This window comes from Podarcis filfolensis (genome assembly GCF_964270895.1).
Source record: "Podarcis filfolensis genome assembly, chromosome: 11".
Lineage (NCBI taxonomy): Eukaryota > Metazoa > Chordata > Lepidosauria > Squamata > Lacertidae > Podarcis > Podarcis filfolensis.
In genome coordinates, this window is record NC_139613.1 from 31,652,170 (window position 1) to 31,940,527 (window position 288,358).

A 288,358-nucleotide genomic window follows, 5' to 3' on the forward strand; every position below is an offset into this window, starting at 1 on the left:
GCAGTGTTGTCATAAAGCCAAATAAGAGGAAGGGGGGGGGAGGCCAGTATTAGGTGGCAAAGTTGCCCTGGGCAAAAGTATTGGGGAGGGGAGCTTTCTGAAACTTCTATTCTACCCAACCCTTCCTTCAAGCTATATTTGAGATTTTGGTAAAAATCTGCTTTACCATTTGGCAGGATGCTAAGAGTCAACCAAGCTACCCTGGGTGTAGTGTGGTTGCCTGTATGCTCTCATTTCCTAGATAATAATATCTGATTTTATTCCTGAAATCTCATGCAGCATGGTCACTTTGCTTTTACCTCATTGACATTCTTCAGGGAATCTGCAATTGTTCTTCATTTGTGTTGCTAACTGATAAACAATTTTATAGAGCTAAGGTCGCCTCACATATAAGCTGGTTGAACTGAAGTAGGCTATTAGCAGGATTCTAGAGTTGTGCCAGACTGCTTGAAGATTGCAGGAGGTTGTTTGAGCCAAAGGGCAATAGTGAAGTGTGTAGCAAGGAGACAAGGTTATAGTTTCAAGGGCACGGTGTCTAATTCATTGTGCATTGATTTGTAGTGATTCCCCCCACCCTTTCTGCTCTTGAGCAGAACACAATTGCCTGTACTTCTCTTCCCCTCTTGCGAGTTCAAGCATTGTCGAAAGCTATCCTTGGTGACTGCAGCCATGAAGGCTGTGGCCAAGCAGGTATTTCTATGCAAATCACTTGAGTTCATATTCAACAATCTGCTGGAGAAGTTTAACTGATGTTGCATTTAAAGGTGAATCTATGGAATTCACACTCTGGGAAACAATCTGAGAACTGAAACACAGCCATCCGTCTAATTTCACATTTGTCTGAATTGTGCAATGCCATTGTTTACAAAAATTCATAGATTGAGTAAAAGTGTGCATAAAATTAATATATTAGTGAAAATAGCATACAAAATACAAAAAATGCATTTTATTAGTAAAAATTGCTTGCAAAAATGTGTACATTAGTCGAAAACGCATATAGAAATGTGTTTATTAGGAAAAATTCACATTAAAATGCTGATGAATTTTCATGTAATTTAAAATTGTGAATTGCTGCAGAAATGTGGAGATGCGAATTTAAGATTGGACAAGAGAGAAACTGAGAGAACCAAAATAGGCATTCATCCCTATGCTTGACCCTATTGAGCCTTCCCTAGCATAGCAGGGGACGGCGACTCTTTGGTCGGGAGTGTTGATGATGGTTTCTGTCCCAACTCTTGGTGCTCAAGGTCTTGTTATTCACATGTAAAGCCCTGAACAACTCAGAACCAGGTTTCTTGAGTCCCTGTGTAGACCTGTAAGGTCACTTAGATCACCTGGCAAAATCCTATACATGGCACCAAACCCTACAGAATACCATAGGGCAGAAAACCTGTGTTATGGAATGCCCATCTATATGGAGAGCAGTAACTATCAGTTGCTTCATATATCTTGTGAAGATATCTCTTTTTGCCCAGGCTTCCCCGGTCCATAAAATTAGCCTCGGTTTTATTTGTCTCAATCCTTCAAATTCCTTTCTTATGTGTTTTTATATGATTTCATATGACAGTTTTATTGTTTTTAGTTTGTACTTTTGTTTCTAATGATATTGTTTGTTTTGCACACATTTAGAGATTTTTAAAATGTTTAGCAGTTTACAAGTGCTTTTTAAAATGAATATTCAGAGTTGCCACGGCACCACTGCATGGGTGACAATAACTGTAGGGAGTGAATTGAGGAACAGAAGGATCAGATCTCTCCTCCACATACAATAGAAATCAAGACAAGGATTCCAAAAAACTGTCCTGATGGGCCAGATTTGACATGGGATTTTTATACTGGGGCAGTACTTTGATGTGGGAAGGTCAAATGAATGTAAAACTGCAGTTTTATTACTTAAGTGCATTTCAGTATCCAGAGTTCCATTTGTGTAATGCCAGTATAATCCACCAGTGTAAATAAGAAGACCACAATATGGCTGCTAGATGGTAAGAAAGTAATAAAAGGAATAGGAGCTGCCTAATATGTCGATTTTACTAATGCACATTGTGTGGTATAAAAACTAGCTTCTTTAACTAATTCACGACAATCTTTCATTTGCAAATCCTAACATTACACATGGGAGCATGCTCCCAGGTGATGTTTTAGGAGTAAATTGGTCGTTTCTACTGTGAACACAAAAAGAAAGCAGAGAATGTTTTTCAGGAAGTAAAACAACATTCTTTCATAAGGTTTTCTGTCTAACTACAGCTAGATAAGGGACTAGTTCTGTAGGGCTTTACTGGTGAATTGACACATTGGTGGTGCTGCTGGCCTAAGGAGCATAGTGGTGCTGTAGGGAGACGACTTGCCCCCTTGTATTGACCCCTGAATCATGATCCAACACTAAGAGTTGGTACAACAACCTTCTCCTGACCATAACTCACTGTTTCCCTCTTCTATGCTATACAAGCTCGGTTGGTTAGAGTGTGGGGCTATTGATAATACCAAGGTGGTAGGTTCAATCCCCATATGGGACAGCATTTCAGGCCATTGGCCTAGATGACCCTCAGGGTCCCTTCCAACTCTACAATTCTATCATTCTATGATTCAAGGATCTAAGAAGTAATACAATAAAAAATGCAGAAGTTACAGGCTTTCCTTGTTTCACCATCTGAGGGCTGACAACAGTAGCAAAATCAGAGTTTCTATTCTTTTGTTGTAAAGGACAAGTGTTGCACATGGGAGAAGTGAAGCATACATTTTCTCCATTGACAGCATAAAATAGGGATTGGCTAAGGACATCACCTCTGCTTCTAGTTAGGGTGTGGGCAAGGCAGGAACCACAGCTAACACAATAGCCAATTGTACTCCATTGGATCCGGTTGCCCTGTTATTTGATTAACATCACTAAAGCACTATTCAATGGATTTTTATCATTCAATATGAGCAGTGTTTTTTAGATTGCAGTTTCAAGGTTTTATAGATTACCACGGAGTATATTAGTCTACTGTTGTTTTTGCCTGCAACAAAGAGGCTTGTAGCACCTGAGAGATTAATACATTGATTGTGGAATAAGATTTCATGGTCCAGAATCTACTTCATTAGACACAAAAATTGTATAGGTTATCAATTTTGAACAGCAAGGTCAGGAAACCGACCCACAGAATTCATCATATTGTTTTGAGTCATATACAATGCATTGCTTTGGGCTTGCCATAATTAAAATAACATTTTAGCATTAGGCTGTTTTCTGTGCAAAGTCATACTGAATCTCCCACCCACCTGCAGGGTAGGAAGAGACAAGCTGAGTGACTCCATTTTAGTGAAATCAGTGTGTGCCAGGAGAACTGGACATAAATCAGTAATTCTGGAGAAAGATGACTGAGAGACTACAAGAGAGACATAATCTGAGCATTGCAGGAACTGATTTGGCTGTGCTGCGAATTTGCTTCTTCGTTTTCATAACTCCTGCTCAACCAGTGCATTTATAAAGTGATTCTCCCTTAGACACCATAGACTTCCAGCATTCTATTTTCTGAAACAGAACTTGTCTGTAGTAGCTGCCCTGCATCAGCTTTCCAGGTCTCTATATATTGGGTGTGATCCAACAATTGCCTTACTCAAAGTTAGACCCACTAAAATCAATTGACTTAAGTAATTTGACTTCATAGGTTTCAATATGTCTGCTTTAAGAACAACTAATGTTGGCTCTCACCCAATAGTTTTTCAGTTTTTTTGCTACAGCTTTGAGTCTTCATCCAACAATTCTGTATTAAGCTTGCTGTATAAATAGGGAGATGTCTGCTAAATGTTTAAAAATACCTTAAAACAATTTTTGGTGATGTGAATCTTACAAGAATTTTGTCTTTCTCATGTTCCACATTGCTTGCCTTGTACTTGCAGGTGCAATCTATGCATGCCTGTTGATTAGTTCAGAGGCTGAAGCAATGCAGAACAAACTTCCAACAGTCCACATGAAATTTTTCTTTGGGTTGGGCTTTCAGTCTGGTTTTAGGCTCTCTAAACACATTGGAAAAATGTAATCATTATCCGTTAAGTGCCTTTCCCATGAAAAGCCATCTGTGAGACAATGGCATGTCTCCCACAGCAAAGCAGCACTTTTTGTAGTTGAACAGAAATGGAAAAGAAATGGGGAAGGAATTATGGATATCATTGAGGGAAAAGGGTGTGTAACATTTTGTATATGTGCATGCTGTGCTAATATCAAATTAGAGTTCTTTGAGAAAGTCAGGAATTTAAATATCACATTGGGTGCTACCTTCTGCAACTTATATCAATCTTCTAGAATTTTCTAGAAGCCTGCTGACGTATTGCTGATGTTAAAGCACAGCATGGAATCATACAAGGACATAGTATTTATTATTTTATTAAAAACCATTCACACACCACCTATCATATAGATTAAGACAGTTTGATAGAGAAAATATGGAATTCTCTCATTCTCTTTCCCTGTAGATTTTCTTAGGGAAATAATTTTCAGGTGTCCTGGTGCTAAACCAATACATTTTAGTACTTATTCAAGATCCACTGTACCCAAGGTCTCATCCACTGTACCCAAGGTCTCATCTGTGATATCACCCAAACTCATACACATCAATCAAAATGTCTGCTAGAGCCCCTTTCCAGCAGAGACTGTCCATGAAGTATTTCATACATTTAATAGAATTTTAAACATCCCTTTAGGGCATTGGTTAAAATGGGAAAGTGTAACAATGTGGTGTTTAGAAGTCATTTAAACAGATGAAATAATTTGTGGAGCATCTCTCGTGCAAAGGGGCTGCCCTTTATCAGCTATCCTGTTTCCTTGACCCCAACATATGGATGGTCCTGTAGAAGCCCCTGTGATTATATCCAAGTTGGTCCCTTCTCAGGGGGACTTTTAAGAGTTGTCTTCAATAATGTTGAAATGAAAAACCAAGGATGTGCCAATGTGCACACAGAAGGTGCTCACCGAATCTTAGCTACACTCTCCTGGTCCTAGTTGTGGCATTGTCTCTAGTGATCCCTGGTGACAAATACTAATGGAAATCACTGATTTGATACATAAATGAAGCACATATATAGAAGCATATATAGAAGTTACAGAGATAGCTAATTCTCTAAATTCCTCTCATTAATTAATGACCACTACAGGCAGCACCTTAATCTTACTTATTAGTATGGCACCGACATCTAGTTTTATTTTGTAACTTAACTGCCGTTCCAAATGATAATTCGTAATACAGAACCTTTGAAAGCAAGATGAGAGTAGCTGGAGGGTCTTTGAAATGTCAGCCATCAGATACCAAGTGAAGGAACAGATGCTGTTGTAAGGGATATGGAGAATGGAAAAGACGAAGGCTATATTAACCCTGCTCTGCTAGGGTACAATCAGAGCCTTTGTTCAACTGGAACTTGCAGAAATTCAGCTCTGCACCTCTCAGGTGGGCACCATTGCTATTATAAGAGATCAAGGGAGGCGTTCATGGTGAGTTCCGGCACCTCTTTTTCTAGAAAAATAGCACTGTGTACAATGGTGTTTTCCTACTGAGTCATATGCTCGCATTCCTTGTTTCCACGTGCAATTCAAATGAGCAAATGCCTCACATCTCATCAGCTTTCTTGTTTTTATTAGTCTATCAAATGCACAAATGGAATGCAATGTCTTAGCTTGCACAACAGCTCAGTAATTCCTGTGGTGTTCAGAGAATGTTTGGGCCTCTGTAGAGGCTTGAGGGAACAACCAATCAGCTTCTGAGAACATCAGAGCCCCAAACGTGCTGTGCACATATAACTTGTGCCTGAGTGACTTGTGTCATGAACTTCAGTAGAGATGATATGTTCAGTTCCACATGCCTTTGCTTACAGTAGGCAACTTATCAAGAAGTTCATATGGGAGCTATATGGAAAGGGAGCTCCATGGATCCATAGGAGGCTCTGCTTCTGCAAGTGCTTCTTAGCTAAGAGCACAAATATTCTTGCCTTGGTGTTTGGTGCAAGAAAACTTTAGTTTTTGTATTGGAGGATGGGATTCCCTTCCCTTTACAATCTCTTGGAAAGTGCTGAAATGCCATTGAGTACTGAATAATAGGATGACCTCCAGAGTGAATCCACATATCTGTTCACTGGCAGCTAGTTTTGCACATAAATAAAAAGCTAGCAGGTATTTATTGTACAGTACTGACAAAATGCATTCATGCCCAAAAATTCTTGTCTGAGCACTTAAGGTGGATTTGTCATTTCATGGTGGGATGTGTAAATGGTGAGGTCAGTTACCTTTCTATTGGTACAGGTCTACATAAATATTTTGAGCACAGCAGAACCTCCAGCAGAAGGAAAAGTCACTTGTAGCAGAAAAACAAAAGCTTTCGGTTTGAAGAACAAGGGCATACAGAGAATGGTATTGAACTGTGTACATAAGTCCTACTTCCACAATGGGATTTTTGTTGCCTCTTTTATTGAGATGTGTGATTCCATCTGTAATGGGAGCTACAGACAATTTTCTAGCATAGGAAGGGTTAGTGCTGCAAACTTCCTCTTCTTTCTGAATTTGAGTATTATCAATGGTTTAAACACCAGAATGGATAACTTTTCTAGAGGACTGCATGGAAATATGTGAGAAAATAGTGCAGCTAATTTGCATATCTTATTCACATGTTATTCATGAGTAAGACATGTCTCTCCTCCCATGCAGTTCACACAGTTCACAAAACATGTTCATGTATGATATGAACATTATATGTATCATATATAACTTGATACCCAACTGATATCCAACTTAAGAGGTCAGATCTCCTTAGCCTCACCAGTAGTTATGCATAACCCAACTTCAAAGCAATCCCAGGACCAGATGACATGTTAGGACTCCAATACCTTTCACACTTACTTGAAACAAGTTCTAATGAACTCAGTCGGACATTATTCAGTGAATCAGAGTAGACCTGCATAGGATTGCACTGTAAGGCACTTAACAAGCTCCGGCACAATTTACTCTTTTTTCTTTTAAGATGAGAATGGGAGATGAGCATAAGATGACAAAGAGGCCAAAAGTGACACTTGTATTCAACAAATAGCTCCCCCAAATATATTGAAACTAGCCACTGAAGTCCCATAGGAAATGATGGGCATAACTTTAAGTAGAAATGGAGGGAGCTGGTCCACATATAGTGTCATTTTCTTTTAGATTCAATACTCTGTTCTTAAGTTCCCAGATTCCAATTCTTAAGGACTTCAGGAAAAACTACTTAAGTAATGATACAGTATCATTAGGGATCGGTTTCTCTTTTTTCCCCCAATCTTCAATTCAGTTCTTCACATTTCCACATCTGGTTGTGATTTTTTTTTTAAGTTGTCATGAAAATTCATCAGCATTTTAATGGAATTTCTCCATACCCAGTTGTGTATGCAATTTCCCATAATACACATATAGTATTCTGGAAAGCTATTTAATACAACATTTTTTATGTTATTTTGCCTAATATATGCATTTATATGGACACTTTATGCATATTTTGTACATATCACTCAGCTAGAGAACTGCACTGCAAAGACAGGAGAAGTAGGGATATATGAAGATGGCTGTGTTTTGCTTCACATCTTATTTCAGAAAGTGTGAACTAGTTAGGTTTGCCTTTAAATGAAAACTGAATCAAATTTATCCCCCATCTCTATTTATCATATGTGATTTCTGCCATCTACAAAAATGATTTTCTACAAACAAGTTCAAATGGAACAGCAAGAATGCAAAACTTTTTCTGTGTGAATTAGATGCCACTTCATCAGAGACATTTCATGAAGTGGACTCCAGTCCACAAAAGCTTACACTAAAATAAATTTGTCAGTCTTTAAGACATTTTGCTGTTTATGGTAACATATATATTCCATATAACACTGACAGATACAAAACAGCAAATAGTGTGGGAGGTCTTCCACTAATTTGACTTCATCTGTTTTGAAGGCCATCTGCCATTATTACCTTTATTAAACCTTTATTACATGGTCTGAAACTGAATAACTGTGAATAGCTCATCAGGAAAGAAATAGTCCATCCACAATGCCTTTCCATGGGCCTGAAATCTTATGACTGAGAGAAGGTGGCTGTTTCTCAGCAGCACACAGTTCATTCAACAGAGCTCCCAATCCTCACTTGCTCCTATCTATATTGGAAAAAAATTGCTCTTCAGAAAAAGGAGAAGGTGGAACCGAGGTCCAAGAAAGCTATTATCACTTTCCTTCCAAGAAAAATGTGAGTTTCTCTGTACTGACCTACTATTTTCTTCCATTCTCTCTGTACGGTTCAAAGATCTTGTTATTTTATTCTCCCTCCCCTTGTTGCTGTAGAAAGGTTTGGTGATTTTTTCTTTTACACTTTCATATAGATGCTGATATTATTTATCCAGCCATGTAAAGATAAAGGACTGCAGCCACTGACCTGATGTACAACCTCTGATAGCCATGATGTATCAGCTTGCAGCAAAAGGACATGACTAGCCCCCTGGGTCATCTTATTCTCCCTCCCTCTCTCTGCAGCACTCTCTTTTTAACCGACTGGAGCTCTTTTTTGAGCATTTCGATACCTGTGTCACACCGTATATTTTATGTTAATTTTATTATTTTAAAGCTACAAAGCCAGGAAATTTATGAGGCCATGGGCATGCATTTGAATTAATTTGTGCACATAAAAATTTTCATGTATTCAACAGCTACTGGTACAGTACCTGTGCATCAACTCAGCTACAAAGGTCTAAGGAAACTAGTGTCGAGTGCGCTGCCCCATGTTCACTACAGATTAACTCTGAAGTATTCCACGTCTTAAAAAAAATTATATGGATCTTAGATCATTTCTTAGAGCGAACCCAAAGGCTTCGGAAAATCCCCCTGCCCATTCCCATCGGTTCTTGACATTTCAGAAGCCCTCCCATCCAGTCCAATGCCTTCAAAATACACTTCCCTTGTTCCTTTCTTACCTTTCATGCAGCTGGAGAAGACCAGGATATTTCCCCCTTCTCTTTCTCCTTCTTGGAGTCTTCGCTACGAGAGTCTTCGCTACGGGGTCTTCGCTACGAGATCACATTCATCCGGTGCTATATCAACTGCACTGGCTCCCGGTGGAGTACAGGATCAGGTTTAAGGTGCTGGTTTTAACCTTTAAAGCCCTATACGGCCTTGGACCCTCGTACCTACGGGACCGCCTCTCCTGGTATGCCCCACAGAGAAACTTACGGTCTTCAAATAAAAATATCTTGAAGGTCCCAGGCCACAGAGAAGTTAGGCTGGCCTCAACTAGAGCCAGGGCTTTTTCGGCTGTGGCTCCGACCTGGTGGAACACTCTGTCACAAGAGACTAGGGCCCTGCAGGACTTGACATCTTTCCGCAGGGCCTGCAAGACAGAGCTGTTCCGCCAGGCCTTTGGCCAGGGCACAGCCTGACTCCCTCCCTCGGCAATCTTCGCGGAGCTCTGGCCCAATAGTGGCCAGTGGCTTGAACTTAATTAATTTTATAATGAATGATTTTAGAGCGTTGTTTGTGTTGTACTTTTGTATTGTTTTATTGTTGTTAGCCGCCCTGAGCCCAGCTTCGGCTGGGGAGGGCGGGATATAAATAAAATTTATTATTATTATTATTGATGCTCTGGGTGACAGAACTTCAGGGCACAAACATACATGTGCGATACATTTTGTACAAGGTTTCTTGCAATTGCAGGGGATAGCTTTTGCAGAAATGAGGGGTGGTAAAAATAGGTGTGTATGAGTATGGGGCTGGGTGGGAGGCAGACAAGGCTTCTTCTCTGGCTCAGATTTTAGTTTGAGCCGGAGAATAATCTTAGGGCTTTGTTCAACTCCAGACTGGTGCTGCAATCCTGCTTCACGCCTTGTGCTGGGATTGGAAACAGCCAGTGGTGTTGCTGTGCTGCTGGAGCTCTAGGAAACTGTTGTGTTGCACAGTGTCCCATTCAAAAGGAAGAGACAAAAAGATTGATGTGCTTCATGCTGCATAAGGCTGAGGCCGAAGCATCCCTCCAGTTCCGTTGCAATGTTGTGCCAATGGTTTATCACAGCAAGGTAGTTTTAGCCCTGGTATGCAAGATGTTATGGAGGTCTGGAACTAGATTGGGATTTTGTCAGGAGGAGAGGAAGCACCAAAGACATTCTTATTTAGACAAGCCTACTCAGATGTTTAAAGGGACGCGGGTGCCGCTGTGGGTTAAACCACAGAGCCTAGGACATGCCGATCAGAAGGTTGGAGGTTCGAATCCCCGCAACGGGGTGAGCTCCCGTTGCTCAGTCCCGGCTCCTGCCCACATAGCAGTTCGAATGCGCATCAAAGTGCAAGTAGATAAATAGGTACTGCTCCGGCGGGAAGGTAAACGGCGTTTCTGTGCGCTGCTCTGGTTCACCAGAAGCGGTTTAGTCATGCTTAGTTTCATGACCTGGAAGCTGTACGCCTGCTCCCTTGGCCAATAAAGCGAGATGAGCGCCGCAACCCCAGAGTCAGCCACGACTGGACCTAATGGTCAGGGGTCCCTTTACCTTTACCTTTACCTTTACTCAGATGTTTAGAAAGCTTGTAGGGGTTTTAATTTGCTTTAGTCTGTTTTACTGCAGTTTTAACCCACTGTGTATTTTACATTATGGTTGCAAATGTTTTAGTGATAATTTTATATTTTTATCTTTTTTTTGTAAACTGCTTTGAGGGTTTTTTTTAAAAAAACAATCAAGCAATATGTAAATTTTATGAAATAGATAAACAAATAAACAATAAATAGCAAGCATGGGCAGTGATTCCAATCAGAGCCTCAGCACAGCAATGGGTGAAAGACTTCCTCTGACCTGTCTCTGGCTACGGTACTGATCTAGGTCCCAAGCCCTGAAAGAATCAGCTATTCACGGTTTGTTTTTGTTTTTTAAAAAAGTCTCATGCCAGGGCTATCCATGTGACAAATGTCACATCACATTCTCAAACGTGTCTTTTTCTTTTTCTTTCTATTTTTTTAAAATTTTGATTCCAACATACAAATCAGCCAACCAATAAAATACGAAAAAATAAAAATGAGTTACCTCATGTAATAACTAACAGAAGGTGATGTGTTTAACATACTTTCCTTCTGTTGTAAGATCTGGCAACTTGGAGATTTTCAGTATGCTTCATCATAATATTACAATTTGTTCTAAATCTCTGTTCTGTAATCTGGGGAAAGGCTTTGAAAAATGTTGCTGTATAGATCCCTGATTTATGTATGAAGTAAAACCATACTGCACTATATAAAAATCAAATATTTTAGCTTTATCTTCAGCTAGTTTAAGTTGGTAAGTCCATTTTTCCTGCCATGGCCACTTGCCACAGTTTGCTGTGCCAAGAATTCAATGTCAAACAGTCTGCAGTTTTCCACTTTTAAGTTATTACCCTGCCAGGAGCCATCAAATTAAATACTATTAGTTCCATAAATACCATTTCATCATGTTGTTCTTCCCAGATTGTTAAAATACCCAATGCTAGTGTGACATATATGTGTAATGTTTGCCATTTCCACCAATATCACATTCAAAAACTGTAGTACAACAGGATATGACCAACACAAATGTATATATGTATCTTGTTGGTTGAAATTTCTCAATTTTTTTTTATTTGTATGCCTGCCAGAGATGCCAGCATTTTGTACCATCAGTGTAACACTTTTAAGGAATTCTGCCTAAGGATCTTACATAGTTTTCTTTGATTCATCCATATTTTGTTCTATTGTTACCCTAATAGCAACCCGTATTTTTAATCCACTTGATAATCTTATATCTATTTCAATAAGATGTAAATAAATTTTGGGAATGATTTATTTTGTATTGGTGATTGGTTCCAAAAGCACCCATTCAAATTTTGTCATGTTTCTAAGTGTCTTATTCTGGTTAACTTTGTCAATATATTCTTGAGAAAACAAGGAAAACTGACTAATATTTTCTGACAGGAGAGAGAAGGGAACCTCCTATTCGTAATTCAAGGTCCATTGCACAAGGATAATTTTTATCTACATTTTTCTTCTCAGGAACTACCTCCAGTGTGATGAACTCTAGAGCTGATCCCAGGCTCTCAGCTTAGCCTCATAATAGCCATGGTATGCCTAGACATGCTAAATGAAGAAAAAGGTTCACGAGGATCTCCCATATACCCTTTAAGGTTTCAAGGTTAGAGGCTGTATTTCAGTTGCTTGGGGGAGCAGCTGCTAACACTGTCATATCTTCAGGCAGTTCCTAAGAGATGACTTGCACACTTTATAGCACAAAAAGCAAGCTTCTTCAAATATGAAAGGAGGTTGGAATGATGCATATCCCCAAAACCGTGAGACTGGAACCCAAGAACTAAGAAAATAGCTTCAGGATCTGAGAACAGGTGTGCGAGGGAGATCATGGGGATAGAAGGCTTCTAATGGTTGATATGGTAAGATGACCCATGCATTTGTATAAAATGTAAGGCAATGGAGTAAGAATAGCGTTACTTGCTTGTGGTTAAATAGGTCAAGGGAACAACTTCAGTTCTCCTACATGAAATACCTTGGGAAATAGGGAGCCCATCTCTTCTTGATGTTCTGGCTAATGAAAAAAGAAAGAGAGAGAGGTGGGGGAGCCATGCTTGGGGCAACATATTGAAGATGCAAAAATAAAATGGAAGGGTGATTCTTGAAGCACACAAGATGGCTAGACCTGCCCTGATGCCATACTTAGGCCACTTAGAGAAAATGTCTTGGTTTGTACACGTTTCTATTGGTTGTATGCAGTACTATTTTTCTAGAAAAAGAGGTGCTGGAACTCACCATGACTGCCTCTCTTGTTCTCTTATAATGGCAATGGCATCCGCCTGAGAGGTGTCAGAACTCAGTTCCAGTGAGTTTCAGCTGAAAAAAAATCCCTGGTTGTATAGGACCTTTTGCCTATAGGAACCAGCCTGGAATGAACCAGGTCAGAGAGCCAGAGAAGAAATCATTGTCCATGAAGCCGACGTATTTCCATGAGTACTTGGCTAGAGGCTCCTCATCAGAGAGTGCTGCAAAACCAAAAAGTGGACAAGCCCTTAGGTGTCTGAGGAGGCTTGACCCGTCTTTGTCCTCTGCTACTGGGGTAAAAGAACTGATCATCAACCTAACCCAGAGGAGTAACTCATAATCTACAAAGGAGAGATGCAATTTGCTTTATATATGCTTTTATTAGCCACTTGCTGCTAAATGTCTTGTCCTTCTGTGCTTACATAAACCAGTAAAATTTGTGAACTCTTCACCTGGTGTGGCCTGCTGTTCTCTCTGTTCAGCTGGAATCGGAATGGAGCAATGACCACTGTAATTTGCCTAAGGGTGGGAATACATTAGTGGGCAGACAAGTGCTCCTGCTTTTCAGAGAGCCAGCAGAAATGGCCGCCCTGCAGATAAGCAGGAACAGGATTCCATGATGGAACAGAAAGACAGAACTGGAGAAAATACGGCAGCAGAGAGAATGTAATACACAATATAGAGAACTGGACAGGAAGCGGAGCCTGAGCTCAAAGGGAGATTCACTGTTTATCACTACGAGGGGAGCTCTGAGCTTATATCTCCAGGTAGTCTCCAAAGATTTAACTAAGGACAGGGCCACATAAGGAGGTTAAGTTATATAGAGGCAGTGGAAGCGGAACAAGACAAGAGTAATGCAAGTCCTTGAGAAGGCATAGAAATGTGGCCTCCACAGAGTGTGTGCACGGTTGTTGATAAGAAGCCTGCAATTTCCCAGAAGGTCTCTTTTAGATTCCTAGTTATCAATCAAACTACACTATGGCTCGCTAGTCTGTGACAAGGTAGCAATTCTCTCAAGTATTGAAGCTCAGGACAGGAACCAAACCAAGAGGATAAGCACATCCATCCATTCAAAATGATTCAGGGCTATTCTATGCAAGAAACAAAGTGTGTGCCTGGATTCACTGCCAATGTGTGGAAATGAAAATTATATGAATTCTTATTTTCTCATGCTGATATGCACTTGCAGGCTGCATTGTGGAGTGATTTCCAAAGGACTATAATAGCAACAATGTAGATACCCCTTTTCACACTTATCTAGAGAACACCCCACTTTCTCCTCTCAGATGATGAAAGAAGGTACCATTCAAATCACTTCAAGGACTTTCCAATTTTTCAAGTTTTATTGTTAAGTTTGAAGACTAGACGAGGTCATACTGTTTTAACATCATTCTACATAATTTAAATATATACAAAAACATTGGAACTTTACACAGGTCGCCAAGGTTGCAAAAGTCATTGTGTCTGAGATACTTCTGTACTTACTGACACATCTGAAGCCAGCTTTGAATATTATATTTCATATGTTGTTGTATAGCACAGATACACTCATTAGTATCCTTAGTCTTCAAAACTCACACAAATTTGTATCTGTTCATTCTGAAAGAGAAAGTCAACCTAAAAATCAGAACCAGGGGTGGGTGGGTTTTTTGTTTTGTTTATGTGAGAAGCCCTTAATAGAACATAGATTATCCTAAGCCTTGTGCATTATGTTTTACTTTCCAGGCTATAAAAGTAGTAAATTAGGGAGCTATAGAAATGGGAAATCTGCCTAGAAATGACTAACAACTCTGGGGTAAACACAGATGATTTTTTTTCACTCCTTCAGTTTTGCTGTTAGAATTAATACAAAAGTTAAGGACTGTTTCGTAATGTTTTCTCAAGAAGTTTAAAGGCTACACATCTCAAACTATTTAATTCAATAGAGATCACTCAAGCTTGAGGGTTGCAGCTTTAAATAAACCAACATGCTGATCCTAAATACATTGTAGTAAATCTCAAAGCGCCTACTTCTGGAAATGTTCCATTAGTTTCAACATAACTATTTCAGACTAAGAAAACTGAAAATTTCTCCTTAACTGGATGTTCACTCAAACCTCATCATGTATGCATTGCAAGTAGTCTCAGGCTTGAACATACACATCCAACTCATAGAATGTTTTCTATAGCCCTTTTAGACATCCAGTGAACATACAGAGGGGGAGAATCACTATCACACAAGCTGTCCCAACTTCTACACATTTATCCAAAGGTCTGGGTACGTATACATATTTGATGAATGTGTGCTCCCTTCACATGACTGAGCTCTGCAAAAAGTCCCCTATTGCATGTATTGAGCCTGTGAATGTATCATTATATGCATTTGTGTTCAGACTTTGGGATGAACACCAAGACTCTAGGGCATAGAGATCAGGAGAAGACAGCAAGACAGCAAATGTGACCTTGTTCCCTTCCATGGATTACTGAATGTCTGAAAAGGCCTATGAGCCACATGCGTTCATATAAAATACTCATACAAAAGGGTGTACGGATCACATGAACAAAGCAAACTCAGGCTCATGTGCACATTCAAATGAGGGGAGAATGTGGGCCCATGACTTGCTTCTGAGTTCATGACTTGCGAAGAGCACACATGTTAGGGCAATTTGTGAACCTGCCCCATTTATTTTTCAATCAAAACATACAATTATGATCCACAAACCACTTGGCCTGGAGCACTTCCTCCTGAGCTTAAAACCTAGGCAATTTGTAGATCACAACGACATCCAACATATGTACAATTGTGTGGTGTTGTTCCATTTTTATTAATAAGATGTAATACCTAGACTCAGGGCAGACCAAAACGTGTATGTACACCACACTGTGCTTTAGTACACAATTAACCAACAGCTGGTGACTCACAGCCGAATGTGTGAACTCCCTGCATTGAAAAGTGTTGTGGTCGAGGTGCGCAGGTAATCTGAAAATGCTGTCTGAGGTGCTTGATCAGTGATGGCTTTCACACATGCCAGTCACTGAGTGACCATGAATATGTACGTGTGAGCTCATTCTTACTACAGAACACACTATACACATTGTGCACAATGACAAACAGAACAAAAAGTGTTCTATATGGGACACATTTAGAGGTCAACTGTTACCTTTAATCCAAAAGACACAATCCACTGGGAAGTTCTTCCTTTGCAAGAGGGCAAAACTAGACCTGCATATATTTTTTGTTATGTAAACAGGAGCTGTGGGGAAGCCAGAGCAGCTTTAGGGCAATGAGGTGCATGTGAAGAGGGGAGTTTAACTCTTTTTCTCCTGCCATGGTTTAGAAAAAAACCATTGGAGCTGCCATTTGCATTCCAAGGAAAGGTCCTATTGCATTCCAAAGGAAGGTCCTATTGATTTCCCTTGAAATACAAATAGCAGCTTTTGAGAGGTGATTCTCATTCAGGACTGTGGAAAAGAGAGGAAGATTTCAACATAGGCTTCAATCAAGCTTCCAGAAAAATGCAACCATTGTATCCACTTGGTTAATGTGATGTCCAGCAGTGGCGGCTGGTGGGGTAAAGGGCAGGCCAACAGTAGGTGGACCAGGTGGTGCTACAGCCAATGACAAGCAGAGTCAACTAATTCTAGTTTTGTCCCCATCCTCTTCCCTGTTGAGTTATATGAAGACATACACAAATTGAAAAAAACAGGAGTTCATGCCAGCATACAAAGACACAATATATGGAAAATGCTCTGCCACTCTCAAGAATACCCTTGCATCGGAGACAATGAAAATATATTATTAATTCTAATGTTGTACTTATTTTGATGGTTCTGCAGTACCGCTTGCATGTACTGTGTACCCTGTAATAGTGGGTACATTGTGACAAATGCATTCATTGTACTTTGCTTGCCATATATTTTGTCTTTGTATGCTGGCCTGAACCCCTGTTTTTTCAATTTGTGTATGCTCCTCTACAGCGGGTTCCTTTTGTGCAAGTTATATGAAGGCAACACTGAGAGCAGGAGGAGGAATCTGACAGGCAATGGTACCCTCTGGGCTGGTAATAGGAAGGCAGGCAGGTGGGGGCTGGCTGAAGGCAAAGAGAGGCTGGTGGGGGAGTGTGCCATTTGCCCAAATGGAATAGCTTCTGTTATTTTGGCCATGGCATGAAATACAGGGTCAGATTGTTATGCAGGCCCCATTCATTCCAGTGAGAAGAATTTCTCAGTAAATTGTGTCCATAGTTACTGAATAGATGTCAAAGGCATTTTTTTTTAGTTTAATAATGTTGTGACAGGTGCAAAATGTGGCAAAAAGCCTCAAGGTGTATCTTGAAAAAGAAAGGAAGGAAAGCTTTCAGGCTCCTCTGAATAACATTGTAAAGGCTGACAGAACCGAGCAGCAGAAGGAAAAAATGCAACCCTTTCAAATAGAAGACTGAGTGACCACATTTTCAATAGGATGCTCTTTTTCGAACTATAAACTATATTACATATAAGTTAATTGCAAACCCAAGAAATATTCATTTAAATGCATTTTCTTTTTTTAAAAAGGAAAAAAATACTAATAAACACAGAAACATTTTATCAGAACATTCTGACTAGCAGCTCAAAGTGCTCCATTGGTGACAGCTATAGTCACTGACATGGTGTTAGCAGTAGCTGGAGTTCAAGATGGAGCCCAAACGTTACAGACCTGATGTGTCTTATTTGCAGGAACCACCTCTTATTCAGGGAAGCTGCATCCCCAAAGCATTTCTTTCAGTAAGATCTTCTGCAGAGGACCAATTGCTGACCATTACCCCAAGCCATCAAAGGTGGCCTGCATTCTTTGGGGCTTTCATGTGCAAAAGGGCACTGTGTATGCAGTTTCCCTTGCTTGACAGTCATTCCGTAAGAAGTGCCATATAGATGCAGCACCAATCACCTGTTTAATCCCCCATCTTTCACACACACCCAATATGACACTGCCACTACTCTTTCTGGGTGGACCACAGGTAGACCTTGGGATTGGTACCAGTGTTTACTGTGGTGGTGCCAGGCCTCATATGATTAGGCATGCTATTCATTGAACCAGCTAAGGACTGCAAGTGCAAAATTTGGCCCCATCAAATAGGCGTATAAAAATGAGGCTCCATTGAAGTCTCGACCCACTAAAATGTCAAACAATCCACAGTTCTTTTCTCCAGCATAGGCCAATACAATTAAGAAAAACTACTCTGGAGTAAGTAGGCTGTGAATCACAGGATCTTCATAAGAGCTTAAAAGTGCAGGATTTGGGCCATATGTAGTTAAATGCCATTTCAGTTACCATCCTTATTCTTTTAGCCATTTGCACCTTAAAGCACAGTTATGATTGACTTTCTCTTTAAAATTATTCACTACAATTGAAGACCACTCCATAGATAACATTGTTAAGAAATGTTAACACAGTTACAGACAAGACAGTAACAGTCTAGTGGCTTTTGTAATGCAGCACAAATCCAACTAAAAAACAAAGAAACCCCATAAACTTAACAGTGTTGCACAGGACCTTAACATTTCTTACACATAACTTGCTTTACCTTGATCAGATTCTCAAACTAAGGATCTCAGAATATCCATGTCTAAGCCTTACAAAAAAAAAAAGTGTGAACAAATACACCTTAAGAATTAGGTGCTCTTTATCGACAGATCTCATTATTCTACTGGTTCGATTTTGTGAGGCGCTTTCAAGATAGCATCCTCTGATCATTAAAGGTTTTTGTTTTTAAGCAAAGCAGATGTAATGACCATGTCCAAATGTCATGCTAAATCATTGTTTAGTGTGATGTGCACAAACAGGAATAAGCTGCAGTGAGCTTTGGGTTTTCACCCTCTCCCCTATCCTATCCTCTTTCCATGTGGTCAGAAGGAGGAATTTTGAAGCTTTCACTTCTACTTGTGATTAACCACAGCTTGCTGTAACATCTAGACCTGAGGGTATGTCTTAAAATTAGCCATAGTTAATGTTAAAACAGGTTTGTTGCTCTAGATGACATGGCAAACCATGATTACGCAAAAGTGGATGTGAGAACTTCTAAACTCTTCCCCTCGGGATGAAGAGAGGAGAGAAGAGGGGAGAAACATGTGAGTTCACGTTGCACAGTATTATGTGATGTGTCAACGTGGCCATTATCTCCTGTTGCAGAGTAGGAGTTTATGTGAAGGTTGTGATGACCCTTAAAAAATATATCAGACTTTTAAATCTTTTTCTTTTCTTTTTAAACAAGCGTATCGATTCCTTACTGTAAAATTATAGGATGACTAAGTATTTATAAAGGTCATAGAGCCCATCTTTAGATCTCCATTTTTTTCCTTTTAATGATAATGGAATTTCATAAAAAAATACTTAGCATGCTGTGTTAATGAGACACAACCAAGAAAAAAAATCTACCACAGTATGTTATGAAATTAAAAATGAAAATGAGCACAACTTGAAGGTTTTAAGTAATAAGAAGACACTCAAGAATTATAAAAGAAATGGACAGAATACTAATACCTTATTAAAATAAAAGTGCTTTGCAATATTTGTTAGGACTACCATTTACCAGGAACTCCTTCTGCACAACGAAGGAGTTTTACACAAGATAAATTCCATCTATTAAATCCTGGCTGTGTTTTCATACACATTTGTCACAGCTTGGGTTGCATTGACCCAGATGGTGGTTGGGCAGAGTCAGAAATGGAGAGCCATTTACACAGTGCTCTGCCAGCACCTTTGTGTACTAATTCCAATGGCAACAGCATCTCATATCTTGCTTGGCCAGGGATTGGCATGGGCTACTGTTTCTCTGGGAAAACTGCATACATGGCTTTCTAGCGTTGACTGATGTGCGGCTGCATCCTAGGTCCATTCAAATGAAGCTACAGCCATCTTGACAATTTCAAATGGAAAATCTTAGTCACAGAGGTCAATGCGCAAGAGAACTGGATTTATGACTAATTCAGGTTATCAACTGAAAAGGATGTTATTAGGTAATAGGCTAATCACTAACGATGAGTAATAAGGTCACCTCTTGAGATATTTGCTTCCTCTGAAGGGATCTGTTCTGATGTATAAGCAAGACCCATTAGTGATAGCTGACCTGTGATAAACAGTTCACACCACTGCTATGATGCAGCAGCTGCGGTTGCCACATGACCCCATGGAGTTACTTGGGAAAACACTTCAGAAACCTTTTTACCCCATTCAGTAATCCCAGCTCTTCCTTCAATAGTGATAGCAAGCTCTACCAGCACTGAGGCTGCAAATGATAAGAAAACTGAATGCCTGAAGTAGGAATACTGTGGTGTTTGACTGACTCCTGTATGTGGCTTATCTTTCTGAATGCATGCACACTGCTTGATCCATCAGGGCAGTATGTACTCCATTCTCTGTTATCAGGGCACTGCATGATCCACATTTTAAAAATAATTAAAATTCTACAATCCAACTTCTATACCCTTTCCAGTCACGGGGAGGCGATGGAACTATGGTGGGCACTGAAATCCCAACCTCTGGAGATTGCAGCAGCTGCTGGCAAGATACTTTTGATCATATTTTTTGCAGTCTTAAGAGCTATAAACTTTCTCATTTTGAAATGAAGGCTGCCATTCCCAGAAAGCTGAATTCATCACCCAATAATGAGTTCTTTGCTCTCCCTCCAATTTTTTTCCTGAAGGCTCATAGCATACACTCAGCCCTGCTTATTATCGCTGATGATTGGCACCTGCCCCGTATCTGAATCCAATTCCCCCACTTCCTTCCTCTCTCTGTTTTTGCAACACTGCCACTTGTGTATCCTACAAGGCTTGTCTTCTCCAGTCAGAGGGCCTGAAGAATCCTTGCAGAGCTGATGGTTAAAATAATGTTAAGATATAATATTATATGACCACTCAGCCTCAGGTTTCATCCTTCCACCCATATTTCTGAAGCTTGGGGACAGTGCTGTAGCTGAGTTGCTCCTCAGAATGAGGATACACAGTCCATATGTTTTGGCATGCACCTCTAGATCTCACAATGACCCTTGCCCATTGAGTCATAGGAAGCATCTCAGAGAAGCCATCTCCTAGGCAGCTCCATGAGGCAACTACCATGCATGAAAATGCAGGATCATATGAATGCCCGCTTTGTAGCATTCATGTGTGCCTCCCTCCCGGCTACAGTTACTTAAGCTTTGAATTTGGTCCATGATCTTTCATCTCAGCATCCCTTAGAAAGAAAATGCAAGCTGAATTCACTGACAAAATCATTAACTTCATAATATACTGATAGCAGATTTTGTTCCATAAAATTCAGGTTGGCTCATTGAAAAGAAACAGAAGCAGTTAATGTGATCAAACATAAAAGACAGTGACGATGCCCACAGTGTGCTAAATGGGAAGCAAAACATGTGGAAATGAAACCCTAGGGTGGGTGGACTCGGCTGTTTGTAAAGGAAATTACAAAAGGTAGTTTGTGACACCAGGAGGACTGCAGACCACAGAGATCACTTCCAAAAAAAGTGTCCTTAATCTTGACAATGCTTGATAGGCACAAGGGAAACAATCAAATGCAGTCATCCCCGAGAAAAACTTATTGCTAAAGCTGCAGTATCACTTTTTGCAAGTGAGATGACCATGTGGGTTTGGAAACAATGAATCAGCCTGTTCCTTCTCAAGTCACAAGTGAACTCGGTCACGCCACTTTCATCTTCCTTGTAAAAAGGATGCTGCTTCTTACTCCTAACGATATTTCAGCCAGCATGAAATAACTCAGAAAAAAAACCTTAAAAGGTAAATTCCACATCAAAACAGAGTAATAACTGGAACTAAGATTTAAAAGAACCCAAAGAAAACCCCCAACTCAGATTTGGACCATTTTAAGGGCAGGCTTAGACCTCCTTACAAAAGACAGTTAGCGGCCTACCAGAAAGTGAGCACTTGTTCATGAAAAACCCATTCAACTTCCTACAGGTTTTGCACAGTTTCTTCTATGGAGATATTTTTTTTAGGAATATCAAGAGTTGTGCAGAAAAGTGAAGATCCTCGTCAGTCCTCCTCTGTACAGCCCAAGAGCTCTGACCGTAAAGTGATCCTGCCGTACCATGACCAAGGGAGGATCCTTATGTGCCGTGCATAGATTGGGGGGTCAATGACGTTCTTTCTGTGGGTGTCGTTATCAAAGTTGCCCTGGAAAACCTGAAAAGTGACCAAGAAGAACCAGTGATAGCAAAATAGTACAAAAGAAACCAGGCAGAGTGGGGAGATGGAGGTAAGAGAGCACCGTGAAAAACAGCAAAGATAGACAGATATGTGCTGCCATCAGAAAGTCAGGTTGCCTGACTCAGGAAAGAATTATGTTTTATATATGGATATTACTAGGAATGCTTGGTGTTCCAGAAAAAAACTCAGCAATGGCTACAATTCCTAAATCCAGTTCCTGGCAAATAAGCTCTTTTGAACTTAGGACTCAGCTACATTCATAAAGATAAAGCGCTTTATATGTGTTATAACTGTGGCACCAGATGTTGCTATGGAGTCCCGTCTTTTGCCAATGGGATTTCCCTGTAAGAAGTTTACAATGCATTTAACTGAATTGTTGGTTGTTGTTTTATTGATGTATCTAAATTCAGCCTTAGGGTGGCTTCCTTCTCTGTAAACAGGCTTTAGGATCAAACAACAATATGATCCATCATTACCCAATACAGGGTTTCCCAAATGTCAGAGCTCATAAACCCCTTGATGAGTTTATAAAGGTACTGACCCAAACCCAAATTATTAGGAATGTAAATGAAATAAAGTCAAGAATATCGACCTATAATCAGGATTTATTAATCATCAATCACTATTACTAAGAATCATAAAATGTAAAAAAACAGTAAAACCAAAGGAAAATAACACCATATCACTCTTCACATGCCCATGCCCTTTATTTCTGAAGCTCATAGCTCCCAATTAAATTTTCTTCCATGATACCCTATTAACTTCTTTTTCCACTCTAAGACCTTTCTGACCTCTTTCAACCCCTAGGACTTTATTCATCCCCTGCACAATCCTATCAACCCGGGGGATCAATACTGACCACTCTGGGAGACCATGACCTAAAAATGATGCCATTAATTTCATTGATAGCAGTGGCTTTCCAACCATATTGGTCAAAACATTCACTAACAAGGTACAGGCTGTTTAAAGAAGTGCACCATTGTGTTTTGCTCTTATGAGCTATCAAGCACTGCTCCTGCTAAGAGTATTATTGACACTAACATCATCATTTAGTCTAGTAATACCAGGGTCGGGGAGGATGAGAAAAAGTGAGAGGTGAGAGGGAAAGCAAGACACACACCTAGAAAATACTTCAGTTGTACAATGTGCACCTCCCTGCTGCAAAAAGCATTACTATTGATGACATTGAAATATCTGCTATTGATATGTTTGTGTACCATTTGGCAGACCAGAAAATAAGGAGAAAATTCATTAAAGCACTTTTAAAATGCCAAGATTATTTGGAATGCAGGATTTTAAAACAAAATCTCACACATGCAGCTTGGAGATACATCATTTTTCTTTAAAAAGTCATTAATGACTAAAATGCCACCTGTACCAAGCAAACTGTCAGCTACCAAGGTAACAGTTCCGAGTAAGCCTGCCTAAATGCAGAAGTTAAAATGATGTGCAAGGCATATTTGTTTGAGGATTCATTTCCTTGGGGTAAGTGTTTGTTTGGTGCTTACCAGATGCATGTTTATTTTATAGTGCATGTAGAGCAGTGCTGTGGCACCATAAGGCCATTTTGGCCAAGCCACACCCAGCCTGCCCTACACTTGATGTCATATATGATGTCAGGTGTGGGGAAGATCAAGGCAAGGCTTGGACAAAAGAAGCTTTGCAGGCATTACTGGCCACCTGATTGGTGGTGCCCACAAAGCCACTTTCCAGCATTTTCCAAGAGCCAACCAACAGGTGATTGTTGGCACTTGGGAAGCAACTGGGCTCAGGGATTCCCCAGTGTCAACAACGCCTTCCCCCCAGTTTGTGTCACCTACTGCTGGCAAGCAGTATTCTCTTAAGACTGAAATTGCAATGTGTTTGTCATCAGGAGAATGAAAGTGACTGTTGTAACACATCTATAGCAGGCTACAGCCCTGTGCTCCAGGCTGCCATGCCCTTGCCTTGCAAAGCAGCACATTATAAGCTTTTACATAGCACCTTATTACTCAGTTGCTTGATCTGGAAACAGCATGTAACAGCAGTGATTTTTTATTTTACAGGGAAACAAATTAAGAGAACAAGGAGAGCTGGCTGCAAATCACCCCATAGGGCAACCATACCATCAGCCTGTTCAAAGTGGCAGGTACAAAGGCTGCTTCTCATTGGACTTGAGTAAGAAAAAATAATAGGAATAGGGAATCTAAAGTATTGCATTTAATATAACAAAACACAGCTCTAAAAGTATGGGGCACAAGAATGTAGGAAGAGCTCAGCTGGATCAAGCCAAAGGCTTATTCAGTCCAATATCCTGTTCTCACAGCAACCAACCAGATGGACCTGAGGAAAGCAGTGCTTGTCCCACTTTTGGGATCTCTACCATGTTGAGCTGTACAATTGGTGTTGCACCTCAGTGGTTCTAGTGTGTACATTTATGTTTTAATTCTATTTTTGTCTCTGTCATTTAAAGCTAAGGAGTATGCAGCAGCTAGGAAGAAGTGGGAGGGAGGGAAACAAAAAACTGTTTTGTTTTTTTAAAAAACAACATTTTCTTTATAGATAGATTCTCCTCAATTGACAAGGAAATCCTGGGGAACTCAGTCTTTTTAATCCTCTTGCCATAAGATTTTTTTTTTTTGAAATGTTTTTGAACAATAGCTGTGGGATGCAATTAAGCTGTCTTCTTTGCAGTATTTACCAGGAATTCCAACAGAGCAAAGACCATTTTTTTCCTAGACAACATATGTGAAAAATCCTGCAAACACAACATTATTAATATCCTCAAGGTAAATAACTTCTCCTTAGCAACTGGCTAGTGCAAGCCTGAGCCATTGTTTTCCCCATCTTCAAGGTTGCATGGTAGACTAGAGAAAAAACAGTTTTTTCATCAGCCTACTTTGATGTAAAGCAATATTTGTAATTATTCTTTATATAGTAGTAAGGAATGGATTGATCAATCTATTTTTGGTCTGTGTCAGTTTCACATGTGTTCATCCAGCCCATCATGTTTCCACATTAAAGTACGATTTCACCCTGAAAAAATATCTATATGAATTAATATTTAAATATGCATACTTTTATACCAATGCACACATTTCTAAATTGTTCTTATCCCCAAATATGGATTCTGGTACATTTCTTGAACTGAGAACTGTTATCACAAAATTCAGGAAAGTATCTGAAGCATTATTCCATTCCAATATTGTCTTATTAGTCCAGGAAGTGCAAATTAGGTTGCTTCACTTAAAAGAGTAGCAACACACTCGGTGAGGCAGATTTGCAGAACTGCTCTCCTGACCTGGTATTTCTACTGCTTATGGATATACAGGTATTGTTATGCATGCTTTCTCCTAATGTGTACATTTGTTGGTTGAAAAGCTACTCTGCTAAATTCAGAGAAGTGTTTATTTCGAAAGATAGCTATGCTTCTGTTTGCATAATGTTTTGGGAAGGGAGAATTAGGTGGGTTCCCACTGGATTGCAAACCAAACCAAATTTCTCATCCATTCCCTTCTTTCTACATGCAAAGAATGCAGAAAAGTGGAGCTACTCTTGTTTCCTGCACTTTGCAGGATACTGTAGAACAGGGTATTCTCACAAAGCACATCTGTTCCATGCATGCAACATCCCAAGTGCATGTGGGAAAGGATTTTGCAGATCATGGCATGCATTTCTAATTTTACATGGCAATTCCTTTCATATGACCCACAGTTATTCCTTTCCCCATAACAGACTCCACCAAGTATGGTATTCATTACTATGGCACTGAAAGTACAGTGATCTACTGACCTCTAGTTGAGGAAAACATGATTACCATTTAGTCCAGAGAGATTCCCCCCCCCCAAATGTATTTTTCTCAACATGCTCCAATTTCAGTGATTTCCAGCTCAGTCCAAACACAGAGATGGTGTTCGTGCATATCTTTCAAACCATTTAAAATGAACCCAAAGAGAGAGAGAAAGAAAGAGAATGTAGGGTATAGTTTTGCAGCTCTCCTGGGTTTTGCAGCTCTCCTGGCAGTTAAAGTGGCAAGCGCCAGAAAGAAACAGCAGGAGCAACTGTTCTTTTTCATATCCTCTCCATTTGAAAGTGCTATGAGACCTGAGCCGAAACAGTCTTTTTACTTCTGTTGCTGCTTTCATTAATGTTAAAAAGAAAACTCTGATAAGAGAGAGAGAGAGAGAGAGAGAGAGAGAGAGTGTGTGTGTGTGTGTGTGAGCGCGCGCCTGCCCTTCCAGCTGCCCTGATTGGCCTTGGATGAAAAGCAAAGAAATACATTTGATTTTCATGCCATTTGCTTAGTGCCTAATCAAACATGCAAATTTTGTCATGAATATCAAAAATATTGGTTCAACTACATAAGTGGCAGACATACACACACTGCTAGAAAGCTGCTTTTTCACACTTCAAAGCAATCCCAAAAACCTTTAACTACATACTAAGCATACAGTGGCTGTGTGTCCTATTGTCCAGAGGGCAGTCCTCTATTTGGAGAGGCCAACATCTGCAAGGGCTATCCAAACCTGGTTTAAAGATGAAGTACTATCAAGAGAGAAAGAAGCAAAAGTGGCCCCACCTTTAGGTAGAGTGAGGTGGAATGAAAAATACATTAAAAGGTCTTAGAGAACAAAAGGGGTCATAGCCTGGTGCTGAAAGGACAACAACATGGGCACCAGGTGAGCTTACATAGGAAGAGCATTCCAGAGCCACTACCAAAAAGGTAGTGTCATAGCCAACCTCCAAGTTTCAGATTAAGAAAGCACTTGGAAAAGGGTCTCTGTAGATGGCCTTGCTGTGCACAGGTGGATAAATACAAGAGGAGGGGCTCCATCAAGTACAGAGGACCCACACTGTGTAGGGCTTTATAAGTCTGAACCAGCATTTTGAATTGGACAGCGAAGGCAAAAAAGAACTGATGTAATCTGTTCATAATGCCTACTCTTACTTAAAATGCTTTATTTATTGAATTTGTTTCTCATCATTTTCTCCAAGGAGCTCGTGGTTTGCATGGTTCACTCCTCATTATTTCATCCCCACAACAACCCTGTGAGGTAGGTTAGGATGAGAGGCAGCGACTGGCCCAAGGTCACCTAACGAGATTCATCACCAAGTGGGGATATTTTCCACCAGCTGAAGTTTCTGGATAGTATTTGAAAGCAGCACCATGTGCAATGCATCACCAGCCATCCTGTAGAGGCCTGCATTTAGGAAACTGGCAATGTCCCCTCTTCTTCACAATGAAGCCTGCAAGGGGAAAGATGGCTGGGGAAAAGGAAGAGGCAGCTCTCTGCCAGTGGCGTAGCGTGGGTTGTCAGCACCCGGGGCAAGGCAAGTAATTTGCGCCCCCTAACCCGTGGATTTGCGCCCCCTAACCCGTGGATTTGCGCCCCCTAGCCCATGGATTTGCCCTAACCCCCGATGTTGCGCCCGGTGCGGCCGGCCCCCCCTGCACCCCCCACGCTACGCCACTGCTCTCTGCAGCTTCTTTCTGTGAGGTTTTGGACCTAAACCACTTGAGTTGGGTCTTGGGATTTTGGTCCCCACCTCTTGCAAGAGAGGAGAGGCTATGAAAGGCAGAAATACCAGTGTATGTTGCAAATGTGGTGAGAATGGAGAGATGCCCAAGAGAACCATGTGGCTAAGATGTAGGAAAGCTGTACACTCCCAGGGCTGGAGCTTGCTCTAAAGTGAGCTTGCTATGTAGGGCTGTGAAGTTATGGTAGAACTTGTGGGCAAATTACTTGATACATGCCCTCTCTGTCCACAAAGCGGTTTACACAACATCAGGTGGGGCTGAACCTTGAAACTAGTTTGATGCCAGTTCTTGAACCTTGTGATACTAGAGTATTGGGGTGGAGTATTGTTTTTGTTTGTTACTGTAAGTCACCCTGTGATCCTCAGACGAAAAGCAGTATAGAAATTTAATAAATAACAGAGTGGTAGCAAACAAGAGAGTAGGAAGAAGGTTAGTTGTGGATTCATGGATGAAGGGAAGGGAGGTGCTCTTCCTCAGGACAGATTAAAATCCAAACCAGAAAAAAGGGGGTCGCAATGCTTGCTTTGTTTCTAAGATGCGCATTACACATCGCTGATGTGTGTATTCCAAGTCAAAGAATTAACTATGGATCAGGAAGAACCTAAAGATGTGCTCAAAGCTGTAAGAAGGATATATATTTTTGGATTCTAGAGTTTCTTATAAAGTTGCCTCCCAGCTGTTGGGCATCAGATTCCCTCTTCAAATGAATGTTTGTGCTTAGAATAACAATGAAGATGTATCTATCGAACTGTGAATGCAGAATGTTTTAAAGTAGACGTTTTCATTGTTCCCCAAGGTCTACCAATACTGCAATCAGCCATTCAGTTGAGGAAGAGGGGAAAATGAGCAGCAGTCCCTAGGAAAACCCTGTAAACTACAATTAATGATACAGCTGAGTGAGATTAACAGTGGAAATAAGTCAATTTATTTTCTGAGTCAACTTGGCATTTGGAAAATAAGCCCTTGCCTCCCTCCCAGACTCCCTGATCCCACAAAGCACCATCTTTACCAGACACACCATCGCCATACTCCAAATATCTTATCTCTTGTGTTGGGAGCAGTGGTGGTGCACAGGGAGAGTGATGAAATCTGACTCTGCCCTCCTTATCTGGTGTCCCAGCACACTTTGCAACGTGCGAAACATGCATTTCAGCCCTTGAGATATGTAGTTCTGCTAAGGTCTGTTCCAGGGATGGAGTTCCCATGGCCCTTCAGATGTTGCTGGTCTACAATTCCCATCATTCCCATGCCAGCTTGTGCTGATGGGAGCTGGATTTTAATGGAATCTGGAGGGCCACAAGTTGTCCATCCCTAGGTTCTACTCCCGTTATCAGACACTGGAGATGGCAGGGAGGGGCTGACTTCTCTCTTTCCATGTGACAGGAAAGGTGGTTCAGGGACTGGGAATCTGGAAGGCAGGGAGGGAAACTGGGAATTTTCATTTGGCTTAGGCTTTAATTCAAACTAGATAACTCAGGGGCATGTAAAGCCACTATTATAAGCCTTCAAATCTTGTATCCATATATAGAAAGGTTATCTGCCACCTCTAACAACATGTTGTTGTTGTTGTTGTTGTTGTTGTTGTTGTTGTTGTTGTTGTTGTTGTTGTATTTATATGCCAACCATCTGACTGGGTTGCCCCGGCCACTCTGGGCGGCTACCAACAAAACATTAATCTTAATGATACCCCCACTACTTACATTACAATGTTAACCTTTCTTCTAGCCCATGGCTAGAATGCTAAGTCTGAATCCATGCTCAAATGCCTGCTCAGGGGTGGTGCTCAGCTGGCCACCTTGGACTAGCCTAACGTAGTTCACAGGATGCTAAGTAAAGAAAAAATTGTGAGGAGCATCTTGGAGAAAAGATGGGACACACATGAAATTAATTCATGGTAGGGAGTCATACTATGGTCAATAGTAGACTTGTGTTTGTATAGCTGGCCAGACTGTCTGAAATCCTGTAGGAATTCTCAGAAGATAATGGTAGATGAAAACTGTATTTGATTGCTGCTCACCATCATTGCAGAGGGTAGACTATTTGAAGGTCAACTCTACTACACAGCTTGCTCCAGCTGAGTGCTATCTGGGAAGAATGGCTAACTGGCAGTGCTGCTATAATACAAGACAGCGTCCATCGCTCGAGAAGGAAGAGAACTGCTTCCTCTTTAGAAAAACAGTTGCACACCAGGCTAGTTTGAATAGAATTCAAAAGTCTTCAGAGATGTTCATGAATACCAGTTTTCCGCCTATGAATTTTCATTGCTTATAACATATAAAAATAATATGGATTATAACAGAACTATTTTGTGATTGACTCATTTTGATATAGTTAAAAAGTTAACCTAATTACTCATACCCAACTTTGAGAAAAAATGTGTCTTTATTGAGACAGATGCATGCTGTCAGTTTCTACATCCACATTTTGCCCTAGATTTTACAGATCCACTCTGAAATTTTGGGTAGGACCAATTTTTTCTGTGCTCCAGTGACTGTTATTTTAGATTAAGTATTTTTGTGCTTTTATATCGTAAACTGCCCTGTGATCTTCACATGAAGGGTGGTATGGAAATTTAATATAAATAAATAAATAGATTCTGGGAAAAGCTTTTTCCAGAAAGTTATTGCTTTCTGCTTGGTAGTGTCACTTAAATATCCTAGCATGATTCCAGTGGAATTGCGGGTCATGACATTTCTTATTAGATCTCAACCACATGTGCAAACAGACGGCATTTTTATGATGGCATTTGCACTAGTAATTCCCCTCTGACTGATAAACTTCCTTCAATCTACTCAGTACTGAACACCAATGAAGCAATATAGTGGTTATCAAGCTTATGTGACTTAGAAATGTGTACTCTCATCAGGCGATATATTTCTAACCCTGTGTTGGGATTTCTATTATATGTTTAGCTCAGATCTCCCACAGTTTTGAGAGCTAAGTGCATTTCCTTGCTGTTTGAAGTATAAACAGGCTAGGCAGGAACTATACAGTATGTCCTGAAGGCAGAGTATTGTATTGATTATTTTGCATATAATAAAAATGTAAGTGTGCCTTCACACAATAGTTCATGTGGCTACCAACAGAGGCTGCTGCAAACTACAGTATGATGACACAATCCTTTTCACTTGCTGCTGGGCCATCACAGCTGTGTTGGGAGGGTGATGAAGAGACAGAGACAGGCAGGGGGCTGGCCCAGGTGAATGAGTGTGTGGGCAGCAGCCCAGGGAAGTTGTGTAGGTGGGCAGGTGGCCCAAGTGTGGTGTGTGTGTGGTACCCACAACAGTTTCTCAAGTTTGCAAATGTGCCAAGGGGGCCCAGGAAGCCAGGTGACTCCTGCATATTTTATGAACCATTTAACCATGGATAAAAGTGAATTTTAAAATCAGAAAATGAAACGTTTTCCATTAAGTGCATTTGATGCTATACATATAAAAATATATTCTCCATTTAACAGCTTTAAATTTGACACATTTCTGCAACTAAAACTGAAGTATCTATAAATGTTGGTGCATAACGACATCGATTCTTTCTGTTCACCTTGACTTTGAGCCATAGACCCTTTGGCATGAACATCCTATAAAGCAGACAGCAGACATTAACCTGCCGGCTACTAGCTCTGTGATTACCAGGGATGTAGCAGCTTTCTATAAAAAAATGCTTTCCAAATATCAATTGCCTCATTACCTCACCTTATCCTTTTTTTGCTTTTCATCCTGATATATGGTCCAGTGCTCTCCATTGTTGCTGTAGGCAAGTTTATAGGAGCCCACAAATTGTACATGACCAAAATCTTTGGCTCCTTGAGTAATTATGCCCGTCACCTTTGTAGGAACAAGAAGATCAATCTAAAAAACAAAAAAACAAAAAAGTAAATACAAAATGGTAACGTTACAATGTTTTGCGTTCTCAAATTCATTTTCAAAAGAGGTTTAGAGTTTCTTTCTTGGCCAGGTCACAGAAGATCTAATACAAATGGGCAAAATAATACTGAAAGTAATGTGTGAAATTCATTGGCACATTTGATATAGTAAATGAATGCAGTTTTTATTAGAATTATTATCAATCACATTGGTTTGCACAAAACTTCCAACATTTAGTCACAGAATAAGGCACACTGAAATAAATAGCTTGGAATGAATTTGCCACCCCACCCCATGCTAAATCATTTTCCTAATCCTGGATGAGAACTTCCATGAACTTCAGATTGCTTTTCTGACTTATTTCTGAAGCAAATGTTCCTTGTGTGCACGTAGCTGGCAAGACACACACTGGCAGTCTTGTGAACAGCTAGCAGGGACTAAAGGCGCATTCCTATCAACAATATTCTCATGTAACTGCAATTATCTCAATGATACTTGCATGGCCATAGTGACTGCTGAATTCATTGACCCCTGGCTAGTCAGCTAGTCAGAAGGAGGCTTCCCTGCAGTACAGTCACCTTGACCATGCAGAGGAGGATGGAGATGGAAGGGAAGGACTACCACGTGCATGCATGCGTTCTCCTCCTTGTTTTTTAAATTTAACCTGCATATATATATTTGCAGGAAAGGGAATCTATTTGAAGAATGGCTGAAGCTTTAAAAGCTCCCCTTACAGTACATTTATATAGTGCACATCCATGCCCAAATACTACAGGACATTTCCATATATTTTCTCCACTACACTAAGGATGAGGTACGCTCACTATCCTGAAATTTTGCAGGGAACCTACCTACCTACCTACCTACCTACCTACCTAGGGGCACCTCTACAATCTTTGTAATGCTCATAAAATTGGGCTACAAAACAATGGGAGGAGAGAAACAAGTCCTTAAAAAACAACAACCCAGCTCCATAAATATTAAGGGATCCACTTACACAAAAATATCTTCCCCTACATTTGGCACTCTTCATTTGCTCAGGGGGGAAAGTTGTACTTATGTATTTCATCCAATTCTGCCAAGTAATAAAAAGTTGTCACCTGTATTTTTTTAAACTTTGAAATTTAAAGCTGCCCAGTACAGGCCCCACCACACCTATTTGTCTACAATCTGGCAGGCCTCATCCTCTGGCAAAGCATAAAGAAATTATAGCCATTTCTTGATTTCCCTATTGCAGTTAATGGGGAGAAAAGTGTTGCCTCAGACTTCCTGAAGCTGAGTATCTGAACTAAGGTGAGCAGAAGTGATGCACCTGGTGGGCATAGCTGCAATGCTAGCTTCCCAAAAGTGGTGCCACTGACATGGCGCAGGTGCCTTTGCAGGAGCAACTGACTGGTTCTGCTGGTGTGCCTGCAGAGCTCCATCCTCTTCCCTGCCTCCGTCCGGGCAAGTGGTAGTAGCACTGCTGTCAGAAAGCTAGAATTGCAGGTGAGCCACTTCTGAAAGTGGGAAAGGAAGCCCCAAACTAAAGTGACTCACTAATCCAAGTGCTAAAGCAGAGCTCGGAAGCAGTTTTATTTTGGTATTGCCAGTCTTATCAAGGAACTGGGGGTGGGTGGGGGGAGAGAGATGATTTCCTTCTTAGCATTCACTATGGCTTTAATGGGTTGCAGTTGACTTTCCTTTATCCATATGTCTCTCATCAGCAAATTAGCATTTTTATTAGCTGCTAAAATAATGATAAAATAATCATGGTGTTATTTCTGGGTGCTTGATTCCTTGGTAAATAATGCTAATAAAAATGGATTCTATGTTTAAGCTACTTTGCAATTATTTTAAGGTTTATAATTTATTTTGCTTAGTTTGTTTTAGAGTTGCATCTGGAACATGCACTGAAATTTTTTGGAAATGGGTGGTTGTTGTTGCTGCTGTAGATGGACTGATATGACAACTATACCTAGACTTTTTTCCCCATCAGTAGCAATATGAAAATAATGATGTTAGCTTAGGATGAACTTGGAGAATGAGGCTACAATCCTAACCATGTCAACCCAGATAAAGTGTTGCTAAGTTCAACAGGGATCATTAGGAAAGGAACTAAAAATAAAAACTGCTATCATAACACTGTTAACACAAATCTATGGTGCAACCACATTTGGAATATTGTATGCTGTGTACAGTATTGTGGAGTTTGCAAAGAGTCAGAAAAGTTGCTGGAAATTGCAGGTGGGCAGAGTGATGATGCACATATGTCTAGCTTGCAGGCTTCATACAGGGATCTGGCTGGCTGCTGTGAGAACAGGATGCTGAACTAGATGGGCTATTGGCCTGATTCACAGGCTCTTCATACATTCTTATAGATATTAAGCAGAGCTTCCTCTTAGGTAACTATGCCTAAGATTGCAGTTGTCAGGAACATGATGCAATCGAGTGCAGGGGGAGAGTCAGACTCGGAAATTGAGCTAAGTGAGAGAGAGGCTGGCTCTGCAGAAGAAAGCGAGCTAGCAGAGACAAGAAAGGGTAGCTGGATGCCCCTTCACAAAGAGTACACAAATAGCCCTCAAGAAGCAGGAGAGTTAGGAGGCAGTCAGAGAGTTGCTAGGCAACCAGTAGAGGAGCAGAGGACAGACAGTGTATCTAGTGGAAGTGGAGAGGGGGCAGGCCAGCCTCTCAGTCCCTGTGCTCGCAGACTAGACAAGGTCAGAGTGCAACGGAAGGGCAAGAGGGGAAGGGTGGGAATCTGGCATCCTCCCTGTTGTGAGCGGGGTGGAGTTTCAGACTGACCAACTCCCTTCAATGCAAACAGGTGAGAAGCCGGGCTCTGGATGTGTTTTTGTAAATAAACATAACATGAAACTGCCAGAGAGTCATTAATTCTTATCGGGGCTTGCTTGCCTGCCTGAGATCATTACAGCAGTCATGCCATAGGACTGATAAGGGATATGAACCCAGGTCTCCCTAATCAAAATCCAGTATGCAAGCTGCTGTACCACACTTTACCAGCTCACTATCCTATGATTGTCAGTTGATCCTCATAAATTGGGTATTATCCTATGTACTGCTGTTCAATGTTTATTATTTTTACTATATAGATAAACATTAGACACTCCTTGAGGGTGTGGCTATGGGGCTCATAATGCCTTGCCTCTGCACTTCGAAATATACACCACTGAGCACTTGCACAAACATTGCCCAAAGCACACAGGAAAAGGCATCTGCATTTTATAACAACAAGGAGATGAAAGCCACATAGGAAGGTGAACAGATAACACAGTTCCTGAACTGCTAAAGTGCTCACAAATAACTGTTCAGGTGCTCACAAGGTTAAATCTGCCCTTTGAGATATTTATACTAGGGTTAGGCTGGGAAGAGCCTGTTATATACAGAGGTGTTAGACACGCACACCCTTCACGCATGCACACAACAATAGCTTGTACAGAGGCAGCTTCATTCAGCCAGTCTTATGCAGAATGACTTCTACCGTCTGTCAGCTAAGATTATTATGCACTGCTTAACCTACTTCCATAGCTATGTTTCTGTTGCTCTAAAGCAAGAGTGACAAAATCACATTAGAACCACAAACAAGCTTACAAGAAGCACTTGCCGAAATGGAAGAATTAGTTTGTTTCCCTTAAGAAACATAATGGCCAACTGAGTTACGGAAAGTAGGCTGGCTGGGAAAAGGCAATTAAAGGTGGGTTGTTCATTTGCTGTGCCCACTGGCCTGTGCATGCTGTTGTTTAACACCTGATCAGTACATAATGATACCATGCCCATCCATTATTTGATTTGATTTGATCGTGGATGAGGGTGCCAGTCTGGGGTGTATTATTGAGATCTGGGTGGGTGAGTTGGGAGGAGTTCATCTGACACAGTTATGTCAACCTGGATTATCAGCACTGCATCAGCACAGGCTGCATGGATCAGAGAAATGAGAGAGTTGCTGTGGTCCATAGAGCTTTCATCTCCATCACCAGGCTGGAATACACCAATGCACTCTATGTGGAGTTGTCTTAGGCAATCTTGGCCTCTACAGGCCTCCCATCCTTGGGCAGGTGGATCTGAAGTCCTCCAGATATTGCTGGAGCACAACTCCGATCATCCCTGCCCATTTGCCATGACAATGGTTTTGTGAGCCAAGGACCCGCAACCCGCTTAGAGATAAATAAGACACAAGGAGGACCCGCCACCCACTTAGAGATAAATAAGACACAAGGACACATGTATTTTAGGTTAATGGGCTAAATAAGGCCACAACTTTATTGGTTACAGCATGTGAGTGGTATTGGCTTAGGCATTGGATCAAATATCTACATGACTCCACCCCGCTCAGTGGGGAGTGATTTGAGGGTTAACAACCAGTGGGAGGAGATTGATGTAAATACAACTGGAAACTTCCCCTGACGTGACTGGGGGTTGTGCCATGGCCCTAGCCACCAGCAGGGCATCGGACAGGATCCACGACCGCCGGATCCCTTTAACAGAATACCCAACAAGGAGAGGGGTAGGTGATGGCCACCACCTGCCCTCCGACACACAACACATATTCCAATGCCTAACTGCCAATATCCGATTTGCTACGAGGCAGGCGAAAAACCAAGAGGCTGGTGCCAATTTGCCAAATGGATAAAAATTCCTACCAGGCCCCCTGGGCAAGCAAGGCAACTGACCAAAGTCCATAGCAAGGTCAAAAGCATAGATATGACCTAAAGGGACGGTGGGCGGGTGATCCATCGAATTCAGGAAGCAGAATGGGGCACGGCACTGCTGTGGCCGCTTAACTGCAGCTAAACCCCACCCCCAATCCAGCCCTATTGGCTGGCTAAAGGGCGCAGCACGGCAGTTGGGATAACTGATGCAGGGGGCCGAATATGCCTCCCTGCTGAAGCGGGAACTGGCTCCCGCTCACAACCCCTCCCCTCTGGTAGGAGGAGAGGTCTTGCCATCAACCATTGGCTCATGGGAACACAGAGATTCTCCATCAATATGATTTTGCTGTACCCTCTAGAAGAAGTTTTACAGGAATGTTTGGTGTATAATCAACTGCCACTAACCCATGGGTAAAATAAATGGGAAGGAAAAGAAATCAAAATCAAAGCAAGTTTAAAACAACTCCAACTGCTTCTATCACAATTCACTTCAGGGAAAGTGGATTAAAACAACAACAACATAAAGTCCCCCAGGGACAAAATTATATATATCACGGCTATAAAATTATAGGGAGTGTGGGAATGGAAACAACTAAGCCAGAGCACTCATATAATTTAATTTCGCTCTACTGTAAACAACCACATAGACTATGATTCATCTTGGTACTCACTGCTGCTTACCTGGTCTACATCCAGCATTTAACAAAGTGTCTGCCCTAAACTATTAGTACTTTTCTGATACTCTTTTTGATCTCTTGGGCTACAGGGAAATATAAATCAAAGCCTTGCAATACTGCTTAAGGATTAAAATATCAGCCTGCCTTTGTATTAGAGATGTACACTCCTCTAATACATCGCTACACAAAGTTGAATCAAATCTAAAATACAACAACGAAAGAACGAATGAGGACTATATAGGCATTTCCCACAGCTACATGTTGTCTCGAGGCCACAGAGAAAATAGTGGGGTTAAGCTCTTCATTGTGCAGGCTGCCTGCAAGCTGAGTTTTCTTCTCTCCAGACTAAGCTTCCTCATTGGGGTCCTCAGAAGTAACAGACTGTATAGCTCCCACTTTCCTGTGCTTTCCAAGGCCTTAAAATCTACTTGAAGGTGACTCATTGCTGCTTGGTATAGGGGCATATATTCTGCCCCAGATATTCCTTTCTTCCTAATTTTTGGTAAATGTCCTCTTCATAATAATAATAAATAATTAAAAATTGTCCAGTAGCACCTTAGAGACCAACTAAGTTTGTTCTGGGTATAAGCTTTTGTGTGCAGGCACACTTCTTCAGATACACTGAAACAGAAGTCACCAGACCCTTATATATAGTGGGGGGGGGGGGGTAGGTGGGTTTTTTCTCAGAAGGGTAGTAGGAGATGGGTGATTGACTTAATGGGTATGGTAAACTCATACCCTTCTGTCCAAAGCCATAGCAATGGCCAAATCATCCTGGGCATCAACAGAACTGGGCTGAACTTAGGCAGGGGCTAAGGCAGGCTATTTTTGACATGGCAGATCCATAATTATGTTTCCTAGTGCTGGAGTACAGAGCTGCATTGTGCCACATTGCCTACCCTATGCTCACCTGCTGGTCTCAGGTGTGGTGGAGGATGCCATCCTATTGTCAGTGTTGATGTAATAATCAACATCCAAAAAAACTAAAGTGCTGCACCAGCAAGCAAAAAACAACCCCTCTGCAGCTCCACAAATCCTACTTAACAGTGTAACATTGGAAAATGTTGATCACTTTTCATACCAGGGCAGTTATCTTTCCACGACACTGATGCCGAAATACAGCATCACTTGAGTGTAGCTTTCTTTTGATTGAAGTGCAGAGTGTTTGAGGACTGGGAAATTCACAGGGAAATAAAAATGCTTGTTTACAAAGTTATTGTACTACCAACCTTCTTGTATGCTTGCGAAACATGTACCACTTATAAACACCACCTCTAACTCCTTGAAAGATTCCAGCAATGGTGTCTCCAAAAATTTTTACATATCACTTGGGAAGACAGGCAAACTAATGTCACTGTACTGGAAGAAGCAAAGATCACCAGTGTTGAAGCAATGGTTCTTCAACATCAACTTTGTTGGACTGGTCATGTTGTTTGGATGCCTGATTATAGTTTTCCAAAGCAACTACACTATTTCGAACTTAAAAATGAAAAGCATAATGCTGGTGGTCAACAAAAGAGGTTTAAACACTCTCTCAAGGCAAATCTAAAAAAATGTAGTATAAACACCAACAATTGGGAATCGTTGGTCTGCGAATGCTCCAATTAGAGAACAACCTTTACCAAAGGTGTCATGAACTTCGAAGACACTCGATTTCAGGACGCAAGGGAGAATCGAGCTAAAAGGAAGGCACATTTGGCAAACTCCTGCCTGGAAACCTATGTCCCCACTGTGGAAGGACGTATGGATCCAGAATTGGCCTCCACAGTCACCTACGGACAGACCATTAAGACCGTATTCATGGAAGACAATCTTACTCAGCTACGAGTGATTGCCAAACAACAAGAAGAAGACCCTATGCTCACCTGCTGGTCTCGGGTGTGGTGGAGAATGTTATCCCATTGCCAGTGTTGGTGTAATAATCAACTGCCAATCAAGTTGGGTTCCTTACATGGAGCTGGCAGTGGGAAGGTGCCATCTTGTCCTTCAGTTCAGGCAGAATAATGCATTGGGATGCCCCTGCCGGCATATCAAGGAACTCTCATACTTGCTATTAGTGACTCAGTCCTGTCACCATACGTTATGCATTGAGCACCAGCTTTCAAAACTAAATTGCTCTAGAAATAGCTCATTATAGCAATCAAACAACTGAGGTTGCTTTGAAAATGAATATAAGCATGAATGCAACATAGCAACCTTATTGAAATGACAATATAAACCCATGCTCAGGGACTGAAAATACATTTCTGTTGATGACTTGTGCAGTATTATTCTTAATATAACTTACACCACCTTCACTTACACCACCCAGAAAGTTAGAACCCCACTTTACAAATTATTTATTGAACAAAGGCCTAAACCTCTAAAAAGTTAAGCTTATTTAAATACTGTGGTTGATGTACAGGGATCCTTGAGGACTAAAGCAAAAGACTCTTGACATTTTGGAAAGAAAACTTAGCGAGTTTCGTTATGTTTCTTCCTTAATATAACACTATGCAGTCTATTTCATGAGTTGCAGACACATCAGTAAGTGCTATCAAAGGAAAATTAAAGCAAGGAATGCAAAGTAAAATGTTGTCTCTCTTGAAAGTTGACACTTACACTCCTACTAACATCATCAACTCAGGCAATATTTCCATAAATTATGTTCATTTTATGCACTTTAAATGTATTTACAGAAGCAGATGCCCCAGTTACATATTATGAATTCATTGCTGTGCCATTGGATCAAAATAAAAACATCTCCCACACACCTTTCCTAAGAAAGGTGTGTCGAATCATATCACATCAGCCCAAGGGGAAGCTGACACACTTTTACCCCACAACCTGTCTGCCTAACAGTTTTTTATTTCTTTCTGAGGGTCTGTAATACAGTTCACCCATTTGCTAGCCCTCTTCATGAACCCCTTTTGGAACCTCCACCCCCAGCTTTACCTTGATCTCTTTGAAAAGATTGCAGCTGACATAATATAAAAAAACAGGCAGATTTATGTTCTTACTTGGTGAAAAAGAATGCACTAGGATTTTGTGAAGAATTCATCATCATGCTACAACAAAAGTTCTATCAGCACAAGCTTTTCTGCTTGCCTGAAGAAACGACCTTCCTTCCCCTCCTCTTTTATGCTGTTCTGGAGTTCTCCAGACTCCCCCAGAGCAAATTTGGGGAAAGCATAGGAGGCATGAAGGGAGGGTAAGTACCATCGCACAACAAGAGCCCATGCTCTCACTAATGGAATTGCTTACTTGAATTCAGCCAAGAAACTTGTATACTGTCCTTGAGATATGTCACTTTAAAAGAAAATCTTTTAAATCTCCCATCTCTTAATAATAGCGGTTTGTAGCACTTGTCTAGTTATTCACAGTGTTCAAAGCAAAGGTTAACAATAATCCCTTTGATTGCCCCTGTGAAGTAGATCAGTATTATTGTACATGTGACAAATCATAGTGCACATGGGCGACTGATCATAAGAGAGAGTGCTATGCTTAAGATGACACTTGAACTGGAGACCTCTTGATTCATAGTGCTATTTCTAAGCCACTACTCTAAGATGAGATCTTAAATGTTGCCTTGTCTCAAATTGTTTGAATTTAGTCCCCAAGAAAAGCGCACATTTTAAATGCCTGCAATGTATATTTGTCATATAGGTAAAAGTAAGGGACCCCTGACCGTTATGTCCAGTCGTGGACGACTCTGGGGTTGCGGCACTCATCTCGCTTTATTGGCCGAGGGAGCCGGCATACAGCTTCCGGGTCATGTGGCCAGCATGACTAAGCCGCTTCTGGCGAACCAGAGCAGCGCATGGAAACGCCATTTACCTTCCCCGCTGGAGCGGCACCTATTTATCTATTTGCACTTTGACGTGCTTTCGAACTGCTAGGTTGGCAGGAGCAGGAACCGAGCAATGGGAGCTCACCCCGTCCTGGGGGTTCAAACCACCGACCTTCTGATTGGCAAGTCCTAGGCTCTGTGGTTTAACCCACAGCGCCACCCACGTCCCCTAGAGCACATATACCAGCAGGTAAATCCCTGCTTCCTCTGCTCATCAACCCCCCATCTCCCAGTGTTTCCTTCTCCAGGTCCATATCTCCCCTCTGCCTGCCTCATTTTCCTCTCAGAAACAAAATATCCCCTCTCCCTGTGCTCCATTCACATAGAAAGAAAGGGTGGGTCCAGTTTTAAAATAAAAAGGGCATATGGCTAAGGAGCGAAGAACATCTGTCAGAGGCAGATTTCGGGGAGCACTATGGGTTGGCTGCATGCGCATGGGGCTTCAGGGGTGCTACCAGGCATGGCACAACTTAATAAAAATGGAGTGAGAGAGCTCCCCCCCCCCCCATTTTGGCATCACACAGGACACCACTGAAATTTGAGACCCTGAGATCTGCCACTGCACCTGTCACATTAAACCTATCTCCCTAAAGCTCCTCCTTTCAGGCATCTGCCTTTCAGCTGGGCTCCAGAATCAGATGTCTTCTTGGCTATTGGACATTGATTGGTTTGGGGTGAGTGACTGTAGGAAGGCAAGCCATAGACCAGAGGTGGGGAAGTCCATTTGCCTTCACCCGTGTAGCCTCATTTAGCCTTTAAGATAATATCTATTGTGTCCTCTTCTACATTACCAGGGAAGTTCCATGTTCAAATAAATGGAAGAGGAGCCAGAACCAGCAACAGTAGCTATAGCTAGTGATAGGTTTCCACCTCTCTAAGGCTACTGCCTTAAATACAGCTTTCCATAATCATTTTAGCAACACTGCGGAATGGTTTTCCTATGCATTTTCCTATAAAAATGGTCACCTGCAACTATCTGCATGCTGTGGAACTTTAAGTTACCAAGGACAAAGGGGGAGGGGGGAACTAGAAGGTTGCCTTGTGAATTGGCTCTTACTTTGAAATATGTTGCATTGAACTCAGAGGCTCTTATTTTCAGCCAAATGTGTTTAGGATTGGGATGCCAGACTTCTGGCTGATCTGTACTCTATAAATTCTGAATGAACCTTATGTTGCTGGCACATTGAAGATTGCTTTGCTAATTGCAGTGATAAATAGTGATTAGCAAGGAATGATTCATAGTCATGGCACACTGTTTCTAGGCAAATATGGCCCATGTATTGTAGATAGGCAGCGTCAGTAGCCTTTAACATGGAAATACGATTCCAATAATGGAGAAGAGGCAATAACTTTCCTTTTTTCTATGGCCATAGTTAAATCTTTGACTGTGCTATTATGTTGCTACAATATCTTTATATGGTTATAGCGGTTAAGTTCAATTGGAAGGCATTTCTATCAGCGACATAAAACCATTAGCAGACTAGAAAGAGAGAGACGGAGCTGGAGGAAGACAATGAATGTGGTCACTGCAGACCAACATCATCTCAAAAAACATGACTAGTTTATTCTGCATGCAACATTAACGCCTCACTTCAAATGTAAAAAGAAAGAAAGAAAAGATTCTACAACCTGAAAAAAGGAGACAAGGCATGTACTTTTGTAAACCAAGAAAATCTTTAATAAAATTTATATATATATATATATATATATATATATATATATATATATATATATATGACTAGTGATAGCCAATGTGGTGCCTTCCAGACATTGTGGGCTACAGCTCCAATCAACCTCAGCCACTCAGGCCATTGGTCAGAGGGGAAGGGAGTTGTCTAAAACATCTGGAGAGAACAACACTGACCACTCCTGCCCTAGAATACTCTGGTCCAGAGATATCCCAATCAACATTTTGAATTGCCAACAAGCACAGGAAGACGGACACCACCCACTCACTACAACTGTGGTGCAGATATGCTTTGGCAATGCCCAAGTTCTGGAACATGAATTAATTTATTTTTCTACATTAGCTGATAGTAAGACATGAAATGGATCATGGTTACTTGGCAAGGCTAGACCATCGACACAAGACTACGCTCATCCTAGAAATGAACTTAGAAAAAAATAGCTACTAGGCACACAAATACATGATATCCTTGTAAATATCATGCATATGGCATTATTTCTATGTTTATGCTCACAATCGCTATCCAACTCTACACTCTCAGTTTCATGTTTCCTGCCACCGAAATAGATACTCTGTTTCAGTTATTTTGTTCAGGCACTTAACTGAATCAATCACTCTTCTCAAAAACGGCGTCTGCTAGTTGATGTATCTTCATGACTAATTTATCAAATGCTTTCCTGCCTCATCGCTTTCATCTTTTAGACTGCAGTGGGTAGATTGGGATCTCCTGGTAGATTTGTGGATCACTTACAGTAGATCAGCAAGAGTTTCTGGCTCTAATGGTTTAACAATAGCAACATCAATGTTATCTCCCTAAATTAGGCTGCTAAAATGACGAAAGTCTGTGAGCTCTCTTCTGGCAATGAAAACAAATCCCTAGACTTGGAATGTTTTCAGAGGCACCTTATTGTTTAACACTATGTCTTTCCCATCTTGGTCTAAGACTATTTGTCTAGGAACAAGACTTTTGTTTTGGAAGAGAAGAAGCCAGGACAATCATGCAAAAGCATGAAGATGAAAGCATCTTTGCAGGGAATACTGCCATAGCTCAGCAGTAGAGTGCATGCTTAGTTTGCAAAAGGTTCCAAGTTCAATGCCTGCCATCTCCAGTAAAAAAAGATCAGGCAGTAGGGAAAGATTTCTGCATGTGACCTTGGAGCATTGCTGTAGGTGGGCAAACAGTCTGGCCTCATGTAAGATAACTTCCTCAACATTAGCAAAAGCAGATGGATATACTACCATGCTTGCTTGGAAACGTACGTAGGTACCTGGCATTCTGAACTTGATTCTATGTTCTGTGAGTTGTTCCTTGATTAGGGACTATAGGGAAGCTATGGGTGGTAATAGGAGAACCATTTCCTGACTCTGTTCCTGCCAAAGGACAGACTAGTATTCATTTGGCAGAGCTAGCTTAGCAAACTAACATGTTGGTGAAATTAATATCAGCTACCGTGAGTTACTTAGGATTTTCGTTCCAGATAATGGAATATCACAGCAAGGTTTTCTGAAAGGGGCTGCACAGTTAAGGCTTTAGGACTTCACCAAGAAAAGAGAGTGTTTTAAGAGTGAAGCAAAGCATCAACCTAACCTCACTTCATTGCAAGGCACATGTACAAAAGCTATTCCAGAAGTGGAAGGGGTGGAGAGAATGATGAGGGGGAGATGATGAGCCAAAGAGGAAGAAGAGAGGAAAAGGGAACTGAAGACCTTTCTTTAACATGATCTGATCAATAAACAAGGGAAACCCTTGGCAGTTAACTAAAAAGGAAGAAATATGCATTTTCATGCTGTGGTAGAGCTCCACTAGGCAGATGGTGAAGGGGCTGGGGTTGTTACAGGCACTGCATTTGGGGATGTTGCTATGAGAACTCAACAGAACAAGCTGCGTTCTCATTAAAAAGCTCTGACACCATCACCCAGGTGAATGATTGGCAGCTGTTGCAAAAAGCAGCAACAGTGCCATGCCATGGGTGGCAGGGGCAACTGGCCCCAGTGATTCTGATGGGTTGGCAGGATCAGTGGTGGGCCTTCTGAGTTTTCAGGTTCTCTGAAGGTACCTGACTATGCTGAGCCCTGCAGTGGGCCTGATCTGGTAGGCAAGGAAGCTGAAAGGGATGCAAAGAGGTGGGGAAAGCATCTAGAGAAAAAGACTCAGATCCATGCGGTCTAGTCCAAAATCTTGGTTGTTGCTCAATACCTGGAAATATTCAGGAGGAATCAATGGACTACTTAGCTTAGTGGTGTCATGCTGGGATCTGAGAGGACAGTTCTGCCCTTGTCTTCTCCACTCTGTATGTTTTAGTGGCACCCTACAAAGGGCAGTGCTTCAAGTTCCACCTGATTCTGACAACAGCAAGAAATAGTCTAGTTTGTCGCTGGATCTCACTACTATTTTTTTTGCCAATATGCTTCAGTTTACCACCTTACTACAAAGCTGTCATGGAATTGCTATTATGTGGAATTCTATTGATCATATCTAGTCAACAGAACCCACATGCCAACTCCTGCTATATTCAGAATAATTTAGGTTATTTTGCTTGATTCCAAACATGCCAACAATTACCTTTTATTCCTTAAAGCAGATACATACAGCACTAGGTTTCCCTAGGACCCAGTTCATGTTAATTACATAATATGAAAGTCTTCAAGTACTTATTGTTTATCTTGGATACTAAGCATCCTGTTAAAAACATTTAAATGAGTTTAATGGGGATAGTTAATGGCAGTTTGTGAGCTGTAAAATCCCAGCAGACAGCTACAACCAAGTTTGTCAGGCTATGTGACACTAAGTTTTAAGCTATAAAGTAATTAATATTCAAATAACAGGAATGCAAGGCAGCCATTTATACCCGTTCCACATTCTGATTAATTTAATACACTGCTGTGCTCAAAACAACAAATTTTACAAGCAGTGTTTGGGCAATGCTTTTATTGGCCTGTCTTATGATGTTTTCTTTCTTGAGTCTGTTGCACAATATGGAGCCAGTCACGTAAAAATACATAACACCAAATTACCCAACAAATACTCACCTCAAGGCTGAGTTTCTTTTTTTCTCTTTTTTAAAGAAATCAAATTGCTTTGATGGTGAAAATGCTATGCTGGGACTCTTTCTGTAAAATTGGATTACAGATTGAATTTGAATAATTAATTTTAATGTTTTGGGTAGTGTTCTGCTGTATTAAAATTTAATTTGCTTATATACTTTAATGCAGGGCAAAGAATATAGTTTGCAGAATAAAGAGTTTAAAGGAAAATTGTAGAGAAAGGTTCTTAATTTGTAGAAACCACCTCTATTTCCTGCCCCCCACCTTCTCAATAAGTCTAGCTCATTCACACTATGGCCCATTTGGCATATCTTTATTATTTATTTCATTAACTACATGTGTATACCAGGCAATAACTAATGTCATCAGGGTGGTGAACACAAAATTGTAACAATCACAATGAAAAGAAGAGGAAGAAGATATAAAACCACCAGAAGCAAGCCATATAAAACAGCATTTGAAAAAGCGCTGAAATTTCTTCAGAGTTTAAAACACCTGAGAAAATAAAAAGGCATTTCACCTGGTGGTCTACAGGATCATCATGTGGGTATGAAGCAAGCCTCTCTGGAGAGGGCATCCCATAGCAACACAGAAAATTATATCAATTAACCACATGCCACAGCTCATTTGGCAGGGGCACCCAGAGATGAACTTAAGTTCCTCTGAAATCAATAGGGTCCAGAATATTGTTTGAGACTCACAGTGTAAGGCCTACTCAGAATTAAACCTTGCTGAGCTCAGTAGGACTTACTCCCAGGTAACTGTGTGCAGGATTTCAGTGGGGAGGATTGGAAGACACCCTTGTCACAATATGGGAAAGTGGGGTGCAGTATTAGGACTGTTATAGCCTTGTTGTCAACTTCAAGAAATGCCATTACCAAAAGCCCTGTAACTATCAGCACACCTTCAGCCTAAAGAATTGTAAATTTTTGATCTTGCCTAGAGAGCTATAAGAGCTAGTGTGCTCTGATGATGATCATGGGTGAAGAATCTCAAGCCTGGGGACCAAACGTGACTCTCTACGTCCTACTAGAAATTTCTCAGAGTATACTGATAGGAAATTGCCCACTTTCCCTTAGCATTTCAGGGTGTACATCCATGTGACACTGTTCAGAAAAAAACAATTGATTCATGCAAGTTGTGGGCAGAGTCAGAAAGCAAGGTTTAAATTTCTTCCTCTATGTATTGATTTCTTTACACTTTCCCCAATAGGGCCTGGAATAATAACATAATTATTTGCATGTTGTAGAGGCTGGTGGTGGTGTGAGAGGTTATCTCTGATGAAGTTATCTTCTGTGATCACTCAGGTTCACAACCTGAGATTAGATCCTTAATTTATCACTATGCCTGGAATTTCAGGTTGCTATAGTGGACAGGATGGCTACCTGGTGAGATTGCCCATACAAGGACTGTTTGACTGCCGGTCACAGACTGGGTGACTGTCCCGTTGAGACTAGATTACTATTACCTAGTAGTAGAAACTTCAGATGGTGTGAATTAAAGCAGCCTGTTTTCTAACGAATTATCAGACTAGTGCTCCAGCATCTTTACTGCCAGCAGAGAACACAATGTTAGCTTCAACCTAAAGAGTCCTAAAGAGATTGTATACAACATACTCCATGCCTAAGGTTGCTGAGGCTAGATGCTGCAGAACACACATAGCTTGGGTAGCCTCTTACTCTTTTCCCTGGTAATGTCTAGTATAATCATCACATTGCAATTGACAGGCTACAAATAGCAGCCAGAGTAGAAAACTCACACTATAATGGCAGTATGCCTTCTGGTTTGTATTACTAGGCATTACAGGGAAGATCATAAGAGGAAGCGCAGGGCGACTACTTTTGGTGGCAGCCTTATGTATGCTTAGTGGCCTGTGGACTCTTCCTTAATACTACCATCTATGCAGCATGTTCAGACAGCAAAAGCACACATGGATTGTATTTCCAGCAGAAACTTGCCAATATCAGCATGAACATCTGAACCATGGAACCATTGTAAAGCCTTTATTTGAGTCCTGTTTTTTTTCTTTGGGTGGGACAGGGTTGAGTTAGCCTGGCAGAAAGCGAAATGATTTAATGTCTTTTGTCTGATTTTATTCTATTCTATTTCATTCTGATCTAATGGAGATGAGTTTTCATTTTTTTAAAAAGAAAATAAATCCTCTTATTTCTGCTCCTTCAAAGTGGATCGAGCTGAACATTTAAAGCAATCAATCAGTTTTCTGTGCTGAGTTTGCAAAAATGATGACACTCCATGTTATCCTGGAGAAATAATTGGATAACTGCTGGATTTCGTATTTTCAAAAATGAGGAATAGGTCATTGTGTGCTTCTTCAGCCACCATCTCTCGGTTTAACCTCAAACTTGCGAAGGACCTAGGAGGGCGTAATCCAGTTAGGCTTTCTACTTTTTCCTACACCAATGTATTATTTATGGCAGGATGGGGAATATATGGCCCTTCAGATGCTGTTGGACTCCAATTCCTATCAGTCACAGACAGCTTGGCCAATGATCAGGGATAATGGGAGTTGAAGTTCAACAACAGCTGGAGCCCTAGAAGTTTCCCATCCCTGGTTTAAATGATGGCCTGTTAGTTCACAAAAAAAATACCCTCTGATCTCCCCCCACTCCCACATTTTAATATACAGCCTGATGAATAGTTTTGGGAAACTCCAAAGTTTATTCACTATTCCACAACACTATTCCAAGAATCTTCACCTCCTCACAGAGAACATTCTGTGTACAGTAAGTAACCAGATAGCCTTATGCTGGGTCTCAATTTCACTATTTTACTACAGGTTCTACACAACACAACACCAATATTGAGCTGAATCTGATAACTCAGTCATTCACATTGCAAACTGTGGGCATCTGGGGTCTGTATGAGGAACAAACTTAAAGAAATAAATATATGGGATGTACTCAACTACTTTTTACTCTTATCTTATTCATATGAAATACATCAAAAGAATAGTCCTAAAGGTTCTGGCCTGTTTTTAAATCCTATACATGTAGTTGTTGGGAAAGATAATTAAAAAGGGGGATATTCTTTGTTTTCATTGTTTTGTGACAGATGCCTTTGGAAAACAACATGCCAACAGTAAAAACGACAAGCAGCTGTTTTAAAACTGCTCAGGGATTTCAAAAGAGGGGACCATCAGGAAGAGTCAGAATATAAGCAGAAAGCAGGCTTGGTTGTCTTAAACAAAAATGATTTAGGTGCCCCCTGCTTCATTCTATCAGTGCACAAACAAAGGCACACAATATGTGCTTCTTTACAAGGCAATCTGCTTTTTTAAACTGCACATAACATATTGCGTACATGTAAACAAATGAAGCTATTTTGATATATGAAAAATGAAAAGGGGGAATGATAATCCATTGGGAAGAGGAAAGGACGATACAGGGTCTAGTGGCTGCATTACATTTGAACTCTCAAAGTAATGTGGATGGAGTGCATTTTTATTTTCTGCCAAAACTCCCTCTCTGTCTTGCTTCAGTTTTGGCTATTACCATCTACCAGAATCTCTGTTCTACCTTGAAGAGTCATGCAATGTACCGCAGGGTAGCCACAGTAGTAAAGACTATAATGGTGGCCTAAGTACCGGTAGTCTCATATATTTTCATGAAGGTGGGGTACATATGTAATTGGTGTGGAAAATGAATGGTAACAGACAGGTGTCTGTCTAATGAAGGTTAGTGTATCGGAGATAGTCTTTTGATATCTATCTATGGCACAGGAGCCAAAGAAATTACCATATATGGGCCCAAGTACTGAACAACAGATTCTCATGCCAAAACAACGTGCAGACCCTCCAAGTGTCCCTATTTTCCAGGGACAGTCCCAGATTTACAGAAGCTGTCTGGGCTTCTGATTTGATCCTGGAATGTCCTGCTTTTCCTTAGTACGTTCCTATTTTCATTGGAAAAGTATTGGAGGATATGGAATTATCTGACCCCCACAAGCCATCTGAAGGAAACCCTGTTATATTATGTTTTTATATATGTTGGAAGTCACCCAGAGTGGCTGGGACAACCTAGTCAGATTGGCTGGGGATTATTATTATTATTATTATTATTATTATTATTATTGAATAGGATGTCCCTATTTTCATCAGAGAAAAGTTGGAGGGTATGAAAGTGTGCCTCTCAATATGCTCCTTACCTTTAAAAACAGTTTACCACAATGACATGTGGAATCTGGATCCCTAACTAAGGACAATGTACAGTACAATCCTCTATATGTCTACTCATAAATTAGTACTATTGAATTAATTAGGGCTTTCTCATCTCAGATAAGCTGGTATAGGATTGCAAGCTGAATGACTTAATTTTACTGAATAGAAGAAGCTACCAAAACCAAATACAAGAAATGATCAGTCTATAATAAATGATGGCCGAGGTTTAGAGGGGAAAACAATGTTTATTTATTATGCCCATATCCTGCAGACTATATGGAAATAACAATACAGTAAAGTACCATATTGACTTTTGTACTTTAATATGCAAATATGTGGCCCTCTTGTCCCCATCCCCAGCCCACCACTGTATCAGATTATAGCATCAACATAATTTATGTTATTTCCCCTATTGGCTTCTGGGGAAGGCTCTGATGCAGTAGTCCTATAATTAAGATTAATTGGACGGGGATTTGTCACCACTAACCTCTTCCCAATAAGTGTCCACCTTGATTTTATTGGTAATGCAAGAAGAAAAAGACAAATGTATTCTATTTATAATTTGCCAGCTTGGAACAGAATTAGTCTATGTGTACTTTATCTAATCCATGCCTAGGAACCATACTAGAAAAAAGTAAGATGAAATCTAGAGGTTTAGGCAGAGTTCTTAAATGAGCCAGAGTCTCATAATACAGCTTTGTTGTGCTGGTTAAAGATTTATAGTAGAATGGTGATATGAATAAATGCATGAGCCCTTGCACATACGTTCAGAACTCATTCCCAATAAATGAAACTCGTGCTTCTTTTGCACTTCTTTATGCTTAGTTGTATAGTGGAACTGCAAAGCTGACTTGCCCTGACAATGAGGTAACTTGAGTTGCCATATTACATTTTAAAAATAAATCCTGGATTTGTCAAATACTGTATTACATTAAATTCCAGTAGCCTTACGTGAGTCAGTTTTGTTCAGAGACCAATATGTCATTACTGATTTGGGCTTATTTGCTTGACCTTACCTAAACCTGTTGATGCAATTTCCATTTCATATATGTAGCTTCTAATGCAATTCCATCAAACCATCTGATTTCCACCCCGCAAGCCTCATGATCTTATATTAAAGAACCTTGCTCTTTTCTTGTAATGTATGGATACTTTGTTCATACAACAGGCTTTTCAGGAGGGTCAGATGGCCCTTCTGAACAATGGGTGGGCTGCTGGGGAAAATGTTGTTCAAAACTGGCCTTGGACCTTAAGGTCAGCTAACTTACAGAAGTCAGCAGGAGGAAAGTTTCTCATCTACAGCCTTTAGTGCCAAGGATCAGACAAAGGCTGTCCACCCCTCAGCAGTCTTTGATTGTTCAAGGATTTGGTTGGAAGACAGCAACGCTAAAAGTGCCAAGCATACCATGTCCAGGGCTTTCAGCATAACTGAACACTATAAAACTATATATTTTATTTTATTTTTGGTTGGTAATCTACAAAATGTAGTCGTTTATGCTCAGAAGGATTTGTGGATGACTGCTGGAAACCTGAAACTGGCATTCTTCTTTTTCCTAAAATTTGCAGTTATGCAAGTCAAAGTTTATGCTGAATACAGCCGTACTGTGAAACATTAAAATAACACAGTACAATTGCCTGCTTTTTAAAAAAGGAGGTTGTTTTAGATGAGGGGGTAGTGCCTAAGGAATACCTTTTATAGCTTTTATATCAACTTAATGGAATGCAGAAATGTGTGCAATAAAAATTTATAGTAGATCAAACATTTACAGTGAGCACAAACTATATACACATGAAATTGAGTACTAGTGAAATTGAACAGCAAAGCAGTTTACTATTCTAGGTTGCAAGTCTGCTCATTCTCCTCCCAGAAACCTCTCCTCCTCTAAACCAGACAATTCAGATGGACACTGGGACACACAGGAGCAAAGAAGAGGAATGTCTTCAAGAGTCTCCAGTGCATGTTTTGACATGTTCTGGAAGTGTGTGATGCAATCTGTTTTGGGTTACTTGGGAGTATCTATAGATATTGTTTCAGGTGTGCGTGTTTGTCTGAGTGAGAACCTGTTCTGAGTAACTACGAACTGTCCACATCTCATGTTTGTGTTTTCCTCCAGGACATCAAAATATGTACATGAACATGGTTTGGGATAGCTGAGATCAACATTAGTATACACTTGCACATCTAGAGTAACACTAAAATCAAGACCATGTAGAATTATGTGATATATTAAGAATACTTGCATATCATAAGACATGGGTTCAAGGGCACAGGTGGCACTGCCAAGCAGCCTCAAGTGATAATTCTTCTCTTTCCAGAAGTAAACTAACAAATACTGCAGATTCTGAAATACTGTGGTGCTGGTCCAGTTCTCTGCCTTTACTTCATACCCTCCATGCGTCCTGATTTTCCAGAAACTGTCCCAGAATTTTGAAAGCCATCCTGGGTTCTGATGTAGGGTTACCAGATGTCCCCGGTTCCTGGGGACAGTCCCCAGATTTATGAATCTGTCCCTGGACAAATTCTGTCCCCGGGATGTCCCCAGATTTGCAAATCTGTCACTGGGAAACATGGCAGCGGCAGCCTCAGCAGCCCGGAGCCAGCCTGGTAGCACAGTTGGCTCTGGCTGGCTTCAGGAGCTGCTTGCTGCCATTTGATGCCCACCATTTTTCCTCGCTGGAAGTCCCCATATGATGTGTCTTGTGCGCAACACAAAATGGAGGAAAAATGGTGGGCGCCACGGCAGCGGACAGCAAGCAGCTCCTGAAGCCAGCCAGAGCCAACTGCGCTACTAGGCTGGCTCCAGGCTGCTGACTGCCGCTGCTGCCACCACTGCTGAAGGGGAACCAGGGATGTCCAGCGGTACAGATCTCCCACCCCCTTCTCCCTGAGGGGAGGCTCAGGAGTCATGGGAAGGCGGCCGTTGTCCAGTTTTTTAAAAACTCTGCACATTTATGTTTCACAGGGTGCGAAAGAAGGGCTTTGCACCTTTATACAACATGTGGGTGGTGCTGTGGTCTAAACCACAGAGCCTAGGGCTTGCTGATCAGAAGGTTGGCGATTCGAATCCCCGTGACGGGGTGAGCTCCTGTTGCTCGGTCCCAGCTCCTGCCAACCTAGCAGTTCGAAAGCACGCCAAAGCGCAAGTAGATAAATAGGTTCCACTCCGGCAGGAAGGTAAACGGCATTTCTGTGCACTGCTCTGGTTTGTCAGAAGTGGCTTAGTCATGCTGGCCACATAACTCGGAAGCTGTATGCCGGCTCCCTCGGCCAATAAAGCAAGATGAGCACTGCAACCCCAGAGTCGTCCACGACTGGACCTAATGGTCAGGGGTCCCTTTAGCCTTTACCTTTACAACATGCATGTGTGCTTGGGCCCAGGGTCTTTTGCCTCACCATCCCCACTACTGACTCCCTGTTGCTACTCAGCTTCAAAAAAAAAAAAAAAAAGTGTCCTCGGATTCATTGAAATAAATCTGGTAATCATATTCTGATGTCATCACAGAATCCCCCTATTTCCTCTGCCAGTGCTGTCACAAGACCACCCTGGGCAGGAAGAAAGGTGGAGCAGAGCACAAGAAGTCTTGATTATTATTTTTTAATGCTATGTGTGTCTGTATATAATCTTGCCCCTTTATAAAAATTATTTATTGTTGTATGTTTGTAAATCTACCAGAGAATAAGATAAAATAAAACTAGGATAAAGGGGTTTTCTCAGAATGGTGGAGGGCCTATGCACTGTGTCCCACTGGTGTAGCGGTGGTGGCGGCACTCACCCTTCTTCTGAAAGAAAATGCTCTGCAACGAGGGCAGGGGGACAAAAATGGGGAGTCGGGGTGGGTCAGTTGTGGGGAGGGGAGTAAGAAATGAACCCATTTTCATCTGAGGTATGTTGGAGGCTATGCTACCCTCAATGTTTGGAAAAGGAAAGAGAAAGTTCAAATGTTGAAGATTATGGATAGATCAAATATGCCAAGTGATATCCAGGTTTAAGAATCTCAGGAAACAAAACAGTTTCATTCCAGACTGAGGAAAGGAAAGTGCTGTGAAGTCCTACTTCCTACTTCCTTTGCTTCAATCAAAGCAAATGTACACCTTATTCCTTCATTAGGACAAAGAGTTGTGTGGTCTAGAAGCAAATTCTTTGCTGCCCTTTTTTGTGGGATCATAGTGTCAATGCAAGCCTATAGGACAAGGTGATTAACCTTTCCCATGTTACTATCATGTTTTCTTGATGAGATTCGAAGCAACCTCTCTCTGGAGCCAATCCACCCACCCCCTCTCCCACATATTTTTCCTTCAGTGGCCATAATGACCAAGACTAGTGGTGCACAGGTCATTTGGTCAGACAAAGCAATATTTCAGCTCTTCTCTTTGCTATTTCCAGTGATAACATCTGTGATCAGTTTAAAAGACTGGAATGAAAACCAGTGGCTGCCATCATTTTCTTTGTCTATGTAAATTCGTTTTTTATTATATTCCACACCACTCAGAACCCGTCCCCTAGCTATTCATAATGTAACATAGCTGATATTCTGGCTATAAACTATAAACTAATATCTGAAGTCTGTCTATAAGATAAAGTACACACTTCAATGATTACTTGGCAAAAGAGAAGCAGAATCCATTGACATTCAAAGATATATTTAAATACTGTCAAATGGGACTGACATGTACCTGTACTGCAGAAGCAGAGAGGTTTGACAAGTAGGACAATTTATAATTTATATCTTGTGCTAAGCATTCTGGGAGGATAGTGAACTTTAAGTGGGGAACTAATAATGTTTGCTGCTTAAATATAATGCCTTCTCTACCCTTTTTGGTCAGACCTATAAGGTATCAAAATTTTGTAAAGGATCACCTTTAAAGAAAACATGCACATATCCAAATTAATATGCCTTGAGGTTCTCAACTTTCTATTCTTATTTCTTCCTAAATATAATCAATTATAGTTAATTATAAATAATGCTGCTGGCCAATTTCATTTCATGTCTCTAAGGCTTGCATGTGAATTTTGTGACACCCCATTAAAATAAATGGCACTTTGCAATGCCTTTCCTTCAGCCGTAGGTGAAACATCTTCAATGATTTGCTTCAGGCATCTTGGAAAGATTTATCTTCTGGAGGAGACTTTTGCTGATCTGTAAGTGTCTTAACTGATTTGGGGTGGGGGGCAGGAATTGCCCACAAATTATTATGATTGTGAATATGTTATTTTAAAAAACAACACAATATTGATAATAATAAACTGCACTCATATGGGGGGGGTTAAGCCCTGCCCCACATAATCGATCACAAGACACGGCGCATGGACACCATTTGAATGGCAATTGAATGGGGGGTGGGTTGGCCCTCTCAAATATTTTATGGGGGGGGGCTGAAGGGACCTTGGCCCCTAGGAGTTGTCTCCTATGTGACTCACTATTGTCTGGATTAATTGACAGTGGCTTTCTAAGGTTTTAGACAGGAGTCTCTCCCAATCTAACCTAGAGGTTCCTGGGACCTTCTACATGTAAAGTGTAGGCTCTCCAATATGAATACCTGTCAGGAGTCCATGTTCCTGTCTTCCTACAGAAGATACTGAACCTTCGCCCCTTACATCTCTTGTTTTGCTTCCTGTCCAGCAGCCCTCCCTTTCGCCAACTCTACGGACTTATTGGATCAGCTCCAACCTCTTCCTGCTCTGAAAGCCTGTCTCTGTGTCTGTTTGCACCTGTTTGAGCGTCCTGAGAGCTTTGGCTTTGTTCCAGCCCATTTTCCGTTGTTCCCTTGACAACCAGCCGTTGAAGGTCAGAGGGAGTTGGCATAGGCAGCTGTAGCCCCTGCCCAGCCTGCATCAAATCTAAACCTTTCTGTTTCTGCCCATATTCTGCAACTGGCTGTAAAGTTCCACTTGGAACTGGCTCATTCCTGACAATACCATAAAAAGGACTTCAGCACCTGAAACTTATATAAGCCTCCTTGAGAAGAATTTTATAGCAACATAGGGATAATCCAGCAACCGGCTGGCATGACCAAAATGACATTTCCGCTTAAGCAGCATTGCCCCTCTGCTACAGCAAAGCAACAGTGAAGCTATGAGTAGAGTCCTTGACTACTTCAATTTTGGGACCTGGTGGGAAAGTCTCAATAAAGACTGGAGAAATTCTAACGTCTGCATAAGCAGGACAAATGCTCAATTAACAGGCAATCTGGAGGAGCCCCTAAAGTTTAAGCTTTTTTTCAGGTTTAGCTAAGAATGGAAACACAAATTAATACGCCAGATTATTGTTTATCAGTTCCCTATCACAAAAACTAGGCACCTTAATTATTTCTGAATGTCATACATTTTGCAGTGGAGATTTATTATTATTATTAATAGCAACATACCATCTTTTTATAGCTACTTATCATGCCATTAAATGAAAATGGAACCTAAGGAGGCAAAACCAAACAAACATACACACCCTCAAATGTCCCTACCACTCACCCCTGTTTATTTCATGGACTCGTGATTGTAAAATAAACTTCTGGAAAACTTTTTCTGCCCTGCCTTGTTAATAATGTCCTTATAGGTGGCTGGCCAGAATAAATTCAATTACTTTCCAGAGGTTTATAGCCTAAATGCTGCATTTTAAAAAAGTTTCTAAAAATTGAAATAAAATAAACTGAAATGGAATGCCTAAATTCTATTGTAGCCATAAACATTTTCATAAAATGAATGGTGAATGGAAGCTTTGCAAAGTTAAAAGCAATTTTCAAAAGGGTAATGCCACAGTGTACACTTTAACAACACTATTAATATGAATAATGGATTCAGCCTGAAATCATATGCAGGGCAAAGTGGGTGAGGCGATGACCTCCAGAAACTGTGTCAAGTGCATTGCTCAGGTAATGCCCTTGGATGCTGTGGAGTCCATTGTATCACTAATCAGCATAATTAATGGGAATTAATACCACGTAAAGAAGGCAAAGTTTAATGTTTTTTTCCAGCATGACAAGTAGAGACAAAGACAAAGTCAGAGAGTAGGCTGTATGCCAGGGGACAAAATGACTATTTCAATTGGTACTTTATGTTTTCAATTTTTAAAAAGCTTTTACAGATTGAATCATCTGCTTTGGTCATGTGAGTTTCTCCATTACCCTTCTGAAATTTGCAAGGCAAGTTACTGCAATCAGGAAATAAAAGCACATTTTTTACCAATGTTTGAGAGGAAGAGATATATCAAATTGAGTCACAAGTACTTTCAAGAAGTGATGTATAGCATGTCTGGATTGGACTCTCAAGTATATCTTTGTATTTTTAAGCACTCACTAAGATTGTGAAGCCTATGGTTGGTTGATGAGGTACTTTTGGGAAATCAATAAATTAGGAATTCATGTGAGGCCTTTATGTATTTTCCTCACCCCACCCCACTTATGTTTAGGCAGTCAGCAATGACAGTGAGTGTCTTTACAGCTGTGGCACCCTGCCTTTGGAATGCTCCTATGTATCTATGAATACTTTCCTGAGGCAGCACACTTGGTGCCTTATTTTTAACAAATGTGTGGAAATATTTGTACTTGTCCACCTTCTTTTTAGACAATGCTAGTCTGATGCTGCCTTTGGTTGAGCTCAAAAAGTTTACCTGCAATTTTATTCGCCAATATACTGTCTTTTAAATTTATATTATGGAGATTATTTTAATGTTATTTTCATTTCAAATTGCCTTGAAAACTTGTTCAGTTATAACCTGGGATTCTGAGGGGACATACAGACATGAAAAGGATTATGCTATCAATCCGCTTCTTTATCTTTATCTTTATCCCATATTGATGGCCTTTCAGCTGATTCCCTGGTGGCCCGCTAGACCGTGGAGTTAACCAGGGCTATTGACCATTTGGCTACGAAGCACCCTCTCCGATTGCATGGAGCCCGGACAGCCCCGTGGTTTTCCGTGGATCTGAGGTAGATGAAACAATTGCTGAGATGGCTAGAGCGCTGGTGGCGGATAACTCATTCTGAAGCTGACCAGATACAGGTTAGAGCTCAATGTCGAGCCTACCAAGTGGTGACAGCGACGGCGAAGAAGACTTTCTTCACTGCCTCTATTACATCTGCAGAAAACAGCAGCAGGAGACTCTTTCAGGTGGTTTGCAATTCAGCAGAACCACCTGCTCCACCGGGGCCCAGTATGGGCCACATGATCTCCTGCAATGATTTTGAAAAGGTTTTTTTGCAGATAACGTCACTCAGATTTGGGAAGAGGTAGACTCCACCATGGGAACAGGGCCAGGGCGGGAGAGTGCTAGTCCTGTCTAGCCAAGTTGCGTGGGATCAATTCCAATCTGTTACCTCTGCGGATGTGGACAGGCTGCTTGGACGAGTGAAACCAACCACCTGTCTCCTTGATCCTTGCCCATCCTGGCTTATAAATCTAGCCGGGAAGGGCTGGGCAATGGGCTTCGTGGGGTGGTGAATGCTTCTCTCTGTGAGGGAGCCTTCCCAGACCCACTGAAAGAGGTGGTTATCAAATTGCTTCTTAAAAAACCATCTTTAGATGCGGCCAATATGGCCAACTATTGCCCAGTCTCAAATATTCCATTCCTGGGCAAGGTGATTGAGTGAGTGGTTGCTGAACAACTCCAGGCACGCCTGGAAGAAGCAGACCATTTGGATCCCTTTCAGTTGGGATTCAGGTCTCATCATAGGACTGAAACTGCCTTGGTTGCAGTGATCAATGATCTCCGGCGGGCTAGGGACAAAGGTGAGAGCTGTTTCCTAGTTCTGCTGGATCTCTCAGCGGCTTTTGACACCATTGACCATAACATCCTTCTGGACCATCTAGAGGGGCTGGGAGCTGGGGCACTGTTATACAGTGGTTCCGCTCCTTCCTCCTGGGCCATGTTCAGAAAGCGGTGGTGGGCGATGAGTGTTCAGACCCCTGGGCTCTCACTTGTGGGGTACTTCAGGGTTCTGTCCTCTCCCCCATGCTTTAATTTTATAATGAATGATTTTAGAGTGTTGTTTGTGCTGTACTTTTGTACTGTTTTATTGTTGTTAGCCGCCCTGAGCCCGGCTTCGGCTGGGGAGGGCGGGATATAAATAAATTATTATTATTATTATTATTATTATTATTATTATTATTATTTCAACATCTACATGCAGCCGCTGGGAGAGATCATCAGGGGGTTTGGGCTGGGTGTTCATCAGTGTATGGATGATACCCCAGCTCTACCTCTCATTCAAATCAGAACCAGTGAAGGCAGTGAAGGTCCTGTGTGAGTGTTTAGAGGTGGTTGGAGGATGGATGGCAGCTAACAGATTGAGGTTGAATCCTGACAAGACAGAAGTACTGTTTTTGGGGGACAGGAGGCGGGCAGGTGTGGAGGATTCCCTGGTCCTGAATGGGGTAACTGTGCCCCTGAAGGACCAGGTGCGCAGCCTGGGAGTCATTTTGGACTCACAGCTGTCTATGGAGACACAGGTCAATTCTGTGCCCAGGGCAGCTGTTTACCAGCTCCATCTGATATGCAGGCTGAGACCCTATGTGCCCGTGAACTGTCTCACCAGAGTGGTGCATGCTCTAGTTATCTCTCGCTTGGATTATTGCAAAGTGCTCTATGTGGGGCTACCTTTGAAGGTGACCCGGAAACTACAACTATTCCAGAATGTGGCAGCTAGAATGGTGACTGGGAGTGGCTGCCGAGACCACATAACACCGGTGTTGAAAGACCTACATTGGCTCCCAGTACGTTTCTGAGCACAATTCAAAGTGTTGGTGCTGACCTTTAAAGCCCTAGACGGCCTTGGCCCAGTATACCTGAAGGTGCATCTCCACCCCCATCATTCTGCCCAGACACTGAGGTCCAGCGCTGAGGACCTTCTGGTGGTTCCCTCACCGCGAGAAGCCATGTTACATGGACCCAGGGAGAGCGCCTTCTTGATAGTGGCACCCACCCTGTGGAACGCTCTCCGACCAGATGTCGAAGAGAAAAACAACTAGCAGACTTTTAGAAGACACCTGAACGCAACCCTGTTTAGCGAAGTTTTTAATGTTTAACAGACTATTGTCTTTTAATATTTTGTTGGAAGCTGCCCAGAGTGGCTGGGGAAACCCAGCCAGATGGGCAGGGTATTATTATTATTATTATTATTATTATTATTATTATTATTATTATCCCATAAAATTGAGATGTCTGGGAATAATCTTGGATGCATATTTCCAGCATATGCACAAAGGGGGCTGCAGAGGGCAGAGGAAGAAACTGGAAGTACAGTTGTGCAAGTAGCTTTTTGTTACAGAAGTGCACAGGCATCAGTGGGTGTCATCCATAAATGCTGAGATGGAATGTATTCAGAAATGCAAAGCACAGGTACAATGCAACTAGTATCATATTAATGGCAAAAGTATAATTCCTTCAGTCCTTTCATATGGTCCATTTCACACTTCCTTGTGACAGACGTATTTGCCTTCTGTAGTGTTTGTCATAGGCACACATTTGCTGTAGCTGTTACCTCCACCTTCTGACATTAAAATTACATTGCCAAATAATTTTTTGCCCTCATTATCTTTGGCGCTCTCTCTCTCTCTCTGTGTGTGCGTGTCAAATGGGAATAATTTCTCTTCAGAAACCATAACTTGCCTTACAGGGTTTTTGTATAGTTTGAAGAGGGGGTGGGGGGAAAACAGGCATTACTCTTCTCAGACTGACAAAAAATCTGCCAGCAGCCACCTGGATGCAGAATGAATCAATTTGTATACTCAATCAGGTACAACAGGAGAAAGCGTTTGGAACATAACATAAATTGTTAGAGAAAATAATAAGGGCTGTCATTGCCTCGCCTCCTCACTTCCCTAATTCCCTGCCCATCTGCATACAACCACAGATTCACTGTCGCCAGCAGTAGAATAATGTACCTCAAAGTAATACCACATTGTCCCCGAATGAATTTGGTTTTTTGAGATCAGCAGGAGACAGAAAAGCGGCCTGTCTGCATGCATTTCCTACTTTCTCATTTGCCATCCAATTTCTCTCTCTCTCTCTCTCTCTCTCTCTCTCTCTCTCTCTCTCTCTCGTGTGTGTGTGTGTGTGTGTGTGAGAGAGAGAGAGAGAGAGAGAGAGAGAGTCTGTGTCAGGCAAAGGGAGGAGCTGTATCCCTTGGCTCCTACCTTAGTCTGGAAATAGATGCTGCTCTTCCTCCCTCCCCCCCAAGAAAGGATTTTGGATTGGCACGAATCCTTCCCCCAGACTCTGAAGAGGTTTACAAGGGTTCTTTATAGAATACAATAAAAACAAACAGATCCTTAAATTTTAACAAGAGATCCTAGGGGCAAGGAACTTTTTTTTAAGTCCTCTTGAAAATTCACCAGCATTTTTGTATGAATTTCTCTTCATATATACATATTTGCATGCAGTTTTGCCTAACATACACATTTCTGCAAAGCACTTTCCCTTTAAAGAATCCATCTATAATGATGATGATGATAATTTATTTCTACCCTGCCCATCCGGGCAGCTTTCAACAGAACATTAAAAACAGAATAAAACTTCAAACATTAAAAAGTTCCCTAAACAGGGCTGCCTTCAGATGTCTTCTAAAAGTCAGGTAGTTGTTTATTTCCTTGATATCTGATGGGAGGGCATTCCACAGGGTGGGTGCCACTACCGAGAAGGCCCTCTGCCTGGTTCCCTGTAGCCTCACTTGTCGCAGGGAGGGAACTGCCGGAAGGCCCTTGGTGCTGGACCTCAGTGTCCGGGCAGAACAATGCGGGTGGAGACGCTCCTTCAGGTATACAGGACCGAGGCTGTTTAGGGCTTTAAAGGTCAGCACCAACACTTTGAAATGTGGTTGGAAAATCAGTGGGAGAAATAACATCTCTTTATGTTATTTCACTAAGATATGAAACTATACACACCATACACTAACGTATGCATTTTTGTGCACGTTACTTGCTTGTAGAACTGCAAGTACAGAATTTCGTATGATGGTTGTGTTTTGGTTCACAAATTAGGTAATTAAAAGTGAACTGAATCAAATTTCCTTCCCATCTCTACCTCTAAAAAGCTTTTCTGGTGTGTGTGCTGGGGGGGCACCTTCTTATGTTAGCCTAGATCAGGGGCCGGCAACATTTTTTGAGGCTGGTCCGGTCCACTTCCTGAGAGACCTCTCGGTGGGCTGGAGCATGCGCACCCGTGTCTGAATTCAAGCTATTTCCTGTGCTCTTCCGGGTCGGAAGCACGGAATCTCCACACCGATCCTCTCCTGTCTCTGGACCACAAGTGGAAAGGCTCAGTTCTGGGAACATAATGCAGCCCACCAGACCTCTATCTGGCTACCTCTCCCCAGGCCACACCTCTCACTGCCTGCTTTACACCCTGAGTGTTATTACCCAGCTGAAATATATACTGGAACTCTGATAAGGCACCCTGCTTGTCTAGAGAGCAGTATGCAAGTGTGTGTAGAAACTAGCCTACAGTAAAAAGATAAACTTTACATCCCTTGTTTCACATACTTTTGCTTCTGGCTTTACTCACCACTGCAATGTGGCCCTCTGAAGCTTTCTTGGAAAGGAATGTGCCCCTCAGCTGAAAAAGGATCCTTGACCTGCTCTATCAAGTGCCTTCCCAAATAGCAGAAGTTTTATAAAGCAGAGTGAGATGTCCGCAATGTGGGCAAATCCTGGTGATTTGAGGGGTGGCTTGGTGACCCTGACTTCTTCCCAGTCATAGTGCCTTATTGCTTTCCTCACTGGCTTGCTTATACAGTGGTACCTCCGGTTAAGTACTTAATTCGTTCCGGAGGTCCGTTCTTAACCTGAAACTGTTCTTAACCTGAAGCACCACTTTAGCTAATGGGGCCTCCTGCTGCCGCCGTGCCACTGGAGCACGATTTCTGTTCTCATCCTGAAGCAAAGTTCTTAACCTGAGTTAAATATTTTTGGGTTAGCGGAGTCTGTATCCTGAAGCGTATGTAACCCAAGGTACCACTGTATAGTTGAGCTAGCAGCATGTTCCATGTAGCAAATCCATATTCATCTTTGCTATGGCTTGGGATATCACAGTGCATTAATGACTTGACTAAATATATCCATCTTAAATTACCGAGATAATAAATAGAAATGGAAGTTCTACAAGTTCTGTTTGTCCCCTTCCCCCTCCATGTGTGAGTTCAGAGCAAAGATGTTTATCGCTCTGTTGAATTGCTTAGCAACAGCAGGTAAAGAAATTGAAGAAGGAAAAGCTAATAAGTTATAATTTATATGTGATAAGATTGCAGGAGGCTAGTAGCACACTTCTGGCGCAGTTAAGGGTTCATGCTGAGAATTCCATTCTCCCCTGGCAGCGGTTTCAAAACAATGCAATCTACAATGTTTCTAATATGTAAATTGAGCAGTGACTGGTCAAATAGTCTTCTGCTTGGTGATTTGTTGCTCTTTTGCATATTAGCCTTCCGAGGAACTTTTGTAAATCACCCCAACGCTGAAAACAAGCAATGTGTACAGCTTCTTAATGAATTTATAGTGCAGAATCAATCTTACTAGAGCCAAATACATTAAAAGGAAGGCAAATTTTGGAGTAGTAGCCTAATGCATTTTTTGCAGCCACCCGTCCCCCTCAAAACCCCCCCAAAAAACCCCACCTCCTCCACCAAAACCCGAAACACCAGGAGATGGGAGAAATGATGCTTTTTTCAGAAGTCATTAATCAAATTCAAACGTTCATTTGCTTTGACAAATAATCAATTGCAATTCTATGGCTCTGGAGAATTTCCAACTGAATGATTTAATATGGTTCAGTGAATCTGATTTTGTAAATTTGATAAAAAAATATTCAATTAAAATCAGCCACTTTTCTTCCATTGCTGTAGCACAGACATGACACAGCCAACCAATCACATATAAAACCTTTCCAGCTGGGATTTAAGATTGTCTGTTCAAAGATTCAGTTCACTTGAAAGATTCTTCTAACAGCATGAACTATAATGAAGTTAGGCATAAGTACCCGGATTTAAAAAGATTTGTTCCCACTAGTACCTCAGCTTGGGTTGCGTATATGTGGATGTTCAAAGAATTATTGTGTAGAATCCGTATCAGCAATTTATGTCATTTAAACCCTCTGAGACAAATTTGAAACTTGGAGTTTAATGTTCAAATGCGTAAAAGCACTGGTCATGTCTTTATGACAGAAGTTCACATGGTCTTGTATCTAAAGGGATTCTGTGATTTTGATAAAAGGAATTCAATTATTCCCTATAGATTTTTGGGCTCATGCTTCTTTATATTCCATCCAATAAACTGTATTTCAGCAATTTCTGGATTGATCTTATCACTCTGTGGGGAGAGTCAACAGACACATCATAACATGGTTTTCTAGGTGTCCCGTCTGTTATATTTCCACTTGCCTATTTGCATCTATTGAACCACAATCAATCAAATAAAAAATATGATGAGTTAAAGGACCACACACTCAGATATGCCTTTGCAGTCTTATTCACTCAATACAGCCAACTCATTCAAACATGATAGCATATGTCCTTCTATAAAAATATTATTTAGAATAATGGATCCCAATAATTACTACAAATTATTTACCTGCAGCCACTGCGACTGGTCACTATGCCCCGATGTCCAGGCATTCACTTTGCCTTGTTTGTCCAGACGAGCTTTTCTAGGTTCCCATGTAAACATATCCATATTGAGTGTTCTGAAGATACTGGAAGCAGTAATCTGATAATCCTGTATATGTCCCGATTTCATCCCCAGAGGTTCAGAGCAACCTACAGAATTTAAATAAGTTATTTGAGGATATCTATTTAGGCAGTCTATAAATCCAGATGTTGCTTCTCTTATACATATTTATTCAAAGTGTACAAATCTTACTGTCAGCAATTTGGAAACCTTAACAATCATTTAAAACTGTAGTTCAACAATGCATGGGTAAATACTACTTAAGAGCATTTGAAAGAACATTTAAAAACTTTTTATTTTTTTTACATACACCTTATAAAATGGTAAAGTGGTTGTATGTTTAGCTTTCTGCTTTAGGCAGAATTTGGTGGCATTCCAAGGCATCCCTGGAAATGACTGGATATGAAGAATTAATTTCAGATTGTATAAATAGCAAACAGCTTGTCTAAACCACTTAGCCAAGGCAATTCTGTATTGTCAGCCAGTAGTCATAGTTCATACTGCAGTGCTATATTAAATTTTCCATTAATTTGTTAGTTGATGAACAGTATTAGTATCCATCAGCAAATGATTTAACTGATTTACAGCATCCCCATTCTAATGTCAAAATCTGGAAAATAAGGCAAGTTATATTTATCTACTATGGGTATTCATTTGTCACCATGATACTCTTTTGCCATGCTACCTACCCATTAAGGAAAAGTTGTTTTCCAGTGTACTATATTTATACCACTCTGCATTCTTTCATAAATCCCATGTCTCTATTTTCCTCAAAGCATCTAAACTTTTGTTCAGGTATATTTAGTTAGAAATGGTATTTTTCAGCAAGATTGTGCAGATTATAGATATTATACCAAAGAAAGAAAGTCACAGGGAGTCATCTGTTAAAGCAGTCTTGCCAACTCACTATCATGTCTTCCTCTGCAAGCAGATGTTCTTTGAAGGTTTTTGCATCTTGATCTGACCTTGACCTGACCACTAGTTGGAGACCTCTAGCGGAATGATAGCATAGTGTGATCATCACTATAGAATTGACTTCTTTTGATGCCTTTATGAAACACTCTAACTGAACCCAATGATTTGTTGCTCCAGTTTTTATCTCTTGATGCCTTTTTTAAAAAATGTGAAATTCAGAGTCTTGCATTATGCATCAGCCAAACATGGTTGTGCGCACTGTCCTGGTTCTTACTGCACAGCCGTAATTAGTTGGGGCCAGAAGTGGTGGGATTTTATGGTGAAGTTATTTTCATTCTTGTATGCTCTGTTTTATAGGTGTTTTATGTAACCTAAGTAACTTGTGATATCTGACAACTGACAAATGCAAATGATAAAATATGAACAAACAACTATACGTATGCAATTCTAAACAGGAAGCTGTTTTAATACATACTAGATTATGTCTCAGCATCTTAAAAAGCAGAGACATCACCTTGCCAACAAAGGTCTGTATAATTAAAGCTATGGTTTTCCCAGTAGTGATGTATGGAAGTGAGAGCTGGACCATAAAGAAGTCTGATTGCCGAAGAATTGATGCATTTGAATTATGGTGCTGGAGGAGAATCTTGAGAGTCCCATGGACTGCAAGAAGATCAAACCTATCCGTTCTTAAGGAAATCAGCCCTGAGTGCTCACTGGAAGGACAGATCCTGAAGCTGAGGCTCCAATACTTTGGCCACCTCATGAGAAGAGAAGACTCCCTGGAAAAGACCCTGGTGTTGGGAAATATGGAGGGCACAAGGAGAAGGGGACGACAGAGGACGAGATGGTTGGACAGTGTTCTCGAAGCTACCAGCATGAGTTTGACCAAACTGTGGGAGGCAGTGGAAGACAGGAGTGCCTGGCGTGCTCTGGTCCATGGGGTCACGAAGAGTCGGACACGACTAAACGACTAAACAGCAACAACAACAACAGATTATGTGTTTATGTATTGTTTTATAGTTTTTGCTATGGTGATAATAAAATTAACTGCAACTGTTACGTATTTCAAATATTTATATTCTGCCCATCCCCTGAAGATCCAAGAGCTGAAACACATTCTGATTAACAGGACTAACTATAAACATTACACTGTTGTAGTTTATGCTCTGGAGATTTGGAGCAAGCAGAACTGAATCAAAATTCTTTTCATGCATCAGATTAGTTGATAGAACCTTGCATGGGGAAATGGGCATACCAGTCAAGGAAGCTGGCAGCAGTCAGTAATAGGTCAGAATGGTTAAGCTGATACTTTCCAATCACTATCTGTCCTATTTAATTTATTGGTTAACTGAAAGATTTTTAAACTGGCTAGAAATCTTTGATAAGCCAGGGATGGAAAATCTGCAGTCCTACAGAGTTGGACTCTAGCTGGTCTCAGTTACAGCCAGCATGGGAAATCGTCAAGGATTATGGGAGTTGTACTTCAGCATCATCTGAAGGTTGACAGGTAGACCATCGATTATTTGTTGATCTAAGCAAGTACTGTATAAGGCCTGTTCCTGTAGATTATCAGCCACCATTTCTTGCAATCCCTGTTTGAATGCTAAGCAACACTCAGTTCTTTGGTTCCTTATCAATGACCCTTGGGCTTGTCAAAACTCTGACTGAGTTGTCAAAATTCTGATTTGATCTATTGCTGGGAAATTGGGTCCTCCCTTAAAGAGGGCATGTATTGTGGTGAGACCTGGACAACCGACACCCTGTGCTGTGGGTGGGTACAACTGGTAAGCCACAACACCCGATTGGTATATCCCTTGAAGCTGGGTACAATCTGGCCAATGGGACACCGTTCAAACAGTTTGAGGGACCTATTTATGCCCATGGACGTGACCCAGAGCTTCCTCTTTCAGCGTGTGCATTCAGAACACCCGCCCACCTCTCCCTACTTTTAGTGCTTGTTGCGCTTGACCTTGCTATGCCGTCATGTGTCGTCTGTTGTTGGGAAAGGGGCACGGCAGGAATTTTCCCCACTTGGTTGATTGTCTGTTGCCATTTGGGTTTCGCCTGCCGTGTAGCAAATCATCACAACTTGTAAGGTTGCGGTTAGGCTCTGGTTCAGGTGATAGGGATGGGAGAACGCTCTCACCATCCCTATGTGTAGGGTATTCCGTTAAAGGAATCCAGGGACTCGTTGGTTTGGTCAACCCCTGTGAGGGTGTTATGCCCATGCCTGAGTCCAGGGGGACATATGGGTGGCGGAGTTGGCCCATTCCTGGCTTTCTGCTTATCCAGGTGTTCACCCTTGGCTGACCTGTGCTGGAACCCTGGGTCAGCGCTACCTGCATGGTAGGGAGCTAGTCGAACCAGAGCTTATGCAACCAGTCACTTTCTGTAATCATTAAAGTTGTGGCTAAATTCTGCCAAAAATCAAACCCAAAATTTGAGTCAAGTGTGAATTTATTTAGGGGGGGAGGTTTCTGGGTCTGAACATGCAAATGAGTCACTGGCTGTGTACACATCACCACTTACTCTGGCTCCAGTGCCCTCCCACCTCTGGCCTTTGAAACTGTGTGCACACGATGTTACCCACAATGCAGAGCTATCTTGTAGTTTATTAAGACATACTGGTCTCCCCTCAAACTAGCTTCAATCTTCAAAGCCACATTCACTTTGGAGTTGAGCTGAGGTGTATACATTTGAGACAGCCATTGGTGACGCTTCATGAATGTGTGGTGCTGGGACGTGGAAACAAAGCAGGTAATGTGCATCAGATGAAGACACCCCTGCCCCCTCTGTGGTGTGTATAACAGCATGCAAACACAACCTGCAACACAGCAGGGGGAAATGGCCTACCTGCGTTTTAAGCCACTAATGTGTCTATAGCCTAATATGCCCCCGTTTTATGGCATCTCTCTTCCCCCACCCTATACTTGCTTTCCCCACAGGATGTGAGTGGTGAAGCAACATCTTTTTGTATTTCTGAAGTCTGTTATTTGTAGGTTTTCTAAGGACTGCTATTGATTTTCAAGGGCATTTCTCCTTGGGAACTGCATTTCATTTTTAGCATTTCTCCAGATTAAAAAAAAAAAAAGCTGAGGCATACTGAGACAGACTGAGACTAAAATGGTAGCAGTGATATACACAGACAGTAATATGTGAATTTAAAATGCTGAAACTCCTACTAATTGACTATGAAGCCAAGCTGAAATGGTAAAGGAAACTTAATTAAACTTTCTTTTTTTAAAACCCTCCCTTGGCTAAGTCCAGGTAAACCACTGTAAAGATTCCCCAGTCAGCAATTTATCGTCGCTTTATACAATCAATTCAAGAACCCAACAATAAATAACTTTAAACATAAAGGTTTATGCTATTTTTAAAAAGATGGTAGCCCATTAATGACAAGAAGTGCTTGAAGCCAGCTATCCTACTTCTGAAATCAAAGTGTGTGGATATTTATTCATTCAAGGATGTACAAAGTGTAAGGACTATATTTTGACTGCAGCTCCATACTTGGGGGTTTATATTACAGTGGCATGGGATATAAGGAAATATCATTTAATTGCTTCAACTGTCCCACACCAGTAAATGGTATCTTATTCTGACATACAAATGGCATTTTACTGAACCTGATGCCAGCTATGATGTTGCTGGCCTCCAGCTTCAATGAGTTCCAAACTGCATGGCCAACGGACAGGGATGAGGGGACTGCAATAGTCCGAAAGAAGCCTTGATTTAAGTGCTAGCCTGGTTCTTCTCAGTAATTCTGCTCTCTGGTGGTTGTTTTTTGTATGTCTCTTCATTTAATGTTACATTTATATCCCATCTTCCTTCTAGTGAGCTCAAGGTGGCTACACCCCCCAACTCTTTCAATGTTATATTGTCACGGTCCGGTTCACAGGGGATCGAAGTCCCAGCAGGGGACGTCAGGACTGGGGGCAAGATGGCGGAGTGGGAGCAGGAACGGAAGTCCAGAAGCCAGGAGTCAGGAAGCCAAGAGTCCGAAGGTCAGAGAGCCAGGAGTCAAGAAGCCAAGGGTCTGAGGGTCAGGAAGCAAGGAGGCACGAAGTCAGGGGTCCGAGGATCAAGAAGCAAGGAGTCAAGGGTCCGAGGATCAAGAAGCGGGGAGTCAAGAAGCCGAGGTTCAAGGATCAGGAAGCAAGAAGCCAAACGCAGCAAGGCAGGGAGCGTGTTCCTGTGGCAAAGAGCCGAGGGGAAGTGCTGACCTTATATCCCTTCCCAGCTCTTGCCACCAGGTGCTGTGAATTACCAATCGGCCTCACCTGTGAGGCCACGCCTTGTCTCTTCAGAACAAACTTAGGAAGGCCCCAGTCCTGCAAAGTCCTATTGGTCACAGGGCCTGGCTCCTGCATGCACACCTGACATATATTCACAACAACCAGTGCTTTTTTCTGGGGGGACACAGGGGTATGCATACCCCTGAACATTTTGTGAATCTAAGTTTGGCCTCATTGAGGGGCAGTATTTCAGTACGAGTAGGAAATTGAGAGTACCCCTAAACATTTTTTTAAAAGAAAAAAATCACTGACAACAACCATGTGAAATAGTTTAGACCAGGTGTTGTTAACCTGGTCCATACTGCCCACTAGTGGGCATTTCAGGATTCTAGGTGGGGGGGGGTAGGGGGTTCTACGGCACAAGCTGAATCCTCCTTCCATTGAGCACTGGTGGGCGGTAAGGAAATTTTACCATTAAGAAAGATGCATTAGTGGGCGGTAGGTATAAAAAAGTTGACTACCCCTGGTTTAGACCCAAGGTCACTCAGGAAGCTTCATAATCTGCATGGCCAATGTGAATCCTGTAATATGGTTTTTGGTGTAACTGATGTTTAGCTTTGTTGTTATTGTTGTTAATAGTGTTACATAGATGGTAATTGTTTTATTTGGGATTATTTTACTGATGATTTGTTAAGTACTCTATACAATTTATGCTGTATTTGTGATGTTCCATTCTGTTATTTTTAACTTTTGTTTGTAAGCAGCTTTGGGATTTATTTGAATAAAAAGCAGCATAGAAATAGAATCAATCAATAAATCAATCATAATAATCATAATAATAATAATAACCAAGAGGGAATTTGATTCCTGGTCTCCCAGGTCCATTACTCTAACCCCTACAGCACATTGGTGAGTCCACATTTCAAGACGTTCGCTCCAAGGGGAAGATATGACACACTGAATGTTGACTGTGTCATTGCCCCCACAACCCACCTTAGCTTGAGCTATTTAGTCTGACTCAAGCATTGTGGGTTAAACCACAGAGCCTAGGACTTGCCAATCAGAAGGTCAGCGGTTTGAATCCCCACGACGGGGTGAGCTCCTGTTGCTCGGTCCATCTCCTGCCAACCTAGCAGTTCGAAAGCACGTCAAAGTGCAAGTAGATAAATAGGTACCGCTCCGGCGGGAAGGTAAATGGCGTTTCCATGCACTGCTCTGGTTCGCCAGAAGCGGCTTAGTCATGCTGGCCACATGACCCGGAAGTTGTATGCCGGCTCCGTCGGCCAATAAAGCAAGATGAGTGCCGCAACCCCAGAGTCAGTCACGACTGGACCTAATGGTTAAGGGTCCCTTTACCTTTACCAAGCAGCCTTCAGATGTACCACTCACAGATTATACTGTCACATTCGTGGGGCCACACCAACTATCCCTCTGGCTTGCCTGACCCTTGGCGACTGCACATACAGCTTGAATGCCTGCAATAGGGAAGCCTTTGTGATGGCAAGGGCAGAACTACTGGGCTTGGCCCTACTTCTAGCTGACAAATTATTACAATTTTTTGAGAAGTGCTTCTGAAAACGGCTTCAGCATGGAAACTTATTGTGTTTCTATTCAAATAAGCTTCCAGATGGTTTCCAGACTGATTTTTAATTTTCCTGTACATTCAGATGGGTTTGAGGCAAGTCCTTTACTAGAAATATTTACAGCATTTTTATGATACCAAGTCTGCTGTGGTATTCCTTCCAAGAAGGGTCCACTAGACCTGTTCCCCTGAAATGGATCAGACAGCTTGTTCATATTTGTTTTGCAAGGCCTCGCCAATTCTTTGAGTAGCTTATCTTGGTAGTTGATTTGGAAATGTCAGTGCTGAACTGCTATAGTTTTCAGAATATTATTTTTCTTAAATATTTATGAAGTTTCATGATTTAACTTATTTTTTACGGTAAATTGTTTGAGGACCATGTAGTAGAAAACAGCCCATGAATTTAAAATATAATTAAAGAAGTAAATCGAATATAGTTAACCAAATGAATTTAAATGTAAGCTAATTGCATGAAGCAGGTTCCTGTCAAAGTAAAGAACTCTCGAGGAATACTTGATATATTATGCTTGTGGGTTTACACCTTAAACCTCTTATATGCATGTCTGTAAATGTCTTAAATTGTGCTTTCAAAGATTTATATAGTGATAAGGGGAAGTGTATATACTAGGAAGCCAGAAATGGCCATAGCTCCTTGCTATATATATTTACAATCGAAACTACAAGTTAACTGCCATGTAGTATTTGTTCCATGGAAATCAATAGGATGTAAAAGTTTTTAAAATTCCCATTGATCTTATTTTCCCTAGCTGTGTTGAGCACCTTTGCAGGATATAAATTTAGACAGGAAATAACTTTAGTAAGTAAATAAAGAGGCCCTATTATGAACTGAGACACTCTATTGCCTTTCATCCCAAACAAAGTTAGATCACCAGAAGCTAAAGAACATTCATTTATCCTTAAGCATAATTGTACTTATGTTCCAGCAATTGTTCTAGAGAGCCTGAGCACCATGACAGTTCAGAGGTATAATGACCTTGAAACAAGATGAGGCTCCTGAAATGGATTCACTTAGAAGCTTTCACAGTTCTTTGAGCAAAGCAATTCCTAGTCATTCTGGCAAGGACTTATTCTAAATTGTGCTCCTATGGATGGGAGATGCCACAAGAAGAAAATCTAATACACCAAAGCACCTGGACACAATTTTCTATTTACTTTCGAATCTATCTGTATTGGAAGAGGGCCACAGTGAGATTAATGCATTAACTTTTCATTTTGGAACTTGGTTTTGTTGTCACTCAAGGACCAGGAATTATGTAACACGGGCTGCTTTGATATATTACTAGTGCCCTGGCTGGCTGTTTGTGCAGTAAGAAGGCAGTCATATAAAAATAATCTCCAAACAAATTTACTGTAGCAGTTGCCATATGAAAATAATGCTGGTGCTTTGACAAAAAAGGAGAATTTTATGTGTTTCATTGAATCTGCAAGGGAATGAAGCTTTTGTGCAAAAAGGAGCTGGGTCAGGCTTTACATTTTTGTGCTGTGACCCTTTCACACAAAAAACTTTGAAAGGGTTGATATTGGCTCCACTAGTTCATTTACTTCTGCTACAAGGCACAATGAAGGATTCTGTTCGAAAGCAACAAAACAAAATCAAATCAAATCTCATCAAATGCAACCAGGCTCAGCAGCAGACCTAATTTCACCTGGAAAGTTCTGGAAATGCAGTTAGAAAACTCTTACAAGCCTCAAGTTTCTTATAGCCTACAGTCTCAATAAGCTGCATAAAGTAGAAGTTACTGACTCGTGACCCAACAGAATTCTGTGCCGACATGGCAGGTATGGTTTTCAAAGTGCTGCAGTATCAGAAGATGCACCTGATAAACCTCTCTATGCTACCCAGTTATTAAAAGTAGCAAAACACAAACAATTCAAAACCAGGTGTGTGTCTTTCAAAATGGCAATCAAATATAAATTTATGGGGTTTGGGAAGAGAAAGAAGAGGGGAGGGGATGTAGATAAGGGGAGGCTACCATTTCAGGTGTATGCAAACATCTCAAACACCAGCTAATTCTAGTAAATAAACAAACATATTTGCCATTTGAAGTATGTACATAGTTGTAGATAAATTCATAATGTTTTTAGGTATTGCTTAAAGTGACCTTTGTTATTATTATAAGTATTGCAGGAACATACCTGATAATTCACAGCCAAGAAGTTCCATTCGCAAAGTGCAATGCCTTCTACAAACCTGAGGATATAATCGTATGTACTGAGATTTTATTGGTGGGGTGAAAGAATTTGCGTAAGGCGTATTATTATCCACGTTCCCACGGAACACCTATGACAAAACACAACAGATTGTAAAAGGCATTTGAATGGCCAATAAGGTTCATGATTACATACAATTATTTAGTGTCAGCAGAAGGTCTGCTGTCCTCATTTGATGGATGTAGCAGGAGTACAACAAAATGCAACTGAAGATGGGTGAATACAGGCAACCTACCATTAAGGAAGCGGGGAATATCCTGCCAAGTAGTGGTGAGAATTGTACCATTCCCTTGTTTCCCTGGATTTCTAATTGGTGGGACATTATGGATGAAGTTTCATGCATATTTAGATACAGTAGTACCTCAGGTTAAGAACTAAATTCATTCTAGAGGTCCGTTCTTAACCTGAAACTGTTCTAAACCTGAAGTACCACTTTAGCAAATGGTGCCTCCCGCTGCTGCCGCACCGCCGGAGCACAATTTCTGTTCTCATCCTGAAGCAAAGTTGTTAATCCGAAGTACTATTTCTGGGTTAGCGGAGTCTGTAACCTGAAGCATCTGTAACCCGAGGTACCACTGTATCCACCTTGGTAAGTTCCACTCAGTAAATAGTTGTGTGCACACATCCATTGGTAAATAGTGGAACTGGAGTAGGGATAATGTGTGGCAGGGAAATAATAGCTCTTTGAGCAGTAGTAGTTTAGTTTGGATAAGGTCCTTAAGCAGGGCTGGGAATCATTTTAGTATATTAAGGATCTGAAACCTTTACAGGCACGGAAGTTAACATACCTCTGTGGTTCAATCTATACATGACATGAGACATTTGAGAATGGATATCCCAATAAACTTTAAAAAAAAATGGGGGAGAAATTTGGATGTGGGCCATGGTGCAAGGGGAGTACAACCCCTTCTTCCTGCACTATGGCCCTGATCCAAATTGCTCCTCCATCCCCACAACTGCTATTAAAATATAGAGGGGAAAACATATCAGCAATATTTGGAGCGCTAATAGTGCTCTGGGGGACTGGAGCAGTGGAATCTGGATTAGGTATCCTTGCTGCAGGGATGAAGGACTTGCTCCCTCTCCTCTCCTGCCTTGCGATAGCCCCAATCCAAATCACTCCCCCAAAAGTTTTTACGAGAAGAGAAATTGTGTTGAGACATAATTTGTGTGTCTGCCCTTCTATACATCTCTTCTTAAGAGTTACGTGGAATGGGCTACTTTGCATTTAGGGTTTTTAATTTTTTTAAATAGTGTCTGCAATAGTTTTTGTAGTATGGTATGCCATGCTGCTGAAAGAATATTGTCCTTTCGAGGGTTAACCAATTGCCACGTAACAATGGAGAGCAGACAAGTAATTACTGGTCGGCTAATAAAAATGAAAACCATTTAAATATAAGAAACATAATTATTATAGGCTTGTAATGCTATATTTATAAAACAATCAAAGTAGAGGAAAGTCTTACTCAATGCAAAATGTCGATTTATTCCAGTATTTCCCAGAATAAAATCTATCAAGGAAAAAAAGTCTCAATAAACCCACTTTCTGCTATAAGGCAGTAAAATCCCTTCACTAAATTGCTATTTAAAATGCTTTTATACTGATGACAATGACTTACCATATCTTCAGTTGTGCCTTTCACTTTGTATGTTGCCCATAATTTCCCATCATTACTATATGCAATTTTGTATGATTTTATATATTCTGGGCTTCCGATTCTCTTGGCACCTTGAGTTATAACACCAGTGATTCTCATCTTCCTCTGCAGGTTTATCTGAAATTATAATAATGTGTTATCAGTGACCACCAATGGTGGGATGATTGGTATTATGATGCTTCATTTAGATTTTGGTAAAATGTCTGCTTTGGCTGCATTTCTCTAATATACTGAATTTCCATCTGTCTGAGGCTTCATTTGGGCTAGAGATTAGCCCTAAAAGATAGAACACTGTATTCATTTCAGAGGAGATTAGATACTAAAGCAGGGATAGGGAAACTGTGGCACTGCAGATGTTGCTGGAATTCAACTCCCATCAGCCCTAGCCAGCATGGCCAAGGTCCAGAGATGACGGAAAGACTAGTTCAGCAACATCTGCAGGGCCACCTGTACTAAAAAATAACAATCTTTCTTACAATGTTTTTCAGTTGCAAGTAAATAAATGCAGGTATAGGAAATAATATAGAATAAAATCTCTTTTACAAGTTGATTTCCAGTCTGGCAATCAGGTTCATGTTGTGCTCACTGGTATTACTCCTGGAATTTGCCATTTAATCTCATTTCAAGAAAAAAACTCAAAACAAACAAACATAGCATGCACAAATGCATTATGTCCCCTACGAGATGCAGGACGGCTAAAGAAACACAGCTCTCTGTGCAAATTATCAACGCCAAGGATCCCCCAAGTGGTCAGCACTGACTCCCTGGGTTCGAAACAGTGCGGGGGGGGGGGGGCGGGCGGAATAAAGACCTAAGGGTTGAAAAGGGCCTGAGGTGGAAAAGAAGTTTATGATGTACAGTATAGTGCAAAAAATAATCAGGAACTATGAGCCTCAGAAATGTAGCTCCAGCATGTATTCTTATTTATTATTTATTAAACTTCTGTACCGCCCTTGACCCAAGGATCACATGATGGTTTACAATATAAAAACACAAAAATACACAGCATGATAGGAAGCAAAACAATACTTCCCACAATACTTGCCAATGAGGAATTTCTGTATTCAAGAGATAGTTAACTTTTTACTAATGTATTAACTGAGGTTATAGAGAGATATTCCTTGACTACGAGCCTAAGGATTTGGATTGGTGTCAATTACAACTTCATAAGCTCATCAAGCAGCCACTGAAGTGCTTAGGAAACCCTGCTTTGGTGCCGCATTGTGTAGTTCTCCCATTCAGTGTTCTCCTTAGTCAGCCATGTCTTCCTCCCTGATCACTGCCAAGCTTCAGGGGCCCTGAACAAGATGCCTTCTGGCAAAGCATAATTATTCCTAAATCATGACACCCTGACTGCTCTCCCCTCTTTGCTGGCAGTTTCTCCTTTCCCATCCCCATGATGTTGCCCTGGACACTCTGCTTCCTCCATTAGAGGAAAGGAACATTAGAAATGGGCCCTTTGTCTCCCCCCACATTTAAATATTTACAGTTCAGGTCAGGCAGTCTGATGAATTGTTCAGAGAAGTGCCAGCCAAAGCTACAATCTGTGTTGCCCGAGAGTGCCTATGAACTGCCCATCAAGGCCTTCATCAACTATCACTGTCTTTGGCAGTTTTGGGGGCTCATTGTTTGGGGCCATGAATTTATATCCCAGCCCTAATGGCACCAAATCGGATACATCATCATCATTATCACCATCAGAATACATTCCATTGGGAGGACAACTGTGCCCTTCAAAGGTGGCATATCCCTCACTTAATAAATAAAACAAATATTCCATTTTATGACCTGTGAGCATGCTCAATACTCATTGGGCCATCCTGCCAAAAAATAAATTTGTTTGCAAATCTTTGGGTTTCTCCAACCCTGTTGATATCTCCCTTTTGGGTGTGGATGTTGCCACTTTAACTGCAAAATGATCTACAGTAAGATATGAACTTTGGAAATATAGTTCTTTTCATGTTATTCACTCAGGAAAATACACTATCTATTAGTAATCCAGTTTCTGCTGATGTGTATAAGGTTCCATGTTACTCACAGACAGCGCTTTTTTTCTGGGGATACGCATACCCCTAGACATTTTATGAATCTAAGTTTGGCCTCATTGAGGGGCAGTATTTCAATATGAGTAGGAAAATGAGAGTACCACTAAACATTTTTTTTGAAAGAAAAAAAAGCACTGGTCACAAAAGAAACATAGCCATGTTTTCTAGCTATGTGGAGAGCACAATTGGTTACTTGTCTACTTAAATATACATTTTTCTCTATGTAAATATGCTTGGGTCTCACTGCCTCACTGGCTGGGTGATGCATGACAAAATAATAATGGTTCTTCATAAGTTCTATGCAATAAAAATTGGAAATTTCTTCTAGGTTTTTTTTATAATTCTGCAAAACAAAGTTGGTTAGGAATCAGGACTCCCTCTTATTTCCCTCCGATAATTAAATCTGTTCTGCACTACATTTTGGAGCAACCAAACAAGTAAAAATGTAAATAGTCTCACAGGGTAAAAAAATAACATACGGTTAAAAGTTTGTGTTTAGCTATTTCAATGAAATGCCTTCTTTTTCTCTGCAAGTGAAAAGAATGCAAACAGTGTATGTTTCATATTCACCAATACACAAAGGTTGTTTGATTTATGGCCCATAAGAAATAGTACGTAAGATGATTGGTTATCCAAACAAAGCATAATTATTCCTAAATTCCCTGCCAGCTCCTTTGACTTCTGGGAATAAATTAACCTAAATTTACAACTTTATGAAGGAATGGAAAGGCAAAATTCTGGTCATGCCTTTTTCTAAATTGATTTTTAAAGAAGTAATACATTTTCAACTTTGCTTACTGTTTGCTCTTATTGTTTATATAGCTTATTTTTATCCTTGTAGTGTAATTGTTTTTAACATCCCTACCACAAATAATTTGCATGGTAACAGTTAACAGAACCATGCAACTGTTTCAGAAACCCTGTTGTAGCAATGGGTTTTGAACAACACTCCTAGCAAAGTATTGTTGTATTAGAGCTCCTCTTCTTTATTTATTGCCAAAAGCAATGAAAGACAAGTGCCTGAACTGGAGGAGTTAGGAGGCATTTAATTTAATCCTCACATCTCCTGATTTCTCTCAATTTTAGCCAAAGCAAACACCCACCCTTAAACAAGTAAATGTGTAATTCTATACATGTCTACTCAGAAGCAAGCTCTGATGAGTTCAAATGGACTTACTTCCAGGTAAGTGTATGGGATGGGCTGGGGGATACCTCAAACTCACCTAGAACAGTCCAATCCTGTTGAAATGAATATGGCTTACACTAGGGAACAATTTGTCCTTCCCTATTACCTTTGAACTTACAGTGGTACCTCGAGTTAAGTACTTAATTCATTCTGGAGGTCTCTTCTTAACCTGAAACTGTTCTTAACCTGAAGCACCACTTTAGCTAATGGGGCCTCCCGCCGCCGCCCCGCCGCCGGAGCACGATTTCTGTTCTCATCCTGAAGCAAAGTTCTTAACCTGAAGCACTATTTCTGGGTTAGCGGAGTCTGTAACCTGAAGCGTATGTAACCTGAAGCGTATGTAACCTGAAGCGTATGTAACCTGAGGTACCACTGTATTTCTGTAAAATCTTCTGTACAATTATCTATAGCTACACTTGTTGTTTCTCTCCCTTCCCCACCACTGCCCAGCCAATTGAAGACATGAAGTCCCAAGGAAAGCAAGCTTACAATGCAACTTTAGACAGATCTGCTCAGAGGTTAAATGCCACTTATTCCAATGAATCTTTCTCCCTGGGCAAGTGTGTATAGGATTTATGCAGTAATGGAGCTTGATTTTAAGTATTTCAGGGATTACAAAATCCATCACTTCAATAGGTGACTTGGGGGAGGGGGGAAAACAAGCTTGATTAAGTTTGCCATCCTATATCTACCTGTCTAGGAGTATGCCTCTTTGCAATCAGTGGGATTTACTTCTGACGACTGCACTGTAAGATAGTATATGAAGTGCATTTAAGAAATTCTTGTGACTAATGTGAGCCTGGGAAAGTACTTGGGATATGCACATAGAGTTTGAAAGAGGGGGGAAACAGGGTGATGAAATATGAATATAGCAATCCAACAACTGAGAATCCCAGTGGCTGCATATAGCACTGTTGTGTACCCAACCAAGTCTTCTGAGGCCCTTCTTCAAACTACATCTCTAAACCCTACTAGAAGTCTGTACATCAAAGTGAGTGAACCTCTGGAGCAAGCAAGCAAGCATTGGTGTGGCGTAAGAAGCTTGTAGTCATAACAGCAAATCTGGACAACACACGCAGAAGTACTTATAGGAACACATACAGAGTCAGACCTTTGTTCCATCTAGCTCAGTATTATCTGCACTGACAGACAGTGGCTTCTAGGGTTTTTGTCTAGGGCTTTCCCCAGCCCTAACTGGAGATGTTAGGGATTAAATCTGGACCTTCTACAAGCAAAGCAGAGTCTCTACAAGAGAGATACAGGTCTTTCCCTTTATATTTGCTTTGGGTGGGGGCTGTTATTTTTGTGAATCACATTGAAATCTGAATGACTCGCAGTGAGACAGTATAGCATTGCTATTGCAAAAATCTATTAGGCACGGTAGTAGGACAATAATTCCCTGAAGATTAGAACAACAGATTTGAACAAAAAAACCCCAAGAATTAATATTATGCTGGTGAAATTTTGGTCTTTGGCACATGCACACAGAGGCAAAGTGTTTATAAGGAAGGTGGATATTCTGCAATCTTCATTATTTGGACGAAGAAGCCGTGCCACTTCAACAGCACTATGGGATGAGACTTAGTGCCACATGTGAAAACAATGCTATTACTTAATAGATCCCAGGTAAGATCCTCCCTCTATTGTGTGGGCAGGTAATCCCTCCCCTACCTGGCCTGGTCTCCTTGGCAACGCTTCCCCCAGGTGGGATTGGACAACTGACTGAGGTAGGCGGAGACCTCCAGGTATCCCACCTGAGGGAAGGCAAAGCCAAGCCTATGCTTATGGGGCCGCTCCAGATCTAGGGCTGCGCGTGTCCACGCAAAGGGCGCCCCCCGTTTTAAGCGGGGAGCAGTCATTACTTAATAGATTGTGTTCTACCACCCTTTATCTGTCGCTTTCTAGGGTTTAACAGCACTATCTGAGGAGTCAAATAGATTAAGCAGAAGGTCCCTGACCTCTGCAAAAGCAACATTAAATCCTTACTTTCTCATATACCTTCACAAATGTAAAGATTAACATACTAGGGCTGAAACAAATATTTGCAAATATTTGAAATGTGGTAAATCTTCCAATTTAACCTGGTTATTTCAAGCACGGGAATACTGTAACAGTACTATTTAAACTTTTTTCAAAAAAATAATAAAAAAGAGTGGTTATCTTCTTATACACAGATGCCGAGTTTAGCCTGTAAGGTAGAGCTGGCTGCCAGTCAGACTACTAAGATCTGACTTGTAATTTTGGCCCTGGGATTTGGGAATCACAGGAGACTTGTTAGCTTGCTGAATAATTTATTCCAACAACCAGCAAATATGTAAAATATAGAAGTTAAACATTCACATGGAATCCTAAACATGGAATTCATTCTCTCCAGGTATTATTCACAGTCTGATTTATTACCTGTTATGGACAGTGCAAATGGAGAAAAGTGTATATCACCTTTTCTTCCATTTTAGGAATGAAATTCTCTCTGGGCTCTTTGCCCATTATATTTTTGTTTCACTTATCGTGGTCATATATATATATATTCTTTTTACTAATGCTCCCCACAAATGTATAAACACAGGAACTGCAGACTTTAGGCATTTGTCTTCTGTGTTCTATGAACATGCAAGTGGGGAGAGTGAGAGCACTAGCTTAACTTCTCCATCACCCTCCATGAGTTGGTTGGCGGATATGCTGAAGACAGACAACAGAGTAAATGAATACATCATACAGATGTCAGAGAAGAATCTTCACCAATATTGAAGAAAGACTAGTTGAGCGTCTTTTGAAGATGGCATTAGACAGAGCAGGCACACATACACAGGTCCATATGGTCTTTCCCACTATGGTTAGAGGTATTATATTCCTGTCTAAATTATACTAATTTTACTGTGCCAACTTGATGTTGGCAAGGTAAGGGGAGGAAGCCACAATGCTGTGAAAGCATCAAACATGCCAACTAGACCCAAGCGCAGCAGCAGATAGATTAGCACCAAACAATTTGGAGACTCCATTTAAATTTCCCATGATGCTCTGAAATGATTCTACATTGGAGCATTGTAAGAAATTAACATGGAGATACAGGCTTCCTGGCATGGGAGCTTCAGGTCAGGCCCCAGCCCTGTTGGGGCCCCAAGCAGCTGCCTGAGGATGCTACATTCTGACGCGAGGGCTGATGCTCTACTGCAGGCATAGGCAACCTTGGCCCTCCAGAAGTTTTGGGACTACAACTCCCATGATCCCTAGCTAACAGGACCAGTGGTCAGGGATGATGGGAATTGTAGTCCCAAAACATCTGGAGGGCCGAGGTTGCCTATGCCTGCTCTACTGCTTCTGTTGGTACTAGGCAAAGCAGTGTTATCCTTTGCTGAATCTCAAAAATGCTGCTCTTTTCAATCATAGGCTGCTGTGTACACAGTAAATGTGGAGATATGCATATGTACTGTTGTGGGCATGTTTGCCAGCTTTGATGAGACAGCTACAGAAATTCGTGAATTGGGATAATTTGATCACAGTTGTCTATCCTCAAGGTTGGATTACTGCAATGTGCTCTATGTAGGCCTACCCTTGGAGTTGATCCAGAGGCTACAACTGGTGCAGAACACAGAAGCTAGGTTGCTTGTAGGGTCACATGACCACCAGCATATAAACACCCTGCTCGTGGGATTTGCACTGACTGCCAGATTGCTATTGGGCCAAGTTCAAGGTCAACATAAAAGGCCCTCTGCAGTTCAGGAACAGGGTATTACCCCTGATATACCCAGTAGATCCCTGTGGTTTGAGTTTGTTGCAAAGATCTCAAAAGCTCAGTCTGCAGTATCTTGGAGCAGGGCTGCCATATTCTGTGGAATAGCACTACGCTCAAGATAAAACAGGCACCTACTATCTACAATTTTCAGAAATAATTGAATACATTTTTATTCTGTCTGGCTTTCCCAGCTGGATGAACTGATCAGTGTCATGAGTGCCTATTTTGTATGGCTTTAGTTTTCTTCATCCAGTGTGTTTGTGTGTGTGTTTTCAACTGTTTTTTTTGCTATGTTTATTGTACATCACATTGAGATGCCTGTTAGCAGTAATAATAAACTAGTGGCTAGAAGTGGATCTGTGCCTATATGTTTTATTCTGCTTCAGAATGAAAATATCATAAAATTCTGCCTTTTCTTTTTCTTCCCTTTTTTCTAAGGGCTCAACTCATTTGGTTTTTGCTGGGAAACATCACTTTATGCCTCCGAGAGTTTACAGAATTAGACAGACTGAAAACTTGCTTGGTTTGTTTCTTCTTCTTATTAAGTTATTATTTTAGTCCCAAAGGTAGTTGCTGTGAATGCTATTAATGGAAAGATATGAATTATTCAGCTACTGGCATGTTTAAACGTCAGCTTCCATACAAAACCCACAATCAGCCTCCTGTTTTACAGAATTCTGCAGTCACTTAAATTGCATTTAATTTACAAAGTATTGATTATAAGCTTAACTATGTTTAGCAAAAGGATAATATTAATTACTTTATTCCTTGGCATATATTTTACATGATTAAGTTCCTCTATGCCATTTCCCAGCATTTGCAGGCTAAAAACGTAGGGTAGGGCAGAGAGATATACACAACCGGGGGGAAAAAATGTGAGCAGTACAAATATTTCAGATTAAGCTATTAAAAAGGGTTGCTTTGTTCCAGTGAGGAGACAGGCTCAGAGAAGTAATACACAGGAACATTTGGTTCTTTCCAATTTCTTTTTGCTTTTTACTTGTCTTTAACCTTTTTTGATTTTCTTATTTGGTTTTGTGTTTATAAATTCAGGGTAGGGGGGTATATTTCAGGGTTGTGGGATAACTATACATCAACTTTTTATATACAAGCCACCAAATATATATTGTCTTGAGCATTTCTGGACAGACTAGGACAGTCTGCATTAGTTTCTGATACAGGATCTCTTAAGGACCTTCTAATAGCGGACCCTGGTGTAGGTCAGGGGTGAGGAACTGCATTTGGCTGGTGGACCATATGCTTAATTTCTCCACCCGGAAGGGCCAACTTGGGCAGGACCACCCACCAATCAAAGTTCAAAGGAGGTTGCTGTCATAGTAACTTCATTTGAAGACATACTTTCAGGGCCAATCAGCTTCAAAGTGCCTCCTGTTAGTCCATGGTTCCAGAAAGCAACTTTGAAGTCATCCCTTCCTCAAGTTCCAGCTGCCCTCAGAACCTCAGTGGGAGCTGCTTCTGCCCAGTAAGTGAGGTGCAAAGGGCAACACCAAGGAAGGCTAAGGATGAGGGAGGAACTGCTGCCTGTAAAATCCTGGCATCATATGAACAGCATCATATTTTCATTCTTTAAATGAGATTTTATGGCTATAATTTTTTGCAAGTTGCTTTGAGAGCTTCTTGGAGCATTCACAGCAAAACTATAAAGATAGTAAACATGCTTTCAATCCTTAACAAATAATAAGACACAAAATAGAGCTGTGGGAGCAACTGGTAGACTGCAACTATTTCTCTACCCTCGAGCGACGACTGAATATTTGTTATCATCTCAGCCACCTCAAAAATAGATGGCTCTATTTTTCATCACATTTCTTAGTTTTGTATTCTTGTAGCTTTTAACTCAGTGCTGGCGAGACAAGTGCGACAGGAAGAACCCTTCAGTTTTATTTCTATGTTGGTTCAAGATTAATGAGAAAACTTGAACACCAAAGAAGCTGAAGAGCATGCTCTCCACTCACCCATGCTACCACAAAAAATTTGTCAAAGGAAAAGTTAAGAATTTTCAGATTTCAGCTGCAAAACAACAAGAATCCTATAAGAAGAAGAACAAAATAAGACGTACTTTTGACAATTTATGGGCCTTATCCAAAGTGAATTAAAGGCATTTTTAAAAGTCTGCATTATTCCTTTGCTCAGTAAAGAACGTAAGACAATACATCTCATTAAAAATTGAAAGCACTTTGTTTGGGAACATGCTATGTGGAGTACAGCAGAGGGAAAAAGAAAACTTGATGAGTCTCAAGAGGAAGTCTGGCATTGTAATTAGGCTGGTTTTTTTTTTTTTCTTCTGTCTTCCAACACCTACTGAGTAAAAATATCACAGCACAGATGCCCTGATCAACATTATTCAACATTCTGGCTCAAAGAACACATGAAGTTAATTATGTATAGTTTTCCTCCCTGATATTTTTTGCTGTGTATTTTTTTAAAAAAATAATCTAAAGCAACTGCCCAGGCTTCAATCTCCAATTAAAAATCAGTAAGTAGAGGAAGATTTCTTACCCTTCCTTCTCTATCATTTTCCCACCTCCTGATTTCTCGATTCACCTTATTTTTGGCTTCCAAAGTCTCCTTAGAAGCAGGCTACAATTGTACACTTTCCCTATCCTCAATATCCCCCTCAATATATGAGAGAGAGACACACTCAGCCTGATCAGTGGTAAAAGTACGTTATTTATGGTCCATCCAACTTTTCAACCAATCAGATTTGTTTCTGCCCTACCCCAGATCAGATCACAAAGAATTTCCATCCGGCAAGCCAATCAAAAGTGAAAAACCCCCACCTTTCCTCAGATCAGTCTGATGCAACTTACTACTTAACTCATCACACACACTGGCAGAGGAAGAGGCGTGCGGGGGGAGCGCACTGCCCCTGGCAGCGCGATCCTGGCGGGGTGCCATCGTGGCTGCCCCCCCTGCCCGCCCTGGGCGCCACGCCCCTACGGGTGGTGCGCCACGCCCCCAGGATGCTCACCAGCCCTGCCCCCGCCTGCTCTCCGCCCACCCAGTGCTGAAGCATGAAGCTCCGCCACTGATCACACACAGAGTAAACTTTTCTAGTTCAATATAAAACAAACCCTGTCAATATAAATATAGTTCAATATAAAACAAAGTAAACACGTTTTAAAATGTGATTTATTCACACCTATATAGCTAAGGAGTCACACGTAGACTTACTTCCGCTTCTTCTGGGGCAAAAGAGCTTCTTACAGAGTAATCCACCCCCAACTCCACCCTGCTTGATGGTGTGTGTGTTTGGAGGGGGAGGGGGGAAATGATATGCAGATATTACTCTACTTCATACATTTATTTGCAATAGGAAGAAGTGTGTTTACTTGAATCAGAGACTGTATTTAATTTTCTTTAACACAACTACTTACAGCTGCTTGCATAATATGTAGGATCTATCTTTTACAATTAATAAGGAAGCAAATATACTCAAGCTTTGTTGTAATTAGGATGAACTACCAAATAAGTATAGATCAAGCAAGCTACAGTATGTTACTGAAACAGAGAGGCACCGTAACAGTGTTTTGGCTTTCCAGGACCTATATTTATAGCTATGTGTAAGATTACTTTTAAAATCTCTTTCTAAATGAAATTTGTAATTTTCCATCAGGGATAACTTAAATGGGATCATTAGGGCTAAGCGGTAAATTAATGTACTTGGTATAATATGTCCTTAGGGATGCAAGCTTTAATCAGAACTGGGTAAGTGTTGAGAGTTGGATATTCTCTTTAGCTAAGACCAATGCAAAATAGCTTCTCCCCAAAGAGCTGATAATATATGCCACCGTTCTGCTTTGATTCCCTGCCATCAGGATATTGAAATGCTTGCACTCATGAAACAACAACGAGCAATAGATAAATTAATAGCCTAGATGGAGAAAAAGGAAGGACATTATGGGATCAATTTGTGCTTTCTCACATGGGAAGATCAAGGATCAATTGATTTCCACACCTAGCCTACAGATCAATGTCTGTGGGTGGGTTTAGCAAGGAAGCTTATTTTGCATTCTGACACTTGAGAGGAAGTTCAGCTCTGTTTTTCTCTAACAGCCAGTGGAGGTCTCCCTACTCCTGTAGGGTGAAAAGGATTCAGTAAGTGACAAAATCCCTGCAGCACACAGTATAAATGGACTAAATTCATGATAAGTGTTGACAAACTCCAAGAGATACTTAGAGATGAACTCATGTGCTTCTAAAAGCCCACATTAAATGGGAGGAGTGGTTTCAAAGCCTGCAAATTATTCTATGTCCCTGATCAAGGTAAAACCCAGAGAAACCCCTTTCCACATGTATCTCCCAACTCTTGCCATCTCTGAAAACCTTTTCACCAGCCTCCCAAACAAATTTCCACTAGTCCCTGGCAAGAGTAGCAGTGGAGGCTCTTTCCTTTCCTTATTCCTTTTCTGTCACTCTGATATGCTGAACAGGTGTTTGACTAAATGCAAAGCCTGAAGAATCTTGAAAGTTAGAACAAAATAAAAAAATTCCTTCCAGTAGCACCTTAGAGACCAGCTAAGTTTGTGATTGGTATGAGCTTTCGTGTGCATGCACACTTCTTCAGATACACTGAAACAGAATTCACCAGACCCTTATATATAGTGGGAGGGTGGGTGGGTTTTTTCTCAGAAGGGTAGTAGAAGATGGGTGATTGACTCATACCAATCACAAACTTAGTTGGTCTCTAAGGTGCTACTGGAAGGAATTTTTTTATTTTGTTTCGACTTGAAAGTTAGGTCGTTCAGTTGGTAAGGTAGGTCTACTGCAACTCAGGAACTATATCTCCCATGCTCTCTGGACTTTGTGCACCAGTATATGGTTATATGGTACAGTGTCTATTAACCACAAACAAAACATGCTCATAGTTTGTTGGAGGTAATAGTTTATTGCTGGTTTATTGTTGTTGTTGTTTAGTCGTTTAGTTGTGTCCAACTCTTCGTGACCCCATGGACCAGAGCACGCCAGGCACTTCTGTCTTGCACTGCCTCCCACAGTTTAGTCAAACTCATGCTGGTAGCTTCGAGAACACTATCCAACCATCTCGTCCTCTGTCGTCCCCTTCTCCTTGTGCCCTCCATCTTTCCCAACATCAGGGTCTTTTCCAGGGAGTCTTCTCTTCTCACGAGGTGGCCAAAGTATTGGAGTCTCAGCTTCAGGATCTGTCCTTCCAGTGAGCACTCAGGGCTGATTTCCTTAAGAATGGATACGTTTGATCTTCTTGCAGTCCATGGGACTCTCAAGAGTCTCCTCCAGCACCATAGTTCAAAAGCATCAATTCTTCGGCGATCAGCCTTCTTTATGGTCCAGCTCTCTATTCCATACATCACTACTGGGAAAACCATAGCTTTAACTATACGGACCTTTGTTGGCAAGGTGATGTCTCTTGCTGGTTTATTAACCGTGGTTTAGATCAACCATGGCTTAGCATAATGGGTAGACTGGCCAGGCATTATTTCCAAACACTCCCTTTGTTGTATCCTTCCTGCCTTTCCGGACATATTTGTTCTAAAAGCTAAAAGTTACACTAGCCGAGGCAGAGACAACAAACTTATTCATTGCTTGGAGTTAAAAAGAAAAGGCTGAGTTTACTACAATAGGTTAAGAGATGAATTTGATCATATCTAAGTGATGGTTATTAAAATCAAAGATATAAGATGCTATATCTTCCAACAAAGTTAAATCAGCATTTTTTGGTCTTAATGAAGCAGTAAGCATTTAACATGGATGTTCTTTTATTAATTCTGTAAATCTACAAGGAGTGCTTTAAAGTTAGATATGAGTGTGTCTCCCTTAATTTGCTTTCAATGCCATAGCCACTGACCCTCTAAATTGCAAGCCAATTATAAACATTGTAGTTCTAGTAGTAGTTGCATGCTGGGAGCATAAATTTAGAATGGTAATTTTAATATTCAGTTCATTAGGATGATGCTCGAAAAAATAAATTACATATTTATTGGTTAGTGTTTGTCATGCACCTGGAAAAGGGAGGAGGTGGCGCATTTACAACAAAATAAAAGTACACAACACACCTGACAATGCAGTCCTGTACATGTTTACTCAGAAGTAAGTCCCACTTAATTGAAATATTTCATGTGATATGTAACATGAAAAAACTCCTGAATTTCTCAGACTGGGAGAGTACAATATTGTTAACAGAAGGCAAAGACTTCTATTAGTAGCATGAGGCTACTTCCTCATGCTGCTGTTTTTAAGTTAAATATTTTAAAGCTATTGAGTGGTTTCCAACATTAGTCATACTCAGAGTAGACCGACTGAAATCAATGGACTTTAGTCCAATAAGTGACATGCAGTGCAGTATGAGCAGTCTTCCTTTCTTCTTTCCTGCTTACCCTGTTTGTTGTTGTTGTTGTTGTTGCATATGCAGGATGCAACAACTAGCTCTCACCCACTGATTTAAATGAGTCTACTCTGAGTATGACTTACGGTAGTTGGATATCATCCATTTATTCAATTTCTCTTCCTCCCTTCATCACCAAATGACAAACATTCTTGAGTTGAACCAAAGGAAGCTCTGTAAATGCCATCTTGGTAGTCAATATAACCTCACAATTAATTGGTAGTTCTAACAACGAATTCACACATATGTTTACATTCACTTGAAGTGCTGGGCTCTGACTCCAGAAAGGTAAACTATCTGTAAGACTTGGGTATTTGCCACCTATGCCCTCATCCAGTCAGGTGAAGTGATGGGAAGACCTGGCCAAAGTGACATAAGCCGCTTTGTGTATAAAGAATGTATGGACACTTGCTTTGGGTACAGACAAACTATCTTCTTACTGCGGTGTCCGCCCCATGTCTCTAAAGGCTGGGAGACCTGGCAGGCAGATTTGCTGTAAGCGTATGCCTTCCTATAATAAAGGACTAGAACTGATCACTGACATTTTGGGCATACTTCTTTGGTATCCCTGTACCCAACCTCTCCTACGAGCCCTCCTTTGGGCCAGTGGATCAGGACATTTCTCATTATATTAATCGTAAGCCACAATTAGAGGACTCTGAAATGGCAGCATATGCATTGTTAAATAACCAAAAATAACAAGCAAATGTCCAGATTATATATACCCCTCTGGCAACGGTTCATTAAGGTGAGAAGCCTCAAAGGCAATCTTTCACTTATGTTACTCTCTGTGGTGGCTGGAGCTCTTATAAATACCATCCGTTTATACTCCCATTGAGTTAGGTAGTGACCTATTGCGTTTTATGAAGCGGAGGGGGTGGTAATGTGTAACAATATGCCTTTCAGCAGATGGTGCCACTACAGCAATAATGAACAAATACATTTCTGCAAACTGGAATGTATGCTCAACAGATTTTTGTGGCGGCAGGTTCCTGCTTTCTGATAAGGCCTGGAGCACTTAAAAGGTCTACAGCCATCACAATAAAAATGCCTCCTCATAAGTCTAGGCCTCAATTAAAGGTTGTAAATAAGAATCCTGATAATAGTTTGCCATTTGTGTTCATCAGTTACTTAAGTGATGTTGGCAACAGAGGCTAGGAGACTTCCTGCCACCCACCCACCCTCTCACAGCTCCATCTGTTACCTGAATCCATGGCCATCTGTCGTTTTCTGCTGCAGTCCAAGCATTTACAAGACCTTTCTTGTTAAGTCGTGCATAGTAAGGATACCATTTCTGGAGCCCAAAAAGTGCCCGATGGGTAGATGATGCAGTAATTTGCTGGTTTGAAATTATTCCGCCTTCGATTCCCAATGGCCCAGAGCATTCTGTAGGAAAAGAAGGGATGAAAAGAAGAAAAGATACAGAACATTTGAAACACAAGAGTATGGATAATAGATTCCTGACTAGGGACAGGTGAATCTGTCAATTTCTGTTCCCCCATAATTTCTCATTTCTCCCATCATAAATTTAGTTCTTTACATTTTCACATCAGTTTGTTCACGTTCTTTTTGGAGTATACAGTATCTATTTGATTAATAGATTAATTAATAGTCTATATCTTCAATTCTTTGCTTTAAATAGTCTATATCTTTGATTCTTTGCTTTTTTATTTTTTAAAAATCATATTTCTCTGTAAGCTTATTTCACTGTATTTTGATCTATCATTAAAGGTGAAAATAAAACCTGTGATTTCAAAGCCTGTCAATAGTGTTGGAGGAAAATTTATTTCATTGGGGGGGGGGGGAAGCATTTCATATATAATCAGGATCATACATTTCACCTATGAACAGATTTGTTAGCTGCTGCTAAACCTAGCAGAAGCCCAGTTACAACAAGAGTTTTAGCCAATATACTTCCTTGATGAGAAAAATTGGTATAAGTTCAGACAGTTCTGAACAAACAAAATGTTTTGGCAAGGAGGAGAAAGTAGAATCCCATATTAGTACTAAACAATATATTTGTTTTATTCTATTTATATAATAAAAAGACAACATCAAGATGTTAAATGGGTTGGTTAAGACATACCACATCATGATTCATGTATTCCCTTTTGCCACCCTATTTCCCTGAGGTGCTCAGATTTCCTTCTGACCAAGAAACAAAACATTGTTTCCTGGATTATCTGAACTGAATAAACTATGGTTTGCAAACCAGGAGACCAACAACTTCTCAGTGTAGAAAATCCACAGCTAGAGATTTCAAATATAGTTTAAACTATTGTATACATTCATGGTTTATCCTGTTCAGATATAACAATGAGCGCTGGTGTGCCATTAAAAACAAGGGAGGGAATAAGAGCACATGGAGGAAAGAGGGAGGATGCTAATATAGGCCATATTCATGTACAGGAGGCTGATGTCAACTCCTGACATCCTTAAGCAGCTGCCAAGACTGCCAGGCCCACAACTGATACCTGTCTTTGACTCTACACATTGAGCTTCACGAGGTGAGTGGATCTAGCCACCCTCTTATTTTCCCACAATGCTCCTGACACAGAGTCATTCTAGGTGCACTGTGGAAATTAAAAAGGTAGCTACACACAGCTCTCCACCACTGTTTAAAGCATTGCCACTGAAGTCAAATAGGTTCACTGAGATCCACTGGCAATGGAGGGAGGGGGAGCACAAAAGCACACTTTGCCCTGATTCCCCTCTAGGAAGCAGTCCTGTTAGTATCATGGTTTGGGTGTTATGTGTGAATTTACCCAGTGGATATTGAACCAGAGTTCTACAAATGCAGGGAGCTTCCATTGCCAGGTTCAACAAAGGTTTGTGTGCAAAGGCAGCACAGTTCCCATCAACAATTGGTAATGTGTTTTCCACTGTCAGAAAGTGGGAGGCATCACTGGTGTGCTTAGAGTAGCAGTAGGGGCAGGAATAATTTGTATCAGGAATAATTTACATCACAATCTGTTGATGGCTTAAACGGATCTCTAATAGGTGCACAACAAAATGTAGTATCTTTAAAATAATGGTTGCCGCCGGAAGACATTGCTTTATTGTTATTCAAGGTGATGCTGCAGTCTTGGATGCATTCTTTTAACTTATCCAGCTAGCAGAGCTCCACAAGAAGCCATCAGCAGCTCAACACAAACAGATTTCAAATGGGAGACATGTGAAAAGCAAATATGCTTTAGACATCTGTGGTCCGCTTCTCCTTCCAGTGCCTAATTTTGTGGAATGAGATAACTCTGGCTGTGCTTAGTATGGCATGATAATAGTACTGAACACAAACCCTGACAGTGGGATTATAGATGACCTCTAATACTATGGTAGTTAATACTGATTCATGCATAAACTTCTCAACGTGCAATTTAGCTCACAGCTATTCCTGTTCTCTCACTGCTGTTTTGTGAGAGTACTATGCTTTGGGAGGAGTGAAAAATAAAGGAAAATAAACTTTATGGAGGATCTTTATAGATAGGTTGGAATGAATATTGTGGTAGTTTGTTTATTTCGTATTATTTCCATAACCAATAGAAACTATATGGGCCATTATTGGTCCTTTTTCATCCATAGCACAAAGCCTATTTTCTGCAAAGGACCAGAATGTACTGCACAAAAGCACTTGAAGACACAGAATCTTCTTTCCTTCCAGCAGACGCAGAACACTTTTCAAGCTGCTTCATTACTGTGGTACTATAAAATTATATGATTATGACTACAGGAACAATTTTAGGGGGCTATCCATTTTACTGACAGCTATTTAAAACAGTTGGCAGCCACAGATTACTGGTCCAATTTTAATTCTGCACATATTCAGTGATAATTGAACATGACTCCCCTCCTACCCTGCTCAACTTTATGAACAGAAGCCAAGTTTCTTTCTCAAGGTGGTATTTACTAAATCTTTGGAGAGCCCTTGATCTATATAGCAAGTGCATACTTGTGTTCCCTAGAAGATGCGAATCCTCATTTGAACTTTGCCACAATATATTTAAAGGAAAAAATTGTCCTTCATCTTTTTCTTTTGAGAAAGGAAAAAGTGGGGATGGGATTAAGGCTTCGCCTTCATAGCAGTGAAGATATTTGTCTACTACAAATATTGTTGAAAGGGTAGGAGGCTGAAGAAGGTGAGATTTGCAGCCTATTTACTCCTTGCCACAATCCCCCCCCCCCCCGATCAGGTAGGAGCAATTAAGGGCTGGCTTTTGAGGCACATTCAAAATAAATATGGAGGTCATTTGATATCTGCTGACATGTCTTCAAGGGCAAGGACAGCTCCAGGTTTGAAAGCCACATGCAACCACCAAAGTCTTAGTTAAAGACAGCCGTGGTGCAGGCCAAGAATGCAGGAATTATGTGTTGCAGTAGCACTACACTAAAGTAGCAATCCTATAGCAAGAATCAGCGGGATGAGGGGCTAGGATCCAGTGGATCTTTGGCTGAGCCAAGAAGTACCCAGGACAGCCAGGCTGCCCCAGCCTAACTCCCTCATCCTTGACTCAGTAGAACATATGCTGCAGGTAGAAGAGAATGACATAGGAGATCTTCTTTCCACTCACAGATTCCTATGCTGGATGTCAAGGCATAGTATGAATGGCTGGATAACCAATGCCTCTGAAAAGTTAGAGTTTCAAATGTCAATGGTTACAAGACAAAGAGAAACTTGTTCTTGTTATCATATTATTTATTGTTCAGAAAATGGTTCTAATTTTGTCCTGTCAATATAATTTTGCTCCCTGTCAAAGTAGATATACAACATATTGTTCCCTGTTTTTTTCTCTCTAACATGGGTAAGCCCGCAAGTATGCTAGTGTTTCTGTATGTATCATTGGTGTACATCAATCAATAAGGATAATAAAACCTTCACCTATTTCATAAAATGCATTTTGGTCCATTAATGCTGAGTTGTATTGCTTTGTCTTGTCACATCTTTCCAGTTAAATTATCAACTGAGAGGTCATCTGCTTTACTGTGGCCAACCCACACAAAAGCACCATCAAATATAATGCACTTAACATTGCTGGAAGGTACTCCCTTCAGATAATAGCTTGCTTTAGCTATGCTGCTAAAAGGGATTATCCTTTTCTTCCAAGTGTGAAATTCTGGCCTTCCACATGTATTTTAAATTGTATTCTTTCTTTTCTAAAATTTAAATGCAACAAAAGGCTTCTCCTAAAAGATGACAACAGCATTACAAGACACATTTACCAAGATAGTTTAAAACATACCAGCTGGCCTAATTCTTCAGTAAAGGCTGAGAATGTATCATATGTCCTTTGTAAACCATCAAGAATGCAATGCTAATGCAAAATGTTAAAAATGAGCTATTGCTACCATACAAAGCACAACTGCATGCAAATTGCTCTAATTTAAATACGTTTCAGAAGCCGCAAGGCCTGTTATTTTATTTTATTTAAATATCTATATTAGCTTTTGAAACTTCTAATAATTGTGCCAGATGTCAGTCACATAATGTACCCCATGAACGTGGGCTACAGGAGCCTGCATAAATTTATTTGTAGAATCAGAGCCACATCTTAAATTGAAATGCAAATATGATTGACACAGATACAAAGAGAGGTTTCAGGTATGTGAGAGGAGATCCAGAATTAATGTTTGCAATAAATGATGCTCAACTAAATTGCCCTCCCTAATAGAGGGAAAATATCCAAGTTGCAAATTGCCAAACATTATGTGCTAAAACTAGTCAAGAGGAGTTCTGTTGGGCCCAATTGTGCCCTGTTTTCCCATCTTAAACTAATGTGATGCAAATCTTATTGTATTTTGTACAATTTATATATTGCTTGATTGCAAAAAACCAACAACACCCAAACACCTCAAAGTGGTTTATAAAAAGAAAAAAAACAGCAAAATCATCACCAAAACAGCTAATCAAATAATAATAATTAAAATCAGCAATAAACTAAAAACACATCTACACATTCTCCAAATCTGGGTAGGCTTGCCCATGCAAAAATGTTTTTGGCAGGTGCCGAAAAGAGTACAGTGAACAGATTTATTTATTTCATACACACACACACACACACACGGAGTTGCAGGGAATGGGAGATCACCACATGCCTCCCAAATGCTCCATGGAACTTCTTCATGAATGGATGGGTGCTGTTTCCCATAGCACTAGACAGATACTTCTGGGAACCTGCTGCTAAGAATTCAATAGTTCTTGCTCTACTGATAGGCTTTGTGGGGGCATCAGGTTCAAAACTCAACCCCTATTCTGATTATTTCTTCTAGAAGTGCTCTTATATGTAAGTGTTTCTGAGAGGTCAGGAATGAGTATGCAAAACAAAAAAAGTGAAGTGAAGCGAGACCATGGCAACCATTTCTAAACAATAATGATTACGATGCAAGGCTGGCCAAAGGCATTTTGCTGCCTGGGGTGGAGATGACACCCCCTCATTCTATGCACCAAATCTGACTGGACTAGCAGCTGAATCTCTTTCAACACTGGTGCTAGGCCAGCACCTTCCACCACACATGCTAGTTTAGGGGATGCAGAGAAGGCCAAACAAGGCACACAACCCTAAGTTTAGATGACACACAAGCCAAACCTTGGTTTAGTGTGACATGACAGCAAAAAGGACCAGGGAGAAGCAAAGCTGCTATCAGCTCCATTCTAGGAACTCACATGAATACATGTTTTGCCAAGCCAAGGTTTGGCTTAGCGTAACATGTAAACTAAGCTAAAGTAATGAATTTATCCGAACTGAAGAGTGTCTATGTTTTGTTGACTAAATAGATGCTTGCAGATTTTCTTTCTGCTAACCTGGAACCTGATAACTAAATAATAACAGCAAACAGTTTCGATATTCTCATACCTGAATGATGCCCAATTCTCTGCCTATAGGCTATATGGGTAAGGTAATTTCTTGTTAAAGATGCACAAATTTATGAAATTCTTAGGCTGTATTGGGGACCAAATAAGGGAAAAAACACTGCAGGCAGGCAATAAAACAAAATAGTAATAATAAGGAAGACTGATAATTAATGTTTCCACATATGATTTAGTAAAATAAAAGGCTTGATCTTCGAATGGAGCACACAATGAAATTGGCACAACTTGAGGAATTTCTGATGAGATATTTCTAATATTCAGTCTGACTAAAGACAGCAGAAGGTAATATCATCTGGGTTGGTACAGTGAATAACTTCACTGTAGTCAGGCTTGTGCTGGCAGACTGCTTTGGGAATTGCATCATTAATTTAAATCCTGCCTAACAAGATCTGCTAAATATCCCTAAATAAGTTTATCACTCATAGAACAATATAAAAGCCTCCTAATCCAAAGTTGCTATTCTTATTGAAATATTAAAATCAATAGACTGACTTAGGCAGGCTTTATCTTACGGTCCTATTATCTACATGTACAACAGAATAAGGTGGTAGAATGAATGGGCTGTCCAATTTCAGCCTGCAGGCATGTGGTCACAGTTCTGAACACCCTGTTACATACACTCCAACATTTCTCCAGTGAAAATAGGGTCATCCCATAATGATAATTTTATTATTTATACCCCACACACCTTACTAGCTTGCCCTACCATACCCTCCAAAATTTCTCCAATGAAAGTAGGGACATCCTAAGGAAAAGTGGGACATTCTGGGATCAAACCAGAAGCCCACACACCACAGACCCTCCAAGTGTCCCTATTTTCCAGAGATGTCCCTGATTTAGAGAAGCCATCCCAGTTTTTGATTTGAACCTGGAATATTCCGCTTTTCCTCAGGATATTTCTGTTTTCATTGGAGAAATGTTGGAGGGTTTGGAGTTATTCGACTCCTGAGCTGTCTGAAGGAAATCCTGTATAGGGAAGGTTTTTTAAAAAAATGTTTAATGTTTTATTATGTTGGAAGCTGCCCAGAGTGGCTGGGGCAACCCAGTAAGATATGCAGGGTATAAATAGGAAAATTATCATTATGCAATGGGACGTCCCTATTTTCATCAGAGGAATGTTGGAGAGTATGACACTTTCGCTTCAGGGTAATAGCTGGATGCCATGATTTGGGACCCAGCTGGATGTCATGACCTAGGGCCAGATGTCAAGACTCATAGTGTCAATACAGCACAGCACACAACTTGGCTCACATTCTCTGTCATATTTCTGAGACCTGGGTGCCATAACTCAGAGGTATCATAACTCAGAGCCGTACCTCAGAGCTGTAACTCAGAGGTGACATAACACTGAAGTTTGCACATCATGTACACAGCTGACCTCAGCCTGCTGGGTCTGCATAAACACGTTCCCACAGTCACAACCACAACTGCAAGGCCAGTTATGCCTAGCCTGGCCTGGCCTAAGCTTGAGATAAGGGAGCGTCAGGAAGTAAAGGTAAAGGACCCCTGGAAAGTAATGTCCAGTCAAAGGCGACTATGGGGTGTGGTGCTCATCTTGCTTTCAGGCCAAGGGAGTCAGCATTCATCCACAGACAGCTTCCCGGGTCATGTGGCCAGCATGACTTAACCACTCCTGGTGCAACAGAACACCATGACAGAAACCAGAGTGCATGGAAATGCTGTTTACCTTCCTGTCACAGCAGTACTTATTTATCTACTTGCACTGGTATGGTTTTGAACACCTAGGTTGGCAGAAGCTGGGACAGAGTAACAGAAGCTCACCCCATCATGTGGATTTGAACCACCGACCTTCCGATCAGCAACCCCAAGAGGCTCAGTGGTTTAGACCACAGCACCATCCACATCCCTCTTCAGGAAGTAACTGTCCTGTAGCCAAGTAGAAGACTACCTGACTTAAGCATGCTTTGTCCACATGCGTTCCTAGCCAATAGTGACACAGGAAATCATGCGTCTGTGTTTGCTACAATTGTATAAATGCTTTGCGCATTCTTTGTTCTAGACTTAGTCTTTTGGGAAGTATCCAACTGAGACTCTGTTCTGTGGCTTAGAATAAAATATTTTTACCTTTCAACCCACTGTCTCTTTATTGGCTTGGGAGAGACAACATTTTCAATTTGGTATCAGGGGGCACCCCAGTAAAAGGTTCCAGAGGGAGGTGCTTCTGTGCAGATGCTCAGTTGGGGGCCAATGGGCCACAGCACTCCCCAAAATGGCATTCCTGAAGGGGTCGCCTCTATTTGATGTACGACATAGAGTACATCAGAATCAACACAGAATCAACCCTGCAAAATAATTAAGCAGCCATTGGATTGGTTGATTCAGGATACATACCCAGTGCCAATGCCAAAATCTACTTACATCTGTAATCCATAAGGTTGTGGCCTATTTGAACCCAAGATGTTTGTCCTGTGTGTTTATTGTATTTTCCCATGGTACGGGCCCTGCCAGCCCTGGGTCTCCTGCTCCCGGGGCCACAATAAAGCTTGCTCACTTAAATAGTTGTGTTGCAGTACTTAGTTGGACTTCATGCAACACTTATACTCTATTCAAGTGATTCCCCATTAACCCCCTGCACCCACCTAAACATCCTCCAGAGGCTCCCCAACCTTGCAGAAAAGATTTAGGGAGCAAAGCTGCAGAGGGCCATAGCTCAGTGGTAGATCATCTACCTTGCATGCCAAAGGTCCCAGGTTCAATCCCTGACTTCTCCAGGTAGGGCTGAGAAAGACCCATGCCTGAAAGCCTGGAAAGCTGATGCCGGCTAGTGTGGACAATACTGAGCTAGAAGGACCAGTGATCTGACTTAGGGCCCATTCTGTTGACAGGCACCTTCTCAGCAAATGGACAACATTAGATACCATTGTTGGTATAGCTGCTTACGCACACACACACACACACACACACACACACACAGGTTTCAGTGAAGTTTTAATATGAATGCCAGCCATAAAAAACAAAAAAGTAACAAATAAATAAATCAATAAAAATAGGCCAAACTCTAGAGAGGTAACGTAGCTGACAGTTATCAGTTGGAATTAATGAACAGTAGGAAGTGAGCTACAATCAAGCTGTGAAAAGTCTCTCCAGGGAAGTTCAAAAATATCCTGGATTGAAGATGTTCAAACTTAACTTCAAAGCAAAATAAAGAAAAACAAAGAAAAACAAACAAACAAAAATCCATCATGACCAAAACCTAAATTGAATGTTTGTATTTTATATATATATCTTTTACAATTCTCAGTGGCAGTATTTTAAGGATTCTAAGACTATAGTCAGAAAATCATGGTTTAACTGAGGTAGATGTAATCAGTACTCATCGATTTGCATAATTGGCATGACAGATTTCAATTATATAATTATTGTAAATATATGCAATGATACAATTAGGAGTTGTAATTACAATGCATAATTAGGTGTTATGACATGGTAAACCCTTGTGAAGAAAGTGGGAGACCTCACTATATTTTGTAGGAAGAATGTTGTGCTATGATTAGGACATCACATTTTAATAGGAACTCTGCAACACCAATTTATGTTTATAGCTCACAAATGAATGTTAAAAATTAGGGAAATGGTGCCAAAGTGCTTGGGAGATATGTGGTTGGCTCCCTAAACGGGGGTCTTTCAGTATTCTACAGTTTATTAAACAACCTGTCCAGCATAGAATTTGCACACCATAACATATCTTAAGAGTGAAGGGTAGTTAAATGTAGCCTGAAAATGGAAGTGATTCCCATGAAAGATTTTGCACTGCATTATAAAGCTTGGCTTGAATCCAGAACTTTGCTCCTGCCAACAGAAACAAAGGAGGCAAATCTGCCAACTCCCCTCCCCCTCTGGAGGGGGCTCCAGAGGAGTTTCCCAATTTTGGAAGGGTTAAGAGACCCCCAAGAACTGTGGGGCAACTGCAAAGGAAAGGTTGAATTGCTTGAAATCATCTCCTCCTTTCCACAACTGGTTCAAAAGTCTTTCATGGATAGAAGAAGCCCTTCCATTTGGAAAAGTAAATGGGTAAATAGGTAAAATCTATCTTTACTATACAGGGTATCGAGTTAAGTATTAGCAATAAAGAAGAATAGTAACAATGCACAAACACCTTCCCTGCTGTTTAGAAATGGGGAGGAACTTTCCCATATGACCTTTGGGCATTAAATTGAGATCTCATTGAATTGAGATCATGACTAAGGCTGTGTACCCATTACCAGTTTAAAATAGCTAGGTTGTTCTTTAACTCAATAGAAGGAAAATGCATCAAAACACAGTATTTCAGAAGAAATGACAGAATAGGTATTGATTGTGTACAGTGCTTCCCCAACCAGGTGTTGGAGTTTGCTGGATGAAGATTAAATGGCAGCGTATATGCAGCCTGCATTGTGATGCAAGCTATGGCTTCACAGTTGCCCATATAAGTGGTGGATAGAAGGTATCATGAATTAGACATGAATCCGAGACCAACAAAACTGAGCCAACCATTTGTGGAGTTGTCTCTTTCCAATTATACTGAATGAAGAGCAAAGCCTCAGCATTTTCTTTCACCTGTAATGCTTACACCTTCATTATGGGTCTCATTTAGAGATGCTTCTCAAATACTATATCTCCCCCTATGTATTTTGGAGTTCCAGTCTTCTTTCTGAAGTGAAACCAAGGGAAACTTGCAATTTAATTCTGCAGTTCCATTTTCAATTCCCAAATTTTCTGTGCTGCAAATGCAGGAACAGCCTTCTTCACCCTGGCAGCCCCTGCAGCTTCCCCCAAAGGCTCAGTGAGCTGGGTGGAGAGGGAAGGGCTAGTCCCTGAAAATTAGGTGGAGGCAACATGCATGAGTGGCATTCCCACAGGTGGAGCTTGTCTCTACCTGACTTCCTTCCTCAGTCCCACATGCCATAGCCACTTCATTCATCAGGGTCCCTGGAACCATAGAGGAACACCTTTCATCAGCCCTATTAAACATGTATATTTCTGAATCAAACCCATTGCAAATGAATGAATAAATAAATAAACCACCACCCAATACTGTTAAAACCACAAACAAACAAACCCATGCACCTTGATGTAATCGTACACATTTTATTCAAGGCTTTTCTGTTTTGTTTTGGTTTTTTTTGCTTTTGCATTCTATCAGAACACTCATTTATTATGTGATTTTTATCTTTTCATTGGTCACTCCACACCTATGGAATTTTGTCCCCCAGGAAAATGTATAGAAGAGGAATTTAAAGAACTTTAATTAACTGCTTGGTTTTAAGGAAGTGTAACATAGTTTTAATTGCATGCTTATATTACTGTGTTATTATTATCATTCATAATTATTCCATTGTACTCCACATTGAGAGATCTTATGTGCCCTGAAAGACATTTTGGGAATCATTTAATAAACCAATATTTTTGCCTTCTTTTCATCAGCAATGAACTCAAAACGGGATAATGCAACGAAGGGACAAATACACTGAAAGCAAATCTCACAGAAAGCTCTGTTTCTGGAATTGATTATAAAAAGTCTCTTCTTAAAATGGAACTCAGAAAGAGTGGAAATGGAAGACAGAGTAAACAGGAAGCAATAAAGAATGGCATGGAGAAAATCCCTTGATGCTAGCCTGGCTTAGTTGCATAATGGCAAGAGATTTGGGATGAGAGCAGCTTTGAACGAAGCATTACAGAAGATAGGCATCAAGCAAAGCTCTGACTGGAAGACACGCCACAGCCATTTTTAAACCATCTTCATTTAAATACTTTACAACAGAAAGACTGGAGTTTAAATTCATACATAGTAATTTGTACTTACTGTGTTGGCAGTTCCTTCCCATAAATTCGCCAGGACACTCACATGAATAGTTAGCTACCAGATCTGTACAAATGCCACCATTCTTGCAGGGTTCAGCTTCACATTCGTTCACATCTGTGGAGAATGCCCAGTGACAATATTAGACAGATATTCAATATAACATTTGCATTTTACACAATAAGAAAGTCAGACACTTTGTGAGATTGTGTATGGTAAGTATGGCTAGCAAACATATTTTCACTGAAGAATGCAATAAGGCATAAACTATTTTAACACTGTTGAAACTCTTATACCTTTCCCTCCCTTTCAAATACACAATTAAGGACCAACCAATAATATCTCTCCCTCCCTCCCTCCCTCCCTCCCTCCCTCCCTCTCTCTCTATATATGATGCAATGTATTCAAATTAAGACACTTTAACACCTCTCTTAGTTTCAGTGGAAGACAGCTATATGATCAACCCACTTTCATTGAAACTGATGTGACATAAAAGAGCATTATGAGATTTTGACATAAGACATAACTGAAACAGGAGAATGCATAATTGATGGCTGCAGAAACTTAGACACTATACTTTGTACCACAGTATCAAGATATGGCAATAGATGTAGCTGTTTCAACCTTGTTGAGTGTTTTGATCCATTAGCTGCATTTTTATTGTATTTCCAAAATGAAGACCATAATGTTTTAAATAAGAAATGCTCACTCACTTCCACTAAGGGAGCCAGTCCTTTACTATCTCCTGTCCTTCACTTAAAATTGATAGAAATTGATCCATTGGACTGCACACAGCTCTGAAAAGTTCTGTAAAGCTATTTCTTCAGTGTCTACTCTAGAAGAGTTGCAATTCAGTCAATATCACCTTCACAGTAGGCCCTTACTCTGTGGAAAATGATATCTACTTCAGGGCAGAATTTGGCAGCTATATGGAAAATCCTAAAAGGGGTCAACGTAGCTCTTCCTCCCTATAAAGGTCACATGGTATGAAGTCCTTCAAAGGTGACAGCTTTCAACATGGAATAACATGAGGACCCATTCCTATGAATGAAAAATTGTCTGAAGCAACCTCGCCCCTCGTCTACTTGAATTGGATCTTGCCTGAAGAGAGTGAATATTGGTTGAAAGTTAAAACTTTCTCAATGATATGGAGAGAGTTAATAATTGCCCCCCACCCCCATTTTAATTACCATTAATATATACTAGGATAGGCTTCTTAGTAATGCCATTAACTTATTTCCCATGTAATTTCACACTTTAAAAGTATGCTTCCAGGGAAAGAATTCCCATCATTTTTATTAAACCTGATTACCAAAGTGACTGTATATATAACCAGTACTTTGACAGATTGTATTATTACTACTACTACTACTTGTGTTGTTGAAAAAAGAATTTAAAAGGTCATATGAAATAAAGTTAAAAGTCATTAGAGGAATAGTTTAAAATTACAAGAACATTTCAGTCTACAGACAGAATAAGCACTTTTCCAAGAGAACATAGTTTTCTTGTGCAAGTAAAATTTGCAACCAGGTGCTGGTCACATTATTTAAAAAGTATTCTATGTTACAGGTAACAGGAAGGAACACAATGCAGGCAAATACTAACTGTCAAAGTTGTACAGTACAATCCAAATGATCTCTGCGCAAAAGTAAGTCCTGTTTGGCTCAATGGGGCTTGTCCCAGCTAAGTGGATATAGGATTTCAGCCTTAAGCTGTACCCTAAGGGCTTCTGCACACTTACCTTTCACCTGCTCTTTCCAGGCATGGTCTATAAGTTAAAGCTCCATTTTCCCTAAGAAAACCTGTACCTGGAAAGAGCAGGGCAAAAGTGTGGCTAAGCCCTTACCTGAGAGAGTCCCATTGCACATGGTGGGACTTGCTTCCCAGTATACATGCATAGGAATGTGCTGCAATTTTCTCTAATAGCATATACTAGTTGTTCTGCAGGAGCATATATTGGGTTAAAAAAACAAACAAAATTAAACTCTGAAAACTTCGTGAAAGTTGTTGGTTATATTTCTTGTGCACAAACTGGCCTGTCAGTACAAGAAAGGTTCACACAGAATACATTTGGAGATGCCTTAATGCCGAAGGTAAACTCAATTCCGGCAAGATTATAAAGCCATCATCCTTTAGCAAATATCATTTTAAATCCCCTTGTGTATAATAGATGCTTAGCTACATTTCAAACCAGCAAAATTCTCTGACAAACCTTTTATTAAAAGAAAGGAAAAAGCTTAAATTTGTCCCCCTCCCCAACCTTTTAATTCCAATAAAACCTTATTTCTGCACAAGGACAGACATAAGAATGTCTCATTGTGAAAGCCCTCATGTTTATAGGACTGCCCTCAGATGATAATGTGAATGGATTCAATAAGCCTGTTTCCTAAATGCTAAAGTCTTGTGGGAAATGAGATCACAACAGCAGTTAAGCTACCTTCAGAAGCAATATACTTATGAACACCAGATTCATCCAACTGACCCATTCCCACAGAAGTGCAGAGATAAACAGCAGGGGTGTTCAGTTGTTTTCATGTTCTGCTTGTAAGCTTCCCAGGAGCATCTGACTACCTTCTGTTAAAAATGGAATGTTGGACGAAGTGGACCTTTTATTCTGATTACTTCTGAAAATGGCAATTTATCATCATAAGGTAATCAAAAGGAAAGTGAAACAAGCTCAACACTGAGAAAGAAAGGTTGGGGATAGTGGGGTGCAACCAGCCAAACCATACAATCTAAGCCATCTGCTCAGTCCAAAGGGCTGCATTAAAAATACATCATGGGGTAATTTGCATATTTTTATTTAGCAGCAATGACGAGCATGACTGATTGGCATAATCTGATGGACATGCATTTCTTCTATCATGCTGTTTCTGGTTAGAAGTTTCAGTATCTTTTTAATTGCTTGATGATTAAGCCAAGAACTCAGAGCAACTATTCTTTATAATAGCTACATGGATAATGGTTAAAATCAATTCCACATGGTAACTTCTACGCATGGTAGGTGTAGCCTGGATTGTAACCACGATTGTTTGCATCACATGGGCAGTTTTATGTCATGGTGTGGTTGAAAATAACATGCATGTGTTTCAGCTGGCCTCCACAGGAACACAAGAAGCTGCCTTCTACCAGGACAATTTGCCCATTTAGTCCAGTTTTGTCTACCCTAACTGACAGCAGCTTTCCAGGATCTCAGCTCAAGCAAAGTGCTTTCACCCTGGTGGAGGTACCAGATATTGAGAATGTGAGCCCTTGCATGCAAAGCCTATGTTCTACCACTTAGCTATGATCAATCCCAACAGGACTTGTGCGATATGTACACTGGCGCCAAGCTTGCACTTCCCTTTCAACAATAACAGGGTGGCTCATATGCAAGAGTCCAGCTGAAATGCAAGATGGAGCAGCTTTTCAACTATCACTTGAATTTCAATAACAGAAATTGCAGAAAGTTGAAATACTTTCCCCATATTTAAATATAATAGCTTTGCCAAATTATGTGCAGCTGAATCAGATTTCTTTTTTCTTCAGATAAACTAGGCTCAGTCTCTCTTTTATTTTGTCTTAAATTAGTCTCTGTTTTCCTCTACTGATACAGTGTTGCATACTGTGTCATGACACAGACATTAAGGTTACCAGCAACCTCCAAATTTAGAAGTCAAGACATTTCATGAGAATCAAATGGCCAATAGGTCATTTTCAAAAAGCTGTTTGAACCTGAAGGGTCTCCTGGAGAGACAAAAAAGAGCAATAAACATTTCCTTCTCTCTGAAGTTCTGGGGAGGAAAGGGAGAGATTGTGCTGATTCAATATAAAATGACTTTTTCACTCTTTATTTCAAAGGAAGAAAACAAGCCACTTTTTGAAAGAGAACTGGAGAAAAACTTATACTTTCTAAGAAATTGAGGGAAACGGATAATGGAGAAAAATAAAATACGCTCAGGGCTCAGATAATAGCTTTTGCTTGTTTGAATAAATAATCTGGAGAAAAACTGAAAATATTTACATAAGTTACACACTTTATGATAAGTGTGCTGTACTGAGTGATAAAAATGAGAATTAGCATATAAACCAGCATTTGGTCTATTGTGTGAGTCTTTCTCCAAGCAAACCCCTATTGGTGGAAATAACAATTTCTTCCTTTAACTGAGGATTGCTATATAATGCTGATTTTGGAGAATTATTTACTTAAGCTTGAAGCGTTTAAAGGCGCTACCTTCAGAATGTGAAGTATACAAAACCCAGAAGTTCCTGAATTCATGTAGTGCTACATTGTTAGAATTGCAACTGGACCTCATACAGCTGGATTCTAATTTCTGCACAGCCACTCTGGGTGGCCCTGGGCAAGCAAATTACTATTTCTCAGATTTGCTTTCCTTTTTACAATGGTATCATGACGAGTGAGGAGGGAAATAAATTAACTTTATGCACATTTCCCTGAGCGCCTTGGAAGATGATTGGGATACAAATGCAACAGTGAATTACCTCAGCAGATATATGGATGCTGCAAACAAAAAATAAATATACAATTCTTGTCAAAATTGTACGGCTGAGACTCTCCTCCCTGAAAGAGAGGGGAGTGGTTGTGGGCGGGAGCCCGAGCACCGCCCAGCAGGGGGCGTTGCCCCCTGCCTCCAGCTCACCTGGCTGGCACTCACGCCCCCCCGATGGCCACCCAACCAGGTGCCGTGGAGGGGGCGTGTTCAGCAGCCTTTTGCTGCAGTGCCAGCCTCTCCCTGGCCTCATTCCTCATCAGCGTCCCTTCGCAAGTCATCAGCTAGGAGAGTCATCACAGAGAAGAGCCATGAGGTTTGGAGTCGGGGGAGGGGTCTGGTTCCTTGCATGCCTTTTAACTTTAAGAGGCTTGCGTGCGCTCATTGCTTTACTGCTTTTAAAAACCCAGGCATCCAGGTTGGCCTTGCTGTGTCCTCTTTTCCGTGTAAAAACCTACATTTAACCTTCTATTTCCCCCCACTCCTGGTGCTTTTAATTTTTGGCCAGGATGCTTGTATGTTTTCCCCTCTATTGCCCTTGCCTGTCCACCTGCATGGCTGGTCTGGGTGACTGAGAGGGTTTGCCTTACATTTAATTTGTTGGCCAGGGTGCTTATGTGTTTTTCCCCCTCCATTGTCCTTGAGAGCCTGTATGGGACAGTTAAATATTTCTGCATTGCTGGGGTTGGACTAGATGATCCCCAGGGCTCCTCTCCAATTTTAAGTCGTGCGTGTGTGTGTGCTTGCAGCGTGTGTTTGTGCCTGCCGTTTATTGATTATTACTCTTCTAGTGTGGGTTTAATTTACCCTGCCACCCCTTCCATTGGTACCACTTAAATCGGGAGCCCACTGTAAAATTTAAAGGCTGCTGGGGCTTGGAATACATTGTGCACTTAAACCTCACCCCTCTTGGTTTCTCTAAGCCACCCCCCCCCCTTTGGCTCGGGTGGCGGTTAGGCATTGGAATAATGTGTTGTGTGTCGAAGTGCTAGGTGTGGCCATCGCCTATGCCTTCAATTTTTAGGGGTATTCCGTTAAAGGAATCTGGCGGTCGTGTATTCTGTCCGATGCCTGCTTGGCGGGAGGCCATGGCACGACCCTCGGTGACAGCAGGGGTGAGCCTATAGTTGGATTAGCATCAACAGGCTCCACCTACTGGTGAATATACCCACTTGTTTCGATCCAATGCCTAAGCCAATACCTCTTCATTGCTGTAATCAATAAAGTTGTGGCCTTTTCTAGCCCATCAACCTTATATCACTTGTCCTTGTGTCTTCATTTCACTTCGCGGGGGTCGGGTCCTCGAACCACAAAGACTCTCCTCCCTGAAAGAGAGGGGAGTGGTTGTGGGCGGGAGCCCGAGCACCGCCCAGCAGGGGGCGTTGCCCCCTGCCTCCAGCTCACCTGGCTGGCACTCACGCCCCCCCGATGGCCACCCAACCAGGTGCCGTGGAGGGGGCGTGTTCAGCAGCCTTTTGCTGCAGTGCCAGCCTCTCCCTGGCCTCATTCCTCATCAGCGTCCCTTCGCAAGTCACCCACCCTCCACTCCCTTTTAGTTAGGGCTTAGGTCATTGGCCTTGCTATGGACCTTAGGTTGGTCGCCCTGGTTGCCCGGGGGGCCTGGTAGGAGTTTTTCCATTTGGCATTAGGCTTTTTGGTTTTTTCGCCTACCTCGTAGCAATCGTCACAACTTTTGTGGTATTGGTGGGTAGGTTAGGCATTGGAATAATGTGTTGTGTGTCGAAGTGCTAGGTGTGGCCATCGCCTATGCCTTCAATTTTTAGGGGTATTCCGTTAAAGGAATCTGGCGGTCGTGTATTCTGTCCGATGCCTGCTTGGCGGGAGGCCATGGCACGACCCTCGGTGACAGCAGGGGTGAGCCTATAGTTGGATTAGCATCAACAGGCTCCACCTACTGGTGAATATACCCACTTGTTTCGATCCAATGCCTAAGCCAATACCTCTTCATTGCTGTAATCAATAAAGTTGTGGCCTTTTCTAGCCCATCAACCTTATATCACTTGTCCTTGTGTCTTCATTTCACTTCGCGGGGGTCGGGTCCTCGAACCACAAATATTCATTATCTAAAAAGATTTGTTGATGCTGTTATGTTTGATTTCATGAAAACATCCTAATTTTACTCCATATTTATTGGTTTTGTTCAGATGCGTGGTGATCCCCTCACCTGCTGATCATAGGGCCCAAGGTGGTTGATACTGGGAGAGTTATTCCTTTAGGTATTTGGATCCCTAGCCATTTAGGGCTTTGTATGCTGGTATTAACACCTTGAACTGGGTTTGACAGCTCACTGGCAGCCAGTGCAGAACTTTCAGTGACACATGGTCCTATCAGGCTGCCCCACTCAGCAACCTAGTAGTCACATTATGCTTTAGGTGTAGCCTTTAGACCAGGGGTCGGCAAAGTTTTTGTGGCTTGGGCCAGGTCATGGTCCCGCAGACACTGCGGTGGGCTGGAGTGCATGCGTACACACACAAACGCTATTTACAGTGGTCCTTCTGGCGTGGAGGAGGCGTGCACAGCTTCCCATTGGCTGCAGGATCTTCCTGCAGCCAATGGGAAGCCGGCCAGCATCATGGAAGGTGGTCCCCACTCTGCTCCACACTGGCTTAGTGTGGTGCACGGGAGCCGGCCTAGCAGGCGGCGGGGATCCATGGACCGGTTAAACTACCCCCATGGGCTGCTTGTGGCCCATGGGCCTTAGGATGCTGACCCCTGCTTTAGACCATCTTCAAGGGTAGCCCCATACAAAGCACAATACACTAGCCCAATGAATTATAAGAAAGTAGATGCCACCCAAACATTATAACTTTCTGGCAATAGGAGCTATTTGCCAGGGGAAAGGACTACCTTGGAAGGTGGTGAACTTTCCTTCAATGAAGGTTTTTCAACAGAGGTTGGATGCCATCTGTTAGGGATTATTTAGCTGTGATTCCTGCATTGCAGGAAGACTAGACAACCCTTGGAGTCCATTCTAATGCTAAACTTCTATGATCAATGAGAAACTTTTTTTTAAGAAACTGAACTAATTCTAAGTTGCCATTGCAACACAGTTTGGGGTTTCTTAAAGCATATAAAACTGCATTAAAATGTGCATATTAAATACATATTTAGATTTTCAAGCTGATTTTTACATATTTATAGACTAATGCAGAAAGAGACAATGGAAAGAGATCTGTTTGTCTACCTCTAAATGCATGTCATGTCTTGCTGAGTTGTTGTTTTGGGGCCAGATAATATTTTCAAAGACTTTGTTCTTTTAGAATGGTGAGGCAACAGTCTACAAGTTAACTACATCTTTTTTAAAAAATGGAACACTGAGATTATCCATTATATCACTTGTCATTTGCTTGAATCAATATGATGTATAATAAACTGTAATTGATCTAGTGACTGAAAAATGTCAATGAATATTTATAGGAAAACTGTGTGTATCCTGGGAATGTGGGCTTGGGAGAGCACATCTTTTTTTAAAAAAATTCTGTCCTGCCGTGTGATACACCGAATCTTTGTGACACAATGCATGTGGAAGGTGCTGAGAGGTTGCTCCAGATGGTTGTGAGTTGCCCACAACTCACTTCCATAAAGCAGTGTGCTAAACACATGCCTGGTAGACCTTTGCTTTGGTATTGGATGTTAGCATCACATTCTCCCATACCTACATTGCTGTAGCTGCCTTGCCAATAAGCTTATTCAGCTCAGCATCAATAGAGAGGTTGCTGTTCTGCTGAAACTGATGTAGGAAGCAGAGGGGCACTACCATATAGGAAATCACTTACAAACTTGGAAGATGGGCAGGTGAATGGTTGTGGCTGCTGTTAACAGGCCCTGTGACAGCATTGCCAGTGTGGATTTAGGTACAGAGTTGGCATTTGGACTTTTTGCAGGTCTGGCCCCTGTATTTGGGGTTCTGTTATGTGGCGTGTTGTTGCTGGTGAGTAGTTGTTTTAGGTTAGGAACTGTAGATAAGCAAGAGTAGGCCTACCATCCTGGACTGCCTATGTGAGAATAGTATCATTGTCCTAGATGGGGTATAGTTCACTGATGATTCATGAACCACTTGGAGGTTTTTTCTCCAATCAAGCACCCAAATATCTCTTCCTGAGATCCTTGGAGGAATGATGGGGTACAAAATATGAAAAATAAATTTCTGGGAAGCAGATAATTGTGCAGTTGCAAGATAGCCTTTAATGATGTGGTTAAGCAGTCTTGGTATGAAAGCCTAGGAATCCTTTAATACCTCAGGGTGCGTCAAGAACAATGCATCTGTTACACAAGGTCTGATAATGGTAGAAATCAGCATGGGTTCTCATCTGCACACTTTGTTTCACAGCTCAGTGCTAAATTATATCACATTATTAGCAACTGCATTCGAGGCATCTGGGATTTCTTTCCCACCCATACTAATTGCAGTTCAATTTATGACCCCTCACAGTGGCATAGAGAATATGTGCCTATTGGTATCACCAATGAAGCATCAGGAGCTTTTGAGGGATATTGAAACATTAATAATAAGCCACAGCTGTCAAGCTCAGCATATGAATTCAGTAAAAATTAATAGTGATATGCTCTGCAATTTACATATTAATTGTGTACATGATCCAGTACATGAACCAAATGTCAGGGAATCACAGAAATATTCATTTTGAGATTCGTTGGCATGATTTTGTCAGTGTTGTGTGATAGGTTTTCTAATTATCTAGTTTAATTGATTTGGTTGGATAATATTAGATATTACAATTTGAGATAAACTAAATTACAGGTCGACACTCAGCAATCTGAATTCCAGAAGAAGCCACTTGCTTTGGAATGAGGTCACTCAGCTTCTGCACACAGCATAAGTTTCAGCAGAGCACATACCTGAATTCCAATGAGTTCACAGACAAGGAAGCAAGGAGGAGATATTTTATAAGCCTATATAAATTTGTTAGCAAGGAATTGGACAAAAACATGCACCACCCTGGAGAATGTGTTTAATCAACTAGATTACTCTCTGTTGATGCATTTAGGAAAGGAGTTCAGCTTTCTAAAATGCTACAAATATAGCCTGAAGTTCATTTATTTACATTTTGGATACATTTATATTATATTATATTGTTAGTAGCTGACAGAGAGTTGTGGTATCCAGTCAAAGCATAATCACTCCATTAGTCAAGGTAATGTATGCTGGAATGTTTCAACTGAAAAAACAAAGGAACCCAAGAATGACTGGGGTGAGGTACTTCACAATATTGATTATAGCTTTAATTTTGCACCTACAGTGTCAATGTGTTATCATAGTTCCTCTTTAAGTACAGTATTGATTTTCTAAATACCAGTCTACAGTAAGAGATAGTGCAGATATTCTCCTAGTTGAAAAAAATGGTGTTGTGTGATATTTGCTTCTGAAAAAGGTATGCATATTCTTAAGAAATTGGGGGTGGGGGAGGCAAAAATAAAGAATCATTGGTAATAGAAATGGTACTGTACATGTTCACTTTGAAGTTACTACAGGAATGCCTAGCTTCCCTTTGCTCTGACAACTCTATTTCTATAAGATTCTTTTAAAATTAAGAATATAAAGTGGGCCGTTTTTGTTTTTGTTTTAAATACAATCCTGATAGTTGTGAGAAACTATGGTTGTGTGAAGTAAGCTACCTCAGCAATTCCCATAATTGACCAACACATTATATTTGTCCATTTGAACACATTGTGGTTTTCCAGTTTTCTGATAATTTGTTGGCAATGAAATGGGTAAGAGATAACTAGTTGCAAGAGAAGCAGACCCGTTATGAATCTGACTGAACACAGCTAGAGTCTATTCCGTGGCAAAGATGGCAGTGATAAAAGGCTAATTTATCTGCACATAATCGGCAAGTGGAGCTTTTTGGGTAGCTACTGGTCCTTTACATCAAGGTCCAGAGTAGTTGGGGAGCAACTGGGACAGGATCCTTGTACCAGGAAGCTTGTTCAAATATGTACTTGACCTTTGCCCATCCAGACTGGCAACCAGAGGAGGACTAGCTGATTGTGTGGTGAAAATCTTGAATTCTCCTTAAGGGTTCTATTCTGCCCTGTCTACAAATGGCAATAGTTTGTCTTTTAAAGCAGCAATCTTTGGATTCTGCTGTATTGAAGAATCATAAGTCAGTGCCCGACTTTTTTAATATGATGCTTAAGCATTTATTGGTGACCCAATTCAAAGAATCCCAAATGAAACTGATTAACTAGACAGATTTCAGCCTGGATTCAGGCCTGGTTTTGAAACAACTGAAGTGCAGTGTTGCTGCTAAAATCTTAACAAGGGCAAGAATCTGGGATCATGTGACCCCATAAACGTATCAGCAGCACTGGCTACCAATCCAAGGGCTATCACATATAGAGCCCTAAACAGCTTGTGACCAGACTACTTGAAGCCCCAACACCTTTTATGCTTACATGTTTGTCAGCTGTTTCGCCTCTCTTGCATGTCTTAGAAGAGACAGGTTGGTGGCAACATACAAGAAGACTTGCCCACCTCAGGAGGTAAGGTTCTCTTTTTCTTTTCCACTTCTAGCAACTGACAATTTCCCCGTTTAAATGTGTTTTTGAATCTTATTGCTTAATGCATTGATTGTTAGTGCTGTCCTGTGTGTTTTTTGTTTTTGGCTGCTTTTGGCTTTATTAACTTGGATTTTCATGATTGGGTTACTATTGCTTTTATATTTAGTTTTTAATTACAAGCTTCTTTGAAAGACTCATTTGTATAGGGATAGGCAGGTATAAAACTTTTCACATTTTAAAAAATGTGTGTTGATCATCTCAATATATGGTTTAGTCACCAGGTGTCACTGGACTTGTTTTATCCTGGTGGAGTCAGTGGTTTCCACATGTCTATGCCATTCTTGCTGAGAGACAAAACTGGGTTCATGTCTTGCTTCTTGCTGCTGTGTTGTCTAAGTCTGGAATGAGAAATCTGTAGTCCCCCAAATGTTGTTGGACTACAACCCCCATTGTCCCTGACCATTGGTCATGCTGTCTGAGGTTGGTAGGAGCTGTAGTATAATATCTGATGGGCCACATGTCCTCCATCCCTCCTCTAAGCCCTCCATGATGGAGAAGACCTAGCATTGCTCACATGGAGAAAACAAGCATTAAAAGTCCTTCATCTTTTTAATCCCAAAATCATGAGAAAATGTGGTGGTGGTAGAAGTCTAATTCATAATTTAATAGATATTTTCCCAAGTAGTTATAACAAATTGTAGGTAAAATGAATGCTGTGCCTTCAGCCTAAATGTTAGAAGCCCATTGCTTTTAAATCCAGTGTGTTCATTAATAAAGCCCTCAGGAAAGTCTTCCTATTGAATTAAATAACATGACTAAGAGCACCTGTCTCAGGCTGGTATTAAAATGGGTTGAAAGAGCGAATATAGGGGAAAACCTATTAGCATAAATATCTGCTTTTTACAACCCTTTTCATCTCCAGCTATCATTAACCAAATGAACTGCTGACAACATCAAGACGAAACCACGAGCCCTACGGCAAATCCGGCCACATTCCACTTTTCTGACACCCAATTCAACTCATCTTTATTTTATGACAAGGAATCAAGTTCTTCTAACTGTGTGTGTGCTTAAAAAACACATACTAAGGAAAAAGAAGAAGAAATCATTAGGTTTCTCCCCTCCTCCACCATCCTGCCTTCAGAATTGAGCCCTTCTGAACAACTAGGATACAAGTCTGAACGGCCACAAGGTGATGACCAGAATCAGCACTTGGCACCAGGTTCCAGTGAGTCTGACCAGAGCACTGCTGATGTGTGTTCTGTGTCACCCATTTAAAAATGGTTATAGCCTGGCTGTTTGAGCAGCACTAGGAGCTATGCTAATTCCCTAACTCCCCTGACTAAGCATCAGTCTGGGGCACTGTGAGACCTTAAAGTACTGGCTGCACTGAGCCGCATAGTGCTGTTTAGCTTGCCACCGCCCTGTAAGCCCACGAGGTCCATGGATAGAGGAATCCTACCAGTCACTTTTCTTAAAGCTCCTCAGACTGATAGCCAACCTTACAAAATATATGAAGAAGATCAATCAAAACAGTAATAGTTTTCCAAAGCTGTTGGCTGAAGTCCATAAAATTGTACCAGCACACCTCTTTGTAGGATAGGAGTTGTATCACCAATGTGTCATCACTTGGTGCACAGGATTCTCTCCAGTGCCCCTTTCCCACTGAAATTAGGCTTGAAAGAAGCATTAGGTTGCAGTGTGTCCTTGTTTAGAGTGTGTGTGGTGCCCACAGCATTTTCTCTGGTTTGCAAAGGTGCCCACAGGCCCCCAAAACTCAGTCACTTCTGAATTGCATTGTAGTTCTGAAGGGGCAGAAGAAGAAAGTATTATATTGAAACTTACTGTGCTGGCAGTGGATCCCATTAAACCCCACTGGGCATTTGCAGATATAGCCTATGAATGTGTCTCCTCTATAGGCTTCACTAATTTCACATATTCCACCATTATGGCAGGGATTAGGAATGCATGGCCCTGAAAGATAAAAAAGAATGAAAAGAAAATGACACATCAAATATGAATGCAGGAAAGACACTTTGCTACCCTTATTTCACTCAGTCATCAAGTGATAAAGGTAATGCGAAGACACATCTGCTCAGGAAGTATTAACCCACTAGCAGGCTAGGGAAATCAGTGCAGTTTTGAAAGGTTCAGTCCATACTGATTCAAAATACTGAACAATTGTATCCAAATATATATGAAAACCTGTTCATTGATCTCAAGTACCATCCTGCAAAATTTGATTACCATATCTTCAGAGGTATCCAATTGCACAGCAGATAAACAACTTTCCAAAATATATAATATATTAGTAATCATTAGGGCTTTGCATGGCTCTCCCAATCTGATTCAGAGCTTGATCTGGTGCTTTGGAGTGGCCCCAATTCAACCCAGGATGATGCAGACTGAATGCGGGGGAGGGGGGCACAATGCATGAAGCCTGCCTGTGTCTCATTCTTCCCCCTGTACCCACGGCTGCCTCAACGTGTTTTGTTGGCAACCATCTGTCTGGGGAGACAATGGAAGAATATGAACTTTCTGGGGTAAAGTCAAACCATTGGAGAGTCACAGTGCTGGCTGTGACCCTAGAGACTGATACAGGAAATACTTGACTTTTGCTAAATCCCAGATTGACTCAGTTTGGCTTGGGATCCAGCTCCACTAATCATTGTTGTTTACAAGAGAGTCAAATAGTGTAGTTTTCCTTAACACCCTTTCTGAATAACACATGAAAAGGTTGAAAAGAATGGATTTGATCACCACCACCATACAATTTTCATCATCAGACAAATGGGCATTGATACCACAGAGACCACTGAATTCCAAGTACCTCTTTAATTACGATACGATAATCTTTATTGTCATTGTCCCATACAGAACAACGAAATTGAAAAAAATCTACATAAGACATTCAAAAACCAGCAAGCCTGCTATCCCAGCTATCCCAACCTGGTTAGCCACCTAAAAACTCTGATACCCCATTTTTAAATACAATATACTCCCATAGAGACTCCTTGCACTGCATTTAAAACCAAAATTGTATTTGGATAGAAACTGTTTCTCAGACGACTATTTGTTAGTTTTGTTACCATCAAATCCCTCCTAAGGCTATCTTTTAAGGTGTACTGCTAGAAAGGCAAACTCACCCATAGAAGGAAGTAGTGCGTGTAAGGATGCGGGTGGGGGGGGGGCAGGGGCAAAGACAGGCTCTGTTAAGAATCATAGAACTGTAGAGTTGGAAGGGACCCTGAGGCTGATCTAGTCCAACCTGAACCTGCAACTTTGGTGTTATCAGCACTTTGCTCTAACCAACTGAGCCAAGGATTCACATACATTACTAATAAACTTTTTTTCTGGCAGAGATACTAGCACCTGTTTTCACTGTTGAATGCAAGAACATCACACTTTTGAATGTTACTTGCCATTGGAATGTAGACCGCATGCTATGAAACACAGAGGGCCCAACCATAAAGGGAAAAAATCTCCCCAGAATTGGTTAAACAAGAGGAGAACAGCAAAGTCCAAGGTCGGCCCACCTATGAGGCAAGGTGAGGCGACAGCCTCAGGTGGCAGGATCCACAGGGGCAGCAGATCCAAGCTCCAAGGAATGTACTGCTCCCTGCTGCTGCTGACAGTGACTGCAGTGTGCTCCTTGGATGCCAGATCTGCTGCCTCCTCAGCAATCCTCCCCTGTGTTGCCTCTATAGCAGCCGGTGGGCAAATAGGAAGCACTGCTGGTCTCTTCCCACTCCTAGGGAGAATATGATGGGGACTGCCATCTGGAGTCTCCTGGGAGGGGGAGGGGCAAGGCAGCAGGGAGGCTATCATGGTGCAAATGCACCAGCAGAACCAATTTGGTGCTCTTGCCAATGTATTTGCACCACAGCGAGGCCCCCACCATCTTGCCCATCCCCTATTCCTTCCCGGATAGCAGCAGCAACTCAGCTGTCAGGAGGTCTGGTGAGTGCCACTGCCCCACTACACTGTCTTCTACTTGCATTCTCCCACCTGCTCTAGAGGGCTAGGGGGCTATCCAGAATAGCATGGGGCTTGGTGCAGGGGGATGTAGTGTGGTTCAAGAATCGAGAAAAGTTGCCTCCATTCCTCAGGGGTCACCTCCAAGACCCATCCATTTATGGCATCCTTCTGTGAAAGAGGGAGCACCATGGATCCAATCCATAATCTTCATTATATTACAGCATTGACAGTATATGTTCCTGCATTCTGCATTATTCCAGTGCCAATAAGCTATGGAGGGAAACCAACTTTCCATCAACGTGTTTATGAATCCTTGCTTTGCCTATCCAGCATTGGATCATAGCCATTGGTTTGCATAAAAACCTGGCAAATGATGAAGACTCTTTACCTCAAATGTTCCTCCTACAAAGAACTGGCAGTCAATTCTGGTAGTATTTTAAAAAATGATTACATGGTTGGAAACATCTGAAGTGAGCTCTTCACAACCGCTTCTAAATTCTCCACCACAATAAAGAACTAATCTTCATTCCTACAATGGTGTGCTTAAAAAATATGAAAATAAATATATGTTTGCCTACTTAAAATCGTATTTTATTTCCTGCCATTTAATTTACATATAAATAAAGACTAGAGGTGGAATTAATTAACATTTACAAAATTGTACATTTCCATATGTGTCACACTCTATATAACAATTTCCAGTTTTCTCTTCCTTATAAAAGGATTGTTGACTCTTTACACAAAGTGGCACTTATTCAAAATTCAGCTTGGTTCAGAATGCATTTTCAGAGGAACAACGAAAAGCAAGAACAATAGAGCACAGGCAATAGTGTGAACCAGAAGCCACTGTAAATCCAGTTCTCTGTGAACATTTGTCAACCCCCAATAAGGAATTTGTCACATAACAAATGTTAATAGAGTTTATTATAGAAATGCTAATAGAGTTTAATAATAAAATGTTTATTTCAGAAAGAAGAAGACATATATGGCTTGCTTTCTATCTGTAATGCCCATAGCACTATGAGGTTTGCTTGTTTGCTTTGTTTGTTTTAAATTGCTCTGAATATTTAACTGAGAAATAAAAACTGAAATGGATTAAGGCTTCATTTGACTCTTCACATTAGGCCAGACCACAAAAAAAAACACCCACAAAAACAGATATTGGAGGAAGCTCAGCTAAAGCATTTATCTGATGAAAATAGGGATGTCCTATTAATTTCTTTATTTAACCATTTAACTGTTTATACCCCATCCATCTGAATGGGTTTCCCAAGCCACTCTGGGTTGCTTCCAACAGATATAAAAAACATAATAAAACATTAAACACTAAAAAACCTCCCTATACAGGCATGCCTTCAGATAGCTCAGGGGTCGGATAACTCCATACCCACCAACATTTCTCCAATGAAAATAGGGACATCCTAAGGAAAAGCAGGACATTCCAGGATTAAATTAAAAAGTGGGATGGCTTCTGTAAATCTGGTACTATCACTGGAAAATAGGGACACTTGAAGGTTCTGGGCTCAAGTAGTCTACTAGGGGGCTAGTTTATTTTCTTTTTTTATTGAGGATTAATAGTGCACCAAAGAGCCTAGTTGGGTTCTTATGTGTATAATCTCTCCTTCTGGTGCTGCTCCACTTTGGAGAAGCCAAGAGCAAACTTTATTAACATCTGTTTTCTGTTTTACTTTCTGCCCCAAAAACATGTTAGTTAGTTATTTAGTTAATTTGTATTCTGCTTCATTTTTCAACAGAAATCTCTCAATGGTTTACAAATCCCAACTAAAAGGAATCTGTATAAGAAATACAGTACAAATTCCACATTCAAATCCAAACTGTACTGCTGCTACTACTAACAGCAATAATTCACATTGTAAGTAACATAGTTAAATAAATACATACATGTAGACAATGTACTTGAACACACTGGGTGGGGTTCAGCTAATGAGTTCTACATGCAGAAACCCATGTGAAGACTTCCGCCAGTTTAATGGGGCTTTCTCCCCTCTCTTCCCCTGTGTACCCCCATGTCCCCATGAGGGTGAGGGGGCTGGGAGAGCCTCAAGCACAGCATGCAGGGGGAGGAGAAGAGGGATCATACTGTCTGGCAAGCTGATACGCTTGCAATGATGGAACAATTGCCAGTGTGCTGTGTTGAATTCTTCCCAGCAGCTGGAATCTGAAAATTATATAGCTGAATCAACATTAGTATCTGTCAAAAAAAAAAAAAAGTTACAGCTTAGACGTTGATCAGTGATTGGTGGCTGGCTCTGGGTGCCATTTTCATTTGCCAGAATGTCCCTCACCTAGCATCAGTCTAGGGCATTGTGGGAAATCAATATGATTGCTGGTCTTGGCCACCCTGCATTGCTGCTAAGACTATTACTACTGCCTCAGATCAGCTTGAGGGGTCCACCAATAGAGAAGGGAGTTCATTACAAGTCATTTCACACAGGGTCCCCTCAAACCTTGAGCCAGCCACAGTCTGTTATGGCTTAGATGCTTCAAAACAACAAACAAACTGAAAACTTTTGCCGTTCTTAACAGCAGACTTCAAGCAGTTTCAAAGTTATTTGTCACAAAGCCTGAGGATTTAGTTTAAGAGAAACACAAAAGTTCCTTAGGTTCAGTGAACTAGTTGCATTGTTCTTCAGATCCTGGACATAGTCAATACATAGTTTCACCTCCAACAGGCCGAAATAAATATAGGATGCTACCTTATTGATCCATTCTGCCCAGTATTTTCCACTCTGACTGGCAATGGGTTTCTAGGGATTGCATTAGATGACTTTAACATCTCCTGTTATCCATTCTGTTTCAGTAGGGGATGCCAAGGGCTGAACCTGAAACTTTCTTCATAAAAAACACTGATCTAACTGCCTTCCATTTGTTTAAAAAGCACATGCCAAAATACTAAGAAAGAGCTGTTTTGCCACATACTAAACATCTTCCAAAATCATTCTATGAGAAATATCTTACACACACGCATGCATGTGCATGCACACACCACTAGCTTTCTTGATTTTTCACTTTATTCTGTATAAAAGCATTCAAGGTGAGTTCCGGCACCTCCCCCCCCCCAGAAAAATAGCACTGCATAAAACTCAGGGTGGGTATAGACACAGGTTAAAACACTATAAATAAGTCAGGAATTAAATCATTACAACAAAAGGGGGGGGGAGCCTATGTAAAAATCCATATAAACTCCCTTGCTCTCTGACGCTATCTGGTGTTGGATGTTTATAACGCATTCAAAACATATTATTGTGATGAATGTAGCCGAGTCCTCAGTATCTCTTGTAATCTATGATTTGCATAATGCATAGTTATGGCTGTTCTATTTGAATTTGCAGCAGCATACTGCTTATCTTAAAGGTAATTTGTGTTTTGCATTATTATAGCAATAATTATTCAGTTTGTGTGCTTGAAGCAAATTATTATTTTAGAAAAATCTTTGTTAAATGTTTCACATCAATAATTTTGTAGGTAGGGGTGTAGTTATACACATCTGAATAATATCATAGTTGTTCCTGTAAGTAACATAACATATTGATTTCAAGATTTCAAAACAAAGGGCTCAATCCAGATGAAATTAGTAATGTTTACGTTTCATTGACCGCAAGTAATTTAAGTTTCAGTCCTTTTAGTTGGCTTTACGTATGTCACAAACTGGATCAGGGTCTTGGAGGCATCGGTGTAGCTCTCAAACATAATTTAATATGAAAATGTGTATTCAATTGGAAATTCTTCTTGGCATCCATACAATTATATCAACTGAAATAATTCTTAAAATCTGTCCTCAAAACACACAGTCCTACATACCAATTTACAAAATACTGGCTTATGGTTTCTTAGAGCTAGCACAACAACCTTTAAGGCTCTGCTCTTTCAACCACTTTTGGTGTGCTTAGCCAAACCCATATCAGTTTATAATTAGATGTATCTTCTGTAACTGGCATCAGATTGTGTGACTGAAAAGCCCTTTCCCCCTTGAAGTCCAGTGGCACCACTGGATTCAGAGTTCCACACTAGCAACTGCTCTGCCATTCAGCTCAATGCAAGAGAATGGTCCCTGCTTGTAATACTCATTTTAGGAGGCACACCATGAGTAGAAATGGGTATGAATTGATAGGTAAGGAGAGTAGCAGCCCATGAGCCACTTTACTAGGCAAGCAGCAGCAGCAGAATCTATGTGGCAGTCAAGCGGGCAGAGTAAGTCCCACCCATAGCTTTAAGGCTCAATAGACTTCTCTTTATAGAATCAAAGAGCTTCCATTCACATTAATGAGGCCTTTCCCTCATCTTTTTACTGGTTCCCAAATTAGGATTACCGTTCTTTTCTGGGCAGAAACTCTGAAGGAGACCAAGACATTTGGAGTCAACCACCCTCCCTGGCAAGAAGCCCTGTGTGCAATTTCTCCTGTATAATGCCAATGGCCAACTGCTCTTTTATAACAAGTTCTTCTATGATGTCCCTGAAGTTCAGTTTCCAGCAAAAGTCATTTTCGGTATGCAGTATAGTGCTGCTAATCTTATCATTGACTTTAGAGGATATGGTAGACCTCAACTTCCCTTTCGTCCTCTGTTTTGGCAACACACAAATAGGCAGCTTACATGATGCACAGAAATAAAGATAGCAAATCTTTGGCATACTATAGGGAACATGCCACCAAGTTTTGTATGTGATTGATATTATACATTAGATGCAGATGAAGTTTCAGAAGCATCCATCTATACAGCAAATTCTTGTAGTCTTGCTTGAAAGCATAATGGGCTTCGGGGATCTTTTAAAAAAATAAAAATAAATCAATAGTGCAGTAATACTTTTGTAAGTAATCTTTAAGTAGCTTCTAACACAAAGATAACAATGGCCTTTGATCAATATTAATGAGCAACAGGATTCAACACTATGCATTCCAGGCATTTTAATCCACATTCATATAAGTAATGTCAACAAGATTAATTGCACACTAAAAGTAATAGATCTCTACAGTTTGCAACTCTCAGTACGACCCCATAGCTAGGACTAGTATGTGCTAGGAGTTCTCAGACGTGTGTGATGTTAGTATTCAGTTAGAATCCCATTCTGCATTGGAAAGATACTAATAAGGTAATCATCAATAAAAAAGGGGGTGGGGAAGGATGGCAGTTTCTGGGTTTTTCAGATGCTGAAACATCTGAGGTTTTTACACAAAGGAATGAAATGACTGTTTTCTCTACAGGTTAGCAAAAAGGTCTTTAAGGCAGGAACCACGTTACTTCTTGGCCTTGGTGACAAATACAGTCAATTCAGTTCCATAATATGTGCACACCAGGGAGGACCCAACTCTGAACTGGAGATTAAATATTTCCAAATGTGACAGGTAGTTTGGATTTAAAATACAGAGGCTGTCAGATATAGTGCAGAACGCCATTCCCCCCCCCCCCAGGTAAAATGTAAATGCTGACAAAGGAAATAAATAATAGGAATAAATCAGAAACAGTGTCGAGAAGGATGCGTGGTGTAGCTTGGGATTTGAAAAATTGAATTTGCGCTAACGCAAAAACAAATGTGTCTGCACATATCTTCATGCTTCCGAGCCCGGTCATCTATTGGCAACTGCTTTCTCCACACACCTGCTCCTGCGTGGCATACTAAAAATAACTCCATGACCCAAATCACCATATGCACTACCTTCGTCACTTTTAAAATAAGGTTAGTGGGTGTTTTCTACTAGTAAGCATGCCTATGGATGAAATGTAATGAATATGAATTTAACTGAAGTGTGATGCTTACAGATGAAGTATGAATATTGTTTTAACAACTTACTCTAGCTTCATGGTTGCTACTTTGGGGTGAATAAATCACACACTGTGATTGCATAATCTTCTCCCCCTCCTCCAATAACATCTATATCCTAGCCTTGGTTCAAGAAACTTAGAATGCCATAAAAGGAGATAGGTGAGAATGGGTAAGGGCATCCGAGAGTCACTGAGTGAGCTTCATGGATGAATACAAAGCCCAGCACAAATCTTAACACTCTATCCTGAACTCCATATAGAAAACAATTCCAAGCAAAAGCAGAATCATAAAGATGAAACGAAACAGGTGGGTCTTACAAAACAAAATACCTTAACTGTTAAAGGGCAGGGTAAAGAGGCATGTCTCCAGCATATAATGAAAGCTTCACAACAAAGATGCTGGATGCACCTCTATGGGGAGAAAGTTCCACAATTTAGGGGGTGGTAACAGAGAAATCTCTCTTCCAGACTATTATCCACTACATTTTCAAGGGCTGTGGAACTACAAAAAGAGCCCCCTTTGCTGAACTTAACACCCAGAAGAGTCTGTAGGGATGGAGATGGTATTTTAAATATTTGGGACTTAGCCATTTAGGGTTTAAAACATCAGTGTTAGCACCTTGAATTGGGCCTGGAAACAACTTGGGAGTGGGGACATCTCTCAGGTGCATGGGCGCAGCCTCCAGCATAGTTCACAAGCTTTTGAAGGCTATGGCTTGGGAAAAGACGAAGGTGTTGCTCCAGTAACAATCTAATCAGCACCACTTGTAGCTGGGGGTGCATGGAGGCTTTCCAGCAAATGAAAAAGCAACTCAGCCCCTAAATGCCAGGAGCTAAGCACAGAATTGAGAGGTAATTACTCTCTGGAGACAAACCAAACAGTAATTTCCCCTTCTTATCTCTGGTCACACAGAAAGGACCTGGAAACAATCCAATGGCAACAGTCGCAACATTAAGAGATCTCTAAGTTCCTTGGAATGTTTGCTGTTGGCTTGACCAAGGTTATTAAAAATAAGCCAGTCTTGAGACCAGACCTATACATCATGGCAGCAAACATAGCCCACTTCCCTCCCCAAATCCTCTGTTCACTGCTGATGTGCAAAGCGGCAGAGAGAGGCAATTTGCAGGGGAGAAGTAGTGTGCGTATTTGTTTTGGGGTTATTTATAATTCCACTCATTGCTGCAACATTTTCTTTACAACCACTTCTGCTCCTCCTTGTCCAGCAAACCTAATTCAGAACCCTGACTGAGAGAAAGAACGGCAGAGAGGGATTGAAAATAGAAGTCAGTGGGCAGGAAAAGGGTAAGGACTGTTTGCCTGTCCACTTCAGCTGTCCGCTGGCAAGGCTTTGTACATCAGCTTAGAAAATGAGGATCAGGGAATGAAGAAGAAACCATTGGCAGAATAAAATGCATGTTAGCATGTACATACACACACTCCTAGCAGAAGATAGTTGTGGGAACTCTGCATATTGTCCTTGTTAGCCAATGGCACCAAAATTTGGTAGTTGTTCACGAAGTGCAAGTTCTCTGAAATTGATGTCTGAAACTCATGTCAGACAAGCTCCAGGTTGTATTCATCCCTAAGGCATTTAAAAGATCACACAGTTTATGTTTCCCCATTTTCTTCTTCAAAAGGTAATGTCACTTCCCAAAGTCAGATATGCATTCACAATACATAAATGACTTCCCATCAGCACACCACATTACTTGAAAAGGCACACAGTTGAAAGCATTCGCAACCAGCAGAAAGGTTTCTCTCTGTGTCCTCAGACGGTGTGATAGGTAGCTAGCTTTTGTGTGAAGGAACAGAGGCATAGTGAAAGCAGCCAGGGACTTCTGCATTTGCTTGTATTTCCCACTCGGCTTATTAATTTAATATGATCATCCAGGCTTTTCCAGACAGGAACAGAGCACGTGCAAAGGGTACGAAAGCTCTGAATGTTCACAATGGTACACTGGCAGCACAGGGGAAATGTTGAACTGAAATGATTTTCAAAAACTAGATTGAAAAGAAAAGTTGTGCCTCATTTAATCAAACTTCACCACTCCCTAACAATGCAATCCTGTCTTGTCTACCAAGAAGCAAGCCACATTTAGTTCAAATGTAATTGGGTATAGGGTTGCAGGCTGAATTTCACAGACCACAGTCACACTTCCTCATAACCAGATTTTGTGCTACAGTGATGAACATCTGAATATAGGAATCATTAGGGGGTGCAAACCGATTTGAGTCCCCCCCCCCACAATCAAGGGGTGTATAAATTTCAAGAAACAAATAAAATAAATAAATACAAGAACCCTGAAGCAGGCCCAGTAGCATATGGGCAGCCAGTACAAGCTTTTCAGCACCAGAGTTTATGTGCTGGAGATACACTGTTCACATCAACAGTGCCTGCACTGTTCCTTACAAGCTGAAGCCTTCAGACCAGGCCCAGGGGAAGACCCTACATAGAGTGCATTGAGGTTATTGTAAACCGCCCTGTATCATCAGATGAAGGGCGGTATACAAATTAAATAAATATTAACAGCAAATATGACTTTAAATTCCCCTGGTACGATGATATCCAAAGGTCTCCCCGCTTTCATTCAACACATGATCCCATGTCTAATAGCTGTTGTGGCTGCCCATCCTCTGCTATCAGCTCTCAATTAATCCTGGTTATCCAGGTTATCTGTTCGGTGACACAATAATGAGACTGAATTACAGTACTATGGCATAATTAATTTTCCTTAATGAACTTGTCTATGTAGTGCTGCAAATTGATGCTGTTTTCAGTAATGGGTAATAAATCTGTAGTCTTTCTTCCATTTATTTTAGGTCTTTAAAAAAAATGGTCCCCCTCCCACAAATATTTCCTAATTTCACAATAACTCCTTTTGGTATAGTTGTTTTTCTATGGATCTTCTAAGGTAAGGTAAAGGACCCATGGACGGTTAAGTCCAGTCAAAGGCGACTATGGGGTGCAGTGCTCATCTTGCTTTTCAGGCCAAGGGAGTCGGCGTTTATCCACATAGCTTTCCGGTGCCCGGAGGACCGTGACAAGTGCCAGAGTGCATGGAAACACCATTTACCTTCCTGCTGCAGCTGTACTTATTTATCTGCTTGCACTGGTATGCTTTCAAACTGCTAGGTTGCCAGAAGCTGGGACAGAGCAATGGGAGCTCACCCTGCTGCGCAGATTCGAACTGCCAACCTTCCGATCGGCAAGCCCAAGAGGCTGAGTGATTTAAACCACAGTGCCACCCATGTCTCTTATCTTCTAAGTAGGTACCTGTATAATTATAGATGATGTTGTTGTTTTGCATCCCCTTGGCTCAGTGCCCGCTACTTCAGTAAAACACCCCTAGGCAGATCTGGGCCCCCATAAAGCATCATATTGCACTGTCACTCTTTCCCCTGTCCAGTCTTGCAAGTCCTTCCTCACTGAGCCTTGATGAATTCATGTCTCTTCTGCAGCCCTGCTACTCTCCCACTCAGGGCACATATCTCATCACACACATGCATGCATACACCTATTCATGCCAAAGCTACATAATGACTACGGTCCCTTTTGCTACACTGTATTTGACCCAATGGTTTGAAGATCTCATTGCTCTTTCTACATTTGAACATGTAGCTTATCATAGTCAATTTTGTTTAGATACCTATTTGGACATTTGGAACTGCCTATATTAATGCATACGTTTAAATAAAGATTGATGGAATATTCGTATCATTAATGTCAATTTAACACCATTCCATATATGGTTGCACTGTGATGTTTTGTGCATCCAGTGAAGCAAGTTGATTACATGACTGACATGTTTGCGCCTGCTGATGCCGAAAGCAAAAGGCATCACCTTTCTAAAACACTATGGGTCATCTTTCCCTTCTAACTCTAGCTTGCTTTTTCTATGTGAGTGAGTTGTGAATACAGGGAAACTGAAAGCAGCAATGAAGAGTTCAGCTTCTCAGCCAAATAACTGGGGGAGTAATTACTGATGACAAGCTGTTTAAAGCTTGTGGTCATGTACTGTCACTCTGTAATTTTAAAAGTTGAGCTTGATAAAGGCTTTCTTGTTAGTCCCTACCCCCCTCCCCCTCTTTACTGAAAATGGCAGATTAAATTCACAGTTAAACCTGACCTTCTTTGGGACATTTTGTAACTGATATTCTGTACAATTCAGTTTCAACATGCTCCAGAAGGTGTTGTCTTCATTAGCGTCCAAAAAACTTGCAACAATAGATCTTATGTTTCTTACATCACTTTTTTTCTTTCTTCCCTCTGCTTTCAAATGTCCTGCTGATTCTCCCCCAAATAATCAAGTTTTAGCCACTCATTGCTATTTCAAGATGCCATTAACACCCACTTTGTGCTGTTCACTTTTAACCCTCTGCGGTGTTTCCATAGTGACTTCTGGAGCTAAATAGGTGTACTTTCTCTGTAATTTGGATAGAGGAAACAAGCATAGTCAGTATTTTCTTTACCCAATTTTTGTCTCATTTCCACTAAATTTTAAGCTGAAGTGCATAGGCCAGACACATTTCATTTTTGTGTCTATAAGAATCAAAATGTTCCAGTATAGTTTATTCCTGAAATTTTGCTAGCACTTGAGCTACTCACAAATTGTTTGTACCAGACTGAGTTTCACATAGCATTTATATGCATGAATTTAACTAATCCTGGCAAATCTCATGGATGAGAAGTTAACAACATGAAGAGCTTTGTCGACTGATAATAGATGTATGAGATCCTACAACGAGTCAATTTTTGCAAGCACCCAAGTAGAATTTGGCCCTGCAGTAGAATCTAATATGGATTGGAACTACAAGCCACTTTAATAAATATTCTTTTACAAGGATATTTGTACAAGAGAATTAAACAACAATTGACCTCTCCCCCAATATGCAGAAGAAAATAGCTGTTTGAAACCAGTCCAACTGGATAATACCTACCAATGAAGCACAATTTATTTGAAGACTTCCCCACTCACCCCAAATCTGTCCCTGGCTGTCTAGAGCTTTCCAGATTTCCCATATGAGGACTCATCAAGACTATGTACAGGTCCTTCACAAAGAAGCTTATTGACTTACACAAGCAGAAGCTGGGAAAGCCTTGAGCTCCTATGGTCAATGCATTTATTTTATTTTATCAACCCATTCATCCTTGTCTTCTCTTCTGTTGAATCTCTGGCATTTCTTTTTTCACTGTAAAAATGAAGTGCTATGAGTTTTTCAATTTCTTTTTCCAAACAGCAAGTAGTGACCTTCAGGCATGCAATTACCTTCCCCCACCAAATATTGAACAAATCCTCTTTCACCATCCTTGTTCCCATCTTATTTCCTAATACTGTCTCAGGGAATTTTAGTATGAAACACAACACAGGGATTCTCTAATGCAGGCTTCCTCAACCTTGGCCCTCCAGATGTTTTTGGCCTATGACTTCCATGATTCCCTAGCTAGCAGGACCAGTGGTCAGGGATGATGGAAATTTTGTCTCAAAACATCTGGAGGGCCGAGGTTGAGGAAGCCTGCTCTAATGCTAACTACTTCATTGGAACTCCAACTGTGAACTAATTTACTAGCTGCATGTCCTCTCTAAACCACTACTGATTTTACTCTCTTTTCCCAATCACATAATGATTTATGGAAGTGAGAGCTGGACCATAAAGAAGGCTGATATTGATGCTTTTGAATTATGGTGCTGGAGGAGACTCTTGAGAGTCCCATGGACTGCAAGAAGATCAAACCTCTCCATTCTGAAGGAAATCAGCCCTGAGTGCTCACTGGAAGGACAGATCGTGAAGCTGAGGCTCCAATACTTTGGCCACCTCATGAGAAGAGAAGACTCCCTGGAAAAGACCCTGATGTTGGGAAAGATGGAGGGCACAAGGAGAAGGGGACGACAGAGGACGAGATGGTTGGATAGTGTGTTCGAAGCTACAAACATGAGTCTGAACAAACTGCGGGAGGCAGTGGAAGACAGAAGTGCCTGGCGTGCTCTGGTCCATGGGGTCACGAAGAGTCGGACACGACTAAACGACTAAACAACAACCCAATCACATTTTGAATGGTTCATTTCCCAATTCAGATGTCAAGTGATTGAAAACTTCAAGCCAGGATGCAAGAGTCTTCTGCATCGAGCCCTGAAACCCACCCCATGGAAATAAGACACAGTGGAGACAAAATTTAGTTTAAAGGTTAATAGGCAAATTTAGGCCACAACTTTATTGATTACACAAGTGTGACTGGTATTGGCTTAGGCATTGGTATCTAATCTCTATAACTGGCTCCTGCCCACCCAGCAGGGAGCCTGCAAGGATAAACTACCAGCAGAGGGAGCTCCATCAATGAATATTGACTGGAGCTCACCCGTGGGGTTCCCGGGGTCCTGGCATGGCCCTGGCCTCTCCCTGGGCTTCGGACAAGATCCAGACCCCAGATTCCTTTAACAGAATACCCTATCAACATGGAGGGGCAGGTGGTGGTCACACCTCCCCTCCCCATATCCCCCTAAACCAATGCCTAACCACCAAACCTTACAAAGTTGTGACGATTGCTAAGAGGTAGGCAAAAATCAAGTGGCCACTGCCAATCTGCCACACTGGGAAAAAATTCTTACCCAGACCCCATTCCAAAACTGGCGACCAACCAAAGTCCAAAGCAAGGACAGACACAACCTAACTAAAGGTTGGGTGGGTGTTTGGCAGCATGAAGCAAGAGGAGGTCCCCACGTCACGCTGCCAATTAAATACCCCCAACCCCCAGCTCTTGCAATGTCGCCAATTGGCTAAAGGCCAGTGGCATGATGGTGGCACTATCTGCTGGAGCGGGGCAAAGCTCTGCCTCCAAGCTGGTTGAGGGGAGTCCCAGGGCCGCGTACAACATGGACCCTCTATTAGGAGGATCCAACTTCCTTTACAGCTCCAGCTCAAATTAAAACAGAATTCAAGTCACAGCTGTAAAGGTAGAATTGGGAGCACACTCTAAGCGAATTTGGTGTCTGTTCTGTCACCATGTAGGGAAAGGTAGCTATGCTTTGCCTGAAACAGCAAACTACTTTGAGGTTGTTGTTTTTTAAAATCAAGCTGTATATAAAGTTTATGAAATAAATAATCTATATATAGTGATAATGTAAAAGGATTAGAAGGGAGAACTTTAATTGGATAGGTAACATTATCTGCAATTATCTTGCAGGCTTTTGAACAAGCATCCTGAGGATATATGTTAGATAAAAGATTAGTGCATCTTTTTTTACAATGGCTTCTGGGTAGTTTTATTCTGTCAGTTTGCTTCATTATTTTAATAGCATCTTTAAAATAAAAAATGCTTGTATTGTATTATAGATTTTTAATGGACTATAAACCGAATCAAGTACAGGATTCAGTAGAATAAACAAACAAATATCTTTCACTACATAGAAATATGAGTTTTATTCCATTCCACATCACAGCCATATTTGAATAGCTACTATTGACTTCTAGAATATCTGGACTTGAGTTGCCTGTCTCTGTTGGTAATTTTGAGAGGCAGCCTGTTCAGTTTCCTAAATGTAAGTCCCAAATATGTCTTGAGGGAAACAATCTACACCTCAGTTACATGTGACATTGAGAAAAATGGGTAACTAACCTCTGCTATGCTTATGACTTCTCACCTAACACTCTCATTTACTGAACATTTATTTCATTTCTTTCTTTCTCCCTCAACTACATTTTGCAAAATAACACTTTTAGGATATGGACAGAAATCAGAGAATCAGCTACGCAGACAATCCAATTACCTGATCCCTTACAGGGACAGACAAATCCTTCTGGCTGAAGCCAGAGAGCAGATTGCTTCGGACATCAGAGAGTTTAACAGTCATTTCTCTCCCAAGATAGAGGATTAGTTGTAAGAAGGGAACACAGTGACCATAATGTAGGAGGAAACTCACTTGGATGGGAGTGGACATCCAATCAGTGACAGAAGAGACAGAGCTTAATAACTAGAAGCACAAGGGAAAGAAATCCATTTAGTTCTATTTTAACATTTCCCCTTGCACTTTGAGATACTTAATTCCATTTGCTTCCTATCTTTCCATTTCAGCACCTCATTTGTCACTGAAAACCTAGAGCAATGCCTAGTGGTTCATTGCAACTAAGCAGTGGTATACACACAAATAATCACAAAACTATACCACAGAAAACTTTAGGGAATGCTGGTGGGGCCTCCGGCACTGCATCTTATGTTGGACTCCAACTTCAGGCCCAACTATCTTAGCCAATGGTCGAGAGTGAGAAGGAACTTCTGGTGGACCTGAGGTCTCTCTCCCATCCCTGGTTTTGGGCTCTCTCTCAAGCTCCTACTAAAATTAATTGGAAACTTTTTAGAGCATTTGAGTTCTTTGTAATCTTACCGGAGTAAAATGCAACCCTGTAAAGTGTTCCTCATACACGAAGCTGTCTTATACAGAGTCAGATCATTGGTACCATTGTTCTAACTGGCAATGGCTCTCCGTGACCTCAGGGAGAAAACCTTCAGACAGCTCGATTTTAAATGCAAAGACAGAAAAACATACTTTAAGGAGAAAAGTTTTAAAACAGCAGTGCACGGGGCATCTTTTGTTTGACCCACTAGACAAAGACACTAACCAACTACCGGCATTCTCTCTATCAAGATATTCTGAGAGCTTTCTGGGTGTCTGTGTACAAAAGTCTCTTAACAATAACAGGGTGACCACCATAAACTGGGCTAGTCTTCAAATATCGAGGAAAGTAAGAGCAGCTAATTTCAGGTCACAAAGCTCAGCCACAATTTTTCTTCAATAAATACAGCTGGATCACAAATATGATTGTTTTAGGGAGAAGGGCTTTAGACGCTGTTAGCATATGTTTTTCATTCCTTGGAAAAATGCAGGCCTATTATTATTATTATTGTTATTGTTATTATTATTTTGTGGGGGTGATGAGAGAAATATCTCCCCTGCCCATAATGCATGTGTCTATAGAGAGAGAATGACACAGCTTGCTTCAAAGTGGGGAGAATGGGAAAGTGTCCCCTCCTCAAGACAAGTAGTATTCCCCCCTTCTTTTATCAGTAATTGCAGGGGGGGGGACAAAGCTTGCCTCCCAAGAAATACATTTTGCCCTTTTGTGCTACACCACACCTTTTCTTTCTAGTGCCACCATTTAGCATATCATCAAAGGTGCAACATCACAGTTAGAACAATTCTTAAAAATAAATTAAAATTATAAATTATATATTTATGTTTCTTCCATTTAAAGAAAGAAACAACAACAGAATTTTAAAAATACATGAAATTTTGTCTTAGCTAAATGCAAGGCAAAGGGAAAGGCAAAATCTAGAATGGGAGGAGAAACCAATTTAGACATATCTCCATTAATTGCGGGCTGAATGTATCGTTGCATCCATATGAACAGAAGTGACAAGAGGCACTTGTGAAACATTACTTGCATTTGGAAAGGAAAGATTAGTCACATTTTCTACACAATATTTATAGCGGTGTTTTGCAATCACCTCTGGATAGGTACTAGAGGGTTATGCTAATTGAAACTTTCTTATTCCTATGTTTTGCCTAATCCTGAAAACAAGTGATCAGGGCTGCAGGGTAATTGTAACAAAAAAACCCAAGCAAACAATACAAAAACAGACGAAACCGCAGAGCAACAATTGGTAGAGAAATAAGGCAGCAGAAAAACAAAACACTAATTAATTTGTCTTCTTGACCTAAGTGAGATTTGTAGCCTTTAGAGGTGAGAGGCTTATGCACTAACTCGCTCTGCCACCTGGTACCCAGTGTTATTTTTATTACACTAGCCCAATTTCCTCTAAGCACCAATGTTCATTAAAGCCCCAGATATAGAAGTGCACTCCAGTTCTGTTTTATTAAAATATACAGAGCAGAATTTAGTGAGACAGCTCCAGGCACAGAAGAATAGAATATGCCATTTTAGAAGAAAGGAAGAAAAAAGGAAATTGCAAATGTTAGGCAAGTTGATTTAGTGAAGCTTGTGGGAATAGGAAATCTGAATGTAAAAAATTGTGCTCTGTCTATTGGAAAGTAACACAGGGTAAAGTAACCTCTACCTTTTCAATATGCAGGGATTTTTATTGTTTATTTATTTATTTTTGCAAATTGCACAGTTGTTGTTTTGCCACTGCATTTGCCAGTGAGGAAAGATATCATCTGGCTCCAAAACACCTTGGCCGGTGGAAGAAATAATGAGGCATTACAGGGGAATAATGGGTGGTCACATAATCTCAGGATCATTCTTAAGTGCTTATAATGTGTTGCTTTAACATGGATAGTAGCACAACATCCTATCATTATTTCTTCTATGCTTAACTTCAAGAAATCTCTTGGTGCTGCTTCTTATAAACATTAACTGATAATGCCATACCAAAATCGGCTCCATAATGTTAGAGATTATAGGATTGCTAATAATGACAACAACAACATCCTGATATAGTTCATAAGGTAGTAAAGCTCAAACCAGAAATGACAGTTAACTGTTCCTCTTTTTCTCCCTCCCCCCTTTTATTACAAAAATTAAATTTATTTCACATGTGCTTGTGGTTTGTTTGTCAGGGACCCTGACTCTTCCCGATGTCTTCAAAATGTGCCATTGTTTATTTGTTTGTTTTGGCATTTCAGAGATGTTATTATCTTTTTCATTCTGTAGTTTTTAACATTCATAGTTTGTCATCTGTCTATTTTGTCTGATATGTTTATAAATTGCTTAGAGACTCTCTTGGCATTAAGCAGTATATAAATGTATGAAAAATAAATGTCTCCTTTTATTAGCCAATCTCGTTTGGTAATGCCTTCCCATTAAAATGTTTTAGTAAACGTAAAAAAGTTTTTTGTAAGAAAGGCAGAAGGCCAAGTTCTGTAAAAAGTTGGGAGCAGCCACCTTACTAAGGTTCTATAATAAATTGTCCCTCTGCTTGTTCAGATTATTTATTGATTTAGAGTATCTTAATCTTAAATTCGTCTGCTGACCTCAATGTTACGTATACACAGGTAAGCTTGCATGGGAATGCAGTGGTACTAGGCGATGATAAGGTATGGATGTGGGGTTGGTGGGCAGGAGATCCTATGATGAAGGAACTTCCACTTCCTAAGCCCCATGGATTGTTCCAGTCAAGGTGGAAAGCATTTGAGGGGTGGCCTTTTGGGGTTTTTGTTGTCTCTGCACCCCCATTTCCCTTAACACTGATGTCAATGGATGATGAAATCACTACTAAAAGTGGCTCCCTACGCTAGCTTCCCAGCAGAACAGTCACTGTTGCTTACCAGGAGTGGGAGGGGCAAGGCGGCAGGGAAGTTAGTGCAGTGCAAACGCACTGGCGGAGTCAATCCAGTGCTCCTGCCAGTGTGTTTGCACTGCATCAACCTCCTCACTGCCTTGTCCCTCTCCCTCTTGGTAAACAACAAACATCACAGGGAGCAAGCACAGCAGCTCTGCCCTACTCAGTGAGCCATTTCTGATTACTACACCAACTCCAGGGCTGGTATACTTTTCCATCTGTTGGTGGTGATGCTGGAGAAAATATATAGAGATATTCTATACTTAAAAGGTTGAAATGTGTGTGAGAAGGGCTGAGCAAGTGAAGGCTGGAACCATGAGAGAAGGAGGGCACATGTGTGCAGGAGCTATTGCTATAACTGCTAAGGACAAAGGAAGGAGGGAAAGATAAGAAAGTTGTGGTGCCTTGTGATTAAACCAATAGAAGCTAGTAAACAGAAGTGTGATATGTGGACATAATTGTCCCTTTGTTTCCCTTTGTTTGTAAGTGTATAAATGCTTGTGCTTTGGTCTTATTTGGTGTGCCACCTGTCCACTACGTAGTCGTTGAGGTTGTGCCACACTGACCTTGAAATGCCTAAATTAGCATCCTTTTTGACTGACAACTGGAGTCTAGATCTTATTGGCCAGCCAAGCTGAACCCACCAGGTATTCGGTATTGAATGCCAATATTTCCCCAACAGTGGAGAGGTGGTGGGGGAAGAAAGGACATCTATGACCTTCTGAAATCTGCCTTGGTATGCTCCCTTTCAAGCCCTACAGCTGGTGATACATCTGCACCTACAGAAGTTTCTGTAGGTGCACTGAGTTTTTTGCGGGGGTGTGCTAGTGGAGCTCCCCATTGCCAGTGGAGTGGCTTTTCCTAAATCCCCTTAGCTGGCTTTGGGCCAACTTTATGATTGTGGCCTTAATATTTAAACTGTTGTTTCAATTTTGTTCCTCAGTTTGAGAATTTTAAGGTGAGAAGTGAGTTGTAGATTTTATTTTTTTAAAATAAAGCATGGCCCGGAAAATAAAGTATACAAAAGTTGATCATCCCTGGCTTGTGGTATGCAAGTGGCTCTTATAAACCGATGGATGTTATACTAATTAAAATTTGCAAAGATGTTAGCTATCAATAAGCATTTAGTCTATGGCTCTGATTCACACACTTGAGGGAAGCAATCAAGAATTTTGGCGTTCACATCTCACTTTGGAGCAGCCTTTTACATCCATTACAAATTCTATTTTTCAAAATGCCATTTTCATTCAACAATTAAACTATTTCATTCTCCAAGCAATTATTATAGAAAGAGATTATCTGCTCTGTGGAAGCTGCAAAGGTTTTAAATGTCAATGCAATCTGGCAAATAAGTATCAAAACTACTATAGAAAAACATTTCAACCTCTAACTTTCAAAACAATAACATCTGGCCATATCTTAAAGCAAAAAAGAAATAGTAGTGATAAACATTTTCTAAAAATCCAAATATCTAAAATTATTCATGTCATTCTGCAGTATAAATTAACATTTTCCTAAAAATGGTCGCAATTTATGCAGAGCATTAGAAACCCTGCAGTAATTGCTTTGCAAAGAAAACATACAAATAGGATTTGATTACTAATTTAATGTTATCTTCATATAGTAACATTTCAACAAGACGTTTTAAAACATTGGTGCTAATGCCATGCCCAATGGATGCTTGCAAAGGATGCCTTTGAGAATCAACAGAAAAACATTTATGAATGCAATACAAAAACCACTGATTCTTTGCAACCTTCATTCATTTTGGTAAGCGGAACTTAGGGCTTGTTTATAGCTTACATTTCATGCTAATAATAAATGGAAACTCTTACTTGCGCTCCACCACCCAGCATCTCGACACTTAACAGCTATGTGTGTGGAGCCAATCACAAATCCATAAAGTTGTACTCAGAGCAATTGAGGATGAGTGCATGATGGATAGCATTATAACCTGACAAATTAATATAAATGAAATGAGCTTTTGGGAGATATTCTGAGAAGTATAGTGAGGAAATATTATTGTCATAACAGAAAATGTGATGTGCTGCAAATGCCTAGCTCAGTGTTGCTGAGTTAGTCCCCTTCCCTAGATGCAAATTGGGGGCTCTTCCAATTGACCAGGTGACATTCGTCCTGATTTGGTTTTGCAAATTTTGCATGGAGGTTCTATGATGTCTGCTGTTGACTGAACATTCATCCTGATTTCCCCCCACTGAGATTATGCATCATCATGTCAAGCAGTCCCACACTTCCCAGTGCATTTTCCTATCACTATCCTTACCGCAAAAACATTAACTTCTTAAGAAGTTAGTTTGTTGCACAAGAAAGCCAAATCCACCTTAATTATGCAATCTCCATTTGCTGGTATACGACTGAATCCCACCTGCAAAATAGTGACAGCCTGGAAGCAGCCAGGTCTTTACTTCTATGGTCACCAAATTGCTTCAGATACATATTGCCCTTGGTAGTGGTAGGCAGCTACAAGCTGTCACTTAATATTCCTTACGGAGCACAAGTACTCATCATGACATCACTCCAGGTCATTGTGGGAAAGTAGCCTCAACTCTTTAAATCTCCTGCAATGCCCCAGAGTAATGCTGCATTAGGTGCTCTGGATAATAGCGAAAAAATGGAAACAGTGTCATCTGACGCAATGGGTCCAGGGCAGATATTGGTGCCAGAGGTATTGGATGTTGATGCTGAGGCTGCCATTCCACAAACTGGAATGAACACCTGAACACACTAGTCACATGTAATGATAGGGCTATTACTGAGGTTGTTGTTGTTACTACTACTATTTCTGTTTCAGAAACCTTAAAGAAATGGAGGAAGGGGGAAGGGGGCAGAATTAGATCCCAAAGAAGGAGTGAATAACTTATTCTCATTACTAGTGCTGGATGAAGTGAGGCATCAGTGTTGTGATTGTGTTATTTCTTTCAGCTGATTGATGATTCATGACAAAAAAAGTCCAAAGTGACTTGCTGGGGGCGGGCGGGGGGGGGGAATCCAATGCTACTACTCATCACAACTACATATTTTAAAAGCAATGCAACAAATAAAAATATTCATCCACACTAATCTATTAAAGACTAGGGAGTGGAATTCAATGCAGTGCTAAGGCAGTCATTCCGTCAGTGCAAGCATTGCTGCTTGCTAGTTGGAAAGATCTCCCCTTTCCTGCTCACCACCCCCATGCAGTTTTTTGAAGTTTCTCCCAACTCTTCAGAGCAGACTGGGGGGTGGGGCACTGGGGAGGAGAGGGGGAAAGCTTCATTGCACTAGCAGGAGTCCTTGTGCCAGGTCAGTTGAATCCTGCCTAAAAATATGAAAACACCCTTTCCCTACTCTACACTTGGATGAACACAGAAATAGCCAAAAGCCACCCAAAGGCATAACACTATTAGTGCCCAAATGCCTGGGAGAATAAAAACGTTTTTGCCTGACACTGAAAAGGCGACAAAGTTGGTGCTTGGCAAACATCCCAGAGTTGAATTCTGCAGACAAGGGACAGAAATATCATAGCAGCATTTATTTCATTTTATTGTTTGGTAGTGCATTTTATTTATTTCATTTTATTGTTGGGTAGTGCATTTTATTGATGAACTCATATGGGATGTGGAGAAATTCCCATGTGTAATGTTTCACAAGATTACACTTACACTTGTATTACCAAAAGTAATCCAATGTTTCAGGTAGTGGTTCAGGCACTCAACAGGCACAATTCAAATAGATACATTCCTTTTTATTGATGTTTGAAAATGTAAATAGCTCCATTAAATCTTTTCCCTAGACCAGAGTACTAAGTTTTACAACATCCAAGGGTGGCACATAACAATTGTATGAAGTTTATTCTAAATGCACTGTGAATGGAATCTGCCTGGCCTTCTTATCAAGTTAAAAAACAACCATATTAAGAGAGTTCCCCTTCAAATCACATGCATGGTGTTTTCCGCAGCTGCAAAATAAATCTGCTAACACAAAAGCTGCTCCAATGTCACGCAGCTTACATGTCCTATAGAATAAACATTTCAGCACTTAAGTAATCAAATTGGTAACAAAGATGAAGCTTCTGGCAGATTTATCATCCTGCCATATTAGTTCTGTGGTAGTAAGAAATGCCCTTAAACTTTTGATGCCAGATGCTCTCATTGGGAGAGCAGCGGTTCATGGAAACAATCCCATTGTATATAATGGGATTACTCATGTGAGAAATTGCTTATGTAGCCTTATACTTATGAATGTGTTTACACATTCCAAAATAGGAGCACAGATGAAAGAAGCATATTTCAGTGTTTCATTGCAATTGATGATCTGACAATTTGTATTCATTTCTTTTTAATATGATGGAATGAGCACCTGTGTTTGTTTTTCGGCTGATGCCGATGGCCTATTAAGAAATTGGTGATTAATATTAACATTCTGAAAGAGTATTTTGAAAATTAGTTGGATCCAGAGAAAAGCTTCTGGAAGCAGGTTTGCAGAAATTGGCTTCCCCTCCCTGGGAAGTCAACATGATTCATACCCAATGGCATCTAGGTTTTTCTCTCTCTGACCAGCATATGAAAGGGTATGCATCCAGCTACAATTTTTTCTTCCAACCAACTTGTAAATAGTTTATGTATCCAGCCTTGTTCTCACCAGTGAAACCACAATAACAGTGTCAGAGATCAAACCTATTGCATTCTTTGGATGCCTGGTGCTATAAACTTATAGTAGGAAAAACCTATGGTAGAGGTCTACTGTACGGATGCATCATGTGGTCAGATAAAATGAGTCTGGTCCCTTCATATTGTAAGATTCTATTCAGTGCTCATATAAACACTATAGACTCCAAGTCACAAACACATTCATATTCCATTATGGTGGGTTTTCTTTCCAATGCACAGCCAGCATCAAGGCACCTGCATCCTACTGATGGATTTCAGACACTATTACAACCCCCCCCCCCCAGTCTTTAGCAGTGGTGAGAAGTTACTATACCAAACAATCATGTACAAATTGTTATTTGTCTCCTTTTTGTCCAAGTTTGGAACTACTATTCCTCCTCCTGGATTGTGATTTTCTCAGCACCCTCCATAATGACATGCAATCAGGAAAATAACTCTTCCATATCTACAAACATCACAATAAGACAACACCCCATGATGACAAGTAATTATTGCACAGAGAGGCAACCTTCCACATATATAAAAAGGCAAGATCCTTAGTGAATCTGAGCTGGGATAAAATCCCTTCCTGACCATTGAGGTGTGGCAATCAGGGTTAAAGTTTGCATTAGAACTCATCCAGTTTCAGCCCAATCTTATGTATGATTGCTTGGATATAAATTCAAGTGCATTCCATGAGACTGACTGGCAAGCAGGGAATATACTAGGATTGCAGCCTGAATTTCCTTATGAATAAAGCAGGTTTATGACTGAAGCAAATAACTTATTCCAGAATGGGTAAAATTGATTAAAATGTATGTTTCTCACCTGCTGATGTTGGTTCTTCTTCATCTAGCACTGTGAATAGAAGAAAGAAAAGAGATTAAAATTATAAATACACTGAAGAAACTCAAAGAATCTGAATGCACAGGACCCTATTTAAAAATATATTCTAACCTTTTAAATTTGTAATTAAAACAAAGGCGCAATGTGTAAGTTTTATATAAATGCATGCATTCACTGAAAAACCATTTTCAATGCTATTTTAAGTATATTTTGAAGTACAGGCAGTAGCAGTTGGTGGGGTGGGGTGCCAGAGCTCAGCAGACATGCTGGTTATTGGGTTACATCTGTCCAGGCTACACACCTCTCTTCTCAGTCCACATGCCTCACCCTTCCTTCAAAATTTGCACTCCTCTGAATTTTGAAATGTAGTTCTGCAGCCAAGTAATGTGTGCAAAAATGAATCTACCTGAGCAAAGTGTGCAGAAATATACCATATTTTTTGCACCATAACACTCACTTTCCCCCCCCCCCCTAGAAAGTAAGGGGAAATGTCTGTGCGTGTTATGGAGGAAATACCTACGGGTAGCATGCCTACGGATTTTCCTCCTTTAAAAACTACGTGAGTGTTATGGTCGGGTGCGTGTTATAGAGCGAAAAATACGGTATATTTATCTGTGACAATAACATACAAATTTTCTAGATTCAGGTAGGTAGCCGTGTTGGTTTGATGTAGTCGAAATATATATAAAAATAAAAATAAATTGTCCAGTAGCACCTTAAAGGTAAAGGTAAAGGTACCCCTGCCCGTACGGGCCAGTCTTGACAGACTCTAGGGTTGCGCGCCCATCTCACTTAAGAGGCCGGGGGCCAGCGCTGTCCGCAGACACTTCCGGGTCACGTGGCCAGCGTGACAAGCTGCATCTGGCGAGCCAGCACAGCACACGGAACGCCGTTTACCTTCCCGCTAGTAAGCGGTCCCTATTTATCTACTTGCACCCAAGGGTGCTTTCGAACTGCTAGGTTGGCAGGCGCTGGGACCGAAAGACGGGAGCTCACCCCACCGCGGGGGGTTCGAACCGCCGACCATGCAAGCCCTAGGCGCTGAGGCTTTTACCCACAGCGCCACCCGTGTCCCCCCAGTAGCACCTTAGAGACCAACTAAGTTTGTTCTTGGTATTTCATTGTATTAGGGGAAATTAGAGACCTCTGAATTCTGTGTGTCTGGAATGTACCTTAGTGTACAAGGGTAAGAGTCCTATTCCCATTTTTCCTTTGGCCCTTCTTGCCCCAGAAGGTTGCCCATGAGTGAATGTGGACCTTGGAATGAAAATGTTTTCTCACCCCCACTCTAAGGCACTATTTTGATGAACTGATGATGCACATTTGTTCACTGTCCAGCCTAGCATAAAACCCAACTACAATTAAGGAAGTCTGCCTCTGTTTCTTTCTGGCTTGGTTTTTGTGTGCTCTTCTCAAGGCTTTTCAAACACAACATTGCTAAGGCCAGACAACTTTCCTATACAATCTGAATTGCATTTGCTACATGTATATAATTCTTAGGCAGTTCAATTCACAGTTCTATATATTATTACACATGACAATTGTACTGGTCACTGGGGTTATTTCTAATTGCATGTCAGGGAAACATTCTTTCCTGGAAATATCAGAAAGAAACCATGAAGGGTGATGAAATTTTGTCTGGCCTGCTTTCAGGCTTCCAATCACTTTTGATCCAACTGTTTTCAAATGGTTGAGAGAGAAAGAGAGAAAACACCAGTGTGATTTGTGATTTGCTATTCAGACAAGCAGCTGAGTAACACACATCATCTACCAAACTGACCTCACACAATTACACTGTCCAGATAGCATATGGGTGAACTTTTATGTTATGGGAAGGCATAAGAATTCTGAAAATAAATAAGGATAATCAATAGTAGCTAGGCAACCAATGTTTAAAATAGCTTAAACCTGAGCCAATGAATGATGGAAACAGAAAGGTAAATCAAAATGGTCTCATTGCCCTTCTTTGCCCTTCCCTGTATAGGGAAGTTTTTAATATTCGATGTCTTACTGTGGTTTAGTGTGTTTGAAGTTGCCCGAAGTGGCTGGGGCAACCCAGTCAGATGGGTGACATATAAATAATAAATTGTCGTTGTTATTATTCTAAAGTTTACTACTTCATCTCAGTAATGGGATTGGTAAACTTGGCTAATGTTGGAAACCTCATGGACCCATATTTTCTCATCCTTTTTCTTCCTAGCTGAGTTAACAAAATCTAGTGTGTGTCCTGCCACACATATTAGGTCAATAACATATTGGGACAGGCCCAAATTATTGTCATGGCAGCCCTGAAGTCCAAAATACCTGTCAGCCTCATCATGGATATCAATATTCCCCAGGACCAACACCCTGTGAGTTTTCAGCACCACATCTGAGATTATCTTTTTCAGCTCTGGTAGGGAGACCACTGAGTGAGTACCGGTAGTTCACTTGCAGGAAACTAACTTAGGTCCACTACTTTCAGCTTTCAAAGGATGACTGTGTTTCAGTTTGCATACTATTTTAGAAAGTGGTGGTGTTAACTGTGTACAAAGATGTGAAGGTCACCTCTCAGACTTCATTCTGCCTTACAAGAATGTGTGACCATCCCTTCTGTTACAGAATATCTGTAGGAAGTCAAATGAGTGGTACTTTGCAAGAAATTGAATTCACACAAAAGAGAGGAAGGAGAAAAAGTCGTAAGACTGTCAGGATATTCCAAGATATAGCTCATCTAAAGGTGTTTTTTATATATAAATAGCTTGCAAACTCCTGTGTCTTTTACATTAAAAACCAGTGGCCAGATAAGGACCAAAAAACAACAGTGGTGTTTTCTATATAATGCCTGTGCAGTTTTTAATTCAGTATACGAGAGCTGTGAAGTCAATTAGGGTCTCTAACACATCCATATCTTTATTAAGTGCTAGCAGACCATAAAGGAAACTTTAGAATACTAATGAAATTATTCTCATTGAACTTATTGCCCCATTATGTTAAATAATTTCATAAGAATTTTTCATTTGTACAATAAATAAATTTTCTGATATGTGAGAGAAATGGGGATCAGCTTTTATTTAAAATCAATAATACACACTATAGTAGTTTTTAAAATATATATATTTGCATTATAAACTGACTAAAGCAAAAACCCAATATAGCTGCAGGTGGCAAATTGCCCTGTCTTATCTTGGAAGCATGCTTAAAATGATGTGCATTATTTTAATAGGGGTTTGGGAAGTAATTTTCATTAGTGGTTCACAGAAGTGCAATATTGACTAAAGGCATTCTCAGTATTTAGCTCTTCCATTAATACTTTGGAAGGAGATACAGCCATCATATAAGCAGATGAAGAACATATGTAACAAGCCCCATTCTGTGCCCAATAAGCTCTGTAGCCCATAGATTGCCCAGTATCTTCTCTGTGTGATATGTTCATGGGAAAAAGCTGTCCCATGAGCCCTTGCTGTAGAGGTAAGGGGAAAGCCTATATAAGGCTGCTTCCCTGGATCTCACAGCCATTTTCTTTGAGAGCTTCCCACTCACCCACCCTCGGGTTGGAGCCTTCACTGAGCAATTTTGGGTCATTGGTTGACAGGGCCGGAAAGGAATCCGCCCCCCCCCAATCTGATTGGAACTTGGTTGGGTTTTTTCACATTTCCCTCAGTGAAATAATGGCTTTCATTTGTATGAGGGCAGAAATGGCATTGGTCAAGATCAACATAGTACGCCCCCCCATAAGGGGCCTGAAGGGCGGATTGACCATGGCAAACCAAAGCGTGGGTTCGGTATCTGCCTGGTCCAAATCTGCACCCTGGTCCCCCAGTGAGACCTTGCTTGCTTGGCTTGTACCACGGCAAGGTTCAACACTGGCCGACTCCTGTGGTAGAAATCTGGACTGATCCAAACCCAGTGGAATGATGAACTGATCCTGGGACTCAATGCCATGCCAACCCTTGCCCTGCCTGTTGCTGTCAATAAAGATTTGGCCATATTTTATCCCATCACTGTTGTACAATCTGTTTTTTTTACTGCTCTCATGGGTGACATAATGCGCCTGCCTGGGCAAAGCAAAAACCAGAATGTGAATTACTCATTCACAAATGCCATCCTTACAGAAATTCCACGTTCTAACCTTAATCACTTCCCCAACAGTCAACATCAAGCTTCCCTAGAAAGGAAGCAAAGTGGATTTTGGAAGAACCATAGCACATGCTTTGCATGGAAAATGTGTCATGTTCAATCCCTGTAACTTCCAGGAAAAGCAAGGAAGACCTTCCTGTATGAAACAAGAGTTGAGAAAATAAGAACTATGGGGGGGACACCAAATTTTGTCCTTGCTCAGGGCATCATATTTTCAAAGTCCACCCCAGTCCCCAGCTATGAATAACTATATTCCCTGAAATTATTTAAATGCATGGTCAGGCAGGAGAGAGAAAATAGTCATGCACCCCCTATAACCTTCACCTGAAAAGTCTGTTCAAACTGGGATCTATTCATACCATCGCCTGAAATAAAAATCAATGGGATGATTGATTCTTAGTATATTACAGTAGTAATGGACACAGATGGGTTGCATATGTTTGATTTTACTAGATCTGTCAGCAGAGCTCAAGATAATATTGACTACCAAGCTTTGTCATTTTGTGTGCTGCATCTGCTTGACAGTGTGTCCTGCTGTTAATTTTTCTGGCCTCTCTTTTCAAACATTTTTTTAAAAGTATTAGAACCTATCGTTGATTGTTGCTGTGCTTCATATGTGATGTTGATACTCAGCTGCTCAAGCCTAGCATATTAAAAGAAGAGGTTGTGTGTTATCGTCTGTCTAGGATGTGGGTATACCTAATTTATAATAAAGGTAAAGGGATCCCTGACCATTAGGTCCAGTCGTGGATGACTCTGGGGTTGCGGCGCTCATCTCACTTTACTGGCTGAGGGAGGTGGCGTACAGCTTCCGGGTAATGTGGCCAGCATGACTAAGCCGCTTCTGGTGAACCAGAGCAGCACACGGAAATGACATTTACCTTCCCACCAGAGAGGTACCTATTTATCTACTTGCACTTCATGCTTTCGAACTGCTAGGTTGGCAGGAGCAGGGACCGAGCAACGGGAGCTCACCCCGTCATGGGGATTCGAACTGCCGACCTTCTGATCGACAAGCCCTAGGCTCTGTGGTTTAACCCACAGCGCCACCCACAACGTCTGAAATAAATAGGCTGAAATAAAACCTGAGTAAGAGCGGAGCCACAAATGTTGCTCAGAAGTCAATACATACATTGGGATGATGGACCACAACTTCCCCTGTTCATCTAATACTCAGAGCATGCTTCCTTGTCCAATATCCAACAAAAATGGACCAGTTGCTGGTGGTGACTGATGAGGAAGCTAGCAGGAATGGAACAGCACCCAGCTGGAGCTTCTGGGCATCTGGGTGTAAAAGAGCCACAGGGAGGCAGAGAAGCAAGAGATCTGGTGAGACAGAGCTTAGGAGAGCTAAGCAGATGCATGCAAGATTGGACAGAGCAGCCAAGACTTGTGACTCTCTGGTGAGTGGCTGCACTGGCAGCAATCTCTCCCTTGGGTCTACAAACCCAAGAAGAGTTTGGATTTGATGTCCCGCTTTACCACTACCCGAAGGAGTCTCAAAGCGGCTAACATTCTCCTTTCCCTTCCTCCCCCACAACAAACACTCTGTGAGGTGAGTGGGGCTGAGAGACTTCAGAGAAGTGTGACTAGCCCAAGGTCACCCAGCAACTGCATGTGGAGGAGCGGAGACACGAACCCGGTTCACCAGATTACGAGACTACCATAGTGTGATTCTGCTCTATGCAGAGAGAGAGGAGGTTTCCCTTACTGGCAGGACTTCGCAGGACCAGAGGCTTGTAGTATTTGCAACCACTAATTACCAGAGAGGAGGCATATAAAACAATATTTGGTTCATATAACAACAAAAAAAAAAGACATCGTGTACTCTTCTTCTCTTTTGCTGTAGAATATAAACAGAATCATTCTGGCCTTTTAATTATTTTTTTAAAAAATCATATCATAGAGGGAAGAAGATATTGAACACTGTGTAAACTATTGTTTATTCTTCCAATCAATAACAATCACCTCCCATGGTTCTTGAAATTTACTTCTGGAAGAGAGGTCATTGAACATTGATTTCATAAAAGGCATATTATTCATTATCAAAATGAGCCAGACATTATTTATCCATTTTTGTACTAAAGGAGATTTCTTTTTCTTCGATTTTTTAAATTGGAACTCTTATTGCAAACAATGCATTCTCCAGCAAGGACATGTGTTTTACAAGTACACAGATACAATCCAATGCCGCATCCACAAACCTGCTGGGACTGCATGCCTAGAGACCTTCTTTAAAAAGCTAAAATCAGATTTTTTTCCCAGATACTTGGTGGTTAAGAGGAAAACTTTGTATTCATTTCTTCCTCCTTGCCTGTGAGCTGATGGAAAGCCAAAGGTAAGCACACAGAAAGAGCCTGCTGGATCAGGCCAGTGGCCCACCTAGCCCACTGTTCTCACAGGGGCCAACCAGAAGCCTACATGCAGGTAGGTCAGTATCTCTTGACTAAGGTGGCATTTCCTGAAGTAACAACTCATTCTGACCTTTCCTTTTTACGTATTTTTATACCACCATTCAATAAAGGGTTATGAAATGTCTACAAGGATGTCACGAAAGAACAACAAACACACATAATGTCAGTAGCAGCCTGTGTGGTGAGGCAGAGTCGTAGAGCCATCAGCCTGACACAGTCATTGCTACAGCTTACCTGGATAGCAATGAGGTGAGGCAGGAATGAGGTCAGAGCTGTGTGGACAATTCAGTGCTCCCCACTGGTTTGCCCATGCAGCCTCAACCTTGCTGCCATTCTGCTCTGGCTTTGTGGGGCTGCACCAGCCACTACTGCATTTTGTATCTTTAGTTAGCAGATTCCTGCTGGCCCAGTGGGATGTATATACTATTATGTCCGTATAGTTAAAGCCATGGTTTTCCCAGTAGTGATGTATGGAAGTGAGAGAGCTGGACCATAAAGAAGGCTGATTGCTGAAGAATGGATGATTTTGAATTATGGTGCTGGAGGAGACTCTTGAGAGTCCCATGGACTGCAAGAAGATCAAACCTGTCCATTCTTAAGGAAATCAGCCCTGAGTGCTCACTGGAAGGACAGATCCTGAAGCTGAGGCTCCAATACTTTGGCCACCTCATGAGAAGAGAAGACTCCCTGGAAAAGACCCTGATGTTGGGAAAGATTGAGGGCAAAAGGAGAAGGGGACGACAGAGGATGAGATGGTTGGACAGTGTTCTCTAAGCTGCAAACATGAGTTTGACCAAACTGCGGGAGGCAGTGAAAGACAGGAGTGTCTGGCGTACTCTGGTCCATGGGGTCACAAAGAGTCGGACACGACTAAACGACTAAAGAACAACAAATGTCTAAAGCAGCGGTGGAAAAGCTTTAGCCCTTTTTGATTTGCTGAACTACAACTTCTATCACCTCTAGCCATTGACCAGACTTACTGGGATACATGGTAGCTGTAGTTCAGCAACAACTGGAGAGCCAAAGGTACCCCAGCCCTGGTGTAAGGGGACCATCTTCTCCCACATGAATGCACTAGCTGATCAAGACCTTTCTCAGATGGCATGTGCAGGATGCCATGCCTTCTTTGGGCAGGTAGGTGGCTATCAGAGATATTTTGTGCATACGGTGGTACCCAAATTATGGAACTCTGATGCCATATCTGTTCCTGTTTGTCAGGAAAATTTGTCCTCCTGTCCTATGCTGTTAATGGTACATAAGATCTACTGCAGTGCAATCCTACAAACATCAACTCAAAAGTAAGTCCTGTTGAGTTTTGGTGGCCTTACTCCCAGAAAACTGGGCCTAGGATTGCATACTTAATTGTTGTTGTCACGTTGGGGTTTTTTGTATGTGTATCTTTTTTTGTAACTTGTTGCTATTTTATGTCATTTGGCTAGAATTGTTTACATTGTATTTTAGTATTATTGTATTGTTACATTATAAGCTTCTTGTGAAAAGTACAGTAGAAATTTAATCAAGCAAGTAAACAATCAAATAATAAGTGAATACATTACAGCCTTTACATGTATCTTCCCTGGAGTAATTTTTCCTATGTCAGGCTACAAGCCTATACAGTGGTAGCTCGGGTTACGAACTTAATTCGTTCTGGAGGTCCATTTTTAACCCGAAACCGCTCTTAACCTGAGGTATGCTTTCACTAATGGGGCCTCCTGCTGCTGCTGTGCCACCAGCGCATGATTTCCGTTCTCATCCTGGGGCAAAGTTCTCAACCCAAGGTACTACTTCCGGGTTAGCAGAGTTTGTAACCGGAAGTGTTTGTAACTCGAGGTACCACAGTACGCAGTTACTGAATCCATTGCACTCAGCCAAGAAATGTGTAAACCCTCTAGGGACAGATTGTAAGTCAGGTGTAGTGCAAATTCTTTGCATGCAGAAGGTATTGTGTTCAATCTTTGGCATCTCCAGTTATAAGGATGAGTTAGCAAATGATGGGAAAGCCATCTGTCTGAGCCTCTAATAGTCTCTTGTTGGAAGCTGCCCAGAGTGGCTGGGGAAACCCAGCCAGATGGGTGGGGTATAAATAAATAAATTATCATCATCATCATCATCATCATCATCATCATCATCATCATCATCATCCCTGCCTTCTGTGTAGACAACACTGGATTAGATAGACAATGAGACTGATGAACAATATATATGGAAGGTTACCTTAGAAGGAACTGCGTAAACACACCAGAAGCAAAAAAATATATGGCTGGAAGTGTTTACACATATTGGGACCAGTGTGAGCCCAAACAGTTGTGATCACACTGGAAAGAATACATTTAAAAAGAGCCTAAAAGTGGAAGGTTATAATGAGATGATTCATAAACTGCATCCAGCAAAGGAAGTTTAGATTAAGCTCTTCATAGCTAATTCATCATAGTTCTATTAAATTACCCAGTGAAGAGTAGAAATGTGGAAATCCTAAGTAAGGAAAAAATGCTTTCTCCATTAATGGACTGCAAAATATATTCTGGATGCCCAAAGAAAAATCGTGAGTAATTAAGAGGCTGACCCTGAAAGGTGATAAGTGCATTCTTAGCAATGACTGACAAGCACTTAGCAAAGCTATTAAAAAGAAATTGGTTCCTAAAATATGCTTTAGGAATTAGAAAAAAATCATTAATTTATGTATGGCTCTAAAATGGAGCTTTGTAAATTACCTGGCAAATTACTCATGAGTAGGTTGAGTGAAGACAATTTTCATTAGCCTTCCTTTATCTTAATGAAAGAAGCCGCTAGAAATCAAAAGTTTATAAGCCCCCTGTGACTTAACCTTTGCACAAAAACGCTTTGAACAAAACTGTCAGTCAGCATTCCAGCACTTCTCTCCAACTTTCAATTTTCATTAGTGAAGGAGTCAGACCTATTGATTTTATAAGGTGTTTTATTAGAGTTGCTTTTAAAAATAAGAACTACTTGAAATTCAGCTCTACTAGCTTTGCTTTTTTCCCTTTATATTTCGAAGTGTTTTGTTCACTTTTTATGTAAGTGCACCAAGAGTATGCAATACTCAGTATGAGTACCTATTAGTGACTAAATGCTTTTGCAAATTTACCGGTAGTCACTCAGTTTTATTTCTTGCTTTCCCCTTATTTTGTTTCATTTCTAAGATGTCTAAGCAGCCTTTCCCTACAGGTCTCCAGGTTACAACAGTATCATGTACCATTATAAAAACAAATAAAACACTTGCAATTATATCTGTGTGTGTAGTCATTCCAACCAGAACAGAACACTACAAATGCAGCAAGAGATGGGTTCCATGAAACTAAATATGTCAAATTTCAAAGGCCCAGGTAAAGACACATGTCATCAGCATGCAACAAAAGCAATACAATGAAGGTGACATACACACACACACCTCTTTGGGGAGTTCAACAATTTATCCACAGATAAAACCCTCTCCTCAGCCATTTGAGGGAGCCCCCTCAAGAGGATCAGCTGAGATGGAGATGGCCCTTCAAATATTTAATACCTAAGTTATTTAGGTCTTTAAACACCAGTTTGAGCCCCGTGAATTGGCTACACTCTGGCAACCAGTGCAGCTGTTTTAAAACAGGGGCAGTACAAGCTCTACATGGAACCAGTGGTGGAGCTTCATGCTCCAGCACCGGGGGGGGGGGCAGAGAGCAGGCAGGGGCGGGGCTGGCACGCATCCTGGGGGCGTGGCGCGCCACCCGAAGGGGTGTGGCACACGTCCTGGGGGCATGGCACAATGCTTGGGGGGGTCTGATGCCCAGCGCAGGTGGGGGAGCTGCTGCAATGGCATCCCACTGGGATCGTGCTACTGGGAGTGGTGCGCTCCCCCCGCACTCTTCTTCCTCCGCCAGTGCATGGAACCCCAGGCAGGAATCTGGCTGCTGCATTTTGGACTGGTGACCCTACTCCCACCATGGCAGATTTTACAGGTTTTGTTTATTTTGCTTCAGTGGTGACAGCTGTTGAAATAGGAAACCTTTATTCCTCTGCTATTTTACCTAACGGTCCTACACACCAAGAAGAGATATACCACCACCAAGATAGGTGCAATGCCCAACAATTCATACACTTGTCCAGCCCAGAAAAAGGGGAAGAGTGTAATTCTTACATCATTTAATGTTTCATAATTATATAACTCAGGGCAGATTCATACCCAAATATACAGCTCATATCCAAATATAAAATTCATGGAGGTGCAATTCATGTGTGAAGGTCATCATATGCAATATTTGCTGCAACAGAGCCAATTCTGTACTTTCACCATTTCGTTTGTACAGTACCAACTTCACCACCACCTTATCCCTTCTCCTCAGCCTCCCAGTATGCAACAGCTACTTGACCAACCAGAAATCTAGTGAGTAGTTCCACCCCACTGTCCACTACTGAGCTCAAGTTTCCAAATTCTAAAAGGTCATAAAGTGGTCACCTCATTTTCTAGTGAAGCTAGCAGCTGAGTTAAATGGGTCACTGTAAAGAAAAGCATCCCAGACAGAAACATGATAGATCTTTGAGCAAACATTTCTGTAATACATAGGGGAGACAGGGAGCACTTTTACATAGAGTCTGACAGCTAATGCATATGCTTGAGGTGATTTCTTTTTCTCCTCAGTCTGAGAAGATTCCTTTTGATGGGAAGTGGGTCATCCAACTCATTTGCCAGAAGGAGAATTGGCAGTTTTGCATTTCATCACAAACCCTTTCCATGATGTGTCACAAAGGGGACAAGCACTGTCGCAAGTAGGGCAAGAGAGTACTTTGGCCCTTATATAAAAAGTAAAAGGAATGGTAACTGCAAGGATCATAGCCAAGAAGCATCACATTGAGGCACTGTTGGCAGACAGGAACATTTCCCTCCTGCAACAAGATTTGATTTTAAATTTGTTCAACCATTGAATAAGATTTTTTTCCAGGAGGAAAACCTGTATCACTTGGGTAGGTGGGATGGGTTGAGTCTCGTCTTTTTGCTCTGCAGAGGTTTAAGGAAAGCAAGCAAGCAAAGTCAGGCTCTTGATTTCCTACTTCAATCACTTTCATTGTGTGTATACAGCGTACAACCCAATTACACAAAGTCTTCAAAGTTACCTAGAGTAGCAGACATAATTCAGATAATTTGCTATTGACTGAGAGTGATTACATATATTCCACCATCAACTTCCTATGTTTGTGTTTTTGTAATTCCCTACTTGTTTTGCCTCACTGATGCAGTGAATGGTTGGGCTGTCCAATCTTGACCAGATTATTCCCTTTATATGGAGGTGCACCTACATATAAAGTATGTATGAGGAATATACCACTCAGGCACTTAATTAATAGTGTTGTGTATGGGAAAACCTATTTGGCTTTGTTTCATTGATTAAATTCAGGATGGCTTGGACACCCTAGGGTTTCCCCCCTTGCTTTTTAACTTTGGAAAACTCTCTGTAACAAAATATAAACAGTCTCAGATTTAGAAACTAGCTGCATCTTTGTGTGCATTCATAGATGGTAACAGTACTAATACTAACAGTCTAATAAGTATTTTTTGGATTCTTTACATATACAGCTTTTGGCTGATAGTTCTGACAAAGAGCAGTGGCATACCTAGGGGTTAGACTGGACCCTGCCAAGGGTGCAGGCCCAGGGGGTGGGACAATAATCACGCTGTTCCACTCTGGTTCAGAGTGGCTAGGATCACGTCTGCTCCTCTGCTGCTCTGGGTGGCCAGGCAAGGTGTACAGGCTCCTCTGGTTGCCTCATCTGAGGAATCTGGTCACTGGCATAGACCATCACAGCAACCCTGTGGGGCCCCCTGCCCAGATGCCCAGCGATGCTATTAGAAGTGTGAACACTCTGAAGCAGAGTGGCTTCAAAGGTGCCAATACATCTCCTTGCCAAGGGCACAAGGGAGCCTAGGTCCACTGCTCTAAAAATGGTTGCTTGAAGCTTTTTCCTTGGAACCAATGAAAGGCATAATGGCAGCTCCTAATGCCTGACATGGTTATCCGTCTGTTTCCTTTCCACATAGCTGCAGCATGAGCTAATAGAAGCCCTTATTTTTGCATGAAGAGCAAATAAAATGTAGTTCATAATATGCAAGTCTTCTGCCAAATCTCCAAAACAGAAGCCAAAGCATTTTTCTGACTTCTGTCACATCATGACTGAAAGCTAATTCATAAGCCTCCGATGGCCACTTTTAGCAAAGCAAGCAAAGCCCAATCAGTGTGCTGTGGGATCTGCACATTCTCTGTTCGTGGGCAGGCATGTTTGGAGAATTCACGTAGGCATACTTTCATTGGCTAAGGGCCTTCCAGGAATTCCTGTTGCAGGGATATTTTTTAAATAACTTTCTCCAGGTAGGAGATAATAACTGAATAACTACTGCAATACTGCGCTAGTCTGATTTGGTAAGGGTCAGCTGCCTATGTCCTGTATAAATGCTTGAAACAAGTCAATAAATAAATATGAATTTAGCTAGTTCAAAATGACAAAACAATATGTAAAAGTAAGACAAGTCTGCTCATAGCCAAATATGGTTCAGAAAAAAAAAGTCAGTTCACCACACTAGACCTGTTTCATTAGAAACCAATTAATAATTTGAGTGTCCTTCAGTGCAAATGCTTTGCAACAAGAATTTAAATTTCAGGACTACTTGTTCCAGCTTTTTAGTACCTTTACCTGTAAAAAATATTCTCATTAAGGGACTTTGTTAAATATTAAATTTTAATTTAACCCCCGTATTTTAAGAGTCTCTTTTAATTACTTTAGATTTGCAGACTTCAGGAAAAGCATAATAGATCAAAAAAGAGAAGTCACGATTTAATATGAAATATATTCAAGGAACTGAAATGAAAAAGTGAGATGATGATATATTCATCAAGGTGGCACATTCTTTCATCTTATAAATATTCCATGGTTCACGCTGGTAGACTTTAACTTTCCTTTGTACTGAAAAATGACATCTTCATCATATGTGCGATGCAAAAAAAGTAGTTTGCACCCATCCTTGTATGCGCATGTGTTGATTCACATAACAATCAGAATCTATACATGTATTTATAGCCTACATTAAAAGATATGTAATATGAGTTGCCAAAGTGGAGTGCAGTATCTGACTTTCAAGACGAAACAAAAAGAAAACATCCAATTGCGACCTTTTTCCTGTGTGTGTGCCTTCAACCCAGGAGGCACACTCCATTATCTCTCATACATTTCAAGATGGAACTCTTGCACCATAGTTTGGAATCCTGCATCCTACGAAATCAGGTGATAGCAGAAGCCCAGGGCTGAGCTACTGTCTTATGCTGTGTTCATGATTTATACCTATTACCATTAGGGGTGCAGGTTAAGTAACCTTAAACTCTAGCTCAGTGGTTCCCAATTAGCTAAGTACGGCAGATCCCCTGTTTTTCAAAAGCCAAGCCAATATTTTTGAAAATGTTGATATCTCTATGGCAGTTTTTGTTATGTGAATGCTGCCACGGACCCCCGGGTGGGTTATGCGGACCCCTTGGGGTCCATGGACCCCCAATTGGGATCCACTGCTCTAGATCATATGGTTCAATGGAGCAGGGGTAAATGGTAATGTGTGCAACTTCAATTCAAAATGTGGTAAACAGGCACTAGGTGGGGGGCTTCTTATTCTGCTGAGTGAGATTCTAGACTCCTGCGCTGACTTTATCCCTGATTGCCACCTGCCCATAGCCTACCCTCCTTAAGGTACTTGTGTGTTCTTTGGCTAGCACACCTGGGCAGACACTTCCTAAAATTGAACTGCTGGCTAAATGGCTCCTATGACAAAGGGAATTGCTGTTTTAGGGCATAATGGAAATAATTGCTTTGATTAAGAAAAAGTATTCATTGTACATTTTGCTGCTAACTGCCTACAAAATGTGGAAGTGACTGACAGGACTGATTATCATCTCATAGTGATCTGTAATAAATCAATGCCTGTGCATATCTAGATCGTTTTGTCCTGATGAGATCTATGTTAAACGTCAATGACATATTTTACCTGGCTTGTGTTTTGCTTTGTTTTTTAAAAAAAGTCTAGCAAGTTCAAAAGTCCAGCAAGGTCACACCATGCTAAGGATATACAACAGGTAACTGCAGCTGCTCTTCCTATTACAGTATTTGAACTAACGATTTTAACTCCTCTATAAGTGGGTCAAAGATTTCCCCACACTAAGCAATCATACAAATTGTATTAACATTTAGCCATGACAACTGGAGGCCATATGCTCAAAGAGACTTAATGAAAGTCTAACCTACTTTTCAAAATATACTAGCACTGTGTGTTAATCTCCAGCCTTCCACACCATGTGAGGTCTTGCAGATCTGTAATGTCACAAGTCTTCAGTCTGTGGGGTCAGAATGTGCGAGGCAGAGAGAGAAAAGGGGTCAGCCAGGCCACAGTTGGGTTCCCTGTGTGGCAAAGCAGCTCAGCTTAATGAGGACTTCTATTTCTGGACACTCAACTAAATATTTTAAAATAGATCCCAGGGAGGCCAATCAGTGGGATTTTCTGGGTGAAATAATGTATTTGCTCCTGATGGAAACAAGTCTCCAAAGATCAAAATCTTGAGGGTCAGTTTCAAACTCCCAAAATTGATTTATGGCAGGGATTTTTTAAAAAAATGCCCACAATCTTGTAACTGCTCATATATGTAGCTAAAGGATTTTGGCTACGCTCCTTAGCTTTTAACCATATACAGTGGTACCTTGGGTTACATACGGTTCAGGTTACAGACACTTCAGGTTATAGACTCCGCTAACCCAGAAATAGTACCTCAGGTTAAGAACTTTGCTTCAGGATGAGAACAGAAATCGTGTGGCAGTGGCACGGCAGCAGTGGGAGGCCCCATTAGCTAAAGTGGTGCTTCAGGTTAAGAACAGACCTCCAGAACGAATTAAGTACGTAACCAGAGGTACCACTGTATATTAGAAAACACATCTTTAGGGCTCTACTTATGGCTCTTCTAATCAGAGAAAGTAAATAAGCAACAGTTGTGAACATCATTCTTAATGTGACCCTAGAAACAAAACTATATAGAGCTGGCAAAGTAAATGGAAGAGGCCCTTAGAAGAAAGGAATATAACAAATGATTGGCAAATTTGATACAAAATCAAAGGGTTACTAAGCTTTATCTACTTACATGTCAGAGCTCTTGTGAAATACTTATGAAATAGGAATGTGCTGTATCTTCCTTAAAATTTCAGCAAATCCAGCCTCAATTTTTTTGGATATTTTGAACAAGCAGCAATCTCCAAAACAGTACCCAAAATTCACAGGCAATAACTGTTGGCAAACTGGACATAAGGAAACCTTTTAGACATTCAGGTAATCTTCCAAAACTTTTCTCTAGCCTCTGCTTTCTCTCTCTCTCAAGAGCCTTCAAATTTGCGCTACAACTTCATTTTACGGAAAATACAGTAACACAATTGCCTTCAGTATGTCTCTCTGTCTCTATTAAAAAAAGCATCCTAGATCTGTTTCACAATATTCTCCCATACAAATTTGGCATATTAACTCTTCCATTTCTTTCCTATGATGCTTTGTCACTCAAGAATCAGAACAATCCAACACCTTTTGGAGGAGGAGGAGGAGGAGGAGGAGGAGGCGCTCACCTTTGGCTATATCATGCATGTGGACCAAAGGTATTTAGTACTCTCTGAGAACATGTCCCTGGAAGTTACCCCACTATGGGGACTACAGATTAGGTGGACCTGATGCACTTGTCAAATATGTCCCCACTCCAGAGCCCCAACATTCAATATCTGGAACACTAAGCACAGATGCAGTGATGTCTTGAGCAGCTGTCCAGAAAAGAAGGTGGCATGGACAGTTGGCAGTGCAAGGCCTCTATTCTTTTAGCCCTTCTCAAGAAGGAAAAATAAGAACCAACTAGTGAGGCTCCATGGCATACCAAGGCTAGCTGTATTCATGTTTAACAGTTACTGGTGAAACCTGTTATCTGTGTGACTTCTTAGCTGGACAGCTCCCTTGCAACTATAGTAGCCCTGCCACTTACATTTTGCTCCATGCTTTCCAGGCACAGGTCCATGCTTAAAAGTTCTGTTTCTGAGCATCTCATCCCACCCCCGCCCCAAGCTTTTCATATGAAAACCTACTGTTTAGTGCTCAATCAGAGCAGAAATCAGTTCGGGGTTTCAGTGGATTGCCATTTTCTCCCACTGAGGTTTAAAGACCAATGGATCCTTGGACCATGGGTCAAGAATTATTATTATTAAATAATAATTATTAAATTATTATAAGAATCCAAACCTTTCCAGTATTTTCCTCTCTTTTTCCTGGGTCACAACGTTCAATAGGAAGAAGTGATGAAAAAACCCACCTGTGCCCCAAGGCCCTTCAGGTTCCTGCCCAGAGTCTCATAGTCCCCTGCTGTACATCAAAGGCTGGGTCTGGCAGTATTGTTTGAACCCACATGAATTGGAAGGGATGGGTTGTGGTTAGTGGGCTTTATAAGACTTGGCAACTTCTCTATCACATTGTGAATCTTTGCACTTGGAAGACAGCACACCTCCCAGGACATCCTTGGAAGACAGCACACCTTCCAGGACATCCTGTTTCCTCCGCACACTCTTGCCTCTGTCCCCCTCAGTAGGGAGTCACCTAACACCACCAGGTGCCTCTTCCTCCTCTGGGCAGTGGCAGGAATCATATTGTGCATTGTAGCTTCCATAGCCACCTTGGTGTATTCTGAGGCGCCCAAGGTGAGGGCATGGAATCAACTTTGCAGCTCCAGTGACACAGCACAGCTCCTGACAGTCCTGCTTCTGTGTGTGATGTTCATCCAGAGTTTCATCTCCTGCAATGAGTGATCTTCCCCCCTCCCTAGGGGCATCCGCTACTGACCTAAATCAGTGTGTCATTGAGTGAGTTCAGTAACAACAGCTGCAGATGTTTCTTCTTCCGTGCCAGGAAAAGCAAGAGCTAAAATTAAATGCCTTGTTTTTGAAGGCATTAGGGCTCTCATGTTAAATTATAGTCCATTTAGCCATATTTTTGAATAAATCAAGTGGCACTGACAATGCAATTTCTTTATCTGCAGAACCAATCTTGCTCTGCCAAATGTTTTCCTAATTAGAGTGCCTGTGTTGAACAGATGATAAAAATGTCAAATGCTCTAAAATAAAGAAATAGAAGCATGAGCAATGTCTCATCAAAGTACTTCCCCTCTTCTACAAAAGTACATCTGCACTGGCGCTTTTTTATATAAATAAATAAAAACCAATCTGCTGGTGCACAGAGCTTCAACAGCACAATTCTGCTTTAACAAATGTTGATGATTGTTAGATTTGCTTCTCAGGATCAAAACTGCATGGGGAATAATTGACATTTCCTGTATTGCTTGCATTTCCTCTGCCTACTGAGAAGTGGCTCAATGACTTTATTTGGCTTGCAGGTTATGTTACTGAGCCCAATCCAGCAAGGACTGCATAAATACGGACTGCTTATTTTACCCATGGCAGGAGACAGTATAGGAAGCAGGAGAGATCCAGTTGTCAGGAAGGGTGCTGTGCCGCACCACACACAAGACTATCGCTTAAGATGTGAGAAACTCAGGTTCAAAACCCCAATCTGCTTAGAATTAGCTGGGTGGTTTTGAACAAGGCACTTTTCCTCAGCCAAACTTGTCTGAGAGGAGATTTCACCAAACTGCTCCCTTCCAGATGTTTTGGACTACAACTTTCATCAGCTGGCCGGGGCTGATGGGAGTTGTAATCCAAGGCATTTGGAAATGACTAGAGGCCAAGAAATCCCTGCTGAATCACAAGAAGGGGCACATTTTGCAAACATATTCTCTTCCACTCAAGGAATGACTGCACCTCCCATTTTCAGACTCCTTTTCTATACACTGTAGTGAAACTGCTCGGAACACAGCTGTGTTGGCGGGGGTGGGGTGTGTGGACTGAAAATGTCTCTCTGATGCAAGGAAGCATCCCAATGGGGCTCTCGGCAGCTAGTAGGTGTTCCTCACCAAGTAGGGGGGAAATAGCTGAAAAAGATGCCAAGATCATGCAGGGGAAAGTTGATGGTGGGAAGAGTTGCAATTTTTTCACAACCTGGAAATAGCCAGTGTCTTATTTTTTTATTTGGACTTGTTATTGAAATTTTATAGCTATGGCCCAGCATGGTTTTATGTTGAAGGTGCATGGGATACAAATACAAATACACCTGAGCAGCAAAAACTGAACTTCACAAAACCACAGCGTGGTGGCTAGAGTGGCCTCTAATGCTTTGTAAAACAAAAAAAAACAACAAAAAACCCGAGAGTATAAATTTGCATAAGCAAATTTATATGTGAAGATGCAAATGTAGAAATAATTGTCATTATTTAAACAGAAGTACCATACAACTCTTCATAATGGGGGAAGTCTGTGAGGAGGTGGTCTGTGTGTCTGCTGAGTAGGTGCTAAAAGGGAAACTTGACGCATTCAGTTTATTTGAATTTCAGTGTGAACTAGCCTGATCAGAACTTATTTTATGTTATATGGCATCTATTTGTAGAATTCATTAACAGCCAGCAAAGTATATGCCCACCTACAACTCACACATCTTAATGTAGCTGAAAACGAGTAAAGTGAAAAGTCATTTTATATATTATGTAACTTAGTTTTAGACCTGTGCTCCTTTACACTCTGTCCCTTACAGTCAGTTTTTACTGTTTGTACTTGTTTTTTATCTTTTTAAGTTATGTATGGTAAAAATTACCTTTTAATTACTAGGTTTTATTTCTTACCTGTTTTAAGTCTTATGTGTTCAGTTTATCCGTATGTTTTATCTTATGCTGGTCTGTGACTGAAATAAAGGTTAACAAAAATATTTTTTTTTTGGGGGGGAAGAACAGAATTATCTTTTGAGTTTTTAACTTCTCCAAGGTTTTATAGTTCATGGCTGAAAAAAAACGTACTAAAATACAGCTTTGAATGAATATTTCAGGATAAAATGCATTTAGAAAGGCACACACTGAGATAAAATGCATGCTAAAATCTAATATATGCAATGTAATAATTATTTAAAGACACAGTTAAATAAGAACTTCTGTGCATTTTTTTTTAATCACAGATACCTGCTGACAGAAAGATACTTGTGAATCAATACAGACCAGAAACAGATTGAGCCATCCTTAGCTGCTAATTATCAATGTGAAACTTCAACAACCCTGCTCTCCTTTCATATGGTTGTTTAACTTTAAACTGGATTTGGAGCAGACAGCCCTTCAAATATAGGACTGTCCTCTTCACAGTACTCGTTCACATGCCTTGTTGCCTGTCAATTCACTAGGTAACCTGAGGTAAGCAGCTTATCCTAGTCTCTCTCCCATATGAAATATTATTGTGCAGTATATTAATTAATTAATGATTCTAAGGTAGACTCACCACCAGTTTACACAGTATGAAAACCCATTTCACAGTTACTAAAATATAAATATTCATAGCTAAAATACGCAATAATAAAATAATTCCATTAAAATGTTTAAATACAGGCAACCACGGTTAAAATACATGATAAAACAACCCCATTTTAAAAAACACACACCAGTAAACGAAACAGTAGACTCCAATCAAGAGCTCAAGGTAATTACTGAGCAAATATGAAAGTACGTAATACTGATCTACCAAACCAGAAGGGTCCCCCCCCCACACTCCCTGTAGTTTGTATTCTTTGCAATTTCATGCACACTGCTTATAAATTTCACTATTAGTGGTGGTATGTAAGCACCTTAAATAAAAAGAGTTGTATTCAATGCAGCACTAAACAGGACTCAGTGAAAACATTTCTGCTTGCCAGACGGAACGATTTCCACTTGCCTCCACCCTGCCCCAACAGTGTTCTGGGGATTCTTCCAAGCCTCTGAAGCAGGTTTGGAGAGGGCATAGGGGCACCAATGGGGAGAGGAGATGGGGGAAAGTCGCACTGAAGTAGCAGGAATCCTTGTGCTGGTTTCCAACAGCACAACAAATTAGTTAAATATGGCTCTGTGTAAGCACATCAACACCTCACCAACTACTACCTGTTCACAGGTGAAGTCATAGTCATTTGTGATCTGTTATCCTCCCAAAGCTTATCCATTTCAAGTTCCTTTTGGGAAGAGTTACAAACAACTCGCTGAACTCTCAGCAAGTGATTTTGAAGTCTGTGCGAGAAAAGTCTTACCAGACACTTTTATTAGGGTTATATATTATACTGAACTGAGATGCAGCATAACAGTTCATATTATACCTCTGTTCAAGGATCTGCACTGGCTCTTGATTTGTTACAGGGACAAGCTGAAGATGTTGCTACTCGTATATAAAGTTCTTACCCGCTTGGGACCAGTTAACTTGAAGGATCATCTTACGTCACACTTGCCCGCTTGACCGCTTCGGTCTGCAGAACTTGCACTTTTACAAGTGCCATAGAATCACAGAATTATAGAATCATAGAAATGTAGCACTGGAAGGGACTCCAAGTGTCATCTAGTCTAACCCCCTGAAATGCAAGAATCTCAACTAAAGCACCCAAGTGTGATGGCCTGAGACTCAGGCTCAGACTTGGAACCAGAGGAGTCTCAGTCTGCACCGGATCCTTTGCCTCAGGCATCATCTGAACCAAGTCTGGGGCCTGATCCTTAAGAGTCCCAGTCTGCACACGTTCCCCTGCAACCAACACCAGCTGGGCTGAGTCAGGGGCTTGAGCCTGCCCTGGCTCCAGATTACCTCATTGCCTTCAGCTGGGCATCACTTATAGCTGCTCCACTACGGGTTTGGTCAGGGGAGGCTGAGGTGGCCCCTGGGTCTAGTAACCCACCGATGTCTCCTGAGCTGCAGAGACTAAGGTCTGAGAGAAGGAGAGACCTGAGTACTCACAGAAGGAGTGCTCGCCTTCAGGCGAAACAGGGAGGTGAGTCGCCAGGGAATCAGGACTGGCCGCTACCCCGATAAAGATAAAAGGCTGTTGGACCCCGCCCCAGGTTGCGGGAACAACATTGCTGTATGCTAGATCCTGCCTGGTTTCCTGCCTCGTGTCCTGCCTTGGCCCTGCCGGACTGACTCCTAGCGGAACCTTCGGATTCTGGACCGGCCCTGGACAGTGTTTCATGGGTTACCCCAAGGCCCAGCACACCAAGGCAGATGGCCATCCAACCTCTGCTTACAAACCTCCAAGGAGGGGGAGTCCACAACCTCCATAAGAGAGACCATTCCACTGTCAAATAGCTCTTACTGTCAGAAAGTTATTCCTGATATTTAGTCAGAATCTCATTTCTGGTAACCTGAAGCTCACGGGGTGAAATGGCCCATAACTCCAGAGGAGTTTATAAAGGTTTCTACATATTCCTCATCCCATGGTGACCCATAGGAGTTTTCTACCATAGACCCACATGGAGATCATGACATCAACAGAATGCTGCCCCCATTTGCCCCTCATTGACCCACACACCACTGGGCAATGGGGTTCCAGGGCCTAATTTGGCCCAGAACAAGGCTTAAACAGAAAATTCTGCAGCTTGAAATAGCTCCACTGTCTAATCCAAGTTATGCTCTTCAGAGAAATTACATAGTCATTTTGTTTGTTTGTTTTCTGTCTTTAAATCTCTGCCCCATAACAAAAGTTCTTCTGAGACAAACAAACCCACAAACCACAAAAACACATTAAACTGCAAGGCAGAACAATAAAAGTCTATAACAAATTAATTATAAAACTGAAACACAATTAAAACACAAATTAAAACTCGATTAAGGGCCCAGCCTACCGAACATAAAACATTATTTATGGGTGAGGTTTTGGGACCGTGGCTTCTATGTTTTTACTACGATGGTTGGTTTGTGCCTAGAGATGGGGGTGGTGGAGATTAGATTCATTTCACATTTATGAACCTGCCTAATTCAGACTTTCCTAAACAGGGACATCCTTTGGAGTTTGCACTTTTTCAGCTTTTTGTAATACAATTTGCCAGTGGAAATAAATAAATAAATAATTCTTATACACTACCTATTTGACTAGGTTGCCCCAGCCACTCTGGGCGGCTTCCAACAAAAATAACAGCAACAACAAGCACAAAAGTTTTCCAAAACACAGCTGCCTTCAGATGTCTACGAAAATTGAATACAGTGGTACCTCAGGTTAAGTACTTAATTCGTTCCGGAGGTCCGTACTTAACCTGTAACTGTTCTTAACCTGAAGCACCACTTTAGCTAATGAGGCCTCCTGCTGCTGCTGCGCCGCTGGAGCACGATTTCTGTTCTCATCCTGAAGTAAAGTTCTTAACCTGAAGCACTATTTCTGTTTTAGCAGAGTCTGTAACCTAAAGCGTATGTAACCTGAAGCATACGTAACCCGAGGTACCACTGTAGTTGTTTTAACTCTTTGACATGTTATGTACTAAGATGAAGTTGCAGTTCTCACTCAGGGCCACCAGTATGTAAATGAAGGATTGAAAACTGTCATTCCTGATTGGTTAGCTAGTTGCGAGTTGTTACTGTTTCAAGTTACTTAGTATAATAAAAAGCAGCCAGCTAGGCTGCAGTCAGTCTGATTCCAGGAGCAGTTCTAACTGCTGCAATAAAGAGTTGTGATCCAAAAGAGCTGTGTCCTTCGTCCATCTTTTCCACTGTTCGACATGACATATGCTGGGTGGGGATTCCACAGGGCATTTTTATGCACATTTAACTCTATTAAATGCATTTGGGGCTGCAGTGTGCTCTGTGTGGGGCTACGACTGAAGTAGACTTGGAAACTACAATTGATCCAGAATGTAACTGATAGACTGCAGAGTGGAAGCAGCCACCAGGAGCACATAACACCAGTCCTAAAAGATCTACATTGGCTTCCAGTACATTTCTGAGAACAGTTAAAAGTGTTGGTGTTAACCTTTAAAGTCCTTTTAGGCTTCAGCCCTGTAAACCTGAGAGTGGCTCTACCCTCATTGTTCAGCCCAGACACTGTCTGGAAAATAAGAGGTAGAATCAGGCTGGTGGTTGGATTGAGGCACACCCAATTGGTGTGTATGTGTGTGATGTTTGACTGGACCACTGAAGGGCCCCCAATTTATTTCCAGTACAAACAATGTTTTTCCTGCCCATCCCTAATTTTAAATGATTTATTGGCCATGTGCTTGTTTTGTACTGGATTATACTACTGATTATATTTTACTGCTACCCATCTGGACATTTTATGATGTAGAGACAGCATAGGCATGTTTTTTCACAATTAAATGAAAGACCACTCATTGTGCCAAATCTGGTTCCAAGGTTTGCTGCTTCCATTTCAGTTGCAAAATAATGGGGCTGAAGAATCTTTATTTGCATTATCAACTAGCCATAGCAATAAAATAAAATGTACTGAAGATAGAGATAAAAACTTAACTATACAAAATACATTTTGGAAGTTTGCATCACTAATCAAATAATAGATCATATTCTAATTGCCCCCGCTAAAAACCTTGCAGTTTTTGCTGACACCTTATCAAAATAATAGGGTTATTGGACACGGGTGGCGCTGTGGGTTAAACCACAGAGCCTAGGACTTGCCGAACAGAAGATCGGCGGTTCGAATCCCCACAATGGAGTGAGCTCCCGTTGCTCGGTCCCTGCTCCTGCCAACCTAGCAGTTCGAAAGCACATCAAAGTGCAAGTAGATAAATAGGTACCGCTCCGGCGGGAAGGTAAACGGTGTTTCCGTGCGCTGCTCTGGTTCGCCAGAAGCGGCTTAGTCATGCTGGCCACATGACCCGGAAGCTGTATGCTGACTCCCTTGGCCAATAAAGCAAAATGAGCGCCGCAACCCCAGAGTCGGTCACGACTAGACCTAATGGTCAGGGGTCCCTTTACCTTTATAGTAGGGCATCTAAAATGATTATGCAGTTTTATTAACTGATATTTAACTGAATGTTTTATTGGTGGCCTGTGTTTTTACTGATTTACTCACTGTATTTTTGGTTTTAAATGTATCTTGCTGTATTTTGTGTAAACTGCTTAGTGCTTTTGCTTATGAAATAATATATAAATATTATTGGCTGGAGTGAAGATGATGGAAAGGTTGCGGTTCAGGGCTGGGCCTCCTACTTCACAAGCTGACCCTCCAACTAAACTAGTTGTGGTCATAAAAGATTACAGGTCAGAAAACGCTGCAAGGGATTTTAGAAACAATAACTTGACTGAAATAGAAGGGCCAGGAAAGTGTGAAGGACAAGGTCATGACTAGGCCAGAGAATAAAAGGTGAGGTTTTTAAGCAAAAGGAAGCTATAAATAAGGCAAGCAGCAGAAGGCTCCGAAACTGTACTGTTTACTCACTGACTCTTGCTGAAGAATGAAAGGATGCCAACAATCATCCTGACAGCTGACACTGGCAAGTTGGCGGGTGCTACTGAAATGTGCTCATTTTGCTTTTATATTAGATCATAATCACTTTCATTGGCAAAATAAGCTCCTGTCATCGGCTCATTGTAGTGGGCTGGTACCTTGCATCTTGTATGTAAACTGTGAGGTTTCTGAGAGGCCTATCTTTGTTTGTTTAAAGTTGGATGGGTTTTTCAGTAGCAAGCTCAACAGGACTCCCTCCTTTCTGCCCCTCCACCCATCCCAACAGAAGATAATCCACCGGACTGCGGTAGCCATTCAGTCACACATACATTGAAAGAGGAAGAGGAAGAACTTAGAACAGGAACAATAAGGAGAGGTGAAGGTAAAGAACTTGAATATCCATTTATGTAAGGACATGTTTACACATAGGCTTGAGTCAAGTTCTTTACAAAGGCGATTCCCTATTTGTGCTATCCAAGAATTAGGGAAAATAAGTCACATATCATATAGTATAATTTTATAAGAGGTAGTCAATGTGGTCTCCTCCAAATGCTGATGGCCTCCAACCCACATTAGCCAGTCAGCAAGGTAATGGTCAGGTGTGATAGGAGTAACAGTCAAAAATAATCTGGAGGGCACTATTCTGGCTACCCCTGTCATGCTGCATATTACACATATGCCTTCTATGAGAAACACATTCACTATGCACTGATTCTGCTACGGGGGGGGGGGCATAATGCAATGGGAATTTCTCTGTGGGTTTCCTCTAGCCTGTTGAACTTTCATTACTACAGATGATTCATGAAAGGGAAGGCAAGAGGTTTGACTTATGAATCCCAGGCTGACTTTGCAAGTCTTTCCCCTCCTATTAGCTGAGAGACTTTACCTGAAAAGCACTGAAATATTATGAACAGCATGGAACTGTCTTTGCCAAGTTCAACCAAACTTCAAAGCTTTCATTTCCCTTGGCCTCTATTTCTCTCCTACTCTGACTGGGTTGCAATGCTTCATTTGCCTCACAAACCAACTGCATTAGTTTTGTTATTCCATAAAAGCTTCTTTCCACTCACTGGACATAGATAGGAAGTGGCTTTAAAATGATTCCAGTAATGTGATGCCGCCTGCGGCCTCCTGATAACTGCTATGCAGTCCACAAAATCATCTGACATCTTTGAAATGCTAATACTCTACCTGTACTTTGTTTAACCCATTCTTATTTCTGAGCTGCTATCTCTGCTATCAAACTGTTCATTTGGGTCTATTGGTCTGGCATCAACTATTTCTAAAGGCCTCTTTGCACGCTATGACACATACATAGAGTGCCATAGAAATAGTCTCCATAGTTTCTCTATGCTGTGGGTATAAATTGTAGCAAACCTTGCCAGGTCTGTTTCCTGCATGATCCTGAGATTCTCAATATAAGCAATGGTGATTTCTGGTAGTCATGATCACAGAAATCCAACATGCAATATGTGTGATTTGCATGGCCAGCCATGCAATATATTATATCCCTAGGGCAGAGGAGCTATCACACAAAGATTATTTTATTCTTTTTCCAGACGGCTATACTGAGTAATTGTAGATAAGTCATAATACCAAGTGAATGAGGTAATTAGTATCACATCTCCATCCACCAGAATAGATTCTTACAAATGTGTAAGAAGATGAGTCCAGTGTTGAAAGACTAAGACCCAGACATTAGTAGTGAACAAAAGAATGGCCTGAGTACTGCAAAAATGCATGTGACACATTTAAAGATTGAGAAATGAACTGGACACTCCAGAAATTATTGCTTTTTTTTTTGTTTCGTTTGCACTTACCAACCTCCACAACACTAGAACAGTTGGGATCTGTGAAGCCATCAGGACACTCGCAAGAGTAGAAATTGTCATCCAATCCAGACAAGCAGATGCCTCCATTTTCGCAGGGGTTGGAGTCGCATATATCCCCTGTGAATCAAAGAAAGGATTTCTCACAATCTTTTGAATATATAGTTTTCAAAATCATGATGAATGCTGCTGAAAATATAGTTTATTGATAGTTAAGAGCAGATACAGTATTCCCTAGCAACAAATTATCTAATGAACTATTAAATGTTCTACAGTATTCTCTTGATCGGTTTCTGTTAGGACTTTTACGGGAACAACCTTCATAAAAAGTGACGCTCCCTTCAATTATCATGGCATAAAGAGTTGTATTCTTGTGGAAACAATTTTAAAGGAGTGGAAGCAAATGGGTGTGTTTTCATCTCTGCAACATTAACCAATAACCAGTTATTGGAAACTAGTGCTAAAACTTAGAATCCTCTCAAGCCTTGTCTGTTCTGGTGACCTCAGATTATGCAGGACATTAGGTCTTATCAGCTCTAGCCAGTGTGGCCAATAACCAGGAGTAACTGCATTTGTAGAGAAAAGCACATGGAGGCACCTGGTTTAGGATAAGAACAGGTAGAAGATTGTTTTTCAATAACAAGAGACAACATGATCCAAGGAATCCATAGATTCCCAAAGCAATAGAAATATGGATTCCCAAAGAAAGTTTGTGCAACAACAAAGCATCATAATAGCATTTTATGCAGACCTAAAGCAAAAAAAAAAAAAAAAAAAAAAAAAGGAGATACCCAGATGCACTGTTCTAAATATGTGTTTGTGGATGGGGTTGAGGGAAGGAAATCCTGATATTATTTCTGTGAGCTTCCTTCCAAATGTGTTTGGGATACTTTTTAGCAAAGAATAGCAATCTCCTTTGGATTTTTCTACAACTTAACAACCATCCCCTCCCAAGACCTTCCCCAATACCTATACACCATTAGGATGGATTCCCACTTTCTTTGTGTACTTAAATAATGTGTTCCCGAATAAAATTCACATACACCTTGCCAGATATAAAGGATGTGTGTGTGTGTGTGAACATTTCAAGGGCACTCCCCTTAAAGACACACAAATATTGCAATGCCTAGTCTTTTTTAATTCTACAATTTCATGCTCTTCAGAGTTGTATTATTGTACCTTAGAATTATAGAGTTGGATCTAGAGGCACCTCCTGCCAGAGGACGCTCCTTTGACTCCAACTCCTTTGGGAAGAGTTGTCCCTTTATGCTTTAGCTACAATGTTCATTCATTCATTCATTCATTAAATTTGTATACTTCCCTAAATACATAGATTTCAGGGTCATTCACAACATAAAAATACAAGCTAAAAACACAAACTACCTCACTCCTCCCAATAGTTCCTTTATCTAATTTGCATATTTGCATATTTGAATTCATTTTCTGATTGTTGATAAAAGAGCAAAACAGGAGCAAATATATAAAAATACAAGTATAAAAACAAGTATAAAAACACATACAAGTATAATTTCCCCTGGTTTTTAAGTTCTGCATGTTATCATGTATTGGTATTATATTCCACCCTCCTCCTGTAGAAGCCCAGGGCATCTAACAATAATCACACAAATAAAACTGTGTAAAATAATAAAGCCAATATGCAATAAAATACAGTAAATAATGAAAATATAGTGCAGAAGCAGCAATAAATGGCTCAAAAAACTATATTTCAATGTCTAGTTTTTAACTTCAAGAAAACCAGGGAGGAGAACACAATCAGATCTCTAGTGGGAAGGAATTCCATAATTGATTTGCCACCGCTCGGAAGATTATTATAGGCAAATATCTGGAAAATTCTGATTTTAGTATGTCAATTGTTGGCCTACTGACCATTACAATTAATTAATTATTAATTTTATACACCACCCTTCACTTGAACATCACAGGGCAGTTTACAACATAAACTTTACAATTTATGATGAACTTATTTGTTGGGAGGTTGCCAAACTGCTCTGAATCATCCAGCCCAATAGAAGCACACACACCTTTCACTGAAAGGACTCCAAGTTAAATCTGACTTCTGATTTTAAATTTCTCAGGTGAAAAGGCTAGAAAGGTAGCTGATGAAATCTTAGAGCAGCCTTTCCTGGTGCTCCCTAGCTATGTTCTGGTTTACAGCCCCCATCACCTTCAGCCAGCACAGCAGATTAATAGCCTTGCAGAACCAGTGGCCTGACATGCCACCAAGCAGCCCCTACAATGCTGAATATTCTCCAGTTTGTGTCATATGGAAGTGCTGGAATGGAAAAAAAATATGTCTACTCAGTGATCAGTACCTCAAAAATTGGAACACTTAGATGACTCCCTTCTCTGTGGAAGTTCTACCCAAACTGAACACTTGCTATATGGCATAGAAAATGCAGAGTGACTTTCCTGTTAATTTTTTTACAACTATAGAGCTTTCTTCTTCTGAAAGCCCCCACCCCAAAAAAATTCAAGCCAAAGGTTTTAGTGTGTGAAAAATTCTGCTACTTGTGATAAAGCAGAGCCTGATGACTGATATTTAAATAAGTATTTTTATTTTTTGGAGTGGGGGGTTGAGAAACTCAAATTGATGCACCTGTCATCCTCACTGGCGGGATTTTTAAATAACTTAATTTTGCTTTGCAAAGAAAACTTTGTGTCCTGAATATGACATACAATTTTGGCAGGATCTCGGTAAAAGCATTTAAAATTGGACAGCTGTCATGCAGAGCTTCATATTACCAGGAAAGCATCTATCTGAATAGCATCACTTTGACTTCACGCGAGTTTGATTAAGCACTTTGATGTCAGATGTCACTCTGATTTTAAATTGCATGTCGAGTTGCAAATTTCAAATGTGCTTCTCTATCCTACTTTCATAGTCTTGTTTTATAATATCAAAAATGTTTGAGACTAGCTCATGCATTTTACCAGCTGAATTCCCTTTCTTTGTGCATGCATGTGTCTAATTTGCTATTTTAAAAATTCACTTCCTCTTATTAGGAATAGAGTTTCTTACCTACTTAAGTGCTGAGAGGTCCAGAATTATGTAATTTCCTCTGGATGAGAAAGCACCAGAGGCTTATGATGTAATATGTTTTATTTACAAACATACACAAGCAAAGCACAGTAAAAGCAAAATTACTCCCACAGGAAGCAGCAAAATGGTTGATTCCCAAAGCACTAGTGTGGATTCCTACAGCCTCCAAGGCAGGCTGCTTCCTATCTGGCTATACTTATAGTTATCAGCCTCTCTCTTTCTCTGTCCAGACTCAAATCCCCAATTGCTTTATTTTCTCCAAAGATAAAAACTGCAGCTCATTGTCCTAAAATTTCACCCCTGAATTCACTCCCATTGTGGAAATATCAGCTAAACTGGTGCTCTGCCAAAAAACAACAACCCACCATTTCCCATCAATTAATGAGAAACTGCATCCAAATCCTACCCACCAAATCCTAAGTACCTTGAGAAGGAGGTAGAAAAATGGAAGCCTATTTCACACTGAAAGACAACTTAAACTGGAGGGCAGGTTTCAGCATAGCACTAAGACAAACAAATCTGACTATTAGCAAGCAGTCAGCTTAACAAAGGATAGTTACTCAGCAAACAGCAGTGACATCACAGTCAGGAGGCTGGCTCTGTTGCATTATCCCCTGTTTAGGGAAGTTGTTAATGTTTGATATTTTATTGTGCTTTTAATTCTTTTGGGAGCCACCCAGAGTGGCTGGGGAGGCCCAGCCAGATGGGTGGGGTATAAACCTTCTTCTTCTTCTTCTTCTTCTTCTTCTTCTTCTTCTTCTTCTTCTTCTTCTTCTTCTTCTTCTGCATACAATTACTGACTGACACTTGCATGCATGAAATGGTTATCCTGAGTCCTGAGCTCAAGTTACCAGAGTGGGTGTGGCCTAGCATGCTCTCAGCAGCCTCTGCTCCCCACCCTCTCAGTCTCTTTTTTGCTCTTCGTACTTCCTGGAGCAAGTGAAGAAGGAGCCATGTGGCTTGGCTCCCAACTCAGCAAATGCTGCAAGTGAACTGAAATCTCTCTAAAAGATTTCATAATCTACTTCTTTGCTAACCCAAAGATTGCATGATCCTTTCGTAAATGAGTGATGAATTCCATTTCCCCCCTAAAATTAACAATAAGAAGCAGATTAAGATGAAATCCTAACCCCATTTACCTGGAGTAAGCATTGTTGAAGTCAATGTGATTTACTTCTGAGTAGCCATAGTTAGGATTGTAGTTTTAGTGCATATGGGCTGCCTTTGGCAACAAACAGCAAAGCAAAAAGGCACCTATATATACACACACATCAATGACTTTCTAACACCTTAACAGCTCCTCTATTATGCAGAAACAAATACCTTGTGATATTCACTTCCCTGTGTGTTCTTTTTCAAAGTAAATCAAGCAGCTAACAACCCATCAGTTAGCCATCTCCCTGGAGGGTTCCAAACCTCTAGTGAGCTTCTTGATAACAGTGTTATGAAATATCAAAGTGAAATGTCAAAAAATGACATTAATTACTTATAATCTGTGGACTTAAAAAAGAAAAACCTTCTGTGAACAAATGTGGATTGCATTTGCTTCAAGGAATTCCGTTCCTGAACACTGAGCAATTACACAAAATTTCCATATCTGAGCTTACAGCAGAATTCTCTGACATCTCTACTCTTGCACCAGGGATCCCGGAGTCAGGAGGTTTGCAGCCTATGCTCTCAGAGTACATACCCTCGTTACATCCAGCACTGAACCCCTCCACAACAGAGACCTGCATCTCCTGCACATGGAGAGAATTGTCAGAAAGGAGGAGATATGCTAGGTTCCAAACTTGAGGTCTGCCCATAGAAAGCCTTCTACTTCTCAAGGAAGGTTCAGAGTTTGGGAGTACATAGGAGGCATAAAAGTAGGGCCAAGTTGCTCACCATTGTGCCCTTGGAGCTTTTTGACAGTATCGGGAAAATATAGTGATGCAAAGCATTTGTTTATTTCTACTCTATTAAAAGTGCAGGAGCCCAGTTTCCCCTTTCACCTGGCCAACCAAGTATAGTATGCTTATTCAAAGCATTACAGACATTAACAAAAGAAAGTGGTAATGCTAACATGCACAAAACAGCACTGTCACAGGATCAGGTACACATTTGTTTCCTTGATGACTGCATGTGTTGCTCCAATCAGATTACTTCTCTTTAAATATCTAGGCTCTCTTCCTGCCACACACTGCATGCATCTTGGTGTACTGTACCCACAAACCTCTTTTAACAACACAATCTCCAGCATGTCTGCTCAAAAGTAAAATCCTGCTGAGTTCAATGGTGCTTACTCTCAGGTAAGTGGGTATATAGGATTGCAGGCTATATTTGCCCACAGTTATGCAGAGGGGCCAAGTTCCTCCTCTGCCCAGGTTCAAACTCCAGATTGAAAGCTTTCTCCAAGTCTCAGAAACTTTGCCTGTAATCAGGAGGTAAATTATGCAGGAGCATCGATGTTGTTCAATTCAGGATGACTGCCAGTTCTGCAAAGTGTCCTTTACTTGCCTTGCCGTTCCTGGATTAGTTCCTAGCCCAATCTTAATCATGCCCTGGACCAAACTGTAGTTCCAAAGCCTTGCTGCCAGACCACCAGTGCTAACCCATTCAAGCCTGCTGCCAGTAAATCTCATTCCCCTTTCTCTCGTCTCCCAATAATTTGTACGTATGTATGATTACAAACAGATGCAGCCAGTTTCCCCACTCTCCATAGCTTACGGGCTCCTGGATTGTAGGGGCCTGATTTCCCCACTCTAAGTTTTGCATAGGGAATAACTGGAGGACTTTTTAAAAAGTCTATAAGGGCCTTCCTTCCTTCCCTGTAGTTTCACACTACACTTGGTCCTGTCTTTTTGGCTGTAGGCTACATTTCTCCTTGCTTCACCTCTTGCAGTTTCCTTTCCCTGTGACTTTTCTAATTCATGGGGCTGTTTCCTCCACCTTTTCGTTTCATCACTGCTGACAGGCTTTTGGATAGACAAGTCCTCTTGAGCCTCAGTCCCTGGCTGCAATACTCCACAGTTCAAGCTTGCCGGCTACTCACTGACTACATGGGTGGGGGCATGAAGCGGGTCTCCGCAGTTGGGCCTCGGAGTGAACTTCAACACCTTTTAGCTGCTGTTCAAACATGACACTAATCCCATGACATTCCATTTCCATTCTCCCCTTCAAGGTTGCTGTGATTTCTTCTGCCAGTCATTGTTGCAATGCTCTGATTTCTTTTTTCAGGAATGCTGTTCATACACCAGCTCCCATTTCCCTCCAAAGAAAAAATATATCACACTGTCCTCCTTAAGCATTGTGATTTACAGTAGGTGGCAAGAAGACCACTGGTAAGACTACAGGGTTGAGTTTCCCCTACATAAGAAGGTACAGGAGACTTATGTCATTTTGTACACGTCTGTTTGATTTACAAGTATACAAGCAAAGCTAATAGAAGCCTGCATTAAGCACCGTAACCTCTACTCCTGCTTCAGGTTTCCCAAATCAGCAGCATAAAACTTTGCAGTTCCGCAGCCTAATCTCAGCCCAACTGGACTCAGTGTATTTGTCTCCAAACTACAACAGCATTCTCTCGCTTCCTCGCCCCCCTCCGCCTTTGCAAAGCACTGGTCTCAAACCTGATTCCTGCAGGTAAATTGCTCATTTAGTAAAACATCTCCCCTCATTAGCTTCCATTGAGGAAACATCAACTGATCATCCCTATTAGCAAGCAATCTAGCAACTACATCACCATCAATATAAACACTAACTACTCATGCATATTATTTTACAAGAAAATAAATGTTTGTTATCTATCACCTATTACACCCACCTATCCATATGTAATTACACCACTGTGCACTAACAGGTAACCAGTATAATAAATACAATAATTTGCATGCTAACAGGACACTTGTAGCACATTTTAAAAGCACAGTTAATACATGTTTGGCACAATATACCAAGCACTGTAATCTCAATTAATTTCAGCAGATCTTGAATCTAGATGGTGGCAATTGATTACTGTTGCATCCAGTGTTCCTAATCAAGAGATTGTGGTGTGCAGCATGCAATGTGGTGGTGCCATTTTGACAAGACTAACAACCGGCTGAGGAAGAGAAGAAAACAAATGGTGGTGCTGTCACACAGAAGACCACAAGATCAGATTCCCTTGCCAGAGAACTGGGTTTGTTGACCACAGGAAAGAATAATCAGGAGAGAGGGGCAGAGCAGAAGTTGTACAGAGGATGTAGTCATTTCTGACTTCTCCCTGCCATCCCATTTCTCTGTGGGTCTTTTGCATGCAGCCATCCTCTTCTCATTCCCCACTCCTGCCCTGCATGTGCTGTCCTTCAAAACATAAGGCTGCTTTCTTGCTGAGTTTGTGCTTTGAAGTTGAGAGCGAGTGGGTTGGAAATCAGAGTTCACAGAGGAAGGTGGTATTCTGGTTCTTTGCTGCATGCTAAGATGGGCATGAGCCCCCTACCCCACTTCATTCAGCACCTGGTTTTGTCCAGTTTTCTTGCTTCCTTCACCTTCTCCCCAACCTTCTTTTTTCTCCCCGGAACTCCTGTCCAGTTTTTGCTCTTGGAGTTTCTTCAGGAACATGCTCTGTCCCTCTGGGCCACCTTCCAGGAAGTGCAGCCAGCTCAGAGGCTGCAAGCAGTGGCACAAAGCTTTTCCCCTCCATCCTGGGGGAGAAAACCCTGCCTGCCAGTGTGCAGCCAGCTGAGATTAAAGAGCTTTGCACTGCTTCAAGTAGTGCCTTAGGCTTTCCTCCCACTTTTTTTTACAGAAATAATAATAATTTCACTAGAGCCAGATGACACTCAAGTCCAAAGAGCCCAAAGCAGGCTGGATTACACCAGGCACCCGATGACATTTGGCAATGGACCAGATTCCCCATGTCAGCTTTACAAAGTTGCAAAGTTTCATCAATTACATTTTTCTAAAACTTGTAAGTACTGTAGTGTAGCAGGAGGTGCCGTCTCAGAGAGAGCAGTCCCCTCTCTGACACATGCCTCTATAATCCAAAAAAGTAAGTTTATGCTACTCAAAGCAATTAACCAATCAACCAAAGTTCATCTGATGAATCAGCAAATATTGCATTCAGTTGGGTAACCTCTCTTAAACCGTTAACATGAGTCTGATTGTATCCAGAAACATGACATGTAGGCCAAAATATTTTTGTTTGCATGGTACACTCAGACCTTAGATTTCTATGCGTAAAATTATGTATATGTCATTTGTATCTAATGTTTCTAAGGAGTGCCATGAGATGCATGTTCATCTAGCTTAATGAGTGCCTGCTATAATGTAGGGCTTTTTAAAATAATAAATAAATTATTAATCAGGTCTGCCTGGCTCTGCAGAGGAGTGTTACGAAGCGCTGTTGGTGGAGGGCAAACAGATTGCAGACATCCAAGCACCACCAGCCTCCTACAGCACAAAGATTCAGAAAGCCACGTCTGCTGTTTTAATTTTAGAGCCATGATTTCAGCACTAAGATTGCCTGCATTGAATCTGTCTCCTTTCCAAATGAACAGGAAGAAGGGGGGAACTCTGCCAGGTGTTAGGGAAGTAGGTCATTTTGAAAATTGGCACACGTGCGCCTGCTTCGTGTTTGTTCTGTGTCCTATCCTGCCAATTAAGCATCTGAGGGAGCTGCATGTTGGTTCAAGCAGAGAACCAATGACCTGCCTTTCCATATCTGAAAGCATCTGCTTTTCTGCTCTTCCCTGGCACTCTTTGCGTACGTTTCATGCTGTTCACAGTGTTCTTTGGGGAGAAAAGGTGGCTAGAGGTCAACCTTAGAGAGATCAATTTGATATGTCTTTGGGGGGGGGGAGATGTTGTGGACCCAATTATTACCAGCGTAAGTGGAAGATGCTCAGGGAATTCTGTTCCCAGCAATGTTAATAATTAATTTGGCAAAAGAAAATACTGCTTGTGCAAACCCATATGGAAAATCTGATTAAAATTAAATAGGAATCTTGGGCATAAGATAATGTTCCTGAGTTCATGTTGTTCAATTACACAGTCAATCTGTGTCAGGAGCCAAGCAGTCTTGGTGGGTTTGAGGATGAATGAGCACCAGATTTCTGTTTCTGGAAACCTTGTCTCATTTTATGCTGGGATTACATTACACACAGCTATTTGAATTATTTCTGGCTAGGATGTTTGAAAGTGTCAGAAACTGGCACTAAAGAGTTTTAGCAAGCCGCCTAACTTACCATCTATAATTTGACCAATGGACTACGTGGTATGTACCATCAGGATTTCTGCTACTGGGCCTTTTGTCAATACTATACTCTTCATACTGTGGAGACCATACTGTGCTTTCCGACTTGTGGTGCTGTTGGCTTCAGGCCCAGAATGTTCAGGGGCTCAGGCTTAAAATGTCACTTTTGCCACCTGGCAAACAGAAAGCACTGACCTTCATTACACTGCCTGCATTCACATGCAACATGAAGCCACAATTGCATTTTACGAGCCAAGGCAGGCAAGAGCTGCGTGCAGGTACAGTCACTTTGTGCCTCCCTTTGCATGAGTTGCTGAACAAGCTAGGATTCAGAATTTATAGCTTCCCATACCATGAAAACCCAGAAACTGTAGGTAATGGCTTCAAAACATGACAATAAGAGCACTTCCAGGCTGTCAGTATTTTTGGCTGGGATTCAATCACTTGTCAGTAAATTGCAGTTGACTGGGAGGTCTTGTGCAACAAACCTGCTTCTCCAAAAGATCTGACTTTTTGCAATAAGGCAAGTGATGTGAAAATTCATTGGAAATTGTGTGATAGTACTTGCTTTGACACAGTATCATCTCGCCTTCCCATTAACAAATCAGAATGAATGTCATTAAAAAGCCAACATTGTGCAACCTCCCTGCAAACAAATCAGGAAGAGTGTTCAATAAACAGGTCAACTGATAGAACCCTAAGCCAACTTTAAAGCATGGTTTCATATCTTGGCATGATTTAAAGTCACTGGGTTGTTCACATATAATGGGAGGCTATGGTTGGAGGCTGAATCCTTGCTTGTATTGCTGCTCATAATAAGGAAGGAAGCAGCTGTAAAGGGACTGAGTGATAATGATGCATGTCTATCCCGTCTTAACCAGGATTTCTAGCTTAGCCCTGTGTGCAGGCACAGCTATTGTGAGGGAACACATGGCAAGCACAAAAGGCCTTATTGCGCTTTCAGTATAATTAGTTTTGTATCTAGTCCCATCATTTTAATTATTAAAAATAAATTATTAAAAACAAAATTAAAATTAAATTATTAAAATTAAATTATTAAAACTAACCCAGAATGAGGCAGCTAGACTGGTGACTGGGAGTGGCTGCTGGGACCATATAACACTGGTTCTAAAGGATTTTCATTGACTCCCAGTGCATTTGTGAGCACAATTCAAAGTGTTGGTGTGGACCTTTAAAGCCCTAAATAGCCTCTGCCCAGTGTACCTGAAGGAGTGTCTCCTTCCCCATCATTTAGCCTGGACAGTGGGGTCCTCCTCCTAGGGTCTTCTGCTGGTTCCCTCACTGCAAGAAGCAAAGTTACAGGGAACCAGGTAGAGGGCCTTCTCGGTAGTGGCGCCCTCCCTGTGGAACACCCTCACTTCAGATACAGAGGAAATAAAGAACTACATCACTTTTAGAAGACATCTGAAGGCAGCCCTGCATCAGGAAATTTTTATTGTTTGATGTTTTATTATGTTTCAAGATATGCTGAAAGCCGCCCAGAGTGGCTGGGCTGGGGAAACCCATCCAGATGGGTGGGGTATAAATAATAAAATTATTATTAAAGGTAGAATTGGAAAACTGGTCAGTATTACCCAACAGGAATTAAAGCTTCTTATCCCTACAAACGATTTCAGTTTTCAGTGTGCAAATAACATCACACTATTTTGAGAAAACAAAATTGACATATCTTTGTTAGGTTTTTGTTCCATTTTCCATGCTTTGCTTGCTGCTGCTCAGTTGCTTTCAGAAGCATCTTTCCTACTTTAAACATTATTGTAACTGACACAGTTTTTCCTCCCCAAAAAAACATTAAAAAATGAAAGTTCAAATTCTGTCCTATATAAGTAGCTAACATTACAGAGATCCTGAAATATGAATGATCCATAACCCTTAAGAGGAAGAATGTAATAACTAGCTTTCAAGTCCATAGCCACTCTCTGCCTCCCAAAAAACTACAGCAGAGTGAGAGAATTATTGTGGCTGCTAAAATTCCAATTCCCCCTGCACAAATAGACTACTCCAGCTCAGAAGGTATTGTGCAAAAATCCTACAAACTGTTGCTCTCCAAAACTGTGACTCTATTCCCCCACCCTTTCCTACCAACAATGCTTTGCTGTGTCAGGCACAGAGCCAATTAAACACTGCAGCAATGCCACTTTTCTGGGCTCACTAAGCATCTTACAGCAAATTCTTATGCACATTTACTGGGAAGTCTCACTGTGTTCCATGGGGCTTGCTTCTAGGTAAGTGTACATAGGATTTCAGCCTACAAAAACTGAACTCTCTCTCCTTCTCCAACCTTCATCTCAAAAGCATGTTTAAATATTCTATTCTATAATAATAATACTTTCCCATAACAGTCAATGCATCTGATTATATTTGGTTAGCATTTTGTACTCCTATCTAGATTGCATGCAGGTCATGTGTCCCTACAGCTCAACATTTATTATACTATTGATGGATAGGTTGCAAACTTTTTCAGACAACTAGGTGGCAATGATTATTTGGTGGGTGGGTAAAGGTAAAGGGACCCCTGACCATTAGGTCCAGTCGTGACCGACTCTGGGGTTGCGGCGCTCATCTCGCTTTACTGGCTGAGGGAGCCGGCATTCAGCTTCCAGGTCATGTGGCCAGCATGACTAAGCCACTTCTGGCAAACCAGAGCAGCACACGGAAACGCTGTTTACCTTCCCGCCGAAGTGGTACCTATTTATCTACTTGCACTCTGATGTGCTTTCGAACTGCTAGGTTGGCAGGAGCAGGGGCTGAGCAACGGGAGCTCACCCCATCGCAGGGATGCGAACCGCCGACCTTCTGATCGGCAAATCCTAGGCTCTGTGGTTTAACCAACAATGCCACCCGCGTCCTGGTGGGTGGGTATGCCAGTGTAAGTATGCTAAGGATTATGTGAGCCTAGGGCTTTTAGATAACAACAACTGATACAGCCTATACAGATCACAAGATCAATCAATATGAGGGTATTTCCATGACTAAGCATAAATCTGGCCTGATGCATTAAAACTTATGAGCAACTGTTTTCTAGAATACCTGTCCAGATGATACAGCCAAGAAAACAACACATATTTTTATCAAGAAGGATGACTTATTAGACATGATAGCGTGTTCCGCTACATGTATAGACTAAATACCTATTGGCCATGTACTTCAGTATTGATATGTCCACATCCCATGGCAACATAATGAGGAAGGTCCTATGAATGTACCAGTGTAGGCAAAGGGATAAAGTCCACTTCCTTGCCATGCACTCAGTGAATTCTTTTCTTTGGTGGGAGGCATAGGGACACCCTTAGAATCTACCCAGAATTGTTCCAGAGCAGCTAACATAGTCCAGCAGTAAGCCAAACCATGGCTTACTGGGAGCATGCAAGTGTGTAGGATTTCAGAGAAGAACTTGCAGCTGCTTTACTCTCTCCCTTGGCCTTTTTGTTTCCACCTTGCATTGAGCTAAGCTTAGCATATCATCCAAACCTGATCTTCTGGCTCAGACTTTTCCTCACTAACCATGAGCTGTAACCAAGAAGAAAATAACCAGCATAGCTATGTTGACTGTTTTCTTCTTGCCAGCCATTCTCCTTGTCCTCAACTTGGCTATCAGTCACTGAGGTACATTATCACCAATACAAAATAGTAGATTGCAGCAGTGTAATGAATACAGGATGCCTGTTTCCACAAGAGCAAGAAGAGAAAAGGGGTGACACTGACGTTTTGCCTGTCAGGCACCAAGGACATCCAGCATTCATGATCACCATATAAAGGCTTTGATGCTAAATGAGGTGGTATTAAATGTGGCAAATGTCCATATTTGTGGCAGGTGATGGATATATGTATATCTGCTAACCACCACCACAACAACCACCATCCTCCTGCTGCTGTCCTTCCTCTAAGGAGTCCAGAGTGGTAGGAACATAGATTAATCCATAATGAGCTATTTTTATCCTCAAGAAACTTCCCTCCATTTCTGAAAAATTTCTCCATTCTCTAAGACAAAACTATGTAACTATAGACAACTGGCATTCTTAATAGGTTGACTATATTCTACTTTTACAAGCCTCTATTTGAAGGGCTGTCAACAGACACTCCACTATTTGAAATGATTTTATCTGAAAGGTTGTCCAAAAAAAAGCTAAGAAGGGAGAGGAAGGGCTTTGAAATTGCCCATCAAGAGTTAGCAAAGTAGACAGCAGATGGAGCAGGCATACAGATCACCTGGACAGTATTCTCCACTATGGTAATTTGTATTGTATTTCTACTTAATTTATAGTTGTTGTTGTTGTTGTTGGCATCCATCTGTCTCAAGAGACAATAGAGTGCAACTCTGAGGGTGCAGTTTACTTGTGAAGGGATGCTTTTTAATGTGTCATGTTTTATTATGTTTTTATATGTGTTGCAAGCTACCCAGAGTGGCTGGGGCTACTGAGATGGGTCTACCAGTGGCTGCAACCACCTTCCAAACAAACCCCCAGAGTTTCTTCCAAAGAGAAGGGGTGAGGATTACTTCACAGCCAGAGTGGAAAGTGAGCAGCTGAAGCACCCTGCAGAGTCGGAGAAGGGCTCAGATGAGTTCAGATACACAGGAATACCAAAGAAGGATGCCCAAATCACCAGAGTGAGCAGGTCTAATGATTTATTAAAGAACTACAGCGAAGGTGTGACAACTCCCTCCTTGCTCCTGCTCACAGGATTCCATGAGACAGACTTCACAGCAGAGCAATGGCTTCCCCACACCCAAGTAAAGACACACACAGCCTTCATAGGCCCAGGCAGGCTATGTCACATGGGAACACAGGTGGCTGGTATCCACCATTACCTCCCCCTCTAGTCATGTGAAACACACATGAACCCATCACTACAGCTAATGCCAATTAGTCAGGGATCATCATGACCATCAATATGCTGCAAGCAGGGCTTCCAAACCAGCTTGCCTTTTCAGGTCAACACAGCAGTCCTTCAGACCCCTGGAACTGCTCAGCAGAACAATATGAAACCCATGTCCCTGACTTCAGGAAATTTTTAATCGCAACACACATTGCACATTTTTATTCACAGCTAGTCTTCCAAAATGGCTAACGACTTACTTTTTTTAAAAAAATGTTCATACTCTAAGGGCCCTTTCAGGAATGAGCCCTGGTGTAATTGCTTAAACTACACCATGGACAATCTGGCCTTGGCTGTAATTCTGCTTGCACTTTCCAGAGAGTAAGCCCCATTAAACAACAGAATTTACTTCTGTCTAAACAAGCAGAAGGGATGCGGGTGGCGCTGTGGTTTAAACCACAGAGCCTAGGACTTGCCGATCAGAAGGTCGGTGGTTCAAATCCCCACAATGGAGTGAGCTCCCGTTGCTCGGTCCCTGCTCCTGCCAACCTAGCAGTTTGAAAGCACGTCAAAGTGCAAGCAGATAAATAGGTACCGCTTTGGCGGGAAGGTAAACGGTGTTTCCGTGCACTGCTCTGGTTCACCAGAAGCGGCTTAGTCATGCTGGCCACATGACCCAGAAGCTGTACACCGGCTCCCTTGGCCAATAAAGCGAGATGAGCGCCGCAACCCCAGAGTCGGTCACGACTGGACCTAATGGTCAGGGGTCCCTTAACCTTTACTAAACAAGCAGAGGATTGTGCTGTAAAGTTGTGATCCTAAACTCACATGAGCAGATTGGGACTTACTTCTGTGTAAACATACAAAGGAGGCACTGCATGAATTACACCTTATAGAATTATAATATAGGCTGTTACAGTCTTCCATCTCTGTATAGATTTTGTAATTAAAGTATGGTAATGCAATCCTTGGAGACATTTTTCTTCCACATTTCTGTTTGAACAAAACATCCTCGGTTGCCTTTCTATCACTAGAGTGTTTTTATAATCTTACTGCAAGTTTGCATTCTTGACATGGATTGATGGATTTTTACCATCATGATGTGCTGCATTATTTATGTAGAATGGCTGAATTGCATTTTTTTTCTAGATTGCCCTTTGCTGTCAGGCAAAGGGCGGCATTATAGTTCAAGGAAAAACTAATATAGTGATTTGGAGGAATTACAAAATTATAAAAAGTGTTTTTACAACAACAACAAAAACACCTTTGTGATTACTGAAGAACAAAGTTCAGTTATTTACCTTAATCCACAGTGAAGTTAGTTTGCAGTACCTGAATTTAACAATGAGTCCGTAAGTGACTGTGGAGGCCAATTTTGGATCCACACGTCCTTCCACAGTGGGGGCATTGGTTTCCACGCAGGAGTTGATCACGGTGTGGATTTGCCAAGCGTGCCTTTCTCTTAGCATGTTTCTCCCTTGCATCCTGAGTTTGAGTGTCTTCAAAGCCCATGACACCTTTGGTAAAGGCTGTTCTCCATTTGGAGCACTCGCAGGCCAGTGTTTCCCAGTTGTCAGTGTTTATACTACATTTTTTTAGATTTGCCTTGAGACAAGACAGTCTTTAAACCTCTTTTGTTGATCACCAGCATTATGCTTTCCATTTTTAAGTTCAGAATAGAGTAGTTGCTTTGGAAGACGATCATCAGGCGTCCGCACAACATGACCAGTCTAATGAAGTTGATGTTGAAGAATCATTGCTTCAACACTGGTGATCTTTGCTTCTTCCAGTACACAGATATTAGTTTGCCTGTCTTCCCAAGTGATGTGTAAAATTTTTCAGAGACACTGTTGATGGAATCTTTCAAGGAGTTGGAGATGGCATTTATAAGAGGTCCATGTTTCACAAGCATATACTGTAATAAGGTTGGTAGTACCATAACTTTGTAAACAAGCATTTTGGTTTCCCTGCAAATGTCCCGGTTCTCAAATATATGTGATTTCTCATTAAGATTACTGAATGTCTGATGACTCAGAATTTGGTATGTGAACTCCAGCGCTATAATATATATACATTTTCAACCATTCTATACATTGGTGAAGGCAACACACACACACACAATCATCTCATCTATTGCAAAGACCTGTTTTTTGCTGTCTGATGTTGAGAGATATATATCCTTTAGAACATCTAAATTTCTTGTTAAGGCTTTACAGATTTGGGCCAATAAACTTGAGGGGGAACAGGAAATGATTTATCCACTAGGGGTTAGGGAGTAGAAATGTAAACCATTATTAGTAGCAGTATTACTGCTATTATTATAATTATTATTATTTTATTTGTGTAACAACTGCTTGCTAAACACAATAAACCAAACTGACTTCAATCATTTTGGGCTGCATGGAGTTTTCAGGAAGCAGTTACTGTAACAAGCATGTGTTTCAATTTATTGAAACAATAGTTAAAGCTGTTGTAACTGTTACATAATAAAACCACAAACACTAGTTTTCTGCCAGGCTCCTCCACCTCGCACTAGTATATTTTAGAGGTACAATATTGGAGAAAAACCTGGAAATTGTAGTAGATTTAATAAAGGTAGCTAGAATGCTAATCTGTCAAAACTGGGAAAATCCTGAATTTCCTTCTGTAGATGCATGGCTTACTAAGGTGTGAGAAATGGCTTACACAGTTAAGCTGACAAACTTAATAAAAGTATGGGGGAAGCAGCCTCCCGGATGACAAATCTGCAGGAAAATGGAGCTTGTTTTTCATATACCATAATAAACCATGGTATGATTTACCATAAGAATTGATAGTGATAAACAACACAAATTTATGGAATTATAAACTACAAGAACTTATCAATTCATATGTATTATTAGGGCATATATATTAATGGATTGTGCAGGCAAATATAAGGCAAAACAAAACACCTCAAATTATGTGATGATATGAAAATTCATAGATGGTTCCTTCACACTCTGAAGTTAAACTACTTGATGTTACAGTCATCCAATATGAAACATGTATGTGTGAACCAGCTCAAAGTACCGTTTGTCTTTGGATAAACTGTGCTGGAAAAGCATCTGGAGATTACATGCATGTGAAATTGAATGCAGAGATTAGATCACCACAAAAATGGCACAAGAATTAGTCTTATAATTATAGCTCTTTGTATAACGCCTAATTTTCTTTCAGCTGTATCCTAATGGTGTTTACATCCTGCAACTGTGATGCTATATTGAAGGTTATATAAAATGTAATACACTTGGTTCTTTTATGGTAAAAGAAATCCCATCACCAGCAATGTCGGCACAAACTAGTTGCTCACATAAATGATCTTCAGAATGAAGCCTTTAAAAATGAAAGTCGATGCATCAAACCAAGTAGAATGTATAACAAATTAGGCTTCAATATTTCAAAATAAATGGGCCCTCAAGAGGCACAAATGTAAATTGAGAGGCATATTGTTGATTCAAAAGTGACATTTATTTTGTTCTGCACAATTTCACTGGCAGTAAGTCATATGGGCACTAGCGTTTTAAGAGAGCTTCACTAATTTGAGTATGCAAATTTAAATGAACTTTATCTCTCGTCTTAAGAAGAGTTATTGCACTCGTCTGAATATGCAGTTGGAAAAATTAAGAACAGATATTACATAATGCTGGAATTCAGTCTTAATTGCTAAAGCCCAAAATACCATATGCTCCCATCTTAACTCCTGGGTTGCTTGATGTGAGTCAGACTATTTGAAAAGGTTTGTTATCGCTCTGTCTTCTGCCTTTTGCCATTGCTTTAAGAAATAGTGTAGTTCACACCAATAACTAACAAAAAACAGTCATGAATGCTCTCTTCAAAATGTATTCCACTAAGGCATGCACAGATTTTCTTAAGCAGATGTGGTACAAGCACAGAAATGTATGGTACTTTTTGACATCTGAACATTGTTGCACCTTTGGTAAAAACGGAACCACTATAATCCGGTTTTATTATATCTGCAAATATTTGCCCCTAAGAAACATACAGCCATCACAGTTCCATTTCTTCCATGGCCAACCAAGATGCATTTCATGTTTATATCTGAACATGGGCTCAATATTAAATGAAGCAAAATATTGTCACAATAAAAATTGAATTCTCCAAACTGTATATAAATATTTCTTTTATTTATATAATTTATAACTTTTCCATTAGAAATAAATAATAATACTTTTTTGTTTCAATATGAGGCCGTTAAAAGACAGTTAAAAGACATTTTATTTATTACTTTTATTTATTACTTTTTTATCCACACTCCCTAAAGCTCAGGGCAGCTGATAATTATGTGAAGGAGCTTAAACTGGAATATATTGACTAGCCCAGTAAGCTTTATGGCTGAATGATGATTTGAACCCAGGACTTCTAGTTCTATTCGGACACTCCAACCACTAAATCACATTAATTAACCAACTGTCATAAAAAAGGATTATGTTCTGTCCCTTAATATTCACCCCCTCCCCAATTTGTGCCACAGTGGGATCTGTGCATATTTAAGGAACAAGAAACACCAGTGCACCATACAAGAGAGGAGGGTTAACCTCACCAGAAGCCCAACACACACTAACGAACAGTACATACAAGTGGGATCTGCAGCAAAATGTTGCAGTGTGGAATGCTTCTTCTAGCAACCAGCCAGCCGTGCCCTCTTCAAGGGCACTCCATTTCTCCACCACCCTGTCTTCTGCTTCTGCAACAGACACTCAGCTTTTTATGGCTACTGAGCATGCTCAGTCCTCAACTGGGCTGTTTTTGCCCAACCTTAGACTATTTTTCCTTGAAAAAATGTACTTGTGTAAATCTTGGGAGCTCCCCCAAATTTCCTGATACCTTTCTCTTGTGCGAGAACAATTGTGCTTTGGCTACAGAAGAACCGGCACTTAGTGATTTCATTCCCTGTCACAAAAACATTACCCAGAAGAATGAAATAACGCACTACTGGGGGGTGGGGGAGCCAGCAGCAGTACTACTATTATTTAAAAGGCGATGCCATTTTCATGGTAACCAAATATTGTCATTTCTCCCCTTGGATAATATTGAGGAAACACAGTAGTAGCAGTTTGACAACCAACTGTGACTCTGTTCAAAGCACTTTAATAGTTTTCTGACGCAGAGAGCAATTTGTAAACTGTCAAAGTTCAAATCTGTTTATCCACAATTGAAACGGTACCACAACTGAAGTAGAAGCAGGGCCATAAATCTTGCCAAAGACACACAGGGACACCAACTGATAAATATGAGAACAAATGAGCTTTGTAGTTCTTTTAACAAACAGACAAACAGTTGTTCAGGTTAATGGCTGGTTTGTTTCAAAATGCAAAACAGCCTGCAAGTCGGCTCGACAGTTGAAAAATTAATGTGGCAATGGCAGTTGGAAGGTAAGCTATTAGCAAATTACCCTTTGGGAACACCCCTTCCTTCCTGTGATTACAATTACTCCTTGGTAAAATATTGAAATCTGGACACCAGAAGCAGCAGAACACCAGTGCCATCTTTCAAAGGGTTATGCATTTCTCTCTGACGAGGTTTCAATAAATTGTGATGAATTACATTCAACCATTTTTTTCTTTTTGCTCCTTTGCAGATCTGAGATTAGAGAAAGAGAGTTCCATGACGATAAATGGCTCAGGTTCCCATTTCAGCAATACTCTAAGTCTTTTTCAGGGATTCATTGGGGTAAACAATGACCATGGGTTACACCAGTTGGTCCTCACCAGCTTCCACATATTTAAGGAAGATGGGTGATCAGAGCCTATACGACAACATACAAATACAGGCTCCTGTAAGTAGTGACTAGGACCTTTCACTTTCAGGTGCTCAGGCTATATGCAAAGTGCCTCCATACAAACATGAGCCTTGAATGCACTGCGGACCTTTTTCAATCTGTACCCAAATGAACAACTGAGATTTCTTTTCCCACCAGCAAAGGCTCTGCCTCTGCTATTTTATGATAAGGTTTTTATTTTAGTGCTTTGCTTTGTCTATGTTGCATTGCATGTGAATGGCTGCTGCATTCATTTCTCAGCAAGGTTTGTAAATCCAGCCCTTCAAGAAAGCTTCTGATTCTCTCACACTAATACGATGTTCACAGATAATATCCCAAGATTCAAAACATTAAGTAAAGCAACATGGATCATGTGAAACAGTGTGCTGAGTTGTTAGCGCCATAGGTTAGAGCCATAGGCCAGCCCTTCCCTGCCTTTGGACGTGGCTGGTTTCAACTATCGATCTGATTTCTTCTATTACATAAGCAATTTCTGTTTGGTGAGAGGATAAGTAGTTGCTCTAATTTTATGATGGGTATTTAAGGAATAAGGCTCCTTGAAAAGTTGTTTGTTTACCAAAAACAAACAAACAAAGATTGACATGTTGGTCTAAAAGAGAAATATGCAGCCAAGAAAAATTCTGCCTACCCAAACTCTGCAATGGGTCCGTTCTTTGTGTGCCTCCTCCACAAGAGGCCCGGAGGATAGCAACACAAGAAATGGCCTACAGTGAATATAAACACTAAGGCTGTTTTGATATTTGTGGATGCCGAGAAAGCCTTTGACAACATTTCTTGGAATTTTATGATGAAGAACCTCCGGGGGATGGGGGTAGGCCAAGGGTTCGAGAATGGTATAGGTGCAATATATTCTGAACAGAAAGCAAAATTAATTGTAAATAACGTGGTTACAGAAGAGTTCAAGATTGAAAAAGGGACACGTCAGGGGTGCCCTATTTCCCCACTACTTTTTATATCGGTCCTGGAGGTTTTGCTTAATATGATTAGGAGGGACCAGTTGGTTAAAGGGATTCAGGTCGGAGCTAAACAATACAAATTGAGAGCATTTGCAGATGACTTAGTACTTACATTGCAAGAGCCAGAAGCTAGTACGAAAAGAGTTTTGGAAATAATCCAAGAGTTTGGTCAATTGGCAGGATTTAAATTGAATAAGTTAAAGACAAAGGTATTAGAGAAAAATTTAACACAGACTGAAAAAGAAAGGTTTCAGAATGAGACAGGGTTGACCGTGGTTAAAAAAGTGAAATATCTGGGTATAAACATGACAGCTAAGAATGTGAACCTATTTAAAGACAATTATGAAAAAACTTGGACAGAAGTGAAAAAAGATTTAGAGATTTGGTCAAACTTAAAGCTTTCCTTGTTAGGTCGAATCGCAGTTATAAAGATGAATGTACTGCCAAGAATGTTGTTTTTGTTCCAAGCATTGCAAATAATGGAAAAAATGGACTGTTTCAAGAAGTGGCAAAAAGATATATCTAAATTTGTCTGGCAGGGCAAGAGGCCCAGAATTAAATTTAAGATATTAACGGATTCAAAGGAAAGAGGGGGGTTTGCCCTGCCAGACTTTAAACTCTATTATGAAGCGGCAGCTTTCTGCTGGCTGAAAGAATGGCTACTTCTTGAAAACACAGACATTTTGGATTTGGAAGGTTTTAATAACATTTTTGGGTGGCATGCATATTTGTGGTATGACAAGGTTAAAGCACACAAAAGTTTTAAAAACCATATTGTCAGAAAAGCACTATTAAATGTTTGGATTAGATATAAAGATCTGCTGGAAAATAAAACTCCAAGGTGGCTGTCCCCAATGGAAGCTAAGGCAGTTAAAAAGTTAAACATGGAGTCGAAGTGGCCAAGATACTGGGAAATTTTGGAAAAGGAAGGGGATAAATTGAGATTGCAGAGTTTTGAGAAATTAAAAGGGAAGGTGAGAGATTGGCTGCACTACCATCAAATAAATGAAGCGTTTAAATTGGACAGTAAAATTGGCTTCCAGGTGGAAAAATCAAAATTGGAGACAGAATTGTTAGAACCCAGTACTAAGAATTTGTCAAAAATGTACAACTTGCTGCTGAAATGGAATACACAAGATGAAACGGTTAAATCAGCTATGATTAAATGGGCTCAGGACATTGGTTATAATATTTTGTTTGCTGATTGGGAAAAGTTGTGGACCACCGGGATGAAATTTACGGCATGTAATGCTCTAAGAGAAAACATTATGAAAATGATATATAGGTGGTACATAACCCCAGTCAAGCTTGCAAAGATTTACCATTTGCCTGATAATAAATGTTGGAAATGTAAAGAAAAGGAAGGTACATTCTTTCACCTTTGGTGGACGTGCCCGAAGATTAAGGCATTCTGGGAAATGATCTATAATGAACTTAAAAAGGTATTTAAATATACTTTCCCTAAGAAACCAGAGGTCTTTCTCTTGGGTATTGTCGGACAGGGGGTGTTAAAGACGGACATAACTTTCTTTTTGTACGCTACAACAGCAGCTAGAATACTTATTGCGAAGTACTGGAAGACACAAGAACTACCCACACTGGAAGAATGGCAGATGAAGGTGATAGACTACATGGGCCTGGCAGAAATGACGAGCAGAATCCGAAACCAGGGAAGAGAAGCAGCGCAAGAAGAATGGAAAAAGTTCAAGGACTATTTAAAGAAATACTACAAAATTAATGAAAGTTAGAATGATGTTGGACTGGAAAGTAAACGGTTACTATTAGCAAGGGTTAAGACAAGGAGAATAAGGAAGATTAGATTAAATTTAAATTAAAATAAGGGAAGATTTGCTGAGTAATTGATAAGAATTTGGAATACAGAAAAGGGAGGCATGAGGAAGTCGGGGAAGAAAGGTATAAGAAATTAAGATATGAAATGGTACATGTTTTTTGTTTTGTTTTTGTTTTTGTCTGTTTATGTATTTGTTATATGTTTGTTATTGTTATAAAAACCTTTAATAAAAAATTATTTAAAAAAAAAAAAAAGAAATGGCCTTTTCTGCAGTGGTTCCCTGTATGGAATGCTCTCCCCAGGGAGGTTCGCCTGACTCCTTCATTTTACACTTTTAGGTATTTTGTGGTTTTATCTTGCATTTTTATGTTGTGAACCACCCTGAGATCTACAGATGAAGGGCAGTATACAAAGTAACAAACCAACTTACTAAATAAATAAATAAATTTATCACTCATTGCAAACAAGTATGTATATCAGTTACTGCTGCATTCTAAGGACCAAGCAAGACATGTTGCTACGTATGTCCTTGGGGATCCTATCAGGGTGTGTTTGTGTGTGCGCTGTTTTCATTAGGATGGGTCCGATTTAAATTGCAACCAGTCTCCACTATGACCACTGCCACCTGTTACCTTTCCTCCAAGCCAAAAAAAAGGTCATCTTGAGGAAGGGATAAAAAGCAGCAGGGGCTCTCCTGCATTCCCTCTTGATTGGCAGATGGTGTCATCTGCACCTAGGACATGTCGTTTACACCTGAGATCACAGGCCTCACCTGTTTACAAAGGCACCCTTTGATTTATAATACTGCAAAGTCAGGATTCTAAGGGGACTAGTAGCACTGGACTTTTCCAATCAAATACTTTAAAACGCTCAAGTTCTTCCGAATGTTAGATTGCAACACTCAGAAAGCACAATTAATGTTCAAGGCAAGATGTAGCTGGCTCAGTATCCCTAGTTAAGGCTCCCTAGCTAAGACCTAAATTAATCTTCTGTTGTCATAAAAATAGTTCTGCTGTCTCAGCAACTTCAGCATCCCAATTGATATCCTCTATCTCTCTCTGGAGTCAACAGTTGCTGCTCACTTCTAGCCTTTATCCTTTGCTGTTCCTAAATCATAGCACTCTGCAGGCAACACTTTTACTATAAATTCTGTTGTATCTCCAGCACAAGTTCATCTTCTGAGACTTCCGAGCTCTTATAGGTTTAACAGGAGACCTACTTTACTTTTTTGAGACTATTTAGGATTGGAGCCATCCCCACGTTCTTACAAACAGTCAACATCCCCGGAAGCTATTTCACTTGGTATTCTGGTCAATATACTAGTTACTCCCAAATTAAAATTATAACTGAGTCCTGAACCTATCAACCTTAAATGTCTGTCCCCTCTGTGCAGAATTATGGCTGGCACACCCCAATTGCAAATTACTTATATTGTCATGCTGCAGAGGGGAATGCCACAAAGTGTCCTAAGTGGCCTATAGTGTCCCAGAATTTCTAGTTGAAAAACACATTTTAACAACAGCAACAACAACAACAACAACAACAACAACAACAACAACAACACATTATTTGTACCCTGCCCATCTGGCTGGGTTTCCCCAGCCACTCTGGGCGGCTTCCAACAAAATATTAAAATACAGTAGTCCATCAAACATTAAAAGCTTCCCTAAACAGGGCAGCCTTCAGATGTCTTCTAAAAGTCTGGTAGTTGTTGTTCTCTTTGACATTTGGTGGGAGGGTGTTCCACAGGGCAGGTGCCACTACCGAGAAGGCCCTCTGCCTGGTTCCCTGTAGCTTGGCTTCTTGCAGTGAGGGAACTGCCAGAAGGCCCTCAGCGCTGGCCCTCAGTGTCTGGGCAGAACGATGGGGGTGGAGATGCTCCTTCAGGTATACTGGACTGAGGCTGGTATAGACTATAGCTATAGCTACAGCTATAGACTCATAAAGATGCCCTTTGTTAAGTTGCTACCTGCAGTATGTGGGACCATTAACTGCACCTGTACATTCTTACTCAGGCATAAGTTCCACTGTGTTTAGTTGGGCTCATTTACAGCCTAAATGGCCTACTGCATTGGCATGTTGTAATGATGAATAAGAAAGGTTATAAAGCTCACTGAGGTATGCAAGGTTTTAGATAGTAATAGTAGTAAGAGAAATGCATGCTTCAGGCTTTTGTCTAATCTTTAAGAAGAGATTTAAATGCAATATTTCTGGAATCATTCAAGTCTCAGCTTACCCACACTACTTTACCATTTCACTCTCCTTAATCAAGCTGATCAGACACTAACCCACGGGTGGGCAATCTGTGGCCTTCCAATGCTGTTGGATTCCAGCTCCACCCAGCATTGCCAATAGTTATGGATGATGGGAGTTGTAGTTCAGCAACAGGCTCCACACCACTGCACCTTCAGACTTTGTGCCCATCTAATGGCCTCTAAGCAGTCATTGTACCACAGCTGTACTATAGAAGCATCAGCAGCAGAACAGAGAGATGCTGGCTCTTCACACATGCTTTTCCTATCAAATAGTATAACATTTGCATATCATGCAATGATTTTCTCTCCACAGGTGAAACTTTCAATTAAAAGAAAACCAAATGACATTTTAAAATGACGTTAAAAAATGATAGAAAGACAGTTAATTCAAATGCATCAGAATGCTCACAGTTAGTTAGATCAATGATCCCTCTAGGCCAGTATCTGTGTTAAATGTAAGTGTATAATAAGGCCAGGAAAGAAAGAGGTTGAATAACACATCCATTCATCTAAGCCATTTAAGATTTCCACTATGCTTTTTTTTAGTTTTTAATGGTTCCCATGCCAACGGCTCACATAGGTTATTGATGCACTGAGCAAAGAAAATGCTTTATTTTAATATGCACACTCATTGTTTTTATGCATTTTCCAGTTATCATATACTGAAGAGCAGGAGGTAAACTTATGATGTTCAGATTACTCTTATCCATTATTCTATGCTGGACAATTTAACTATTCAAAAATGTCTCCTTTTTTTGGTGCTTAAGACACCTAGCTTTTACATTTTATATATTGCTGGTTGTCAATTCATAGCTGTGGAGCTAATTTAAAAGAAGAAGAAGACCACAATGGCAGTATGCACTGGAGTCTTTGTTCAAACAGTAATATTAACAACAACAACAATCACCATGATTGACAAACTGAGCCAACATGCAGTGGATTTTATGCATATGCACCTTTGCAGTGAGAGGAAGACAGAAGAAGGCAACAATAAATGGGATTCAACATACCACAACTTTATGGAAGCACTGTCATGGACACTCCATTGCATTGTTATCCTGGGACATCTGACGTCAAACCTGAAGGGTGGTGATCTTTTCTCCCTTGTGGGGAAATACATTTGTGACGTGGCTACCCATATTAGGCATGTTGCCTGCCTTCAAAATCTTAGGCATTAGCCCCACTCCAAGAGCAGCTCCAGCCTTGAGAGTTTCCTACTATCCCAGTCTCATTCAACATGGACCTCCTGAGCACCTTCCGACTCACCATATTGTTATTTTGGCCACATTGGTCCAACTGCCTGCAGATTGAGATCACTGGCTGTTTGGGTGTGTGTGTGTGTGGGGGGATTTTTAGCTTTTTTAAAAAAAGGGTAAGTGGGTGGGAGTGTGGATAATATGGCACATTATGTGTACACATTATGCATGACGAGGAGCAAGTGGGTAGAGGGAAGTGTTTCTTCCTCTCTGATAATACCTGAACTTATCCAACGGCTTGGGGTGTGTGTGTGTGTGTGTGTGTGTGTGTGTGTAGGAACACAAAAAGCAAAAGGAGCTGCAATAGTCCATAAGAAAGAATAACTCCACAATTGAGAAAGTCATTAATTGGGACTAGGGATGTGTGAATCTGAAAATTTCTATTTTTCTCTGCTTCTCATTTCTTCCAATCCGAAATTCAGTTTTCCACATTTCCAGATCAGTTTGCAGGTGTCTGTTTTAATGTCCTCATTAAAACTCACCAGCATTTTAGTGCAAATTTCTCTAAATTTGCAAATTTTTGTATGTAATTTTGCATTATCTTCACATTTTTGCAAAGCATGTTTCCCTAATATAATGCATTTTTACACTATTTTCACTAATATATGCATTTCTTTTAGTATAATGCATTCTTGTACACATCACTTGCCTGGAAAACTGCATTGCAAAATTCAGATAAATGTGAATATTGAAGGATAACAGTATTTTGGTCTGTATTTTGGAATGCACAAATTACCGGTAGGTAGGTTCACCTTCAAATGCTAAATGGATCTAATTTCTCTCCTCTCCAGCCTGTTATTGGGACCAACCAAAATGTCACAAAAGGGAGACATGCTTTTGAGTTCTCCAGAACTCTTCATCAGGCAATGTTATGCAAAGCAGGGTGACTGTGAGAGAGCCAGGAAGCCCAAAAATTAAACATATTATGTAGCAATGAGGTCAGTTTATAGACTCAATTCCAAGATGGAGATTGTAAGTTTAATAATTCCCTCTTTTGTACAGTTTTGTACAGTTAAACTGTGTAATCAGCTACCACATGTTGTGTTGGTGATTACCAGCTTGGAGTGCTTTAACAGGGAATTATACATATTGGTAGAGGATAAAGCTATCAATGGCTACCTGTTATTATGGCAACATTATCACAGATAGCATGCTCCCTGCATGGCAACATTTTGTTCCAGGATCCTGCTTGCCCTGATATAAGAGACAATAAGTTGGATACGACCTCTGGGCACAAAATGGCGGTACGCAAAGCACACATAGCCCCATTGTTTCTTATTTGCATTGGTTTATACCACCTGGGGCCATTGGTGAAGAGTGTTTCTCTCATTAGAGAAAGTTATTTTTCTTTATCCTGTTTATTGCAGGAGCAAGTGCTTTGTTTGACCCATGCTGTGTGTGAATGTGACTGCAGCTCATAAGGTCTTGTTTGCAGTGGAATGCATAAATGCCAGCAATGAAAATAACAGGACATAATTATCCTACTGTGCTCTTGGCTTGAAGCAAAATCATTCTGCTTTCGTGAGGGAGGGCAGGCAGAGAAGAGGGTCACATTGAATCCTGCATGGATACACCCATTGATTATATGCATTTAACTAGTCCTTGGGCAACATTTTCAATCATGTATCTGATTGTCTCTGAGTACCGGCAAAGCACACTGGTCAAAGATGCACATGTCCTGATTACCTCTCTTGTCATGTTACTCCACTTTGGGGGTGACAGAGTAAAAAACAAATAATGAATGGAGGCAGTTGCTAAGGCAGAGAACACCCACACTTTGCCTCCGTATCCCTCTTTCCTTTGCCACAAACTAAATGATGTTTATCATTTTTTTATCCCTGCATGGGATGGAAAGGTGGGGATACACATATTTTAATAATAAGAATCTTAATATTTATTAAAAGCAAGCTGCCCCCAAAATTCCTGTAACGCTTTCCTCTACACTGTCAAATTACAAATATTTTTATGTAAACATTTAAGTTTAATGTAAACATTTAATTTTAATGTAAATATTTTAAGAGGAGTACCTGAGCCAAATAAGACAATTTATCTATCTAGCCTGGTATTGTCTACTATAACAGACAGTGGCTGCCTGGGGTTTCCAGAGGCCTTTCAAATCTTGCTATCTTATCTTTTTAACTGACAGGTGTGGAACACCTGTCCTCAATATGTTGCTGGACTCAACACTCACCATCCCTGACATACTGGCCAAGGTTGATGGTGTTGGGAAATTCAAGCCCTTCTCAGGAGAAGCTGGCAGCAGTCCCAGGCACCCGGCTTGATTCCCTGTTGACCTCCCTGGCTGCATTCCCCAGCAAGCGCAGGCAAGGTCTCGATCGGCGATTCTTCTCAAACGTGAGAAGAACACACCCCTCTTTCCTGCAGGGGAAAGAGATAGACAGAAACGTATTTACATGCTTTTATTTCTGTCTTTGCAGCGTTACAAAAAACATGACTGCTCTCTTCAAACTCCAGCAGTGTTGACAAACACTTCCTGTACATCCCGGACAGGAATAAACGGAAGAGCTCATATTTCACTCTGAGCTAATTCCGGTGCTTCGCACTGTGAATTGACTGTCCCTCTTTTTCCCACGGACAGTCCCAACATTCCCATCATGTTTACTTTTCAAGCTAGGACTTTGCAGCAGCATTGCTTCATTATCGTAACAGGTGGGTGTTGGATTCCACCAACATCAGGTTGCCCACCCCTGTTTTAAGCATGCATGCTGAGGATATTATACCATATCTACTCCTACACAAATATTTTATTCTTCCCAGTTACAAACACAATGACCAGGCGAGACGGTGAGACTTTGAATAGTCATGTAGAACTCAGCATGTGTAGCTTGTCATTGTCATTGCTGTGGCAGAGCAGATTATTAGACTATATAAATCAATCACCTTTGTACTAAAACAGTAGAAGATGAGGCACGAAGTAGATAAAATAGAATTTCAGTGGCCTAGCTTAGGATGTTGCATGAATACATAAGCATCCAAGTCTTTCAGAACTCTTCACTAGAAGAATAAGAGTCCATGGCCGAGCTAAGCTCTGTAATACAGTCTTTTACTCTGATTTTTGAGCTTCATCTTGATGTGCCTGTCCTAGGCAGGTCTGCCCCATTCCACTTTGGTTCAGCATGTTAAATGGCCATCATCACCTCGCCCATTTTTGCTTTTCTTTCCTGAATTTGGGGGCATTTTTGCCCTCCTTTTATTCACAGTGTTAAAGTTTTAGGTGTTTACTGCCACCATTTAGCAAAGTCACCGGGGACTAATAGAATACTGTAGTTATAGAGCAAACAGGTGATTAGAGAAGCATCATCATTCACTGACTGAAAATATAAAAGAGTTATTGCACCTAGGCAAATAGATTAGCTTAGTCCCTAAAGAGGAGCAGCATGCCAGCCTGACAAACTAAAGGGCTAAAACAAACATAGGATGCAGAGGAGATATAAAGTAGATTCCAGATTTCAACATATTTCTTCCTAAATTGAGCTATTAATAACAGGCTAGAGGCTCATTATGGAAACACACTGTTCTGTTCCTCCCTTCCCCCACTGTGATTCCTGAGCACACTGTAGGAAAGATTTCTCTCTATTTTGTTTTGTGTTTGTGGCTTTTTATTAGCGTTTCTGCTGGTACATTTTTTAGGTATATAAATGGCAGCTTCTCCAACTTTATAGCAGGGTCTGCAGGTATCTCACACTGCAAAGAGGCAATTATTCATTATCAATGCTAATTCCTTTTGAAACAAACCAATGTAAGAGCATCAATCCATTACCTAGAATTGAGAATACAATTCCTTTACTGGTCCAGGCAAGACAATTTCATCCAGGGAATCACCCGAATGATCTCTGTCTTAAGTCATTGGAGTTTATGTACACAGACCTTATTATAATATTGTATCTCCCTCCTCCCCTGTGGCTGCCTGGCCATTTTAGAGGGAAGGCATGAATGGAAGATATGCTCTTGTTCCCCTGACATGCATAGGCCATACTTAAACTCTTATTTTAAAACTCCTTAGTAGAAAAAACTGAGAAGAGTGCAGAACGAGGAGGAAGCAAGAATGCCAAATAGTGAACGTCAAGATTGCTAGGCTACCACCAAGAGATTCTCCATAAACATTTAGACAACATGAGGTATTAAATATACCAGGAGGTGGACACTCATAGGAGCCCTTCAGTAATTTAATAACCTGCCCTTTACCCTAGATTACATTACAACATGAAAAGCACACTTCCCAGCCTCCAGATGCTTCCCAGTCTCCAGATGCTGGGTTGAATGGCGAGAAGCTGCTGTCAGTTGCCATTCTGAGTTCCTTGTGTCCCGGAGCTAAAGCCTGGATACACGGTGTGAGGCAGCGGTGCGGCAGGTGGCGGTGCTGCGGTGCTGTGTGTGGCAGTCAGCTCAGCGGGATCCCACCTTCGTCGCCAGTGAAATATACTCAGAGTCGCAAAGTGATTTCATGCTCTTTATTCAGCTCATAGTGGTGAGGAGGAATGAATGAATGTCCCCTCAAAGTATCTGCTTTATATACATTATTTACACAATGGGCTGCACATGATTGGCTAATTCCGGAATTCTACTGTAAGCCAATCAGGTTGTGGATTCACTTCTATCTGGAGCATGATTGGGTGGTTCCTGCCAACCAATCATACTGCTGCCTTGTTCTAGGACCAATCAGACTGCTGCATTCTGAATCCTATTGTTCTAGGACCAATCAGACTGCTGCCTTTTGGATCCTATTGTTCTAGGACCAATCAGACTGCTGCAGTTTGGATCCTGTTCAACTCAGTACATAACAAACATAGAAAGCACACAAGCCACACCTGCCCTGTGCCATAGAAGTCCTATGCTTATATATTGATACATGTGTGGGCCACTCCCTGCAGCTGCCAAATGTGTGACCACTGGAACACAAAAAGCATCTGCAGTGCAGATGGCAGGCACAACATGCTTCCCCCCTCAATGTATGTGGGGTACAGGGCTGCCAGCTCTAGGTGTAACGCCCCCCCCATTCTATAAAGTCAGGAATAATAAGGTTAAAACGGGCTAATTTTAATTTCAAAGGAGCTGTGGGTGGCTGAGAATTTTTGCCTTAAACAAAACAGCTATATGTGCTCAATATTTTACAACACAGTTTCAGTTTCAATAATGTGCTCAGTCAGTCAGGGAACTTCATCTACAGACCAAATTTATAGTATAAAATAGAAGACAAATAGCTTGCCTTTGTGGAACCAACAGTCAGGAACCCAGACAAACCAGAACACTGGTGCTGTCTTTTATTAAACTTATTGTTTAAAAAATTATACAAATTTTATTTATTTAAAAGATGAATGAGTAACACTGTGCTCAGTGAAACAAGATAAAAGAAAACCCCTACTGCCCTGACATCCTTGCAGTGGCCTTTAAATAAATGAAACACCAGTGAACCAAATTTTATACTGTCTATTTTGTTCCTAATGCAATAAAGATAAAATTGGTTTTGTTTTCCAAAAGATAACTTCCCCCTCCAAATGCTAAAGGTATATCCTAGGTAGCAAAAGTACATGCCTTGAAGTCATCATGGAATATACTGTGCATGCCATAGAGTCATTATGGAATATATATTGCAGAATAGATAGATTAGTCAGTACTGTACCAGCAAAATCAGAGCAAAAGTGCTAGACAGAACAATCTCTGTAATGGGCCTGGTATGACCAGAGTAGTGGAGCACCTGCTGCAGGAGAGTTTTTCCTTCAATGTTCCCAAAGTATCAAAAGCGTCTTCCACATTAACTTGGGAGGAATGCTTTCAGTATAGCTGCCCCTGTTCTATGGAACAGCACGCCTGTTGAGATGTGACAGGTACCCTCATCCATGGTGGTGGTACTTCTCTTCACGAGCTGAGTGCAATGCATATCAATCACCACCCTAGCTATCAGTGGTGTGTGTGTGTTGTCTGCACAGGATAGTGGTGGTGGGATTGTAGCCACAGTATCTTGTTTGTTGATGCTATTTTTGTGGGGAAGAGACAATTCTAGCTGAATTTCATGTGAAAAAGTTCATGTGCCAAATGACTTCTTTTGTTGCTGCTGCTGCTGGGATCCAAAGATTCATCTGTATACAGCTAACAGATTCTCTGTAAGTCCTGGGACTTGCTTGCGTCATGCTAAACGCTACTCCAGTGGAATTTTAGGAGTGGCCTCTTGGATGGCACAGGTGGGCTGAGTCAAAAGTTCTGCAAGGGACCGTTTGGATTTTACTTTTGTCTTAAATGATGCATTTGACTTGGCAAATCCAGTAAAGTGATGCAAGGTCAGTAGCACCGTTCTTTTTTAATAATAACCATTTATAAATAAGTATGCATGTGGAATTTTTGTCATGCTTTCTTTACCGATATGGTGAACCTTCATAACTTCATCTTGAAACAAAATGCTCGCCAATTCTGCCTACTTCAGTTATAGTTTCTACTTATTTATATATCACTCTGAAGATTCTGCTGCTGAAAATGTTTTAATATTTCAAAAGAGAAGTTTCTGACAGTATTTCAGTATGCATACATTATACCATTCACGGCCATAGGGACATATTCCATCCAAGGTAAGCAAGTCAATATTCCTTTTATTTTATCGGAAGAGTTAAGCACCTGCTCATTTCTGGATGGGAAAGAAGTAACTCTTTTCCACTGAAATCAATGCACTTGTATCCAGTGCTTCCCACCTGCTGCTGAAGAAAGTCATCTGTGGATTGGGGAGGGAGGCAGTTTTCTGTGATTCTCTTCTACCATGCAACTGTCTGGATTCCCCAACTCTCTGGAGCAGATATGGAGGGATTGCAGTGGGCATGTAAAATCTAGTTGAGATTCCTGCATTGCAAGGGGTTGGATATAGAAGACCCTTGGAGTCCCTTCCAACTGTACAATTCTTATTCCAGTAGAAACAAGTAAAAAGTATATTTACCTGGGCCCTCCACAGGATGTCTGAAGTGGGTAGCTTATCTTTACATATTCGATTTACAGAATTTAGAGGTTGCATTATGCCCTGCTGATTCACATGCTCATTCTCCTGTGAGTTTTTAATCAGATTTTAGTAGCAGTTTTGAATTTTTTAGTTAATTCTTGAGGATACCCAGTCAATCTTTCATAGTGCATTATGCAATTGTATTTGTTTTCAGTACTTTTACTCTGCCTATCTGCTGGAAAATGCTTGCCACAAAGCTGTAAAACACAATTAAATTTAATTTGAACATTGCAGTGGAGCACTAGAAGCAATGGAGTTCAGAACCAGGGCTGACTCTAGACACATCAAAGAAGCGTTTCAGAAAAATGCATTGTATACTTTGTATGAGAAATTGCGTTGGCAAAAATAGAACTCCACAGCATCATCTAGTATCACAGTGTTATAATGCACATACAACACATATAAAATTCTTTTTCTTTACCAATCTAGCTGAGTCCTAGGTTACTTTCTTGTGTACATAATAGCTCTTCTTCACATTGGTGCCTCTAAGGGCTATTCAGAATGTTCCTCTCACAATTGGGAATGCTTCTGAAAATGAGGCTGTCCATAACAACTGATCTCCACTTGGGACATTGGTGGAGGGCCAAGTTCAGTGGTAGAGCATCTGCTTTGCATGTAGAAGGTCTCTGGTTTGATTCCTGGCATATCCAGTTCAGGCTGGTAAAGCCTTCTGCCTGAAACCCTGGAGAGCCACGGGCAGTCAGGACAGACACTTAGCTATGAACCTTTTCTTAAGAGTCCACATGGATCATTCTCATAATACTGAATGACTCCATGACTTACCCAACCAGTTGCTTGTATAAACCCTTTGCAGTGTGCTGATGTGGTACAGACTCCTAAATGCTACAGCTTGCTGCAGAGAAGTTATTTTCAGCAACATCTTCGTGGCAAGATGAGCTGTAGACTAATCCCAGCAATCAGTTTAATGGTCAGATTTCAATATAACTACCTCTGCAAATTGTGGCAATGCTAGACTGTCTTTATGATAAATGCCAGTCAGACATGCTCTTTCCACCATCCACTTTCATTTTAGGACCATGGATGCATCTGATGCCATTGACTGTCAGGTCAGTAATCACAACAGTCATGGCAACAGTGAAAGAGCTGCTGTTACTTTTCATTTTTCGGGCGAAGAAAAGAGACGGCCAAATGGCTCTGTAAACTGCAAGAAGCCAAGGTTTTCTTCACATCTGGCATTTTAAAACTATAAAATTATGTCAATTACATTGTGAAATGGAATTTGCTGTAAATTAAATGACAGATTCTGGTCTGGTGGAATATCTGAGCCACACAATGTCAGATAATTTCTGGAAGTGTCTGTCTTAGTCTTTCTTTTGTAGGGTCATAAAACCTTTTGTGGGGTGTGTGTGTGTTCTTTCCCCCAAAATGGGGATTCTAAACATATTTGCATTTTATTTATTTATTATGCATTAGTTGTATTATTTAATACTTCAAGCTGAACCAGAAGATCATTAATGTGTCGTTCCTTTTAGTTTTAGTTGTATCACCTTAATTTTAACCTGGGCGCATTGGCAAGCTGATCCTCAAAGTGGGTTGCACTGGCATGCAGTATGCTACCCTCATGCAGTGACTCATCATTCATAAGCCACCTGGCACCCTGCTGAAAGCAGAGTTTAGAAGGCAAAAAGTGTGGAGTCATTAAAACAACTCAGAAGGCTCAGTTTCATTTACTCATTTATATTAATATTTCTAATAGCAGCTTTGAAATGGAAGAGCCATCTAACAAAAAACAAATAAAAATGCACAATCAAAATTGTAACAGAATAAACTGCAAGCATAACATAGAGGAAAAAACCTATCTCTCTCTCATGCACACTCACACCTGGCAGAAATCCAGGAGCAACAAATCAATCTATCAATCAATGCCCAAGGCCAGCTGAAACAAAGCAGTCTTGTCTGGATGCTGTACAGTCTATAATGCAAGGCCTCAACAAACCTCCAGGGGACAAAAGGTCTTCAGTAATAACCTACTGTAGGCACCAAAAAGACAAAATGGGCAAGTTCAGATGGGAAGAGATAGCACTAAAGACGTGATTCCCTTTACAGCTAATATGTAAATGGGGCTAGCATGATTCTGCTTCAGCCCCAAACGTCTAGGTACTGTCTTGTGAAAAAAGCCACACCAACTTCTCAGACCCTCCAAGTGTCCCTATTTCCCAGGGACAGTCCCAGATTTATGGAAGCCATCCCAATTTCTGATTTGATCCTGCTTTTCCTTAGGACGTCCCTATTTTCATCAGAGAAATGTTGGAAGGTATGATAAGATGTCCCTATTTTCATCAGAGTTATGGAGTTATGTGACACCCCCCCCCACAAGCCATGCCGATAAGTAACCATACAAGCTTTAGAAGACATCTGAAGGCAGCTCTGTATAGTTTTATTATGTTTTTAAATACATTGGAAGCCACTCAGAGTGGTTGGGGCAACCCAGTCAGATGGGCAAGGTATAAATAATAATAATCAAAACATTTCTGTTATTGAATAGGACATCCCTATTTCTATTGGAAAAATGCTGGAGGGTATGACTTGTACGTGCAAAGACCTAATTTAGAAGTCAAGATCAATGCATGAGAGTTGGGGTCAGGACCAGCAGGCATGGTCCCACGGCCAGCTCCCCACTCCACCCACCCTGCACATATTGTGCATGTGTGGAATTGTGTAAAACAGGCCAATGTAATGCAATGTTTATCGCAATGATTTGGGCCTGTGCCCCAATCAACTTGTGGGGGAGTGTAATCATTTATAAGTTATATTGCTTGCTGTTTAGTACCCTGGGCATCTTGCAAAGGATAAATGAATAGACAACTACCACCACTGAAGTAAATGGATCTATTTTTCTTAAACTATGCTTAAGAGTGAGGCATCAAATACTTGCTGCTCAATCCGCAACTGCAGTTAATTTGGAACACTTTTGTTTAATGTCATGTAGTTTCTCTTTGTAATGCATGTTGCTTCATAATTCTAAAAGCTCTACATTGACCAAATGGGGTGGGGAGAACCAAACTATAGCTTAACTGAGTAGTGGTCAGGATTGGATGTATTTTTCCTCTTAGAGACAGTTACATATACTGAACTGGGAACCAAGCCATATGCAGTTGAAATCTGCTAAAAGAGTTTACAGGAAATCACTGGCTAAGAAATGTGACCTCATTTCATACATTAGTAACACATGATTGGCACTTGTACAACTTTCAAAGAGGCATAATCAAAATACTTCTGAAATAAGTGGGAACCATTTTCTGACAATCGCTCCTTTTTATGGCATATATGCAAAGTTTTTTAAAGGCTAAGAACTGGAATTCAGTGGGTTCCATAAAGAATTTTAATTTTATTTTATTTTTGCTACATTACCTAACCTTAGGTCTTGCTCCAAGTTTAGGCCCTTAGCATCAAAGTGTTCTCTGGGGGCAGGAGGGCAGGGTGCCTTTCTATGTTAGTGTCTCCCTGGCCACATACGTACTGGTATATTAAGTACAGAGGTGCCAGGTTGCCCCAAGATTGAGGGGGCCTGGTATAAATCAGGTAAAGGTAAAGTTCTCCTGGATTGTTAAGTCCAGTCGAAGGTGACTTTGGGGTGTGGCACTCATCTCGCTTCAGGCCAAGGGAGTCAGAGTTTGTCCACAAACAGCTTTCCAGGTCATGTGGCCAGCATGACTAAACCACTTCTGGTGCAATGGAACACCTTGATGGAAGCCAGAGCACACAGAACACTATTTACTTTCCTGCCACAGAGGTACCTATTTATCTACTTGCACTGGTATGCTTTTGAACTGCTAGGTTGGCAGAAACTGGGAGCTCACCACGTCATGTGGATTCAAAACGCCGACCTTCTGATTGGCAAGCCCAAGAGGCTCAGTGGTTTAGACCACAGTGCCACCAGTTTCCCAATCAGAATGCATGTCAGCCATGTAATGAATAACAGCTAACAGCAAATAATTTAAAAATTACTGTACAGTGTTGATTTCAAATATTTGCAGCTCATTTGAAGTATATGTGAAAATAATGTTGCACATAAACATGCAGTTGTTGGTGATCTCAGCAAAGTTTACATTTAGGGCAAACAAACTTGATTATGCATATTATAGTCCATATGCTCCCATTAAGCCATTTGGGATGCTTGGGTCTGTAGTTTTCATTCCTCCTGGCTGAATGGACTGAACCGAAAGGAATTAAAACTACGTATCCCAGCACCAACTTATCCCAGCACCAACTCTTAGCACCAGAATCCTCATTTCAACATCACTCCAAGTGACCAGATTCTTTCCCAGAGCCCCAATATATTTCTGAGGACTGTGTTAATGTCAAACTTGAGTAGTTCTATACTTTTAATGATTCCACATTGTCCTCCGCGGACAGAAGAGAATGCATAAATGGTCACATTAGCTTAATTTCAAAGTAATTCACATGTACCTTGTGAAAAATTAGGTAATTCAATACTAATTCCTCTGTCGCCCCGGTGCTTTGTTTCCATGGCCTTTACTGCCACCATTTTCAGCCTCTACTTCCTCATTTGTTCTATTAATTTTAACTGTTTCCATTTTCTTGCTTAATCACTCTCAGAGGGTTATATTCCTGTTGTTGTGTTCTGTCCCAAAGAGCCATTTAAAATATATGCTGTAAGCGTTAGCTAAATGAGGCAAGATTTCTCTGTGGATCTCAGCAAAGACTGAGTTGTTACTATGCTGTACACTGAAACCCACCAGACTGTGAATTCTGACCTTCAGAATGCAACTGGGAGTTTCCCATTGACTTCAACAGAAACAGACATGGCCACCTCTGCTGAAATATTTTTAATGAGATAATATCCTTTTTCAGACAACTGATGACACGGTACGTTGAATTGATGGGCAAAATGAAGATTGCATGCACTTAAATTCAGTGCAAAATGTATGGCCTATGCCTGGAAGCTGTCATTATAATCTCAATCTCTCTTCCATATGTTGAACATGTTTTGTTGCATAAATTTCCCATATTGATCTTTACCCTGGAACCAGTGAAAGCAAGTAAAAAAGGGCACACTTTGTCACTTGGAGAAGGTAGGAAAACAGCCAAGGAGATTCCCAGTCATTTGTTTCAGAACAAGGATGCCTCATGGGTAGGCATTTGTCTATTCTAATTGAGTGTGCATCTTCTCAATTTTGTGACCCCTCGGTTTGGCACCCTGTGCCTACTACAATGCCTTAAATCTGGTGCTTGAACCACACACATTTTATAGAGGGAACATTTTACCATTTTAATAAGCAATGGGGGTTCAGAGTTTGGCATTATATCCCTATTCTATCTGCTTTTTTGGGCGGGGGGGGGGGGGAATTTCTTTCCATTTGCCACCTTATCTACCTGTAGAATTAGTGCTGAAGTAGGCTCCCAGCTCTAAAATCCACAGGTCCCTAAAGCTCCTTCCCTTCCCATTATGATATTGTAGCATAACCAAACCAATGAAAGGGCCATCATGTTTCTGACACCAATGACTCTTTCACATTTAACATCCACTGAACAGAATGAAAGTGAGATTATTCAACATGCAGCATATTTGTTCTTCAAGCTTAAATGGAAAATTTGAAAGGTTAAAGGAGGAAAGATTTGAATACATAACTTGATGTTCATGTTGAACATGGAAAGATCAGCCACCTAAAATGTTACAGCTGTCCTTTTACATGTTGGAATGCCCTGCAATTCCAGAAGGATAAAATAATCAAGGTCTTGCATCTTTTTCATAAGCTGTAAACTAGCCTATCTGGTTCTAGGCGAACTTTCTGGTGGAAGAATTCTATCTTCCAGTGTGTTCACTGCCAGACCAAATATTGGTGCTTTGTAAATATTTACACACCAGTAATTGGTAAGTGCTGTGTATGTATTGAATTAACCAGTGATTAGTGTTTTGAAGGTATTGAATTGAGTTTCTGTGACATAATAGGAAACCATACTCACCAGTTGCATTGCAGGGGGCTGGACTAAGCAACCTATTATGTGAATCACCCTGCTCAAGCCTTAGGCTCACACATTGCCCTTTCTCCCTCCCCCATGAGGCCTGTTAACAAAATAGGATCAACTGAAACTATGGTATCATCCTTGCTTATTCTCACTAACCATATTTTAAGCAAATCACATGTCCTTGACTTCCAAGGTCTAATGGAATATATTTGCCAGCCCTATGCTCAGCACTTCCAAAACTCAAGGGCAAGCAGGCAGTACAACCCATCTTCCATCATGCATCATAATGATATCAGGTGGTTGCCAAGTGGTTGGACAAGTTCTAATGGAAAGAGACAGACTTTAGATATTAGAGTTCTGAGCCATATATTTATTTTATTTTATTTTATGTTTGTTTGTTTGTTTGTTTGTTTTACCACCCTTCATTTGAGATCACAGGGCAGTTTACAGTATGTAGGGACTTAAAACCAGCACTTTGAATTGAACCTAGAAAATATCTGGCAAGCCAGTACATTAAGACCAGAACTGGTGATATATGTTCATCCATTCCTGTTTCTGTTAATAGTGCAGAATGTGGCAGTCAGACTAACTGAGCAGTCTTCAGAGGCAGTCCCATGCACAGCACATGGCAGTAATCCAACCTCAGGAATACCAGAGCATAGACAAGTGATGCAAAGCTATCCCTGTAAAGTTAAGATTGGAGCTAGGCTACCAGATAAAGCTGGTAGAAGGACCTCCAATTACAATGCTGGATTCAACAGGACCCACAAGCTGTGCATCTGCTCCTTTAGCTCCAGAACAGGATGTATCCCACCCACCTGGTCAGGGGAACCACTAACAGTGCCTCATTCTGTTCTAAATTGAGCTTCAATTTCTTGGTTCTCATACATTCAGGCATTTTTATTTATTCGATTACTAATTACAGGAGTGACTTCTATAAGGATCATAGTATGTTTTTTGTTTTTGTTTTTGTACTGTGAACCACCCTGTGATTCAGGGCAGTACAGAAGTTTAATATACAGTGGTACTTCGGGTTACATACGCTTCAGGTTACATATGCTTCAGGTTACAGACTCTGCTAACCCAGAAATAGTACCTCGGGTTAAGAACTTTGCTTCAGGATGAGAACAGAAATCGTGCTCCGGAGGCACGGCAGCAGCAGGAGGCCCCATTAGCTAAAGTGGTGCTTCAGGTTAAGAACAGTTTCAGGTTAAGAACGGAAATGAATTAAGTACTTAACCCGAGGTACCACTGTATATTAACAATTAAATACCGGTAAGTGTGGACAAGTGACTTTTCACCATCCTGTTGTCAGCTGCAATCTCTCTCTGTGAAAATTGTTCCCACACCAAAACTAGTGATGGAAAAATGTCCCAGTGCTACCAATCTGAGCTTTTCTCCCTATCACTAATTGTGGCATGGGGGTCAATTTTCACAGATGCAGAAGCTGAGGAGGGAAGGGTTAACCTTTCTCTCCACATATGTTGTGGTCCTTATAAAAATCACCCTCTTTACTTACTATGAAATAAATAAACATTTAGCATCACATGTAGTTAGACCCTAAAGCTTAATAATCAAGCAGAAACTCTACTTACCTGCATTCCTTGAATACTAAGCTTGGCTTGCTCTCAGCTGAAGTGCTAGAACTATTATGAAGTAGAATGCATGTCTCAAGTTTTAAGTACCACTTGTAAAAATGTCCTATTTTCTAACGTATTTAGTATCGTGGATGTTTCTAACAAGCTCCATCTTTCTTTATGTCATGGAAATATCCAATCATTTTGAGAAAATTGTGACCCATTGAAGCTCAGGTTAGGATACTGCAAATGGTTTTGTAACATTTTCAAGGTGTTCATAGTCAACCCTGAAACTCCTCTCACAGTTCATTCATTTGGTGGCGGCTGGTTTTTTCAAGGGAAAGTAGTCTATAAATGTTTCAAACAGCTTTTTTAAATGCCCTTAATAACCTTTAATTTTACAAAGACTTTATCAGTGTTATATGGATACATTATGCAGTTATGCCTAATAGTTTTAGCTCTTCTAGTTTTCTGTTTTTGTACTAGCTTAAAAAACTTTGGCTATAAAACTACCATGTAATCTATGAGCGGATCATTTTTATGACACTTTGCATTGGATTTTACATTTCAAGTATTACTATTTCCAATGATATGTGGTGAAATATTAATTTGATTACTGTAAAGCCATGAATTAGCATTATGAGAATGAGCCCAGATGAGTCTTGTGCTTTAGCATTACCGTCTCCTGTTTTAGTACAGTATGGGCACAAAGAGATCGGAAATTTCCGCCTCTGTTTTAGATTAATCACCATTTAGCACATTGCCTGAAACCTAATTTGGGGTTAATCTTTACTATTATCAGTGAAAACAAGCAGCTTCATTAACTATGGATTTAAATTGGCTTATTTCCAGCAGATTAGCCATAGCCTGTTCAGGTCCAGACAGCAAGCTACAGTGAACTTAACACCTAAACAGAAGCTTCCAAACTTATCCTTGTGGTTGTGTCAGAGGAGAAAATGAAGTCTGCTGTTGATCATTCTTGTCTGTTAACAGTTGACTTCAACAGACCACAGAAAATGAATTCAGTATGCACACCATTGCATCATGCAAAAGAAGAGAGACATCCATTTCATCATCTCTTATTTCCCGTGAGTCAAGGAATGCAGGAAAAGAATGGAAGAGAAGAAATGGAATGAAGATTGTGTGGGGCTCCCTTTCCTTAAACTTCTGCCTCTGAGTTTCCCCCCATATTTTTAATGTACACAGTCATACTTCTACTGTTGGCAGCTGCAAAGATCAGGGCTTTTTTCTTTTGTGGTGTCCTTTCTGTGGAATCTCTTTGGGTAGCTAGCTCACTTTGGGTTTTAAGAAGGCCATTAAAGACCTTTTGACTGCATGAAGTATTTGAAGATGGCAAAGGAGTACTGGATAGCTTTTATCTGATTGCTTGAGCTGCTGGCATTATTTTTCTGTTGTTTGCTGCTGTAAACTTGCTTTGTTAAAATTGTTTTTACTTCATATCGGCATTATGAATAACCTTGGCATCCCTTATGAGGCAGAAAGGTGACATAAAAAATATTATATTTTTCACCCTGGAGGAAGAAGCAGCAACCCTGTATCTGAGTGGAGGAAGCAAGACCTCTGTTGCTGTTGTTGTTCTTTTATAAAAAACTGGAGCGGATGAGAATTGTTGGAATCGAGATACAGTGCGTAAAATGTCTATCTTCACCTGGTTGTGTTGTGCTAGTAGCTTTTATTTTGTAGAGTCGGGAAAGAGTTTTGCCGCCTGAAACACATTTATGATAAGCTATCTTTTCTGTTCAGTTCAGAATTTTATTTTTGTTTGTTTCCTTAATTTTAAGCAAAATGGGATTTCTTTTCACTTCTGACAATAGAACCTAATTAACTTGGTGTTTAGATAAACTAAACCCTCAGGCCAGTAATTCACTGCCAGCTAATCAGATGCTTCTGTTTATTTGCAGAAAGGACGCAACTTGTGCTGAAATTACATGGAATAACTCAGCTCTCTTTTGCAGGGTTTTCCCAAACAGTAATCAATAGTCATCTCTATTCATTATTTGTAGCTTCTTTGATTGTTCTGTAAAATACATTTTGAATTATTCTTTGAAAGTGAATCATTAATTTTATTCAAGCCTCCATTCAGAAGCAATGTTTCTGGTGACTTCTATGCCCAAGAGATGACCTTTATTGAAACTTTTAATAATAAGATCAGATAAATCTGAGTATTGTCTGATGGACAAATACCATTGCTCACAGATTCAGTAGATTATAAAACCCTTTTGCCAATAAGACCCCCTCCCCAATGTTAATTTTCCACAGTAGGTATTGAGAACCACTGACCCTTGCCTCCCAAATCCAGCCTATAATGCATTTGAAACTGGTCTACAACTTTCCTTCTCTACTCATCCTTCCCACACAACAATTAGGCTTAGGAGGGGTGACTCTACAGCTTAGACCCCACACTGCAGAGATAATATCTAAATTTGGTAATCACACAAGGTGGGCCGATCATGCATGCTATTGTTGCACTAGGACTGGACATTCAAAAAGTCACATATCACTGTTTTGAAGCAGTTTAGGTTGACAGAGATGTATTTCTCTCTCTCTCTCTCTCTCTCTCTCTCTCTCTCTCTCTCTCTCTCTGTGTGTGTGTGTGTGTGTGTGTTTAACCTAGGGATCTCACACCCATTACTCAAGGCACTGTATTGTAGATTCTTTTAATGACGGTTAACATAATTTAATAGAAAGAAAATACCCTTCAAAAAGCTTGAAATTGTGCCTTCTTTATTATGGCTTCACTATTTTGCTGAACAGCTTATGGGAGAGCTTTACCAATGAAATTCCTTTGTAGACAAAAATATGAGAAACATTCTGGTTACTTTGCTTCACTAAAGTTGCAGTCTTAATGTGCTCTTACTTTGAGCAAGCTGCAAAGTACAGAAGATTGGGCAGCACTGGCTTATATGTCTCCCTACATAGTTTCAGATGAAGGTTGTCTAGATTTTATCTAATATTGGCATTTTTATGTAATATATCATTTAATAATTTTATTTTGATACATTTGTACAAGTTTACTGGGATACATTTTGAATATTAAGATAATGTTTCAGCATACAGACTCACAATACACAATATAGCCCCTTCTAAAAAGCATGCTAATAATCCTGGCAATGAGGAAGCAGCCAACAGAGGAAGGAACAAATGTAAAAACATTTCAAAGTCAAGTATATTACTATGGAAATGGAATTCATTTATGCTCCTGTAGCCACACCTCAATTATAGCAGTGCAGTCGCTGCAAATTCTTTGAATTTATGTTGACTTCAAAATCACATACCCCTTGCTGGCTCTTCTTATCAGCTTTCTCCCACCCATTCTAGCTCTTGATTTCTAAACACTACTAACCTTGAAACTAAAATAAACACAGCATATGTAACTAAAAATATGTAACTTGTCCCTATGGTTAGCCTCCATAACCAAGGCCTGGAAAGTAGCCAATATTGCACCACTTACTAAAAAGGGATCCAGGAAATTTCAGACTGGTTAATTTAATGTCTGTTCTGGGCAAACTGATGAAAAGCGTTATTAAATATAATCTTACCAAGAATATAGAAGAACAAATCTTGCTGAAGTATAACCATCATGGACTTACGCTTAGTAAATCCTGGCTTGCTAACCTTTTAGAGTTGTTTGAGAGTGTCAGCAAGTATATTGTGAGAGGTGATCCAGTTGACATTGTATACTTAGGCTTTCAACAAGCTTTTGATAATGTCTCACTCACACCAAAGACTCCTCAGTAAGCTAAGCATTCATGGGATAAGAGAAAATGTCCTCTTACGGATCAGTAACTGGTAAAAATACAGGAAGCAAAGAGTTGGAGTACATGGAAACTTCTCTCAATATATTTAAAAGATGACTTGACAAACTCATAGTTGACGCATTTATCAGTCACCAAATCCCTGTTAACTAAGCACTGTAAAAAAGCATTCCTCACTACAAATGCTGCCTGACCCTCAAATAGCAAAGCTGAACATAATCCCATCCAACACAGGTCAACATCCTCCCCAACTGAATGGATTCACAGTAGTCAATAACTATATTTTGTTTGGATTTAGCTTCTTGCTTTCATCCATCCCATTACTCACTCCAGATAACCAATTCAGGAACCTTACAGCCTCAAATCTTTAATCCTTATCCACTTTTCAGAATAGTGCATTCATGTGGATGTCAAACAACATGAGGATCAATACTGAACCCTGCAGCACCACAAATCGGGTCCTCCCTTAAAGAGGGCATGTATTGAGGTGATACCTGGAAACTGACACCCTGTGTTGTGGGTGGGTACGATTGGTCAGCCACAATACCCAATTGGTAGGTCCCTCAAAGCTGGGTGCAATCTGGCCAATGGGACGCAGTCCAAATGGTTCAAGCAACCTATTTATGCCCATGCACGTGACCCAGAGCTTCCTCTTTTGGTGCGTGCATTCAGAACACCTGCCCACCTCTCCCTACTTTTAGGGCTTTGAGCTTGACCTTGCTATGCTGTCATGTGTCGTCTGTTGTTGGGACAGGGACATGGCAGGAATTTTCCCCACTTGGCTGATTGGCTGATTGGCTGTTGCCATTTGGGTTTCTCCTGCCACGCAGCAAATTGTCACAACTTGTAAGGTTGCAGACAGGCTCTGGTTCAGGTGATAGGGATGAGGGAACGCTCTCACCATCACTATGTGAAGGGTATTCTGTTAAAGGAATCCAGGGACTCGATGGTTTGGTCAACCCCTGAGAGGGGGTTGTGCCCATGCCTGAGTCCAGGGGGACATTTGGGTGGCAGAGATAGTCTGTTCCTGGCTTTCCGCTTATCCAGGTGTTCACCCTTGGCTGAGCTATTCTGGAACCCTGGGTCAGCGCTACCTGCATGGCAGGGAGCTAGTCGAACCAGAGCCTATGCAACCAGTCACTTTCTGTAATCAATAAAGTTGTGGCCTAAATTCTGCCAAAACCAAAATTTGAGTCAAGTGTGGATTTATTTTAGGGGGGGGGGCGTTTCTGGGTCTGAACACGCAAATGATATTTCCTATGAGACGGAGCAGCAGTCCACAAACATCACCTTCTGAGACTTTCCCACCAGGAAACCTGAAACCAAATGCCCTGTTCTTTGAACTGCTCCAGTAGTGCACAGGATCGGAGAGTTAACTGGTTTTGGCCTGTGTGACTTTAGTCTTCCTCAGCATTTCAAAATGCTATTCATGGCAGCTTGGTCAGACAGGATGGTGTAGTTTAGTTCCTTCCCTGGGGCTCCAAACAAAGAAATGACTGAAAGAGAGCATGAACTTTAAGAAATGGTAGTCTCTTCAGGCTAAAACTGAGTGATAGAACTATGTCGTTTGGGTGAATAAAGTAATATACATCTGTCCTTCCTGCCAAGAAAGCAACGCACGCTGACTTAAATAGTTCATTAAAAAAATGTGTAAGGAAAGAATTGCTACAACAGCCACCACTGGTGCTTTCCCTAGATAAATAAGAGCTTGCCTCCCTACCTCAAGTTCTCAATAGTGTAGTCTCTTGGAGAGAGATAGACCAGTTCTACCTTACAAGCCTCACTTCCCACTATTAAAATAATTATTGGGATTGTTTTGACATTTAAAGCTAAAAGGATTGTATAGCATGCTGAAAACTAAAAAGTGGATTTGGTATTATCGCCTTATTTAAGAGACTTTCTTAACTGAGCCAAGGGATGTCTTTGGCATAGGAGCAGAGGAAATTGCCTTATACAGTGGTACCTCGGGTTAAGTACTTAATTCGTTCCAGAGGTCCGTTCTTAACCTGAAGCACCACTTTAGCTAATGGGGCCTCCCGCTGCTGCTGCGCCGCCGGAGCATGATTCTGTTCTCATCCTGAAGCAAAGTTCTTAACTCGAGGTACTATTTCTTGGTTAGAGGAGTCTGTAACCTGAAGTGTCTGTATCCTGAAGCGTATGTAACCCGAGGTACCACTGTACTAAGTCAGATCATAGGCTCTCTAGATCAGTGCTAGCTGCAAACTCCAGCAGAGACTCTCTCGGAAATCACAGAATTGTAGAGGTGGAAGGGACCCTGAGCATCATCTAGTCCAACCCTCTGCAATGCAGGAACCTCAACTAAAGGATCCATGATGGCCATCCAACCTCTGTTTAAAAACCTCCAAGGAAGGAGAGTTCACCTTCCGAGGGAGACTGTTTTACTGCCGAACAGCTCTTACTGTCAGAAAGTTATTCCTGATGTTTAGTCAGAATCTCATTTCTTGTAACTAGAAGCCATTGGTTCAGGTCCTACCATCTGGAGCAGGAGAAAACAAGCTTACACCATCTTCCATGTGACAGCCCTTTAGATAGGTCCTCTTAGCCTCCTCTCATGCAGGCTAAACATACCCAGCTCCCTCAACCGTTCCCCATAAGGCTTGGTTTCCAGATCTTGATCATCTTGGTCATCCTCCCCTGCACATGTTCCAGCTTGTCAATATCCTTCTTAAACTGTGGTGCCCAGTCATAGTATTCCAGGTGTGGTCTGACCAGTGCTATTTTTCTAGAAAAAGAAGTGCTGGAACTCATCATGAATTCCTCCTCTATTCTCTTATAATAGCAATGGTGCTCACCTGAGAGGTGCCGGAACTCAGTTCTGCTGAGTTCTGGCAGAAAATAAGTCCTGAGTCTGACCAAGGCAGAATAGAGAGGTAGTATTACTTCCTTTGATCAGGACACTATACTTCTGTTAATTCAGCCTGGAAGAGCATTAGCTTTGTAAGCTGCTGCATCATACTGTTGACTAATGTTTCAGCTGAAGGACATTCCCAGTCCTCTCTGATGATGACAGGAATAGAACTAGTAACCTCTGCATGCAAAGCAGATGCTCTACACCTGACCTATAGCCCTTCCCTCTGAGCCTGTCTCCTTTGGCATTCCTTTTGCACACGTAAAATGTACTGTGGTATGACATCGCCCTTATACAACCATGACATAATTTTCCACTTGAGGATCCAACACCAACCCATATATGAGGATGGGGAAAGTGCATTTCCTGACATTTCCCTAACTGTCCTTTTGTTGTTTGTCAAAGCCACTTCCATAAATTTTAATGAATATAATGGACTGCAGTGCAAGTTTAGTGCTCATTTGCATGTTATTTGATTCCAGAAAAAATGGTTTGCAACCCTGGGATCCACTTGAAGCCTGGAAGTTTGTATAGGGCTGTGCATTGGCTGAAGCCCTAGGGTGCTCCGCAGCTTGCAGTGCCCCACTTTCCCCCACCCTCCGCTTGCCTCCTCTCAACAATCTTGCAAAGTCCTGGAGAAGCTCTGCAACTGGCTTTCCTTAAGGATAGTTGTTTGTGGAGCATCAACCTCCCCACCCTAGGGTCACCCACTCCCTATAACAGCTGTGATCCTGCAGAGTCTGAGTCACTCCTCCACATTTCCTCCTCCTCTCAACAGGTGACCCTGCAGAAAAGCTACTTGTGGAGCCTCTCACACTCCCAGGATCATACACTCCTTGTAACAGCTGTGATCCTGCGGAGTCTGGGTGAGGCTCTGCAAGAATCTGGGTCTTGCTCATGGCCAGATTGATTGCTGTTTTTGGCACTGGGAAGGAATTCTGTGGTTGCTATAAGAGCACAATCTTTGTGTTAGGAGCATAGTTGGAATGTGTGGAAAGCATTACTCTGGAGACTTTCAGTGCCCTCCAAACATTACGATTAAAAACTGTTGTTTGATCCTCCTGACAGCTTTTGAAATTGCTTAGCTACTGCTTTCAGAATTCCTCTTACATTGTTTCTGACAGCAGCAAACAATATACACATTCAAAATTTAGATTTAATCAGCATGTAGAGAGGGAAGTAGAATCATTCCTATTGCCTCTTGCCACCTGCCTCCATAATGTTGAATTTGTGCGCACTGAACCTATGCACATGCATGTTGCATTTGTAGTCTGTATATATACAATCTGGCATCCTGCAAAATGCATGGTTCCTTATGTGGAAAGAGCCTATGAGCATAATGCTTGCTCATGAATTGGTGTAGTGTGCACAAGCATAATTGATGCATAGGAGGTGTGATCGCTCTCCCCTGTCCTTCACCTGTTCATCATAACTAATTTTTTAATATGTGAGTAGGGTTAATATGTTTTTAATATTTAATATTTTTTGAAAGCGTGTTAGATGTGCCCTATACATTACCAGCAGTCATTCGGTATTATAATACTACTGAGGGCAGATAGAAAAGAGGTGGTACTGCAAAAATAGCTGTGCAAAGTGTCATTTTCGAGTTTAACACTGTCTATATTCCCTTCCTATGCACAAGGCAAAATGGAACATCTACTTTTGTGCTCAGTACTGGGACTAAGAAGAAAGGGACTGCAATAATCTCTTCACTACTTCAGCAGCCATGATGCAAAACAGAAGTACTTTGCTGATGAAGTTTAAAATCCCAAACCTTAATATCTCCAGATGTCCCTGCCAAGTGAAGTAAGGTGGATGGCTATCAAAAGAGAGTCTTTTTGTTAAAGGCAACCTTACTATGGCAGAGCCTCCCTAGAGAAGCTCACCTGGCACCATCTCTGTTTTGATTTTGGTGCAGGTAAATATCTTTTTATTAATATAGACTTTTAAATTATATGTCTAAACTAACTATGGGCTGTTATGCTTACTATAGGCTAATATAGGCTATAAGCTACTTGCACTGCCTCAGATGGATGGTTTTTCCCCCTTTGGGGGGGGCCCTGTCTTTTATTGTTTATTTATGATTCTGAGTAGGCGTGTATAGGGCTGCACCCTGACATGCAATCTTTTCCTAAAATGCTTCTCTACATTTGCTTAGATTTGTCTCAGCTAACTTGTGTTTTGTTGCCCTGAGCTCCCCGGAGAAAAGGTGGAATACAAATGTGACTGATAAGCCGGCAAGTGGCCATCAGCATTATGTGTTGGGTTGTTGTTAACCTCATAGGAACACTTGGCAGCATATCTAAAATGAGAACCAGGCAACCATATTGCCATCTCTTGGGATATCTTGCTGGAAGAACACCTCAGTGCACGCGTCTGTTGCGATTACTAGATTGTTGGGATACATAAGAAAGGTGACAGGTGCTAGTGTATTCTGTTTAGGCTGCTCACATTTAAAGTGAGATGCTGAGCCACATGCCCTGAATTTAAGAAGGCCAATTTATAACTGCCCAACATGGTGAGCGCAAATGAGAACTCTCTTTCAGATCATCTTTTGAGAGTTTATTGAAGTGTGACATTCATTAAGGATACCAGAATGAACCAGAGAAATGGTCAAATTTCTTTCTGTAAATTATTTCACCAACAGACTAGCAATATGAGTAATAGCTGCTTTTCTTTGTAAAGTTTGGCTCTGTCTTTTGTTGTTGTCAGTGATAATGACACAGATGAATAATTTAGTATATTTCTTTTCTAGCTGGGTCAATTCTCTCAATTCTTTGCTGCAAATGTTTTATGCAGTTGATGCTGTTGTGTTGTCCCATAAAAGGTAAAGGGACCCCTGACCATTAGGTCCAGTCGTGGCTGACTCTGGGGTTATGGCACTCATCACACTTTATTGGCCGAGAGAGCTGGTGTACAGCTTCCGGGTCATGTGGCCAGCATGACTAAGCCACTTCTGGTGAACCACAGCAGCGCATGGAAACTCCGTTTACCTTCCCACCGGAGCAGTACCTATTTATCTACTTGCACTTTGACATGCTTTCGAATTGCTAGGTTGGCAGAAGCAGGGACCGAGCAATGGGAGCTCACCCCATTGCGGGGATTCGAACCGCCGACCTTCTGATCGGCAAGTCCTAGGCTTTGTGGTTTAACCCACAGTGCATATCCAGACCTAAACTCTCTGATGGTCCTGTGCGTATCTGAGCTATTTTATAGAGACTTTTGCCTTGGAAAATTATAAATGCCTTATAAATAAAAGCAATGTCAATATATATTCAGACAGTACATAAAGAGCTACTGTAGAATTAAGCTGTAAGCCATTTGGGTTGTGCTTTCTCAGACAGAATCAGATTTCACAGCTTTTCTTCCCCAAAGCTTAGGAGTCTCCTTGGGATTGCCCACTGTTCCATGGAACATCTAAAAAAAAAAACATTTTGGGAGCGTTTGCTTAGCTCTGAGCTATGACTTGAACAAAAAGAAACCCAAACAGATGAAAAATAAAAGCTTTGCTGCACATGTGCAGAAATTTTGTTTACATTCAAAGCTGCAGAAATGATTATTCATAATATAGCCAAATATCACCGGCTGTGCAGCAGTTTATTCTGTGCCAGGTAATTATGAACTTTGGCAGTGTCACTATAGCAAACTGCTCCAGATATGCTCCAAATATGAGGTAGATGGGATGTCTGACATCATACCCATTGGTCAATCAGCACTTTGCACTGCTGACTTATACTAACTGGTAGAAATGGTTTACGCTGATGTCAAAGCTAGGAATGGAATTTTCCTTCCGTATACAATGCAGCCTGCTTCTACAGCATTTTGACTGTTTGAACAATGTACATCCTGAACACACCCTTGTAATCATTGCTGTTCAGCCCCTATTCCACATAATACGGAGACTAAAGGTATATAGAACTCATGAATTTTGTAAATTATTCATACATCTTGGGGATATCCATTTTTAACTGAGCTAAAAAATACCTACACAAGCACTAGTGAGGAGCATGTACACATGAACCAAGTTTGTTAATATATATCATCCAAATGAATTTTAAATCAGAAGCTGCACATCAAAAAGGGACTTAAATCCATTATACATATTCTAAAGGGATTTTATAAATGTGAGCTGTAACAGAATGCCTGAATAGGAAGAATAGCATTGCAGTATTGATGTGAGTGTTAATATATTGCTTGACTGTAAATACTGAAATGTATGAATAGTAGATTGAAGGCAAAGGGTGAAAACCCACCAACATGTCATCCTGTTCAAACCCCATTAATTCAATCCTTTGAAAGGGGCCTTGAGTGAAAGCAATACACAGAGGTTGGTTCCCATACTATTCTTGCTGAGGAAAATCCCATGAAAAGCTCAGACTAGAGGCCCAGCTCTTCTTTGCAGTCAGAAATAAATATGTAAAACATCTTACACAATACTGCCAAATCCTCTACATGACTCACTGAGAATGTGAAAAACACACAGCAAATAACTTACTTATTACAGAAAGAAAATGAAGGCAGATAGGAGCTGCCACTGCCTGAAAGAATTGTGAAAATCTTGAAAGTGGCATCGTCCTACTAATTAAAGTTGATTGCAATTAAGACATTCTGAAGACCTGTAGATAAATTTCCTAATCTCAAGTACCCTTAAAATCCTTTAATATTATCCTGCTAATTACACAAATGTGTTTTCCACCATGTTCAGCAGTAATAAAAGTGTAGGAAGTGCCAGTCAGAGCAATTTTCAAATTACAGAAAGTGTTGCTATCTTATTGGTTCAGTAGATCAGAGGCACAAGTAGCAGCACTCAACGCAGAAAAATAAAGAAAGGTGCCCATGGTTTGGTAATATATATATAAAAAACATGAAGTGGCAAAATATATGCTTGAATTAAAGACACAGATATCAGAGTCGGCACACTGAAAATTATGTTCACTGATTTCAGTGGGTCTACTCTGAGTATGACTAACACTGGCAATCAGTCATAGCTTAGTTCACCACCGTGTACAACTTTAGGGTTGATAATAACTCCAGAATTAAAAAAAGGATCCCTCTGGTCTGGTCAGAATCAGAGAGCAGAGGCAGGCTGCAGATCCTGAAGGAATATAATATAACAGGGTTGAGGTCTGACTTGGTAGACTCCAGATCTTTCAGATTTTCAAAGCACTGGTCATATAACAGAAGTGCTGTGAGACCAGCTGCCTCCACTGTCGTTTTTTTGGTACTTTCAACGATTTCTTCCACTTCTGTGCAAGTGGTTAGGGAAGATCATGTGGCTGTAAACCACATTGGTGATGCTACCATTAAGACAGGGGTCAGCAAACCTTTTCATCAGGGGGCCGGTCCACTGTCCCTCAGACCATATTTTGAATAATGTACTGTAAATACCCTGCAAGCTGGTCCTGCAGCTGCCTCCGGACCTGGAGGAGAAATGCACTCTGCACGTGCTCAGGAGCGCATCTCAGCAGTGCCCGCTCACCGGCGTTGTTGATGAGCAGCAGCTGCTTCATCGGCCCATCCCCACGGAGCTCCCAGGCAGCATGCACCAGGCGCTGTGACCCGTCATCCGAGGCCAGGTTGGCAGGCAGGCTGCACATGCGGAGCACTGGGCAGGCAGCACACAGCTCGCCCTCCAGCTGCTCCAACATGGCTGCCGAGCGCGCCACCAGCAGCAGCACCGAGCTGGGCACCAGGTGCGGGGCCAGCAGGCATGCCAAGCTCTAGCTGAAGCCCAGCAATGCGCCCATCATGATGCCCATGGCATGGCCCAGACCAGCCACCCATCCGCCGGCCTTTCCATGCAGGTGGCAAGGCTTTGGATTGGCTTCAGGAAGCTCCTGCAGCCACTCTGAAGCTGTGCCAGCATCATCACCCGCCCAGAAGCTGAGCCAGCATTGTGGAAATCAGTCCCCGTGCAGCGAGGCGTCCATAGTGCATGGGGACTGACCAAGCGGGCGGTAGGGTCCACGGGCCAGATTTACGAGCCTGGGGGGCCACATCTGGCCCCCGGGCCATAGTTTGCTGACCCCTGCATTAAGAGAATACTGCCAGCATGGCACATAACTTGGCCCAAAGCATGTGAGTAAAAACTGAAAACTTTGGCCAGTGGTGGTGTTGGAGCAATAAAGGAAGCAATGCCAACCCTGCTCCTTCAGGAGATGTATTGCAAGCCCTTTACTAATAGCTAATCAAAACTCTTTATTATCAAGAGATATTTTTTGGCAGTTGTCACATGACTTCATATACTATATAAATGAATCCAACAAGAATTTAATCTTTGCTTGACCAAGCGCAGTGACATCTGCTTGGTAGAAAAAAATTATAATGAGATGCACAGAAAACCATTCTGAGCTCATGAGAAGCAAAAAAAGAAATAAGTAACTCTCAGAAGTGGGACAAAACTGGCAGAACAAACTGTATACAGTGGCTGTGGAGCCCAAAGATATGGGCTCTCCTCTGAAGGGGATATAACAGCTGTGGGTGCTAGTATAAGACTGAGATGAATGCTGCTTCAAGGGAAAAACCTGTAGCATATTTAAAGAGGCTGGGTGATTCAACTGCCAAGATATACATATGCCAGTTGTGGAAGTGTGCCACCTACCATGTTATGGAAACAAAAGCATTTTGCTACATTTTGTTCTACCCTGTACAAATCACATGTAGTTAGATTTGGTCCAGAGTAGCACAACTCATACCACTTGTGCAAAAGGACTTTCCTGCAACCTTATCCCCATTTCAAAACCCTAGCCTCTTCAACGTATCAAAAGACCCTCAGAAAAGGTATGTGGTGCAGATGTCTGCATTGGGGATGAATGAATAGGGAAAGCTCCATTGCATGAAGAAGACACTCATAGACCTCTGGATCTGACTCATAGTTTGAGTGGAGGATGTGCACTATGTTGGAGATTCATTCCCCGTGTCTGCAGTCATGGGATTGTTGTCTATCACATAACGGTGTACGTGTTCATTCCACAGTGTGGGAAGTAACGGAGACAGGATGTTTGTGTTACTCTGTTCTGTGAAATGGGATTATTGTCCTTTGTTCTCTCTCTTTGCTGTCTGATGAGAAAGAGGAAGGAGCTAAGTCAGAATGCTCTGAGTGTTTTATATGTAAATAAAGTAGATTAGCCAAATGCTGAGTTGCTGAGGTCTGTTACGCAAGGTGCAAATACTCTGTGGATCCGTAAGTGTGCTGATGTTTCTTGGCATCAGTCGCTGTGATGTTCAGGCAGAAGAAAGCTTTTGAAGCTCCTGAACGATCGACCAGGAAGGAGAGAACATGCCAGCCGAGCATGTGTCTCTGCCAGGGTCCTACATGAGAGTAGACGCTCCTAAGACACCCAACCCGAACTCTGAGGTCAGCAATGCTGTGTCCAATGAAATCATCTACCAGCTGATCAATAAAAGATATAATTCTACATTACCCAGACAATGTGCCTGTTAAAATACATAGATGCCTATACTTTCACCAGCCTTGCTGTATGAATTATATTTTTGTTTATCTTTAGACAATATAAACTGTTTCTCATATTATAATTTTTTGACACAGAGTGAAATACAAAAGTAAGAAAATAATTTGCCAGCTCTCATGATGAAATGCACATGCAACACATACTATTTGGGAGAACCAAAACTCAAGTTTCCTCCTACATATTGGGTACACACATTTCCTTACATCCAAGCAGTTGTGTAACATGACTGGTTCAAAGACAAGGTATAAACCAAACTATCTAGATTTCATCTATTGATATATCTGCACGAGCCCATCTTTCTAACCGTTCAAGGTGGCTAGATGCATCATTCGTTTGCAATGGCATGTGCTTGGGACCAACAATTCTGTGGCACTTACTTCCAAGCACATAAGCATAAATTTTGGATGTTGATCTCTGAATACAAAATAAATTATTTTCTAAAGTAACTAAATTACAACATAATATTCAAAACAAATTTTTACTCTAGAATCAGGCAGTTCGCCTTCTATAATCCATTCATGAATGTTCTCTCATTTAAAAAGAAAAGAAAACTCCAAGTCCTTGGATGTGGAAAATGAAATGTATGGAGTCTCTGTTTTATTAATTTGCAGTATTAATACACAAAACTTATTGAGACACATTATTTGTTATCCACCACCTCCCTCAATGTTCTTTAACATCTCAACCCTCAAGAGATGCAAAGCATTTCCAGATGATTAAAAAGCAAGATTTCATTTCTTAGCAATATAGCTAAACAGCTTTAATCCAGTATCAGTGGGGGAATAACTGGACCACACATAATATGGTGGGTGAGATTCTTCAGCTGGAAGGTGGGAACGCAGGGTGGGAAGAAAGATGCCTTTACTTCTGTGTTTCAGAGAGGAAGAGAGGCAGAGGGAGAGAGGAATTATTGCAGGATGCATGTTCAAGCACTACCTTAACATAAAAGGGACTGCACAGCAATAATTAAATGTAAACTTAGTACTTAATAGACACAAATTATTTCCAGATGCTAAGTAAAGATATTTTATTATCAGTATTATAAATGCAATGATGCAGTACCAGTAGTTCAATATTCTGGCTCTACATCAGAGATGGGAAGCCTGTGGTCCTCCATTTATGATGGTCCTCCAGCTCCTGCCAGTAGGTCTAACAGAGGACCACAAATTCTCCAACCCTGTTCTTTGTAATAGATGGGGGGAGATGACTATGCTGCATTTTGCACTAAGGGTGTAAGTGTAAATGGCACTGGGTGCATGCTTCGACATTAGCTTAAGAGGATGGTGCACAGCTAGAAATAACTAAAGATCCTGAAATGTGGGGCACTGTAAAGGGCTACAGTAGCCTTGCTGCTTCTTGAACCATTATTCTTCTGTCTCAAAGTAGAACTAGTTGTTTGCTCCAGCCCTGCAGTAAATTAGCACTGGCTAGTTATATACTTCAGTGCTCCAGCACGATAGCACTCTGTGGGGTGCAGTCAGCAATCATGTGCATTTAAATATATATGCAAAATTAAAATTTACAAAATGGCATGGGTGCCAGGGAGGAAGTTTTTCACTTATTATCAGCGGAGATGCCACAATGGACCACTATGCAGGAGAGGCACATTGAATTTACACAGCCACATTTTAAGCAACATTGTAAGTGGTGAATATTTTCATGGAAGAAAGAATTACATTTTCCTAGCAACAAAGTATTGTTGTTAAACTACTGAGGAAACGTGATCCAGCTCCTACAATGGAAGCACACACTTGAAGAAAGATGGATCCCAGGAAGCAAAAGGACATTGGTTTTGTGAATCAATCATAATGTGGAAAGGTCACATCAAGAAAGAACAACACACAAAACCTTAGCTATTTTCTTGCAAAGTGCTTCTGTGGGACCCATCACTCCTTTGTTTCAAAAGTATCTTATATTTAGCAAGGGCTTCAGGAATATTGACAAAGAATCTGCAAATAGGCAAATGAAGAGAAATTTGTGCTTTAATAGTAAAAAGTAAATATAGCAAATAGGTGATCTCACACGAAATGAGCCCGCAACAGAGATTTCAAATGCAGAATTAACAGACAGGTGCTGGCAACATGCAAAGATGGGAAGGGGGTTTCATTCATGAAATATGGGAACCTTCTCTGAAAACTGCTTTGCTGTTCAATAAACTGACAAGCGTGTCTGATTTTTATACACTTGAAACAGTCCAGTGATCCCATTATGACAGCGTGCTCCTCCCCCATGCTGATTCACTATTTCTAGATATTTGGCAAAATACAGTTTAAGATGTCTATTCCCAGGATATCATGGCACTTTGTTTCTGCCCTGTTTAGATATTACTTAATTCATTGTCTAAATTTGGGGGCAGAGGGAGAGTGCTGTAGAATCCAAGGCAATTTCAGTTAGATAGCACAGTGATACAAGCTCACAGGGCAAAACTGTGCCTTTGACATCAACTCATAACCAGAAAAGGATACTGTTCTTGCCACAGGAGCTTATCTGAGCCCAGATGAACTGAACTGGCACATTCTATACCTTACAGGCCATATATGTACTGAGTTTGTGTTGGTTGTCTTCTGCCCACTATCACTTTGGGAGCCATCCTGAGGTCAGAAAAGACTGCACTATCCACTTGGTTCAATATAAAATGTTCATAAGCTTGATTTGCCATTTAGAAGGCCTGCATAACAGGGGGCTTCTCTGAGGTATGTATAGTGTTAAAGCAATCTGTCAATCGGCACTGAGCAATGATTGTAAGGCAGATATTCTTGTAGACTACACTGCAGAGAAGCATGTGAGAAAATTAAGCACATGCTTAACATTTTTAATTGAATAAATTTGACTTAAAACATGATTCATTTTAACTGGGATTTCTCCTTAGTTTATTACAAAGATCAATAAAGTTTATTACAAACATCTCCTGGAGCGGAATATAAAATTCCAATATCCCAACTGATTCTTCCTTCCTCATCCCTGCTAAGAAAGTTCTCTTTGACAAATCATTACAAAACCCTTATTTACCAAAGCCTAGTTTCAAGATGAACTATAACATGAAGTTCCATGTCTATTTTCCTCAATGTTTCCTCAATGTTCTTTGAACTAAAAACAGTATTGGAAGGTTGTTGTTCAATGCCTTTATAAACAACTTGGATGGAGGAATTAAGGGTAGGGCCTGAACCAACAGTTTCAAGCTAAAGGAAAGGAGATTAAGACTAAACATCAGCAAGAGATTTCTGACAATAAGAGCTGTTCAACAGTGGAATGGACCTCAGAAGGTGGTGGACTCTCCTTCATGGGAGGTTTTTAAGCAAAGGTTGGATGACCATCTATCACAGATGCTTTAGTTGAGATTTCTGAATAGCAGGGGGTGAACTAGTACCTTCCATATCTATAATTCTATGATTCTATGACTGTAGTTACATTCATACAACAAGTATGTCATAGATTACAGTGGTACCTCGGGTTAAGAACTTAATTTGTTCTGGAGGTCCATTCTTAATCTGAAACTGTTCTTAACCTGCAGTACCACTTTAGCTAATGGGGCCTCCCACTACCGCTGCGCCGCCACCACACGATTTCTGTTCTCATCCTGAAGCAAAGTTATTAACCTGAGGTACTATTTCTGGGTTAGCAGAGTCTGTAACCTGAAGCGTCTGCAACCCAAGGTACCACTGTAATACATTTAGCCTAGCTCTTCTTACTCATCCACTTTCCCCATCTGTCAATGCAAGTATTCTTCTGTGGTCACAAATTTCTTTTGTAATAGTCTAAGAATGTGATAATAGCCGTATGACTTGTATCTTCCTGTATACTTCATAGACCATCATACCACAATTTTTATTACAGTAATTTTGACCACATAAGGAAGTACTGAAAATCCTCTGTAGGCTTTTAACCCTAGAGAGGAGTTTAACCTCTTTAGGACTATTGAAAGATGGCAGTAAACATCCATCTACATCTGCCTGTCTGATCACACACACACACACACACACACACACACATTTCTGCATGTGTGCATGTGTACATGCAAGTTATTCATTTTAGCTGTTTGGCCATATTTATTCAAATTTGGAAGTGAGGCCAGTTTCAAAGATGCAGCTACTTACACTCATGTAACACAAGCATTTGAGTACAGTGCCACATGGAAAGTAGTTTGTGGGAAGCAGTTTTTCACACAGTTGTGGTAATGTCAACCACACTATAAACCACTGTGCTTATTAGTTTATTTCCCTTTACCCTAGATAGTTTTCTCATTCTTTGATGAAAATTCTCTAGGCTCCTGTTAGCTGGAAGGCTTTTCTCCCCCCAATTCTAACAAAGTGGCAAACAAAGCCATGCCATCTACTAGTTAGACACTATCTGCTTCTTATTTTGGAAGGGGAGAATCCAGGGCAGGCCCTGCCATGCAGAAGGATGAAGCAACCTGCTTCACCATAAGGGAATATAGATGAAAACAGGGATTAGGTATGAATTGTGAAGCAGCATGACAATTTAGTATCGAATTTAATAGGTGCAGGGAGGGTACTGTTTGGGCTCTGCTTCAGGCAACATAACGTTTTTGGGCCAGCACTGGAAGAACTCTAGAAGCAATTAAGATACTTTTCATGAAGAATGCTGATGTTGGAACTCACTGCTATGAAAATTGAACATAAAAAGCCAGCAGTCTCTCCTGCATATCAGCAAGAGGAAGATTCTATTAGGTACGGCTATGGTAGGCATATGAAAACTCTTTCTAAACTAGGTAAAGGATGTATGTTCCTCAGTGTTGCTGCTAAGTGTGGATAAATTTCAGATGTGTGGATATTTTCTGCTCCAGAGAGCTGCTTCACACATTCAGAACCTCTGCGTCTTTTAAGGAAATAACATGCAGCCTATCTGTATGTAATCACACATTTGCATATAAACACACATCTGAAAATTGCACAGGTTTTCACTGTGTGCAAATGCAGAAAAAGACACAGATGTTGAATATAACATCTGAATTTCTACAGGAGGGTTGTATTTATGGTAACACACTACTTCTGTATCGGAGTTTGTTCACATAAGAATACATACATGCACATGTATTTCCCCTGGCTGGATGTACAGATGTAAGGGACATAAGGACTGGCCCCTCATACTGGGTAACTAATTGCAGTACAGTGGTATTTCGGGTTACAGATGCTTCAGGTTACAGACTCTGCTAACCCAGAAATACAGACGCCGCTTCAAGTTACAGACGCTTCAGGTTACAGACTCTGCTAACCCTCGGGTTAAGAACTTTGCTTCATGATGAGAACAAAAATCATGCGGTGGCGTGGCGGCGCGGCGGCAGTGGGAGGCCCCATTAGTTAAAGTGGTACCTCAGGTTAAGAACAGTTTCAGGTTAAGAACGGACCTCCAGAACGAATTAAGTTCTTAACCCAAGGTACCACTGTAACTGGGAAAAGGAGGTTGAGGACTACTGAGACAGGGAGTAGTGGGTCACATGACGTGCTGAGGACTGGACATAGGGATTGCACAGGGATCCACTTAAATTGCTATGGGACAGCAGTATATTGGGTTAAACTTATTCCACCAGTTGTTTCTGTTATAATATCTCATACAGCAAAATATTGATTAATCTATAGTCAGCTAATACACCCTGCAGATGTCAGAGTTGGGGATAAAAATGCTGCCATTTCATGATATAAGACAACCTCACAATTCATCTAAAGTGAAGACAAAAACCAATGACTTGGCTCTCATACTAATAAACTCTTTGTCATCAAATAGAGCTCTTGCTGAACAAGAACGTTTTAGGGAAACTGATGACATACTCCCATTTCTGCATTCCTTTATATTAGCTTAAATCTACAGAAGGCGTATATACATAAAGAGATATATAACCTGGCAGCATTTGAATTGACACCACATTTGAGCTGAATTTATTACAGAAAAAGGATATGTGTGGCACACACAGAGAGAGACACACACACAGAGAGAGAGAGAGCGCGCACATTCTCTTTGGTGTGATGAAATCTTCTCACCTTACTATATCAAACACCAAAGGTGCAATAAGACTTCACAGGATCATTTACTGGGGCGCCTTGACACATTAGTACTTGCTACTTTTAAAATAACATTTTTAACAGTGTTCTAGTTTCATGTTCTTAAAACCTTATATTGTCAACTACTTTAAAAATAATTATCTTTGTATGTATCTGAGAGTCTGACTCATCTTTTGTCTCATCGCTATCTGTTGTTGGTCACTTGATACTGCCTCTTGGTCCATAATGAGGAGCTGTTTTTGGTGCAGCTCTCTTCTCTTAGGCAGGGCTAGGGAACCTTCAGCCTTCCAGATGTTGCTGCACTAGAACTCTCACCATCCCTGAATATTGACTGGGGCTAATGGAGTTGAAGTCTAACAACATCTGGAGGGCACATGTCCCCCACCCCTTCTTTCGAGCAATAGTCCTCAACTATTCTAACTTCAGGAAACCTTTCCACATTGACTCACCTTGCAAGAAATAACTGCATGCATGTCACGGAATCACTATCCCTTTTATAGAATTCTGTGGCAGGTTTTAGGATGCACACCCAAGATTTTTAGCCAGGGCTATTGACTTGCATGGTCTACTCAGCTAAAGCTGCAATCCTAACCCCATTTACCTGGGAATAAGCCCAAATGAATTCAATAGGATTCATTTCTAAGTAGACATGGTTAGTATTTCACTGTAAGCGTGCCCTGGTGAGCACACATCACTCTCTAGCGGAGGACACACATTGCAATTGAAGAATAGTCATCATGTTTTTGTTTTGTTCTGCTTTTTTGAGGGAAGATTATTTGCCACTACTAATTTTCTCATTGGGGAGTCCATGATAAGCTCCTAGGGAACACAAGTGCCTTACAGGTTCTACAACATCTAAATGTTGATATTTTACAGAATCCTTCAATAGATTTTTGTGTTAACATATATTCGCATACATGGGATGGTATTCAACTATACCATAGTTGTAGGAGGGCTATATATTCTGCAGGTGGCAGGTCACTTGACTGAATTATCTGTCATACAATACAACACAACACAACACAACACAACACAACACAACACAACACAACACAACACAACACAACACAATAATGTATGTATGTATGTGTGTTAAAACTGGCTGTAGGATCTGGCAGCTAGGTTTTTTTTGGGGGGGGGGAGGATGAAGAGTATGGTCTCCAGTACGCAGTGGCACAGCCAGGAAACAGGTGTCCCTCATTTACATTTTGTAAGAATTAAGCAATCGTTTACTGAAATATATGCACACACTCTCACACACACACAAATAAGAAACTGGATTCCCTATCTCTCATTATTATCCCAGCACAAATCATGTTGACAGCAGAAGCAGAAAGAAGAATTGGAAGGGAATTAACCCCAAATTTATCATGCATACCACATAAAATGCCACAACTAGGATTTGTAACTGGGCACAATAATTATTACTGGCACAAGAACCTGTTACAACCTGACAATCCTATGGAGGTAAGCCCAGGAGAGGAAGGTAAGTATGGCAGGAGACCAAAAAGATAATAAACTAGATTGAAACCAAAGCTTTTTAATTATTTCCTCTCCTTCATATGCCCTCTTTCAATGGTGCACTGCAGCTAGAAGAAGAAAGGAATATACCATCTATGGTGACTGGGGTTGATGATTGCCTGCCAATGTTTTTCAGATGAAATTAAGAACACTACTGTGCAAAAGTACCTAAATGAGACCACAGATATGGTTTTGCGGACCATATGGGATCAGGACTTGGGATTCAGTAGTTCAGAGGAAACCCAAGAGACAAGAGACAGGAAATATTTACCCATTAACCATTTCCACAGAGAATTTTGACACAACGTAACAGTAGTGTGCAAAACTATACTGTGTATTCTAATCCAGAGAGTAGCCAATGTGGTGCCTTTCAGATGCTGTTGGACTGCAACTCCCATCGGCCCCAAGTCAGCATGGTCAATGGTCAGGCATGATGAAAGTGGCAGTTCAGCACACTCTAGATCCTGTCCTCTTGTATGACTACCAGTAATGTGTGTTTAGTGTGGCACCTACCCTTTGAAATTTCAAAGTGAGGTACCTGAGATCGCTTTAACTAGAAATGATAGGGACAGAACTGGGGGCATTTGTAGGCAAAACTTGTGATTGAACGTTGAGTTATGAGACCTGCAGAATTTGCCCAGCTAAACTGGGACACCAGAGGTGTAAATACAATACAATACAATACAATACAATACAAGGTAAAATGTCCACTTTCACAAAGGTATTATTATTATTATTAATAATAATAATAATAATAATCTGTGTACATTCATTTTATGCACTTGCTCATTTGATACCAAGATGGACACATGCTGTTCATTGAATTGCAGTTTTATTTTACTAAGTATAATTATTTTCCACAATGCTGTTTAAGACATATTGCTTTACTGTACAAGTACTCAAGTTATTACTTGAACAAAGAAAGGGAAGGGACTTTAAATTAGTTAATTAATTATTAGAAAATGTCTGCCTTTCTACTACAACCAAATGAGTCACTAATTCTTTTTTGTTTTAATTTTCTCCCTTAGCACTCATCTCACTAGGGCTATTAAAGTCTTTGCTTGATCACTGAATTCCATATCAGTAAATCTCATATTCTCAGCGGGGGCTTCTTGCTAAGATCAGTTATGCAAAACCAAAGAGCTTTTAAAATGTGGTTTGTAATCTTCCTGTCATAGACATAAGAAAAGCAGTTGTCTTTAGCAGCCTCAAATGTAGAAATAAGGGCAAGGTTACTCCAGAAGAGTAAAACTCTGGAATATTTTTTTCAACAGGGTCAGGAGATTGCGTAAGGACCCACTTTTTATTTATTTAGGGGGAAAATCACAAAATGTTTGGGCTTTTTAAAGTTACAGTGATGAGAAAAATGCCCTTTGCCAGCATTTCCATAGGGGAAACAACATCTCTCTTTTATGTCTCTTTAATTTTTCATGACAATTGCTTTGCCAATCAATAGTTAAAATACATATTAAAAATGGAACAGGAAATAAGCTATGACAAAACATAAGAGAAAAAATGCTAGCAAAGGTGAGGTTCTATTCCCTCGCCCCAGACTTTAATCAGTTATTTCTAATTACAATGCAAGGACTGAACATCATAGTTTTAGTCCTTTTATTGGACCCAAAATGAAAAACAGAGGAAGAGAGAACCTCTGGTTTTACTGTTTTTATAGGTCCACTTCCTGTCGTGCTCAAATTATAGGAGAAAAGGTAGACATCCACATTCAGCACTGTGTAATTCCCACAATTAGTCTCTTGACTTATAAAATGTATTGCTATAACTGAGGAAATTATGAAACCAGTGAACAAAACTTCAGACATTCCTATATGAAGTTAGAGGGAGCCTTACAAAAGATCTATGTAGTCATTTTTTTTAGGATGAAGTGTCGCACCCTATGCTACATTGCATAGTGCAAAATATTAGTATGCTTTAATGCATTTCTGGGTCTATTGGGAGAGGCACTAACAACCTTACTCAATCTAGACTACCTTCATATGTAATGATAGGGGTTTTTTTTGAAAAATTGTCAGTAACACTGAAATTCTTTGCACACTTATGCACATCTACCTGGAAGTAAACCAGATTGAAGACCATGGGACAATGAGTAAACACACATAGGACTGTGCTGCCAGTCACTGAAATTTAAGGAATACATTTCTGACAAAAAAAGTTAAACCTTATTTCCAACCTTTAAAAGTAAGCTAACATTTTTAATAGAATTTGTATTTGAGACAGAGTTATAATCTTGAAATTACAAGAGCCGGGTTAAAGTCAGTGAGTCATTAAAGGTCTATAGAATAATGAACCAAGAGGGAATAAGTAATAGCTTAACTGTCATGGCACATAATAGTTCAGAACAAATGTCACAGCAAGACATATTTTGCCTGGGCTTCCCATTCTACCTGAGCTCCATTAGACACTACAATGCTAATTACTTTAAAAACTATTTTGAAAGCTTTTGCTTCATTTGTGGGGGTGGAGACGGCTATAATGTGAGTTGTTCAAAGGCAATAATACATAAAGAGCACTTCTATTTCCTGCATAAAACTAATGTAAGTAGGCGGGGAAAAGCACTACCATTAATGGCAGAAAGACATGAGGTCAAAATAAACAGGAAAGAACGCCAACCTTGACTGCAACCTTGACAACATCCATACTTCTGAAGATGTTAAAGCTGTCATTTACATTCCTCTGGACTTCTTAGGTAACCAATGACAGCTGATCAATTATTTTACATGCACATTTGGAATCAGCTGTGATTTAAAGTAATTGTTTCCTTGCTTGGAGACATTATTGCCTCTTTTTCTTCACCTCCTTCCCATCTCTAGCCCATTTGCTCTTAATACTGTAAAATCTTTAAAGATGCTTCTTGTTTATACCCTCTGAGATTTACCATAGAGACAGCAATGAATGGCTGATACAAAACCCTGTGTAAGACATTGAATGAACACACACACACATTTTCTTTCTTTTCATTTTTACAGACACATAGATTTACAATTTATATTCCTTCCTATTCATAAAGGTATAGATGGGGACCAAGAGTTCATCTATAAACATGGGAATATATATAATGGTATCGCTCTGCAAGGACAAGTATTTGTTGTATTTTAAAAGTCTGTTAAGTCACCATAAACAATGTACAACATTTTTTCGTATTTTGTTTTAAGTTGGTAGAGAAAGTATGATATACCTCAGCATTATTGTCTAACTTTGACTTTGCATATTTTTCAGCATTAGAAATTTCCTGTGGATTAAGAATGCACCCTTTGCAAGATGAGAATTTGCTATTTTTGCATCAAAGTGATAAAGCAAAAAACTTGATGCAGAATGCTTTCTTTCTCATTTTAGCAACCGAGAAGCCTGAAGTGGGACATCCTCTTTTGAAATTTCCTTGCAATTTGCACCAAAGTGATAAAAGCAAAAAAACAGCTCTGGATAAACTATAACCCAGAAGGTGACAATGACTGCTGGTTCACATTTGTTCTCTCCCTGCCCTGCCCACAACACATGGATGCTTGGGGAATGCATTGGCAGGCAAGTGGCATGTTGTGCACATGTGGGGTTTGTGTAAAGTGGTGCATTCATATGGAACATGAATATGTGGATGCCATGATTTGTGCAATCATAGTGATCCTTTATCCAACTGCTGGTACTATGTGTATTGCAGCAGATGGACAGCCCACATGCAGAATCAATACTGTATTTCGCATGGTTTATACAGATGCCATCAGTTTTCTGTTTCCTAACTCAACAAGAATAAATGGGTACTCCACAAAGCATGGGAGGAATAAAATTCAGATATGCTTCCTTCTTCTTCTGCTCTGAGTTACACAGTACAGAGCTCAAACAAAGAGCAAATGTGTGCAACAATGTTGTGAGTATGGACCCTGAGTCCTGCAAGACTTTTATACTGAGTCTCAAGGTTCTGGCTTGTCAAGATGCCAAACAGGATTTGCCCACTTTCTTGGACTGCTCTTTGTAACTGGCCATGTTGACAATGCATCATAATAACGTGGGTGCTTTCCTTAGCATGCATCTTTTTTCCCTCCTTGGTAGTATTTCCTTATCATCATAGACTAAAAGGTCAAATTGAATATGACATGTTGAATATGATAAATATAGCCTGCCAACGGGTCACAGAGGGAAACCAAGTTAAGTACAGATCTCTTTATTAATTACTTCCCTACTTCCATTCATTCATTCTCTTGAAAATGGGAATTCTCATTTTGTCCAAACTCTAATAAAAACAGTAATTTTATAATCAAATTTTATTCTTTACATTTTGAAACTTGGTTTTGAGTCTACATTCAGTCTAATTTTAGGAGAAGGTAACAATGGGATATTGGTGTTCATCACTTGGGCTTATGCTCCTTGTTCATGAATGGAATAAATGTTCAAAATTCTGGTTGTGCTTCGGGTTCCCTTTCTAACACCTCAACATTCTTATTTGGTATTATCTTTATGATTTTCGTTTGCTTGGTTTATTTCTCCATTGGGTAGAATTTTCTTCACCAGTTAAAATCAGCTACATTTACTTGTTGTTTGTGGGATAAAGGCTTTGGGAAGTGGATAGTTTTGCTAATTTAGGAGTTATAAAATTTGGTTCCTTTTTATTGGTTGTACTAAAGAAAATTCTGGTATTCTGTCAAGTCAATAAAACATTAATAACAAGATAATCTGGATCGGTGACCCCTTCTTTATGGGAAGGGTAATTTGAGTGTAGTATATGTCACTCTTAACACTCACATCATTTGTGCACTGTGACCCATAGATAAAGTATTTGCTTGATAGCAGAATATAAAACAACTAAATCTGAACACAGATAATTCATACATTCACTGACATGAGTGGGAAAAGCCACTCATGTCAGACATCAACCTGATGGATAAAGCTGAAATGTTAAAATAGATTAGATGAGAATGTACCTACGAAATGCAAAGACATTATGAAAAGCAGTTGTCCACTTAGCCTGAAGGAACAAAGATAACCAAGATATCAAGCTGTATAATGACATCTGGGTCAGAACATGACTCATAAAAGAGACAGCTAAAAAAACCCCAGGTAATATCTGCCACCTACAAAGAATCACATCAAGTTAAATTGAGGGTGGGGGAAGAGAACCCTGCTAGGTCATCTCACCTCTCCTGTCTACCAGGATAAAGGATTTTCTTCATAGATAGATAGATACACACACGCACAACTTTTTTAGTTGTGGAATTTTCCGCAAGTGCATTTGAAAACTTAAATACATGCTTATTATTTAATTCCTTTTTCTTTCTTTTTTTTTGATTATTAAAGAAAGAAGGCACTTACTCGGAAAGTCTAATACTTTAGTGGAATAGCAAGGTATGAACTGCTCTCAGAGCTTTAGACAAATCCAGCAAAGTACTTTGCTATAACTAGAGACAAAGTACTTGGGAAAGAGATGGGAACAATATGATGTGCCAAACCAAAAACCAAGAGAGAAAACAGGGAGCACAGAATAAAAAGCATTTGTTTAATGAGATTAAATATATTTAAAGATAGCCATATAGCTGACTACAGAAATCAATGTATGTAAATTAGTCAGGTCCATTGATTCTGATAACTAAAACTAACACTGGCTATAACCCACATATTTGTCTGTTATCATACTACATGCATTTGGTTAGTAAAATAAAGTGACTCTGGGACTTAGGGGAATGACTTGTTGCACTCCTCTTGTATGAGCAAGTATAAAGTCTGTGAATAATCTTGGATACTAATCAGTCACTAATGTGGAGTGTCTTTCATCAGCTACAGCTGGTGCACAAACTACAGCCATTCCTGAACAAGGATAGCTTGGCCACAGTGATCCATTTGCTGATAACCTTCTGCAGCAAGTAAAAAATGCAGCAGCCTGTCTTTTGAGTGAGACCACCAGCTGAAGCCACGTCAGTCAGGTTCTTAAAGAATGTCACTAGCTGACAATATGTTTCTGGGCTACAGTAAAGGTTTTATTTCTTTAATTTTAAAAGTGGCTTGTAACCTAAACACTTGGAGTATCTTTCCCAGCTCATTCCTACTGTGAATTACAATCAGTTGTGGGGAGGAGGGGATCCTTAGGGTCTGGGATGTGGGGATGAATTTTTCTATTGTGGCACCCAAAATTGGTAGCACCACCCCCTTGAAATCCAGTTGAGGTCTACACTACTGGCTTTTAGATGCCAGATTAAAAATGAGAAGATTGAGACTGGCTTAAATGGTGGCTTCTATTGTATTTTAATGCATTGCTGCATTTTATGAATTTGTTTGGTTTTCTGTAATTCTATTGTTATCTGCCCAGAGATGATGATGATGATGATGATGATGATAATAATAATAATAATAATAATAATAATAATAATAATAATAATAATTTATTATTTATACCCCACCCATCTGGCTGGGCCTCCCCAGCCACTCTGGGCGGCTTCCATAGAAACCAAAAATACAGTAAAATATCACACGTTAAAAACTTCCCTGGATCTTTGGATGTGGGGCAGAATAAACAAATAAGGAGTAAGTACCCTTGTTCACATACGCCAGTACTGTCTAATTTGACTGACAGCAGCTCTCCAAGGTACCAGGGTGAGGTATGTACTAGTCTTCTTACTTAAGACTCTTTCATAGAATTGTAGAGTTAGAAGAGACCATGGGGGTAACCTAGTCTAACCCCCTGCAACAAACTAATATTTTGCCCAAAGTGGTGCTCAAACCCACCATGCTCTACTGACTGATCCATCCCTTCAATCATCTAACTAGAGATTACACAAATTGAATTTGGAATGTATGCGTCTATCAGTGATCCATAGCTGTCAACTTTTCCCTTTTCTTGCAAGGAATCCTATTCGGAATAAGGGAATTTCCCTTAAAAAAGGGAAAACATTGACAGCTATGCAATGATCTATGGAACAAGCAAAGCATGCGCACATAAACAGGGGTGAAAAAAGTGCAAATGAATGATGCTCTCTATGCACATACAATTTCCATTTTCACAAAGGTTTTAAATGAATTAATAGAATGCATTTTCACTTTATAAACTTGCTTATTCAATTCAAAAAACAGCCATATGCAAATTTTATTGTATAATCATTTTTATATTACTGTTAAAGGTCAACTGCTTTACTGTACAAGTACCCAACAAAGAACAACTCCTTAATTTTAATTAATTAAAAAACAGGGGTGGAAGAAATGTCTTTTTTTAAAAAAAGAAGACATATCTGGGGTACATTCATGAGACATTTAGAACATTTAGCACACAGGACCAATCACACATGATGTTCTACATGTGGAGAGAGAATGCATGAAGCCATACATACATGCTAGGGGACAATGTAGACCACCACACATTTACTCAACATTCTTTCCTTTGATAGATGTGATGCTGTCAACCCTGCTTCTATGAAAGGAGAGTTGGTACTCTCCTCACATACTAGATGAATTGAAGCTAGCTCATGTATTTTCTCCCATAAAACTGGTGAGAAGAGTACAGTCTCTATAAATCTATACTGAACTTTACTTGTATTGCATCTACAAGATGTGCTTAGAAGGCTTTAAATGGAGATTAGACACATCCATATGGGATGGAATTATCAACAACTATTAACCATGATCATTAATAGGAACCTCCTTGTTCAGAGGCTTGATGACATTAAATACCAGTTGCCAGAGCACTGACAATGGGGAAGGGCTATTGCTTTCATGCCCTTATTGAAGGCATCTTGAAAGTTCATGGCTATCCACTATGGGAAATAGGAAGCTAACTGGACTAACTGGTAGACCTCTGGTCTGAGCCAACAGAGCACTCCTTATTTTCTGAACTGCATGCACTATGGCAATATAAATGTGGATGTGGGCAAACATTTTGAGCGTATCACTTTTCTTAGTAAACCTTTTCTTAGTTTTCAGTGCCCAAGTGCAAGCACATCAAAAGTTTAGTAGCCAGTATTTAGGTGTAGGTTGGATCCCTATGGCTCTTTTCTCAGAAGGTAGGGGAAAGAAGATGCCACTGAGATTAAGGCCAATCCCCTTACTTTTATTTAACGCCTCCAACCTACCAATATTTGGGGAGATGCTCAGCATAGCTCTATTGCAGTGAGAAGAACAAGATTAGCTGTATTCATACTCTCATACCCATATGATTAACTATTAAACCATTCCTATTTTTAAATAACCATTAAATACCAGTTGCCAGAGACTAGCAGTGGGGAAGGGATATTGCTTCCATGCCCTTATTGACTCTTAAAATTTTTGTTTTCTCCTATCCCTGAACAAGTATATACAAACTGAAAAATAAACCAATCTGCTCTTCAACCTTCACAGCTGGCAATTTCTCATAGAATTTCTCGTGAGCTGAACAATCATGAAATATTATTCCTCATATTTTATAGCGCATCTTCACCATTCCACTCTTACAAACTGTAGCAGGCTTTATAGATTTCAAACACCTGAAGTGTGGTGTAGTGGGAAAGATATGCAACTTATATATGTTTCTTCTCAGAGTCACTGAAAACCAAAAGTTATGCTTGGTTTGGTTGGTCATGTTGAATAACCATCCGAACTCAATCAATAAATAAAATGATCTGGCAGACATTGTTGACAATAACTAATTTATATAGCACCAAGAGTTACTGAGCATCAAGCCTTCCAATTACTTCACTGGCACAAGCCTTGTTTATCCGTCTTACATAGTTTTTGAAGATTAAAACACTGTTTAGAACGTTATTGCAAAGAAACACCATAGCTATTTTACTTTTCCATTGATTCTGGTTTAAAATTTGATTAAATTTCATCCAGTTATATCATTTGGAACTTGAAAATAAGGAGTTAGAATCACAGAACCCTGAGATTAAGAGTCTCATGCTCTACCAACTGAGCTATGAAGGCAGAATTACTGGAAACAGTTGGCATCACTAACTAGCTGGTTGTTGGCATCACTTTTGCCTCTACTCTGGAACAATAGTAAATAATGCACTTCAAATCATATTGTATCACAAGGTTGAGATTCTGATTTTTCACCAGTATGTGTGGGCATAATACAGATTCTCCTACAGATTTTGCTTTGTTATTTTATTTTATTACTTCTCACTCCATAGCTCATTTTGCTTAACAGTTCAAACTCCAGTTATAAAAACAGAATGCAAAGGTATCACATGCTCACTGCATCAGTGTATGGAAAGTATAGAAGAAAAATGGCAACAGCATCTCCCCATTAGATTGCTATATTAGTTTAACTTTCAAAGAAAAGATCAATCAAGGAAAGCTCAATGCAAATGTAAAAGAAATATTAGACAAATGTATCCTGCTACATCAAAGAAGACTTAGACACCATGATTATCACTAACGGTAATTAACGGTAAAAGGGCCTGTTATAAGAAAATAATGTTATTTGAAAGTTCATAAGTTCAAAGTTTAGAGTTAGTTGAGTTCACACATCATTGTTCCTGTAACTGGAATGATAAAACTAAGACATTTTTGGTTACAGGAGGAGTATCAGGGTGATATAAGGGAGTGGGGGAGCGATGGTTCTTGCTATGTAAGGCTGCCAGTTCTTTATCCATGGGGAATTATGGACAATCTGGGATTGATCACCACCAAAGATGGGTCTGTGGGCACATTTGCAAACCAGCCACATGCACACCACAACCTATCTTATTGCATACAACAGAATGCTTATTTCAGCAGAGGAAGGGGAAAGGAAAAGGAACCTGTAGGAACTGAAGAAGACCTCTGAGAGCACATATGCACTCACAAGCATCATACTGGCAACTCCTGGATTGAGCACATGCCTTTTATTACTATTTCCCAGTAAAAACATGACAATTTCTCGGTAATTTAGTTATGTATACTTGCTTTTTAAAAATTTGCTTATAGTGTTTGTGCATTGTTGTTATTGTTTTATATTATTTTATGTATGCTGTTTGGAAGTTTGTTTTTTAAGTAACAGGTTTATACTCCCCCCCCCCCCTAAATAAATACATTAAAAGTACACAGCAACACTTTTAGTGTGCTGTATTATTGTTCACTCTCGAAAATGTTTGTAACACCGGGTAGTATTGCATTTATTAATTGTGGACACTCATAAGTATGCATGAATGCAGGGAATAACCTTTGGGGACAGGAATCATCTTGGTAATAGCCAGCTATTTCTGGAACTCCAGATACTCCTCATTGCAATTATTTTTGAGAGAATTCTGGTGTCTCCTCTCAAGTGTCAACCTCCTTGCTATTCACAGTCTTTGAGAGATTCACATGCATCCTCAGTCCCCTCTCCCCCAAAAATGTTAATAAACGCTTAAGGCGGATCCATTCTGTGGCAAGCCCAGTTGCCTTTTTGACATGAACTCCTTGGCAGAGCAAAGTTTTATCTTCATATTTCTTTTTTAAAAAAAACCCTCTTCGCTTCCCATAAGGGAGGCAAAACCTGCATAACCACAGCAAGTTAAAAAAATTCCCAGAAGTTGTTGAAACTCCAGACATAAAGACAGGCTGCATGTGTGTCAACATTCACATGCGAATGCTGGTAACCTGAGGTGAAGCTGTGGGGACCTCAGAAACTCGTATCTCATTTCCCCACTTTTGGAGTACACACAAGGGAATGCTGTTATTTACACTGCCCGCAATTCAGGGTGTGCGGTCTCCGAGTTTTCTAGCTATACGTGTGTATTACACGCCTACTATACGAGTGTATTGGTGACAACTGGGGTTGGGATTTGTAGAGCGGCAGCAGCAGCAGCCGGGGAGGGAAATGTGGGTGAATGGCCGCAGCACGGAGCTGTCTCTCTCACGATAGGACACAGCCAGTGGGCGGCGGCTGCTGCTGCTGCTGCTGCTGCGGAGGCGGCGGCGGCTGCATCCCCTCACGCGGGGATTTGGCGAGAGCCTTTTGCCCCTGATCTGCTGGCGGCGCGCGCGCTTTTTCTCCCGCGCTGCCAGGCGGCGACGGACTGGGGCTCCCCTTCGTCAAGCCTTGCGCTCGCGCCCAGCCCGTGGCGCGCGACGAGTAGGATCAAAGCGAAGGCAGGGACGCTTCCTCAGCGAGGGAACAGAGCGCGGGAGAGCAGCTCCGCGAGAGGAACGCCTCCCTCCCCCGCCCCCTCGGGGACGACTTAGCGAGACCCGAGCGCGGATCACTCCAGCCCCGTCAGAACCGAGCGGCTCGCCTCCTCCACCCCCGCGAGGAGCCTCTCATGTCGAAGCAGCCGCCTCTTGTTTGCTCCAATAGACCTTTTTTCTCACATACTATAGTATAATAAATATTAATAATAGTCTCCACATACGAGTGCTGACATAATATAGTTGTTCAATCCTCACCATCCCCACCTATGAGTGCTGAGGAGGCAAGGCGAACTACGGGAGGGGGGAGCTCTTTATTCTGAAGGGGAGGCTGTCAAAAAACAAACAGAGGAGGGAGATTGCAATATCTCTATCTCTATAAGTATATAATATAGAGATATCCCTCCTCTCAGATCAGCTGGGAAGACGCGGCGTTTCTCTTCCCTTCTCCTCTGCCCTGGTTTTCCCCTACAAGAAAACTCACAGGAGCAAATCTCTGTTATGAGGAGAAAAGGTGAGCAGCTCCTTCGGGGAAATTGGTGGAGGGCGCGAGGGAGGAGAAAAATCAAGGCTGGACCAAACTTGGAAACGCCAAGCTCAGCTGCAGTTGGGCTTTCCTCTCCAGTTACTGAGGCATTTTTTTCCCTCCCTCCCCTTCCCACCGCCCCACAACACAGCCTGGGGAAGAAAATAAAAAAGCTCGTTCTTCAATGATTTCCTTATCTGAGGAAGCCTCTCAACTTTCGCAGACACCTGAAGGCATCTTTTCAAAGGCAGAGAGGGGGAAGACCTGTCTAAGTTATCTCCTGGGCGTCTGTCCTTCCCCTCTGCCCGATATATGGAGAGGATCTAATCTGTGTGATCTGCGAGGTCTTTCCTCCATCTCTCCATCCACCACTCCTCCATCTGCCTACCCGTGAAAGGCACAGAATTAATATATGCATCTGTCTAATCTTTCTCTATCCGAGCCTCCCCTCGCTGCATCCGATTAGTACAGAAAGAGAGCGAGCGAGCGAGGAAGTTTCCTCCCCGCCTCCCCAGCAACCTCCATCACTGCACCTTTTCAGGAGGAGGGCGTCCTATTTAGAGACGGCAGCCAGCAGAAAGGAGCCCCGCCACTGCATTCGCAAACTGTCCGAGGCTCTCCTGCTTCTTCGCGGCGCTTCAGATGTATAATTAAAAATAAAATAAAACAAACAACGGGAGGGAGGGAGAGACTAAGGAAACGACCGCAGGGCTGCTTGTTTGGTGATGATGCCTATATTATTATTATTATTATTATTATTATTATTATTATTATTATTATTATTATTCCGTCTTGCCAGTGCGCTTATCAGGATTAAGCGGAAGCCCTGACTGCATCCATTGCAAAAGAGGACATGTCTGCGGATGGATGACACATAATCTGATTAAAGAAAATAAATACATACAAGAAAAACACCCACGTCCAGACAGCTGGGGCTTATTCGCACGTCTCCCCCCCGACACGCTTGCCCCTTCCCCAAGATTGCCCGGCGCCTTCATTCACTTCATTTATTTATTTCTGGACTTTGCCCTCACTTTCCACACCGGAATGCGCCTGGGCTGCTCTGCCCCTGACCCTGGGCGGCGGCGGCGCCCCCCTCGAGCATCCTCGCGCCCCGCTCACCTCTGGCGGACGACGGCGCTCCCAGGCTGGCGCACAGCACGAGCCAGGCGCCCACCCAGCGGCTCATGATGGTGATCCCTGGATCTCCCGAGGGACGACCCCGAGGCGGCAGAGTCGAGGAGTTTGGCGCGGGAGGGAGAGCGGCGGTCTCTCCGCACCTGGTCGCTGGGCAGCAGATCCCCACGAGGAAGAAGGAGACGTCCCCGCGCGGGAGGGAAGAGCCTCTCTCCTGCTCCTGCTCCTGCCGCGTCTCGCCTACTGGCCAGGATATCCTCCTCGGAGACCCCCGCGCAGCTCGCGGCCGGAACGCGGCTGCCGCCACTCGCCGCTCATCGCTCGCCGGTTCCGCGGCTGCGCTGGGCAGGTGTGTGGGAGCGAGCCAGCGAGCGAGCGAGAGACTCTTCCTTCGCCTCCTTCGCCTGCCGCGGGTCGGTGGGGGCAGCCTCTTGGCTGGCTGCTCCTGCCGCTGCTGCAGGGAAGAGAACAATGACGAGGGAGAGAGAGAGCGAGCGCTCTGCCGGCTGGAAAGTGCGCTGTGTACAAACAGAGGCGGCGTGCGCGCGGCTGGCTGAGGCGAGAACCACACTCTCCGATGCCGCCGCCGCCGCCTGCTTCCCCCTCCTCGCCTCCCTTCACTCAAGAGGCAGCTCCGGGCGGGGGGGGGGGAGGCAGAGAGGACCGCGGACACACCCTGCCCTCTGATTGGCCCGCCTTTTGTCTCAGTGAGCGGCGCGCGCTGGAGGTGGGAGCTCGAAGTAAGAGGCAAGTCGAGAGAGATGGGCGAGAAGGACTCGTCCTCTTGGCTGGGGAGCGGAGCGGAGTCGCTGAAGGGATGGAGGGAGAGCGAGTTCTCAACCAAATGCCGAACTAGGATCTTCTCTCTCTCTCTCTCTCTCTCTCTCTCTCTCTCTCTCACACACACACACACACACATACACACACACACACACACACACACACACACACACACACACACAACTCCCTCTCTCTTCCAGCTTTACTGGTTGTGGATGTTGAATCGGGCAGGTCGGGGAGAGTGTGGGTGAACACCAAAGTGCAAAAGTTCTCAATTGTTCTGTATTGTTGGCTTGACATTAGTCACACTTTAACACCGAGTTTTTTAAAGCAGGTTTCAAAGTGGTTGGTTGGTTGGTTGGTTTAAGGGAAGTATCTTATCACCACCACCACCATCATCATTAGTGGTAATATTCATGCTACAAAAGTGGGAATTGATATTGAGAGTGGTAACCACCTAAGGAGTTCATAGCTAAGCTAAGGTGGGAACTGGGATTGAATTGTAGGCACGACCCCCCCCCAGTTTTTACTGTGCAATTTCAGTCCAAATCTTAGATTGACTGTACTTGTTCCAAAAACAAGCAAACAAAACCCAACAATAGGTGGTCATCTTGCATTCTTATCTGTGTATATTGAATGTTTTGTGTAAGGACAGAGCATGAACACTAGATTTAAGTCATGAATATTGTGACCTTAAAAAGGTAAAGGGACCCCTGACCATTAGGTCCAGTTGTGGCCGACTCTGGGGTTGCGGCGCTCATCTCGCTTTATTGGACGAGGGAGCCGGTGTACAGCTTCCGGGTCATGAAGCCAGCATGACTAAGCCGCTTCTGGCGAACCAGAGCAGCACACCGAAACGCCTTTTACCTTCCCGCTATTTATCTACTTGCACTTTGACGTGCTTTCGAATTGCTAGGTTGGCAGGAGCTGGGACCGAGCAACGGGAGCTCACCTCATCGCGGGGATTCGAACCACTGACCTTCTGATTGGCAAGTCCTAGGCTCTGTGGTTTAACCCACAGTGCCACCCGCGTCCTTTTATTGTGACCTTACCCATGCAGAATTTTAAAAATGTGGGGCATGCCATCAGTTTCGTATGTTTTCTGTGATAGCCAGAGAGTGAAGCCATGAATGCTTGTAATAAAAGCATCAACATAATTTGCATTATTGGTTTAGCCCATCCCTAACTGCAGCCTTAAAAACAAAATGCAAGTGGTTGCTGGAGTCAAGAGTCAGGCAGAAGATTTCCAGGAACTTCTAGGAAACTGAAAATGTTCCAGAACTGTAAAAGCTTATCATCATCAAGAGAATTGTCTTTTAGAAACCACACATTTCAAAGAAATCCACAGTTCAATAATAAATGCAATTCAAAAACAGATCATTTTAGGGTATAGTATTATGAAGCAGTGTACTTGACTACATGAATGTTTTTTCTCAAATCTGAATGCTTTCAGATCACTGTGTTTAATAATTCTGCTGTGTGAGGATGGAACGGTGCATCCAGATGTTATGAAGTTGATAAGCTTTCATACTTTGATAGGGTTCCACCCACCATCTCCATTTTCTGTGCATTCTAGAAATATTAGTTGAGATACTAACATAGCAGGTAACAACACCAAGACAAAATCATTGATGGAGAAGGCCTATTAAGCATCATTTGCTAGCTTGTTTGACCATGATTCCACCTCCTGCCATGTTATCAAGCCTATCTCTGCATGATATGAAAGTTTCTTGAATCTTCTACTTTTTGCAAAAGCTTTGGCTACTTTCCTCAAAAACCATTCTACACTCCTATCTCACCACTGGGATATATTTTGTCACTGACATTTTTTTTATTTAATTTTATCCCATTAGCTGGTTGGAGGAGAGATTTATAGCGTGGGCCATGTCCTTTTTATCTGCTCAAAAGAGATGAAACCACCCAAGTAATAACTTACATTTATACAGTGCATTTCCTCTCCAGAATCCCAGATCACTTTACACACTCTATATATACAGCAATCACTCCATTCATCACAAAAATGCAGCTACCACTCTGGTGGGCATGTTGGACCGCTAGTGCACACCCACGGAAAAGCTTCAGATAAGAACACTACTTCAGAATATAAATGTAAGAAGAAATGGGTTGAGCGTTACAGTCACAATGGAGTTTGGCCAGGAATTCTAAAATAGTATCATTTGTAAATCTCCCTGCCACTATGATGAAATATGGGATCAGAAGTGACCATTTGCTGGAGAATAGTTGCTTATTTAAAATGAGAGGGTTAAAGTCACTGACACAAACACTGTAGGTAATCAGTTTCTCATACATAGAATCTCATAGTACAACTTCATTCATATGCACAAGACCTTTTTCCTTCACTTATAGACAGTGGGATGCACTTGCAGCAGTTCTTCACTTATACTTCAGCAGTCCTTTGGTTCATGGACTCACAGAGAACTTCTGGACTTTTCTTTCGTACTGATCAGAGATTGGACCATGTCGTTTAATCGTTTTCATTATTTTGGAGTTGGATGTGAAGTCGTTTCTACCTTTCATACATGCTCAAAATCTTCTTGGGAGAAATTGCAACAAGCACCCCTGCTATCTGTCATTGTCTTCACACAATTCACATTAACATATTTCACATTCACATCTTCTTCAAAACAACCCAAATATGTTATGGTTCCACCACCTACTGTGATGTCTATTGATGTTCCTCTCAGCTTTTTTTATCAACCAAAAGGTTTTCTTTATTGTTATCATTGACCCAGGTGCCAAGGTCACATGCCGGCTATTAAGTCACTTCAGCAAAAGTTTCAAGCAAGTTGTACAGAGCTGGACTTTTCCTCTGCTGTCATCTATTTTAGCTCATCATGACTGTTCTTGTGTTTTCTGGATTCAGTAGTTCCTTTGGACCCAGCAGGACTGAATTAATATATAATGTTGCTCAATTTCAAATTACAGGATGGCAGGATTCTTCCTGGAACAACACTATGAAAACAGTGTGATTTTATCCCTTTTCAGGTGTTATTCCCCAAGAGGGAATCTCAAAACATCTGGGGATGAGTGGGAAATATATACTAGCCCTCTCCCAACATTCCTATCTACTCCACTCCCTTCTTTAATTGAATGGGAAAGTCTGGATGGGCTTCTAAATGAGTTCATTTGACTGGCTTGGAAGCATCTCTGCAACTGGGAACTCTGTGTTTTGAGGCTCCATCCCAGCTCAGACAAGACTCAGATGGGGTAAATCTCCCACAAAAGGTCATGGCACTGGTGAGCTAGGACATTGGGAGGCTTACCTCTATTCTCAAGTCTGTTCAGCTCAGTCCCATGGCCTAGCATCCCAACAGAAGTTACAGTGGCAAAAAGGGTCAGAAGGTGTGCTTTCACTCTGTCAGGCTTGGGCCACCTCAGCCAGTAGTAGCAGAGTTTGGGATACAGGTTAATTACACCAGCATTATTTACCCTGCCACAAATTGTGCTGGCTTCCTATAATTTGGATTGTTTTGATCAAAGCTCCATCCAGGACTTCTTGCTCAAAATGTGCAAACCAGGAGTAGAAGTGGTGGGGTCAGTGTACACAGAGAAATTGCGGGCTTGGCGGGTGTGTGGGCACCCACTACTTAACATCCTGATTTGCTGTTGAGCCATAATTCTTAAGCATCTTCTCATTGCCATGTACAGAGGTACCTTGGATTAAGTACTTAATTCGTTCCGGAGGTCCATTCTTAACCTGAAACTGTTCTTAACCTGAAGCACCACTTTAGCTAATGGGGCCTCCTGCTGCTGCTGCGCCACCGGAGCACGATTTCTGTTCTCATCCTGAAGCAAAGTTCTTAACCTGAGGTACTATTTCTGGGTTAGCGGAGTCTGTAACCTGACGCATATGTAACCTGAAGCATATGTAACCCGAGGTACCACTGTAGTTGGTTGTTGTGGATGCTTTCAGTATTTGATTTGCCAATGGTACTTTCAGAAGAAGCTCTTCCTGTAACAAATGCAGGAACTGAGTATCTCTGAGGCTGCCTGTTTCCATATAGTACACATTTCTGGGGAAAAGGAATTAGGCAGTCTAATGCTTTTCCCCAATTCCCAACCCTGTCCCTGCTTTGAATGTAGCTTGCTTCAACAGTAATACACACTAATTAGTCTGCATTAAAACCTTGTAATTTACAATGAACATTCTAAAAAAAAGTGTTTTTTATAATGTAAACACACACAACGTTAGTGGCATCACACTAGACTGGGAATGTGGACTATGCTGATTATTACTCTACTAATCTGTAGTGTGAGGTTGGTGCTATCAATTCATTTTTGCCTTTCTGAGCCTCAGCTTTTTAATCAATGCTTTGTCTTTTTTATCTTGTTGTTGACATCCATCTGTCTCGAGAGAAAATGAGACATGAAGTGCGCATCTGGGGGTGAAGTCAAACCATTGGAGAATCACAGCGCCTGCTGCAGCTACAGAGACTGGTAACTCACAACTGCTGCCTCCCGTGTTGTTTTTGTTGCATTAGCAGCACTGTGGCCTCTCTGGGGTGCAAACCTGACCACTGTGTATGGAAGTCCTGGGCTGCCCAGATGACAAGACCCCCACTCTCAGCCTCCGTAATGTGGCCCAAAGGAAAGCAGAGCAATACATTTGGCACCAGCTTGCATGCAGGAGGTGTACAAGGCACAACCCAACTGTCTTAGAGTTTCTTATCTGCATACATTATATTTGAGGAACTAAAATTCTTACAGAACATTTAAAAACAGGATCTTAACTTCTCATTCAACACCATCTCTTCTTTCTTACCTATTTCAGCAACAGACCTTTAGATCACAAAATCGTTACAACACAAAAAGATCACAGCTTCACTTAGGACCTATATATTTCCATTAACCAAACAACAATTGTAAACAGTTTGTCCCTGTCACCAAATCTTCTTTCCACTTTCTTTTAAGATTTCCAAGGAAACAAGCACGTAAGCTCTGAGTCACCTTGGTGACTTCTGATGTCACCTTCAGAGTATCTGAGATGGTTCCTTTATTGTACAGACCAGTTTTAATTTAAAGATTAGCTTTATCACAGTCTCCCATCCAAGTGCTGACTAGATCCGAGACTGCTTACCTTGTGAAATCAGATGAGCTCAAAGTCTGAGGTGGAGATAGTGGCAGCTTATGGGGCCACCATCTCAGTTTTTTAAAAAATTAATGCCTCTAAAAGCAACAACTCTACCTGAGCTATTTCCAGAGGATAACACTGAAGGGGAACAATAAACGGGAAACAGAATGAAGTCAAAAAACAGGACCAATTCACACAGCTGATTCACACCATTGATACACCCAACCATTTTCATGTTATGGTTACTTGGAGAAGAAATTATTAGTTTCCATTTTTGGCCCAGTAATCAGCCCTAGGGATGTTCCTTATCACTTCAAAAACTATTGTTCATGCCTAAAGTAAAAAAAGTGTCTCACTGGTAGAAGGTGTTGTTTCTTGGGCATGCAAAACAGCTGTTTGGATCTTGGACACTGTGAATGCTATTCCTTTAAAATGTACCTGCATTCTTTATTTTGGCAGGGTGATTCTTCTTGATTATGACAAGAAAAAATAAGAAGGTTAATGACAGGTCAGGAACAAAAGTATGAAACTTGTGCTGAAATAAGACATTTTTCTTCCCTGCTGCATCTGTCACATTGAGGACTATTTCTCTATACAGCACAGCACAACAAAGGAGACAGTGATGTCAACGTCTTTATGACAGTCTGCTCCAGCTTTCTGCCCTTGTCTCAAATGGAGAAAGTCCGTACTCAGGCAAGTGAATTACAAATGAGTCGATAATTGCATTTTTTAAAATTACCGAATCACACGTTCTCAAACCCATGTTCTGTAATGACTTAGTCCATCTAAAATAATTCTCTGTCTGGATGGAAATTGACTTTAGATTTATGGAACGTTTGTAGGAGTGATTCTTGCACAAGGATTAAAAACCTGTGCTTGAAGACTAATGGGCAAGTAAATACACAGTATACAGAACAAATATTTCTCCCTCCCTCTCTCTCTCTCTCTCTCTCTCTCTCTCTCCACCTCCCATTTGCTCTTGCCTACAAGCAGTAAATTAAATATTTATCACTTCTGCTTCATAGTATGTCATTTGTTTAGGTTGTTTTGGGAATACCAGCATTTTTATTCTTTGCTTCTCATCCCTGTACTTCACTAATGGTAAAGCAGCATCCTCTACGCTCTAGGTTTCCCGGAGCCTACAAAGCTGAAAATAATAATTGTGACCAATGTGTTTTCCAGCAAACAGGAGTTTATCAACTGCAAGATTATGGGGCTGGCAGAACAGTTTCAATCAGCATTTGAGGCCACACGCTAGAAGCAATCTCAATTATTGTTCAGAAGACAGACAAAAACTCTCTGCCAGATGCTAGTATTATGAGTTTGGTAGGGGTGGGAATGTGAGATCCTTCTAGCTTCTGGACCCAGTATGTGTTTGAATAAAAGCTAGGCTAGTTTCCTGTGTTGTGGCGGTAGCCTGGGTGATGAGCCATTAAGGGGATCAATGGAAAGGGGCTCTGTGTGAGAAGGCAAACTCATAGATAATTTAGAAGGGCATAGCCTGAGTTTAGAATTGTATAGGTTGATGCGACCTAGCAGTAAAGAAGTAAGCTGGAGAGAGAGAAAGAGTCAAAGCAACATCTGAGAGAAATGTTTCATTTCTGTTTGGATCCAAGGCAGAAATATGACCCTATGGGGGTATTAATGTTGGGGTGTTAATGCTGTGAACCCCTCCATCACAGACTTGGTTGTATACATGTGTAAACCATATATAGTGGTACCTCAGTTTTCGAATGTAATCTGTTCCGGAAGACCATTTGACTCCCAAAACATTTGAAAATCGAGGCGCAAAAATCGAGGCTGCAAATTTAATTGAGAAAATTGAGAAACACTCAGCGGAAGTCGTTTGACTTCCAAGGCATGTTCGATAATGGAAGCATTTACTTCTGGGTTTTAGGCATTCGAAAACCAAAACGTTCGACTTCTGAGACACCACTGTCTCCACTGTGCCTCATTCCAAAAAGGAGTCATGAACTCTGGGTAAGTGTTTGGAACCCCTAGAATTTCCCACCGCTCAGAGACTGGGGTGGCATGCAACCCTATGATAAACTCCAACATCAGAATTGTATCAAGCTGCTTGGAGGAAGATTAAGTTGCTAGCTTTATAAGGACAAGCTAATTCATACATACATGTGCATCACTTTTTCTCATCACTCAACAACAGCAACATAATATCACGATCATTTCATGATGTGGGTGGGGACTGAGTTAGCTAACATGGATTGCTGGAACCTCCAGAAGGTAATATGTTGGTCCCCATCTCTTCATTTTCCTGAGAAATAATGGTATTTATGAATACAAGTAACGGTTTATGCCTTACTGAGGCAGGGTGATGTGGTTGAACCTATCAGTATACCGGTTGATCATTTGGGAGTGAATAATATGAATCCCCTCCTGCTTCTTTTAGGCTTGCTAAGTTACCAATGTACATGTTATTTGATTAACATGGTAGCTGGTTTCTCTCTGTTCTTTGCTTATGCTGTTGTAAGTTGCCTGACTCAATGGCAATTGGCGATAGTAGCCCCTGCCCCAAATCCTTTCCCAGCAAATCCAGGAAGAAAACTTCATGAAATGAGTCTAATATGCACCTATATTGAAATCAATGAAAGTTTATCCAGTAGTAATTTGTGACATGAATATGTGAGAGTATGTGTACAGTGGTACCTCGGGTTAAGTACTTAATTTGTTCCGGAGGTCCGTACTTAACCTGAAACAGTTCTTAACCTGAAGACCATGTTAGCTAATGGGGCCTCCTGCTCCTGCTGCGCCGCCGGAACACGATTTCTGTTCTCATCCTGAAGCAAAGTTCTTAACCTGAAGCACTATTTCTGGGTTAGCGGAGTCTGTAACCTGAAGCGTATGTAACCCGAGGTACCACTCTACTTCAAATGAGCTATCTTAGTGAGGGTGTTATGTTTTACAATATACAGCCTCTGAATCTGCAATTTGAAGAATGGGAGCGGAGCAGGGGGAGAGGGGCTTCCAAATCTTTTCGTAGAATCATAGAACTGTAGAGTTGGAAGGGAGCACGATTATCATCTCATCCAACCCCCTGCAATGCAGTAATCTTTTGTCCAATGGGCGGCTCAAACCCATGACCCTGAGATGAAGAGTCTGGTTTCTTATGAAAAAAATCACTCCCACCAGCTGTTTTCGCCACCACAAGGAAAAACACAGTGAAAGATATGTGGCCATACACAAATCTCAAAAATAAAAATAAAGCACCTGGATATTTTTAGGTATCAGTTCACACCAAGAACTTCTGCAGCAGTTTTAACCTTGCCAGTACTGTACAGGAGATTCTACATGAATGCTATGTTGTCATTATTTATATTTGATATATGAAAAAATATTGTAAAGGGTTTCATTTATAGGCAAACAGAAAAAGCACCCACATTATTGCTCCTCTCCCTTAAAAAAAAAAGAAGATCTTATTTCCCTTCACTTATATTGCACCTTTCATTTTTAACAGCTCATTCACACTCAACTCAGAACCCAGGGGAGGGCCCACTAAATTTCAATAAAGTATTTAATGGAGCTACACCATCTGTGTTTCAGAGATTTTACTACTAACTGAGGTAAAGGACCTTGTGATTTCAAAATAAGGGGGCCATTAGTGAAGTCAAAGGACCTTCAACAATGCATTTTTCATCCTGAAATATTAAGTTCAAAATTCCTGCATGAATACTTTGTAACTTTTATTGCTTGCTTACTCCTGTTTCATTGTTGATAAAAGCTATCCAGATCTTTTTTGACATTTACAATGATTAATGCATTTAAAAGATAGAAAAGCAAAATGTAACCCTTTTAACTTGTGACTGCATTGGACTTTTACTATTATACAGCTTGGAACATTAACAATTTGCAGTCAGTTGTTCCTCCAAATATGTTTGTTTCCCCAGAATTGTATCTGTCTGGTTCCATTAGCTCTGCTATCCTATCAACTTTCTTCATTTCATCTTTCAGTTAAAGGCTCTTCATATTCTCAAATGTATTGCTTACTCATGGGTTCAATGCATCATGGGCTTGTAGTCTTAAAGACTACATAAACACATTCTCCAACACTTACACACACATTTTGTGGGATCTGAGGAGATTACATGATGTGGTTTGGACTGGATTAAAATATCCTGCTAATGCAGCTAGTTTGATGCAAAAATATAAATATCCAGTGCTTTTCCCCCCTAAAAAAATGTTTAGGGGTACTCTCATTTTCCTACTCATGTTGAAATATTGCCCCTCAATGAGGCCAAACTTAGATTCACAAAATGTTTAGGGGTATGTGTACCCCTGTGTCCCCCCAGAAAAAAGCACTGTAAACATCTCATAACAATGAGAATGGAAAAAAACTAATTATATTCTAAAATCTAATATGAGGAAGAACATTCAGCATTATTTTAGATAAATAAATAGGTAACTTTGATCCAGTAATAGACCCTTGTACTATTTGACTTCAGATATTTAAGCAAAGGTAATATTCATCCTCTTTCAGGGATGCTGTTGAATCCCAGAATGCAGATCATACATTGAACAAGTATTAGATAACCTCCAAGATGCCCTTCAACCCTATAATTTTGTGATTTTATTACTTTTTAACAGATTTAATTATATAAAAACAATATTAGCCTTCATCCAGTGTAGGTTGCTGGTGGAAATAAGAATATACATATATTTTCTGTGGGCTCAGTTGAGGTGTGTTTGACAGTACCCAAACATCCAGAGCCAGGAAAATGCTTTTTCATAAGAAATAGAGTTTTTCTGTGCAATGCAATGTGCAACATTTTACCCTGAATATTGATTAGGATGATAAGCAGCTGTGTTTTCCTCCTCCAATTAAAAACAAAAAAATGTAAAAATGCTACAAAATAATGTAAAATATATTGAAAGCCATCTAGAAAAAGGAACATTAACATTTTCTGGGGATTTTTCTAACCCCATTTAAGAAAGCTGCAAGTAAACTGTCCTTGGATACAAAAATGTCCTCCAAACAAAATTATATGGTTTATACTAACCTATTGACAGCCCTTTTAAAATTTCTCTAACTATGTGGCTATTAAAAAACAATGGAGTGTTTTACTACCCCAACCCATCAACATTGGCTGAACTATAAACACACCCCAATACCAAAATTCGGTGCATTTCAGGGTCGTGCTGCAGGTGGATTTTCATTTCCAGAAGAAAAACAGTAAGCGGTAACTGGCTAAAATTTGAGGACATTCTACAGCTGACTATTTGTGTCAATGCCCTAGAAAGACTATCCTGTAGGTCTGTGTATGTGCAATTTGCACAATGAAAGTAGTGCACCTGGGCCCAGTAACATACCTCTTCATAGTCTTTATTCTGGTTTATTTCACCAAGGACATCGGCTGTGGCTCTGCACACCACCAGCATGCTGACCCAATAGATAATCCCTGGGGGAATGGGACCCTCAACAGGGAAAAACAAATCCCCACCCCTGCTTTTAAAAAAAGTTATTTTCTAGCAACTGAGGGCATAAAATCTAGTCCCAAACAAGTATTTATTTCATTAGTAACAATTATTTTGGCAGCAGATTCATTCTGTTACCACAGAATATTATTAGCTTTGCACTGCCAAAGTTATAAGTGTTAAATGTTATAAGTGTTCAATATATTGTGTTTGCCTTTAAATTCCTGTAATGGGAAGTTTCCCTTAGGCAAAAAGGTTCCACTTTGGCAAAAGCGTCAGAGAAGGGTGGTATTCTTGCATTAAATAAGCTTCTTGATGACTCATCACTGGTAACAGGAGCTGCAGAGCTCTCACTGCAGGAAGCTGAAACTTGAGAAGTCTGTTTGTGGTTGTGGCTAGCAGCAGCAGCTGCACAGAAGTTCTGCAATGATGGAAAAGCTTAGGATCTCCCTCTGGAACCAGAGATAAAAGTTTATGGAACTTCATAAAGGCCTGCAGCTCATTGTTTATGTGCAATGTGTTACTTTGTTACATTTATCTGATTGTAATTACTATTTAAGGCAGCAAAGCTTTGAAGTTCATGTTTGTGGTGGAGAGAATTCATTTCTACACAACGTCTACATCAGGGATTCCGCTAAACAACTCTAACAATGAGAACATAAGAAGAGCCACCTGGATCAGGCCAATGCTCCTACTAATCCAGCATTGTGTTCTCACAGTGGCCAACCAGTTGCCTATGGGAAGCTTGCAAGCTGAACATAAGAAGAACAGCACTCCGACCTCCTGCAGTCTTCAGCAGCTGGCATTCAGAAACATCACTGTCTCTGAGAGTAGAGTTGGAACATAGCCACTGTGTGCCTTCTCTGCAGTCTCTTTCCTTCTTCTGATTCAGGTTTTACAATAATCTGTTGTCATGTCTAATTGCGCGCTCTCTCTCTCTCTCTTCAGTGCTATTCCATTTTGTGAGAAATGTTCTTAAATGGAGAGCAGTGAAGGGCTGCAAAATATTGTGGGACTGGTGTGTTCCTGTCAGAAGAAGAGGAAGCCCACTGCATATTTTAAGTTCTGCTGAATTAACATATGCATTGTCCTCGTGAATTACCCAGGTTGCTGCTGAGCTATATACTGTACAAAACCACAGACTGATACAAATCATGGCCTTGGATAACTCACAGCCTGAAAGACAAGACACAATGGGCAGGAAAGACAAGGTGACAAGTAGAAAAGAAAAGCAATTAACAAAAATAATAGTATGTCTTAGAATAGACAAGCTGTGTCTGCATTTCTTAAATGGGTGGTGCACCTCCCAGTTTGCTACCTTTCTTTGGAAGATTGACAATATTTCCCCCTACCTTGCAAATGAGAATTGCTTTTTAGTCACCAAGTAGTAGAAATAGGATGGTACCTGAAGAAGGCATTCAGTGAAGTTCAAAACCACATTATTTTTTTATAAGGTCGCACACACTTTTTCCAGCCTCATCATCCTGGAAAAAGGTGACAAGTGTGATGCCACAGAGTTCTGTCTTGAGCTCACTGTTCTTCAACACCTTTATAAATGACTTGGATGAAGGAATTGAAGGGACGCTCATCAGATTTGCAGAGGGGTAGCTGATGCTGCAGAAGACAGTATCAGGATTCAATATGCCCTTAATAGATAGAAGAACTGGGCTACAACTAACCAAATGAATTTCAATAGGGACAAATGCATAGACAGGAATAGCCAGCTGCCCAAATATAAGATGGGGGCACCTGGCTTGCCAGTAGTACATGTTAAAAGGATCTAGGGGTCTGACCACAAGCTTAACATGAGTCAACAGTGTGATGCAGCAGCCAAAAATGCTAATGCTATTCTAGACTGCATCAACAGTATAATGTCCCAATCAAGAGAAGTAACAGAACTGCTCTATTCTGTCTTGATCAAACCACACCTGGAGCACCGTGTCCATAATTATAATTTGTTCTTTGCCTAAAACTGCATTTACCTTTGCCATTCAATTATAATTGAAATCTGGAAAATGTGCAAATTAAAATTTTATCCAAATGCAATAACCTTTGCCTGTGATGCAATTTTCAGTTATACTGTAAAATCTAGTTCTCCCCCATCCCCATTGTATTTGTATGTTCCTCAATAATAAATATTATTTAACTGCTCACATTTTCAGAGCACTTTCCAACCCTGTGAGCAAACCAAACCATAAGCAAACCAAAAAGACTTTCAAACCAAAGCCTCACTTTATTTCAAACATATTTCCCCTATAAATTATAGAAGTGCCCCAATTTTGTATCTTTGGTTTCAACTCTCTTTAAAATCTCTTCTCTTATATCACAATGTCTGCTTCCATATTCCCCCCACCCCCAGCCAGGAACTGAAGTAAATATGGGATCGTAAATCAAGTCATAATGAATCAAATAACTATCAAGTGCTGGGTTAATTGCTCCTGCCCAGGATGCTGTTGTTTTCCCCATGGAGGACTGTGCTCACTTCACCTGCAAATGTTCAGCCAAAGTTTAGCTGATCATTGCTAAGCTTGTGTTAGAAACACAGCCCATGATGATTCAGTTGTTCTTCTCTGGATGCTGAAACCAAAGATGGGGAGACAAGCAAATGCTTGATTTTTTATTTAGGCATTCAAGGGAACATATTGAAATACAATCAAATAATGAAGTCCTTTTCTATGTGCCCAGTCTGTTTCTGGGCATAATTCAAAGTGTCGGTGTTGACTTTTAAAACCCTAAATGGCTTTGTCCCAGTGGCCAGAGGATTGGAGAAGATCAGTCTACATCCCAATCCCAAAGAAGGGCAGTGCCAAAGAATGCTCCAACTACCGCACAATTGCACTCATTTCACACGCTAGCAAGGTTATGCTTAAAATTCTACAAGGCAGGCTTAAGCAGTATGTGGACCGAGAACTCCCAGAAGTGCAAGCTGGATTTCGAAGGGGCAGAGGAAGCCTGTTGTGGGGGAGGAAGAGAAAGGAAAATGTTAGCTGCTTTGAGACTCCTTAGGGTAGTGATAAAGCGGGATATCAAATCCAAACTCTTCTTCTTCTTCTTCTTCTTCTTCTTCTTCTTCTTCTTCTTCTTCTTCTTCTTCTTCTTCTCCACACCCAACACCTGTTCATCAGGTAGGCATGAAAGATTCCATAGATCTCTCACTTAAGTAACTGTTGGTGCTAAAGTTGTTTTAATAAAATGGTACTCTGTCTAAAGCATTTTCCTGGATCCCTGAATAATTCTACAACCCTTTCCTGCCCTTTTAATAGGACAAATATATCTAGATCACGAGGATCATTGTAGGGATGTGAGTGCCTTTTAAGCTCTATTCTATGCAAGCATTTGGAGAGGCATGTGTGCATTTGCTGCTCCATCATAAGGAGGAAAATGGAGGTTCACATCTGAAAGCAATGTTATATATAATCAGGAGCAGCAGCCAAGACCAGGTGCTAACTCCAGTGTCAAATTATGCTGATCCAGAAATACCCTCTGTGCTGTATCCATTCTGTATATCCAAACATAAACCAAATAATTTTTATTGAAACGTATGTTTCCACAACAAATAAAAATGGCAGAATAAGTTTATTCAAGTGGTACAGAAAGCAGAATCAAAACACTGGAAGTAACCTATTTGTATATCAGTATCTCTATAAGTTCTTTTCGTACATATTTCCAGTTTATTCTACAGCAAAACATATACACAGTTTTGCTCCTGCTATGGTCAGAGACATAATGCCGGGGGGAGGCATCCATGGTAAACATACCATAAATATACTAGGATTGCTGCCTAAATACTTGTTTACTGTACCCCTTTTCCATTTGCTATGGATTTATTTAAAAAAAAAACAACAGATTTGCTTCTGGTGTTGTTTTTAAATGCATTTGTGCTGAAAACTGCAATTTGAATTACGACATTCCGTGAATTATGTTTTCTTTTATCTTCTTGCATGATGTATTAGGGAATTGTAAAACCATCCACGATTTATTGGTTGTAAAATGACACAGTAAACATTTCACTCTGGCAGGATTCACAAAGACAAAGGAGAATGCGGAAGTGGGGGAGCTCTTTCTTAGCAGTCCAGAAGACAAACCTTTTGATGACTTGTCAGAAATATATTTATATATTGAGCCAGTATACTGCACAACCCAAAATAAGCAAAACAAGAATACATAAAATCACTGGCCATCTTGGCATTAATATCCAGACAGCGAATTCCACAGTGCTTTAATGCTGGTAATCAGGGCTTGCTGAAATCAATATGGTGTTGTTAGTATTCTAGCTGAACTCTGAGTGCTTCAGTACTCAATTTGCAGCTCATTTTCAATATTATCATTTCTCCTTGGCTACTACGCAGTGTTGCTGCTTGAGCACTTTATTTTCAATGGCCTCCCCTTTTCATTCATTGCAGAGTCACCTCTGTGGCTATTGTTTTTATTAACACCCCCACTCCCAATTTCAAAACAATCCCTCATCTTATATTAGTCTGTTTAGTTTCCACTGCTAGCACCTTTATGAATCAGAATACAGACGTTTGACTCCCTCCATAGAGTAGCTAAACCAAATGTGCTTGGATTTAAGAGGATGGTGTACCTGCAAAGTCTATAAAATGTTTGCATTAGCACACATTAGCTTGCATTAGTCTATGATGTCATCACATCATCATGTTCTGTGATGTGTTGCCATGACTGACGGCGCCTCATCATCTGAGCAGGCACAGAAGGTTTTAAGACTGGGCTGTAAATGCAAATGGCTTGTATCTTTTGTTCTGAATATTTTAGCTGTACTGTGGATCAGAGTCAAGGTCAGCCTTTTAGTAACTGATTTTAGAGAATTACTTGGATATTCATCGTGGCATTTTGAGCATCATTTATAATCCACAGCCCTTCAGTGTTTTATAATGCAAGCCAATATTTAGCATATCACCCCAATTTTGGTCAAAATACAGTAACTAAAACTGGAAAGATAATTGAGGCTGCAATCCTAACCCCACTTACCTGGTAGTAAGTCCCAATGAATTCAATAGGACTTACATCTGGGTAAGCACAGTTAAGATAGCTTTATTGGTTTCTGATCGATACTTGCTGAGGCTTTTGAAATGCTCATGTCATAGTTTTATTTTATACTAGTTTTTTTTCCTTTCCTTTGCAGTTGCTTTTGATGATTTCTTCAGGGTATATTGATTATGTATAGAGCGTCTGGAGAAAGAGAATAGTTTATGTTTGAAAAGGGATCTTACAATGAATTCTAAGCTTGCTGCCAAAAAGGGTAAAATAAATGTAAACATACCTTGAAAATATATATAGACTGGAAATGGCAAAGGGCAAAACAAAACCCTGCAGTTATTGATTGTTTCAATACATCCCCACCCCACAAGCCTGTATATATTCCTGTAACTCAGGATAATACTTGATGCATCTAATGAAGAGGACCATAGTGTATAAAAGCTTGCATCATGACAAAATTGTTAGTCTTTAAGGTGCCACAAGTCTCTTTGTTGTTTCTATAGCTGTCCAGACTCCCCACTCACTAAAATTCATTGGTAAGCAATAACCGAAGAGAGTTGTAAGACATAAAATAGAAAGTTATCACATACTTCTTGTAGGAAGGATGGGGTCATTCTTTCTTGAGCTGCCTCTTCTTGAAAACTCTGAAATATCACCAACCCTAAAAAATCGCAGTTTCTTGGGAGAATCTCTTATTATACCACCTTAACAATCATGGCCCCCTTCATGGATCGCTGCCTTGTCTTGACAAAGGGGCTTGAATAATTTAGAGAAGCTGTGAGCTATGCCGTGCAGGGCCACCCAAGACGGACAGGTCATAGCTGAGAGTTTAGACTAAATGTGATCCACCTAGAGAAGGAACTGGCAAACCACTCCAGTATTTTGCCAAGAAAACTCCATGGACATAAAAAAAGAGGGGCTTTGAGAAGAAAGTGAGAGTTTCCAAGGCATGCTCTGGTTCATGGGCTCACAGAGAGTCGAACACAACTAAGACGACTAAACAACAACAGTCATGGCTCCCCTCAAAGAGTCCTGGGAACTATAGTTAGCAAAGGGTCTGAGAGTTGTTAGGAGACCCCCTCACAGAGCTATTATTCCCAGTACCCTTGAGAAACAACAGTTCCTTTGGGGGGGGCATGACTGTTAAAGGGATTTAAGAGTGCTGAAAAAGCATGGTGTGAATGTGCCAAAATTGGTTTAGATTTGTACTGTAGGCATGTATTTAGGAATGTCAGCTCCTATATGGAAGGTACACCCACATATAAACACATTTACTTAATGGTTAATTTCTAATAGAAATGGTTAATTTCTAATAGAAATGCATGCTTAGGCGCAGTCTGACTCAAGGACATAATCCACCATTAATTTCAATGGGTTGGGTTCAGTGAGGACTTTGCCTTTTTCCGCTCATACAGGTTGGGAAACGTGACTTTTGCTGATCGCTGCTAAGCATTGCAGCTGTCTGCACCATATTCCATTCTTCTGGAGGGAAATTTAACCTTCAGGAACAGCCTGGGGAGGGGCGGGCAAAAGGTGTAAGTGTAAGTGGAAAATGGTTGCTTTGATGAGTGAATCGAAGTGCTTTCTGCTAAGGCATCATCATCGCCACCACGGTATATACAACCTGTATGTTTTATTTCAATGTGGTTTGCATGAGAAGACTCCCTGGTAGATTTGCCCTAATTTGCCTTTGCCCCAAATGAATTATTTTCAGTTGCATTTAATTTTGGCTGACTTCTCTTTTTCTTTCTTTTTTTTAAATATGGATCAAGTCAGAGAAAATATGTAATGGGGCATAGAGGCACACTATAATGGTTTTATTGGACCCCATTTTTTATGCCCTGTTAAATCTTGGGTGACATTCATTGTTAATCAAGGCCAATCATTCAAAATAAATGCCAATAAACTTTGCCCAAAACATGTATTTAGCTTATGCCTCATAGTTCACAGTAAGAGTTTTTAGAGATTGTTTTAAGTTTGAAAACATTTCCTAGACTGTTTACTCTTCAGTGCAAAATGGCAGAAGTGAGAGCTTCTCTTCATTCCCAAATCTATTTGAGAATTAATTTCTACAAAGACTGTGGCAGAGTTCAGCCACTCCCGTTCATGTGATAATTGAAGCTATCAGGGAAACTTGTGAAACTAAACAATAAGTCGCTGTTTCTGTCTTAGGTGGGTTATTATCCTGCAAAAGAGAAAGGATGTTACACAACACATTGACATGTCTTTTCACAAGTATTTTACAGGTCATTTTTGGCTGCTACTGCCTGCACCTACTAAAAAAAGCTATTGGAAGGTAAGCGGAGAATTGACACCTGGGTTTCTACATCGCAGCCCAATGATTTTCTCTCTCATAAAACTGTTGTGTCACTGTCAAACTAAACCCTGTGTTGCAACAAAAAACTCCCACTCCCAGTGTTGCCTATATTCTGAAGATGCAGAACAAAATTATTCATTGACCTTGCTGCCTTCTGTAGTTTTATCATATATGGATAAGCATATGCTTTATGGAATTCTTTGGGTGTATCACTGCTTGTTTTTGTATCTGTTTTGAAGAAGTTCCAGTTAGTAAAGCTTTGGATCATATTTATGTGTTTGGACAATTCCCAAAAGGAGTCAGCTTTTATGCATCCAGTTGCTTCATGCTACACGATATTAATATCTGCCCTATGTGTACTTGTTGAGCTCTTCCAGACTGGGTTAGGGTAATGGTTACCCTAATTTAATCCCTGAAAATGCACTTCAAGGTAGTTCTTTAGCAGCATTTCAGCCAGGTAGCACTTCAAAACATGCCTGATATCAGTTTATTCCCCTTCTCTATCAATTTTCTCCTAAAGAGGGGTAGCACACCATCTGATGAAACATTGCACAATAAATGTTATTTGTTGCAGTTTGTAGTGGGGCTATTGCTTCATGTTGGGAAGTACTATCCAAAGAAAAAGGATAGTAATTGTTGATTTCTTTACCTGGTGCTAAAAGCAGGAGGTCATTCAATAAAGGCAGCATAACTGAAGACACTCCTGAAGTGATTAGGAACTGCAAGGAGAAGATTATAAGGGGAATCATGGAGATCCTAGCTACTTAAGGTACACAGCGAAAGGGCAGCGATCTGGAAATCAGTGAGGCTTATTCAAGACAAAAAGAATGGACAAGAAAATAACATTCAACTGTGCCTGCCCTGCAGGAGCTATTAGGATCAGAAAGGACAGAAAACATAAATGAGTTTGATTAAAGAGTCTGCACTGGTCAAAAATGGAAGTGAGAGACATAAATGAGACATTGTCTAGGATGCCTGTTGTGACCAGAGAAAGCACTTTAGAAAGAACTGAACATCCTAGTCTGAGCCAATTAGTAACACAATTGATTTTTGCAAGTCTGACAGAAAGAAAGGGGATTACTGGAAATGGCTGATGCTTTTTCTAAAATGAGAACACATATTTGGGGGAGAGACAAACAAAAAACCAACCTGGAGAAAAGATATTGTCACCAGAGGCTGGTAGATGAATGTGTTTAAAAAGCTACTTTCAATGGATCTGAATAAATGTTGCAAAAGAATATTGTCCCCTACAGGAGGGGAGAGTGCTCTTGCACTCAAATCCTGCTTGCTGGTTTCCCATAGGCACCTGGTTGGATATTGTGAGAACAGAATGCTGGATTTTATGTGTTGTTGGCCTGATCCAGCAGGCTCTTCTCATATTCTTTTGAGAAGCTTTCTCAACATTTACTTGCTTGAATTCTGCCTGTGGGGTAGACTCTGCAGAACACTGGCAGCTACCAGTGCTCATCACAGGCTTTGGGAAAGCCTCAGGCAGAGCCAGCCCACCCATGAGGTATGGTAAAGCAGCTGCCTCAGGCGGCGGAAGCTCAAGATGCGGCACCCTACTTGCCCAACTGCTTCTACCGCTTCCTGAATGCCAGTGTTGCTGTTCTTCCCTTCCCCTAGGGCAGAGAAGATGAGTAGCAAGGCCTTCCAGAATGCCTTCTGCCACACCATGTTATGTGAGAGGGGTGCGTTCTGGCATGTGGCATTGCCGCTCGCCTTCCTCATCCTTACAGTGGAGAAGTTGAGTGGCAAGGCCTTGCAGAACGCCCCCCCCCCAGGTTTTGGTGAGAGGAGGGCATTCCTCCCCCCCCCCCAATTTTTTAAAATAGATTTTCCAAAATTTTTAAACAGACAAACAAACATAGATCTTAACTGTACTTAATCCAGTCTTAGTAACATTGTTAAGTGACTTCTTCAAATCCCCCTTGTAGGGATATCGCGGAGTGGACAGTGAGGTCCGGAGGGAGCACACTCTCCACCAGCAGGCAGCCACAGTCTGCCTGCACGCGTGACCCTGGAGTGCAGGAAAAACTCCCCCTCAGACAAGCCACAGCTGTCTGGAACATCGTTCCCTATGTCTGACCTTTTGCGGTCTCAGCAGTCAGTGGTGTCCTGTCTGTAACCTTTGTCCCTGAGACCTTTTGTCTCCTTCGTCACACACTGCGCATGGGGAAAATGACGCTGTGGAAAACAGGTGCCAAAATAACTTTGTACCACCCCACGATCTCGGGATGGAAGATGTGTAAAGGTCACAGCCCAAAATGTATCTGCCTGGCTTGCATATTTGTCTCAATAAAAGGAGGCTCCACAGGACTGGCAGCAGCTCGCTTCAGCCCACCTGTGTGCAGCTCACATGATGATCAACTCCTGTCTTGGGCCTTCACTTCACCCCCTGGCTGAATTTCAGTGTATATCATTGTAACAGTTTTCCAAAACAGATTTCTCATAAAATTAACTTAATCACTTAACATCTTTATTTCTTTTCATTTTAACTTTAAACATATTATTCTATAACATCACATATTTAAATCTAAGCCTATCTGTTATTTGCAAGTTTTTCCAATTAAATTATCTTAGCATATTTAACTAAATAGTCTTTGAATTTCATCCGTTCCTCCTGGTACTCCTCCTCCTTCTGTTCGCGGATTCTTCCAGTAAGGTCGGCTAGCTCCGAAAAGTCCATCATCTTCATCTGCCATTCCTCCACTGTTGGGACTTCTTGTGATTTCCAATTCTTAGCTAACAAAATTCTATCTGCAGTTGTGGCATACAAAAACAATCTAATGTCTTTTTGGGGAAATTCCAAACCTATTATGAGAGGAGGGCATTCCAGTAGCAATGGAAGTGTTGGGGTGGCAGGAGGTGGCATATTCTTGTTTTGCCTCAGGTGACGAAACAGGCCAGGCCTTCCCTGGCCTCAGGCAATGCGCTTTCTGTGTTCCCACTTGCTTGTGACTATCTGTTCGCTTGCCTCCCCCTCTAACCTGGAAAGACCACTGGGAGAAACAAAGAGAGAGAGAGAGAGAGAGAGAGAGAGAGAGAGAGAGAGAGAGAGAGAAACACCATTGTGCACCTGTAGCAGCAAAACTGGATGATTTCCTCTGCCCCACCTGCAATAAAACATGTCTCTCCCATATCGGTCTCCACAGTCATAGCTGGCACTGAAACCCTCCAGTGTTTTGACTTTACCCCTGAAGGGCCACTCTTCCATTGTCTCCCGAGACAGACGGATGCCAACAAAATTATTGGGTACTGTTCTTGTTGGCTTTTCATATGGATTTAATTCTCACTGTTTTAACATTGCATTTTGTTCTTTTTTTGTACAGCCCCACAACATTCAAATGATGGGCTGTTTATAAATGATTTAAACAAAACAACCCCACAGCACAATTCTATGTCAAGTTAGACATAGGTCTTACTGAATGCAAATGGGCTTATTCTCAGGTAAGTGGGGTTTGGATTGCAGTCTTAACCATTTTTTTAAAAAGTAGCTGAGGCCTGGATTCTCTAACAATAGTCAGCTGTTTTATCAACAAAACAAACAACAACAACCAGAGGTTCTTTTTCCCAGGCTTCCTTGGAAAGTAGATGGAGTTTCCTGCAATAATTACCGTATTTTTTGCTCTATAAGACTCACTTTTTCCCTCCTAAAAAGTAAGGGGAAATGTGTGTGTGCGTCTTATGGAGCGAATGCAGGCTGCGCAGCTATCCCAGAAGCCAGAACAGCAAGAGGGATCGCTGCTTTCACTGCACAGCGATCCCTCTTGCTGTTCTGGCTTCTGAGATTCAGAACATTTTTTTTCTTGTTTTCCTCCTCCAAAAACTAGGTGCGTCTTGTAGTCTGGTGCGTCTTATAGAGCGAAAAATACGGTAACTCTTCACTCCCTCAGTACTGTTGCATTCACTTTAACACAGCATTAAATAAAAATGATAAAAACAATAGGAAACAGACATAACAGTGGAATACAAAAGGGACGGGTGGGGGTGGGGGTAGAGACTCCACATAATTTCAAAGTGCTTGTGTTTGAAATATGGGTGTTCTAATTTGAAATATCTTGTAGGAGCACATTACAAGACTCTGACTTTTCACTGGCATTCCACACATTGGCTGGCAAAACCAATTCCGATATGCACTATGTGTTAAGTTTATAAAACTGCAAGATAGAAGACTTTCCAGGAATGATAAAGCCACAAGGGATCTCAGAACTGACTATGATCCTTGCACTGCAGCAGCAGCATTGATTTTCTGAGGGGAATTCTTGCAACAAGAAGAAAGCAATAGGTATGTTAGAAAAATGGCTTAGAGCACAGGTTTCTTTGATTTTTATGGCCCTCTTCCAACAGCAATGAATAATACACCTCAAAAATATTGTACTGAATTCTGCAACAGAGGGCACTGCTACCACTGAAACTGTTTCAGTGTCAACTGTGAACATAAAAGGCTTTACATAAATATTGAGTCTCCAGGGAAGGGGCCTTCTGAAGCATTCAATAAGATGTTCATTATTGCAGCTTTAATACAAGAATGTGGAAAATGTTATTCAGAGGCAAACAGCAGCAGAACATGAAGGAATCCCAGCAAGGACCTCCAGAGGTGCTTTACTGAGCCTGATATAGGTGGCCAAGTCATCAATGAAGGGGCAATGTCAAAATGGGTCATTTATTTGGGGAGGACCAAAAGCAAGGCCTGGGATACTGTTAAGTGCAATCTCTAGTGATATAAGGAAACAGTGGTACCTCAGGTTAAGTACTTAATTCGTTCTGGAGGTCTGTTCTTAATCTGAAACTGTTCTTAAGATGAAGCACCACTTTAGCTAATGGGGCCTCCTGCTGCTGCCACGCCGCCGGAGCACAATTTCTGTTCTCATCCTGAAGCAAAGTTCTTAACCTGAGGTACTATTTCTGGGTTATCAGAGTCTGTAACCTGAAGCGTATGTAACCTGAAGTGTATGTAACTCGAGGTACCACTGTATATGAAAGTGTGCAGAATATATTTTATGTGAAGGTGCAGATTTTTTATTTTTTAATTTTTTTGAATTAAATTTCTATACTGCCCTTCATCTGAGGATAAGTGAGTTGTGGGCAACTTACAGCTGTCAGGAGCAATGCAGAACAGAATTCCAAACAAAAACATGCTCTCTTAAGCTCACATCCCCAACGTATTCACACTTCTGTCTCAGCAATGTCTACGCTGGCTTGACAATGTCCACAGAATGGAAGAGGGCAGAATCCCCAAGGATGTGCTCTGTGAGGAGCCAGCTTCTGGCATCAGACCAGTTGGCAGACAAACTCTGTGCTACAAAGATGTCTGTAAACCTAACGTGAAGGCTGGCGACGCCAACCTTGCCATGGAGGAATCCCTTGCAAATGACCACAGTGCCTGGAGACAGGCAGTCGAGTCGTGTATCCGGAGGAGAAATGATTGCTGGGAGGAGCACAGAAAAAAGAAATGCTATGGTGCATTTGCAGCAGCACAACTGGACACCTTCATCTGCTCCAGCTTCAACAAAACATGTCTCTCCTGCATTGGTCTGTACAGCAGGTGCTGCAACCTTCTAACAGCTTGACCTTGCCCCCCCCCAAGGTGTACTCCTCCATTGTCTCCCGAGACAGATGGACACCAGCAGCATTGTTTAAAACTCATTTCATTTTCCAAGGAAACTACGAGAACTGTAGTTTCTGGAAGGGCTAGAAAGGAGTATTCTTTGCATTCTCAAGAAACTATAATTCCCTGGGTTATTTTGGGGAAGGCACAACTGTTGTACTTATATAAAACTGATATATGTTTGAGGTGTAAAAATGTTCTCAGTGTAGCTGCCAGTCATTATGCTGTTGCTAATCTTCGATTCAAGCAAAACCAAATTTACTCTGAAATGGGTATGTGAACTAAATCTGTCACTCTCCACTTTCAGGTGACTAAGATTTTCTGTCTCAACATGGAAAGTGGCATGTTCGAATCAGAAGGGGCACAGTTGTTTGCGACAAGAGCAACTTTTAACAAAAGTGTAATCGTCGCCGTACAGGCATGCTGAAAATCAGCCCTGTGAAAATTCATTGGAACAGAATATATAATGGGCATACGGCCATAAAAGAAGGATGATTTGCCCTTTTTACAACCCTGGACATTTGGCTGTTCCACTGCTTCTATTCTGATCTTAGTGCTGCTCGGCTGCTTGGGATCCAGAACACTCTAAACAGCGGAATGAGTCAGTGTGATACTTAATAGATCTTTTATTAACAGGACCATTGACGTATGAATAATGCTGTTGCATAAGTCTTCTCATGCTCTTGGAACTTTAAGCTCTGAATGCTCTTGTGGACCATTTAAAGCATTGGAACGTGCTGTTTCCAGACCTCTAGTACAGAAATAGGTTTCACACCATTTACTTTCATTATCCATATATTTGCTTCCCATAGGCTTGGTTGAGACTTTCTAAAAAAAAAGAAAAAAAGAGGCTTAAAGTGAACTGAAGGAACTTTTTAACTGTTCTTTTACTAATTGGAACAGTAGGGCTATTTTCCTTCCACATAGAAGTACCTGCTTCTCCTTAACACTTATGAGGAAGACACTGTAATCAAAAGTAAACATCTGGAAAAGAAAAAAAATCAACCTGAAAGGATAATCACTTTTCTATGAACCATTAATACCCTTTCAAACTTCCCTTCCCACAATGTAAAGGCAGCATCAAAATCCATTTGACCAAAAGAGCAACATCAACTCTGTAGAAGACATTAAAAGATTAGGGAAGCTTTAATAGCAATTAATTAATGCAACCTGGAGCCTATTGATAAGTTTAGGGGGAAAAGTCATACTTTCCCCCTTATCTGCATGAAGGTTTATCTGTTCTTTGCTATCCTGACTTTGAATAATTCATTTTTGAATCTCACGCAATTCCAAATACCTGCACCCTTTCCTCTTATACCAAGAGAGAATACTTCTGCTTCAGAGACTTAATGTGTTTAGATAAGGAAATGTCAGATCTTTATTCGCATTAAAATCAAATGAGACATTACTTTTGAGAATGCTTTTTTGGCCAGTGGAGACACAAAAAAAGGAGGCATTTCTGTTCATGGGCGTAGCCAGGATTTTTGTCAGGGGGGGGGGAGGATTTTGTTAGGGACTTTTTTGGGGGGGAACCAATGTGATTGGTCAGTTAGTTAAGTATTTCTTTTGTTTTACTTGATCTAGTGGGGAGAGTTGCCCCCCTGGCTATGCCCATGTTTCTGCTTTGGAGTAGTCTTTTGCATGCTGCTTTTCCCCACCAAGGCTATGAGGCAAGACTTAAGAATCAGGCCTAAAATAATCCTCAGCTTTGCTCTAGTTATATGCAAATGGCTGAACTGTGCCAAAATAAGCAACCAACTGGGCCATTCTCTTGAGACCATTCTAGTTTTTCACAGTATTTATGATTTGGGTAGCCATATGCTGTGTATGGACGCGGGCAGCGCTGTGGGTTAAACCTCAGCGCCTAGGACTTGCCGATCGCATGGTCGACGGTTCGAATCCCCGCGGCGGGGTGCGCTCCCATCGTTCGGTCCCAGCGCCTGCCAACCTAGCAGTTCGAAAGTACCTCCGGGTGCAAGTAGATAAATAGGGACCGCTTACCAGCGGGAAGGTAAACAGCGTTCCGTGTGCTGCACTGGCTTGCCAGATGCAGCTTGTCACGCTGGCCACGTGACCCGGAAGTGTCTGCAGACAGCGCTGGCTCCCGGCCTATAGAGTGAGATGAGCGCACAACCCTAGAGTCTGGCAAGACTGGCCCGAACGGGCAGGGGTACCTTTACCTTTTATGCTGTGTATGAGTTTATGGGGGCATGTTTGTCCTTAGAGAACTGCCATCCCCACAAGGATTTAGAACAGTGCCTTCCAGTTGTTGTTGTGATACTACTTCCATTAGTCCTTGTCAGCATGGCCAATATTCAGGTATGACGGGAGCTACAGATACCCTATCTTGGATTTAGAGCATTGTTCCAACTCTTCCATCTCTCTGTGTTTGTTTTTTTTTAAAATATATATATGATTTTCAGTTATATACATTTCAGTAGTTTTACAGTCATTTTAACATTTTAAAACTCAACTTCCTTCCTCCTCTTTCTGTGGTTCCTTAAATTTATTTTTATCATTTCCTGCATTTTCTAAATTAACTTAACTTATTCTTTTATTCACCTACTTTAATTATTTTCTCTTATGAAACCGCAGGTTATTACAATAATCCTGCCAATGCCCTTATCTGTTTACAATTTATTTGTACATATCCAATAAGCCATTTCCATTCTTTTATAAAAAGTTTGCTATCTAGATTTCTTATTTTTCCAGTAAGTTTCGCCATTTCTTCATAGTCCATAAGTTTTTGTATCCATTCTTCTTTCATTGGGACTTCTTCTTGTATCCATTTTTGGGCAAATAATATTCTTGCCACTGTAGTTGCATACATGAATAAATTTCTATACTGTTTAGGGAGTTCTATCCCTATAATTCCCAGAAGAAAAGCTTCTGGGTTTGTTGTTTGTTTTGTTTTTTACAAATGTTATCTTAAACATCCTTTTCAATTCATTATATATCATTTCCCAGTAAGCTTTCACCTTACTGCAAGACCACCACATATAATAAAAGTTAAAGGTATATTGCAGGGGTGGGAAAATTTATTCAGCCCGAGGGCCACATGAGGAGTCTTCAGGGGGCCACCCACCATTGGGAGGTGTGGCCAAAAGCAACAAGTGGGTGGGGCAATAGATGTGACACGTACAGTAGGTTACATTCCAGCCATGCAAAAGTCACCCCCCCACCCCTTGTACATTTCTTGATCCAAGCAAGCAGTGGGCAAAATCATAGTCCAAGGACACCTGCTAATCTTCATTTTGTGTTTCTGCTCGGGGGGGGGGGAATATGCTCTAATGAAGGCAGAGATATACGAAAAATACGAAGGCCTATTCCTGGCTACTTTGAAGGTTACCTTGATTCCCACCACCACCAAAAAAAACACAGCATTTGAAGACTTTTCATTGTCGATTATTTATACCTCAGAGTAACTGCCCCATGCTGATAAGACATGTGAGTGTGTACCTGTGCATGCACAAAGAGGGTTTATGTCTTTTATGTGCAGATCAGAATCAGACACCCACTCATATTTTTTTATATAACAACAGGCATTACTTAGAATCAGGTGTTCAGGGGGCGGGGGAATTGCCCCTCTTGTCTTCCTAACTGGCAATTCTGGAAATAAATCCACAGTGGTTTGCAACCATAAAAAGCTGGCTGAGATATTTTCTCAACCAAAGACATATGGAATAAAGCTAAATGACTTGAACTATACAAGATGTGTAATAAATAAGTGCAATAAATTTCAAGCAACATATTGAATGCATTCTCCTACTGTTCTTATGAATGTAAATTATTATGCAAATTAAATTTCTGATAGTAATGCAGCCAGAATGCAGCAGTACTTCAGGGTCCCACAGAAGACAATTGGGCTTCATCTATAAATGTGGCAATCTCTTCGGTATGATCTATGAGTTCATTATAAGGACTCTATATTGAGGCAGCTCCAATAGGACTGGTGTTAACTATCTGTGCTGTATCTATATTTTATGGTATAGATTATTAAATAGTAATAATGCTTGAATGAAGAGTGCAAGCTGTAGAAAGAAAGAAAGAAAGAAAGAAAGAAAGAAAGAAAGAAAGAAAGAAAAGCAACAGGGAATACCATAAATCAGAAAGTGGGCTGTCTTAACTTCATACTGCAAACATCTTGTGTTTGAATTCCCTATTGCTTAGTGCTCAATTCAGTCTTAACATTGCATTAACCCTAGATCTTTCAATTAACCTCCCTGCTTTGTTTTAATTTATTAGAAAGAAGTATAAATGAAGTCCCTAATTCTTTTACTCATCATAGAGCATTAATTGGCCCAAAGTAGACAAATTGTCTTTGAACACTTTAACTGGTCTGAATTTCAGTTAGAAAATGTAACCCTTTAGCTTCCTTGTTGAGTCAGCATCAGTGGCATTAAGAATTCCACTGATTCCTCCCCTTAATTTAAATGAGCAGATTTCCTTTTTTTAACGTTGCACACACACCTCAAACTACTGACAAATTATCAGCTAAATCCCCAATAATTGGCTGTATCCTGTATTGGACTTGAAATTGTAAATAATAAACATGCTTCAGGCAAGTTCATAATATTGGCTGTTATTACATCCCATATACAGCGACAATGTGATCGTTCTCTTTTTCATAAGTGCTGTTGTTAGCATTTATCTTTCTCAGGAGATTCCAGGGGTTCCAGTGCTTACCCGGGGTTCAGTTTGCTTGAAATGAAGGTCAATGGTGTCTGTAAGACATATAATTTTATTTGCACAGATATATAGTCTGAGCATAGGATGGAAGAGGAACAGTATTAACACTTCAACAGAGCTTGCTTACCCATTAGGTTTTCAGCAAAATCACCCCCCTTTCAAAGCCATAGCTTTGGGCTTCAGCCCAGATAAATGGTCAAGCCTCTTCTTCCAGCTTCCAGCCAAGCCAAAAACTCATACAAAACACTAGCTCCCTTGGCCTATAGTTCTTTTTCTAGGATAAGGTAGCATCTAGTCAGGTGAGGTTGGGAAAGGCCCACTCCCTCTTCCTGGAAGCATCTCACTTAGTAGTTGCTATGGCAACATGGCTCACTCTTAGAGATGCTGAAGAGGCCAGCTAAGGCCACTAGCCTAACAAAGAAACTGGTCTGCCCAGTCCATCAGGTTCTTCTTTTGGATTTTTATTTTGTTTTTTATTAAATTTGTATAGCCTATACCCGCAGGTCTCAGGGGGGAAGAACTCTACTTTGGTGGTCATTTTCCTTCTCACTTTGTGGTAGTGTAGGTGCTGAAACACAGTTGCTTCCTGTCAGTCAGGTGGTGTGCTCCTTCTTCCAAAGCCATTTTAGCCCTCCTGAAATTTGGGACAATGCTGGAATGAAAAGGAGCCTGGGCCCCTCCTATGTGGACTGTGGCTTCCAACTTGATCAGTGAGGGAAGGATCTGATCTGCATCAGAACATTCCCATAACGTTCTCACAGATACACTGTAAGCCCTCTTTGCAATTCAGATGAGCTACTTGGCTGACCAATGGCATCAGAACGGCCACTAGCAAAGGGAGATGTATTTGCTTGGCATATTTGTTCAGAGATATGCTGCCCTCTGCAGGTGAATTTACCCTTCTGTACCAACAGCAGGTATTTCATGTCCACTTGTTTGGATGGAACATAGTGGGGTGAGGAGAAAAAGTGCAATGTCAATATTTGTGTTAAATTAAGGAAGCTATGAACTGGTGAATCTATGAAAGAAAATCTATATCTCAAGGCAGAAATAAGTCTCAGATAAGAGAAAGAAGAGGAAACATTACAAATTAAGTTTTAGGCAATTCAGGCTGTGTGTGGGGGGGTAGTTATTTCAAGTGTGGAGAAAACAAATAGGCAGAAATATTAGAAAAAGGAGAGGGGTGTGTGCTTTGTTTTGTATATTTATTTTTTGTCTTTGAATTATGTTTGGCTTTCTTTGTATACGTCATATGTTGTTCTGAGATTCCATTATTCTGTAATTGATGTTTATATTGATGTTTATATTGTAATTGATGTTTATATTGTATATTGATTTGTGTGCACGCACGTGGGTTCTATTGTATTTGATCTCTATTTTGTACATGACTTTGCTATTCTTTTGTATGGTATTGGAACTCTGTAAAATGTTCTGTAATTCTGTCCTGTTGTATTTGATGTCAATCTTCTGCACATCACTGAGATTCTTTTGACTATAAAACACTTAAGAAGTTTTACAAATAAGGTAAAAAACAACCGTTGAGAAATGTTTGCAGGCGAAAATAGCCAAAACAGCATGAGATTCAAAAGTAGATGAAGAAGGTGTCAGACTATCAATAAGACTATCTCTTCTTCACTACCATCAGCAGTTAGAAAGTATGAAAAGAACAGAGAGCTAAATAAAATGGCTGAAAGTAACATACATAATTTTATTTCTATGTATAGTTAACTTTCTATAGTTAAAACCATGCTCAAAGTAGCTTACAACATGAAAAAATACACAATTACAAACATAACAAAAGTAGTTATAAACAATAAATATATTGTTGAGTGGGGTGTAAATAATAAAATTATTTTTATCATTAAATAAAACATTGAAAGGTACACAACCAAATTAAAACAATTCTGACATAAATCATAATATCTAAAATAAAGATACAAAAATAATAATATCTATACCAGCATAAAATATACACCCAACAAAACTCCTAAATGACACTCCAGCCCAAGAATCTGTTCAGCAGCCTCAGTTTTTGCAGCTGGAGTCAGTCAAGACCCTGCCTTCCCAGGCCAGGTGGGAAAAGGCCTGCAAGGCAGACACCAGGTCTCCCAGGACGCACAGCTGAGATGATTGGGCTATCACCATACCCCCAAATACTTTAATGATAGATGTAATATGTAAACCCCCTCTTGAAAAATTGAACCTAAGAATGGTAGTTCTTTGTGCATTTTCAACAACGCATGCGGACAGTCCTGTTGAATGGAAGACCATGCCAAGGTATCTGGATGTCCTGACCTGCTCTTTATCATGGTTATCAGTACACTTATGTAGTGTGCACCTTTTAGAAAAGACAGTTATTTTGCTCTTTTGGTAATTTATTGTGAGCTAATGTTCAATCCAAGTTTCTGTCAGCAGAAAGAAGATAAAACAATAAGAAATAATCTGAGAATCACAGAAACTTTTTTTTGCAAGAGACTAAAGGCTGATAGGGATGCGGGTGGCGCTATGGGTTAAACCACAGAGCCTAGGGCTTGCCGATCAGAAGGTCAGCGGTTTGAATCCCCACAATGGGGTGAGCTCCCGTTGCTCGGTCCCTGCTCCTGTCAACCTAGCAGTTCGAAAGCACATCAAAATGTGCAAGTAGATAAACAGGTACCGCTTCAGCGGGAAGGTAAATGGCATTTCCTTGCGCTGCTCTGGTTTGCCAGAAGTGGCTTAGTCATGCTGGCCTCATGACCCGGAAGCTGTACGCCGGCTCCCTCGTCCAATAAAGCGAGATGAGCGCCGCAACCCCAGAGTCGGCCGTGACTGGACATAACGGTCAGGGGTACCTTTACCTTTACTTTTAAAGGTTGATAATTCAACCAATCACACAAAAATGAAATGTACAATAAATAAATTGGACACACAACAAGAACAATTAAAACTGGGACCAGGCTTACACTTAAAACCACTGTGTATGACAACCAGTGATGAGTAGATCTAAGAAGTCAATAAGAAAATAGGAAAATGATGAGACATATATGGTTGAGAGAGGGAAAATCTTCAAACAAAAAGAAGCAGGGGAGAGAGGCAACCACAACACATGCAAAACCAAAACCAAGATCTTCCTCCCTCCTGGCTTCACAGCAGCAGCAGTGACAACCTGCATACTTTACTCTTGCCCGTCATAGCTAGGAAACCCAACCAGATGTGCGGGATATAAATAAATTATTATTATTATTATTAAGAATTGCTGGAAGGGGACTGGCTTGAGTGGCCAGTGTTAATGGTAAGCACCTTGGGCCCCCCAAAGATTCAATTATTCAGTCTTTAGCAAAACATAGGGCCACAACAAGAAATCTGCTTTGTTCTGATTTTGTCAAACTGCTGAATTTTTGCGTAACAACACCTGTGGGATTGTCCCAGCCCTTCCTGCAGCAAGCCAGCTGTAATAAATCAAAACCTGAGAGGCTGCCCTCTAATTACTGCTGTGTCATGAAACAAATCTGCTCAGAGCAGCCCATCTGCCTTACACATAAGGCTTTATACTTACAGCTAAGGTAAACATGCAAGTAAGTGCTCAGGGTGTCTGCACCAAGTAGCCCCTCCCCTGGCAGCCATGTCTGAACGGAGGAACCTTCGTTGTGATCAGAAACTAGTGTTGTACTGAAATATGGCCTCCATGTTTTCTAAAGTGTACTGGGGTTTACCCAGGGGTCAGCAAACTTTTTCAGCAGGGGGCTGGTCCACTGTCCCTCAGACCTGGGGGGGGGGCGGTGCTGGACTATATGGGGGGGGATGAACTAATTCCTATGCCCCACAAATAACCCAGAGATGCATTTTAAATAAAAGGACACATTCTACTCATGTAAAAACACGCTAATTACTGGACCGTCTGTGGACCGGATTTAGAATGCGATTGGGCCAGATCCGGCCCCTGGGTCTTAGGTTGCCTACCCATGGGTTTACCTTATCTGCAAGGTAACTTGATTAGTGGTGTGTTTGTGCTCTTTTCTTTCCTGTACACATTTTGCCACTGCTCTACAGCCTCCCTGACCACCCAAACATCGTGATCTGTGAAAGCTCAATGGAACAAGCTGTCTTGTGATGTCTTCTGCTAGGCTTTAAATGAAGCACAGGTGCCCAGGAAGACTGCAGAATGCAAAGTACTGATTTGTAGCATGAAAGAAACACCCCTCAACCACTTCAAGAGGAAGGCGAGTGCAACAAAAGAACCTTGCTTATGAGAATTTCCTTCAGTTTTCCTCTCCGCTTTGCTAATTTTCAAGGGCTATTTATGTTCTCTGCTTTCCGTGAACTGAACCACTCATGATTCAAGAGCGTATAAATGCCTATATGCATGAAGAGACCTGTTCTTTATACATTTGCACTGTATGTGCAGGTGCAAGAAAGAGGGTCTCTTCAGCACAGTTCTGCTCCTGACTCATGTGCTATCCTTAACTGTAAGTATTTGACACCTGAAGGAGGGCTATAGCATCACAGAATTAATACCATAAGAACACCTCTGTCATTCAGTTATTTGATTGATGTGTGACCAGTATTCTGTCAAATTGCAGCCAACATCGACTTTTGCTCAAATAAAATCATGCTATAGGTGCAAAATGGGTTTGCTTACCCAGGAATATGTTCTATGCACTCAATAAGACTTGCATATTGTTCTGCAAGGCTGCAAGGCTGCACACTCATACTATAAAATGTTATACTGAAATAAACTGTGATTTTTTAAAAAAATGAAAGCTGCTTAGGGTTGCATTGAAATACTTTTTTTTAAGGTCCTCTGGGTGTTCTGTTATACGTTTAATAAAAATCTGGAGAGTGATCGTTTGATAGAATGAAAAACCAAAATTAAACCTTTGGATAAGATCCTGTGCTGAAGGATGCAGGGTGGCAACTTCCACCATCCCTTGACAAGGATAAACGAATAACCTTGGGATATATTGTTCTTGCTCCAGTGAAGCCTGGTGTATAATGTAAAATCTTGATCTGCAATATAAATTATATGCACTGTCAAACTGAGCTCTTTTTCATCCTATGTTGCTGTGTTAAACAATTTTGGAAGATTAGATGGACATTAACTTATGAGCCACTTTTCCTCACTGACCTCCTTGAAGATTGCAAAAGTATTCTTTGCCAAGTCAACTTGTGATTAAGTATTAATATTCTGAATTATTTATCAGAATTTATATATATATATATATATATATATATATATATATATATATAATAGGGAGGGGATAGTGAAGGTCAGGAAGCTTTTAATCATATGTTCTGACTAGAATATTGCATTTACAAGAAGATGAGATATTAAATTTGTTATTTTGGTTTTATCTGCACACCTGCTGTTTGAGATGATAGCTGATTTTCAATGCATATAAACTAATACATCTGTCATAAAAGCACTTGGTGAGAATGTAGTGAAACTTCATTGTGATTAAGCCCTACTGAAATTAATTGACTTGCAGCCCAGTCTCGACTGTATTTGCTCAAATATAAACCCAACTGATTGAAATTAAACTTACTTCCAAGTAAGTATGCTTAGGATTTCATCCTTTAACTTTTTCACATTAGCCTCATTTATTTCAGTGGGATATAATGATGACTAACATCACTGGATTGAATCCCTTTCATTAGGAAAATGTCATTAGGTTTATGGTTTAACTGGCAATCTTATGCTTGCTTTCCTGGGAGTAAGCCTGACTGAACTTTTGAGTAGAAGCGTACAAGATTGCACTGTTAGGGTTGAGTGATCTCAGGCGATTCATAGATAAACGCTCTGAGGCTGACTCTTTTTTTAAAAAAAAATTTTATTAATAAATTTTATTTATGATTCAACAATAACAATAAATCAATAATAACTAATACATCAATTCAGTATTTGCTACAGTTGACCATCTTTAACAATAGTTAACAAACTACAAAACATCGCTTCGAATTAGTCAACTTTTCATATTTAATTTTGTCTCTTTTTTAGCAGATTAGAAAGAAAAGAGAATAAAAGGAAAAAGTGAAAAGAGAAGAAAATTAAAAAGGAAGAAGAAAAAAGAAGAAAGAAATTAATAAAGAAAAGAATTAAAAAGAGAAAATAAATACATTTAACTTCCGATTAGACTCATTGTATTGCTTCTGTAGTTCTTTCACACACAGTTCCAAATTACTGACTCTTGAATAGTCCTCATTTTTTAATTGGAAGTAGTTAAAAAATTATAATAAATATATCCTAAACTATATGAGACCCTTTCAGTTTCTCTATTGTGCACTCTTGCTACAGAGAAGGTTAGATTTGTAATGAGGTTATACCCAGCCAGCTTTCTTACATAAACATAAAACTTCTGCTGTTGTTGGAGAAGCATACATTTTCTACAAGTGGTCTTGACTCACTTGAATTTACTTGCATCTATTTTTGTCTTTGGCAGAAATAAATGTATCCTAAATGTATTATTAAAGCTGTTTAAGTAATGACCAAAGCAATAGCAATAAAATGTCAAAGGGAAATACTTGCTAATGGATTAGGAACCTGTTTGCCAGGTTTTAGTCTGAGGCATGTTTTATTAGGCCCACAATAAATTCTTCAAAAGGATGTTTCTAATAAATACCCTGACAAAGCTAACTGCTTTGCAACAATGATGCTGCAAAATTAGAACAAAACATCATCCCAATAAAATAAGCAAATTATAATTAATTTGCAAGTTGACATCAAGTACTGAATTAACAAGTGGAAGAGAGATCATGCTGGTGAGACAGTTTTGTGGAATTATCTCATGGGGGAAAGATAAAACTTGCATTTAAATGTCATGAGCATGTTAAGTCATAAACTGCCAGTTTTTGTTGCACAAGTTTCTACTTATCTGAATGCAGCATATTCCTGAGCCAACATGTGATGAATATGTGAAAAATACATTCTGTGGAGCCTGCCTATAAAATCTTTACTTGAAATAGACAATTCAGAGCAGGGCAAAAAAAATCCGAATTCGGGTTAAAAATGTGGTTCTGATCTGAAAATTTTGACACCGTCTCTAAATTTGTCATGTGTTCAGTGAAACAACTGTTAAGTCTTGTTTACATGCAGCTTCTTATTGCAAGCTCTGCTTTTATGCTCTGTCGTCTTCTTTTTTGGTAGCAAACTATCTTTCAATATTTTAGTTCCTTTGCACCAGAACATCATAATTTTTTCAAGGAAAATAAAGATGCACGAGAATGACAATCTGTTTATGTAGCCTTAGGGCTACAAAGCCCATTACATTGTAGTGCAAGGCCAATTAAAATGCAGATGTGCAAAACTTTCTGGGCCCTTTGTTGGATATGAGCAGCTGAGAAAGACTGTGGTGGGGTGTGAGGAGAGCCAATGAAACCAGACAAAATTATTTATTTATGTATTTCCCACCTTTCCCCCTGATGGGACTCAAGGGACTCAAATAGATGGATGGATTACCGCCTTAAGAAGCAACAACGAATATGTCTGAGATGAGGGAATAGAATTGAAAACGGAATCCTGTTTGTAGGTTTCATACATTCTTTGGCATATCTCAGAAATGCCTCTAAATACCTTTTTTTAAAAAAACTCAGAGGTATATAGGAGTATGCAAGTTGTGGAGAAAGCGGAAAGGAAGGCTCTGTTTTGTAATTTCAGAACTTGTCACCCAGTGAAGCCGAATATTTGGAGATTCAGGACAGACAAAAGGAAACATGATCCACACAGTGCGTCATTAAGAGATGCAATTCACTCCCATAAGATGCGGCGATACTGATGGCTGCTAACTAAGACAGCTTTAAAAGGGGGTATTAGACAGATTAGACAGAGCTGGACCATAAAGAAGGCTGATCGCCAAATAATTGATGCTTTTGAATTATGGTGCTGGAGGAGACTCTTGAGAGTCCCATGGACGGCAAGAAGAACAAACCTATCCATTCTTAAGGAAATCAGCCCTGAGTGCTCACTGGAAGGACAGGTCGTGAAGCTGAGACTCCAATACTTTGGCCACCTCATGAGAAGAGAAGACTCCCTGGAAAAGACCCTGATGTTGGGAAAGATGGAGGGCACAAGGAGAAGGGGACGACAGAGGACGAGATGGCTGGATAGTGTTCTCGAAGCTACCAGCATGAGTTTGACCAAACTGTGGGAGGCAGTGGAAGACAGAAGTGCCTGGCATGCTCTGGTCCATGGAATCACGAAGAGTCGGACATGACTAAACGACTAAACAACAACAACCACATTAGACAGATTCACAAAGTATAAAGCTAGCAATGACTAGACATGATGGCTATATATAACCTCGAGTATCAGAGGCAGTATGTCTTGAAATACCAGTTGCTGAGAACCGTGGGGGAATGCAGTTGTGTTCATGTCTTGCTTATGGACTTCTCAGAAGCATCTGGCTGGCCACTGTGGGAACATAACACTGATCTCGATGGGCCTTTCATCTGATCCAGCAGAAGCTCTTCTCATGGATTTAAATCAAATTTAAACATCATGGTTCCCAGAGTTCCAATGCAATACTTTGTATCACATTCAACTTCGAAGGTGCTTCGTGCTACAAACAGCTGCTCTTAGGCTATTTTTGCTAACTGCATAAATTTTTAAGTGTGCAGAAAGCACTTCTATATGTTTTGCTGTGTACAGTGAGAAGGGGGTAATGGAACTCACTGCCAGGAAAAGATGCACAAACAAAACTTGAGTTTTCCTGCAGAGTCTCTGCTGATATTCATGAGATGCTGACTTTAGTTTGCTTGGAATTGCCTTGCCAATTTCATAGTTGTTTCTCAGTGATCATGTATAGAGGATAGTGACTCATAGCTGCTGCTGAACATGTGATTAGGAAGCTTGTGGGTTTGCTTGTTTTTTAAAATAATAATTAGTGGGTGTTTCCATCAGGACCACAACATGGGAGTAGAAGAGTTTTAATAGTTTCCTCCTCCTGCACTGCCAGATTCCTGCCGCCCCAAAAGCTTATTTGAATGGGGGTTGGGGGCATTTTTGACACTACCATGGTGAGTAACAAAGGCAATAAAACTCTTCATCCAGTGTGCAGTTGTTCCTATAAAAATGACACCCACCCATGACTGCTATTAAATCATTAAAAAAACACACCCTAATTGGACTTTCTAATGACTTGTATAGCAACATATTTAAAGGCTGTCATGCACCACTGGCTTATGTCCATGCCTACATAGAAATGCTTTATATTTGGATGATTAAGAAAAAAGATGTACATGGGATGTACCAATTGGTGGAAGCCTGACAAAGTGCTTCTGGGGAAATACGTTTGCCCTTGCCTCAGCTGAGTTTTGACTTACTGTCACTGCTAGAGTTCTGCTTATAAATGTAAGCACTTGGCTGTTTCCAGAATTTCAACTATGATGCTTTGTCTCTGTTTAGGACCCACCTCTTGGTCCCACCCTCTGATGTTCTCTTTGCCCATAGCCTCCCTAACAGTCCAGTGCCTTCATAGATCATCCACTAAGCCACTACTGAGAAATGATGACTGTAGTGCAAGCACTATAAAGATCACACCACAATAAACACCAGCCTCTGTGTAGAAGTCTTGCCTGTTTGTTTGTTTTTCCATTGCAGCAAAGGTGCTATTTCTTGTCTGTACAGCAAGCAGTGCTTTGTCTTTTTACAAATCGATACCCAGTACAACAAAGGCTGTTATTCTTTATTAAACCCAAGAAAAGCAGCTACTGCTGTTCTAACAGGCTAATCCAAGAAAACTTTCCCCTGTATAAAACCCAAACTGAGGAAATACAGTTATTTTTACAGTGGTACCTCGGGTTACAGATGCTTCAGGTTACAGACTCTGCTAACCCAGAAATAGTAGAACTTTGCTTCAGGATGAGAACAGAAATCATGCGGTGGTAGCACGGTGGCAGTAGGAGGCCCCATTAGCTAAAGTGGTACCTCAGGTTAAGAACACTTTCAGGTTAAGAACGGACCTCCGGAACAAACTAAGTTCTTAAACCAAGGTACCACTGTATTGCAAACAAACTGATGGCTCATTCTTATCAGCCAAGAGGAAGAAGAGTCAAGAGCATAGGTGGTTGCCCTGACTGATCCAAGCACCTTGTCCATGTCCTTAAACCCTACTGACTGAAAATCAACCAACACAACAGGACTAGACAGTGCTCTGAACACCCCTTGAGATTCATCTGATGTGAAAGTGGAGTCAAGTGCTTTGCAATCAAGTCATAGCAATTTACCATTGGTTCCGCCACTTCCTTTGGGCCAGACTGTAAAATACCCAACACTATCTGGACAAACTCTGCCAGACGGTATAATGAGGATGCAATGGTGGCAGCACAAGTTATTGTACAGCTGTTTGGATGTTTCATTAATTGCTTTTTGTTCTGTTTTGAAGAAAGTTCTGCAAGTAAACTTTTGAATAATATATAATGAGAGTGGACAATGTTTCATTCCAAAAGGAGTCACCTTTTATGTATCCCATTGCTTCTAGATGCACAATATTAATATCTGCAGTATCAGGGATTCAAGTAGGCTCCATGAAGCAGGAGAAGGTGCTCAGTCTAGAAATGCAGACATTAAAAATGGAAAAAAGCAAAGCCAGATGTGCTGCCCCATTACAAAACCCAGGCAATTCTACACTTATCTCATGTGAAATTTGGAGACAAGGAATTTTGGAAGTACCCTTAAACTAGCAGTGCATCTCTGTGTTTATACCCTTTATTTACCATCAATTAAGCTCTCTGACAGGAGAGAGAGAGACTTTTGCAGTGTTGATAAATTGAGAAGACTGGGACTGGCTAGGTTCTGTGTGTAACCCACGGAATTAGGTAAATTGAGTACTCATTACAGTTCCAATAATCTGCAGCAACTGGTGGCCTATTTCAGATCTTGCAGACAGAATTCTCATCTGTGGTGAATGCCCATTAACTAGGTGTAAACATTTGAATTTATGAAACTGACCTTCCTTCAGATGGTCCACAACTGAAGAAAGAAAATTTGAATTTGGCTAGGGGAAAGTGTGTGTGTGTGTGTTCATTCATAAGGACCAAAGCAAATGCAAAGATAGCTAACCCTTTAAAAGAATATGGGCATTTTCTTATTGATATAATAAAACATACTCTGAAGCAGCTATTCAGATATACAACTTTCAGCTTCTCAAGGATGCACAGATAAAAGGGGGTGGGGAAGACACTGAAAATGTGACATAGTTCTGAATGTAGAGACCACAAGCTCGCAGTCTATAGAAAGCTGCCTATTTCTCTGTTTACTCTTTATGTGACTGAAGAAGCTAGATGGCAAAGTCCTGGTTATTGGCTTCTGCAATCTGCAATTCATAGAACAGGATCTCAACCACCAGAAAAAAAGAATGGAGACCTTTTACATCTCTCCAAAATGGCTGTTGTCCTTCTGATTCTGATGAGCTGGCAGGGAAGTTCTGAGGGGTCTCCTTATCTTCTAGTTCCTACAGGACAGAGAAGTGTGTGCAAAAACTTGACTTCTGTACCAAGGTAAACTATAGCATAGTGAGATGAAGGTGGAATCAATGAAATTTGTCTTTTGCTAGTAAGCTTCTCTACTATATCATGGTCTTTTTTGTGAATGGAAGGGCTTAGCAGACTGGATGCTTAGCAGAGATTGAAGCAAATGGCAATCGCACTGATTATATCATATCCTCTAACATTTTTCAAATGACAATAGAAATGTATGTGCTTGTAAAACCCCAGAAATTACTGCCTGAACTTCCTGCAGTATTCTACATTGATAAGGGCTCTGCTTCACGTATATTCAGTTACTCTACAATAGCTTCTCCTCCACTGCTTTAATAGCTGGGTAGGTGCTTTTGTTCTTTTGGTTCATGATACCTTTTTTTAAGTCCCTACAATATATTTTAAGCAGTTCAAAGTATATCCCTGTATCTGCAGTGTGTAAAATGGCTTGGATGGGTACTAGAAACATTCATTCCTCACTCAGATGTTTATCTTCTTGAGACCCTGGAGAAGCATGTAAACCTTGAAGAAAGAAAACCTAGCGACTCTCACTAACTAAAGTTTAACAAGGGATTTCTGGAAGAAGAAAAGGAGGATGGTGATTTACAGACTACAGAGAATAGAGCCTGTCCTTGGTAAATAGAGACAGTTGGAACATATGGTTACATGCACACAGTCGTATTGCTTCTTTTCAGGCCAGCTCTTATCTGCTTATTCTCATCTTAAGATGCTGGTGGAACTTGCTGAACTGGATACGAGCTTTGGAGTACGGCAATGCTTTGCCAGGCAAGCATTATGAGGTCCCTAAATTCTAAGCTTACCTACTCTAACCTGGAACAACCATTTCCTGAGCCTCAACAAGACCTTCAAACCACTTCCTGGTACCAGATGATATCCAGTGAAAGAAGGGAGATGCACCCCTTATTTCCTCTTACTGTTGCCAGAGAACAACTGCTGCCACCACCCTAGTCAGTAAAAGAGGTATAAAGCAAAGGTGGTCTGGGAATGGGTTGGGAGGATGTTTGCAAGGAAGTGGAGATGGGGTCTGGTGGCTTACAGATGAGTAAAAAGGGACCCCTGATCTTTAGGTCCAGTCGCGGACGGCTCTTGGGTTGCAGCGCTCTTCTCGCTTTATTGGCCGAAGGAGCCGGCGTACAGCTTCTGGGTCATGTGGCCAGCATGACTAAGCTGCTTCTGGCGAACCAGAGCAGCGCATGGAAACGCCGTTTAGCTTCGTGGGGATTTGAACCACCGACCTTCTGATAAGCAAGCCCTAGGCTCTGGGTTTAGACCACAGCGTCACCCACGTCCCTGACAGATGGGTAGGACAGTCTAAAAACAGCAACACATTTTCAGATGTTTTAAAATGTTGTTCGCTGCTCTGGGCTCCTTTTGGAAGAAGGGCAAGATGGAAATTAATAAATAATTGCATGCATAAATATTTGGCTTGACTCTGAAAGCAGCAGAGCCATTTGATGCCATTTTGGCAAATGGCTTAGTTTATTTCCAAGCCAACTATTGTGTACCAGGGAATGGCGAAGCAACACTGGAGGTTGTGCTTAGTGGGCACATCTCACTGCCTTCTCATGTGTGAAAGGTACCAGTGGATGTGATGATGAGTGTAGGATTGGACCAGGGTCCCACCTTATGCAGGGGAGATCTATACTCCTACATCAGTACATATAGAGAACCCCATCATATTCAGGCCAAATGCAATGGTGGTGAGTCACAACCGATAGGCACACAATGGTGAGGAGTGGTCTTACCCATGAAGCCCCACAACCTCCTCACATGTTTTTTGCAATGTGCACTACGGCCTTCTGAACCAGTGCTATTTTTCTAGAAAAATAGGTGCCGAAACTAACAATGAATGCTTCCCTTGTTCTCTTATAATGGCAATGACACCCACCTGAGAGGTGCAGGAAATGAGTTCCAGCTGAAAAAAGCCCTGTTCTGAAACCCCTTTGCCATCTTATGTATCCGTCTCAGATGGACTGTGGGACTTGGACTCTTCAGCTGAGATCTTGGAAAGGATGCAGCTCAGCTGTAGAACATCTGCTTTGAATGCAGAAGGTTCCAGTTTCAGCCACTGACATCTCCAAATAGACCTGAGGGAGACCTCTGTCTGAAGCTCTGAATAGTTGCTGTCAGTGAAGTAGATAATACTGTGTTAAGGACCAATAATCTCACTCAGTATAAGGATGTTACCTGTATTCCTATTTGAAATGATGGCTCTTCTGCACCTGCATATGCTGCCTGTTCTCTTGCTCCTGTATCTGTTCACATCTGAAGTCCTATTTGGATGTGTGGTTGGCATGTACAGTCTACACATGAAAAGAATGAGCCGGGAGATGTGGCTCCTAAACTTCACCTGCCTCACCTGCATTTCAATCTCCATTACATTCCATAGCTAGTGACTGTGTGAAACAGTTGTCTCCTACAATTTGGGGGCTTATGGGAATGGTGGAGGAGCAGATTTTAGGTGCTCATTATCCCTGCTTGCCCTGTAGGTGTGTAGGCTTTGCATATGAGCATCCCACCCAAAGAGGGCTCTTGTCTTAACTAGGCTGCATTTTAAAAAGAGAGAGAAATCAACATGTTTCTAATTCTCCATCCTTTCATATGAGTAGGTGATGCCCCAAACCTTCTTCTAGTGTTCATCTGTTGGCACTTGAGATTGCCAAGTTAATTAACCACCAAATGGCATTTTCAAGCAATGCCTGTTGCTAGGCCCTCATTAAGAGTTTTCGTAAATTCAAATGAAGGTGAAACTGGGGCTCTGGAGTGTAGGAAAGGATGTAGTTTCAAGACGTCCAGTGGCACTTTTGTTGTGTTTAATCAAGCAGAACAAAGTAGATATTAGATCCTAGTAGACTCCTTTGCTTAGCTTTCTGTAAGATGTATGTAAACCTCAGTGGCCTGAATGCTAATTAATAGAACAAATTAGACTCTTTGACCCAAAGGAAATTTAGTACCATGTTCTACTTTCACTTACAAAGATATTTTTATGTAGGCTTTCAGTGGCTCCATGGCAAGGAATAAAAGAAAAATGTGTGGTAGTCCCAGAGCAAAATGAGAAGGAATCAGATTTAAGCACTGAGGCTTTATAAAATTTGTTTCAATAGAGTGAGCCTCTTACATGACTTATTGTCAAAGCAATTTGACATCTCCAAGGAGACAGTTCTCTCAAAGAATATAATTTCTTTTCAATTGCAGTTTGTAAATCAATATTGTGTTGCAAACACAAGAAATTAAAACATGTTCAGTTGCCTTAAAATAGGGCATTTCTTCCTATGCCTTTATTATTCTTTAGAAGCTAGGTGCTGCCCATAAAAGGCAATAGTTTCCCCACCAACTAAAGATGGTATACATTCAAGACTGTCAATGTAGTGTCTGCTAGACGTTGTGGACTCGAGTTCCCATCAGCCCCGTCAATGTGGCCGTTGATCAGGGATGTTGGGAGTTATAGTCCCAAACATCCGGAGGAAACCATGTTGACTACTCCTGACATACACAAATATGTGGAGCACCAGCACTGATCTTCTAAAAGAGGGAGGGATTTTGAGCAGAAACACAGCAGGAGGAGAGAAATCTTAACCTTTGACTGTGTGTAGTTTCTCTGCTTCTCCGGTAGTTCAGCATTTCTGCTAGAGGAGTCCACAGGGTGCCCACATACACACATTGTCTTTGAGTACACATCAGCTTGTACCAAACTTGACCTTTGCTTATACGGGTTACGTATAATAACTAAAGCAAGTAAAAGTGGTAGCAATATACTGTTCACACATCTCAGGACCCAAGCAGCCAACTTTGCTGCCTTGTTCTGTGGTTTATCACACACAGCTCTTGGTGTTTGTTTTAATCAAGGGTTTTATTATAATAGTGTTATTAAAACAGACTCTAATTAATGTTAATAGGGAAATTTTATTATAAAGAAGGCCATATAACCACCGATTAGTGTCGTTGCCTTGGCATACTTCATAAAGATAGAATAAATGCTTTGCCATACCAGACAAAAAGCTCTTTTATTTCAGCACTCTGTCCCGAACTGTGGCTAGCTAGAGGCCTCTGGGGACCTCATAAAGAAGAGGAAAGCCATATTTTTTCATCCATAGGTTCTGGTAATCAGAGGGTATATTGTCTCCTAATACGGAGGTTTCATTTTTCGCTCTCATAATGGTTAACAGCCATTAATCGACCCATCTTCCGGGCACTTTTCCACTCATGTTTGAAAGCTGCATGGTTTAAAAGCTTCTGCAAAATCAGTCTAGCCCTGCTTTATGCCTCTAGCACTTTGCCAGCGGTAACTTATTCAATTTTCTTCCACCTAACTGGACAGGTCGACTTCAAAGGCTAGCTCTGTTGTATTATTTCCTTAGAAGAGATACTTACCACATATGCAGTGTTTATTTCATGATAATAAGTATCCTGTTTAGGTATATTTAACTTTAAAGAGCCACACACCTTAAAATTTATGAAAGAAAGATCTAAACCTGCATTAGATGGGCTATTTAAGAAATACCAGTTCATTCTGTAAAGTGAGAGCTTTTCTGAATGGAATATGTTTTTTCTACCTCCAACTCTAAAAGCAAAGTTTGAAAATTGTTTCCAAACTGTAGACAGGTTGAAAGATTTACATATTGTTCTCTGACTGCATTGTATATTGGCGTGGACTGATTTGTGTGATTTGCCAAAGGATTACAAAGTGTCCCAGAATGTAATTCAGTCTTATATTTCTTCAGCAACTTTCCTGGTAGCCATAGATACAGAGGCATACCTAGGCTTCTTTCCACCCTTGGCAAGGAGGAATAAAGCACCTCTGAAGCTGCCAGAGACCAAGGACCACAAACTCAAAAAGCTTTGCTTTCCATCATCTTTTGCTCACTGCTTTCCCTCCCATTTGCCATCTGGTACACAGTCCCCTCTTTTGGGCTTTCCTAATATCTCATCATCTTCCCTTTCTTCTTCTAATGACCCATCACCCCAGGCACCAGTCCACATAGCAGAAGGTGGTGGCTTATTTTTGGTTTTGGTTTTGCCAGTTGCCAAGATGCTAGAAGCCTGTGTTCCCATACAAACCATGGAGGATGGGGCGTATCCTCATAGTAGGTTAAGCTTTGTGCAGGCTAGTAACTTTTGTGGACTTATTTTCAAGGCTGTTGTAATTACTATTTGCAGGGCAGCTACACAATAATTCACTCCCCTTACCCAAACCCAAATTGTGTGAATGGTTCACTCTTGGTCAGACATCATGAATGGCCATACACCTTTCTGTTTTCATTGCTACGAAGCAATAAGGAAGATATAATGTTAAGCAATAATGACTAGATATTGTTACATGCCACCTCAATCTCTGAGTGCTGCAAAATACCAGGAGTTCCGGGGTCTGTGTTTCCTTTTGGAAGTGAAGCACAGCAGAGACTATGGTGTCTATATGATACAGTTGTACCTTGGTTGCCGAATGCCTTGGAACTCGTACGTTTCAGCTCCCGAATGATCGAAAACTGGAAGTGAGTGTTCCAGTTTTCAAACGATTTTTGGAAGCCAAACATCTAGCACAGCTTCTGATTGGCTGCAGAACGCTCCTGCAGCCAATCAGAAGCCGCGCCTTGGTTTTCGAAAAGTTCCAGGAGTCGAACGGACTCCCAGAACGCATTCTGTTTGAGAACCAAGATATGACTGTATGTGGTTTATCTGCACATATCTACAACCTAAGCCTACAATGGAGGGGTTTTATAGCACTGATGTCCCAAGATGGTCTTGTTTCTCCCATAGCTGCAGCCTTGGATTTAAACAGGCATCAGTTTTGATGACTCTGACCCTCTCCACAACCTGTTGTCTTTACCGGACTCTAGCCTATATCCTCCAGATCACATTCCAGCCAACTCTTAAATTGCTCCTTCCAAAACTGCTTTGTCTTCTAAACTAACTTTGAGAAGAGGGAGTTGCCCCTTCCATTTGCCATCTGGCACAGAGCCCCACTCTTTGGCATCCCCATTGGCTCATAACCTTCATTTTGTCTTCCTTTCTCAACACAGTTCCCAGCACTATCAATGTTTTACAGTTCTTTTGTTTAGTTGCCTATCTGTGATGCAACTGACACTTTTTTGAACAGCTTAGGACTCCTTGCCCTTAAACGGTATGGATCTGGATTCGACTTGGGCAGCTACAATTTTCAGTAGCTGGTCACACCATGTTCTGGAGAGTTCTTTAAAAGCAGATATGTTTTTTATACATGAGTCTTTCACTTGAAGCTGACAGCGTAGTTAATCAAAATAAAGGAACAACATACCAAACTACAGATAAAGCTCTGTATTCATCATATCTCTTACAATATGATAAAGCGCCAAACTGCAATTGTCATCCACATAATTATATGTTCTCACAAGGCAATCAAAGAAACTGGCACACAATATATTACTAATGCAATTGCTGATAGTGTTTCCTCCTAAAAGTGCTAAATTAAAATCGGCTGCTTTTACTATTCGCCAGTTCCTTTAGCTTCTCCTATGTAGTGAGACTCTGAAAAAGTAAGCTGGAATGGCAGCAGTAGACTTCAGAGGTAGAGGGCAGGAACAGTTTGGACAATGAAAGTGCTTGAGTTATCCTTCTGCCCACTTTCATAATTGCTTGCTAAACTGCATCAGTGTCTGTGTGGGAGCCTTCTCTCATTGTTTCAGGCACAAATGTACATTCTATATATGCCTTTTATGCTGGTGGTGTGGAGAAGGACAGGAGAGAATAAGTCAGGAAAGGTGCATTAGTAGAAGGAAATGAGTCTGCTCTGTTTCTGAAAATCCTAATGGCCAAGGAAAGGTACTTTTCTGTACATGCACGTATGAAAGTACTGCTATGAGTTAGTGGGTACCAGACTCCCCTAAATTCCTGCATTCAGTAAATGTTAAAATATAAGCCAGGTGTGTTTTTTGACCAGGAAATTGCCTGGGGTGATGGGCCATTAGAAGAAGAAAGGGAAGATGATGAGATATTAGGAAAGCCCAAAAGAGGGGACTGTGTACCAGATGGCAAATGGGAGGGGAGCCTTCCCTGTACTCAGAGTTAGTTAGAAGACAAAGACAGAGTTTGAAGTGTTATATTTGGGTTGGCTGTGATGTGATCTCGGAGAAAAAAGTTGCAGTCTGGTAAAGGCGGCAAGCAGGAAAGAGTCAGAGCATGATGGCTGATGTCTTTTTGAATCCAAGGCTGCATCTATGGGACAAACAAGAGCATCTTGGGGCTTCAATGCAGTGAACCCCTCAGTCATAGGCTGGAGTTGTATATATGTGTAAATAAACCATAGCCTCCACTGCATCCCGTTTCCAAAAGGAAACAGACACGAGGCAAAGAGCCTGGAACCATTGGAAACTCTCAGTGCTTAGAGATTAGGGTAGTATGGACCAGTGGCATGTTTGGAATTGTGAGAACCTTCTGTGGGCACCAGTCACAAAATGGCTGCTGTGGGTTTGTAGTGGAGGACAAGCCATTGCAAACAGGAACTGAACAGGAAGAACAAGTGGCCTCTCACACATTTGTGTATTTTTGAGAGATTATTTACTGTGACCTTGAGTGAATGCCAAAGAAGGTACTAGTGGACACACTTGTGTCGGTAAGCACCACGTTATTGACTCCTGATATAGCCCTGTGGTTGTCACCTTTTAAATTATCTTTTAGTCCTGTCTTGGTTGGCAAACCCTGCTTTAAGAATGGCAGGAGAAAAATGGCAACACACCGCTCAGGTAAAAGAGAGGGTGCAGAATGACAACTTGCACGTGCACACACAAGTGTATAAAGTTACAACCTAAAGAGTAAAGAGACCCGAAACAAAATGATGTTACGTTGTATTTTTCTGATAATATTTGTGAAAGGCAAACATTTATTTTAATTTAACACGCAAGTATCTCTTCCTTTGATAGAATTCAGCACCATACATTGAATTTAAATTGATAGTAT

At 40.9% G+C, this 288,358-nt stretch overlaps 1 protein-coding gene across 1 annotated transcript; it reads right to left on the reverse strand.

The window, feature by feature from the left end:
* Positions 1-14,108: 14,108 nt before the first annotated feature.
* Positions 14,109-240,744, reverse strand: EDIL3 (EGF like repeats and discoidin domains 3). Its single transcript, XM_083576965.1, has 11 exons — positions 240,032-240,744; positions 164,942-165,070; positions 138,258-138,287; positions 113,573-113,701; positions 100,701-100,814; positions 89,240-89,421; positions 74,651-74,806; positions 72,957-73,101; positions 63,969-64,153; positions 31,181-31,336; positions 14,109-21,946 (listed from the first exon to the last, which is right to left on the reverse strand). The coding sequence occupies exons 1-11, from the start codon at positions 240,096-240,098 to the stop codon at positions 21,797-21,799; spliced, it is 1,443 nt and encodes a 480-aa protein (XP_083433091.1). The 5' UTR covers positions 240,099-240,744; the 3' UTR covers positions 14,109-21,796.
* Between the last annotated feature and the right edge of the window lie 47,614 nt (positions 240,745-288,358).

What these genes read in the sequence shown, in the direction of transcription:
- EDIL3 (XM_083576965.1), bottom strand. Translation starts at nt 240,098, where the DNA reads ATGAGCCGCTGGGTGGGCGCCTGGCTCGTGCTGTGCGCCAGCCTGGGA. An exon ending in GGGAAGGAACTGCCAACACA is followed by an intron (nt 89,422 to 100,700) that starts GTAAGTACAAAT and finishes CTTTTCCTACAG; the next exon opens with AATGCTCTGGGCCATTGGGA. An exon ending in TCTTGGCTGTGAATTATCAG is followed by an intron (nt 64,154 to 72,956) that starts GTATGTTCCTGC and finishes TAAATTCTGTAG; the next exon opens with GTTGCTCTGAACCTCTGGGG.